The 254,046-nt window shown below is 40.2% G+C and overlaps 1 protein-coding gene and 1 non-coding gene across 3 annotated transcripts; both read left to right on the forward strand.

Annotated features, from left to right (window-relative positions):
- The first annotated feature begins 50,564 nt into the window (after nt 1-50,564).
- On the forward strand, nt 50,565-231,493 carry Rps6ka5 (ribosomal protein S6 kinase A5). 2 transcript variants are annotated; one of them, XM_075947464.1, is made up of 17 exons: nt 50,565-50,886; nt 105,025-105,096; nt 142,110-142,328; nt 166,193-166,308; nt 169,796-169,903; nt 187,157-187,240; nt 188,928-189,031; nt 204,286-204,436; nt 208,138-208,299; nt 210,464-210,589; nt 210,966-211,099; nt 211,703-211,796; nt 214,996-215,166; nt 221,215-221,406; nt 225,598-225,757; nt 227,007-227,170; nt 228,222-231,493. In XM_075947464.1, exons 1-17 carry the CDS (start codon nt 50,784-50,786, stop codon nt 228,453-228,455), a joined length of 2,394 nt encoding a protein of 797 aa, XP_075803579.1. In that variant the 5' UTR covers nt 50,565-50,783; the 3' UTR covers nt 228,456-231,493. The 2 variants fall into 2 exon arrangements, with proteins under 2 accessions (XP_075803579.1, XP_075803580.1); XM_075947465.1 differs by lacking the exon at nt 105,025-105,096 and having other exon boundaries at nt 50,643-50,886.
- On the forward strand, nt 147,201-147,304 carry LOC142835446 (U6 spliceosomal RNA). The gene has a single exon (XR_012907873.1). It is a non-coding gene; the product is annotated as a U6 spliceosomal RNA (small nuclear RNA).
- Nucleotides 231,494-254,046: the final 22,553 nt, after the last annotated feature.

A 254,046-nucleotide genomic window follows, 5' to 3' on the forward strand; every position in this document is an offset into this window, starting at 1 on the left:
GTGGGCCACTTTTCCAATTCTTTTTCTCTGGCTGGTTAGCTTCTCTCCCTCCTGGGGAGGTTGGCACAGGTGTGCCCCACCCTTTGCTCCATTAAGGCCGTGAGAAGGCACCATCTGTACCCTGCAAACAGACTCTCCCTGGGCATTGAATTGACTGGCACCTGATCTTAGCCTTCCCAGTCTCTAGGACCGTGAGGAATACATTTCTGCTGTTCACAAGCCATACAGCTTGTGGTATTTTGTTATAGCAACATGAATAAACAAAGACAAGGGCATTGTGCTGAGTGAAATTAGCCAGTGAAATAAGGAGACAGGATCTATAATGCTACCTATAACGAAGAACCTGGATCAGGCAAAGCCACTGGGACAGAGCAAACAAGTAGAAAGCAAGGGGCGGCTGAGGAAAGGTTACCATTTAATGGGCACAGAGCTTCAGTCGGGGCTGCTGGAAGGGTTCTGGAGGTGGACAGTGGGGATGGTTGGGAGATACTCTGGATGCACCCAATGCCACTAAACTGTGCATCTGAAGCAGTTAAGTTACCATCCCAGGAAGACACTTCGTTAGATATCTAAACTGTCAGAACACTCCTAACCTGTAGCCCTCAGGAGAAGACAGTTTGCAAATAAGCAAACCTCCAAAGCCTGAGGCATGCCCTTTTCATTTTTTTTAAAGAGGCTTAAAGATGCGATTCAGACCCCAAAAAGCAAAACTGTGTGGCTGACCAGAGATGCAAAGAATGCCAAACATTTACAGTTGGATTCTTCGGTGGATGTGATGTAGGCGAAAGTGCCAAGAGAGAGAAATAGCTCAACACCCAGTGTCAGAATGCACTCTGCAAGAGAAGCAATTGCCTACATCAAAGAACTTAGAGGCACTGTTGAGTTTGCCTCAAGTCTTCCTGTGAAAGATAGCAGCGCATGGAAATCTGGTAACAGCTGTATCCTCACTATCTAAAGGTTAGGTGAGAAGGACTCAGGGGGTGGTGAAATTCAAGACTCCCCCCCCCCAAAGGTGTTTCCCCAACCTAATTAGAAGGAAACTTCTAGAACAATGATCTCTGCCTCTGGGGTTCTGGGCTGGAAGTTTGCTTCCCTCCAAATTCCTGTGTGGAAATCTTCACTAATCTTCAATGCAATGGAATTTGGGGGTAGTACTTAGGGTTAGATGAGGTCATGAGGGCGGGGCCCTTCTCTGATGGTGTTAGTGCCATTATAAGAGGAAATACCAGAGAGCTTCCCTTCTTTGCCATATGAGCACCATACACCCACCACCGCCACCACCACTACCAATCTCAGTCCACTATACACTGTGCCCACTGTATACTGTGATTTTCCTCTGTCTCCAGGCTTTCCCAACCAGCAGTCAATTCCTCCAGTGACAGTGCTACCCTAGGGCCAAAGCTGAGGGCAGGGCAGGGCTTCCTGTACCCACCTGTAAACCTTCCTGCTTTCCCAGTGCCTGGTAGCACCTGCCAGCCCCTCTTCACTTCCCTTTGGGACTTATAGGATGGCTAAGCAGCCTGTCCTCAGTCCTGGGAACACAGCAGCTCTTGAGTCCCTTCTGATGTCAGAGCCAAGGAGATAATGGTTCTTGCTGGAACAGGGTCCTTCCTGCCCCAATGGGAGAATATGTATTTGTACAAGAGAGCTTGTGTGTAAGGGACCCAGAGTTTGCCATTTTCAAAAGTTCATTTCTTAGCCACAAATAATGCCACTGTCACAGTAGCACTTCCTGTTTTTCACAAATTAGTCATAGTAAAAACAGAAGGAAGCAAGAGGCTGGCAGTTACCGAGTCTGGTGGAGGGCAGCAGAGGCCCAAAGAATGCACGGGGTGCCAGCTTCCTACTGTACCCGCTCCTGGCCCGGCGCCTCAGGCTCGGTCTGCTCAGCCTGTTTCCTGCGCGCCCTTTGCTCTCTGCCCTCTCTCTTTCCTGGCTCTCCACCGCTTCCATGGCAGTCATCCCCAAATGTTGTTTCATTGTATCACTTATTTGCTCAAGATCCTTCAGTGGCCTTTGTGCTGACCACAGAGTAAAGTCTAAAGACTCAGCCAGCCCTTCCTCCAGGGACTCTGGCCACGCCTGCTCAGACTCGCCTGGCGGGGCCAGGTTAGGGTGAACTGAAGCGGGTACCAAACTGTTCAGTAACCACATATTATATGATTAAGTTTTAAAAAGTCAAAGCTCATACAAAATGCTCCACGATGACTCTAAAACAAAATTTTAACTATGGACAGAGGTGTCTCTGCATTGCATGTCTGTTTCCTCCACTGACCCTCCTGGCTGGGCTAGCCTGGACTTCCTTCTCAGATGGTACAAGCTCTTCACAGACCTCCCCCGTCCTGTGCCTCTGCTCATATAGACCTTACTGTCTCTTGGCTCCATTCATTTTATAAACCTTCTTGCCATTCTCTCCTCTCTGAGTTTCTAGTTCACGTTGTCATTTGAGGGTTTTCATATACTTTTAGAAGTAGAAGAGGGGGTTGGGGGTGTAGCAGTAGCAGACTAGATGATTAGTCTGCTGGAAGCCCTGGCCTTGATTCCCTTCACAGCAAGGGAGAAGAAAGAAAGAAAGAAAGAAAGAAAGAAAGAAAGAAAGAAAGAAAGAAAGAAGGAAGGAAGGAAGGAAGGAAGGAAGGAAAGAAAGAGGCCAAGGCCAGGTGGTGGTGGCACATGCCTTTAATCCCAGCACTTGGGAGGCAGAGTCAGGCGGATCTCTGTGAGTTTGAGGCTAGTCTGGTCTACAAGAGCTAGTTCCAGGACAGGCTCCAAAAACTACAGAGAAACCCTGTCTTGAAAGACCAAAAAAAAAAAAAAAGAAAGAAAGAAAGGAAGGAAGGAAGGAAGAAAGGAGTGAGGGAGAGAGGGAGGGAGGAAGGGAGAGAAGGAAGGAAGAGAAAGAGAAAGAAAGAATTGCTAGAAATAGCATATGTCAGGGCTGGTGTGGGCGCACCATGCCTGGGATTTAATTCTCACTATGCGTAGACCGTGTCTGGTGGTGCACACGTGCAATCCAAGCACTGGGGAGGTAGAGGCAGGAGGAGCAGAAATTCAAGGTCATCCTTTGCTACCTGGTGAGCTTGAGGCCAATAAAGGCACTCCGGAGTCTCATCTCAAAACAACAAACAATACCAGATGCATGAGCCCTGAGCCAGGCTTGTCCCGGCCTCCCTGTGTGAAGTCACTCCCTGGGCTCTGTCTCCCTGACCACAAGGAGACCTCTCTTGTCCTGCTTCAGTTCCGGACAGCACTCACCACCATCAGACATGCATTCCGATTCCTTTCTAGCTGCCGTCCATCTCTCCGACTGGGATCTGAGCTTCAGGAGACAGTGGCTTTTCGTCCGTGTGTTCCAGGCCTCATTCCAGAGTCTACGACAGAGCCTCGGGTGTGACACAGACTCAGGAAAACTGTTGTCAAGTTGAATTTCTTCACTCCAGTTCTTAGGTTCTGTCTCCATCTAGGAAAGGCAACGGAGGGCTGGTGAGGTAACTCAGCAGGCCATGGTGCTGCCACCAAGATTGGCAACTTGAGTTCTGTAAGGAGAGAGGTTGCTTGTTGGTTCCCGGCTTCCTGTTAGCTTAATCACACAGAAACCATATTAATTACATCACTGCTTGGCCCATTAGCTCTAGCTTCTTATTGGCTAACTCTTACATATTAATCTGTGTATCACCACATGGCTTTGATTTACCGGGTAAAGTGTCCAGCATCTGTCTCTGGCAGTGGCTCCATGGCTTCTCTCTGACTCCACCCTTCTTTCTCCCAGCATTCAGTTTAGTTTTTCCTGCCTAGCTAAGTTCTGCCCTGCCATAGGTCCAAAGCAGTTTCTTTATTCATTAGTGGTAATCACAGCAAAAATAGGGAAATCCCACATCAGAGTTCAATCCCAGGATTTTACATGGTGGAAGCGGGGAATCTGACCTCTACAAGGCCCCCAGCACCTGTGCACACACACAAATATGTGCAATAAATAATCAAGTGTAATTAAACTAGTTTGAAAATAAAGTTCCTGGTGAGCATCAAATGATTTCTGTGTGTAAATGTATGCCATTACTTAGGCTGTCAAAGGAAGAAGTTTTGTTTGTGTTATAGTTTGAGACAGGGTCTCACTATGTAGCTGTTGACTAGTCTTTCTTCACTATGTAGAGCAGGCTGACTTTGAAATCCCAGAGATCATCTTGCTCCGATTTCATGAGTGTTGCTATTAAAGATGTGTGCCACCACATCCAGCCTCATTTGGGTTTGGTTAGGTGTAAACATATAAAAACTGATGCTGTAGACACTTGTGGCCAGTTAAGTGTAACTGTTCACTTTGAATTTTTGTTTTCTTTCTTCCGTGTGTGTGTGTGTGTGTGTGTGTGTGTTCCTATTTGGGGCAGGGGGTACGGAGGATAGCCCCTGGAGTGCTATTCCTCAGGTGCCATTCACCTAATTCAGGAAGACAAGGTCTCTCAGCTGACTGTGGTGAATCATTTGTAATCCCAGCACTTGGGGAACAGAGGCAAATGGATCTCCGTGAGTTCAAGGTCAGCCTGGTCCACATAGTGAGTTCTAGACTTTTGAGTTCTAGACCAGTGAGGGTTATACAGTAAGATCCAGTCTCAAAAAACAAGAGCAAAGGAAAGACAGGGTCTCTCACTGGTTTAGAGCTCACCAGTTAGGCAAGACTGACTGTCCAACGAGCTCAGGGATCAGTCAGTTCTGCCTCTGCCTTCCCAGGGCTGGGATTACAGGCACATGCCACACCCAGCTCTGTATGTGGGTGCTGGAGATCCAAACTCAGGCGTCCCTGCTTGCCTAGTAAGTACTCTACCAATCAAACCATCTTCCCAGCCCCTTATTTTGTTTTTTTTCCCCCAATAGCTCTGTTGAAATATAGCTCTTACACCATACAGTTCACACATTGACGGCTTGGGGGTTTTCACAGTTACAACTTGCAACTGTCGATCTGGGCTGAACCAAAATTTTCTTTAGTCTATGTAGCCAAAGAAAATGCAAATTCAGGGGATGGGGCAATGGCTTGGTTGGTTGGGTAAAGTATCTGCTGCGTAGGTGTAAAGACTGGGTTTAGATGCCCAGAAATCATATAAAAAGAAAGAAAAAAAGAAAAAAAAAAGAACAGCAACCTGGGGCAGAGATGTGCCCTTGTTAACACAGTGCAGAGAAGCAGAAATGGGAATTTCTGTTCAGCCAGACTAGGCAGTCAGTGGACTTCAGGTTCTAGAAGACCTTGCCTCAAAAAATAAGGTTAAGAGGAATCAGGGAAGCTCTCCAATGTTGACCTCTGACCTCTAAACACACACACACACACACACACACACAGAGAGAGAGAGAGAGAGAGAGAGAGAGAGAGAGAGAGAGAGATCTTAAAGAAGTAGCAAGACAAAGCCAAGCACTCCCAGGCATATAAAGAGAGAAACTGAGGAAAATGCTCAGGGATGATGCCAACAGAGCATGTCAGCCCCCAGCTTCCTCTGGCTGTCTCTGGGTGGGTAAAGGGCTGGCCACAAGTAGGGAGTTACAACCTGCCTTTGAGTGGGAAGAAGGGGCAAGTATCACATCTTTTCCAACCTCTGTCCTGCCTTGGACAAACAGAAGCTCTCCCCACAGCCCCTGCTCCCCGCATCTTGTCTTCAGCACAAAATAATCTTTCACATTTGTGAGAGACTTGTGGTTTCTTTCACTTCTCAGGTAAAAAGGAAAAAGATAACTTTGTGTCGTAAACATAACAGAGAACATGGAGTAAACTATATGCCAAGCGATACACAGACACACACACACACACACACACACACACACACACACACACACACACACTCTCTCTCTCTCTCTCTCTCTTGGAGTCTTGTCATTTAGTTATTTCAGGTGTTTGCAGTAATATCCCCTTCTTATTGAAGAAGAAACCGGGGCTGCCAAAAAACCACAAAGAAATTGTTACTATGAACACACAGCTGGGAAGCTGAGAGCTGGGACTCGAGCCAGACAGCCTGCCTTCCCATCCAGCAGAAAAATGATAGGAAGTCATGGGAAGGAGCCATTAGGAAGAGGAAGAACTCAAGAAGATAGGCAGCCTACGCCCGAGCCAGAGAGAGGAGAAAAGTGTAAAGGAATGACCATAGTATAGGGCTAAGAGAGAGTTGAGGGAAGAAATAGGAGGAGCGGCAGAGAGAAGGTGACGGAGAGAAGGGACGCATTTTGATAAGCACAGAAAATTATTCCTTAGACTTGGCCTCCAGGAAGGCCCAGCTACGCTTAGCAGGAGAGTCTCCATCAGGCTTCCTCAACAGTGGCACCATCCTGACCATGCACCCAGGTCATTCTATGTGGTAGGATGCCCAGCAGTGTCCCTAGCTCTGCCCACTAGATGTCAGGAGCATCTTTCCCCTGGTTATGACAAGTAAAACTGCCCATCAGTGGGGTATCACTGTGACCACTTGTAATACCAGCACTGGAGAGGCTGAGGTAGGAGGACTTTTGAGGCTGGCTTGGGCTCTGAAACCCTGCCTCCATCACACACACAGACACAGACACACAAACACACACACAGACACACACACACATATGTTCGGATATTGTTAAATATCCCTTGGGGAATAACAGTGCTCTGGATGGGCTGAACTTTCCTGATTCACAGCGTGGTGGGTTGAAACCAGGTGAGGGAACGAGAGAAGAGGGAAAGAAAAACAGAAGGCTTGGAAAGATGAGCAGAAAAACATGGTAGGAACTGGAGGGGAAGTGCCACCAAAGGAGACAGTTGCTGTCTTAAAACTTTCGTGTATTTCTCAAGTATCTGAGATTATGGCCTAGGACAGATGAAAGGATATGGGAGACAGTAAGAGTTCACAGATGCAGGAAGGAAAGGAGATATAAATGGATGGAGAGAGACAGACAAAACAGACAGACAGACAACAGACTGTGAATTCCTGGAATAGATAACATGAACTGGGATCCTGACCACAAATTCAGAGCTTAGGCTTTGAAACCAGTAGCTACTCCTACTCCAGGGACCAACGAGAGAGGCCTGAGGTGGAAGACGTAGGAGGGTGTGCATATTTGGCGGTGGCAAGTTGAGAGAGTTCCCATCTGTTGGCTTCTATTTTCCAAGCCAAGCATGTGGCACGGTCATCCCCAGAGCTGGGCTGGAGCCTGGGGAGGAGGAAGAAGGAGGCAGGGAGAAAAGGGGGGCGCAGCAAGGAAAGCCAAGAGGAGAAGGGCGAGATGGCTAGGTGGTGCTTATAGCCACTTGCAGTCTGGAGCTGGGAATTTAAGATGAGGCCAGCCTGTGCTGTGTAAGGATTTTCTCTAACATCTTTGTCTGCTCAGGGGGAACGGCACATGGCCGAAGTCCCCTGGCAGCCAGAAGTAGGTCTCCAACACTAAGTGGGTCTGCTTTGGCCGAAATGATACCTGAGCACTTGTTAGGTAAAGAAGCAGGAGCCCATAGCATCTTATCATCCCTAGGACCAGAGAAAAAATCTGCCAGGTACCCTGAATCCTCACCACCTACTCTCTGTAGAGGTCGTGACTTGTGCTGTACCCCACTAAGATGGAACTGGAGACTGTTGACTTTCTACGGTTGGACTTCTCTGCTCCTCTGCAAGACAAACCTGCCTCCCACCCAATGGCAGTGCTAGAACTGGGATTTTTAATGTCCTCCGAAGCCAGTGTGTTGCAGATTTGATCCCAGACTGACAGTGGTAGAAAATGATAGAGCCTTAAATGGTGGATCTGGGGGAGGGGTCTTTAGACCACTGGGCATGTGCCCTCCAAGGACTGTGGGGTCCCTGATGCCTTCCATGGGAACCCTGTCTTATGTCTCTGCCACGAAGCAAATGGCTTTGCTCTTCCACAGGTCCCCACTATGCTTTGCTGGCTCATCACAGGGTCAAAAGTCACAGGGCCAACTGACCATGGGCAGACGAAGGGAGGAGAAGGGAGGCAAGAAGGGAGAGAGAGAAAACAGAAACTCCTCATGCTCTCCCAGCCCCCTGGTTCCCACCCTGACCTGACTCAGTAGACCTAGGCAAAGACCCACATCTGTATTTCTTAGCCCCGGCTCCTGTTGGTGATGCTGGCCTGATGCCATCCTCCTTAACCAAGTGCCCTTTGGCAAAGGCAGCACGTGAGAAGTGCCCCAATCAAGTTTAAACCTGGGCCCCTTGAGCTAGGTTAAATTGGCAAGTTCAGCCCCTTCTCATTTATGCCTGAGGGACTGCCATACTGTACACCTTGACAAGCAGTTTTGAAAGTCAGAGAGGAAGCCCGTCATGCCCAAGACCTTGGGCAGGCATCCTGTGACAGAAAGCAGGGCTGCGGCTCTTGCCCCCATCCTAAAGCACATCCATAGCTCATGACTGCTTGGATTCAAGACAAGCATCAAGTTGGCCTCAGGAGTCCTGAGGAGGTTACAGAATCGGTTACCTTCCCACACTCTCTTCCTCCTCTTCTGAACCCCCAGGCCCTGAAATAGGACTCAACACCTACCAAGACACGGCCGGTGATGACATTTCTAAGCGTAGGAGAGAGCTGATCACTTTCAAATTTGATATTATTTTAAGTACATGATCTTTAAAATCTGGGTCAGGATGAAAAATGAACTTGTGCTCATAGGATGTTACCGCTGGAAGGAAGCTTTAAAACCATCTAATTTTCTCGTCAAAGTAAGGAAACAGAGGCCCAGAGAGGGGCAGCAACTTGCAGAAGGAGGCACAGCAAGTTAAATGACAAGCGTGGTTCCGATAGCACGGAATGCTGACGGGAAGACAGGCGAGCTGCTTTCCAACACTAGTGCACTGGTGAGTTTTCAGTTCAACATGACACAGGCTAACCTCCACCGAGGGAAGGGAGTCCCAATTGAGAAGATGTCTCCATAAGATCAGGCTGTAGGCAAGCCTGTAGTGTTAGCAAAAGTTTCTGTCCTGCCTGGTCCCGCAGCTGTTCAGTCCCAAAGAAATACACAGAGGCTCATATTAATTATGAACTGCTTGACCTATTGCTCAGGCTCATTACTAACTACCACTTACAACTTAAATTAACCCATAATTCTTGTCTATGTTTAGCCACATGGCTTGGTACCTTACTCAGTGAGGCAGTCTCATCTCGCTTTCCCTGCGTTTGGCTGGTGACTGCATCTCTGCCTTTCCTCTTCCCAGAATTCTCCTGGTCTGATTGCCCTGCTGTACTTCCTACCTGACTATTGGCCAATCAGTGTTTTATTAAACTAATACAAGTGACAAATCTTTACAGTGTACAAGAGCATTATCCCATGGTACTGTAGGACATTTTCTTCATTAGCGATTGATGGGGGAGAGCCCAGCCCATTGTGGTGGGGTCATCCTTTGACTGGTGGTCCTGGGTTCCATAAGAGAGCAGGCTGAGCAGGTCATGGGGAGCAAGCCAGTAAGCAGCACTCCTCCATGGAATCTGTCTCAGCCCCTGCCTCCTGGATTCTGCTCTGCTTGAGTTCCTGGCCCGACTTCCTCCAATGAAGGGCTATGATAAGGAAGTGTTAAGCCAAAGAAAAGCTGTCTTCTCCACGTTACTTTTGGTCATGGTGTTTTCTCAGAGCAATAGAAACCCTAACCAGACACCTGGGTCTATGAGAAGCTCCAGAACTTCTCAGTACGCCGGATTCTCAAATTCAGGCAATGAGTCTATTTCCGTAGAAGAACAGATCAACATCAGGATCTCCAAATATAAGGGATTTTCGGGATGGTGGGTGTGAGTGCTGTAGATAGGCTCCTAGGTCCAGCACACACTAAGCTCATGGTTCACACACTAAAACCTGAGCGATACCCTCCAGCTCTGAAGGAGTTGTTTTCACAGTGAAGGGTATTCATAAAAACAATGGCCCCATACCATGTCACTTCCCTTCTTAGTTTGTTTTTCTTTCTGATGGGTCAGAAACCTGGTCAGTTTCTTTGCCCCAATTCTTCTGTACACTTCCTGCTTCAGGCTGGCCCCTTCCTTTTCCGCTTTGACTTCTTTTCCTCTCCTCTAACACTTTATCCCCAAGTCAGAAAGAGCTTGCGCTGGGCCCGGGCCAGAGTGCACATCTGGGGCTCTAACTGATTCGGATAAATAGGCTAAAGGCAGGTCTATGTTTATTCCTTGCTTTTGTTTTTTTCTCTCTGCTATTCAGTTACCCAGTGTTTATGGAAGCCAACAACTGCCAGGCACTCAGGAAACACTCCTGTGCTTCCAAGCTTACAGACAGCTCCTTTCAGCACGCGTGCTCAGGGTGCCCACGCTCTGAGGACCGTGTTCTGCAGGCCTCTGGGCCTTGCCCTTAGGGGGGTCCAGGCTCGATTCTGAGAAATGACTGGTTTCTGGGTAGATACAAGCACTTGCAGCAGGGGTCAGGATATGGGAACTGGTAGAAGCATTGGCCCACACAAGCCTGTAGAAGTCAATCACTGAAGAGGTGGCCGGGGTGAGGGGTGGGGTGGGAGTCTTTTTTAAACTGGTGATTAGTAGAACCAGTATTAGAAATTAAGTTACATAAAAATAAATTATATTAAAAACAGTGGTCATAGACACAACTTACCCTTTTCCAATTATTTTCTTTTGTGTGTGTGTGTAAGCATTCATATGTGTTTGCATGTTTAAATGAATGTGTATGCATGTGTTGGGGGGCAGAGGTCTCTCAACTTTTTACTTGTTGTGACAAGATCTCTTCTATAACCCTCTCATTTGGGTAGTCTGGTTAGCCAGTTTATCACAGGGAATCCCTGTCTCAGCCTCCAAAGCCTGGGGTGGGGTGGGGGTACAGGAGGGGTGCCACATCCACCCCAATTACATTGGTGCTGAAATACAAACTCCTCATGCTTACAAACAAGCTCTTTACCCACTGAGCCTTCTCCTACTGTGAAACAGCCCCTAGTCTACGGTTCTCAACAATGCATTTTGGTTATGATTCAACCGGCCGCTTGTGCACTGCAACGCCAGAGGACAAAAAAGCCCATCTGTCTCAGTGCATTCCATTACCTGCCTGCATCAGCATCCGTTATTTCTGTGAGCTATGTCATTATCCCCAGAGGTCACAAGTGAGATTTTTGGGATAGGCTTTGTTGGGGGGACCTCAGATGCCAAAGTTGTTTCCTTGCAAAGCAGGGTGAAGCTCCTGTATGGTGGACACGGAGATGGGAGTGTGGGGTTGGGGTAGCGGGTAGTAGTGGGGCTCTAGATTCTACAAACAGAAGATGGGCTTTGGGGAAAAGTGAGGCCAAGGCAAGCTTCGGGAAGGGATAGACCAGCGGAGCAGACCACTGAAGCAAAGTTGAAAGAATCTTCCATGGTGAAGGAACAACAAGAACAAAAATCTCGAGTGTCAGCGCTGATCCGGCTATCCCAGCCGCTGTTTCCCCCCTCCATTATCTCCATCCTCTCCACGTTTCTTTCTCTTTCTCCCACACTATAAATAATTACAAGTCTTTGTTCCTTGCCTTGGGAATAGCTTCCCCAGCTGTTGCTGTGTTCCTGAACTGAATAAAGCTTCTCTTGGAATCTACAAAAGAAATTGATTGAGCTGTGTGCGTGTTTTTAAAGTGGCTCAACTCCATCAATTGCAAAATAAATAACATGGAATCTATCTAATAGCCTTTTATCCCCATATGTGCAGATGCGCTGAGGGGCACACGGTTAGAGTGGCTCTTCCCTGTCACTGCCTGCACTGTGGCAGAGTGAGAGGAGCAAGATAGGCCGGAGTAGAATGATATTCTCTTCCTCTTCTTCCCTCTGCGGGCCCCAGGAAGCAGCATTTCCCAGCCATGTCTCTTGGAAGAGCTTCAGGCATGGGTGGACTAGTTTCTTAGCAATAATCACTGTTTTCATGGCATTATGGGAAGCAGTTCTAGAAGGCAGAACTGCCGAGGAGTGACATCTGCTCTGAGAAGATGCTGAGGAGAAAAGCAAGCAGTACATATGGTCTCCTTTCAGGGCCAAAGGAGCTGGAGGCGGATTTCTCATGGATGTTGGCTCATGAGGGGGAAAATGGCTGGTTTCTCTCAACTGGCCACTCGAGTCAACTGACAGGGATTTAGACCACCCTGAAGCGTCTACAGGAACATAGAAAACACAGGCATTTCTCGTCCTTCATGGTGACACCCAGATGACCAAATGACAGCATGACTCGTCTAGTGCGGCCATGGTGTGACATACTACTACAGGCCTGGGGAGATTCGAAACTGCTCCAGCGAGTCACACGCTCCCAGAGGGTTCCCAGCCCCATGGCCACCCCTGCCTCTAGGATCCTGTTTCTGTTTGAGCTGTTGTTGCTGGTTTTGATTTTGTTTTGTGGTAAAATAGAAACAAAAATAATTTTTTTTACACTTTCAAAGTATTGAGTTCAGGGGCATTAAATATATGGGCGATGTTATGTGGCCCTCACCACTATCTAGTTCGGGAATTTTCATCACTCCTAATGGAAATCACATGTCTGCTAAGCAACTCCGTGGCTCCTTGGGACCCCTGCTTATCTGTATTCTGTCCTATGGATTTGCCTATTCTGGACATTGTATGTAAATGGAATCATAGTACAGTGTGTGACCTCTCATGACCAACTTCTTTCCATAGTATCAAGCTGGCGTGTATGTGTTTGTGTGTGTGTGTGTGTTTGTGTGTGTGTGTGTGTATCAATGTCCATGTGCCACAGCATGTGTGAAGACCAGAGGACAACATCTGAGAGTCGGATTTTCTCTTTCTGGGAGATCAAATGCAGGGTCTTGGGGGGTCAAACGTAGGTCATCAGGCCTGTACAGCCAAGACTTTCATCCACTGAGCCATTGTGTCATAGCGTACCTTGGTCTTTTATTCTCTTTTGTATCTGAATAATTTCATTGTGTGGGTCCATCACACTTTGGTTATCTTCTGCTTCCTTTTTGTCCATTTTATCCATTATGCTCGGTCCCCTTCCTCGATTTCTACCATGATTTCTGCTTCCTCATGTGAGCAAGAGTTTACAGTATGCTGCGAAGGTGAAATGATTTACACCCTGTAAAGCCACCTAAAGCACTCAGCAACAGTGCTCAACAATGTTGCGATCATATGAATTCCTTATGACCTCTCCTTTTCTGTTCTATTATCTTATTTGCTTTACAACATACCTTACATGTAGCCAGGACTTGACAGCCGCAGAGAGAAGATGACTAGACCTTTCAGAACAATGTTGAACTTCATCCTCCCCATTGGTTCCCCATCACATGGGCCCTAAAAAGCCATGGTTCCCAATATACTGCTACAGAAGGGGGTTCCTGGTCTACATCTTCAGGAAACAATCTGGTGCCCAGTGGCTTTCCTTTTTCTCATATGCAGGTGTGACTGTTTTCCAAATGTGTACTGTTGGTATAAAGACTAATAAAAGATACCTGGTACTGGACTGGAGAGATTGCTCAGTGGTTAATAGCACTGACTACTCCTTCGGAGGTCCTGAGTTCAATTCCCAGCAACCACGTGGTGGCTCACAACCATCTGGAATGGGATCTGATGCCCTCTTCTATCTGATGCTCTCTTCTATCTGATGCCCTCTTCTATCTGATGCCCTCTTCTATCTGATGCCCTCTTCTGTCATGCTGGCATACATGCAGATAGAACACTCAGATGTACAAATAAATAAGTATTTTTTAAAAAGAAAAAAGATAGCTGGTGTAAAAGCCTCTTATTTGTATGACTTCTCAATCTAATACTCTGAATGCCATTTCTCTCATTTGTAGGACTTCATATCGGAGAAGATGAGCAGCCACTAGCGTACAGCACCACGGTAAGAAACCCAAACCAGTCAGCGCAGGTGGAAATGGGCCATTAGTAGGAGTTTAGTGAATCTATTGTGAGTTTGGTACCAACCCAAGTTCTAGGTGAGGCAACGGGGTCTTGGATAAGCAACAGGTGACTTTTAGCCCACACACTATGTAGCGTGGAAGACCAGGCATGGGTCAGTGTGTTGGTGAACAATGTGTCAGTGTAAGACCCACTGCTAACTCCATCCTGTAGAGAATAAATGAAATCAACACAAGCCGGAGTCATCTTCAGGGAAGAATCTGGAGGGATAAACTAGGTTGGAAAAGGGCCTGGGGCTCTAGGTAAGGCAGAGACTGAAATGAAGAATGAGTTGGTTGGCCTGAAGTACAGTGTCTGATTTGGAATGCAATTTCCACAGCCAGTAGGTCAAAAGACAGACAGTGCCGGAAGGGGCTCAGTGGGAAGGCAAAACCAGCTGGGCTGCTCAATAGAAGAGGCTGAATGAAGCCTGTAACGGGAAACTCGGCCTAGGTGAAGCAGGAGACTAGTACTACGAATGAGTGTAGGGGGCAAAGACAGTTCCATTTCCTGTTGTCGTCATTACAGGAACTCCACCAGGGAACAGGCCCTGCCTGTAGCACTGCCTCTTATGACACGGTGTCTTTGCCCTGCGTCTTCTGACACAGACATGCACATTTGCATTGCTCAGACGGGCGACGGACCTTGGCCCCGTTGCCAGAAACTCCTGCATTAGTTCCAGGTTCTGGAAAGGGCGTATGCCCTCTGGGAGTAGACAAATGGATCAAAAGCTTCCCAGGTTGGCTTTATAGATGTCTTCTCAATACTCTTTAAGGCAATGGCTTTCACGTGCTGAAGTCCAGCCTGGTCGTGTTCCTGTTTTGTAGAGAGCAAAGGGCGGAATATTGAGAGACTGGTCTGTTTGCTAAGGCCCACATCATCACTTGATTTACCCCTGAGAATGCAGCATCTTGGTAACACTCTGCTAAGTCACCCCAATTTCCTCCAGGGGAGAATCACACTTATTCTCGTATGCACATTTCTGGGCTTCTGAAAGGGACAGGGTTAAAGAGACACTGTGGCTGTAGAAGGTACAAACATCCCCTCCAAATCTTCTCATCTGTGCTTGAAGCTCACCAGTGTGGTTCCTCAAACGGAACCAGATGGGGTCAGAAGCTCACATCCCACTCCTAGAAGGTACTAGTAGATACTTCCTTAGCTTCCAGAAACCTGCATATGTGTGGCTCTTCATTTTCTACTTAGCACAGGCATCCCCAGAGCCCAGGCAGGAGCTGGAGCATCCTTCTTGACCCTCACAAACACTGTGTAATCTGCAGATAGTCCTTGTCCCTTTAGCACAGAGGAGGAATGCTATTCACAAAGTAAAGAGTAGCAAAGTCTGTTTAAAAAGGTACGGAGAAAAGCCAGGTCAGAGGCCCCACCTTTAATCCCAGCACTTGGAAGGTAGAGGCAGGAAGATATCTGTGAGTTTGAGGCCAGCCTGGTCTACACAAGGAGTTTCAGGACTGCCAGGAGCACATAGTGAGACTCTGTCTTGAACAAAACAAAATGAACAAATGAAAAAGCCATTGGGAGGATGTGGCACAGGAAGCGGTGGCCCCTGCGGTGAGGGAAGACTATGGCGAGCATCACCATTGCTCTTCCCTTCCTTCTTCGGCTTTAGAAACTGAAGTCATACATTTAGAATAGGCTGTTCCATCCTGGAGCAAACAGTGGACTATCAGACTGTACCTTGCACTGGGCGATTCCAATTTATAAGCAATATTTGACTCTATTTTGAGCGCAGATGTAAAAGCAGGGTGTTTATGAATATTGCTGAGAATGTAGACACCACACCTGCCTAGCACCACCCATGAGGCCCAAACTGATTCACAACTGTAAATAGGCTCAGCTCTATAAACTTATCAAAGTCGATGAAGACCATATGAGCATATCAATATTAAAATTATATCAGAAGGAACAGACCTGAGGACTTATCGAACATGCCAGACAAAGAAAGGATACGACACCCTGACCTGGTCTCCATGAAGAAAAGGACACCTAATATGGTGATGGTGACTACCCCTCCTGCATGTGTCAAGGTATCAACAGGCAGAGAGGTCCATTGTCTCAGGAGCTCAGCTCAGCTCTCACTGCTAACATGACCTGCTCGAATTGCCGGCTGTCTGCCCACAGTTCGTCCATCTTGACCTAGTCCTGCACCTCCTCCGTGGTCTTACAGTCTTCCACTTGCCTATATGGCTTCTTTCATCTTGTTTCTCCCCTCTGCAGCTCAGCTCAGGACTGCTGGCCACTCCCCGGCTGTGACTATTAATGTCTTATCTAAACTCTTTCTCTCTGCACCTAAATCAGCTCTCTGTCTCTGCCTCTTTGAATCCCTTGAAACTGTTATGGCCTTGTTAACCCTTTAGTAGCCATTCTGTAACATCTCCCTCTCTCTCTATTTAGCTATAATTACTGTGTAATATGTAATCTGATAATTACTGTTATTAATTAGGATTGGGATAAAAGAACCCAAGTATGCTAATGGCCAGCTATCAAGGTTGAGGTGACTTAGCAAACTGCTGCCAAAGAAGCCAGTGTCACTTGTGAATTTATTGGCAGCCAATAAATTCGGACATTGCGGAAATACACATCTGTGTTCCTAAAAGCACCTTCACAACAAAGTGGCCCTTGCCGAGACCCATAGCTAGGATGAGAACCACTTAAGTTCCTAAACTTGATCCCCCCATGTGTAAGTTTTCCATTAGTGTGATTAAATTCCCAAGAATTTACTGATTTAAGAAAGGTTTATTTAGTTCATACTCATGGAGGTCTAGGTCCAAAATTAGGTGGACCCATGGTGGCCTGTGGCTATGGACCTCTCATGGGTGTCAGATGGCAAGAGAGGGAATGAATGGCCAAACAAATCACCTACCTCATGGCCAGGAAGCAAAAGCAAGAGGAAGAGGCCAAGGCCCACTCAAGAGCATTCCCCTACTAATTTAAGAGCATTCCTCTAAGCTCCACCCCCTAACATCTCTACCATTCACCAGTACCATCACTCTTGCCGCAATCCAGATGGAAACTACAGCATCCAACCCCTGGGACCCAAAGGTTCATTTCCTTCTCAGACCGCAAAAGGCCTCTGTTCCAACACCAAGAGTCTCATCAATGTTTCAGCATTGCTCAAAAGTCTAAATCCCCTGAGATGCAAGGCCAACTCAATAAGTGAGCCCCTGCAAAAAAATAAAAAGAAAGTTGCATACTCCCACGATGCAATGGTAGGCTAGTCACAGGGTGAACACTCCTATTTCAGAAGGGAGGAATGGGAAATAGTGAGAGAGATTTGTTAAAGCAAGACCAAATCACCCTCCAAGCTTCATGTCCAGCATCTGGGGTATAGTGAAGCGAATGTGGGCTTTCAAGAGCTTGGATGACCCTGCTTCTGTGAGTTTGCTAGCTGCAGTCTAAATGGTCATGGTTTTATTTTTTTATTATGTTTATTTTTTTCTGTGTGCCTGCCACAGCACATTTGTAGAGCCAAAGGACAGTTTAGGGAGTTGATTCTCTTCTTATGTGGATCCCAGGGAATGAATTCAACTTGTCAGGCTCCATGGCAGGCGCTTTTACTGGCTGACATGTCTTGCTGGCCCTAAATGGCTTACTCTTACAGGCTGGCTCTTCTTATTGCCTATAGCTTCCCTTAGCAGACACTGCACATTGCTTGCACCTCTACCTTCCTGGGAGTCTCCATTGCAATTTAGATTCATGTTCTTCACTCTATACATTACTCTTTTAGGGGGTTGCTGGTAAGGCTTTGGACTCTACCACAAACTGCCTTGCCCTACACTCTCCTTGGGAAGCTGGTGGAAGCTGCCGTGACCCTGTAACTCTTACACTCTGCAGGCCAGGAAAACCAGAATCATATGGATAGAGCCAAAGTCTGCTGCCAGTGCAAGCTGTACTTGAACCTGCTTCCACTATGGCTTTTGCAGGCACAGAACATTTTGCCAGCTGAGTATGTAAAGTGTATATGTGTTTGTGGAGGGGGGCGGTGGGTGGATCATGGGGCCTTGCTGGGCATGCAGGACACTATATGATTCTTTTCAACTTACTCCGTCCTGGAAAGTTAATTTGTGTTTCTGCAGCAGAGACGGTGACGGGTGGGGCACCTCTGCAGATTGCTGAGATGTCCTCCAGGCATCTTTCCCATTGTTCTTCATGCAAAGCACTTGGCTTCTCTTTATGGGTGCTAATCCCCTTGGCAGTCCTCACAGGGGCTCCTTTTTCTGCCAAGCCTACCCTTTTTGTTTTTCTCCCTTTTGCTGCTCCTCATTCTCACTAAACTTGGCTGAAAACAGGCAGTAAAATCCTTGCTTCGGTCTGAATATTTCATTGTGTTGAATTTCTCCCATCACGTTAACTATAATCTTTAAGTTTGACCTCCAAAACATCAAGACAAGGACAAAATACAGACAAAAGATTCCAATGTGTAACACAAGAATGGCCTCTAGTCTAACAGACTCCTCATTTACATTTGAAACCTCATCAGCCCGACTCTAAACTGCCTATATTTCTGTCTTCTGAACATTCACTAAAATTGCCTGTTAAAATTCCAAAATTGTAAAAAGCCCTTTCTTCTTTGGTATGGTAGGCGAGTGCTTTACCACTGAGCTATATCCCAGCTCTACCACTGAAAACATTTTAAGATTTCTCTCTCGCCTTCAAAGTCTTCTAAGCCCCTCCATGATAAAGAAGTACATCTCGGCACCGTAAAGTAGCTACAATCAGCGCCACTACTCTTGGTACCAGTTCTCTATTAGCTTCCCATCACTGTAAAACACAACAACAAATTCCAGAGACAATTTATATGGGAAAAGCCTTACTTAGTTTATGGTTCTAGAGGATTCAGTTCAACATTGGGTAAATTCATTGCTTTGGCCCCTGCTAGATGGCAATGACAGAGAAAGTGATGGATAAAACGACTTACCTCAAGGCCAGGAAGCCAAAGTAAGAGGAAAGGACAGAGTCTCAAAATTTCCTTTCAGGCCAGGCACCAATAAGCCAATGACTTTTCACTAGGTACCACATCCTCAAGGACCTACTGCCTTCAATAGTGGCACACTCCGGCTAAGCCTTTAATCATGGATTTGTAGAAAACACTCCAGAGTAGCTGGAGTGGTGGTGCACCTTTAATCCAAGCACTCAGGAGGTAGATGCAGGTGAATTTCTGAGTTCGAGACCAACCTGGTCTACAGAGCAAGTTCCAGGATGGCCAGGGCCACACCAGAGAAACCTTGTCTCAAAAACAAACAAACAAGAAAACAAATGAAGCAAAAAACAGAACGAATAAAGAAAAGAACACACTACAGATGTAAACTATAGCACTCCACAAGAACCTGATGCAATTTTGTTCTGTTTTTTAGTTTTAAATCATTTGAGAGGCAATTATTTTGGGACCAGTTTGGAACAAGGCACGTTCCTCACTATGGTGACATAGTGGAAACATGATGAGACAGAAGGAAGAGGGGATGGGCTATTAGACACTTTTCTACATCTTCCAGCTAACGCTTATACAACCAGATATTTCTTGAATTATAGGGAAATTATTACTGCACCTTGACACAGAATGAATTGTCTCCATCTTCTTAATGAGTGGGTTAGGAGAAGGTTTGGACAGAAGTCTTGCTTTATCTGGGACCATCCCAGGCTCTATCTGTCGTGCCAGCCTAGTTATAGAGACAGACTTACATAAGGTATGAACGCAGCTTACGCAGGGGGAGGATTTTACTGCTCCAAGCACAAGGAAGTCAGACAGGATGAGAACCAAGGATCCAGCCCACAAAAACCTGCACTGGGCCTCCTTTTCCTTTTCTCTATGTGACTTTAATTGTTGCCCTTTTTTTCTCTGCCTGGTAACTCTTTCCTTCATGACAGAGTTTCCAGGAGCCCTGAGTGGTGCATTTGACAAGTTTGTTAGTTGCTCAGAGCCGAGGAGTTTCTTAGTTGCTAACCCCTAGGAGAAAACAGGAGGAACCTGAGAGCAGGGGAGGGGGGAAGTTGGCATCACAGCCTTGCAGCTAAGGGGATCCTGGGAATATTGGAGAAAAGTGAAGTTTTTAAAAGAGGTAGAGGGGTGCATTTCCTTCAGGGTTCAAATAAGGGTACAATACGTACCCCATGTTTATTGGGTCCACTTCCTGGCATCTATCCACATTTAACAGCCTGGTTATTATTTTATGATCCAAGGAAGAGTCCTATTTCCCTCTCACTCCACACGGAGACATGCCATCCACCCTGAAGCTTGTTTTCGTTTGCTTTGCTCTTCTCTTACTGTGATAAATACCATAACCAAAAGCAACTTGTAAAGGAAAATGTTTGACCTACATTCCGGCCACAGTCTCTCTTTGAGGGAAGTCAGGGCAGGAACTCAAACAGCACCTGACGCAGAAACACTGCTTCTGCGTTTCTTCTCTGCCTTCAGCTCAGTTAACTTTCTTACGGAGCCTGCCTAGGGATGGCGCTGCCCACAGTGAGCTGGTCCCTACTACATCAATTACCAATCAAGACAGTGCCCCACAGACAGGATCACAGGCAGATGGAATTGGAACAGCTTCTCAGTTGAGGTTCCTTCCTTCCAGGTGTGTTAAGTTGACAAGAAAAACAAATCATGACAGAGACAGGGCTGGCTTTGGAACAGGAAGGTCAAGGATTTGCTTTCCTGAGGGAAGATGCGGCTCCCCAGATGTATGTGGCTTTAGGTGGGCCCTACTTTGCCCTCGGAGGGTGACTGTTTACCTCTACATACACATTCGTATATATGTCTATGCTCACAGTACCTGATAAGGTCAGTATGCTAAGACTCTGGGAGCAGAGGTCAAAGCAGCTGGCAACAACTCCTACCTACTGAGGGTGGCCACAGCTGCCATCTTTACCAGGAAGAATTTTCTCCCTTGGACAGCCTCTCCCTCAAGATCCAGGTTTCAGCGCAGGTCCTGCTGGCAATGACGGGAGATGACATACCCCCGGGGCCACCCATCTCTCCATTTTTTAATTTTCTCTCCCTGAGGTAGTTACTAACTCCGTTCCAGGGTACTGAGATGTGGGACTTACCCTAGAAGATCGAGGTGTCTTCTGAAGAGAAGAAAGGTGGGTGCCCGAACTATATTCCCAGTCAAGTGAAGTGGAACACAATGTTCTAAATGATTATCTTTTCATTTATCTTTTACTGTAAATTCCTTGAAGGCACGGCCCCTGTTTTTTACTTTGTGTAACCCCGGAGCTGGCAAGAGTATTTGGCACACAGGCTGAATTCTTAGTAATTACTTTCAATTCCCAACAGGGCCCTGTTCTCTCCTTCTCTGCCTGGAACATCTTCCTTTGGTCCTTTGCCGGCTTCACCCCTCCTTAGACGTTCCACTAGCCCGTCACCTCTCCAGGACACCTCCTCTGACCTGAGCCCCCTCACCCAATTCCAACTGGGTTAGATGTTTCTTCTGCGGATCGGCTCCTGGTGTCTGGTTACAGGGGTGTCTCTCCCACTAAACTGAGGGGCTTCTGAGGAACAACACAGGTCGCGGCACCCCGTAGATTGTCAGTATTTGCTGAATGAGGTAAAGATGGTTTTGTGAATAATGTCTGAGTCTAGGAACAGATAAGATGAAAAAGATAGTGGTCTAGTTACTTGAACATTTTTGAGGCTTAACTCTTTCAGTCTATAAAGATGAGGCCAGCTTCCACCAATACTGTAGCAAACTTTTAGATTTCTTTGAGCCTCTGACATTCCTAAGTGGGACCCATGATCTGCAGCCACTTTTAGGTGCTGCTCTGGTTTAGACTGTGGGATCAGTCCTGTGTTGTTCAGGGGGAATTTTGAAAAGCCAAGCTTTTTAAAATTTTTTTATTTATTTTTATTTTTTTATTCTTTAAAAGACATCTATGGGTGTCTTGTCCTTGAGGCTACTCAGTAGCTGACAAGGCATCTGGATAGGGACAAAATAGTGACCCACGAGAGCTGCCACAGCAGCACAGAGGGCCTATGGAGTCGGGAGGTGACTCTGCTGGGGAAGAGGAAAACACAGTAAGGCTGCCCAGGGGAGACCTTCATGTGGTCCTTGAGCATCCTATGGCTGAAGGCACCAAGGGGTGGACCTTCAGCGCCTGTTTAGGAGAGAGAACAACTGACAACTCACCTAGTTTCATATAAGCCACACCCTAGTCCCCTTGATAAACACAAAACCTCAAATTTCCCTTAACAGCCTTTGGTACACAGAGAATTAAATATTGAGAGTACAGCATGAGCTGAGGAATGGGGAGGCGGCGGCATTGTTCTTTCTGTCTGTGTCCCTGCTCTGTCCCAGTTCCTGCAGGTTCCTTCCTTCCACCATCTATGGGTTTGGTGGAGTGAGGGCTTACTTAGAGGGAAGTAGTATGCAAGGCCTAGGAGGGACGCCCATTGGCAGGGCGGGACAAAGTGAGACAGAAAGCAGTCGATAGCATCAAAAACTGCTGCAGGTCCTGAACGTTATTACAGATTCTGAGACTCGCTGTGAACCCCTAACTTTCCCAGGTGAGTCTCATGATCTGCTGCCCCAGTTTAGAGCCTGGGATCAGTCCTGTCTTAGCTAGGGCAGTTGAGGTTTTAAAAATTATTTGTTTAAAATTATTTGTTGAATGTCATTTCCACAAGGCTACCTAACATGATGGTTTGGATAAGTGCAAACTATTGGCCCATCAGAGCTTCAGACACAGCACTTAGGGACTCCACTGAAGGCAAAGATAATGTAGAAAAAGAGATGGGTAAGCGGGGCTGGAGAAATTGCTCAGCAGGTAAGTGCACTCAGTGTTCATGCCGAGGACCTGGGTTTAGTTGCCAGAACTTACATCAGGAGGTTCACAACTGTCTATAATCTCAGTTTTCTGGGATCTGATGACACCTCTCGTTTCTGGGGGTACCTGCGTGCCTGTGATGCACAGAATCAAATGTACACAGTACACACAAATACACACACACACACGCATGCATGCACGCATGCACATGCATGCACAAGCCCACAAATCTTTAAAAAAGAGATAGGTAAGGGGTGGATAGCAGAGGGGAGCACTGTTAACTCTTGGATTTAATAGATGTGGGGTACCTGGAAGCTCAGGAAATACCCCTTGTTCATTCACCAGTAAAAATGGTTGGCTCTCGTGGGTGCCGATATTACGCTGAGTGCTGTGGAGATAATAAAGGACAATAAGAGAAACGTCTGTCCTCTGCGGAACCTGCTTATTTCCATATTCTAGAAGGGGAAAGAGAATGGCTGACAAACAAGTAGATACATGAAGAAGATCATTTCAGAAAATGGTCCAAGCTATGAAGACAATAGTCATGAGAAGGGGGCGAGATGAGTAGAAGAAGTTCTATTACATTGGGAGGGATCCTGGAAGTGACCTTGTCAGGGGGCAGAGAAGATGAATTCTGAATGATATTTTAGCAGTGAGCCATGAGAAGGTATTGGGATAGAGTATTTAAGGCACCGAGGTAAAAAAAACATTTTTTAATTAAAATAATTAGATGTTTAATGTAGTAATATGGACGGCGGGGTTGCATCCCCAATACCCCAGCCCTAACCCTTACTGGCTAATTCTGATATCCCGATCAACCCATCTCTAACAATCTGTGAGCACCGGTCTTACCGGGAAGATTCTAGTTCAGAGCTTCATCGCGTGTGTCTGCCCAGGAGCCGGGAGCATGGCGTCTCTCGTGAGGCGTCTGCTCCCGAGAGGAGAGCTGTCGAGTCTGAGCTCACTTCCTCTTCCTCCCAGCGTTTTGTTCTGTCTACTCCTCCCACCTATCTTCTATGAAATGGGCCAAGGCAGTTCCTTTATTAGCCAATGACCTTCCTCCATCAGTTTAATTTATAATTTTGGGGGACCATGTAAGCGCACCTGCATTTTCGTGTGCATGCATCCATGAAAACACCTGCAGAGGGCTGTCGCGTGTGCTCTGCTCTGTCACCTTCTGCCTACTCACCATTTTTGTGGCGGCTGGCCGGCCAATGAGCTCCCAGGATCAGCCTGTCTTGTGCAGTTTTTAACAAACATGGGGTCATGGGGTATAAACTCAGCTCCTCATGCTTGTGTGCCAGGTACTGATTCATGTCTTCAGTCCCAAGTTTCTGTCTTAGAAAAATGAAAACGAGACACATTGGCAGCATCTCTCCTGTCAAAGTTGGCATAAAAGTGATGGAGGTCTCCATTATTCAGGAAGGAATGCCAAGACATGTATTCTTTTGCTCCTTGCTGACAATAAGACATTCGGTCAGCACCTGGAGACGCACTTTTTTCAGTATTGCTCTGTGTTTTATCTGTGAGCTAAATCACACTCTCTGATGGGGAGGAGATCTGTTTACGGCAGGTCCCCAGACGTGTCTGCAAGTGTGGTCGGGGCTTATAATGCCTGTAGATTCTTCCTGAGCTAAAGATGCACAGCCTACATGTCCATCAAGTTCACCAGAGCATGGGTTTGGGATGATACAGTCAATTCTGAACACAAACTTCACTGGGACTCTCAGGCCTTTCATCCTTTTCCAGGCTTGAACGGTAGGAAGGTGACTGACCTCTTAGCACTGGCCTCAACCTTATTGAGCACAGGAAAGACCGGGAAATATCTGATGACAGGATCAATGCCTCCACACATCAAAAGCAAGTCACATGTTTCCAAGACCCCGAGATATTCCTAACATTGTGACCTAAGAGAAACTTCCTCTCCTGAGGGGTGAGGGGAGGTAGGAAGAGTTTCTTCTCAATGGTGTCCTGATGTAATCATCATAACAAGCTTCACGTGACCATTTTTAAGGCTGTGAAGTGCAAGGGCAAGAGGAATAGAATAAAGCAATCCAGTCCAAAGGAAGATTGGGGACTACACATCACCACCCTTGGGCCCTGTACCTCTCTCAAAGGCAAAGAAGGGGCATGTTTTGTCTTGGCTTTACTCCAAAGACAGGATGTTTGCATATTTGTGGTCAAACAGACAAACATCCTCTCCATGCTCTTTCCATCACGATTTCTTTTTCTCCACTTCCCAAATCTTACCCAGCAGTGGTAGATCAAGTAATTCCTCCTTTCCCAAGGTGTCCGCACCCCAGTCCCTGTGACCTGAGATTATGGCTCTTGATGTGGGGAAAGGCACTGTGGAGGGGTGATTGAGAGGTCTGAAGAGGGGAGGCGATGGCGAATTTTCTGGGTGTGTCTAATGTCATTTCAAGGACGGCCAGAGAGGAAGGGGATGGGACAATATACGGAGACGAGAAAAATGGTCTCTGAAGAAGGAGAAAGGGCCATGAGCCAAGGAACGCAAGTGCTCTTTAGACTCCAGAGGACAAAGACAGAGTTCCTCGCCTAGAGACACCACACAGATCACAGCCCTCGTGGAAAGGTGATCTTCAACGGAAAGACATAGTGTAGACTACTGATTCCCAGAAGCAGAAGGAAGCTGTGCTGTTTTAAGCCACTATATAAAGTTACTTATATATTGTGGTGGTTTTCTACACTAGTAGAATGAAGTCGATCTTCCAGCTCAAGTCCGCCAGTCTTCAGAAAGTACATGTAGACTTTAGCCACAAATATCTTATGATTGCCTTTTAATTGGTATGGAGCCATTAGAAAGTTAGACCTGGGCTGCTGAGGTGCCTTAGTTAGTGTTACTACTGCTATGATAAAACAGCATGACCAAAAGCACCTTGGGAGGAAAGATTTGGCTTGCACTTCCATATCACAGTTCATCATCAAAAGTAGTGAGGGCAGGAACTCAAGCAGGGTGGGAACCTGGAGGCAGAGGCCATGGATGGTACTGCTTACTGGTTTGCTCTCCAAAGCTCGCTCAGCCTGTTTTCTTATAGAACCCAGGACCACCGTCCCACGGATGTCATCCCCCACCATGCACTGGGCCCTCCCACTAATTAAGAAAATGCCCTGCAGGTTTGCCTACAGCCTGAGCTTACAGGGTCATTTTCTCAGTTGAGGTGTCCTCCTCTCTGATGACTCGAGGGTGTGTCATGTTGGCAGAAAACTAGTGAGCACATACAGGACGGGCCTCCTGATTTCTTCTAAGTACTTCTTTTGGTACAGGACATTCATTCAATTACACAGAATAAAGATAGCCCCCCCCTTTTTTTGAGACAGGATCTCATGTGTAGTAGAGACTGTGCCTCAAACTTAGTATGTACTAAAGATGCCCGTGACCTCCTAATCACCTTGCCTCAACCTCGTAAGCGTTGGGATCACAGATATTGCCACCATGCCTAGCTGGAACTTCCTTAATAAGTTCTTTTGAAGAGAGGAGTGAAAAGAGAACTGTTTTCCTGTATTTCTTTTGTATCTCAGAAGAACTGAACACAATACATGCAAAGATGCATATGTTTGCTGAAAATTTCCCTAAAATCTAAAATATTTCCTCTAGGATTCCACTTTTGCATACCGGTCCCATGTTGATGCCTGAAGTTTGTTTTAGGAATGATCCTTTAACAAGACATTGGTTAAAATGGATAAATTGTTAAAAGTGATATTCTCTAAGCATTAATTTTAACTTAGAACATAAAAACATGTAATCAGGGACTGGAGAGATGGCAAGGACCCAGGTTCAGTTCCCCACATCCACATGGTAGCTCACATTCGTCTGTAACTCAAGGTCCAGGGAATCCCACGACCAAGTGCATACTTAGTACCCACGGAAATAAGAAATAAGAAAAGGGCAGTAACTGGAGCCATTCCCCGAGCCTCTTATTGGCTCATCTTTTGTTGGGCAACCATGGAATTTGAATACATGTCTACAGATAGAAATCCTTCTTAGATTTTTGTATATGTACCATCCAAGTTTCATCTATAATTTCATATTTAGATCCTGAGATAATAGTGTGAGTTTCCTCAAAAACTTAAACATAGGGTTGTGACATAATTCAATAATTCTACTCTAGGTAGATAAACACAAGCATTGACAGCAAGGACTCAAGCAGAAACTTAACATCAGTGTTCACTGTAGTATTCATAACAACTCCCAAAGTTCAGGGTGCCATAGTTCTTGCTTATTTGGGTTAGAAGTTCATTGGTTAATTAACAGGTCTCCCACAGTGTAGACTGGCTTCTAACTGACTACATAGTGAAATTGAGCTTTGAATTCCTGATCCTCTTGCCTCCACCTCCCTGGACCCTACCACACCTAGTTCCATGTGATGTTGGGGATGGAACGAAGGGCTTTGTTGTGTAAAGAGAGCACTATACCAATGGAACTATGTTTCCAGCCTGCTAGCTTCTTTTTTTGACAACTGATTATTTAAGCTTAGTTGTAGAGGTCAAGCTAATGTCCTCAAAGTAAAGCATATTCGTCACAGAAAGACAGACTGTCCAATTCAGTGAATGAAGCCATGGCATGAGAGGGTTGAGGAAGAATTAACTCCAAGGCTGAGCCCCACTGTGAGGAAAACACTTTCATTTTCCTTCACACAGCTGCCTTGCCAAAAGGTTTAAGTTCCCAAACCACCAGCTTTCAGTTTCAGGACAAAAGCGGACCTCCAAGTCACTTACCAACAAATAGAGTTCAAGGTTATTAAATTTGGCTTTGAGGGGAATTCAATTAAATCGATCATTAGCTATTCAAAGTGGATTTTATTGACTCTGACTCAATTTTAAAAATAAAAATTTAAAAAATCATTAAAACAAGAAAGTTAGTTTCTTAAAAGCCTGCCAATATTAATTACAGCAGGAAGACTGTAATGAGGGTCTACATGGAGGATCTGGCTTGTGTTATTAAAAAAACAAAAACAAACTTATTTTAGAATACAATCTTTCTGAGGCAAAAATCTCCCCTTGGTACCACTCTGTTTCAAAGCCTTCAGTAGTTCTTAGTTCCTGAAAGTCACCTGTCATGGAGATGTGGCTCTTAGATGTGGTCTAGCCCTCAGTGCCCTCCCTCCTGGCCTCATTGCTTTGGAGTTCTGAGTTTTGACATTTCAGTATTTGGCAGTTTTGTTCTGACTGCTCTGAGTGAAATTCTGACTCTATGTGTTACCTGTCCCCACTCAGCCTTCAGCCTTTCACCCAGGTATCATCATGGCCACGATGGCTCCATTCTTTTGCCTCTTTCTAGCTCCCCTAGTTCCTAAGCGTGCTCCTCTAGAATACTGCTGTATACACTGGTTTTCATGCCTCCTGTTGCCTGGTCATGAGTCTCTCTCTTTCTCTCTCTCTTTCTGTCTCTCTTTCTCTCTCTCTTTCTGTCTCTCTTTCTCTCTTTCTTTTTCTCTCTCCTTTTCTCTCTCTCTCTCTCCTTTTATCTCTCATTCTCTCTCTCTCCCTTTCTCTTTCTTTTTGTTTACTGTAATAGGGTTTCTCTGTAGCTTTGGAGCCTGTTCTGGAACTTGCTCTATAGACCAGGCTGGCCTCAAACTCAGAGAGATCTGCCTGCTGCTGCCTCCTAACAAAGTCATGTTGATCACAAGCAGTCTTGGTGAGGGAGAATTGTCTGCATTCTGTCAATCATGTTTTAAATAAATGCTGATTGGTCAGTAGCCAGGCAGGAAGTATAGGTGGGACAACCAGACAGGAAGTAGAGGCAGGGCAAGGAGAACAGGAGTATTCTGTGAAGGAGGAAGCCTTCCCCAATCTTACCCAGACCACGGGAGAAGGAAGATGTGACCTGCCCCACTGGAAAAGGTACCTAGCCATGTGGCTAACATATACTAGAATAATGGGCTAATATAAGTTATAAGAGCTAATACAAAGCCTGAGCTAATGGGCCAATCAGTTTATATCTAATGTATGGTGTCTCTGTGTGTGTGTGTGTGTATGTGTGTGTGTTAACTTATTTCCATCACTGACTTCCAGCAGCAACATTTTTTTGTGATGGGCCAAATAGTAAATATATAATAATAGTTGAATATAATATTTTCTTATATACATCTACTATTAAAATGGAACTCTTTCTTAATGGAATAATTCCTTTTTTGCTGTTCTTTTTCAAGACAGGGTTTCTCTGTGTAACCCTGACTGTCCTGGAACTCACTATGTAGGCCAGGGTGGCCTTAAACTCAGAGATCCACCTGCCTCTACCTTCTGAGAACTAGAATTAAAGGCATATGCACCCACCCAGCCTGGAGTGATTATTTATTCAAGTGAGGTTTAAGTCGACAGCCCTGATCACCAGATTGATTGGCTGTTCACCTATAACACTATCTTAACTCATTGATCACAGACAGTGAGCAGAGCTGGCCTGCAGGCTGTAGTTTGTCAGGCTCCAGGCCATTTCTCTCTTGCCAAAATTAGTGCCAATTCCTGCAAAATGCAGTTCAAAATATCTTCCTCACTTGGCTTCTACTGTTTTCCCCAGTGTGTTTTTATTTTTACATGGAGGATTTCTTATACTCCTTGGACACCTCTCATAAAGTTGAATATAATATTTTCTTCTACTATTAAAAATGGAACTCGGGTTGGAGAGATGGCTCAGTGGTTAAGAGCATTGCGTGCTCTTCCAAAGGACCCGAGTTCGATTCCCAGCAACCACATGGTGACTCACAACCATCTGTAATGAGGTTTGGTGTCCTCTTCTGGCCTACAGACATATATGCAAACAGAATAGTGTGTCCATAATAAATAAATAAATTTAAAAAAAAACAAAAAATGGAACTCTTTCTTATATAGAATAATTTCTTTTTGCTGTTCTTTTTCAAAACAGGGTTTCTATGTATAGCCCTGACTGTCCTGGAACTCACCCTGTACCTCATGGTACAGCAGATTAAGAGGAAGGGCTGGTTAAGAAGAGCTGGTCAGAATCTTGGATATACAAGTTTGGGCAAACTATTATTTTTTTTTTTTAAAATCTCTTCTCCTTACCTTAGTTTCCCCCATTCATGTATAACCTGGTTTGTAATCCTCCACTCTTTGTGGACAAAAATGCAGCCAGCCACCAGTTTCTCCACTACTTAGCTCTGTCTTCTCATATAGGACCTTTTAGTTCCTACCAATACCTTTCTCAGCTACTTCTAGGCACTCCACCTACATATCTGCTTTAACCTACACCTGCTGGGTACTGCCATTGTTGAACCAGGGACCATAGACTCTGCTGGTGCTTCTGTGTCTTCATCAGGTGTGTGTGTGTATGTGTGTGTGTGTGTTTATAAAGCTGGCTTTGGATTTGGACAATGGTGGGGATGCACAGATTAATAGAAATGGATTCGTTTAGGATATAATAGCAAGCTAAAAATATGCTTGAGCTATTGGCCAAATAGTATTGCAAACAATACGGTTTTTGTGTGATTATTTCATGGTTGAGCAGCTGGGAACGAACTAACAGCCTTCCGCCTACAATCAGGTATCATCACTGAAGTTTTGTGTACAGATCCTGGTGTTTTTGGTGATCTTAAATGGATCAGAGTGGCCACCTGTCCCATTCATGGAGCAGTATTATCTAAGGTCCCACATATAATCCTTATGGCAGCCCTGCCCTGACAGAATCCATAGTGGCGATCACTGGGGCCTGAGCCACCAGAGCCCTCCAAGTTTCAGTCGGGAGACTATTAGAACTGTGCTATACAATCTCACTGAAATCAGGAACAATACAAGGTTGTCCACTCTCTATATAGCTATCCAATATAGTTCTTGAGGTTTTAGCTAGAGCAATAAGACAACAAAAGGAGATCAAGGGGATACAAATTGGAAAAAGAAGATGTCAAACTCTCACTATTTGTTGATGATATGATAGTTTACATAAGCGATTCCAAAAATTCTACCAAGGAACTTCTACAACTCATAAACACTTTCAGTAATGTAGCAAGATACAAGATGAACTAAAAAAAAAATCAGTATCCCTCCTTTACACAGATGATAACTGGGCTGAGAAAGAAATCATAGAAACATCACCCTTCACAATAGCCACAAATAGCATAAAATATCTTGGAGTAACTCTAAGCAAACAAGTAGAAGACCTGAATGAAAAAACCTTAGCTCTTTGAAGAAAGAAATTGAAGAAGACACCAGAAAAGGAAACAATCTCTCATGCTCTTTGGTAGGTAGAATTAGCATAGTAAAAATGGCAATCTTATCAAAAGCAATCTACAGATTCACTGCAATGCCCATCAAAATCTCAGAAAAAATTCTTCACAGACCTCAAAAGAACAATACTCAGAACAATACTCAACTTCATATGGAAAAACAAAAAACCCAGGATAGTCAAAACAATCCTGTACAATAAAGGAACTTCTGGAGACATCACAATCCCTGACTTCAAACTCCACTACAGAACTACAATACTGAAAACAACCTGGCATTAGCATAAAAACAGACAGGAGAACCAATGGAACAGAAAGACCCAGATATCAATCCACACACCTACGAACACCTGATTTTTGATAAAAAAGTACAAAATATCAAATGGAAAAAAGAAAGCATATTCAACAAATGGTGCTGATATAACTGGATATCAGCATGTAGAAGAATGAAAATAGATCCATATCTATTGCCATGCACAAAATTCAAGTTCAAGTGGATCGAAGATCTCAACATAAAACCAACCACACTGAACCTTATAGAAGAGAAAGTGGGAGGACACTTGAATGCATTGGCACATGGAACTACTTCTTAAATATAAACCCAGTAGCACAGACACTGAGAGAAACAATTAATAAATGGGACATTCTAAAACTGAAAAGCTTCTGTAAAACAAAAGACATGGTCAATAAGACAAAACAGCAGCCTACAGAATGGAAAAAGATCTTCACCAACCCCACATCGGACAGAAGGCTGATCTCCAAAATATGCAAAGAACTCAAGAAATTGATCATCAAAAGAACAAATGATCCAGTAAAAAATGGGGTACAGACCTAAACAGATAACTCTCAACAGAGGAATCTAAAATGGCTGAAAGATACTTAAGGAAATGCTCAACATCCTTAGTCATCAGAAAAATGCAAATCAAAAAAAAATCTCTGAGATTCTATCTTATACCTGTAAGAATGGCCAAGATCAAAAAACACTGATGACAACTTATGCTGGAGAGGATGTGGGGTAAAGGGAATATTCCTGCATTGCTGGTGGGAGTGCAAGATGGTACAACCCCTTTGGATGTCAGTATGGCTATTTCTCAGAAAATTAGAAAACAACCTACCGCAAGGCCCAGCAATACTACTTTTGGGTATATACCCAAAGGATGCTCAACCATACCACAAGGACATGTGCTCAAATATGTTCATAGCAGCATTGTTTGTCATAGCCAGAACGTGGAAACAACGTAAATGCCCCTCGACTGAAGAATAAATAAGGAAAATGTGGTACATTTACACAATGGAGTACTACACAGCAGAAAAAATAATGATATCTTGAAATTTGCAGGCAAATGGAAGAATCTAGAAAACATCATATTGAATAGGTAACCCAGACCCAGAAAGACAAATATTATATATACTCACTCATAAGTGGCTTTTAGACATAAAACAAAGAAAAACCAGCCTAAAGTTCACAAACTCAGAGAACCTAGATAACAGAGAGGACCCTAAGTAGACATACATAGATCTAATCTACACGGGAAGTAGAAAAAGACAAGATCTCCTGAGTAAATTGGGAGCATGGGGACCAAGGGAGAGGATAGAAGGGGAGGCGAGTGGAAGGGAGGAGAGCAGAGAAAAATATATAGCTCAATAAATACAATAAAAAAGAACTGTACTATAGCTTTTATGACCATGAATTTTGTTTTTAATCAGGAAAATCTCTCCATATTTTACTGAGATGTTGCTGCTTCTGGGTTGTTCATCCCAGAAGACTTGCAAAGCCCTTTGAACACAGTCTTCTCCAACTAATCCCCATCCCCTGGATTAAAAGAGAAACATTCGGTGTGCGCCCCTGGCTCTTCTTGGGGTGACACTGCTGACGGGGTGGTATTTTATGTGCAGCCCTTTCAGGAAATGCTCACCGCTGAGGATTTTCCCAGGTTCAAGTGTGCCTTTATGTCACCTTGTAGGTCAACAAGATATGTCCTTCTGATGTGAAGAGCCTTACCTCTGACCGTCACAAGCCTCGCCTGCCCATGGGTCCTAGCGGCTCACCATATTGACACAGCTGGGCCATTATTTAAAGCCATGCTCCTGTGTGGGGAACCTTTCTAAAGTGCAAAACCCTTCATCGTATACACGAGAGTTGTTTGGGCCTTCCTCTATTTTCAGCACATGTCATTTTCAAATCGTCTGCTGTTACAAAAATTTCTCCCGTGAGTGTTTGTCTGTGAATCCCAACTTTTAGATACGAAATGCACAGTCATGGTGGGACATAACAATGAAGCAGACACCATCAACATAGGAGGACGAAGTCAGACTTTCTCAAGCAAAGGAATTTCACAAGGGCCTGCTCTTGATCGCTGAGCTGAGCTAGAGCTCGGCAGCCTTGACCCTATCGTTCTGGCAGTTTCCTGAAAGATCGTGAAATGTAAACGGATTCTTTGGAGCAGACCAGCATACACACCAAGTCCCTGAAAACCAAGAACTTTTGTTTTCAGAATGGCTCCTCCCACTGTATTATTTAGATGCAGGAATCAAAAAACTCCAAGGACTTCTGATGACGAGCCTCCAGCTTTTCGGATGTATCCTGTTATTTTAAGCATTTAGTATTGAAATGGGCTTGATTATATAAAATAAACTACAGTTTATTGCATCAGATGAAATGACATCAGCCCTGAAATGACTGGAAATTTCGTCACGGAATAACCTTGGGATGTTTTTCAGTTTTTGTTTTCTTCTCCCAACCTTGCGCAATCCAAATGCATTCTTAATTTCTCCAGCAGAGGCGACGGGTTATTCGCATCATCGGTGCCTCCACCTTGTACATTGTCTCGCCTGATTCTCGGAACAATCCTCCGAAGTACAAACAGCTATTTTTATTGTCCCAGTTTTATGGCTGCAGAAGCTTGGGCTCGATGATATAAAACGATTTCTGGTCTGTTTCCCAGTTTCCAGGCAGGCTGTGGTTAATGGCTGAGATGCAGCTCTCAGTGCTCATGGAGCCTGTCTCCTTCTTGCAACCTCCCCCAGTTCCACCCAGCAAGGGGCAGACCCCTGTCCACGGAGCGAGCAAACAGCAGAACATCCACAGGCACTGAACCACCTCTCAGGGGCCCTGACCTTGGCCCACTTCCCCACTTTCTGCTACACCAGCGTGAAACTCACAAAATGTGCCAATGGCTCTCTCAGTTCAATAGCGTGAGTGTTGGGGTGGGGGTACTTTCTTTGAACAAAGTGACTCAAGAGCTGAAAAGAAGAGAAGCTTCCTGACTCTTCTAGATGAGTTAGAGATACGCTCAGATTTCAGTGTTGATTTCTGTTACTATCTCCAGAGGGAGGAAATCAGCATATTCTGATATTCGGTACTTCTGAGCCCTATCTAACTGGAAGGTTCTCTGCACGAAGCCAAAGGTGAAAGGTAAACACCAGCCTAGCTGCAAGCCCTTTGTCAGAAATGACCTGCCTGTAAGATACGCCGGTGTAATAGCGGCACAAAGAATGTTGGAGTAACCAAGCAATACCTGCTTTGAGTTAAAACCCACTCCACAAGCTGGAACCCATACACAGCGCTGCTTAGGTGGCCAAGAATCTGAAAATAGACTGGGGACCTAGGGGAAAACCAAATGCTAAAGTAGTGTAGCAGCAATACAATGACTCCTAATGATTTTCTACTATAGATCCATGCCTTGCTCAGCCACCGTCAGAGATGCTTCCTCCTGCAGCAGGTGGGCACAAAGACAGAGACCCACAGTCACACAATATGCAGAGGGAGAGAGCTTGGGATACTCATTCCTGAAATAGATGGCTCCAGCAAATACTTCCCGTCTAGGCTCAGGGAAGTCCTCAAAGAGGAAGTGGAAGAACAAGAATCGGAGGGGAGGGGACACTAAGGAATCAAGGCCTTCTCTCCACAGCGAGGTAGGCACACAAAGACTCCCAGAGACTGTGGCAGCAAGCACAGGACCTGCTGGTCTGCACCACATGGGGCCCTGGAGCTGAAAGGAGTGGAAACATGCTCCCATGCCTAAGCCAGAAGCGGTCTCCAATTGATAGCCACTTGTAAGTGAAAAATTAGTTTTCTCCAAGGAAGTTTCACTGTGGAAACCAACTACTCTTTTTTTTTAATTTATTTTTATTTATTTTTTTAAAAAACTATCTTTTCTCATTTTACATACCAATCCCAGTTCCCACTCCCTCCCCTCCTCCTACTCCCTTCACCTCCTCTCCTCACCCCCTCCCCATCCACTCCTCAGAGAGGGTGAGGCTTCCCATGGGGAGTCAACAAAGTCTAGCACAGTGCTTTGGGCAGGACCAAGGCGCTCTGTACCTAGACTGAGCAAGGCATCCCTCCAAAGAGAATGGGTTCCAAAAAGCCAGTACAGAAGTAGGGATAAATCCTGGTCTCACTGCCAGTGGCTGCACAGTCTGCCCCAGCCATACAGCTGTCACCCGCATTCAGAGGGCCTAGTTTGATCCTGTGCTGGTTTCTTTCTTGTCAGGCAGGAGTTGGTGAGCTCCCATTAGCTCAGGTAAACTGTTTCAGTGGGTGAACCAATCATGGTCTTGACCTCTTTGTTCATATTTCTCATTCATTCCACTCTTTGACTGGACTTCGGGAGCTCAACTCATTGCTCTGCTTGGATCTCTGCATCTGCTTCCATCAGTTGCTGGATGAAGGTTCTATGGTCACATTTAAGATAGTCATTGATCTGACTACAGGGCAAGGCCAGTTCAGGCACCCTCTGCACAATTGTTTAGGGTCTTAACTGGAGTCATCCTTGTGGATCCCTGGGAATTTCTCTAGTGCCTAAACCAACCACTCTTAAGGGTAGGCTCCATGCCCAGCAGTAGATGACCAACACAAAGCGAACCCAACAGAATCTTTGGAGGTGCTTTGTCTCATAATATTAAGTCAGAGCATTTTTTTTCACCTTACAGGTCATTTACATATGTAGTATGGCTTCTAGTTTGGGGTTTTAGAGATTTCTGCGTGTGTGAATGTGTGTGTCTTTGAATCTATATGAGTTTCTTCTGCTTTTTCTTTGCTTCTTTTGTTTGTTTGTTAAATTGCTTTGCCCTTTTCTGATTTGTTTGTTTTGATTTATCTTATTTTATTTGATTATTATTCCCCTAATGCCTGTTTGTTTTCTAACAAGAGACAGAAAGGGTGTGGATCTAGATGGGAATGGAGGTGGGGAAGAACTGGGAGGAGTAAGGAGAGGGGAACCATAATCAGAATATACTGTATGAGGAAGAAAGATCTATTTTCAATAAAAGAAGAGAAATAGGCCCTGCCATAGTCAGCTTTTCTTCTAAGGGTGGGAGGTTTCATCTTCGAATACAAGTGAACAATAAAGGCGTAATCAGAAAAAAGACTTTGTTATGAAATAGAAAAATTACAATGAAAAGGAAAAAAAAAAGAACCCAAACCAGCAAACAGAACCATTACTGTTTCCAGAATGACTCGTAATGAAGATGTTTTGTCTACAAAAGAAGAAATAGGACTCGTGACAGAGGACACACAAAAGAGCTCGTATTGATTAAAAACATGACCGTTAAATTGCAAAAGAACCACCGGAACTTTGGAATATTTAAACTGTGCTGCTCTTCCAGAAAGCAGAACTAAAAGTTAAGATTTTTTTTTTTAAAAAAAGGTAACAAAACAAAACAGAATTAGAAAAAAACACAGGCAGTCCAACAGTCCTTAGTAGATTCAGATACAAAAGCCATACAAAATCAAGGCGGAATGAGGTGTGGTGGCTTCGTACTTGTAACCCCAGTATTTGAGATGCTGAGGCAGGAAAGATGGCCTCACGTTCCAGGCCAGCCTGGGCTTCACAGCAGGATTCTATCTCAACAAAACCAAACCCCAAACCCAAGCTAACAAACCAAGAATAACAACAACACCGTGGCCAACAGAGAGAGGAAATGAGAAAGGGGTGGAGGAGGAAAAGGAAGAAGCGGAAAAGGAGGAATGCAGGAGGAGGTGGTCAGAGAGACAGAGGCTCTCCTCAGTTGATGGAACAAGAAATAAAGGTGTGAGTATACGAACGTCACAAAGTGGGGTTTGTTTGTTTTCAGTGAATGAGATTTCATTTCCTGGAAATTAGCCATTAGTATTTGGAATATATCATCTGAGTTGATCCTGGTGAAGACTACTATCAAGTAAAATTAAGTTTAATTGTATAGGAAAACAAAGTAGATAAGAAAGGGAGGAGGAGCAGGAGGGGAAGAAGGAGAGGAGGAAGAGACTCTCCAACACTGATGCCCATGGATCTTGACTAAAAAGGCACAGAGATGGAAAAATAATCAAATTTGTCACATAATCTGATTTTCTTGTAGACCATCAAAGACAAAGAAGGCTGGGAGGTGGTGGTACATACTTTTAATCCCAGCACTCGGGAGGCAGAGGCAGGCAGATCTCAGTGAGTTGGAGGCCAATCTGGTCTACAGAGTGAGTTACAGGATGGCCAGGGCTATGCAGAGAAACCTTTGAAAACAACAACAACAACAACAACAAAAAACCAAACCAAACTGAAAAAAATGAAAATAAAGCAATTGAAAATTTTACAATATAAAGAAAAGGCTGGATATAGAGAAATGGAAGCAAAACAGACATCAGACTTCTTGCTGACAATTCCAGACTCTTACAGAGGCAATAGTGCGATGCAGGTAGTATTTCAAGGGAAAATAACCTTTGGTCTAGAATATTTTAGTTAGTCAAAATATCAGCCAAGGGTGAACATAGGATAAAGATCTTCTGGGACGAGCTGGGCTTGAAAAGTGGCCTGTGACACACCAGTTCTTAGGAAGTTATTTGAAAACTTGTTGAGGTAAAACAAAAGTTTAACTTAAAGCGTAGGGAGAGGTGATCTTGGCAGATCTGGAGTTGACCCACAGGATCCATGTTGTCAGTCTGCAACATTCAGATAGTGGGCCTCAGTAGGCATATAGCTCAATAAAGACAATTTAAAAAAAAAAGAAAATTGACCAGATGAAGAAGCATCAATAAGGTGGGCTACAATAAAGAAAATGGCAACAAGATGAAAGAAATGGAAATAGAAAGCCCAGAGGGAAAACCTTCAAAGAAATGACCAGCAACCCTCCCAGACATTTTGTCTCGACCGAGAACAATATGCAGATCATAGCAACATGGATGCTAGTTAAGTGATTTTCTTTTGCTGAGGCTAAATCTGTAGTTAATTATGGTTAATAATAGAATTAATCCTTCAAATTGTAATACACAGAAGACACTGGGAGATAGACAAGAGAGAGACTCTGATGATGATGTTGCTTTCATCTTAGAAAATAAAGAATCAGGAACTACTTCTCAGGGCAGGCTCAGTTGGTAGAGCATGAGGTCCTAGGCCCAATCCTAAATACTATATAAACTGGTTCATAATCTCAAAGTGAATTGGAAAGAATCCTGGGGTTCAGGAGATTCTGAGGGGTGGGGTAGAGGGAGAGGAGAGAGAGGGAATTTAGTTGATGAAACATTTTGCTTTGTTTTGTCTTGTTTGGTTTGGTTCTAAGTGCACTAAATTTTACTTCCCAGAACAGGCCATCAATGTTTAGAATTCACTGTCTGAACGGGTCTCCTTGCAGAAATGAAGCAGAAAGAACAATTGACAATGGTGGGATTTTACTTGCAAATTAATTTCAAGTAAAATTTAATTGTACAGAGAAAAGAAACTGAATGAAATTAGAAGGAATTGCTGAATATCAGCTAAACATTTTTACAGCACACAAAGTCACTATTTTTCTTTGTGTGTGTATGTATGAATTTGGGTGCACCCTTATCATAATTTGAGATCAGAGGACAGTTCTGGGTACCAGTCCTCACCTTTCACCTTGCTTGAGACAGGATCTCTCTCTCTCTCTCTCTTGTTCAGGCTTGCTGGCCCATAAACTTCTAAGAATTGTCTGTCAGTTCTGGGAATTTGAAGGCAGGCACTCTTGCTTGGCAAGCACTATATTCACTAAGACATCCTCTCATACCTACCACAGAAATTCTTAAATCATGACCTTAAAAGATAAGAAAACTACTACAAATATCATCAAGAAATTGTCATCATGTTTTCTTCAAAAACAAGCAAATAAACAAACAAAACTGTAGTTCCTGCATTTCTTTTTCCTCCCCCCCTCTTTTTAAAGACAGGCTCTCATTATCACATTGGCTGGACTCCAGCTGTCTATGTAGTCCAGGCTGGTCTTGAACTCACAAGAAACCTACCTGTTTCTCCCTCTCCAATGCCAGATTAAATGTATGCATCAAGTCCAGTGAATTTCATTTTTTGTGTGAATTATTTCCCTGCCATCAAGAATGAGTAAGGTTACATGTTTAAGAGAAATTTCATAGACCTTTCTCCTAATTTTTACATCTTTGCTGGTCATATAAATATTCTTACACTATAAATGTTTTTAATTTTAATTTTTAAAAATTTAATCACAGATTTCATAGCACTTTAGTCCTAATGCCATAGGTAAAACCAAAACTCATTTTCACTATCAATTCTCCTTCAATTCATGACTCCTTTTATTGGGACAATCTTTTTGCACACTGTGTGAAGATGTGTCTCTGTTTTATCTCACCTGCCTAAGACAGCTTCTGATTGGTTTAATAAAGAGCTGAATGGCCAATAGCTAGCCAGGAGAGGATAGGTGGGATTTCCAGAAAAGGACAGGAACTTTGGGAAAGAATCTGAGGTGGGAGATTCTCCAGTCAGACACAGAGGAAGTCAGATGTACGGTGCCGAGGAGCAGTAACAAGTCACATGGCAGAACATAGATTAATATAAGTGGGTTAATTTAAGCTTTAAGAGATCACTGGGGACAAACCTAAGTGAAGGCCAAGCTTCCACAATGAATAAAAAGTCTCTGTGTCATCATTTGAAAGATAACACAAAGAAAGCTAGGCTACATCTTTTCTTTTGGTTCATTTCTTGGTTGAGTGAATTTCCTCCATAAAGAATAGTTTCTCCAATGATATGGGAACCCTGAATTTATACATTCTCATGAATGATTGTCAGTAGCTTTTATAACAAAGGGACAACTTAGCAGAATATGAGTCACTAATCATTGTTATCTTTTTAAGTTTTATGTGGCTTTATTGTCATTTAACTTTAAGTATTAATTGGTCATCATCATTGTTATTGTTATTATTGCTGGGGACCATCTGAACTCCACCCCAGTCCCTTCTCTTGACTACTTTTATCATGTATATTTTATTACTGAATACTCTGCAACCATTGGTGGTTTGAAAGAAAATGACCCCCAAAGGGAGTGGCACTATTAGGAGGTGTGACCTTGTTGTAGTAGGTGTGGTCTCGTTAGAAGGGGTGTGTCACTGTGGAGTCAGGCTCTGAGGTCTCATACATGTACTTAAACCACACCCAGTAAGACAGACCACTTCTTGTTGCCTGCACAAGATGTAGAGCTCTCACCTACCTCTCCAGCATCACGTCTGCTTACACGCCAGCATGTCTCACCATGGCAATAATGGACTGAACCTCTGAACTATAAGTAAGCCACCCCAATAGAATGTTTTTCTTTATAAGAGTTGTGGTCATGGTGTTTCTTCACAGGAACCCAAGCTAAGACACACACAGTGTGTGCTATTCACCTTCATATTTAAGTCTTCATATCGGTTGTTTCTTCTCTTGTTCTATTGTTCCAGTTATTCTCAGTGCTTCAGGAATGCCAATTACATGTTAGAACTCTATGGTCTCTTTTCCTTAATTATCAACTTTTATTTCTTTGTATTTTCCTCTGAGTTCCATGTGTTTTCACTTGTGCTCATTCTGGTTTTGATTGAGTTGAAAGAGCTTCTTTTTTCTTTTCTTTTTCTTTTCTTGAGTTTTGTAGTTCAATTCCCCCCTTCTTTTGTTGTTCTAGAATTTCTTGTTTGTAACCTCAAAACTCCTGCTTGAGTTGTTTTTATTTTTCCTAACTTCAGAGAGAAGAAGCTCTGTAATGTTCTCCAACACAGTGGAAAGTTAAGTAGTATGGTCAAAGGAGGAAGAAGGATTTTGAGCCAGTTGACAACTTCACTTTGGAGTGATTCTGAAATGCTCTTTTCCTTGAAACATGCCTCTGAGATGCTCAGATGTTTTGTGGGAGGCTACTGAAGTCCCTAACAAAGCCCTGGGCTGATGGAGGAAGATCATTGGTTAAATAAAAAGAAACTGCTTGGTCCTCATTGGTTAGAAGATAGGTGGGAGGAGTAAACAGAACAGAACGCTGGGAGGAAGAGGAAGTGAGCTCAGACTCCACAGCTCTCCTCTCCGGAGCAGACGCCTCAGAGAGACGCCATGCCCCGCTCCCGGGAAGACACACGCAATGAAGCTCCGACCTAGAATCTTTCCGGTAAGACCGGTGCTCACAGATTATTAGAGATGGGTTGATCGGTATATCAGAATTAGCCAGTAAGGGCTAAAGCTAAAGGGCCAAGCAGTGTTTAAATGAATACAGTTTGTGTGTTGTTATTTCGGGGCAAAAGCTAGCCGAGCAGTGGCTGGGGTGTTGGGGACGCAGCCCCGTCGCCGCTCTTATTACTACACTGGGCCTTGTGGTTATATCCCACCCATTGCCTCCCCACCCTTTCATTCTTTCATTTCTAGGAGATGCTTGACTTGGAGGCCACAGACCACAAAAATAGGTAATTACAGTCTGGTGTCTCCTTGATTTTGAGCATGGAAAAGAACTGTGCCCTGATTTAAGTTAGTCCATATTGTGTGAAACAGTGACTTTCCTCATATGCCTTGTCTTGGGTAATTTTTTTCCCCTTTGTTGGTTTGCTTGTAAGATGACCTCACAATGTAGCCCTGGTTACCTGGAACTCTGCATGTAGAACAGGGTAGCCTCAAACTCAGAGAGCACTATGCATCTCTGCCACCACGAAGGACTCTGAGGTGGCTCCATGAAGTGGTTTGAAAGAAATGCAGTGGCACAATTAGGAGGCATGGCCTTGTGGAGGAAGTGTCTCACTGTGGGGGTGGGCTTTGAGGTCTCTTTTGCTCAAGCTATACCCAGTGTGGGACAGACTACCTCCTGTTGCCTGTGAGTCAAGATGTAAGACCTCCCAGCTCTTTCTCCAGTACCATGTCTGCCTGCGTGCTGCCTTGCTTCTTGCCATAATGGTAATGGACTGAACCTCTGAACTGTAAGTGAGCTACCCCAATTAAATGTTTTCCTTTAAAAGAGTTGCTGTGGTCATGGTTTCTCTCCACAGCAATAGAAACCCTAAGACACTCCATTTAATAATCAGTAACTGACTCCATTCTGAGATTAAATACAGAAGCAGAATGACTCGGCATCTTGTTTGTATACATAGACACCACCACCTGCCCAGCATGAATCACAAGGCACAGAATGATAATTATTCATACAAGTAAAAAAAGTCCATCTATGATTTTTTAAAGTAGACTGGAAACATATCAGAAAAACTAGGTCTGTGACCTTATGGAATGTACTAGATCAATGAAGGCTGCAGCAAAATCACCTGGACCCCATGAAATGAGAAATACCTAACACTGCAGTGACAGTGCTGTCACTGGCACCTGGTACGGTCATCAAGGGACCAACAGGCAGAAAATTGACTGTCTCCAGGGCTTCGGCTCAGCACAGTTCCACTGCCTGAGGTGAGTCACACAAATTGCTATCTACCCATCCATCCATCCACCCACCCACTCATCCATCCACCCATCCACTCATCTACCCATCCATCCATCATCCATCCATCCACCCAGCCCACCCACCCATCCATCTATCCATCCACTCATCCATCCATCCATCCATCCATCCATCCATCCATCCTTTGTCTTGACCCAGTCCTGGGCCTCCCCTCTACATTTCCTTTGCCCCTGGAGCTTTCCAACTGGGCTAATTACATCATCTAACCACCTGCATGATTCTTTTGGCATCTGTATCAGTTCTCTGACTTTGTCTCCGGAAAGGCTACTTCAACATTTTTGTAAATTTTCTGTATTTATGTGTGTGTGAGCACATGCATTGATTTGTGAAATATAATGTGTGATCTGAGAGTTAATATTAATAATTAAGATTGGAATAAAAGTGTTTGTGATAGGACTGGAGAGATGGTTCAGCAGTTCGGGGCATACTTCTCTTACAGAGGACCTGAGTTCAGTCCCAGCACCACATTTGGTGTCTCTTTTTTTATGTGAATGTGAGATCATGCAACAACTTCTAGGAGTCAGTTCTTTACTTATTATTATTATTATTGTTGTTGTTGTTTATTTTATTGGTGTTTTAGCCTATATGTATAAATGTGTGAGGGTGCTGGATCCTGGAGTTATAGACAGTTGTGAGCTGCCATATGGGTGCTGGGAATCGAACCCGGGTCCTCTAGAAGAGCAGTCAGTGCTCTTAACAGGCCCCCACATTTGGTGTCTTAACAACTGCCTGTCACTCTAGTTCTAGAGGAGGCAATGCTTCCTTTGGCCTCCTCCGGTATTTGCACTCATGTGCGAGTGCACATTCATATATGCAATTAAACAGTGAAAACTGCCAGGAGGTGGTGGCACACACCTTTAATCCCAGCACTCAGGAGGCAGAGGCAGAAGCAGGCGGATCTCTTTGAGTTCGAGGCCAACCCAGTCTACAGAGCTAGTTCCAGGACAGGCTCCAAAGCTACAGAGAAACCCTGTCTCAAAAACAACAACAATAACAACAACAAAAAAACCAACAAAAAACAAAACAAACAAACAAAAAACCCAGTAAAAAACAAAATCTGAAAAATAAGAGAGCTTGTGATTGCCAAAGGACATGCTATCTAGGGAAATCAATAGCAGACAATGAAACTGACAAAGTTTGTGGATTTATTGTTCATTAATTAAACTCTGACATGTGGAAAGATACAAACATGTCTTTTTTTTGCGGTAAGCTCTGATATGTGGAAAGATACAAACATGTCTTTTTACAGTGTGCTCTGGCAGATTTTCCTTGTCATGCTGTTGCTGTATAGACACACTGCTATTCTCCTGAGGAGTCATAGAGGGGTCAAATCTCAATTTCAGTCCCACATCTATTGTCACTCCTATTAAAATCAATATCCTTTTATGAGTTGGTTTCTGTTAGAGTCATACCACTATCATAAATGGAAAACTTGTAGAATGTTCCTTAAATAGGAATAAAGTCCTTCCTTTCTCACTCCCTCCTTCCTTCCCTCCTTCCCTTCCCTCCCTCCCTTTCTTTCTCCCTTCCTCCCCCTTCCTTCCCTCCCTCCCTCCCTCCCTCCCTCCTTCCCTTCTCTCCTCTCTCTTGTTCTCTGGGTCTCACTCTATAGCCCTGGCTGTCCTGGAGCTTGCTGTGTAGACCAGGCTGGCCTTGAACTCAGAGATCTACCTGCCTTTTAAAACAAACACAAGGAAGATAAAAAGACTTTGGCTCGATATATTTCCTGCTGGGAGCTAAATCTTTCCTTTGTTAGGATGGGAGATTAGCATGAATTACATGAACACTAAAGGCTACTGACACCACATTAGGGTGTTCCTGATATAATCAACCTGAAAGATAACAAAATTGAACCCCTTCCAAAAATTGTTACTTAACATAGTTAGATGACTGTCCTAAGCTTCATCGGCCCTTATCTCATCTTTCCTCAGCGTATAAGTCCCTTCTCTCTTTTGAGACATACCACTCTAAATCAAGGACCAAAGATTTTGTCCCTTAGGCCTGTGACACTAACATCCATGGAGCCGTATTTCCCATGAAGGCTGGAGGCAGCGTATGTCAGTGCTCAACGTTTTATTGACTTTGCAGTATTTGGCAGGCATGCTTCAAGGTGTGTGGTTTGAGGTTTCACTAAGGATAGGGTGGCTCCCCCTGCCCTACATTTTTTGCTTTGCTTTGTTCCTCTGTTGTTTTTGGAACAGGGAGAGGGAAAGGGTAGAGAGTAAAACATCTTCTGTACCTTTCGTACAGGTGACGGCAGATGTGTATCACGTCTGGCCTTTTACAGCCGGGTGCCAACTCACAGAGGGGTGGAGCCAGCTCTCAGACTTGAGTCTTCTGATATAGTCTGTGACTCAGTACCTCTAGGTTCTCTCTTGGGTACCAGAAGGCAGAGGGAGAAAAACGATTCCCTGGCTAGTGTCCCCTAGTGGAGAGTCCTTCACATCTATGACCCTACCTCCCAGCGCTGTGACTTCAGAACAGAGGCAGCATGGGAATTTCAGTGGCAAATGGGGGCTCTTCAGTCTAAATTTGATACCTATTAACTGAGCTGCTCTCTGTATCCTGTAGTTAGCTCCCTAAACTGACTGGATCTATATCACACAATAAAAATTCTGATAGGCTCAAAAAAGTATCAAGATCTGATCATGTAGTTTTTTTACTTTCTTCAGGGTCTCGTGATGCAGCCTCAGCAGTATGTAGATGAGCCACTCTTGAGTGCAGAGATTAAAGGTGTGCACCACCACACCTAGCTAGATTCTGCACTCTCTGTCTCTTAGGGCAGTGATGGCTTCCTCAATTCCAGTTGCTACATTCAGACCATAGTGCATTTACTAGCTCCACTTTTCAATAATCTCCTCACTTGACTTCTGGTCATCATCTTATCACTATCTAGTCAGTTAAACTTCCATCCATTATATTTAGTGTTTTCATCCTGGGTTTATGATGTCTTTTCTTATACTATTGAACAGTGATAGCACCTCTGGAAAGCTGCTAGTTTTCCTGGATTTCCTCCGGTTCTTATTTCCTCTCATGTGAAGGCCTTATAACCTGGTTGTACATTTCTTTGGGGTGGGGGCTGTAGGAAAACCCCAAAGTTCAGGCCTCACCTAAGGCTAATATACTTTCTCTTCTTAAAGTGTTTCAAGTGGGGATCCCAGGGTGCAGCTGGATTCAGAGGCTCACCTGTGCGCCCCTGTTAGCCCCAGCTCCTGAACTCCACCCATGCTGTGCCCGCAGGGGACCCAGTCCACAGTCATCTTTTTTTTTTGGATTTTTTTCGAGACAGGGTTTCTTCGTAGCTTTTGGTTCCTGTCCTGGAACTAGCTCTTGTAGACCAGGCTGGCCTCGAACTCACAGAGATCCACCTGCCTCTGCCTCCCGGGTGCTGGGATTAAAGGCGTGCGCCACCACTGCCCGGCTCATCTTTGTTTCTTACTTAGACCCCAGGCTCATCCATTTTAGCCAGGTTGTTGCCCAATTGCTGACCTCTAACCTCAAGGGAAATGTAAAATGGTTAGAGAAAAAACACTTAGCGATCTTGATTCAGGATCTGTAACTCCATTTGAGACCCGAGTGCTAGTCAACAATTATCAACACCACCTTACTGTATTTATCTATCAGCAGCTTTTCCAATTTGTTTGCAATTGCTGCCTCCCTCGTCTCCTATCATTCACTGCAGTGTTGGGTTTGAAAGCCGGAACTCACCCTTATTTCTAAGCATGGTAAATTTTGCAACTCTTCTGCAACTTAAAAATTACCCAGAAATGAGTGAGCTAGGCAGATCTGGGGATATGGCTCAGTGGGCAAAGCACCTGTTGCACAAGCATGAAGGCATGAGCTCGAATCCCCAGAGTCTACACAAAGCCAGGCTCACATTTGTATTCCCAGTGTTCCTACGACCAGATGGGAGGCAGAGACAAGAAAAGCTCTGGAAGCTCATGGGCTGGCAAGGCTGGGCATCTGTCACAGCAGCAAAGATACCCTGCCTCCAAAAAGGTGGAAAGTGAGGACCAAATCTGAAACTGTCCTCCAATCTTTATGTGTGGTGCACGCACACACACACACACACACACACACACACACACACACACACACACACACAGAGAGAGAGAGAGAGAGAGAGAGAGAGAGAGAGAGAGAGAGAGAGAGAGAGAACTTTAAAAAAACCTATCCCAGGAGCTGGTGAGAAGGCTCAATGGTTAAGAAAGTTGACTGCTCTTCCAAAGGTCCTGAGTTCAATTCCCAACAACCACATGGTGGCTCACAAACCAGCTGATGTCCCCTTCAGGTATGCAGGTTTACATGCTGAGCACACATGCATAAAAAATGCATAAACAAAAATTTAAAAATACTATCCCAATTATATCATTCTTCAGTCTAAATGCCTTCCATCAACAAATCTCTAAATATTAATAAGATCAGCCATACACTCCACAACTGGGCCTTTGTCTATACATCTTCCAGCATGCTCTTGCTTACAGTAATAAAGGCTCCACTGGCTTTCTCTGAGTCTCTCAAGTGCAACAGTTCTTTATCTGTCTCATGACATCCTCCTAAAACCTTCTTGCCCTGAAAATGCCCCTGTGAAATAGTGTACGGAACCTTGTGCTTTTACAGTAAACCACCCCTCCGCCTCAGTAGACTTCCTGCAGGCCAGCCGGTTACTTTTCCAGTTAGAACTCAGCTCAGGAGTCTTATAAAACGTGGCACCCCCGTATTTAAAATGTGGCTTGTTAGGTGTGGTGGTGCATTCCTTTGATCCCAGCACTTGGGAGGCAGAGGTGGGCCAATGTCTGTGAGTTTGAGAGCAGCCTGGTCTACATAGTGAGTTCTAGGACAGCTAGAGCTACATAGTGAGAGACTGTCTCAACAACAACAAAACACCAAACCCCAACTCACCCCCCCGAGAAAGATGACTAGCATGGCTGCTGGAGAAACAAAGCTGGGGTGAGTGATTGTAGTTATGCACGGGGTTATTTGCTGGTTTTGGAAATGTTCACGCACCGTGTCTGCCCACTGACCAGATAACTTTCATAAAAACCTAGCTGCAAAAGGACAGAGAAAAGAAAAAAAGTTCTTAGATGAGCAGTGGCGGCACACACCTTTATTTCCAGCACTTGGGAGGCAGAGGCAGGCGGATCTCTGAGAGTTCAAGGCCAGCCTGGTCTACAAAGCGAGTTCCAGGACAGCTAGGGTTACACTGAGAAACCCTGTCTCGAAAAAAAATGAAAAGTTCTTCCTGTCTGACCAAGAAGAGGAAATGAGATTGGTAAGCGTTAGGTCAGTTTCTTCAAAGTTCTGACTAAAACTGTATTCATCTTTAAAGATTCGGAATAAAAAAAGAATACTTTCATACCGAGTTCTTCCAGCAACTCTAGAGTGAACTAGGGACTCCTGATGTGTCCCATTGTAGTACCTTGTTTTTCCCTCGTGGTGTGATTGTAATGGAGAGGCTGCCATTTCCTTACGTGATTACCTAGAGTTTATTTCCATTCTTTAACTGTAAGCTCTCTAGAGAGCACGGATGGCATCTGTTTGTGTACACTCTGTCCCTGACACCTACCACACTAATTGGTACATAATCGGTGTGAAAGTTGTTGAATGAGCAAATGAACAACCGCACAAAGCCATTGCTTGGCTCCAAATAGCACAGCTAAGTAGGAAGCCGCAGCATGGTAGAACAGGCATACCAGGCAGATTAATCCAGGGAGCTGTGGCCGTGGTCTAACGGGGCGCCATAGATGTTTCTGCTTTCTCTCTCATGATAACCTGATGCGGGAATCTGTCAACTATGGAGACCAAATAGAGACCACTGTCTATTTTTTAAAGGCCCATGAGCTAAGGATGGGTTTTCTATTTTTAACAATTGAAAAGATATTAAGACAATACTGAGCTCTGACATGTGAAATTCAAATTCCAATATCCATTTAAACATCTTATGGGAGCACAGCCATTTGCTGTTATTTTTGACGGCTTTCCAGCGGAGTTGATAGTTATAAGTGAGAGCATATGGCTCCCAAAGCCTTGAAGTTGCTATCCGGTCTCTAACAGGAAAATAATTTGCCGGTCCCTCATTTAATCCATGCTCAATTTAGAAGATCATTATTATATTATTTGTGCTCAAGTCTTTTCTCATTACCATTTGTTTCTGTTCCCAGAAATTAATCCGTCAGTGCTAGACTTGCAGTTAGATTCTCTCCCTGTGAGCTCTCGCTTCCCTCCAGTCTCATGTAAAATGATGAGTTACAGAATGACTTTGCTGTTCTAGCTAGTCTATGGAATTCCTCATGTACTTAATAAAATCTGTAGTTCAACATAGCACTTAAGAGAGTCCATTGTCTTACTGACACGGTTCATTTTCATTCTCAGTGTGGCTGGATTTAGAATCACTTAGGCAACAAACCTGGGGGAGTCTCTTTAAGGGAGGCTTAACGGGGAAGATCCACCCTAGCTGTGGGCAGCACCATCTCCTGTGCTGGGGTCCTGGACTCAATAAAAAGGAGAAAGCTGGGTACCATGTTCATCCCTGTCTGCTTCTGATGACAGACACGATGTGACCAGCCATCTCCTGTTCCTACCACTATGCCTCCCTCCTCCATGAAACACTATCCTCAAAACGGGCACTGAAAAACCCCCTTCTTTCTTCAGGCTGCTTTTGTCTGGTATTTTTTTTTTAACAGCAAGAAGAAAAGTAAGACACACCTTGTCTATTTACACTTCCGTTTAGACTGCCAATCACTTCACTTACCAGTACTTGATATCCTCTAGACCTAGGCTCCCAGCTACCTGTGTGAAATGTCGGCAGTGGTATTTTTTTTGTCTTACTTGTTCTCTAAATTGGCTATCCAGATTTTCTCCTTGCCCCAAAACCTTGAGAATAATTATTGCCATCTGCACGATCTCTAAGGTTTTATACTGCTCCACAGATGTTTAAATTATTTATAGTTTTCTGTGTATATATGCAAGTTGCCCATTTCTCAAGTTCCATTAAAAGCTCTTCAAGAGCAGGAATTGTATCCTATTTTATGATTCGCCACACCCTTGGGCGCCTGGGAAGAACGTGGTAAACATAAAATTTGGAATGCAGAGGTAGCTTAATTGGGAGAATGCTTCTTAGCATTCATAAAGCCCAGGGTTCAATCCCCAGGACTGTATCAGTGGCACAGGCCGCTAATTTCAGCACTTGAGAGGTAGTGGCAGAAGGACCGGTGAGGGAGGTCAAGATTGTACAGAGCGACAAAAATGAAAAATTTTTTTTCCATTTTTGTTGTGAACCAGAACCTTTTGTGTAGGAACTACCTATACTCATTTTTTTTTAAAAAACCTCATTTGTGTGTGTGTGTGTGTGTGCGCACGCGCGCGTGTGGGTGATGTGTGTCACAGAGCTGTGTCGAGGTCGGAGGGCAACGTGTTCGTTCTCTTCCTTCGGCTACATGGAAATTGAACTCCGGCTGTCTGCAAGTACTTTTACCCACAGAACAGAATTTAACAAAAAATCCACGTATTCACTGCTAACTACAGCGAATAACATCATACGAGGGCATCCATCATACATGACATCTTCCAGGTGGTCACCCATTTGTAGATCGTTGCTTTGGACCCTTAGACGCGCGCGCGCGCAAGCACGTGGGTGACAAGTGCTTCTCTCCTGGACCCTCCTTTGTCCACCGTGATTGGCGGACCAACCGGTCCAATCATCTTTCCACGCCTCTTTCTGTAGTAGCCAATCAGAGGTCCGAAGCGCCTCCTGACTACTAGACTCTGTTTACTAACAGATAGAAGCTGGGGAATAAGGGGTGTGACCATTCTGGGGAGGTCAGGAGAGGGAAGGCCTTCCTGCGCGTGCGCACCAAAGGCAGTGGGTGGGGCCGAATCTTGGGTCTTGCCAATCGGAGCGTCCGCGCTCCTCCCTCTCCTGCCTCCCCGCCAAGCAACAACAATTCGAGCAGCGGGGCGGGGCGACTCGTGAAACGTCAGCGTGGGCCGCCCAATGGGAACGGGCGCTGGCAGACGCGCGCGCACTGCGCCCAATAGCGCTGGCGGCTCGGGGCTGTCTCCGCGGCTGGCTGTGGGCGGAGCGGCCTGGCGGAGGAGGTGGAGGCGCAGGGCGCGGGGTTGCGGCGTACTAGCGGTGCCCGCTGAGGGGAGGAGGCGGAGGAGCTGCGCGGCCAGAGCGGGAAAGAGACTCGTCTCGGCGACGGAGTTGTGGCGCTGCCGTAGCTCGGCTCCCGGGGCTGCGACGAGACGGGGCGTCTGCTGTCCCATCAGGTCCCCCTCCGTGCGACCCGCGCGATCGGGAAGAGGGTGAAGATGGAGGGGGAGGGCGGCGGCGGTGGCGGCGGCGCGGGCACCAGCGGGGACGGCGGGGACGGCTGCGAGCAGCTCCTCACTGTCAAGCACGAGCTGCGGACCGGTGAGCGACCCCGCCCTCTGCCGGCCGGGCCAGCCGCGGAGGCGCGCCTTAGAGCCCGCTGGGGCTCGCTCAGGCCAAGGGGGGCGCGGGCTGGGGGGGGGGGGGGAGACCGGCCGGGGGCGGGGCTTGGTGGACAGAGGACGAGTCAGGGGGTCCCGGAAGGCTCTGGGCAGGGGGCCGAAAGTTTGCCTGTGCCGGGACCCCAGTGCTGGGTACTGGCCTGGGAAGATGCCTTCGCGCCCCCCTTCCTGCACAGGTGACACATCTGTCACTCCGCGCTGTCTCGAGCGAAAGCTGCTTTTTGCCTTGGCGTGAGGTGAGCCGCGCGGTGTCGTGGAGCGTGAACTCACTTCAACCTGCACCTCTGCTACGGGGGTCCAGCTGCGGGGGGTGGGGTGGGGAGTGTGTGTGTGTGTGTGTGTGTGTGTGTGTGTGTGTGTGTGTGTGTGTACCTGTACCACCGTTAAGGGATAGCGATCCTGCGGCCGAGACGCGGAGGGTAGTTGGCCCCTGGATAGTATCTAGTGAGGTAAAGAAGCTTCGCGTAGTCCTTTCTCCTAGAGTTATCCTGAAGTACTATACTTGCCTTGCATTTCTTGCCAGTGTCTTTTGGGAAGCAGCCTGTATTATAAATGTAAAGTTCTAGGTAAAAGACTTCAGCGCTTACATCCTCGGTGCTGGAGATGAGTAAAGCTGTGTGTCCTAAGCCTTTTACTTATCAAATTGCTTTTTCGTTGTGTAAGACCGGGGTTTATTTCGGAAAATACTTACCTGTACCAGTGGTACAGTTAGGGTCTCCACTACTGTCATGGAGTCTGGTCTCCCCTTACACTTCATTTTTATTTTTGAACGGAGAATGCATTTTAATAACTTATTTGTTATTAGCGCTAGTGGCTTAAGATTTTTAACACAATGTCTTTGGCACACTGAAGGACTCATTTTTGGTTGTGAGCCTAGCCTTTAACGACTGAGCCCCCTCTACAGCCCGAAAGACTATTAAGTGGAGAGAGAGGGTAAGTGGTAGGTTCCAGCTCGCATTTATTTGGGACAGATTGCAAAGTTAGCGCTGCTTCAGAGTTTGTTTTTGTTATTTCTGATGAGATTGCTAATTAGCATTCCTTTGGGTGCCAGTCTTATACTAAGGTATAAGATGCCAAATTCATGCTTTCTTAATTCAACAGTTTTAAGTATTGTCATTTTTGATCGTTCTGACTCTATACCATATCCCGAGCCACTTATTCCATAGTATTTTTAGTTCCTAACATAACCTGTGTAGACTTCCTTGGCTGAACATTTCCCTCCAAATTGAATCAACAGCTGATGTTCTCAACAGGCTTTTCAGTCATCTTCTCTGTATACATTTATCGGGTATTAATACCGACTTTACACCAGGTGCAGTGCCACGAGCTTTCTAGAGGGAGGATTTTTCCCCATCTTACATAATGATTCCTTCCTTGCTCTGTGTGTGTGTGGAATCACACAGTATTGCAAACGCTGCTTGATGTCTTACACGCCTCAGCCATTGATCTTGGTGCAGCAGCAGTCTTGCTCAAGGATCAAGGGGCAAACACCAACTGCTGAGTTTCTGAATTTTGCAAACATTGCTAGCTCTGTAGAAAACAATAAGCACTGTTTTATTTCCCCTACTCTGCTAACTTTGTGAATCATCAGCTTTAAGTTTGCATTTAGAATTTTTTCTGATGGATGAAGAGATTGTGCTGAGCTCATTGCTAATGTCAAAGGAAAGGAGCAATCAATTTATTGCTAAATACTTGGACAACTGATTACATGTAATGGTCAAAAACACAATATAACTTGAGTCACTCATCCATGTTCCTCTTAACACTTGGTGCTTAATATAATAGGTGCTAGACTTCAGCAATGTGATCTGATGTGGTCCCTTCCCTAGCGTACCAGGCTAGTAGTTGGTGATTGTATTGTGTACCATAGGATGAATGAAAATGCAATTCGAAACTCAGTCTAAGGACATGGGAATGGCTCCAGGGTGTAGACTGTGGCATACTTGGATGTAGACTTACAGACATAGTGATGAACACTAGCTCTGTCACTTTGTTGGCTCTGTAGACTTAGAAGTCACTGCACTCTTTCAGGCTTACTTCTTTCATCTGTCAAATGTGAGAACTGAATGAGGCACTGTTAACTAACATTCAGTATAGAAATGTTAATCAGGTACCTGGCACATAGTAGGCAGTGGGAAATGTTGGTTAAAGTTACTTCACAATCGGGCCTTATTGAAAAATGTATGAATCCATCTAGTGTACCTGGAAAACAAACAAGTCACTGGGTGGTTAGCTGTTACCACATGACCTGGCTATTATCTTTTTCCATAGTTGTCTTGCCTTCCCAAGCAGAGTGTGAACTCCTTGTAGTTTTTCTGCTATTGAGCAGTTTGTGCATGTCTTGCCCATCACAACACACAGTTCTATAATAATACGTTTACCTGGGGTTGAGGAGATGGCTCTTTGGGGTAGAGCACTTGACATCTAAATCTGAAGACCTGAGTTTGAATTCTTAGGACCCACAATAAAGCTAGGTATGATAGTGTGTGGTGGCTTGAAAGAAAATGACCCCCAAAGAGAGTGGCACTCTTAGAAGGTGTAGCATGGTTGAAGTAGGTGTAGCCTTGTTGGAGTAAGTGTGTCGCTGTGGGGGGGTGGGCTTTGGGTCTTCTGTGCTCAAGCTACTCTCAGTGAGACAGACCACTTCTTGTTGCCTGTAAGTCAAGATGTAAGAACTCGTAGCTCTTGCTCTGCTCTAGCACCATGTCTTCCTGCCCAATGTCATGCTCCCCACCATGATGATAATGGACAAAATCTCTGAAACTGTAAGCTACCATCTCAATTAAATGTCTTTCCTTTATAAGAGTTGGCAATGGTCATGGTGTCTCTTCACAACAATAGAAAGCCCAAGACGTAGTGTGTATCTGTAATTCTAGTGCTTGTTGTATAGCACCATGAGGGAGCTGGAAACAGAAGAGTCTCTGGAAGCTTGTAGGCCAGCTAACCTGGTACACACAGTTGTGAAGAACAAAAGGGCCTTGGTTTAAATAAGATGGAAGGTAAGGATGGATACAGTGGTATGTACAAATCCATACTCACATACATGTAGGTGTGCACACTCTCTTACACACATGCTGAGTTGTCTGTATCAGATAGTAAAGTCCTTGAGGGCAGAAACCCATTTTTTTCTGTCCACCTGTAGCCTGTGGTATGTGTTCAAATATTTGTGGGGTGAATTCAATTGGATGAAAAATAAGGACAAAGTTTGTAAATTGATGATAGTAACTATAAAAGCTGAAAATTACAGAATTCAGGATCAAGCAAATCATAAATTCTTGAACATTTTCTGTTTTCTAGCCTACATGGTATTGATGATACCAAAGATGACTAAGAAAATGTTGTGCTGTTTAGCAGTAAAGAAAGAGTCCATATGAACCAGCAATCAGGATATTGTCCTTCTTTCTCTTTTTCTTTCTTGGTTATTCAAGACAGGGTTTCTCTGTCTGCTAACTACTTTGGATGTCCTGGAACTCGCTTTGTAGACCAAGCTGGCCTCAAACTCACAGAGATCTGCCTGCCTCTAGTGCTGACATTAAAGGCGTGCACCACCATGCCCAGCTCTATATTATTTAAGTATAATAGTAGAAAGATACAAAATATATAAATGCAACAAAAGAAAGTTTAAAAGTTACATAATCAAATGTAACTTGGTTGAAAACTAGTTGGAAAATGGAGATTTTTTTTTTTTTGATTTTCGAGACAGGGTTTCTCTGTAGCTTTTGGTTCCTGTCCTGGAACTAGCTCTTGTAGACCAGGCTGGCCTCGAACTCACAGAGATCTGCCTGCGTCTGCCTCCCGAGTGCTGGGATTAAAGGCGTGTGCTACCGCCGCCCGGCAATGGAGATTATTTTACTCACTCATTTATTCAACAAATACTTTGTCATCTCTTACGTGTTCAGTGCTGTTTTACATGCTGAGGTTAAGAAAGTGGCTTCTCCGTGGAAAGAGAGGTCTGAGGAACCACTAGAATCAGAGACTTACATCGCCTCTGCTGTGTCTTAAATCTCTTCTAGTCCATGTATCAAGTCTTAATTCTTCTTCATCCATTGTCTAATTTCTTCCCAGGAGGTAGAAAATGGACAGCACTGAAGTTCTACATTTTATGACTTCAGCTGTTGAAGGACAGTGTCCATTTGCCAGTTTCAGTTAAATTCTGAAAGAAGGACTTTATTGGCTTAGTTTTGATCATGTGTCTGTTTTTGACTCATTGTGCGATGGTATCATGTCCTAAAATGCCAGCAACTACAGCAAACCTATGGATAAAAATAAACTAAACTCTTAGAGGAAGAAGGGTTGCTAGGCACATAATTCCTTTGATTCCTGTCTTTGGGATAGTGCCTAATATTAAGGAGAGTGTTGCCGAAGGTTATCTATTATGTAGTAACAATGGAAACTCCATTGGCTTATAGAACATGGTTTCTGTTTGTTAGGGATTTGTGAGTCAGTAGTTCTGCCCAGACCCTCATCAGTGGGAAGTCTCACTAGGCCCCATTCCCAGATGAAGAGCTAGGAAATTAATGATAGTTCAGAGAGGGAGAATCAACCTTCCCCAGAAGTGGGCCCGCTAATCCAATACCAGTGGTTAACCCTAAAATTATATTCCTGTAAGCAACACCAAATGGACTCAGAAGGTTGCATTTATATTTATTTATAATATAATATAATTACTATTGTTGTATATATGTAACAATAGTAGTTAAAGGAAAAGGGGTCCCAGATTTGGAAGGGAGCAAGGGGAGAGGTATGGGAAAGGTTTAAAGAGAAAAGGGACAAGGGAAAAAGGATGTAAATACAGCATACATATGTGAAATTAAAAAATAAATTAAAAATCCTGAAATGATTAAGATGTTAGCCAGAACTATAGTCAGCTGAACTTGTCTGGGGCTAGTGGCTTCCCTTCAAAGACTGCTCACTCATATGTATTGGGGAGGCTGTATCAGTTCTTTTCTGTGTGGCCCTCCCCATAAGGATGCTTGAGTGTTGGAAGGACACAGAAGCTGGCTTCTCCTCAAACAAGTGGTCCAGGAGAACACAGTGAAAGCTGCTTGTTGCGTTTGTTAAATAGCTTTGTCTAAGGTATACAGCAATATACCATACAGTCCTCTCTGAAGTACACAACAAATTGTAGCATAGTTACTGAGATATATAACTGTCACTGAAATCTAATTTAAAACATTTTTATCACCTATAAAGAAACTTCATGCTCATTTACATTAGTCATCCTACATTACCACTATCCAGGACTAACCAACCACCCATCTATTTTTTGTTTATATATTTGTCCATTATTTTATTACAATATAATTGTACACTTTTGTAACTATTTTTTCAGCAAACATGGTGTTAAGATTCATCCACATTGTAGCATGTATCAATTTTTTTTGTGAACAAATTGTATTTTCTAGTATTAGATAGATCACATTTTAGTTATCCATTCAGTTTATTGACATTGGGGTTGTTTGTACTTTTTATTCCATGCACATTTGTAGATAAAAATTTTTAAATATCTGTTTTCATTTCTTTTGGGTATTAGCCAACAGTAAAATTGTTGGATTTTATGGAGCCAAACTTTTTCAAACTGAACTTTTCTACGAGCAGTGTATGAGAGATTAAGTTTTACCATAGCCTAGCCAGTTTTTATTATCTGCCGCCTTACACTTTCAGCCATCCTTCAATGGGTGAAGTGGCAGCTTGCATTATGGCTTTGACTTATATTTCCCTAATGATGTTGCAGTTGCTTTTTAGCACTTAAGATAAACACGTATATCTTGTATACTTTTGGAGAGATGTTTACTTCTATCTTTGACCTATTTTGCAGTTGGCTACTTTCTCCCCCCTCTGTTTGAGATACAGTCTCACTGTGTAAACCAGGCTGGCCTGGAGCTCTCAGACATCCTAGTTTTTTTGTATTATTGAAAATTCTTTATTTTAGATACATATCTCTTATCAGGTACACTATTGCAATTTTTTTTCATTAAAAATAGTGTTTTTATCTTTTGAGGGATAGTGTTTTGAGAATCATGAAAGGTTTTAATTTACCTCCCCTCACCTCCTGTTTTCTCTGGTTCTGTTTTCTTCTAAGAGTTTTATGACCTTTAGCTGCTAGGACAAGATTTTATGTATTATATGGGGTAGTGATTCAGATTCAGTTTTTTTTTATGTGTAGATATTCTCTTGTTCTTGTACCACTTTTGAAAAGATTGCTGTTTCCCTTTTTGTCTTGGCACCTTCTTTGAAAAAAATCAACTAAGCAAAGACATATAGGTTTATCTTAGATTAAATTCTATTCCATTGCTTCCTTTTAAGCTAATACTATAAAAACTGCAAGTTGCAAACTTAGTTTGAAGTTGGAAAGTACAAATCTTGCAACTTTCTCTTTTTCAAGATTATCTTGGTTATTTGATTTTTACATATGAATTTAGCATCAGCCTGTCCATTTCTTCAAAGAAACTATTTGGGTGATGTTCTGATATGTATTACACTGAATTCGTAGATATAGATTACACATAATTCATTGCAATGAATTAGTTTTCAGAGTTTTTCCATCTTAGCAGTGTTAAATCTGGTCCATGAACATGGGATATTGCTCCATTTGTATAGCTGTTCTTTCATTTTTTGGACAATGTTTTCTTGCTTTTGAGTTTAAGTTTCTCTTTCTTTTGTTAAATTTATTCCTAAATATTTCATTTTTGATGTATAATAATATAATGAAATTATTTTATTTTTGGAATGTTAATTGTAAGTGTCCAGAGATCTATTGTGTTTAAGTATTTCATTTTTGATGTATAATAATATAATAGTAATAAAATTATTTTATTTTTGGAATGTTAATTGTAAGTATCTAGAGAGCTATTGTGTCTCGCAATCTTGCTAGTTTATTTAGTTCTAATAGTACCTTAGTGTATGTCTTAGTATTTTTATTTGCTAGATTATATTATGATTATCTTTATATACATACATGTGTATATTGTGTGTTTGAGATAGAGATAGGGAGAGAGAGAGAGAAAGAGAGAGAAAGTCAGTTTTACTTCCTCCTTCCTAATATGAATGCTTTTTGTGTTATTTTCTGGTTTAATTGTCCTCGCTAGAGATGTTCACTCTTCAAATAGAATCGGCACGAGTAGACATCCCTGTCTAGTGTCTTATCTTACCGGAAAGCATTAATCATCCGTCACTAATTACAGGGCCAACTATGGTTTCCCATGGATGCCTTGTACAAACTGAGAAAGTCTTCTTTTCCCTTGTTTAATTGTTACAGAGTGCTGGACTTTGTCAGATGCTTTTCTTCATTTATTAAAGTGATGATATAGCTTTGTTTTATTGATCAGGTTTATTACATTGATTGATTATTAGGTATTAAGATGGCCTCATATTCTAGGATAAACCCTTTGTGATCATGATCCTTTTTACATGCTGCTAGAGTCAGTTTACTATTATTCCTTGAAGGTTTTGTGTTTATTGTTCATTGGAGGTATCTGTTTTCTTATTTTGTGATGCCTCTCAAAACATCTTCTTTACTTTTATTAGCTACCAGCTATGGCGTTTTTCTATAGAGTTTGAGTACTGGTATTCATATTTGAAGTCTTTTAAGTAAAGATTTAACAAAGGTCAGAGTATAGACCGTAGTTTTAATTTGCTCCTAGAATAAATTGCCTTCTGAGACTAAATTTTCTTACTCATAATGACATCCAGACTGCTTACCAGAATTGAGCTGGTGTTTTATGGTATTTCTGTGGAGTAGACAAAGGTCAAGAATTGTTATTTCCTTTTAAAAATTATTAATTTTACCAGATGATTCATGTAGCATCCCACTAAAAACGAACAGTCCCTGATGTGTAGGGAGTTGGTTCTCTCCTGCCACCTTTATGTAGGTTCTAGAGATTGAATCCAGGGCACTAGGCTTCAGTTTTACCTGCCAAGCTGTCTTGCTGTTGCCCCACAATCCCATGCCCTACAACTAGATTCTTGGGAGTCTAAAAAAAAAAAAAATCCCTTTTAAAATTTCTCTTGTGAATGTCAAAACTTGCGAAAATAATCTATTTATGCAAAGATATTGGCATCTCAACTCCGCGTCAAAGGGAATTGAAGTGTATTTTATGTTTTCTGTCTGGGGAAAAGCCTCAGGTGATGCAATGTGTTAATCCCAACATTAACCTCAGCTTTAAAGTGAGGCAGCTTCCTGAAGCTGCAGACAGAAGTGTTTTGATTGGCAGGATTGGATTCTTTCATGTGAACAAGAGGGTTGTGAGAGCTCCTCTAGGGAAAATCTGACACCTTTTTGTGTTGGTTGGATTTCACAGTTATTTTCGGGTTGAGAGATGTCAGTCCTCAAATGCAGTGGGAGGGGAGGGAAGAGGCTGCCACAGGCATAACCTTTGAATTCTCTGAATGATTTACAGATCTTTGTATTCACCTCTAAGGTGTAATAATTCCTGCTTTTTTCTTTCTTTCTTTTTTTTTTTGGGTCAGGGATCATGAATAGGTTCTAAAATAGAATCTTAACCTCACTGTGTTTTTTTCTAGCAGTGTGTCCCTCTTGTTCAAATGTAGTTGTCCCTCCCAAATCAGATGAGTTCTCTGGACTTCATATATACCTAACGTTGTAAGTGGACTCCATCACTTTTTCCTCTTTTTTCAGTCATCCATTAGACGTTGTCCCCGTGACTGCAGGGAGAATAGGTTTTGAGTGTGTGTGCCTGGAGCTCACTTTTTCTAGATTGGCTGTCCATAAAGCCCAAAGGATCTGTTTTTGCCTCCCAGTAGAGGACACAGTCTAATGCCTCCAAGCCCAGCTTTTCTTTCCTTTTATTTTCATTGTTTGTTTGTTTTTGGAGATGCGACCGTAGCCTTGGCTGTCCTGGAACTTTCTGTGTAGACCGGACTGGCCTTGGATTCACAGAGATCGACTTCTGCCTTTGAAAGCACTTTTGTTAGAAATATTTCTTAAATGAGCCTCTCTGCCAATGCAAATAGTTCCAATCAAACCAAATCAGACAAAATTAAAAGATATCTAGGTTTATTTGGACGTCTGCGCTCTCTGGTGGCCCTGAGGGAATGGAAAGCCAACAGGATCACAGACCATACCACTGAAGGAAAAGAGGGAAGACCACGTGTTTATTTTCTGGGGAGCAGTTTAGATAGCCTGTGGGAGTGGTCTTGACCTTTCCTGGGGAGGGGTCAAGGTTTGGCAGGCTTCCTTGGCTATCCCTGGGGGGGAGGGTCAAGGTTTGGACGCAGGTAGCTCTCGGGATGAGGGGGGACTGCGATCACAACTGTCACACCCAGCTTGTCTGGGTGCTAAGAATCTGAGCACAAGTTCACATTGCAAGCATTTTACCCACAAAATCCTCAAGTTCCCAGGTTTTAGTATAGAACTTGATATTGTAGTTATTTTATCATATTCAAGTTTTGTCTATGTGGGCCTCTTCTTAAATAATCTTCACGTTCTTGACCTCTGAAAAGTCATATACATGATATTCTTAATATCGGATTATTTGGAATAGAGAAAGTAAACTTGGTACGTAAAAGGATTCTATCTTAGCTCTTTTATTTAAGTTTTTAAATTTTTTTTTTTAATGTTTTTGGTTTTTCGAGACAGGGTTTCTTAGTAGCTATGGAGCCAGTTCTGGAACTCACTCTGTAGACCAGGCTGGCCTCGAACTCACAGAGATCTGCCTGCCTCTGCCTCCCGAATGCTGGGATTAAAGGTGTGTGCCATCACCGCCTAGCTTACTTAACATTTTTTTGATTGGGTTTTCATTTCTGATTCATACTGTTGTGTAGATTTTTCTAACATGCCATCTTATAATTTTGGTAATGTTAATGAGTTTTTGTAGGTACATGTAAAAATGTGTGTGCTTGCAAGTGTGCAGATTTACATTCACATGTGTGTTTGTGCCTGTGGATGCTAGTGAACAAACTCAGACACCATCTGTCTCTTTTTTTTAGACTTGCCAAGAATGCTTATGCTAGCTGCCTAGTGAGCCTTAGGGATCTGCCTCTTTCTGCCTAATGAGTATGGACCATTTGTAATTTATGTGTTTCTGACCTGAAAATTGTGTAAATAATATTTTTAATACCAAATTATTTGGAATATGGAGGAGTATGTATTTCAATTATGAGATCCAGATTTTTTTTCCTTACACAAGTTCTGGTGACCAAATAGGTCACAAGCACATTACTAATTGAACCAGCTCCTTAGCTCATAATGAAGTCTTATGTGGTTGGCTGAATAATGACCTCTTTTCCTCTTTCTAAATATATCTAGATTCTACCCCAGGAATCCTGGGAGTATGCTCCATATGGCAAAAGAAACTTTGCATGTGTGATAAGCATCCTGGGTTGGGAGGTTGTCCTAGGTTATCTAACCACACTGGTAGGACAGTTGGAGAGCCGAAGTCAGAGGAGGCAGGCCAGCATGATGCCACTGCTGCAAAGGATCAAGACCTACAGCTTCTAGATGTTGGGTTACTGATTTTTCTCTAGAATGTCTAAGAGAAACACAGCTCCGTAGTCACCTTGATTCACCTCAGTTTTAGACTTCTGATTTCCAAAACTGTAAGAAAAGAAATTAATGTTAATAATAAATCATCAAGTTTATGATGATCTTCCCAGCAGAAGTAGTAAACCAGCACATTACTTGAAAATGGGTTGCACCATCGATCAGTTTGCTGCAAGAGACAGTTTTGCCCAAGTGTTGTATTAACAGAAATTATCCAGATAGCAGTAAATCAAACCATTTAAGGTTGAAAATAGTGTCATTTTGTAGAGGTAGAATATTGTCCTTTCTCAGGTCTCCAGATGAAACATTCCTTTTTATCTTACCCTAAAGCTAGCTGTGTTGCCTTGAACTAGCTGCTTTGTTATTCATAGGAATGCTCTGAGTGGGTGCCTGAGTAGATTTTTTTTCCTTAAAGGTTCTTGCTGTAACCCAAGCTAGCATCAAACTTGCAGTATGCCTCCTGCTTTAGTTTCCCAAAGCTGAGATTATGGGCATGCGCAGGACTCCAGACCCTCGGAGACTTGTATTATTAGGTGGGTGGTACACAACATCTGACTGTGATCGTGGCCTTAGTTTTCTCCTGGTGTCAGTTGTACTGTTCTTATTTTTCTTCTTTCGACTCTTTATTTAATCCTAATAATAGTCCTTTTATATTTTCTGTACCAAAGCATGGTTTAAAAGATATAAATAGGTACCCTTGTATTTACATACATATGTTCATAATACAAATAATATGGAAAATGTGGGAAGACAGTCAACTTTCTAATGTTTTACTTAAATAAAATCTTGACCATTCTGTTTTTATATTTTACTTTATCTCAAAGGAAAGAAAGTGAATTCTCTTATTAATAGAGTTTTTGTTTTTTTGTCAGAGACAAAACGATAAGTCAGTAAAATAGAGGCATACTTGAAGGAATTCTATAGTAAGAAGACAGAGTGCTTCAACTGACTATTTAATGATGGGACTTCCCATTTATGTAGAAAAGTGACTGATAAAAGGACAGCCCTGTGTACAGTCTCAAGAATTTTTGCCTATAGAATTCCTTCAAGTATGCCTCTATTTTACTTCCATACCCAGGAAGTAAGTAGAAGAATTTTTTTTTGAAAACTCAAGCAGGTTTGGGCTCAAATAAGAAACCTGGTGTCACAAAAATGTAGATATCCCTAAGGCCAAATTAGCACAGAAGATCACTTTAGGAGATGCTATAGGAAGAGGACTCAGAACTAATATCCCTAAAGCCAAATTAGTAGAGATCTCTTTAGGAGATGCTATAGAAAGAGGACTCAGAACTGAGTCCTGAAAAAACTTAAAAAAGTGAAGAATCATCAAAGATTGAATTCAGAGGAAGAGCTTGAAGAAACCTAGAGGTTTATGGTGTTGTGGATGCCTACTGAAGAGGATGGGGTGCGTGGGTTGTGGATTCTGTTCACCACAAGTAGCTTTGTTAAGGGTTGAAGAATAAATTGCAAGTGAAGTAACCTTTGGGAGACTTTGTTCTGGAGGGGGTTGAAATAGGGTGTCAGGGAGGGCTCCCCCCCCCCCCCCGTTTCCTTGTTTCAAGATGACTGATGCTAGATCATGCTAAAGTACCACTAGTTTGTGTCACAGAGGCTGACACTGCACTAGACAATGAGTGATGGTGTCAAGAACCCTGAGAAGGGGTAGAATTTAGTTTACCTGGGGCTGGAGGGCGGACTGGTGAGAAAGAGACAGCTTCTGTTTTAAAGGAATGAGGAAAGGATACAGGTGCATTTGTAGATTTGGTGACAGGAAGATAAGTTTTGAGGGCATGATTGTTTTGTCCCTCTGTGAATTGTGGAGAAAAGGCAATTCTTTATTCAAAAGAAACAGCTTCATTGTTTAAAAAAATTGTTGTTCTGGTCTTTGGAAAAAATCCTAGATACAGAAAAACATCCTAAGTATTTTTACTTGTAGGCTGCACAGTGAAACTTAGAGAGTTGCAGAACACTGCACTGAAGAGGTTTTCAGGACCAATCTGAAGGCAGTTTCTCTGCCTTCTATGGCTCATGCCAGACTCTTAGATTAATTTTCTGTTTCTTCTTTTTCAAGTGTTCTGTGTTTAGTTTGGTTCTAAATTATACTTACTTGGCACATGTATTGGGGAGAGAGAAGCAGTTAGTTACTGCTTTATACATGTTTTGGTTTTGATTCAGTTTTTGTATGTGTTATGTCACGTAATTCCAGAATCACGTGGATAAATGATAAAACATTGTTTTATACACCCAGAGTACAGTAAGTTTTTAAGATAAGTGATCACAGCAATAAGAGAAAAGTAAGCAGCATTGTTTTAAAGTGAACAGATATTAAATATAACATTGTTCGGCTGCTAGTGGAATGCTCTCCAGAGACATGGTTTGAGGCCCAACCACAAATCTAAACAGCCTCAGAGCAACTTACCACCTGGCAGTTAAAAGGAACCTAATGTGCTAGTGATTTTGCTGTTTTTTCAAGCTCTCATGCATTTTCTAGAATTGAGTTATTTGGACTTTGTAGATAGGAATCAAGGCTTTAGCATTCAATTAAGTATGTGCTGTTAGGATTATTCTGGACACTTCCTAACTGTAGATTACTTGATAAGTTGCTTTATAAATATTTTCTCCCATGACAGAAAGGGGGAAAAAACAAAACCTTCAAATAGCAACAGCAGGCTTTTTTTTTTTTCCTCACTGCATACCATTGTCACCTTTGGACTGAAATTAACCCAAGAATATTATGTTTCATAATGCTGAATAAGAAAAGATAAGATTTTATGGGAAGATGTTTTATAATCTTACTTGATTAGTCCCAGAAAATGAGATTGTAAAATACACATTTTCTAGTTGGTATAATAAAAGCAGATTTTAAGCATATTAAATAGAGAGGATCAAGTCAGATTGTGTTCTACACATACTAAAAAATTGGCTACTTCAGATCTCACTCCCCTAACCCCATGTTCTCCTTTCCACAAAGATACTTGTGCTTTCTTATAATATGAGCCAGCCAGCCAGCCAACCAACCAACCAACCGTCTAAAGTCCTCTAGTTAACTCTTATCATTCCTCTTTACAAGGATTTTGGATGGACTGTTTATTCCACTTGTTTCTGTGTTTTTATCTATTCACTCTGATGTGCTTTAGTATCAGACCTCCATCTTAACAGCTCCATGGAGACTGTAGGAACCTCCAAAGTTCCTTAACCTATCCCCTTTTGCTGGTCTGATGGGATGCCTTGGTTTGACTCTACCTTCACTTCCTTGGAGCACCTGGTGCTTGAGTATTGGTACTGGTCTCCTTGCATAACAGCAGAATGCTCTCCTGCCTGCTTTTTCTCCCACCAACGTGCGTCATCTTCTTCCAGTGCTTTCTCTCTGATTCTCTATGCTCCAGACCTCTTTACTTGTACCCACTTTTACTGGGAGATCAAGATGTTATCAGTGCTTGAACTATTGGACAAGTTTGTGTTTTTAGTTTAGATCTCTTGTATTTCTTATCATTCATTTCCATCATCCCATTGCACATCAAACATTCAGATTGCCCACAAATATCTTAGTTTCCCAAGCTAAATAGTGTTTCTTCTTCCAACTTTCCATGTTTTATTTTGTGACATTGACATTTTCATCCTGCCAAGGCTTGAGGGTGGCAGTGTCACCCCTGGATATTGTATCTCATACCTCTTGATGCATATTATCCCAACATTTGTGTCTCACTTTGAAGTCCAAGTGTAGTTGTGATTATCAGTTCTAGGTCAGCAACAATCCACTTCAGGTTGATGGTATTTATCTTGATGCACACGTGCTATATATACATTTTGTACTTTTAGTTCAAGAACACTGATTGTTGCTTGAGGCTTAGGATCCTGGTGAGAGCTGGCTCAGCAAGTGTAAATGTTTGCTTCCAAAGGGAAAGCCATTCATAGTCCACTGGGGCAATCTTAACTAATAAGGTGTGGGAGCTGATAATATATGTACTTCTCTGTATTGATTCTAGAGTGGAAAATTCTCAGAGGCATTCCATCTGTTCTTCAAAAAAGCTAGATTAGATTGAGTTGATAATGTACCCTCTTTTCTCTCTTTTACTCTTGCTAGTTTCTCCTTATTTCATCTTTTTGGGATTACCTTCCAAATAAACCTCTTGCACAGCAGTTTAGGATTAGACTGTTAGTGTCTATAAAGTGACTTAAAAAGCATACCCTTGGTTGGGGTGTTGCTGAGGGTTACTGCATAGTGAAACCATAATAAAGATCCTATTGTTTGGTAGCAGTGGGTGCTGATAAACCTGTCATATGTGATAGGATCAAGACTAGCATGGAATATGTGATAGTTCTGAGCATTTGGGACAGTGGTACTATTAAGACCTTTGACTTGGCTGATTCAGTTTTTGGAACCTAAGAAACATAGGAGCATTTTCATGGACGCCTTTGAAAGACTCTCAAAGCCCATGACCATATAAAAATTATGGCAAAATATTGGACCCAGGATTTGATCATAAGGGTAGGAGAGCTTTGTACCTTTTGTGGTTAAGTCTGTATTATGAGTTGGGCATAATTGGAATTGTTTCTCAGAACTTCTTCTGGATTTTGGGCTAACACTGATCATAATAAACATTTAGGGTGAGATAGAGGGGCAGAAGCACTGATGGTATGAAGTGATGTTCTAGCCCCCACATGCTGTTGCTGCTAATCTGCTGTATCATATTGTTGGCATGGAACATCAGCTAGCCCTGCAATTTTCCCAGATCTGTTGAATTACCTTCATTAGCTCCTGGGAATCTAGGACTAGTGTGTGTAGCTTCTTTGTAGGTCACTGACATCATTGAGCTTAGAGCTGAAGATACCTACAGATATATGCTTCTGCTTGTCCTTGTGGGTTCTAGCTTGTTCTCAGGGTTCTAGTTTAACCTTTCTGGAATTGCTAAGAAATACCGTTCTGGAATTGGATTTTCCTAGGATTCAATAATATCCATAGAAATGACAGTATTCTTCAGTGGCAGAGACAAAAACATCATGCAGTGCTTACCATTTGAAGCAGAGTAATATAGCTATTCTTACACGCTGAAGTGGCATTCAGGATTTCATTATAGATATGTAGGGAATGGCTAAGTCATGGAAAGATGGGTATTGTTTGACTCGTGTGAATCTGATTTTTATCTCTGAGGAATTGAACCTTCAGTTAGCTTTCACTTATTGGGTTATGGTTGCTTCAAACCTTGTTCATCATTATGCAACAATCATGAAAGTAACAAGAAACATCTCAGTGTATCCCTTGAGGGCTAAGTAACTTCCTTGTCACCATTATGTAGTACTAACTATAACCCCTTGTAACCTGAGGAACAAAAGGCAGGGAAGGATTTTCTGTTCTTTGTCTCTTAAGCATTACGTCTTACATTATCTTCACATTCCTCTATTGCAGGCTTTGACTTTGTCTTCCCCAGCAGTGTCTGGTCTCAAGCATGCTCCTTCTGTATCTTTTCTGCTCCAGGGTTTTTTCAGTGTCTACTGGCAGGAGATGCAGCTGGGATGGTCTGTAAGCTTGAAGTGCTGGTAGTTTAGGAAGTTAATGCAACTCCTTTAACAACTTTTATCTTGTAGGGGCAGAATCCATTGGAAAAATGTTTCTCCATCTTTGCACACATAGTTCTCATAGCAATCTAGTCATTCTCCAGAGAGTGCCAGCAAGGTTAAGCTCCAGTATCCATAGTAGTGACCATGGCAGCAAGGACCCTTGAATTGACTTATTTTGGTTTTACCCCTCCTTGGTCTTTTACTTCTTCCAATTAAATTACCTCCAATACAGTGTTCTGATATTCTTTTTTTGGGAGGGGGGAACCTCTAATGTATACATGTACAATTGTATTGTGTATATATGTGTGCTTTGTCTGCTTGTCATCCATACATCCATCCATCTAATAACAGATTATAAATAAAGAACTTAGAATGGTAAACATAGTTATCATACATAGCTTTAATAAGTGACAGAGCATGAGTTTTGAATTGAATTCATTTGAACCAAAACATGTTCTCCTTGATTAAACCTCTTCCTCATCTTTGAAGATGAAATTGGTAAGCTTTAGTGAGCTTGTTGAAAGTTCTCAGTGGCCTTGTCCTGTTGCCTGTGGGTTGGGCTGGCTGTTTATAGTTCACCAATCTAAACTGTGCTAGTCACATGCTCATGGCTTTTCTAACTAATCACTTCTGTCGTTTCCCTTTGCTTCGTTGTGGGGGTGCACCCCCACCGTCCTTTTTGGAACATGTCTGTGTACTTCTTGTTTCATTTCTAAGTTCAGTCAACTATTGTTTTATTTGTTCCTTTTTGGTTGTTTGCCTCTTTCTATTCTAGGTTTTTATATTTTTTTTCTCAGGATTGTTTCTCATATCTTAACTGGTTGGTTGAAGAATTTAAATTCAGTTCTGAGTGTTACATTCCTGTTTTCTTTAGCTGTGTGGATTTCTTTGTTGTTGCAAAGGGAGGGATTCCTGGCAGACTGGTGGGATTGTTATGTCTTATTTCTCTTTGATTTCTGTGGGATCCTTGATTTCTTTTCTGTATTTTCTCTTTGTTACTGTGTAGCCAAGGGCATGTACTCCTCTCTGATTTACTGTCAGAAACTGTGCTTCTCCAAGACTGACCCCCTTTCCTATTTGGTGTTTAAGTCACCAACTCTGACTTGTTTTCAGTGTGTTGGTATACCGTTATACTGTTGTGGGCATAATTTTTGTATTGTTTCATCTAAGTATTTGGTGCCCCTCTATTCATTCTCAGTGTTGCATAAGCCGTTTTCTTCCTGTTCCCAAACCAGACTTCCTGTGGAAGGGAACTCTGCTGGAATTTGGCTGGGTTTTCCATGGCAAACAATTTGGAGGTTGTGTTATTCTCTGTACTGCTAAAGGTATGGGGCATGCATAATTTTATTTGCTTTTTTGTTCTCTCTCTTTTTCTCTCCTTTCTTTATTTCTTCCTTCCTTCCTTTCTTTCTTTTTTAAAGGATAGATAAGGGAATTTAGATTCAGGCAGTATTAGTTGACCCTGAAACTTAGAAATGCCTTTGTACTTTTAAGGCTTTGGTTAAAGTCCTATGTTGTCTTCTTTGAAACCTTACCTGCTAAATGACTTAGAACAGAATAGAGAAGACTGATGAATGTCACCTCCATCAGCCATGAATAATGTGAATATTTTGGATCAGATTGATCTTCAATTTTAAAAGAAGTGTAGGTAGAAGAGCTGAATAATAATCAGGTTTTATTATCATCGTAACACTAAGGTCTAAGGCAGTGGTCTAATGCTATGACCCTTTAATACAGTTAGTTCCTCATATTGTGGGGACACCCCAACCATAAAACTTTTTTCATTGCTACTTCATCATAACTCTAATTTGCTAGTGTTATGAAAGGGTCATTCAGTCCCAAAGAGGTCATGACCTACAGTTGAGAACTACTAGTCTAAGGCACTAAGATCACCACTTTCTTCTACATAGTTTGTAATGTTAATTTTTAAAATTTTACATGTCTTTCATCCTTTCCCTAACACTGTTATATAATTAATTTGGAATCTGAAATAATTTTCTTTTCTTATACAGTAATTTGGAATCTGAAATAATTTTCTTTTCTTATACAGTATCTGTGAAAAAGCTTCTGCAAAATACTGTTTTTTAAAATAAATCATTTCAATCTATAACTGATCTAGTATCTTTTGTTATCTGAAATGTATCCTGTCAAATGGCTAAAAAAAATCTTATAACCTTGTGAAAAAGGTTATTTGGGTTCTTTTTTTTTTGTTCTTTTCTTTGTACTGGCTGTTGAACTCAGGGCCTTGAACAAGCTGGAAAAGCTCCCTCTTACTGACCTACTGCTCCTGTGCCAAACATGGGTTCTTAAATATCCAGCACTTGACTTTGGACATGGGTATGGCAGAATACTGTTATTTGCTTAGTAAATGTTCTTTTTAGGGTCTATGTAGTAATATGGGCGGCGGCGGGGCTATGTCTCCAAAACCCCAGCCGCCTGCCCGGCTAGCTTATGCCCCGAAATAATTACACAGACACTGTATTCATTTAAACACTGCTTTGGCCCATTCCTATCTAGCCTCTTCTAGGCTAACTCTCGCACCTGGACTAGCCCATTTCTTATCATCTGTATAGCACCGGTCTTACCGGGAAGATTCTAGCCTAAGTCCATCCTGGGTCGGAGCTTCATAGTGTGCGTCTTCCCTGGAGCAGGTAGCATGGCGTCTCTCCTGCGTCTGCTCTGGAGAGAAGAGCTGTGGAGTCTGACCTCACTTCCTCTTCCTCCCGGCATTCTGTTCTGTTTACTCCACCCACCTAAGGGTGGGCCTATCCAATGGGCCTAGCAGATTCTTTATTGCTTAACGAATGAAATCAACAGATTGATATATGACACTCCCACATCAGGTCTAGAGAAATATGGTCTATGATTTGGTTTTTTTTTTTTTTGGTAATTGGTTTTGAAATGAAAGGTTCAATGATACGTTTATGTATCTTTAGAAAACTGAGTATAGGAAAATTCAGATCCTTTGCATGTTAATGTTTCTAGTGATAGAAATTTGTTCTTTTACCATCCTGAGTGAGGTAACCCAGACCCAGAAAGACAAATGTGATATATATTCACTCATAAATGGATATTAGACATAAAGCAAAGAATAAACAGCCTATGGTCCACGACCCCAGAGAAGCTAGGTAACAAGGAGAACCTGAAGAGAGACATACATAGATCCCCCTGGGAAGGGGAATTAGACAAGATCTCCTGAGAAAATTGGAGTGTGTGTGTGTGTGTGTGTGTGTGTGTGTGTGTGTGTGTGTGTGAGATGTGGGGAGAATGAAGGACCAAAGGGGAGCAGGAGAGGAGAGAGGAGGAGAACATGAGGGAATGGGATGGCTGAAATGGGGGAAGGACAGAGAGGGAGAGCAAGGAAAGAGATATCTTGATTGCCATTATGGGGCTAGCAAGAAACCTGGTACTAGGGAAATTCTTAGGAATCCGAAAGAATCACCCCAGCTAAGACTCTAAGCAGCAGTGGAGAGGATGCCTAAACTGGCCTTACCCTGTAATCAGATTGATGAGTTCCTTAATTTTCATCATAAAACCTCATCCAACAACCGATGGAAGCAGATGGAAGCACTGGACCGAGCTTCCAGAGACCAGTCCAAGAATGGAAGGAGTGATAATATGATAAAGGGATCATGACCATAATGGGGATACCCCCAGAAACAGAGCTAGTGAGAGCTCACTAACTCTGGACTGATGGCGGGAGAACCTGCATAGGACCAAACTAGGACTGCTGAATGTGAGTGACAATTGTGTGGCTTGGGCAGTCTGTGGGGCCATTGGCAGTGGGTAGTACTTGAACTGGCATTTTGGTACCCATTCTTTTTGGAGGTATGTCTTGCTCAGCCTTGATATAGGGGTATGGCCTTGGTTCTGCCTCAAAGTGATGTGTCAGACTTTATTGACTCTACTTGGGAAACCTTACCCTCTCTGAAGAAAGGATGGGAGTTAGGGTGAGGGGAAAGTGGGGGGAGAGGGAGGAGGGAGGGAGTAGGAACTGGGAGAGGTATGTAAAATGAAAAAGATTGTTTTTAAAAATATGAATTTTAAAAAAAATATTAAAAAATAAAATTGGTTTTTAATTCAACTTTTCATGGCATTTAAAAAACTTTACTCTTTTTTTTTAGATGAACAGATCCTCTTTAATCCATTTGTTATTTATAAACATTCCCTTTGATGTGTGATTCCCCTCTGTATGCTGTGAATATGTTTTATTACCATTGGTTAATAAAGAAGCTACTTCGGCCTATGGCAGGGCAGAATAAAGCCAGGCAGGAAATCCGAACAGAGATATATATAGAGAGTAGGCAATAGGCAGAATCGGGCACACCATGTAACTGCCAAAGGAGACAAACGCTGGAACCTTACTGGTAGGCCACAACCTTGTAGTGATACACAGTTTAATAGAAATGGGTTAATTTAAGATATAAGAGTTAGCCAGGAATATGCTTGAGTCATTGGCCAAACAGTATTGTAATTAACACAGTTTTTGTGTGATTATTCTGGTCTGGGCAGCTGGGAAACCAACATGCAGTCTCCTTTAACATCTGTTTTGTATTGTTGCCGTGAGTATTAGACACAAAAATCAAATAAGGTTTTGGAGCTTAAGTAAAGGTCTGTGTATAACTCTGATAGTTCCCAGAGTGCGCAAAAGAACTGACTTCCTTCAGAAATCCCTATAGAAAAATATTGTTCTATATAGCAGTAGTTAGTGGTGGACCTCTATGGGCTGCTAATGTATAAATCAGGCGAATGGCTCTAACATGAACTGGTTCAAAAATAAATTTCTTAGTTTTCTATATTCTGAAATTAAGTAAAAAGGAAGGAGGAAGGATGAATATTTGTCCTAAGATACATTCATACATTTTTTTCTTTTCACTGATAGTTTTATTTCTGTTTATATAACTTTAACTGGACCATTGTATGTGAATTTCTGCATTTACCCTCTTCAGAAAAAGTAAGCCATATGAAATTATACTCATGAAGCAATTTCTACAGAAATATTTTAGTTCTAGTTCGACATTATCTCTGATTGACCCTGCTGTGTTTAGCACTGTCAAGTCATTCTAAATTGTGAGTTTTTAGTATCACTTGGCTATAATTTCTGTTGGTAGTATGTTATTCAGGATTTGCCTCTGTAGTCTCATGGAAATCTTGGTAAATACTCTTATTATCCCTGTGTTTCAGAAGATGAAACTGAGCATAAGGGCTTGTTCACACATCTTGTGAATGGCTAAAGGGGGGTGTGAATCCAGAAGTCTGGACTTCAGAAATCATGGTCTTGAAGAAATCATGTTCTTGTGTTTTTCCATGACTGATTTTTTTCTCCTGCCTGAGAAGAACATAATTTGTTTTTTATCTGCCTGTTCTCATGTTTGTTCATTTTCAGATGGTAGTAGTATGTGGACAGTGGTGATGAGAATAAGAGAGGCAAGCCAAGGAAACACATTTATTTTGGGGAGATTGTTACTTTATCTTTCCAATTCAACAGAGGCTATTTTGGTTGTAATCAAAGAAATCTCTGAGAGATGATCATCAGATGCTAGTGAGGTTCCAGATCCATTAAGACAAATTTTTGACAGTAAAATACTGTATTCTTTGTAGAAACTTTTGCATTATGAAGGTCTCAGAGGAAAGGTGAGACAGAGTTCCAGGTAAACTAGCTGTGCACTTATGGAGGCTGCAGGAGCAGAACTGAGAAATGGTGGCATCTGGGGACACTGGTTCAAATTGTTGCTAATTTTTTAAAAATTAATGTGTGTGTGTGTGTGTGTGCATTGAGTGTGTGTTTGTGTGTGCTTGAGTGTATGTATATATACTACATGTGTGCAGGTACCTGTTGAGGTCAGAGGAGGGCCTCAGATCTCCTGGTACTGGAATTACAGGCAATTATCAACTGCCACATAGGTGCTAGGTACTGAACACTAGGTCTTCTGTAAGAACAGTAAATGCTCTTTAACTCTGCTGGACTATCTCTAGTTTTTATTTTTTATTTTTTTGTTTTATGAGATCCTTTGAAAAGTGTTGATCTTTTCTGATGACTACAGTATATATATATATATTCATAAAATTACAAACTTATTGTTATCTAATCTTAGCATTGCTAATTTAGTTGAAGGTTACATATGTATCCCTCAGTTCATCAGCTTTTTGTTGTAGCGATATAGTCACTTATGGTGGTGTCATAGAGTTTCTACTGCTGTAATAAAACACTATGTCCAGAGCAGCTTGGGGCAGGAGATATTTCAGTTTACATGTTCCAATCACAGTCCATTATAAAGGGAAGTCAGGGTAGGAATTCAGGGTAGGAACCTGGAGACAGGAACTGAAACAGACACCACAGAGTACTGCTGCTTCTTGGCTTGCTCTTTATGGCTTGTTCAATCTGCTATCTTCATACAGCTGTGAACCATCTGCCAGGGGTTGGCACTGCAAAAAGTGGACTGGGTCCTCATACATTAATTATTAATCAAGAAAATGTCCCACAGGGTTGCCATAGGCCAGTTTATGGAGGCATTTTCTCAGTTGAGAGTCTCTTCCCACATGACTTTAGTTTGTGTCTAATTGACAGAAAGAAGAAAAAAAACCGAGCCAACAAAATTGACTTCTTGTCTACTTGACATACAAGCTCATCACTGTCCAACTATAACTTTCCTTTCTTGTTTATCTCCAAGATCTCTTACTAATATCAGCATCACAATATAAAACATTCCAACTTTTAAAGGTCCCACACTCTGTAAAATATCCTTTCTGAAATATCCGAAGTCTCTAAAACTGCAAAGTTTTTCTAAAATATCCAAGGTCTTATAACTATGGGATTCCATAAGATAAAAAATAAAGTTACATACTTCCTTACTCCAAGAGGAAGAATCAGGACATAGTCACAAATCAAATCAAAACCAATATTAAACAGTGTAAAAGTTCAGTGCTTATTCCTGCGACCTACTCATGATGATCCTCTGGACTTAAAGGGCTGAGTTTCCCCAGCCCTGCTAATGGCTCTACACACAGCCAGTCTCAGAGGCTCAGTCTGGCTTCACTCCACAGGTGTTTCTTTAGAGGGATTCTAATCATGCTACATGATGCCAAGCCTCAACTTCTCTCAATGACTTCTTGAATTCTGGGGCTTCTACTGCAGCTGAAGATGCATCTTCACCAGTGACCTCTCCTGGCCTCTCACAGTGCCAAGCCTCAGCTGTTCTCCATGACCCCTTCATGCCTTTCAAACCACCACCACCACATGAAAGACTCTTACACATGACCAGCTTCATCTGCCAGCATGAGATGCAGCCTTGGCTTTCTTTGAACCACAGCTTCTCTGTGCTACCCTGAGGAAATACTCCCAGAAAATTTCACCTCAGTACTGCTGGCTTCTTCTAAATCACAGCTGATTTCTGAGCCCTAACTGACGAGAGTCAAATATACTCCATTCTAAATATCACATGAACAGTCCTGACAAGAGTATTTGAAGTTGTCTCAAACTTCCTTCTGACGATTAATAAGCCAGACCTCCATCATCTACATGACTCTCAACATTCTCTTCCAAGCTTCCACAGAACAGCTCATTAAGCTCTGAACTCTGACAAGCTTTTCCAGCCTAAAGTCCCATAATTCCTCCACATTCCTGACAATATGGTCAGGTCTGTCATAGCCAATAGTCTATTCTCTGGTACAATGTCAGTATAGGTAGGGTTTTCTTTGTTATGATAAAATACCATAACCAAAGCAAGATGGGGAGGAAACGGTCTGTTCAGGTTACATGACTAGGTCACAGTTCATCTTGAAGGGAAATCAGGGCTAGAACCAAGAGGCAGGAACTGAAGTAGAAACCATAGAGGAGTCCTCCTTATTGGCTTGCTCAGTCTGCTTTCTTATACAACTCAGGACCACCTGCACAGGGTTGGCATTGCCCACAGTGGGCTGGGCCCTCCCACATTAATCATTAATCAAGAAAATGCTCAACATACTTGCCTACAGACCAGTTTTTTTTATTATTTTTTATTTTTATGATTTATTTAACTTTATTTTATGTGCATTGGTGTGAAGGTGTCAGATCCCCTGCAACTGGATCTTCAGACAGTTGTGAGCTGCCATGTGGATGCTGGGAATTGAACCCGGGTCCTCTGGAAGAACAGTCAGTGCTCTTAACCACAGAACCATCTCTCCAGCCCCCAAGACCAGTTTTAATGGAGGCATTTTCTCAATTCAGTGTCTCTTCCCAAATGACTCTAGTTTTTATCAACTTAACAAAAAGCTACTAGCACAGGTGGAAAGGTTTATTTTGGCTCAAGATTTTAGGATCCTTAATCTGGTTCTTGTTGGCCCTGTTGTTTTGGGTCTGAAGCTATATAATGCATTATGATGGGAGCATATGCAAAGAAAGTCATTATTTAACGTATGGTTGTAAGGAAGGGCTGGAGTCTTCATAGCCCTTCGAGGGCATGCCTCCTATTAACGCCCTTAACTCCCTTCTACTAGCCCCACCTTCTGTAAGTTTGACCACAGACTGCTGATCAAGTTTTGAACAGATGAGCTTTTGGGGACCATTAATATTCAAACTATAGTTGGGTGGTGGTGGTGGTGCATGCCTTTAATCCCAGCACTCGGGAGGCAGAGGCAGGTGGATCTCTGTGAGTTTGAGGCCAGCCTGGTCTACAAGAGCTAGTTACTGGACAGGTTCCAAAGCTACAGAGAAACCCTGTCTTGAAAAACAACTACAACACCTTGATTCTATTTCTTTCTCCTCTTTTCCAGAGGTAATTATTATCTTGAGTTTAGATTTTGTTATTCCAATTTGCATTTTTATTTTTGGACACATTGGTATGTGTGTGTGTCAACTATAGTGCAAAATAATGTTTTACATGCCTTTTTTGTATTTTTATTTTATTTTATTACTCTAAAAAATACCAATTCAAATCCCCACCCCCTCCCCTCCTCCAACTCCCCTCCCACTCCCTCCATACACCCTCTTACCCCACCCCCTCCAATCCTAAGAGAGGGCAATGCACCCAGCCCTGTGGAAAGTCCAAAGCCCTCCCTACTACATCTAGATTGAGCAAGGTATACATCCAAAGAGAATAGGATCCCAAAAAGCCAGTACATGCAGTAGAGACAAATCTCAGTCTGCGCCGACTGTCAACCACCTTCAGAGGGACTAGTTTGTTCCCATTCTCGTTCATTCCCAGTCCAGTTGGAGTTGGTGAGCTCCCGTTAGCTCTGGCAAACTGTCTCAGTGGATGAACCCCTCATAATCTTGACTCCTTGTTCATATTCTCACTCCTTCCACTCTTCAACTGGATCTTGGGAGCTCAGTCCAGTGCTCTGATGTGGGTCTTTGCCTCTGTTTCCATCTGTTTTTGGACGAAGGCTCTATGGTGATATTTAAGATAATCATCAGTCTGACTACAGGGCAAGGCCAGTTCAGACACCTTCTCTAATGCTTAGGGTCTTAGCATTAATGACTTAGCTGGAGTCATCCTTGTGGATTCCTGGGCATTTTTCTAGAGCCATGTTTCTTGCTAGCCCCATAATCACTCCCTCAATCAAGATATCTCTTTCCTTGCTCTCATATCTGTCCTGCTTCCATCTCGACTATCCCATTCTCTCAAGTTCTCTTCAACCCTTCCCTTTTCCGCTTCCTTCAACCCCCTGCCCCTATGATCCCAAATTTTGCCAGACGATCTTGTCTGTTTCCAATTTCTAGGTGGGTCTATGTATGTTTTTCTTTGGGTTCACCTTATTACTTAGCTTTTCTAGGATCATGAACTTTGTTCATGCTCAGTGTCCTTTGTTTATGCCTAATATCCACTTATGAGTGAGTACATACCATACTTGTTTTTTGGGAATCTACATTACCTCACTCAGGATAGTGTTTTCTAATTCCATCCATTTGCATGCAAAATTCAAGATGTCATTGTTTTTTTTTTTTTTACCGTTGTTTCCAGGTTCTGGCTATTGCAAATAATGCTGCTATGAACATAGTTGAACAAATGCTTTTGTAGTATGATTGAGCATCTTTTAGGTATATTCCCAAGAGTGGTATTATTGGATCCTGAGGTAAGTTGATTTCCAGTTTTCAGAGAAAACTGATTTTCAAAGTAGTTGCACAAGTTTGCATTCCCATCAGCATTGGTTGAGTGTTCCCCTTACTCCATATCCTCTCCAGCATAGGTTATCATTAGTGTTTTTGATCTTAGCCATTCTTACAGGTGTAAGATTGTAATCTCAGTGTTGTTTTGATTTGCATTTCCCTGATAGCTAAAGAAGTTGAATATTACCTTAAGTATCTTTTGGCCATTTGAAATTCTTCTCTTGTGAATTCTCTGTTTAGTTCAGTACACCATTTTTTAATTGGGTTATTTAGAATTTTAATGTTCAATTTCTTGAGTTCTTTATATATTTTGGAGATCAGTCCTTTGTCTGATGTGGGGTTGGTGAAGATTTTTTTCCCATTCAGTAGACTGACTTTTTGTATTATTGACTGTGTCCTTTGCTTTACAGAAGCTTCTCAGTTCCAGGAGGTCACATTTATTTATTGTTGCTCTTATTGTCTGTGCTACTGGGGTTATATTTAGGAAGTGGTCTTCTGTGCTTATGCATTGAAGGCAACTTCCCACTTTCTCCTCTATCAGGTTCAATGTGGTCGGATGTATATTGAGGTCTTTAATCCATTTGGACTTGAGTTTTGTGCATGGCGATAAAGATCTGTTTTCATTCTTCTACAGCTTGACATCCAGTTATGCCAGCACCATTTGTTGAAGATGCTTTCTTTTATTTATTCTATAATTTTAGCTTCTTTGTCAAAAATCAGGTGTTCATAGGTGTGTGGATTAATATCCAGGTCTTCAATTAGATTCCATTGGTCAACGTCTCTGCTTTTATGCCAATACCAAGCTGTTTTCTTTACTGTAGCTCTGTAATAGAGCTTGATGTCAGGGATGGTAATGCCTCTGGAAGTTCCTTTATTGTACAGGATTGTTTTGGCAGAGCTCTCAAGATAATTGGGTGTGGGGCTCCCCGCAATTATCCTTAGGACAATAGTCCCTGCTGTACTTTTTGGGAAAATGGCTCCTGACATATCCCCCTTCCTTTTATAAGGGCAGGCAGCTATCAAGTGGAAGGCACCAGGTCAGAGTCCAACTATGTTGTCAGATCTAAAGGAGAAGGGGCTGAGACAAGGAGGGCCCTTCTCTCAGGTGGTGGAGCACTTTTCCTCTCCTGGGAACAGAGGGGTGCCTTATGAGTAGCATAGTTATTATTTTTTATTTATATTTTTGATTTTGGTCTTAATGATGGCCTGTGATGAGGGCCCCTGTTTTAGGTCGAGTGGGGACCAGGTCTTTTCCCCCTTACCCGCCCTAGGGTTCCCAGGGCCCTGTCTTAGGCTATGTGGAGGGCTATCCCCGTCACCTGAAATCATGCCATGTTGAGCCGGCCTGTACGGCCTCTGTATGATGTCCTGTTCAGGGGAGGGTTCCACAATATTCCCGTTGTTGGGCCTCTGCGTGAATCATTAATGAAAAGACTGCGAGGAGCACCTCAAATAAAAGATACCTTGTATAGGTTAAGTAAAGATATGATTTGGGCACCAATGACTCCATCTCCGGACAAGAAGAAAGGGCACCTTCCAAACCCAGTATACACCTTTTAGTCTGGCCTAAGGTATATCCTCCTTCCTAAATGCCTACTCCAACATAAGATTACGAGTGCTGCCTGCCAAAAATTAGGGCAGTGTAAAGGGATCAAAATCTAAAATTTTTAACATATGCATTAAACCAAAACACTTTACAGCGTGTGTCAAACCTTTCCCAACATCTATAAGCAGTTACAAATATCATTAGGTCAATTCCAGTAAGAGTACAATGACATACATTGTTGTTATTAAATACCACCAGTTTCAGTCTCTGAGCAACAGTCAAAACCCCAATCTTTCCCCTTCTTAAGTGAAGAGGGGTTAGTATTTTAATCAAAATGAGTTCTGTGGCCGGGCGGTGGTGGCGCACGCCTTTAATCCCAGCACTCGGGAGGCAGAGGCAGGCGGATCTCTGTGAGTTCGAGACCAGCCTGGTCTATAAGAGCTAGTTCCAGGACAGGCTCCAAAACCACAGAGAAACCCTGTCTCGAAAAACAAAAACAAAAAAAAAATGAGTTCTGTGTTCCAAAGATTAAAACAGTCAGATGTTTAGTCTGCATCTTAGATCCAAAGCAAACAGAATTTAAACTGCAGAAGCAGCTTAGCATCTGTGCTTTAGGGCAGGTGGGATTCCTGGGTGAGGTGAGATGGATTCAGCTACCTGAAGCACATCTTGGCAATTCTCTTAGCTGTGTCTCTTTGTGTGGCCTCTCTGGAGGCAGGATGACACCCACCCTGCAGAGCGGTATAGCAGGCACTCCTTTCCATGGGGGCAGGGAAGACTAGATCAAGGATTTTTCTCCAACTCGTTTTTCCTCGAACTCCTTTATGGGGTGTTTGCAGCTATGACATCATCAGGTCCAGCTTTTATTTTCTTTCTGTGAAAAAGCATAAACATATCCTCGACCCCAAATATATATAGGTCGAGTCTTTTTTTTTATAATGCATTGCAAGGGCTTTTTTACCTTGCCTTAGTAAAGGTTAGGTTGGTGTCATCATGTCAGATCTGTTTGTATCAGGATCTGTTTGTAACTTTTATAAGTTGCTTTCAAGGAGCCTTGGTATGCTCCACATTTTTTATTATTAACCATATATGTAGTTCTTTCATGGAAGAGCCATTTTCAAAATTTAGTATAAAATCCTTTAAGGGATTTTTTTTGCTATAACATTAGCAAAATACAGTTGTGTAAATTATAGTAATGATCATCTGGGAAAAGATTATTTTTTTTGCCTTTGAATTGAGCAAACACAATTGTCCAGGAATTAATCTTAAAATTATCAATTAATCTATTGTTCAGTATAAGAAACATTGATCATAGTCAATATTCTGTCAAACCATCTTTTAGATTTTATCCTATCCTTTTGTATCAGACAGGCTACTGTTTTAAATTAAGAGTTTAATATCTTAACTGGCAAAACTGGGAAGGTTTAGCCATAAACAGCATTTTGTCTTTTTATAAAACTGTTGTAGAATAAGTTTTATATTTAATACATACATTTGTCATAGCTGAATTATAATTAATATACTGTACTTGTTGATTATTGTATACTTTACCTGTTGATTTATACTTTATCTGCTTGAGTACCTGTTAGGCAGCTTCTTTAAGCTCTCTATTGGAAATTGGCTCATTGTTTTTCTCTTTTCTTTTTTCTTTTTTTTTTTGGTTTTTCGAGACAGGGTTTCTCTGTGGTTTTGGAGCTTGTCCTGGAACTAGCTCTTGTAGACTAGGCTGGTCTCGAACTCACAGAGATCCGCCTGCCTCTGCCTCCCGAGTGCTGGTATTAAAGGCTTGCACCACCACCGCCCGGCTTGGCTCATTGTTTCTTGTAAGAATTTTACCTACCGGCTCAAGGTCTCCCATAAGAATATTATAATTAGGGCTTTAACCATTGAATATCTAATTAAAAGTTTATAAGCTATCCTCCTCTTAAGTTGCAAGTCTGCCTTGCAGATAGGAAAATGGAAAAAGGAAGCATTTTAACTAATGATTTGGGCCTCATTAGACATCAACATGTAGAAGAATAAAAATAGATCTACATCCATCTCCATGTACAAAACTCAAGTTTAAATGAGTCAAAGGCCTCAGCATATAAAAATTACATTGAACCTCACAGAGAAAAAAATTAGAAGTACGCTTTGCCACATCTCAAACACAGCCTCAGTGGCACAAACATTGGGAGAAACAATGAGATCTCCTGAACTGAGAAGCTTTTGTATAACAAGACTATAGAGTGGGAAAAGATCTTTACTTATCATAAACCCATTTCAAAAATATATGAAGAACTCAGAAAATTAGTTATCAAAAATTAATCCAATAAAAATATTTGTTACAGACCTAAACTGAAAACTCTCAACAGACGAACTTAAAAATGACTGAGAGACACTTAAAAAATACTCAAACATAATATCCTTTAGCCTTCAGAGAAATGTAAATCAAAACTCTGAGATTTTATCTTATCCTTGTAAAAATGACCAAGATTAAAAAGTACTACTAACAATTTATGCTTAAGAAAATGTGGGGATCCATGCTTGTCTTTCTTAGGGTTCTCTTTGTTACCTCACTTCTCTGGGATCGTGGACTATAGATTGGTTATCCGTTGCTTTATGTCTAATATCCACTTAGGAATGAGTACATACCATGTTTCTCTATCTGGGTTGGGATACCTCATTCGGGATATATTTTTTTTCTAGTTCCATCCATTGGTACACAAATTTCAAGATGTCATTGTTTTTTTTCCCCTCCTCATTGATTATTACTCCATTATGTTAATGTACCACACTTTCTTTATCCATTCTTTAGTTGACGGGCACCTAGGTTGTTTCCAGGTTCTGACTATTACAAATAATGCTGCTATGAACACAGTTGAACAAATGTCCTTGTGGTATGGTTGGGCATCCTTTGGGTATGTGCCCAAGAGTGGTATTTCTGGGTATTGAGGTAGATTGATTCCCAATTTTCTGAGAAATAGCCACACTGATTTCTGATTTGACTGTACAAGTTTGCACTCCTACCAGCAATGGAGGAGTGTTCCTCTTACTCTCATAAGCTGTTATCAGTGTTTTTGATCATAGCCATTCTTACTAGTACAAGATGGTATCTCAGGGTTGTTTTGATTTGCATTTCCCTGGTGGCTAAGGATGTTGAACAATCCTTAAGTGTCTTTTGGCCATTTGCAATTCTTCTGTTGATACTTCTCTGTTTAGATCTATATTCCATTTTTTAATCGGATTATTTGGTAATTTGATGTCTAGTTTCTTTAGTTCTTTATATATTTTGGAAATCAGCCCTCTGTCAGATGTGGGCTGCCATTTTATCTTAGTGACTGTGTCCTTTGCCTTACAGAAGCCTCTCAATCTCAGGAGGTCCTATTTATTTGTTGTTGCTCTCAGTGTCTGTGCCCATGAGTTCAAAGCTACTTCCCACTTTCTCTTCAATGAGGTTCAGTGTGGCCTGAGTCATGTTGAGGTCTTTGGTCCATTTGGACTTAAGTTTTGTGCATGGGGATAGATATGGATCTATTTGCATTCATCTACATGTTGAGAGCTAAGACCAAATTAAGGCTAATTAGGTAAAGGAAAATAGCATAAATTTCATAGGCTCTGAACCCCAAATTCCTATGGGAGTAAAGTAGAAGAAGGGAATTATAAGTAACATTGTGAAAAAGAAGATCGAGGTAAAAGAATAACCAAAAAACCACCTTAGATAATGTTAACTGTGTGCCAAGATCCTGAACTCCACTTTGGAACTTGTTGGCTTAAAAAATTAGATAAGAAAAGGGGCGTGAAAATAAGGAGTGCAGCAGTAGCAGTTCAAGAAAATACAGTTTCCAGCTAAGAACCAGATAAATAGCAGTGGGTGGACATGTTAGGGATTTGACTAGAAAAAAAGATGAAATTCTTAGATCTTGTAGAAATAAAAGATACACACCAGTCTTTCTTCCTCATCTTTTAAGCCAACTAAATGTGTCTTAACTGATAGAGATAGAGACCTTTAAGAATGTTTTCTTCAACGTGTGTGTGTGTGTGTGTGTGTGTGCACATACATCCTGTAGTACACACATGGCAGTCAGAGCACACTTGGAAGAGTTGGTTCTTTCCTTTTGCCATTAGGTCCTGAGAATCAAACTCATGTTGTCAGGCTTAGTTGCAAGTTACTCACTGAGCCATCTCACCACTCTGAACTGATAGAAACCCTTTTTATGTTTCTACCCTGGGCCCTGAGTGACTAGAAATAGAAGAATATATATATATATATATATATTCTATATATATATGCTATTATAATAATAAAACAAAATAAAATCAAAACATGTTTCTACACTGTGCATAAAAAAACAGGAACGTGACATTCTGAATAAACTGAATAAATATCCCCAGGCAAGGATTAAGTAATGTTTTAGAAAAAAACAAACAAGGTAAGAAAGAAATGTATTTACAAAAAAGAGAAAATACAGAGAAAGTAAGCTGAATTCTGGAAAAAGATAAAGGAAAAGACAATGATGACCATGTTTATATGATTTCTAAGGAAGAACAGATAATAGATTTCAATATAGTTTTTTAATACAGACATTGAAAAAGTAAAGAAACATTTTTTATAAAATGTTTAAAAATTTAAAAAAGAAATGTTTTTCAGAGAAAAAACAATTGAAATGGATAAAATTAAAGCGTTTTTTTAAAAACCATTAAAACATAAATACAGCAGGAAGAAAAAAAGTAAATTATCAAAGGAAATAATCCCAGTAATTGAAGAAGACTTCGTCGTAGGAAAGAGTACAGAACACGAGTCTTCAAGTGCTTAATGCCTTTTCTTCTTAAACCCCCACCTGTGACCTGTAGTTACTGGTGACTCATGGAAAGACAGCTCATGTGATGCAGAATGGGCTAGTGATGCCATGACAAGTTAGGCTTTTTAACATGGAAACATGAGAATTATTGGTATACTTCACATTCTGTTGCTTCAGCATAATATTGGGTTTTATCATTCAGTTAGATCATGACTCTTGTACTCATCACATTCTTCTTTGCTCTGGAAAGTAGGCCATTTGCTTATTTATTCACTGGAGATGATGTAAGACACTGTATAGTTTAATGTCAGATAATTTTATACCCAAGTAGTTTCCTGTATGAGGAAATTGTAAGCAAATTCTCCATAGAAGAGTATTGGTTGCTAGGCTGATGGAGGAGGGTCATCTGTCTGTGTGTTACTTTCATTGGTTAATAAAGAAACTGCCTTGGCCCTTTGATAGGGCAGAATTTAGGTAGGCGGAGTAGACCGAACAGAATGCTGGGAAGAAGGAAGTGAGTTAGACACTATAGCTCTCCTCTCCAAGATGAACACAGGTTAAGATCCTTCCCGGTAAGCCACCACCTCGTAGTGCTACACAGATTATTAGAAATGGGTTAATCAAGATGTGAGAGTTAGCCAATAAGAAGCTGGAGTTAATGGGCTAAGCAGTGTTTAAAAGAATACAATTTGTGTGTTGTTATTTTGGGTGTAAAGCTAGCTGTGCGGGAGTTGGGTGGAACAAAAAGCAGGCCTGCGCTCCTTATTACTACACTAAGCTCGGAAGGAGTGGAAGACTTGGAATACCATTGTTTTCTACTCATTAGGCTAAAGATTGGCTTGGGTTAGAATCATGAATGAATGCCAAATCTAGGTCAGTGAGTTTTGGTGATGAACAGAGTATTTTAATAGTCTTAAGGGTCTCCACACAGGTTGCTTATTATTAAGTCTGGAAAATAAGTGCCAACATAGTGGAGATCCTGGATAGCTTCTGGCCTAGGAGATCAGCTCTAGTATCAGATAGCTTGACATCACATGCTGCTGGCTGTGATGCACGGAGAAGCATGCTACTTAAGTACCAGACACTTGTAACCCCAATCATGAGAAAATGTCAGACAGAAAACGTTAGACAAGTGTAGTGATATTTCATTTGTATTTTAATAGAGTTTTCCTGAAGATCAGAGAGTAAAACCCCACTGACTAGCCTTAAAGACCAGGTGGTGGGGGCTGGAGAGATGGCTCAGTGGTTAAGAGCATTGCCTGCTCTTCCAAAGGTCCTGCGTTCAATCCCTAGCAACCACATGGTGGCTCACAACCATCTGTAATGAGGTCTGGTGCCCCCTTCTGGCCTTTAAGCATACACACAGACAGAATATTGTATACATAATAAGTAAATAAATTAAAAAAAAAGATTTAAAAAAAAAAAGACCAGATGGTGGTGACACACACCTTTAATCCCAGTAGCCATACTAGTTTGCCATAGAAACCAGGAGATAGTGGTGCATGCCTTTAATCCCAGCACTAGAGAGGAATATAAAATGCAAGGAGATAGCTCTCACACACAGTCTCATTCTTTCTCGTTTTGAGATTCCTGGAAGCAGGATCGCCATTTCAGACTGAGATAGAGGTAAAAGCCAGTGCCTGGCTGTTTTGCTTTTCTGACCTTCAAGTTGATCCCCAGTATCTGTCTCTGGGTTTTTATTAATCATGCTACAGATAAGCCCAAAACCAGGCCACTATTCTTTAAAAAGTTAGTCATAAGAAATAAAATCTGAAAACCTGTGCCAGGTGAAATATGACAAAAGGAACATGACAAATGAATTGTGTAACTTGTTACTTGAAAGTGCTATAGAGGGTGTGTAGATGGTTTATGACTCAGTAGTTTACCTTGATCTGTATTTATGATGATGTGAAGACAACTGTCTTCATACTTTGAATTTTTATTTCAGTGCCTTCCCTGGATAGTGATACGTGATTCAGTCCTCTCTTGTAAAGCTAGGTAGCAGCTGAGAGTCTTAACTCCTACCAGGATCCCAGTCAGTCCCGTGTCCATGAGGGGAATCCTTTGGTTTTCTGCCATGTGCTGTGTTGTTAAGGTAGGGTGTAAAGCAGAGTGTGTGTTCAGGGCATCTTTTGACTCTTGATATTTTCAGCGTTAGACAGGTTTAACCCTGTCTCGAAAAAAACCAAAAAAAAAAAACAGGTTTATTAAGAATATAAGCATGATGCAAGTCAGGAAGCACCAACGTAGTGTAGATATTGCCCTCATAAAAGCTTTCCTTTTATCATGAATTATAACAGGGACAGTGTCCACATAAAAACTATGATAATAACCCCACCTTCCTCATGCCAGCTATTCTTACACTTGTGTGTTCATTTTGTCTTTTCTGTTGTGCCCTAGTTAGATGGGACTTGCCAGCCCTTCCCCCCTTTATACTGAACAAGTAGACTCAATTTTCTTGGTGCTGGAGACTGAAACCACAGGGCCTTCAATGTCTGCCAGGGTTTCCCTAAGTTTCTCTGAACTCTTGGAGCCATTTCTCACCATTTCTTTTCTGCACTGCCCAGACTGTTTAACCTTTGCAGTAGGAAAAAAAAAATCATCCTCTGGGTAAAGCAGAAATGAGGGAAGATGTCTGAGCAAAGGCAGAGGTGTAGGGCAGCAGGCAGTAACAACTGTTCTGGCAAGGGCGGAAGAAAGGAACAGCAGTTGCATCTGTCTGCATCATCTAGCTGGAGGGAAGGGGATGTTTATCTCACCTTTCTTCTGTTTGTTTTGATTTGTTCTTTTGTTTTTTGTTTTTTTTTTCACTTTTCTCCTTTCCTCTCCACTTTGCTGTTAGTCAAACCCAGCAAATCTGTGTTTTTGTTTCCCTTCACTGCTTCAGATTTCAGCCCCAGCGAATGTCCCTGCCATTGGAAAGGAGCATGGCATTAAGGCAATACTCCCAGTGCAGTTTCCTCTATATAAGGAATTCTAGTGTCTTCTGCTGTCATGTTTTCATTTCCTGCCTGTGTCTTGGGTTTCCTGTAGTCATTATCTGCATATAATTAACACAGGCTACTAGTTGAGCAGACATTTTGAATGTTTACTTGTATCTGGTGTTGTACTAAGCACACAGAACCAGAACAGATCCCTCCTGAACCCAGGCACCACTGCGTCCAGAGGAGACACTTGGGCAAGTGATCAGGTCTAAAGTGCAAACATTAGGAAAGTCTCAAGTAAATAGAGTACTCATGAGTACAAAAAAGTACCTGGAGGTTTGGTGATGTCGACAGCTGAGGAACAGGGGGTTGGGGGTGTGGGCATCAGGGTAGGGAAAAAACCCAAAAGTCAAGAGAGACACCATAAATCACCAGGACAACAGAGAAAATGGAAAGACTGAGAATATATGCTAAGTGCAGACTTGGGTAATGGGGTGCAAGGAGCAAGCATACACAGAACAACACCAGGAAGGAACCAGCTTGGGAGAGAATGTGTATGAGTCTGGAAGGCTTTAAGTAGAAGAGTAAGATTGTTGTACCTTAGAAAATAGCTGTAGTGTGGAGGATCAGCTGGAAAGAATAAGACAGCACACCGTGTACTGATCAGTACAATAATCAATGCTTAAATGACCAGGCTACATCAAGCTTCTGAAAGAAGGGAAAAGAGAAGAAAAGTAAATTCCTTAACTGTATTATTTACCAATTCTGCACACAAAGAAAACACTGGGAATTACTAATGTTACTGGCTAGCTGCACTACATTCAGTTTATTAAGGGTGTCAGTGATAACCCTTGGGATCCTGTAAAATACTAGGATAAAAATACTTCATTTATTAAAATACTTTCATATTGTAGTTTTTCATGGCTTTGCTTTAGTAGTATGATTTAATAGCATATCCCTTATTTGCAATAATGCCTATGTTTAGATTCAGTGAACATAAACTTGATGAACTTAGAAAGATATGAAATGTGTATAGTATTTAAAAATGAAGATAGACCATCAGCAACAATCTTTTACTGTGATGGAATTATTTGATATGCTGTACCTATTTTAAGACACAACTTTTAGAGAACTGTACGTTTAGTTACTGAATTTCTTGGCCATGTAATATGGCTGAACTTTAATACTTACGAAATTATTTTTATAAAGATAATTTAGGGAACAATACAGCGAATCAAAAGGAGGTGTAGATATTTTGTAGAACCTTATTTTTAAAACTGCCTTCTCCTTTTGTTAGTTCATAAATTATTAATCATTTGATATGAGGATTATAGACAGTCATACCTCAAATCTTAATCTAGAATAGATATAGAATAGATCTGCTCTATTTACCCTCAACACAACATTTCTTCTTAAATTCAGAATTTCATTTACATTAAAAGTTAGACTTCAGTATTTTGGTAAGTAAAAATAGCTTTTTTACAAATGATAACTTCATTAAAATAGGGCATATATTTCCAGTTTCTGAAGTACTACCAAAAATATTTTTATTTTATGATAAATTTTGAATTCTTTCATGCAAGATGTTAGTTTTGAACAGTCCTAAGTAATGTTCCCAAGGATCAGATTTTAGTTTGATATATGAAAGTGTAGCAGCTCATTGTTTCTTCTGAGTTATAACATCATGTTTTCATTCCAATTTTGTTGTCACCTCTGCACTCAATTCTTTTGTGAGAAAATACTTTATCAACACCCTTCCCTTTTGCTGTTTTTCAGACCACTTGCTGGTAATAGTGCCAGTTTGATTTCTGTTGGCACTAAATGTAGCAACCTTGAATCACATGCTAGTTTGAAATAATTTGTGCTTAGAGCTCTAAAACTTTGAAAGGGCTACTGACAGCTCATTTATTAACAATAATCCTACTTTAAGATGTTAATTTTAACTCACAGCAAATTATATAACCTAATGCTGTGAAAACCAGGAACCAAAGAAGCTAGATGTATAATATGTACTCTCCTTTAACCTCAGTTTTGCTGTCAACCAAGTCCACTTCTAACTTCAAAGAAAAAAGTCAAGCAGTACAAGGAGGAACTTAGAATTGGTAAAGAGCTATAGGCATAGGCACATCCACGTTTCTTATTTCAGACGTAGTATGAACTCCAAAATCACTTAAGCAGTGCTTGTAATTTTCTTACAAGGTGTTAGCACAATGCTACCCTGCAGAATGTTATAGGTTTTTGTATTTCTAAATACAGGTATAGTATACGCTGGTCAGTGAAAAAAGTGATCTTAAAAGAACTAAATTCCAAAGATGCAGAAGGAACTAGATAACTTGCACATTTATAAACTTTGATTAATTTATCATGTACTTATTTACCCTTATTTATTTGTTTGTTGGTATTTTGAGACAGTGTCTCCAATAGTCCAGACTGTTTTTATAGCTGACGTTGGCTTTGAGCTCTGAGTTCTCTTGCTTATGTTTTCCAAGTGCTGGAATTACAAGCATGCACAACTATGTCCAACTGTTTCCCCAGTTTTTTTTTTATTGAAAAAAAATTTTTCCGCCTCCTCCCAGCCTCCCATTTCCCTCCCCCTCCTCCCACTCCTCTCCCCCTCCCTCTCCAGTCTGAAGAGCAGTCAGGGTTCCCTACCCAGTGGAAAGTCCAAAGTCCTCCCCCCTCCATCCTGGTCTAGGAAGGTGAACATCCAAACTGGCTAGGCTCCCACAAAGCCAGAACATGAAGTAGGATCAAAACCCCATGCCATTGTCCTTGGCGTCTCAGCAGCCCTCATTGTCCACCATATTCAGAGAGTCCGGTTTTATCCCATGCTTTTTCAGTCACAGTCCAACTGGGCTTGGTGAGCTCCCAATAGATCAGCCCCACTGTCTCCGTGGGTGGGTGCACCCCTTGTGGTCCTGACTTCTTTGCTCATATTCTCCCTCCTTCTGCTCCTCATTGGGACATTGGGAGCTCAGTCCAGTGCTCCAGTGTGGGTCTCTGTCTCTATCTCCAACCATCGCCAGATAAAGGTTCTATGGTGATATGCAAGATATTCATCAGTATGGCTATAGGCTAGGGTCATTTCAGGTTCCCTATCCTCAGCTGCCCCAGGAACTAACTGGGGACATCGCCCTGGGCACCTGGGAGCCCCTCTAGGTCCAAATCTCTTGCCAACCCTAAGATGGCTCCCTTAATTAAGATATGTGCTTCCCTGCTCCCCTATCCAACCTTCCTTTATCCCAATCATCCCGTTTCCCAAAGTTCCCCCCATCCTCCTCTTCTCATTTTTCTCTCCCCATCTCCCCTTACCCCCTTCCCACCCCACCCCCAAGATCCCAATTTTTTGCCCGGCAATCTTGTCTACTTCCCATAACCAGGAGGATAGCTATATGATTTTCTTTGGGTTCACCTTCTTATTTAGCTTCTTTAGGATATCAAATTATAGACTCAATGACCTTTATTTATGGCTAGAAACCAATTATGAGTGAGTAAATCCCATGTTCATCTTTTTGGGTCTGGGTTACCTCACTCAGGATAGTGTTTTCTATTTCCATCCATTTGCATGCAAAATTCGAGAAGTCATTGTTTTTTACCGCTGAGTAGTACTCTAATGTGTATATATTCCACACTTTCTTCATCCATTCTTCCATTGAAGGACATCTAGGTTGTTTCCAGGTTCTGGCTATTACAAACAATGCTGCTATGAACATAGCTGAACAAATGCCCTTGTCATATGATCGGGCATCTCTTGGGTATATTCCCAAGAGTGGCATTGCTGGGTCCAGGGGTAGGTTGATCCCGAATTTCCTGAGAAACCGCCACACTGCTTTCCAAAGTTTGCATTTCCACCAGCAATGGATGAGGGTACCCCTTCCTCCACAACCTCTCCAGCAAAGGCTATCATTGGTGTTTTTGATTCTAGCCATTTTGACAGGTGTAAGATGATATCTCAAAGTTGTTTTGATTTGCATTTCCCTGATTGCTAAGGAGGTTGAACATGACTTTAAGTGTCTTTTGGCCATTTGAACTTCTTCTGTTGAGAATTCTCTGTTCAGTTCAGTGCCCCATTTTTTAATTGGGTTAATTAGCATTTTAAAGTCTAGTTACTTGAGTTCTTTATATATTTTGGAGATCAGACCTTTGTCTGTTGCGGGGTTGGTGAAGATCTTCTCCCAGTCAGTGGGTTGCCTTTTTGTCTTAGTGACAGTGTCCTTTGCTTTACAGAAGCTTCTCAGTTTCAGTAGGTCCCATTTATTCAATGTTGCCCTTAATGTCTGTGCTGCTGGGGTTATACCTAGGAAGCGATTGCCTGTGCCCATATGTTGTAGGGTACTTCCCACTTTCTCTTCTATCAGATTGATATTGAGGTCTTTGACCCATTTGGACTTGAGTTTTGTGCATGGTGATAGATATGGGTCTATTTTCATTCTTCTACAGGTTGACATCCAGTTGTGCCAGCACAATTTGTTGATGATGCTTTATTTCTTCCATTGTATACTTTTAGCCCCTTTATCAAAAATGAGGTGTTCATAGGTTTGTGGGTTAAAATCCGGGTCTTCTATACGATTCCATTGGTCGACTTCTCTGTTTTTATGCCAGTACCACCCTGTTTTCATTACTGTAGCTCTGTAATAGAGTTTGAAGTCAGGGATGGTAATGCCTCCAGAAGATCCTTTATTGTATAGGATTGTTTTGGCTATCCTGGGTTTTTTGTTTTTCCATATAAAGTTGATTATTGTCCTCTCAAGATCTGTGAAGAATTTTGATGGGACCTTGATGGGGATTGCATTGAATCTATAAATAGCCTTTGGTAGAATTGCCATTTTTACTATGTTGATCCTCCCAATCCAAGAGCAAGGGAGATCCTTCCATTTTCTGGTATCCTCTTCAATTTCTTTCTTCAATGCCTTAAAGTTCTTGTCAAATAGATCTTTCACTTCCTTGGTTAGAGTTACCCCAAGATATTTTATGCTGTTTGTGGCTATCGTGAAAGGTGAAGCTTCTCTGATTTCCCTCTCTGCTTCCATATCCTTTGTGTATAGGAGGGCGACTGATTTTTTGGAGTTGATCTTGTATCCGGCTACATTACTAAAGGTGTTTATCTGCTGTAGGAGTTCTTTGGTGGAGTTTTTGGGGTCGCTTATGTACACTATCATATCATCTGCAAACAACGAAAGTTTAACTTCTTCCTTTCCAATTCGAATCCCCTTGATCCCCTTAAATTGTCTTATTGCTTCAAGCACTATATTGAAGAGGTATGGAGAGAGTGGACAGCCTTGTCGTGTTCCTGATTTTAGTGGGATGGCTTTGAGTTTCTCTCCCTTTAGTTTGATGTTAGCTGTCGGTTTGCTGTAAATAGCTTTTATTATATTTAGGTATGACCCTTGTATCCCTAATCTCTCCAAGACTTTCATCATAAAGGGATGTTGAATTTTGTCAAAAGCTTTTTCAGCATTTAATGAAATGATCATATGGTTTTTTTCAGTTTATTTATATGATGGATTACATTGATAGATTTTCGTATGTTGAACCAGCCCTGCATCTCTGGGATGAAGCCTACTTGATCATAATGGATAATTTTTCTAATGTGTTCTTGGATATGGTTTGCCAGTATTTTGTTGAGGATTTTTGTGTCGATGTTCATGAGTGAGATTGGCCTGTAATTCTCTTTCTTGGTTGGGTCTTTGTGTGGTTTTGGTTCAGAGTGACTGTAGCTTCATTAAAGGAATTTGGCAATGACTCTTCTGTTTCTATATTGTGAAATACATTAAGGAGTATAGGTATTAGGTCTTTTTGGAAGTTCTGGTAGAATTCCGCATTGAAACCATCTGGTCCTGGGCTTTTTTTGGTAGGGAGGTTTTTGATAACAGCTTCTAATTCTTCGCGACTAACAGGTCTATTTAGATTGTTCACCTGTTCCTGGTTTAACTTTGGTATATGCTATTTATCTAAAAGAGTGTCCATTTCTTTTACATTTTCCAGTTTTGTGGCATACAGGCTTTTGTAGTAAGATCTAATGATTCTCTGAATTTCCTCTGTGTCTGTGGTTATGTCCCCCTTTTTATTTCTGATCTTATTAATTTGCATATTCTCTCTCTGCCGTTTGATTAGTTTGGATAGGAGTTTATCAATCTTGTTGATTTTCTCCAGGAACCAGCTTTTTGTTTCATTGATTCTTTAGATTGTTTTCTGTGTTTCTATTTTGTTGATTTCTGCCCTCGGTTTGATTATTTCCAGTCTTTCTACTCCTCCTAGGTGAGTTTGCTTCTTTTTTTCTAGAGCTTTCAGGTGGGCTGTTAAGTCTCCAATGTGTGCTTTCTCTGTTTTCTTTAAGTGGGCACTTAGTGCTATGAACTTTCATCTTAGGACTGCCTTCATAGTGTCCCATAAGTTTGAGTATGTTGTTTCTTTATTTTCATTGAATTCCAGGAAGACTTTAATTTCTTTCTTGATCCAGGTGTGGTTCAGTAGTTGACTGTTCAGTTTCCATGAGTTTGTAGGCTTTCTGGGGGTAGCATTGTTGTTGAATTCTAACTTTAATCCATGGTGATCTGATAAGACACAGGAGGTTACGAATATTTTTTTGTAATTGTGGAAGTTTGCTTTGTTACCGAGTATGTGGTCAATTTTCTATAAGGTTCCATGAGCTGCAGAGAAGAAGGTATATTCTTTCCTATTTGGGTGGAATGTTCTATAGATGTCTTTTGAGTCCATTTGATTCATTACCTCCATTAATTCTCTAATTTCTCTGTTAGGTTTCTGTCTGATTGACCTGTCCATTGGTGAGAGAGGAGTGTTGAAGTCTCCTACTATTAGTGTGTGTGGTTTGATGGCAGCCTTGAGTTTTAGTAATGTTTCTTTTACGTACGTGGGTGCTTTTATATTAGGGGCATAGATATTCAGGATTGAGACTTCATCCTGATGAATTGTTCCTGTTATGAGTATAAAATGTCCCTCTCCATCTCTTCTGATTGATTTAAGTTTGAAGTCAACTTTGTTAGAAATTAGTATGGCCACACCTGCTTGTTTCTTAGGTCCATTTGCTTGATAAACCTTTTCCCATCCCTTTACTCTGAGTAGGTGCCTGTCTTTGTGGTTGAGGTGTGTTTCTTGTAAACAGCAGAATGTTGGATCCTGTTTTCGTATCCAATCTCTTAGCCTGTGCCTTTTTATAGGTGAGTTCAGTCCATTGACATTAAGTGATATTAATGACCAGTGGTTGTTAACTCTGGTCACTTTTTTAGTAGTAGAGTTTGTGTGTTTCCCTTCTTTGAGTTGTGCTGGTGAAGGGTCTCCAGATGTTTGAGTTATTGTGGTCATTGTTGGACTCCTTGGTTAGTGATTTTCCTTCTATTACTTTCTGTAAGGCTGGATTTGTGGCTACGTATTGTTTAAATTTGTTTTTATCCTGGAAAATTTTGTTTTCCCCATTTATAGTGAACGAAAGCTTGGTTGGGTATAGTAGTCTTGGCTTGCATCCATGTTCTCTTAGTTTCTGCAGTACATCTATCCAGGACCTTCTGGCTTTCATGGTTTCCATAGAGAAGTCAGGTGTAAGTCTGATACGTTTACCTTTATAAGTAACTTGACCTTTTTCCTTTGCAGCTCTTAATATTCTTTCTTTATTCTGTATGTTTTGTGTTTTGATTATTATATGGCGAGGAGATTTTTATTTTTGGTCCAGTCTATTCGGTGTTCTGTATGCTTCTTGAACCTTCAAAGGAATATCTTTCTTTAGGTTGGGAAAGTTTTCTTCTATAATTTTATTAAATATATTTTCTGGACCATTGAACTGTACTTCTTCTCCTTCTTCTATCCCAATTATTCTTAGGTTTGGTCTTTTTATTGTGTCCCAGATTTCCTGAATGTTTTTTGATGAGAATTTGTTGGTTTTGCTGTTTTCTTTGATCAGTGTGTTTATTTTTTCTATGGTATCTTCAGTGTCTGACATTCTTTCTTCTATCTCTTGTAATCTGTTGGTAGTACTTGTCTCTGTAGTTCCTGTTCGTTTAGCCGGATTTTCCATCTCCATCCTTCCCTCGGTTTGTGTTTTCTTCATTACTTCCATTTCATTCTTCAAGTCTTGAACCGCTTCCCTTACCTGTTTGATTGCTTTTTCTTGTTTCTCCTGGTTTTCTTGGGTATCTTTGAGCGATTTATTCATTTCCTCTACCGTTTTGTTTGTAATCTCTAATTGTTTATGGCAGTTTTTCACCTCCTGTTTAAGGTCTTCTATTATTTTCATATAATTCACTTTTGAGTCGATTTCTTCTAATTCTTCTGGAGTAGGGTGTACAATTCTTATTTCGGGATCCCTGTATTCTGGTGATGTCATGTTGCCTTTCAGGTTGTTGGAGGAATTCTTGCATTGGCGCCTTCCCATCCCTTCCTTCAAATGGAGCCAGGAGAGGCCTGGTGTCTTGGTCCAGTCTTTGCTGTGACTGACTCTCTGGGTGTATCTCTTCAGTGTAGAAGCAGGAACTGTCCCGTCCAGATGGAACTCCTCAGCACCAAAACATGGACGCCTGGTAGTCCAAGGACCCGCCGACAAAAGGGAGAACTTGGGGGGCAGGGCGGGGACGAGTAGAACACAGGAGACCCTGCTGCACAAGCTGAAGGTGTGCATGCTCCTTTGGCGGGGGTGGGGGGCCTTGAGGCCTGCCCTGTAGGTAGGCACTCACCACTCTGGATGGGTAGCCTTAGTGTAGGTGCAGAAATCTGTTCCTGAGCAAAGGACCTTGCAGAAAACGCAGGCTTGGGGGGGGGGGGGGTCGTGTGTAAGTAAGACAGCCCTGCAGAATGAGCTAGGGGAGGGGGGTTTGTGCTCACTTCCGGGACAATCCGCCCCTGGATAGCACACACTCACCCGTCCAGATGGAACTCCTCAGCACCTAAACAGGGCCGCCTGGTAGCCCAATGATCCGGGGACAAAAGGAAGAATGTGGCCAGCAGGGCAGGGTCCAGGAGAGCACAGGAGACCCTGGAGCAGAAGCTGAAGGTGCCCGGGCTCCCTTACAGGGGACCTTGAGGCCTGCCCGGTAGGCAGGCACTCAGCGCTCTGGGTGGGTAGCCTTAGTGTAGGAGCTTAAATCTGTTCTTGAGCACTGGTCCTAGCATACAGCAGGGCAGGGTTGGTGGGGTGTTGGGGGGCTGGGTCGTGCATAAGAAAGGCAGCCCTGCAGAAGGAGCTGGGGGAGGGGAGTTTGTGCTCTCTTCAGGGACAATCCACCCCTGGATAGCACACACTCACCCGTCCAGATGGAACTCCTCAGCACCTAAACAGGGCCGCCTGGTAGCCCAATGATCCGGGGACCTTTCCCCAGTTTTTAACATTGTATTAGGTTTGTCCTTTTCTTATTCATACATATATAGACATTTGCATTTAATATTATATTATTTTTTTGATCTAGGGTACCCAGATAGTGGTAAAGCACTACTCTGGGTCTTTCTTTGAGATTTGTTAGATGAGAGTAATACTTAAATTGGTAGACTTCAAGTAAAGCAAATTTCCCTTCACAAAAAGAAAACTGCATTCTGTCACAAAATGGAAGTGGTATATTGAGCCAAACAGGTTCTAAAGGTAAAGTTACTTGAAGTGGTCTAAACATCCATGTTTCTCGTTGCTGCTACACTGCTGCCTGCTCCCTTTCTGTGCATGGAGAGTCCTTTATGGTTAGTTGGTAGAGGAATAGAAAACTTTGGCATGGCTCGTAATATTTCTGCATGATACACAGGTACCACATCAAAGTGGGCATTTACAGCTTTACCACTTCTTTCCTAGTCATTGCTTGGGAGCAGTTGTGAAGGGAACTCTTGTAAGTGGGAGACTTCTGCGTGGTGTATATGGATGTTTATTTGCTTGGAAGAAGTAATGATCAGAGGGTGCTGTGGGATAATCCTCTTGCACACTGCAAAGATTTATCACTCATATTGGTTTACTAAAACGCTGATTGGCCAGTAGCCAGATAGGAAGTATAGGCTTGGGCAACAAGACTAAGAGAATTCTGGGAATAGGAAAGGCAGAGAGTCAGTCACCAGCCAGATGCGGAAGAAACAAAGGTACGAAGCCACATGGCTAAACATAGACAAGGATTATGGGTGAATTTAACTTGTAAGAGCTAGTTAGTAAGAAGTCTGAGCAATAGGTCAAACAGTTTATAATTAATATAAACCTCTGTATGTTTATTTGTGACTGAATGGCTTTGGGACTGGGCAGCACAGAAACTTCTGTCGACAGATGGGTGATTCTACACTAACTTGTGTACTATAGAGCCATTAGTTTGGCTAGTTAGTCAGGTTAGATGGAATACTATTAGAAAGTGGAGACTAGGAAAGCCCACTGAAGAGGTTTGTGGTTAGAACTCATGAAGTGAGAAAATCATGATGGTATTTGTGTCATGTGTCAGTGCCCAGCAAAAGTTTGATTGCAACAGGAAAGGATATAATAATCAGGAGTTCAATAATGTATTCTGTAGACACTAGTTAGCTCTCTGTCTTGTCTCTCTGTAATGGCTCAAGGGACTAATGAACAAAATGACTATGGCAAAAAGGATGGGGATCATATATGGGCTCAGTAACATGGATTTTTACTCATGGAGGCCAGTCTGGCTACAGCTGATGCCAAGTATGCAATCTGCTTACAGCAGAGACTAACACTGAAACCTAATATAGCAACATTGCTCAGAGTGATAAGGAACTATCTAGTGGCAGTTTGACAACATTGAACTGCTTGTATCATGGAAGAGGCTGCATTTGTTCTTACTATATTCGACTTTCGTTTTCATTGTGTTGACAGAAAGCCACTTAAGGGAGAAGGGAGTTTATTTCCATGTACAGTTCAGAATTACAGTCTATCATTGTGGGGAAGTCAAGTTAGGAATGTCAAACAGCTAATCCTATCACATCCAATGTAGAGCAGAGAGAAGTGCATGCATGCACAGCTCACTGTCTCTCTTCTACTCGGTGGATTTCTTCATTTGTAAATAGTTCAAGACCCCTGTCTAGGGACTGTTCAAGCATTCTTCTATAAGAATCCCAGAAAAAAAACCCAAAATAGGACCAAATTAGGCCCTCTGAATGTGGGTAACAGTTCTGTGGTTTGGCAGTCTGTGGGTCCACTTTGAGTAGGACCAAGATTTATCCCCTGTGCATGAACTGGCTTTTTGGAGCCCATTCCTTATGGAGGAATACCTTCCTCAGCCTAGATACAGGGGAGATCGGGCTTGGTCCTGCCTCAACTTAATCTGCCAGACTTTGTTGACTCCCCATGGGAGTCCTTACCCTCTCTGAGGAGTGGATGAGGGAGAACTGTTTGGTATATAAAATGAAAAAAAAAATCTTTTGAATAAATAAAAAAAATCTCCAAAAAAAATAGTCACCCTGAGTTAGGATGACTTAGTCTACACTCATCTGTACCATCCTGCTGCCTTTGACTTCATCAGTACTTCTCTCTTATTGATGTTCTCTGCATTTGCTTAGGTGGAGGCTAGTTTTGTAACTGACTTATTTGTTTTTGTCTCTTTCTGCTTGCCTCATGGCTCCAAGTAATGATCGTGTGTGTGTGTGTGTGTGTGTGTGTGTGTGTGTGTGTGTGTGTGTGGTCTCTTAAAGGTTTTTTCTTATTTAAGTTTTAGCCACAGCCCTTTCTTTACAACTTTGCTCACATGTCTGAATAGAACTTCAGTTCCTCATCTAGAAAAAGCACAACAACCCTTTGGGATGTTCTACTGTCATATTAGAATCAATTTTGAAACTCTAGAACTTCCTCTTTTTATTCCTTGTTCTGCCATTTGAATACTAGTCTTACAGTTCTTGTACTTTGCTGGGGGACCACATTACTCTGTTTGGGCTATAACAAATAGCTTGATTAGATATTATAAACAATATAAATTTGTTTCTCATAGTTCAAGAAGTTCAAGATCAGAACACTGGCAGAATAGGTGTCTAGTAAGAGCTCTCCATCATAAGTAGCCCCTCCTGCTGGGTCCTCATATAGCTTCTTTCAAGCTTGTACAAGAATGATTATCTTACTCATGATGGTAGAGTTTTAATCACTTCACAATGGAACCATCACTTGGTATCATCACATTTGGGATTAGATTTCCACATTAATTTTTTCAAAGGGACACAAATATTCAGCCCATATCAGAAGCCAGTAGAGGTAAAATGGCTGAGCAAGTAACTCTGTAGAAGTAAAATTTCTGTAAAAATTTGAATTTGCAAAAACACATTAAAAATTAAACCTTGAAAAAAATTAAACCTCTTAGCTAAATATAAGTGAATGTAATCAAATGGATGTAATCAACTGATTTTAGGATATTTGATTACATGTGCTTAACAGAAACTATGGCAGTAGAATAAAAAATGTGTTTTTACTGATTGATTTTTTTCCACAAGAATGGGAAGTTTGAGTTAAACATTTATGACTTAAAGAGATAATAGGTGATATGTATTATAAATTATGTTTGATAATTGAATTGCCTAGAAGGTTGGATTAAGAAACTATTCATCAGTCATAGATTTGTGGCTGAAATATGCTGTGAAGAATATGTAAAAATCAATGTTAGTTATTGTGGGGGTATAGTGTTAGGACATATTTTAAAGATCTACTTAATTTTTTAACTTTTAGATTTATTTTTTGTATTGGTGTTTGTGTGCCATGTGGGTGTCACTGCCTGAGGAGACCAGAGAAGGGGGTCAGATCTCCTGGAACTGGAGTTAATGGGTGATTATGAGCTCCCAACCACTGGGTGTCACTGCCTGAGGAGACCAGAGAAGGGGGTCAGATCTCCTGGAACTGGAGTTAATGGGTGATTATGAGCTCCCAACCACTGGGTGTCACTGCCTGAGGAGACCAGAGAAGGGGTCAGATCTCCTGGAACTGGAGTTAATGGGTGATTATGAGCTCCCAACCACTGGGTGTCGGTGCTGAGAACCAAACTCTAGTCTTCTTTACTTATTTACATGTTCTTAACTGCTGAGCCATCTCTTAAACTTCAAGGTCTATTTTAGATCTACCGAATATCTTTTTTTTTGTTAAACAGTGACCCTGGATAATTTTTGCAATAAAATTTTTTTAAATATGGGGAGAATTTTTTTAAAGAATTGAATTATTTTATTTTTATTTATTTATCATTTTACATACCATCCCCATTTCTCCCTCCCTCCCAGTCTCCCACCTCCAGTTTTCCCCATCCCACCCCCCATCCACTCCTCAGAGGAGGTAAGACCTCCCTTGGGGAGTCAACAAAGTCTGGTATACCAAGTTGAGGTAGAACCAAGACCCTCCCCCATGTAATAAGGCTGAGCAAGGTATCCCACCATAGGGAATGGGCTGCAAAAAGCCAGTTCTCACACCCAGGATAAGTCCTGGTCCCACTGTTAGGGACACTCCCCTCCCCAACAGATCAAACTACTTACATTGACAGGTGACTGTATAAGGAAATGTAGTATATACATACAGGGACATGCTATTCAGTTTTTAAAAAGAAGAAAAATTTGAGACATGCCATATGCTTCAACATGGACGAAATTTAGGGATTTTATGCTTAGTGAAATGAGGTAGCCACAGTAAGGAGTGATCCCACTTAAATAAAGACACATGGAGTAGCCAAAATTGATTGTTAGGAGCAAGAGGGTTTGAAGAGTAGTTACTTATTGATCGTAGGGATTTCAGTTTCACGAGTTGGAAGTTGCACAGGTGATGACGACGTAAGAACCAGAGGGGTGGAAGACACCAAGGAAATGGAGCCAGTGAGACTGACACACATAGGAACTCACAGAGACTGTGGCAGCATGCACACGACACACAACACAGTTTCAAGCCAGACATTGATGGGGGCGAGATCTGGAAGATGGAAGAGGGGAAACTGGGATCAGGCTATACTGTAGGAATTTTCAACAAAAATTTTTAATTATCTATTTATTTTTAGATAGGGTCTCATTGAGTATCCCCAACTGGACTGGAATTCATTTTGTGAACCAGGCTGGTTTTGAACTCCCATAGATTCTTCTGCCTCTGATTTAGTTAATTAGCAATAGAAACTAAGGCTTATAGGACACCTTAGAAAGATATGAGATGATATTTTAATCCAGAATTATTAGCATTTAACTGCTCACCTCATGTGGGCATCAGGATAGATGCCAGCTCAGACTGCTGTTTTGCTTTAATTGTGAAGAGTTCTCATAAGGTGGTTTTTGTGGGGGAAGGGGTTAACTCTTTCAGGGTTTAGGCTCATGTTGTGGTTTGGTATTATTTTGTTGTTAGAAGCATAAATGCCCAAACTTTGATCTTCCAGCCTGCTCTTTTAACTTTCAGGAGCCACAAAGGACTTGTCTGCGCAGAACAGCAGTTAACTCCTGGGAATCAGAGTGCCACCTTAGTAATAGCTATGTGTACTTCCAGCATGTCAGTACAGAGCTATTATATAATCTCTGTAGGAAATTTAGGCTTATAGCCCAAGTGAGGCTTTCTCCTTTCCGACCAACTCCATCTAATCTTAATCTCAGGACCATTGTGTTTAGGCTTGTGACTTAGAATTTAGAAGGGAGAGCAGATTAGTTAGTGGACTCCAGTTGTCTTATTCAGACTCTTGTATTAAAAATACCATCATCATCTGAGTGGTGAAACCAACATACAAGTTGAGAGTGGTGGCTCACACTTAGACTCAGAACCTGAGAGGCCCAAGCAGAATTGCTGCAAATTTCAAGCTAGCCTGAATTACATAGTTTCTGGCCAGCCTCTGCTATTGAGTGAGACTTTATCTAAAACCAAAAACTACTCTCAAAGAAAGAAAACTCAGTAAACAGTCCTGACTCTGTTCTGGAGGCTGAAATGCCCAGAATCAGACACCATCAGCTTCAGACCCCAATGAGTGCTCTCCCATATGGCAGATAGTAGAGAAAGAAAGGAAACAGTTTCTTTCCTGTCTCTTTTTAAAAATTAAATTTTTATATAACTTTTGACCATTTTATAGATGTACATAGTGTTTTGTGAATATATTCATCCTGTTACCCTCTGTTGTTAGACAAACAAAATGATCAAAATACAGCATCAAGATAGCCACATCTACTTTGTTAACTACTGTATACATTGAAGGAGAAGAGCAAGAGAATATTCTGTTTTCCCTAAGAAGTCAGACCAAAATTCAAAAGTGCAGATGAGATAGATCAAGAAGGAAAGGTGCTTTCTGCAGAGACTCACAATCTGAGTTTGGTCGCTGGGACCCACATGATAGGAGAGACCTGACTGTGAGTGTTACAGCTCTGAAGGGAAAGGTATCCTGACTTGTTGGGAAGCCAGGCTATACCTGCAGCTAGGGTGCAGTCGGGGATGGTCTCCCACAGGGTATGGCAATCCTGCTCCTCTCTGAGAGAGAGCTCTTAACAGCTGAGCTGTACTCTGCCCAGCCCCCCTTAAAGGGGGCTACCAGTAGAAGTATCCATTTCTCCTAAGCTTCAGCCTAACATGTTACTTCTGCTTCACTCTGTTAAAAGGGAACCCCCTTCAGAAATACAGCAATCTCTTCTGGCTCTAGGTGAAGAGTTCTTACTTTTTCTGCTCAGCACCCTTGAGGGAGCCTCTCAGCAAAGTTCTGCTCAAGTTGTTATTTTTTATGCTCACCCCCCCCCACACACACACAAAGGGAACCTTTCAGCAAAGATTCTGTTCCAGGCCAGCAAAAGATCGTCACCCAAAACACTTTTAAGAAAGAGATTTACTTGGGAAGGAGGAGTCCAGGAGAGTGGCTGCCTCTGCCAGGTGGAAAAGGACAGCTGACAACTGAACAGGCCAATGGGGCTTACATAGGACTTCTTAGGGGCAGAGTTTTCCCAGGGAGAAGATTTTCTGCACAGGGATTGGTTAGTTTTCCTGCTCAGGGATTGGTTGGTTTAGTTGGTTAGGGGCAGCTCTGGTTTCAGGGCCAAACTTGTATTTCTTTCATTGGCACTTTTTAACCTTTTGGCTCTAGTTTCAGGGCCAGGACATATTTCTTTCATTGGCTCTGGTTCTAGAGCCAAAATGTGTTTCTTTGGCTCTGGTCCCAGGATCAAGGTGTGTTTCTTTTGTTCTGGGTTTAGGGCTAAAGTTTATTTCAGTGGTTCGTGTTTCAGGGCTAGGGTGTTTCTTTGGCTGGCCCTTTTACCCTACACTGACTGCCAGAAAATGTACTCTGATTGTCACATGTGTATCAGAACACACACATATTACAATAAATAATTAATGTATTTTTTAAAAGAACGTCTTGTGTAGGAGTTGGTCATTTGGATGTAGTAACTCTACCAGCTTCTACTAATGTGCCCCCTACCTATTCATGTTTTGAAAAAATGTAATTTTGAGTTTTCTTTCAGAATTTTGGGTTCATGCATGGGCTTCTAAGCCTTCTTACCTGTGGGAAGAACTAGAAAGGGAGTCTAGTGGAGGCATAATTGGAATTGGAGAAGGAACAAAGGATACTGTCTCTCACAACCACAATAAAGTACCACCTCCTTTGTGGTATATTGGGAAAAAAGACAATGGACAGTTCTAACTGCTTTAGCGCTCTAGTACCTTGGTCCCAAGCCTGAGGCTCATGTCTTCTGAGCAATGTGATTTGGACTTTATTAGTCTTCTGACTGTCTCATAAATGTAGAAGACAGTTATATAGTTGGTAATGTTTACTTCACCTTTAAGGTAAAATAAAATCTGTAAATATTTTAAGTCTTAGTCTAATAATGTTAATATTTTTGATTTGGAAGTTTGAGCTCTTGTTCTTTAGGCTAACAATTAAGAAAAATGCAGTTTATTTTTAGATCTTCATGTTCAAAGGCTTTAATTGTACTGACAAAACAATAGCTCAGAAGTGAGAACTATTTAGACTCCCATGTTTGAGTATGTATTTGTTTCACAATCTATGTAAGTCAATATTTATTGTTTGCTTTTGTTAGTCCTGTTCCTTGTCTTAGTCAGTGTTCTATTGTTGTGAAGAGACACCATGGCCAAGGCAACTCTTATGAAAGAACGTAGTTAAATGGGGCCTTACTTATAGTTCTAGAGGATTAGTCCATTATCATTATATCAGGAAGCAGTAGGCATGGTGTTGGAACAGTAGCTGAGAGCTTTATGTCCTGATCCCACAGGCAGCAAGCAGAGAGAGAGGCTTTAGGCCTGGTGTGGACTTTTAAAATCTTAGAGCCCACCCCTAACTGCAAATTTCCTTCAGCAAGTCTGCACCTTATAATCTTTTCCAAACAGTTCATCACCTGGGGGACTGAGCATGCAAATGTATGACTCTATGGGGGCCATATTAATTCAAATCACCACATACCCCAAACAAAAACCTTAGTCATGGTGAACTGGTTGGGCCCATTACCTGCTGAAGACTTACTGGTCCCTTAAAATTTTTTAGATTAAAATAATTAAAAATTTAATTTAGAATATTCAACAAAATACTGCCTCAAACTTGTAGCTCTAAGATTTCTTATTTGAGCCTAATTTTCTTATAACTATGGTCTCAAACTTTTAATTTATTTTTAAACACTTAACTTGCTTACACCAATTGCTGTATAAATTTACTGTATAAAATTTGACTCTTTCAATCTTGAGGCTTTTGTTATTTTACAGACATTTTGAAAGATTTGTACGTTGAACACTCTTACACTTACTGTTTAGATTCTATAGTTGCTGTATTTGTTTTACTATATAGCTAATTATATTTAGCCATCAGTTCATCTTGCCATTCTAATGCTTTCAATAGATTGTAGACACCAGTATATTGTGGGTGTAGAGTTATTGTTAATTATCACTATCTTACATTATTGGGAACTAACACACAGAGAAGTAGTTTGTTCAAGGGTACACAGCATTTAAGTGATACAACTAGTAGTTGAATCAAACATTTCTTGACAGCTTCTATAGAAAGCTAGTTCACATAATATTTATTGGCATTATTAGTAAGAGGAATTTGTTAAATAAATTTTAAAAATGTAATATCTCAGCCTTGAAGATTTATAGTACAGAATCTGTGAGGTCCTGTGGGAAAAAAGCCTTTTAATTTTGCTAAAGCCATCAATTTTCAGTTTTTCCACCAGAGTTCCCTGTACGCTAACTCTTGCTACATGTTTAGTGGCACAAATGGAACAGCCCAGAATCTAGTATGGTAGTTAGGCACATTGTATTTGTTACATAAATTAATATTTGTAAATCTATCCATTGTTACTGCAAATCTACCTGTGTATTATGACTTTTGTTTTCTTCCTAGACTTTATGTTGATTTAACCTTTGGTAAAAATATTATCTAGTCACTAAATTTTTAAGAAAACCTTATTATAATTAGGATATAAAAATATAACTATAGGGGCTGGAGAGATGGCTCAGAGGTTAAGAGCACTGACTGCTTTTCCAGAGGTCCTGAGTTCAATTCCCAGCAACCACATGGTGGCTCACAGCCATCTATAATGAGACCTGGCGCCCCCTTCTGGCTTGCAGGCACGCGTGGAAGGGATGCTGTACACATAATATAATAAATAAATATTTGGAAAAAAATATAACTATACAAATAATATATAGGAACACCCCAGGTTAAGAAATAAAACTTTGCTGATACCCCCAAAGCCCCCACAGAGCCCTCCTGTTGCCAACCCCTTTAATTTTTTCTTTCTGTTTTTCTTTCTCTTTAGCCAACTTAACAGGACATGCAGAGAAGGTGGGAATTGAAAATTTTGAGCTGCTGAAGGTCCTAGGAACTGGAGGTAAATCTCAGGTTTAATCCCCCTTTAAACAAAAAGTACTTGCTATTCTGTAACATAGCGTTGATAACCTTCATGCAGAAGTCATTGACAGTTTTTTGTTTGTTTGTTTTTTTACTTTTTTTTTTTTTTTTTGATTTTCGAGATAGGGTTTCTCTGTAGCTTTTGGTTCCTGTCCTGGAACTATCTCTTGTAGACCAGGCTGGCCTCGAACTCACAGAGTCATTGACAGTTTTAACAGCATGAGGAATCCAGCTGAAAGACAGACAGACAGACAGACAGACAGACAGACAGACAGACAGAAAACTAAAGAATCTCTTTTGTCTGTCTTTGTTGATGGAGCCGCAGGCCACTTCCCGCCACCCAGCTCCCGGCCACTGGCTAGCTTTACCCGAAATAATTACACGGAAACGGTATTCATTTAAACACTGCCTGGTCCATTAGTTCCAGCCTCTTACTGGATAATTCTCACATCTTGATTAACCCATTTCTAATAATCTGTGTAGCACCACGAGGTGGTGGCTTACCAGGAAGGATCTTAACCTGCGTCCATCTTGGAGAGGAGAGCTATAGCGTCTGCCTCATTGCCTTCTTCCCAGCATTCTGTTCTGTCTACTCCACCCACCTATGTTCTGACCTATCAGGCCAAGCAGTTTCTTTATTAATTAATCAATGAAAGCAACAGATAGATAGAAGACACTCTTACATCATGTCTCAGTCCCAGCACTTGAGATGGGGCAGCACGAACAAAAGTTCAAGGCTAGCCTGTGCTATAAAGCAAGACCTTACCCAACAAACGAGCCAATAACAAAAGCCTTTTTAAATCTAATGTTGGGAATGTAAATCAGTATGTCTTTACTTTGGCATAGCATTGGTTTTTAGAAGTTACTAGCATATAAAGAGCTTGTTATATGCCAAGCACCTTATGAAATGATTTAAATTGATTGATTTATTTAGTTTTCTCCTAAGGCTGTTGTAATTCAAAGCACATCACTGTAATAACGAACAAGTCAGGATCTGTCATTAACCCAACACTTAAGAGTCTGGCTAATTGAAGCATAGTTCTATTTATGTCCTATCATCTATGTAAGATTGAAATAATCTGTATTCATTAACATTTTAGAAAGCGTTTCCAAGTCATATTTTTTTTAAAAAAAGGCATAGAGCATATACAGTACATAATTATACAATAGAAACAATTATGTTAATAAATGTCTACATGTATTAGTATGGAAAAAGCATCTGGGGTGTATACCCAAATGGTAACATGATAGTCTCTGGGTAATCTTTTTTTTTCTTTTTCTTTCTTTTTTTTGGTTCTTTTTGGCTTTATTCTTTCCTATATCTTTGATAATTCTCTATCTCGACTCCTGTTGTTCAGAAATCAGGCTGGTCTTACATGCATGGGCATCTGTGCAGTTCTTGAGATCCCTACACTCAGAAGAGCCTATGTACAGAATGCTTTGCTGTCACTCTTCTCAAGGTCATTCACAAACAAAGCCACATATGCTTGCACTGGGCCCTGCCAATCTTGTAGCTAGTCTTGTCCTATTGTACCCGTCCTGGCCCTGGAATGTCCTTCTCTGTAGTTACAACAGCTGCAAGAACTGGCTGTTCTCATTCTCCTATCTCAAGTCCTATTGAAGAAGCTCTGAACTCGTTTCTCTCCTTAGCAGGCCATGGGCGTTTCCATGGAAGGAGTTTCACAGGACAGACCATCTTTCTCATTAAAGTTTAGCTTCACAGTTTAAGGAGCATCTGCCTTTTTAGATTTTTCAGATCTGGTAGGACATAGCAATTGCCAGCTTACCAGCAGTAGGGAAATCTGGGTTTCTGTAATCGCTCCCTTTGCCCTAGCCTCACACGGGTTTCCATGTACAAATTATCTTTAGGTCATTTAGTAGTGAGTGTTGGTGCTCTGGATCATACCATAGAGGGTTTGTTTTGTAGCCAACCTGAGTTATTTAGCATACAGCGTAGAGCCAACTTTGATAGGTACCAGTGAACAAGCCTGATGGTGTATTCCTACCAGTTAAGGCTGTGATGCCAGAAAGAGTCTTAGTGTGGTTGTCAACTTGAATATTTTCCAGTGCTTGCCCGCCTTTAGGTTATGTATAGAAGTATACTTTTAAGCTACTAAACTAGCCCCACTTTACCTAATCCACAAGAAAGAATGCTTTCAAAATAGAAAAATAATGTTGGTTATCCCTACCTTTGTTTCCTGTTTCAAAGATAGTATTTATCTACTAAAAGGGGGAAACAAGTCCAGATCTGTGGTTCCCTTAAAGATGTGGTTTGCAACAATATTGTCAAAAGCTTTTCAGGTCAAGTTCTCCTCACATTATGTGTTACATTTACATAGCTTCTTTCTTTTTAGTGTCTGCTTAATTGAGATACAATGCACGTACCATATAGTTTACCCATTTAAAATACACAGTCAATGCTTTGAGTGTATTTAAAGTTGTGCAGCCATGACCACAATCAACTTTAGACCTTTTTGTTTTAACCTCAAGAAGAAACTTGGAATCCTTTTGCTGTTACTTGGCAGGCTTACAGTCCTCTCTGCCCCAAAAAACCACTAACTGGACATTATGTGGATTTTGGTGACTGGCTTCTTTCATATAGTATAATATTCTCTGGGTTAAAATATGTTGTAGCACATATTAGCTCTTCTTTCCCTTTATGACCAAATAATTCTTCGTGTACTATGTTTTGTTCATCCATTCATCAGTTGACGACTGATGACTGTGATAGTTAGCTCCTCTTAGGAGGAGGGTTGACCTGTCCACTTAGTAACTATAAACTCTTAGGAGGAGGGTTTCAACACCGCATTATCTGCATCAGGTTCACCGGTGGGCACATCTATTGGGAGATTGTCTTAAGTTAGTTATTGTGGGAAGACTGGGCCTAGTGTGTATAGCACCATTCTCTAGCAGGGGTTCCTGGACTGCTGTAAAAGTGGAGAAATAGAAACAAGCAAGCGGAAACATGCATTCATACTCTCTGCTTTTGACTGTGGACATGGTGGGACTAGCTGTTAGTCGTTCCTGCCTTGACTTCTCCACAGTGATAGATTGTAACTGTAAAGTGAAATAAACCCTAAGTTGCTTTTTGTTATGTATTTTTATCTTAGCAAATGAAGTGAAACTAGGACAGTGACCCTTGGAGTTGTTGCCAGTTTTCATCTGTGAAGTGTAAACTTGAGTGCTGTGACAGGTGTACATACTGTTTCATGTCAACCTAAGTTTTTGTTTTTTGGGTATATTCCCTAGGAACAAATCCCCAGTTTGAATAGTGACTCTGTTTCACTTCCTGAGAACAAAATCCATTAATGGTTTCTGTTATCTGGCCAAGTGATTAAATTGTATTGGTGCATTTATTTTCCATTTTCAGATGGTTTACAAAAAGTCGTGCATAATTTTAAATGTTTTGTATAAAGGTTTTATCAATCCTAGCCTAAATTGTCTCCAGTTCTAAACTGTCTTTGATATGACAGTGGTCTTGTTTGTCTGTTATGGGTTGGGTTTAACAATTGTGTGTCAGTATGAAATCTGAGACAGAAAAATACTACAGCTAAAAATCTCACTTTCATCTATGCTGTTTAGAGAGTTTGTAGCATCTTGGTGTTTTTAAGAGCTTCTCAGCTAAACCAGGTTCTACCACTAGAGCAGCTAGGAACACTCCCAAACAGGGATGAACGGAAGCCAAACATTATTGTCACAGAACGGTGCAGCACCTGGTGCATAGCCTAACGCCTACTTGTGTGACTCACAACCTAGGAGACCCTCATGTGGGAAGCTTGTTTTAACTCTTGGATGTCTGTGGCCTTTGTCTGCATGTGTGTAGTTTATGTTTATCTGCTCATTTGCTGACACTTGGAGCCCTACATTGTGTTGTTCTTGGCATTCCAGGATAAACCCAGTATGGCCTTCTTTAAATGGAAGACACAGACCAATGCTGGGACAACACAAAATTTCAGAAATTCAGTACTCTTGGCACATTTTTCTGATTAGAATTTATTGCTATTTCTTCCCCCTCAGCATTGTCTTTATTTTATTGGCAGAAAAGCTAAGATAGTTCATAAATGAATGAAGTCCACTATATAATACATAATACAAAAATTTTAAAGTAGAACTTTTCTCTTAACTATCATTTCCTATTTCATCATCATCACCATTATTTGCTTTTTTTCTTTTTCTTCTTTTCTTTTTTCTTTTTTTTTTTTTGCTATGTAGCCTTTGCTGGACTGGAATTTGCCATGTAGACCTGGCTAGCCTCAAATTCGTAGCGATCCATTTACCTCCTGAGAACTGAGATTAAAGCTGTACATGACCTAGCTTATTTCCCATCTTTAAAGAACAAAAATTTATTCTTCTTTACTGGAAATGAAAAAAATATCCATATTAAAATACTGAGACTGCATTAATCTAACACTGCTAGTTCTCTAACCTCTTTGCATTCATTAACTACTACTTTATAAGTACTCTGAGGTTGAAGAGTTTTACATAACTTCATATGTTTAAAACTAATAACTAAAGTAGTAGATTTCCATTTGGGAAACATGAAAGTGAATGCTATTTGATTTTAAACTGAGTATTGCATTTTGATTATCAAGCTGAATAAACCGAATGAACTGATCACAAGAAAATGACATTGTTCCATAAAAGCTGTTTCAGTCCCTGCTCACCAGTTGTATTCATACTTTCGTTGTTGCTCTGACAGGCAGACCTTTCTTGGGGAAGGAAGGTTTATTTTTCCTAATAGTTTTGTAGTGTGAAGACATAATAGTATTCACGGGATCAGAAGCAAGAAGCAGCTTGCTCACATTTCTGTGGATCAGGAAGTAGGGAGGAGTGCTTTGCCAGATACTAGGTGAGACTACAATCCTCAGGATCCATCCCCCCCAGGGACTCACTTCTTTCAGCTAGGCATTAACAACCTAAAGGTCCCATAACCTTCTAAAACAGTATCATCATCTGGGGACCAATGGGGGGACATTGCCCATTCATACCATAGTACCATCTAATCAGGCATCTTACACATAATTCATAAGCCTTAGATGTCCAAGAGATTAGGGATCAGCCTCCAAAGCACACTAAATAACATGCTAACACACACATGGAACAGTTAGAACAATGTCAGGAGAATATCTGTAGTAAAGCTTTGAAGACTACTAGAACAATACAATGAGAACTATTTTTTCTTATGTAAACTACAAGATAATTAATTCTTTATAACTTTTAAACTTATAAGAAACTACAAGTTTAAAGAATTAAACTATAATTTAAAGAATGAAACAAAGTACTCCACATCATGCTTGATACAGGACACACTGCATTATAACTTTTACAGACACAGATTTAGGTTTCAGATAAATTTAGTTGACTTCATAGTTCATTAACACTACTTCAAACAGACTAGTTTGCAAGCAAACATCATCTTCAAATAATTCTTTTTTCTTTATTTTTTTATTGATTTTATTGAGCTATACATTTTTCTCTGCTCCCCTTCCTTCCTCTTACCTCCCCTTCTACCCTCTCCCATGGTCCCTATGTTCCCAATTTACTCAGGAGATCTTGTCTTTTTCTACTTCCCATGTAGATTAGATCCATGTCTGTCTCTCTTATGATCCTCTTTGTTGTCTGGGTTCTCTGGGGTTGTGATTTGTGGGCTGGTTTTCTTTGCTTTATGTCTAAAAGCCACTTATGAGTGATTACATGTGATAATTATCTTTCTGTGTCTGGGTTACCTCACTCAAAATGATGTTTTCTAGCTCCATCCATTTGCCTGCAAATCTCAAGTTGTCATTATTTTTTTCTGCTGTGTAGTACTCCATTGTGTAAATGTACCACATTTTTCTTATCCATTCTTCGGTGGAGGAGCATTTAGATTGTTTCTAGATTCTGGCTATGATAAACAATGCTGCTATGAACATAGTTGAGCACATGTCCTTGTACATTGAGGATCCTTTGGGTATATACCCAAAAGTGGTATTGCTGGGTCTTGAGGAAGGTTGTTTCTTGATTTTCTGAGAAATTGCCATACTTCTATCCGAAGGGACTGTACCAGCTTGCATTCCTACCAGCAATGCAGAGTGTTTCCTTTAGCCCACATCCTCTCCAGCATAAGTTGTCATTCGTGTTTTTGATATTGGCCATTCTTACAGGTGTAAGATGGAATCTCAGAGTTGTTTTGATTTGCATTTCTCTGACGACTAGGGCTGGTGAACATTTCCTTAAATGTCTTTCAGCCTTTTAAGATTTCCTCTGTTGAGAGTTCAGGTGTGTACCCCATTTTTTTTTTTACTGAATTATTGTTCTGATGACCAATTTCTTGAGTTCTTTGTATATTTTGGAGATTAGCCCTCTGTCCGATGTGGGGTTAGTGAAGATCTTTTTCCATTCTGTAGCCTGCCATTTTGTCTTGTTGACCATGTCCTTTGATTTACAGAAGCTTCTCAGTTTCAGGAGTTCCCATTTATTAATGTTTTCTCTCAGTGTCTGTGCTACTGGGGTTATATTTAGGAAGTGGTCTCCTGTGCCAATGTGTTCAGATGTACTTCCCACTTTTTTTCTATGAGGTTCAGTGTGGTTGGCTTTATGTTGAGGTGTTTGATCCATTTGGACTTGAGTTCTGTGCGTGGCAATAGATATGCATCTATTTTCATTCTTCTACATGTTGATATCCAGATGGAAGAGAGAATCTCAAGTGCTGAAGATACAATAGAGGAAATAGACTCATCAGTTAAAGAAAACATAAAATCTAACAGAAGCTTAACCCAAAATATCCAGGAAATATGGGACACCATGAAAAGGCCAAATCTAATAATAATAGGTATAGAAGAAGTAGAAGTTCAACTCAAAGCACATAAAATATATTCAACAAAATCACAGAAGAAAACTTTCCCAACCTAAAGAAAGATATGCCTGTGAAGATACAAGAAGCTTACAGAACACCAAATAGACTGGATCAAAAAAAAAGTCCTCTTGCCACATAATAATCAAAACACTAAATATACAGAGTAAAGAAAGAATATTAAGAGCTGCAAAGGAAAAAGGCCAAGTAACATATAAAGGTAGACCTATCAGAATTACACCTGACTTCTCATTGGAGACAATGAAGGCCAGAAGGTCGTGTTCAAGCATATGCAGACATTAAGAGACCATGGATACCAGGCCAGACTACTATACCCAGCAAAACTTTCAATTACCATAGGAAGAAAAAACAAGATATTCCATGACAAAACTAGATTTCACCAATACCTAGCCACAAACCCAGCCCTACACAAAATACTAGAAGGAAAACTCCAACCCAAGGAAGTTGGCTACACCAAGAAAAACACAGACAGTTGATGGTCTCATAGCAGCAAATCTCAAAGAAGGGCAAAACGCACAAATTAACATCACCAACAATGAAAACTAAATTAACAGATAGGAATAACTGGTCAGTAATCTTCCTTAATGTAAATGGACTCAACTCACCTATAAAAAGGCAAAAAAAAAAAAGGTGAGTTTTCAAGTTGTCTTAATTCACTGAACTGTGGCAGTGCCAGCTAAAATTTCTTTTCATAAACCTTCCTTTGCCTCTGTTGCAGACGACCATTTGTAGTTTACTTTGATCATTGCATCAGGATTGATGAAGGTGCAGGAGCACCATGGGCAACTGGGTAGCCTCTCAGGAATGTTGCTGGGTTCAAGAAGGAGCCCCTGGGCCACATAGCAGCCCATTCACCTCTGAAAGTTTCTCTGGTTAATTATCAAGAGTAATGTGTACATAGTAACTTCTCAGTAAATGCCTATTGAATGAATATGAGTGTATTTATTTTATATTACAGGACTTCTGTCGTTATCCTTGAATATTTGAAAGCATTTCATATTACAGAACCTTTGTCGTGATCCTTGAATATTTGAAAGCAGGCTACTTTTTAGTAAACTTACATTTGCCATGTCTGTATTTTAGAGATTATGTTCTTGCAACGAATTTAGATATTTTCCATATTAAAGTTTTAGAAATGTTAGCTTTTATTATGCTCTTTTTTAAAAGCAGAAGTTAGCAGTATAAGTGGCCAAAAGAAAGTCTTTACATTTCAGCTTTCATAAATTCAATTTTCATTCATTTTACCTTTTCAATAGAGATATACCAGTTATTCCAAAAAGTAAATTACAAGAAAACCTTCATACTCAGATCATGTTTTAGTCCAGGTATAGATAAAGCTACATGATACTTAAGTCTTACCATTTCTTACCACTGGGTAAGAGATGACTTCTGACATCTATTGAACTTTCTAAAACATCCTATGAATATGAAATATTAATTAGTTTTCATATTGCATTATATAGCATGTAACAAGAATTGTAAAACTAGTTCCATTCCTTGATCTGGCAGTTTTATATGACAGAATGTTCCAGTTACAGGAGTAGAAATGAAAGATACTTTATTTTCTCTTTTAGGTTAGATTGACAGCTGAGATGTCCTGAAAACCCCTTTCATTATTAAATTCCCAAAGTGCTAGATAAAATATAGTTTAAAAACTAGGTCTGCCACTGACTGCATATGTTAACTGTCAAGGATAAGGAAAATCCTTAGCTTCAAAAGAGTAAATGGGAGCAAGAATGTAGAGAAGGAGATAAGCTCCTTAAAGACACAAGTTTTGCTGGATAGTCTACAGTAAAAGTGAGTTGGGTTTTTGTGTTGTTGTTGTTTTTGTTTTGTTTTGGTTTTTTTTTTGAGACAGGATTTCTCTTTGTAACAGTCCTAGCTGTCCTGGAACTAGCTGTTATAAACCAGGCTAGTCTCAAACTCTCAGAGATCCGCCTGCCTCTGCCCCTCAAGTGCTGGGATTAAAGGTGTAAGCCACCACCGTTGGCCTGTGATCTAGTTTTAAAATTTTTAGTTTGCATTCTTGGTATGGCAGATTACATGTAAGGCACAGAAGAGGTACATATTGCTCATGAAAAGAAGAAAAATCCAGCCTGCAGAGGGGTGGAGAAGAAACTTTCTGGCTCAGCATTGGCTTAAGGGTGCGGGGGGGGGGGGCACAAAAGAAATGCAAGTCTTTCAAGCTTGCTCAGCCATTAGCTGGGTATCAATAGGTTTGCAACTTCAGTGGTATGTACTATGTAATAATTAAAATCAAACAGAAGTTTAGCTTATACTGGTGGTTTCTAGATAAAACAAACATTAATCCTCTTAGTAGGAATAAACTTATTCCTGTGTAGGGCAGTGTGTGTGTGTGTGTGTGTGTGTGTGTGTGTGTGTGTACAAATATATAGGTATATATGTGCCTATATGTGGAGGCCAGAAGTTGGCATCAGTGACTTGCTCGGGCATTCTTTCTCATCTTTTCTTTCCTCTTTCTTTCTGTCTGTCTGTCTCTCACGAAGCCTGGAACTTAACAGTTCAGCTAGTCTCTCTCACCATGATCCCCCATCCCCCATCTCTGCCTCCCAGCATTGAGGTTACAGATGAGTGCTGCTGCACCCAGATTTTACATTTTACATTTTGTTTGAGGATTTGAACTCAGACTTTGAAACCTGCTTGCACTTTTCAGACAGTTACTTCCCAAGCCTTTACTTAGATTTTAAAGGAAGTATTAAAGACAATTATACAAGTTAAGACTGTATTATAAACATTGCAAACATTTAAGAGCAAGGCTGTAGGTCTGGAAGAATGGAAACAGCAAAGAAGCACAGATACAGAATATTTATTTTAGATTTGAAATATGCAAATACTTATGTTTATTTTAGTAACTTATTTCAGTTGGAAAATAATTGTGTATATTTATAGAGTAGAATTAATGTTTTGACTTATTTATATGTTGTACAGAGATTTATTCAAGATAATTGCCTAACATACTCATCATTTCACTGACTTTCTATGTAGTAAGTATGTGAATAAAATTGAAATATACAGTACATTATCTTTAACTGGTTTCTATAAAACAACAGTATAATACTAAAGCTTATTTTTTTCAGGCAGGGTATGGTGGTATACACTTAATTTTAGCACTTGGGAAGCAGAATCAGGCAAATCTCTGAGTTTGAGGCAAGCCTGGTCTACAAATGAATTCCAGGACAACCAGGGCTATATAGATAGGACCCTGTCTCAAAAGACAAATGAACAAATAGTCAATGAAAACAAAACTTATTCCTCAGTTGATCTGGAACTTTATCTTTAGATTAACACCTCAGGGATTTTTTTCTTTAATCTTAGTATTAAGAACAAGATGTAGGGTTGGAGAGATGGCTCAGCAGTTAAGAACACTTGCTACTCTTTTAGAGGACCCAGGGTCAGTTTTCAACATTCCATTCATTTACAGTTCCAGAGATGCTCTCTTCTGGTTTCCTTGGGTACAAGGCATACATATGGTACACATACATTAAGTACGTGCAGGCAGAACACTCACACACAAAAATAAATCTTAAAAAGAAACTCACAAAACATGCTATTTGGGTTTGGCACATGCCTATAATCTTAGGAGGTGAAGAGATGGAAGATTATGATTTCAGGATCAGCTTAGACTGTCTCAAAAAGAGAAAATAGAGGAGAATGAATGAATGAGTGAACGAACAAGACATGCTAAGAAAAACTACTATGCAGTTTTTTTTCTTCTTCTTCCCGTCTCTCCTTCCCCTTCTTTGTTTCTTTCTCTCCTTCTTTCTCTCTTTCTCTTTCTTTCTCCCCCCTTCTCTCCATGGGGCTGGAGAGAGTGCTTGCTGCTCTTTCAGTGGACTTAAGTTTGGTTCCTAGCACTTACAGTAGGTATCTCCCAACTGTATATACTTCCAGGTCCTGGGGATTCATACGCTCTTCTGGTCTCTGTATACACATGTACACATGCAAATAAAAGTTAAAAAGAAAAATTTAAAGGACTACTTATGGTACAGATCAACACACTACTAATTAAATAACCAGTACTACTATTATAAATGGGAAAATAATTACTCAAATTCTGAGAACTATGGATTTTCACTAGAATGTGGGATAAAGAAAATTAGTGAGTAGGAGGATAGATTAAGGCACCTGATTTGTCTAATAAAAAGCTGAACAGCCAATGTAAGGCAGTAGAGGCCTAGGCAGGGCTGGCGGGCAGAGAAAGTAGGTAGGAGGAGGAATCTAGGCTCAACGAGAAGGAAGGAAGAATGAGGGAGAAAAACAAGGGGGATGCTTGGGTTCATCCAGGCAGGCAGCAGCCAGTCAGACAAACATGAAGGAAGCAAAAATGTAGGCATACAGAATGAAAGAAAGGGAAAAATCCCTGAGGCAAAACGTAGATGAAGAGAAATTAAGCTAATTAAATTAAGAGCTAGTGGGACAAGTATAATATAATGCCAAACATTCATAACTAATAGTAAGTCTCCATGTCATAATTTGGGAGCTGGTTAGTGTCCTAAAAGAAAGCCTGATGCAATACATGATAAGGGAAATTAACATATATAAAAAGTGAGATTCAACAAAGAAGATGTAACAGTTGCCTAACGACAAGTTACAGAAGGAGATAACAGAATGAGGAGAAACCTTTTCAAAGAGATGACAGCTGAGTATTTTGAAGGTTGATAAAACATGAATTCTGAGAATTAGGAAACATAGCAAATCAGCAGACAACTAAGTCTTATGGAAACAAATGAGAGAAGCTGGTTGAGCATAAGGACACGGATACCCCAAAGCAGCCAGAGAGATACTTTTAACATAAATGGTTATTTTAACTCAGTCATAATTATTGTCTTCAATAGCAACCATGGAAAGAGTAGGACAGTACTCTGTAAATTGCACAGAGAAATGGCTATCATTATAGAGTTGTATCCCTAGCAAAACTGTTTTCCAGGAGTGAGGACAAAGTAGATTACATTTGTATGTGTGCACATGAGCATGTATGTATATGTGTGTTTCTACATGTGGAAACCAGAGCTAACCCTGGTATAGTTCCTTAGCTGGAATCCACATTGTGTTTTGAGACGAGATCTCTCACTGGCCTGGTATACTCTAATGATGCTAGGCTGGCTGGCTAGCAAGCCCCAGAGGTCCTCTTGCTTGCCTTCCCAGCACTGATGTGATGAGTGAGTGTAACCACACTTTGCTTTTTTTACATACATAGGGGGATTAGACTCGGATCCTCATTGCTTGTGATGGCAAACACTTTACACACTGAGCTATCTTCTAGGCCCAAAATAGACATTTTGAACATACAAACCTGAAGACGTAAGTCGTAAACAATGCCACACCAGTTTGGAATTATGATTAATAGGGTGGTATTTATTTAAAGGGGAAAAAACTTACAGATCACTGTCAGCCCTCTGCGCAACCAGGAAGGAAGTCTAGTCGCCGGCGGAGCAGGAAGTGAAGAGAGAGAGGAGAGGGAAGTGGCCGCTTTTTTAAAGGGAGAGAGACCACGCCCCAATGGGCTGGTATCTCAGCGGTGATAGGCTGGAGGAGTGGGAGGACCTCCCGTAACACCTCCCCCTTTTGTTTAAATAAGAGAGTTCTAAACCTACTATGAAATTATATACAGTAAGTACAAATATCCTATTCTAACTAGCTTAGGTCTTGTATAATAAATAACTTGGCCAAGTCATGAGAGAAAAGTAACTACATCTATATAGTCTTCAACCCCATCGAAGATCTGAGAAGGGAAATAATGTTACCTGGTTAATTAGGAAGTTCAGTAAAACAACTTCCAAAACATGCAACAAATCACAGAGACAACTAGCTACCTAGGCAATCAACCAAAGTCACATTAGCAGCGTTGAAGCAACCAACTTTGGATAAGGCCTAACATAACGGACACACCATTTTCAAAGGCAAGCAACTTTTCAAAACTATCTTACCCTGTCTTGGCAGGATAAGACAGCCCTGTTTTATCCATTGATGCACGCTCTGTATCTTTGTCAGTGGTTGAGGTATGGGCATTTCTTTGCCCCAAGGCCACTTCTGCCAAAAGGAAAGGCTCCAGGTGGAGTGTCTTTGGTGCTCAACATTCTCTCGGGAATAGAGTGGTGTTGCAGGAGCAATTGTGTCTCACTACCACAAAACTCTGAGTTAGATTAAAGGCCATTTTCTACAGCTCTTTGAAGAAGTTGAAGATTATCTATCTATACTGAGTATAATCTCTATATATCTAAAGAACCTGATTAGTCTAATTATAAATGACAAACTTAGATGACTATTAGTCTATATAATTCTCAATATCTATCTACCTTAAAGACTAAGACAATAAACGACTGTGAAACAAATGAGGACAATGACCTCCAAATATAAACAATGTACAAATATACATTGCAGTAGGTAAATATATATCAATACACAAACATTATATAAGTATCTTAATCAGAGGTAGAAATGTACACTGCAATATGGTAAATATATACAATATATATATCAATACAATATATGTCAATACATAAGAATGTTTTAAACAGAGGTAGAAACATGCATGCATACAATAGTCAATATAATTTAACTTTGTATCAATATACAAGAATCTATACCAATATATTTGTCTAAAAACAGTAACTCACAATTACAAATCTATTATCCCATCATCCCTCTTTTTTTTTTTCAAAATGATCCCTGAGCTTATAAAATTCCTCCCCCAACCCTCAATCGTATACTAATTATAATCAACCCCTAAATGATGTCCCTAAACCCAAGGGCAAACTTTACTGGGAGAGGGGACGTCGTCCTCTAGAATTACTTCCAGCTGTCATGGGGGCGACGTTCTTTCTGGGGGATCCTGTGAAAGTAAAATGATGGTTAAATTTCAAGATCAATGTCTTTTAATATTGCCAATAGTCTGAGTATTTTGTGCAGGTCTGACCAAAATGTTGTATAAGATGTGCACCATTTCAGCTAACCAAGTTGGAACTGTCTTATGCAGCTGGTACCCAAAGCAGGTCTTGTAGTAGTGTTATCAGTATCATGACGTCATATCAACCAGGTGGAGTTGTTGTTTTGGGGCCCCATCTTCTTCCTGGAAACTTAAAATGTCACTTCAGGAAAAACTCATTGTTCATTATGAAAAACTTAAACATTAATCATATAGACATATATATATATATATTCAATGAAAGACATGATAGATATATTCAATGAAAAGTATGATAGATACGAAGAAAAGCAAAGATGTTTTCTAAACTCATATTTCTTTCTGTCCCACATCATGGCTCTTGACATGAGACAGAAACTCCAGAAACTCTGGGTTTTTCGCTTACTAACAGGCTTGGAATTGGAGAGGGACTGAGCCAGAGTCCAACTTCAAAACCAGCTTTATAAATTTAGAAATATGGTTTAATATTACTTACACAACCCATTCAGTTTTCTTGATATTTCCTATTGGGCAGGTATCTTTCCATCTGTCAGTATCCAAACATCCAGGGTCCCTTGAATTTCTCAAAGATGAGTGTTTTCCTGTGGAGATAAGAACAGAACCCTGCCCCCATTCTATATGTTTTTCTTACCACCTGTATGAATATCATCATTGTGGATGAGTTGTCATTTCTCCTTTCCAAGAGGTTTCTCCTCTTCAAATCGAAACTTTATTAATTTTGATGGTATCCACAATTTTTCTTCTCCTGTGGAAACAAGAGCAAAACCCCTTCCCCAACGTAGCACATCTCCTGGCTTCCACTGAGAGGTCAGCACATCTTTGAAATAAATCGGTTGATTTAGTTCAGCAGACTTTTCCATTATCCAATGTCTTTCTGCTGCTGTCGTTCCTTTCTCATTAGCATTAAGAAAATTCAAGGTTAATAAAGCATTATGTAATCTATTTCTTCGGGTATTTTCGGTCCCTTTCTGTTTGTTCAGCATATCCTTTATAGTACGATTTGATCTTTCTATAACTGCCTGACCTGTAGGATTATTTGGTATACCTGTAATGTGTTTTATGTTATAATAATCAAAAAAGCGTTTCATTTTCTTAGATACATATGCTGGACCATTATCTGTCTTTATTTGCGCAGGTATACCCATGATGGCCATAACTTCCAATAAATGTGTGATTACTGAATCAGCCTTTTCTGAGCTCAGGGCAGTAGCCCATTGAAAACCTGAATACGTGTCTATGGTGTGGTGTACATATTTTAATTTACCAAATTCCATAAAGTGGAACACATCCATCTGCCAGATTTCATTTCTCTTGGTGCCCTTTGGGTTACTCCCTACAGGCAACGGTGTTTGATTATAGAAAGAACAAGTAGGACATCTCTTTATAATGTCCTTAGCTTGTTGCCAAGTAATGGAAAATTCTTTCTTTAGGCCTTTACTATTGACATGATGCTTCTTATGAAATTCTGAGGCCTGCAACACACTTCCAATCAATAATTGATCAATCTCAGCGTTGCCTTGGGCTAGAGGATCATGCAGACCTGTATGGGACCGGATGTGTGTTATGTACATCGGACAAAGCCTGTTCCTGATTATGTCTTGTACCTGGATAAACAATGAAGTCAACTCTGTGTCATCTGGTATAAATTCAGCGGTTTCAATATGCAAGATAACTCTTTCTGCGTATTGTGAATCTGTAACTATATTAAGAGGTTCTTTAAAATCCCTTAGCACCATAAGAATGGCATATAATTCTGCCTTCTGGACAGAATTATAAGGGCTTTGTTCCACCTTACTCAATTCATCTGACTTGTAACCTGCTTTCCCTGATTTATTTGCATCAGTATAGAACGTACGGCCTCCAGTTATTGGAGCATCACGTACAATTCTAGGAAGAATCCAAGAAGTTCTTTTTATGAGGTTAAGTCTACCACTTTTGGGATAGTTGCTATTAATTTCTCCCAAAAAATTAGCACCAGCTCTTTGCCACGGTTCATTGTCTTCCCATAACTTTTTTATTTCTTCAGTAGTAAAAGGTACTATAATTTCTGCTGGGTCTATACCTGCTAGTTGATGAAGTCTCAGCTTACCCTTTATAATTAATTCAGAGACTTTTTCCACATAAGTTTTTAATTTTTTACTTGGTTTATTAGGTATAAATATCCACTCTAAAATAATATCTTCCCTCTGCATTAGAATCCCTGTAGGAGAAATTCTGGAAGGCAATATGACTAGGATGCAGCTAAGATTTGGGTTCACCCTATCCACATGTGCCTCCTGTAATTTTTCCTCAATCATTGTCAGTTCCTTTTCTGCTTCAGCTGTCAGTTCTCTTGGACTATTCAAATCTTTATCACCATCTAAGATTTTGTTTAAATGAACTATTAGATCAGGTGTTATCCCAACAGCTGGTCGTAGACTGGAAATGTCTCCTAACAATCTTTGGAAGTCATTAAGAGTCTTTAACCAGTCTCTCCTAATTTGTGCCTTTTGCGTTTTAATTTTCTCTAATCCTATTCTGTAACCTAGGTAATTAATAGAATTTCCTCTTTGAATCTTTTCAGGGGCAATTTGTAATCCCCACCTAGGCAAGACTTTCTTTACTTCTTCAAACATCCTTTCTAAAGTATCTTTATTTGAATCAGATAACAAGATGTCATCCATGTAATGATAAATTATGGACTTGGGGAATTGTTTATGAATTATTTCCAATGGCTTACTTACAAAATATTGGCACAGTGTAGGACTATTGAGCATACCCTGTGGGAGGACAGTCCATTGATATCTCCTACTAGGCTGAGAATTATTATAAGTAGGCACTGTGAAGGCAAATTTTTCTCTATCCTTTTCTTGTAATGGTATAGTGAAAAAACAATCTTTCAAATCAATAACTATAAGAGGCCATCCTTTTGGTAACAGAGAAAGCAAAGGAATTCCAGACTATAGTGGGCCCATAGGTTGAATTACTTTGTTGACAGCTCTTAGATCTGTCACCATTCTCCATTTACCAGATTTCTTTTTTACAACAAACACAGGAGAATTCCAAGGACTGGTTGATTCTTCAATGTGGTGAGCATCTAGTTGCTCCTGCACCAGCTGTTCCAATGCCTGTAGTTTATCTTCAGCTAGAGGCCACTGTTTGATCCATATTGGCTTCTCAGTTAGCCATTTTAAAGGTAGGGCTTTAAAAGGAAGGGAGGGCTCCCGCCAAGCTGCGGCTGGCAGCCGAGCGGGGAAAGGAGAGGTTCTAAAACCAAACGTTGGGTGCCAATTGAAGACGTAAGTCATAAACAATGCCACACCAGTTTGGAATTATGATTAATAGGGTGGTATTTATTTAAAGGGGAAAAAACTTACAGATCACTGTCAGCCCTCTGTGCAACCAGGAAGGAAGTCTAGTCGCCAGCGGAGCAGGAAGTGAAGAGAGAGAGGAGAGGGAAGTGGCCGCTTTTTTAAAGGGAGAGAGACCACGCCCCAATGGGCTGGTATCTCAGCGGTGATAGGCTGGAGGAGTGGGAGGACTCCCTTAACACAAACCTTGAGCATGTTTTCCACCAATAGTTCCTCACTAGAAAACTTTAAAGAATGAGATATTAGGGGGAAGAAAAATGATGCCAGGAGAGTTTCTGAGATACAAAAATAATTGAAAGTTAACAAAATACATTCCACATTACTTATGTCTCGTTTGTGTAATTAAACTAAGACAACTAGAATATTGGACAAAATTACATATGATTTCAGAGGTGATAGAAACTCATGTTCTGAGGTACATACTATAAAATGCACATAAATCTTCAGTGTATAAATTACTAAACTGCTGGGTGTAGTGGCGCATGTCTTTAATCCCAGCACTCTGGAGGCAGAGGCAGGTGGGTCTCTGTCAGTGTGAGACCACTCTGGTCTACATAGTCAGTTCCGTGATAGCCAGAGCTAATAGTTAAACCTGTCTTAAACAAAGTTGCATTAAAAACTTACATAAGAAAACGAGACTAGGAAATATCGTCCTATAACATTAAAGGGGTCAATAGGTAAAAATCTTCCCACTATAAAAATGCTTGATACAGTTTTAAGAACAAGTAATTACCAAATCTTAAAGGTAATTCTAGGTTTGTAAAACTTGGAAGACAAAAGAAGGTTATTTCCTCCAGTTGATTTTCTGAGGACACTAATGCCGGGGCAGTGCAAGGAAGGGAAATCAGAAGCCATTCCACATCTGTGAAAACTGTGTGTAGTATTGGAAAAACCAAACTTTGAGCTTTCTTTCAACACAACTGATCCTTTGACTTGTCATCTCCCTTGCCTTTGTGTGTTTGTTCACAGGCTCTGCAGACAGCCCTCACGGTGAGGAAGTGGTGTCATTGTCATGTTGTACTTCTCTATCCATCTCCATTTCATGCTCCTCACTCTGCCTTCATGCATCTATTGTTAGCCGCAGATGCTGCTTTTCTTTCTTATCGGTGACAGTGCAGCTTTAAAGAGAAGACGGGATAACTGTGAAATGTCACTGTAGACATTTCTGAATTCAAAATCAAAGTTTTAATGACTAAATGGAGTGGGTGGACACTTTTATTATGAATATAATAAAATCAATTTTTATTCAGAATTTTACCACTAATCTTTCAGTTTTATTACCTTTTTAAAAAGATAATTTTTTCAGCCCCACTTAGAATAATAGAATTTCATCATATGTCTTTGTGTGTCATGTAAGGTTTTTTTGGGGGGAAAGTAAAAGTGAAAACTCTTTTCTCATAAATTAATTTTTATATATAAATTTAATCTTTATATGTGCTGAATAGAAAAATTCTTTTCATCAAATAGCTTAAGTGTAGCATTGTTAAATGTGTGAATCTGGAAGATCTGCTGTTTTCTTCTTTTATTGTAGGTTGAACCTCAGGCCTTGAGCATGCAGGTAGCACCTACTCCCCCGAACTACACCACCAGCCCTCTTTTAACTGCCTGTTTTGAGACAGATCTCCTAAATCCTACAAGCTGACCTTGAATTTAGTTTCTAACCTAAATTGACCCTGAACTTGGAATCCTCCAGAATATCTTTGTTGTAGGCCTGCTCTATAAGACCTGCCCAAGTTCTGTCCTTTTCATTCTTAAAACAAGTCTATATTTAAATTTATGTAACACTTATAAATTTTTATTCAGAGGGTTGATTTATTTCTTGAGTTTCTTATAGTCTGTTACTAATCTGTTGACTGCTTTCATAACTCATGGGTAGTTCTGGATAGGAAAGAGGAAGCAGGCTTTCTTTTTTCCCCCATGTTATTTGCTAACTGCAAGCTGATTAGATGGAGGTGAAATAGAAAATGGGGGTTATGTAATAAACAATGGGGTGGCTGATGTTTAGAGTGAGTCATTAGAAATCACAGCAACTGTGCCAGGGGAGGCTCTTGGTTCATATCTGGATCCTTTATAAATGTCCATCATCTATAGCAATTAAGATATCTTGACTATTAAGAATATGTGAACATTATTTATAAATATGCTGTCCTTGATTTTTTTTTGCTTCTCATTGGGAACTTTTTCTTTTAATAAGATCCTTTGGGAATCAAATATATGGATAATTTTTTTCTAACTTAAACTTGGAAAAGCTTATCCATGGAATTGATTCCCAGAGGATCTTATTAAAAATCAGAATAAAACATGTTGGGTTTTGATTTTTCTGTTTCTCTCTCTTTTTTTTTCAGTTGTGCCAATACTCTGAATTTTCAAGTTATTTGGTACAAAGCACAAGAAATAGCACCTTATTAATGGCTTCATCAACTGAAGAAAATATGTCACCTCCTGTAGTAACCATTAGCTGCCTATAGATCCTCATGAATACCTCCCTTCTCTGTATTGTTTGGTTCAGTCTTGTACAGGGCCTGTTCACATGTTCACGTCTGCCATGAGTTCAAGAGTGCGAAGGCCCTGTGATACCAGAAATTCTGCATTCCACAGTACTCCTGTTCTTCTGTTTGTTCTCTTCCATGATGCCCCCTGAGTCTTAAGAGGGGGTAATATCAATACTTACTGTAACCGAATATTCAGCAGTCACTTACTTTCAGCACATCAGCTGTGCAGTATTTACATGGTCTATGCAGTATTTGCTATCCACTGTTTAAAAAATCTAAAAACTTCTCTGACCACAAAAAAAAAAAAAACAGCACATGGTCATAAACATAAATATTTAGAGGACAGTTTGATGTCCATTTAGCAAAACAGTAACAAGAGCTTCTACATTAGGGCCTGTGACCTCCCCAGCTCTGGGCTTTTGGTCAGGTTTATAGTACTTGATGTGTGGAGCAGGCCTCAGACCCAGTCAGAAAGTGTTTGGCTATCCCTCTGTAACAGACTTGCCACTGTTCTTTCCTGGAAGATCAGTGTTGTTAGCATGCGGGGTCCACAGCTGAATCATAGTGTTGATAACTCCCTCCCCCCTCAGCAGTCAGAATGGTACTTTCTGACACTTCAGAGGGCTAGACAGTGGGGAAGAAGCTTCCAGTACAATTCCAGCATGAGTTCTTTATGTCCTATGACTAAAGCATATGGTGTCTTCAGCAGAGGGTCTTAGCATTTAGTTATGGAGGACACCCATCTGAACTAAACAGCAATACTCTGTGTTGCTTTGGGGACTTGAAGGGGCTTTCAATTTTTTTTTATTGTCACTTTATAGCAAAAAAGTAGGTACATTTTTGTGTTGCAGCTCTGTAGCCATACTTTCTTTGGTTCGCCATCTCTTCTTATTAAGTATGAAAGCTTGGCCGCAGCTTAGGTTTGTTCCCAGCTAGCCCTTAAAACTCAAATTAACCTTTTATATTAATCTACGTTCTGCCACGTGGATCATCACCTCTCCTCAGTACTGTATGTCCTATTTTCTCGGGCTGTCTGGACAATCCCGTGCCTCAGATTCTTCCCAGGGTCCTGTTTCTACCCGGAAGTCCTGCCATTCCTCTCCTGTCTAGCTAGCTATTAGCCATTCAGCTTCTTATTAACCAAACAGAAGGTGCCTTATGCAGATGAAGTAAAACAGACACATCTTCACAGTATACAAGAGGCTTATCCCAGAACACTGCTCAGTATTATTTTGGCATATGCGTATAAACACAAAGATATGCATACTTTTTCACTAATACTTAACACAGTGTTTTTATCCACTAGGTCTTCTTCTAGTTAAGTTAATCCCCAGACTGCATAATAGGAGAATTGTTTCTGACCCTAGTGGAAACTGAGACATATATGTTAAATATTTTCCCAACATTACAGTAAGTTGAAAATCTAGGCTTCAAACTCATGTAGTCTGCTCCTCACTCTGCACTGCCTTTCCTTCCCACTTTTCTCCCTTGTGCTCAGATACTTACTGGTCAACAGGGTTGGTGGCAAAATACCCTTACGTGTTGGGCATCTTGGTGGGTGTCTAGTTATTAAAACTACTACTACTGGTGTGGTGCTGCAGAGTAACTAAAAGAGAGTTTTCTAGGATGGATAGTAAGGGTTTTTGTAGAGCTAAGGTCTTACTGGATTTTTCCCGTGCGTTGTTAGAAATACAAAATTATTTCCAATTTGTTTTAGTTGAACTCAGCTTTTTTTTTCTTTTTTGGCACAGATTGTTTGCTGCAGTCACACTGAAGTGAAGCCACTTCTCTAGGAACCCTTTTCAGTGGCAGTGATTTTACAAGGGCTCTAACGTGCTGCTGCCCTTGTGTTACTCACTGTGCAAATTCAACAGGGATGAAGCTACCCAGTAAGGATCCTGATTTTTAAGGATTATGTTTGAAAGTTGGAGTTCAAGAATCATTCTTCTTTTTTAGCCCCAGTTCTGCTACCGTCTCTAGGGATTGAGGTTCAGCAGGTGTGATGATCATCATGAATCTTCTACTTGATAATCTAGATTCTGCTGAGAGATGACCTCTGGGCATGCCACATAGTTGTGGCAGAGTATAAGTAGAAGCTATATATAGATGTCACTATGTTAAGATTTTTCTGTACTAAAATGCTAGCAACTAGGTTTCCTGAGGTCACTTTTACTATAGAATGTAGCGGAAACTTAGATTTAACACCAGAATTATAAGGGATTGCTTTATGACAGTCCATTGTCCTTCCTAAAATGCCCAGCTATTACTCCATGCTAGTTCTAAATCACAAAACTTTCTATTAAGGTTCACTTTCAACTAAGTCAAAGTCAACAACAGACACTTCAGTAATACTCTAGACACCTTTCTCTGCTGTTTTCTTGTCTGTTTGTTTACTTATTTATTTTTTCTTTTCACGTACTTGGCTTTGGATTTTTTTTTCTCCTCTCATATATTACATCTTAACTGCAGTTTCCCTTCCCTCTGCTCTCCCCTGGTCTCTCCACCCATTTCCCCTCTTCCCCAGATCCATGGCCCTTCCACTTCCCTTCAGAAAAGAATAGACCTCCCAGAGATATCAACCAAACACTGCATAATATGTATGTTACAATAAGATCAGGCATATACCATCACAACGAGGCTGGGGAAAAAGGGTTCCACAAACAGGCAAAAGAGTCAGTGGCTGCCCCCACTCCCACTGTTAAAAATCTCACAAGAACACCGAGCTACTCAGCCATTACATATATGCAGAGGACTTGGTCAGACTCCTACAGGCTTCCTGATCTCTGCAGTCCCCCCAATCTCTGTCAATTGATTCTATGAGCCATGTTCTCTTGATGTCTCTGACCTGTCTGGTCTCTCGGATCCTTCCTTTCCCTCCTCCACAGGACTCCCCAAGCTCTGCCTAATGTTTGGCTGTGGGGCTCTGCATCTGCTCCCATTGGTTGCTGGATGAAACTTCGTTTCTTTGATGAGGATTCTGCTAGACTCTGGTCCCAGAATACTGCAGGCAGGACAAACTAGGTCCAAGGCTGGCTGCATTGGTGTCTTAATCCGTCCACTTGAGGCTGGCTATAGAAGATGGCCAGTTCAGGTTCGATGTTTCCATTACTAGGGGTCTTTGCTAGGGTTACTATCATAGATTCCATAGAGTTTCTATCACGTTGGATTTCCTCCTCGCCCCCAAAATGGCCCCCAATTCCAGGTATTTCTCCCAGTATTCCTCAATCCTGTTCAGTTGATCCCTCCTGTTCCCAACTCAAGCCAGACTTAGTCCACCAACAAAATATATTTTATTTTTCCCTCCCAGGGAGATCCTTGCATTTCCCTTAAGTCCTCCTTGTTATTTAGCCTCTCTGGAACTGTAGACTGTAGTGTGACTATCTTTTTCTTTACAGCTAATATCCACTTACAAGTGAGTACATACCATGTTTATCTTTCTGGGTCTGGGTTACCTCACTCTGAAAGATTTTTTGTTTCAAGTTCCAAACATTTACCTTCAAATTTCATGATGTCATTGTTTTTAACAGCTGAGTAATATTCCATTATGTAAATCTATCATATTTTCTTTCTCCATTTCTAGGTTGTTTCCAGTTTCTGACTATTATGAATACAGCTGCTATGAACATAGTTGAGCAAGTATCCTTGTAGTAGGATGGCACGCCCGTTAGATATATGCCCTAGGAGTGAGATAGCTGGGTCTTAAGGTCTACGAAGTTCCTATTTTCTGAGAAATTGCAATATTGATTTCCAAATTGACTATATAAATTTGCACTTGCACCAACAGTGGAAGAATGTTCCCCTTGCTCCATATTTCTCACCAGCATGAACTGTCACTTGTGTTTTTGATCTTAGCCATTCTGACAGGTGTAAGATGGAATCTCAAAGTCATTTTGATTTGCGTTTATTTGATGGCTAAGGATGTTGAACATTTTTTTAAGTGTTTCTTGGCCATTTGTGATTCCTATTGAGAGTTCTGTGTTTAGATCTGTACTCCATTTTTAAGTGGGATTATTTAAATTTGTTGATGTCGAGTTTCATGAGGATATACATAAAATATATGTACTATATTATATATATAAATATAATATTAGCCCTCTGTCAGATGTGTGTTTTTGTCTTATTGACAGTGACCTTTGTCTTACAGAAGTTTTCAGTTTCATAAAGTCCTATGTATTAATTGTTGATCTTATTGCCTGTCCTATTGATGTTCTGTTCAGGAAGCTATCTCCTATGCCATTGTATTGAAGGCTATTCCTCACTTTCTTTCTATCAGGTTCAGTATATCTGGTTTTATGTTGAGGTCTTTGATGCACTTGGACTTGAGTTCAAGGTGATAGATATGTATCTATTTGCATTTTCCTGCAAGCCAATATCCAGTTAACCCAGCACCATTTGTTATGCTTCCTTTTTTTCCATAATTCTGGCTTTTTTTTTTTAATCAAAAATCAAGGATCCATAGGTGTGTGTATTTATATCTGGGTCTTCCAATTGATTCCATTAATTAGCATGTCTTTTTATGTCAATACCGTAGAGTTTTTATTACTACAGCTTTGTAGTACAGCTTGAAATCAATGATGGTGATACCTCCAGAAATTTTTTATTATATAGGGTTGTTTTTAGCTATTCTGGGCTTTTGTTTATCCATATGAAGTTGAGTATTGTTCTTTCAAGATCTTTAAAAAATTGTGTTGGAATTTTGATGGGGATTTTAGCATTGAATTTTTATGATATGTGAGTTCTAGAGCTATTTGCTAATGAAAAATTAGTAAGTAAAGTTATACCTCATCTGGGATTTTGTTTAATCATTGAGTAGTGGAAAGTCTATGAAATAATCATATAATTAAATGTAAAGATACATTTATGATCTTTTCATGAAAGGAATGCATTAGGTTATGAGAGTGTAAAATAAAAAGAGGTATGCTCTTCTAAGAAGTCAGAAAAGGATGACTGAACCAAGGTCTGCAGAAATAAGACAAGCGTCAAGGAAGGTGGCAAGCAGGAGGATAAGCCTTTTGCTGATTGGGGTGCTGGTAATCTTATGGGGATCCTGAAAAAACTTAGAATTATGAGGGAAAAGCTAAATATTTATGATAAAAAGGAGTGCTTTATTAAATCTACTTTCATATAAAAACTGTTAATCTCAAAATACTTTTTATTGGTATGAATTTTGGTTTATTGATACAGCTACATAATAATAAAGTTATTTGATAACTTTAACATTGTAAAATTACATATAACAAAACTTCTGAGGTTCTGTTAAAGATGCTTGTAACTGGAGGTTTCTCTTTTGCCTGCCAGTTCCTGTATAACCACTTTGAGACTTAATATTAATTACAAACTGTTTTGCCTATTAGCTCAGGCTTATTATTAACTAGCTCTTACAACTTCAATTAAGTCAATTCTCTTATTCTGTATTTACCACCAGACTCAATGGTTTGTTACCTCAAATCTTTCTTTTTCTGTGGTTGCTGGTGTCTCCCTGACTCCACCTTCTTTTTCCATGTATCTTTGCTTGGATTTCCCATCTGGCTCTGTTCTGTCTGACTATTGGCCAAATCAGCTTCTTTATTAACCAATGCTAATAAAACATATTCACAGTATACAGAAGGGCATGCCACATCATCTTCCCTTTTCTGTCTAGTTAAAAAAGAAGGTTTTTAACTTTAACATTGTAAAATTACATATAATAAAACAGGTATCAAGCTAGAATTATAGTTATATTATTTAGTCTGTTTATCTTTGGCAAAATTAAAGAAAATATTATCCAATCTTTGTGAGTCTAAAGTTTCATGTCTAATTTATCTTTTATTATAGCTAAGGAAAGCTATAATTATAACTGTCTAGTCTTTAACTCCATCAATGATCCCAGAAGGATATAATATTACCTAAGTAACCAGGAAGTGCATTGTAAGCACTTTCCAAAACTCTAGGAATGACAGAGATATTTGGCTGCCTAGATAGTTACTCAGAGTTTTTCTTTTTTTTTCTTTTTATTTTTTGATATATTTTTTATTGAAAAAATTTCTGCCTCCTCCCCGCCTCCCATTTCCCTCCCCCTCCACCCACTTCTCTCCCCTCCCCCCACTCCTCTTCCCCTCCCTCTCCAGTCCGAAGAGCAGTCAGGGTTCCCTGCCCTGTGGGAAGTCCAAGGTCCTCCCCACTCCATCCAGGTCTAGGAAGGTGAGCATCCAAAAGGCTAGGCTACCACAAAGTCAGTACATGCAGTAGGATCAAAACCTACTGACTGGGAGAAGATCCTCACCAACCCCACAACAGATAAAGGTCTGATTTTCAAAATATATAAAGAACTCAATAAACTAGACTTTAAAATGCTAATTAACCCAATTAAAAAATGGGGCACTGATCTGAATAGAGAATTCTCAACAGAAGAAGTTCAAATGGCCAAAAGACACTTAAGGTCATGCTCAACCTCCTTAGCGATCAGGGAAATGCAAATCAAAACAACTTTGAGATACCATCTTACTCCTTTGCTGGAGAGGTTGTGGAGTAAGGGGTATACTCATCCATTGCTGGTGGGAATGCAAACTGGTGCAACCACTTTGGAAATCAGTGTGGCAGTTTCTCAGGAAATTCGGGATCAACCTACCCCAGGACCCAGCAATACCACTCTTGGGAATATACCCAAGAGATGCCCTATCATATTACAAAAGCATTTGTTCAACTATGTTCATAGCAACATTATTTATAATAACCAGAACCTGGAAACAACCTAGATGCCCTTCAATGGAAGAATGGATGAAGAAAGTATGGAATATATACATATTAGAGTACTACTCAGAGTTTTTCTATAATGTTGGGTATCCGTCTTCAGCCTACAGGCCCTTAGTATCTGTCAGACCTTTTTTAATGAAGCAGGAAATTTGAAAGACTGTCTTGTCTATATTGGCACTTTGTCAGTCACTTTCCTCTGTGTCCTGAGAATGCCTGAAAGTTTATGTGAAGCAGGTATGCTGAATGATCCTTCTACCTGGTTTTGACAAAGTTTAGAGGTTATTTTCCTGTGGGTCCCGAATGTCCAGTATATATAGCATACAAATAAGCAGTTCAGGCAAGAGCAGTTGTTGCCCAAATGGCTAGCCTTGCCACATTGAAAGCAAACTCCATACGGTGCTTCTTTGATGTCCATCCTCCTCTTGAAGTAATTGGTGCTGTCAGGAGCAGATGTGTCTTACTCCTGAGAAAAGTCTAAGTTCTTAAAACATTTTAAGTGCCATATTCTGTAGGTCTTTGAAGTGTTTGAAGATTACCTATACATCTGAACTATATCTGCATTTCTAGAAAATCTAACATGACTATAAGTTTGACTATTACAGATGACTATTGATTTGTATTTTTAACTATACATTTTTAATGAGCTTCATAAGCATAATACCTTAAACAAGAGTAGAAATATACATATAGTATAATAAAGTTTACCTTAAATTTGTATCAATAAACCAAAATTCATACCAATATAAAGTATTTTGAGATTAACAGTTTTTATATGAAAGATTTAATAAACTACTCCTTTTATCATAAATATTTAGCTTTTCCCTCGTTTCTATAACATATTCCCTTTTCTTCTTTAGAAAGAGATTGACTATGACAATTAAGCATTTATAACCAACCCCTCTTAAATGAAAATAAATATTGATTGATAAGTAATGTTTTGGGAATTTGGGCATAGTTTTCTATACTACTTTCTGCTGATTAGTGGTGCTGGTAATCTTATGAGGATCCTGAGAAAACTTAGAATTATGATCAATTCCTAACTGGGGTATTTTGTGTGGTTGGTCCATCTCAGCCAGTAGCCTGGAAGCTGTTCTGGATGCTGGATCACCTGAGCCATCACTGCCTATCAGGGGGTCTTGCTTGATCCAACCATATTAACTTGGAAAATCCACAACTTCCCATCTCCTATGGCAACAAAAGCAGAACCTCTTTTCCAAAGCAATATATGTTTGTTTGTTTTTAAATACTAAATGGACCAAAGCCAAGACTTTGGCTGTTGACTCCGCCCCATTCAGCTTTCCAACATGGCAGAGGTACATTCACTGCCAGGTCTGGGAGCTGTGTTCACCATCCCAACTCTAGGGATGCAGTGGGTCCATGCTACCATCAGGCAGTTTGTAACATGATACCCACAAACCCCAAGTGCTCTGTAGCAGGACCTCTTGTCAGTGTCGCCAGCACGGATCAGGAAGCCATCTCTTAAAAGAGCTACCCTCTGTTAAGTGCCAGCAAACAGAGACTATCTGAACAAATGTGGCTACCAAAAAGCCATTTTTGACTCTTGTTTTTGTGTGTCTAGAATCCTTTTTTTTTTTAAAAAAAGCATTTTACACTTTATGTGGATGTCCATGCCTCAAGTTGGCATCATTTATAACGAGTTTCTCTCCTGCCTGCCAGTTCCTGAATAACCACTCTGAGGCTTAAAATTAATTATAGACTGGTTGGCTAATTAGCTCAGGCTTATTATAATTTAAATTAACCCATTTTTATTACTCCAGTTTTACCATGAGGCTCGTGGCTTGTTATCCACATCTTGCTTCTCCTGTGGCTACTGTCATCTCTCAAACTCCGCCTTCTTTTTTCCAGTATCTTTGCTTGGATTTTCCCACCTAGCTCTATTCTGCCTGGATATGGGACAAATAAGTTTTTTTTTAAATTAACTAATGGTAATAAAACATTCACAGCATCTCACATCAGATGCTCTGAATTTTAAGGTCAATGAGGAATAAAGTGTTTTGAATACAAAGTTTATTTTTTAAGTTAGATGACAGCACAAAAGATGTGTTTATCAGGTTAAGGATGAAAGTAACTTGAAAAAATTGATGTGCCTGACCCTGTTGAAAAGATTCTAATAATAACCAAGGAGAAGGAAAGGATTACATTTCAGCAATAGTGTGATCCTTTAGTCAGTAGACAATCTCTTGTCTGATGCAACTGAGACTTTTGGTTAGTCAAAGAAAGCAGGAATCATAAAAGAAGGATACTTTTCATATATTTATTGGAACACTGTTTTTTTTTTTCACTTAAAATGTACCCATAAACATTCGTTGCCAAAGTTTAGCTGTAGGCATGATTTTGAGAACTGCTAAAAGTCACACTTGTAATGCTTTCATCTAAAAGTTAAAAGTTACAGTTTTAGATTCTGTGGAGTGAGAACTAGACATATTTGAAGTATGAGGCATCTTGAATTTAGTTTTTTCTTGGCCTTTCGCACATCTAATATTTTAGACGTTTCTTTTTTAATGTATTTCTTTAATCTGTTCGGAATAATCAGCCTCATTTTTCTCATATTCAATTTCTGTGATTTATGTACTATTTAATGATAGTGTACTACAGAACAGCATATACAAAAACTATAAATCTGTATAGGGCAGCAGGTATCCATGACAGTGGGAAACATGAGTGAAGCATCTAGGAAGCATAAGCACAAGTGTTGATCATGCGGGCCCACTTAGAAAAAGAATGCCAGGCTTGGGAATTCTTAGTGAAAGTCACTCGGAATTTCTGTTGTTTAAAAAAAAAAGTAGTTTGTTTTGAACTTAAATAAGAGGTTTCTATAATGTAGAGTTTTAAAGAGCATTAGAAAAATTTTGAGTGACAGGAACAGGGGTGGTTGTAGCATTGGAATCCCAATGAGAATAACATGCTCAGGTTCAGCAACATAAGAAAGGACATAAGTCAGACGCTTTCTGACCGGTGACCTTTAACCAAGATAATGCTTGTGAACAAAAATGTTTATGTCTTTAATTACATTTGATTATTTCATTATTATTTAACGATTAAAATATCACCAAGAACATATAAAGGAAGTACTTGTTTATTTGACTTACAGTTTCAGAGCTTTTTTTGGTTTTGTTGATTCCCTAATCCTTGGCTTCATTGTTTTTTGGGGGTACTGTGAGGGCAGTAATACATCATGTTTGAGGGAGCAGATGACAGAGGCCATTTAGCTCATAGCAGACTTGAAGCAAGGAATGAGGAATGAACAGGGGCCTAATATAACCTCCAGACCTCTTCAGCTATTCCCTGCCTCCTAAAGTTTCTACCACAAGTAGAGCCATCAGTTGCCCACATGAACCTATGTAGGGCATTTTATATTTAAACTATAATGCTTTGAGAATTGATACATCTATAGGTGGATTATAAGAATATTTTTAAACAAATTTAATTGAAATTTAAAATTAAAGACTAATTGAACATTTATCTGTCTATTTTACATTTATGTATGTATGAATATGTGTGGTGTGTGCACCTGTGTGTCTTGGTGCATGTACCCTTCCCTTGTGTGCTTACAGAAACTACAGGAGAATGATGAATATTTTGCTCTATCCCTTTCTGCTTTATTCCTTGGAGATAAGGCCTTTCAGTGAACCTGCATTACAGAAGACAGCAGTCTCTGGTGGTTCTTCTGTCTCTTCTTCTCACAGTACCTGGCCATAGGTTCTGGGGATTTGAATTCAGGTCCTCATGCTTGTGCAGCAAATGCTCTTACCTGCTGAGACAATTCACCAGACCCTACTTGAACATTTTAATATATTCAAATTTTATAAATTAAATTGTAATATAATCAAAAATGTAAAATTTCCCAATGCTTCAAATACATTTTGAACGTGTTTTCTTTCTTGGTGTGTGATTTGAGTTATAAAATTTTCCCATAGTCTCAGGCATTTAAATATGTGGTCCCTAGTTGGTGATACTATTTGACTAGGTTTAATAGGTGTGCTTTGCTGGAAGAAGTGTGTCACTGGTGGAAGGCTTTGAGAGTTTAAGAACTGTACCATTTCTAGTTCACTCTGCCTCTTGTTTACAGTTCAAGAAGTGAGCCTTCAGCTTCTGCTTAAACTGCAGAACTCATACCCTCTTTTTGCTGCTGTCATATTTTCCCACCATGGCAGACTCAGCCCTTTGGAACTGTAAGCCAAATAAACTCTTTTATAATTTGTTTTGATCGTGATATTTTATCACAATAATAGAAAAGTCATTTGTTATTTTTGTTCAAACTAAAATGTGGGTTATAAGATGTGATGTTGCCATTCCATAAGCTCCAGTCCCAGCTATCTCATGCTGTTGTTGTCATATCTTTACCATCATGAGGAACTGATGTTTGCACTCAGTTTGTGAGCCAGCCACAGTGAGCGCCTACTGGAGTTGCTTTTGTTGGGCTTTTTTTTTCACAACAGCAAGGAAAGTAGCAAATACATGTGGCAATGATGATGTGATGATTTCATGTTATTTGACCAGTATACATTGTCATATTTTGCTAGTTTGTGCTTGTCTTCATAAGAGACAGCTCTGAAAAAAAGATACAGGAAAGGGATCAATGAAACAGTATTTACAAAGAACAGAACACATCAGTGAACACTTCTAATGGTAAGGTTTCAAGATCATATTACTTTAAGTTTGGCTTAAAGAGTAAGGAGATTGAATGCTTTGCTTTCAAATATTTTGAAAAGCTATCTTAAAAAAGAGTAATATTCTTTTTTACATGCTTTGGAATAATACTCTTGTACACTCTACAGATTTGTCACTCATATTAGTTTAATAAAACGCTGATTAGCCAGTAGCAAGGCAGGAAGTATAGGCGGGACAACCAGACTAAGAGAATTCTGGGAAGAGGAAAGGCAGGGAGTCAGTCACCAGCCAAACAAAGAGAAAGCAAGGTGAGAATGCTTTACTGATTAAAAAGTACTAAACCATGTGGCTAAACATAGATAAGAATTATGGGTTAATTTAAGTTGTAAGAGCTAGTTAATAATAAGCCTGAGCGATAGGCCAAACAGTTTATAATTAACATAAACCTTTGTGTGTTTCTTTGGGACTGAATGGCTGTGGGACCAGGTGGGACAGAAAATTCTCTTTGCAAATGGAACCTACACATTTGGCAAGAACTTACATATAATGCCTGAGGAAGCTTTAAAAATAAAAAGGATTCTAGAGAGACAGGAATAAAATCAAGTACAACTTCTTGGTAACTATCTTTACTCCAGTTGTTTGCTGGTGGGAAGCAGAGGTGCAGCTCCTTTAAGAAAGGTTTCCTGACTCAGCATTAGCAGCGAAAACCACATGGTGGCTGTTTTAAGAGGCTCTGCCACCAAACACTTAAATGGTGTTTATGAGCAGCCAGCAGCATGCTTCTTTGTGGTGGCAGGAACCTAGAAACTCCACAGAGTTGTCGCAATAAATGTGGTTCCCACCAATACTTCTGCCATGAAGCTAGACTCTCAGGAAGCCAAGGAATGGGCAGAGCCAGCTGCCAAAGCTGCCACTTTAGTCCTAGCCCATGCTGCTTAGCAGATTAAAAGACTTGTGTGGTTACATAGGGAGAGAGAGAGAGAGAGAGAGAGAGAGAGAGAGAGAGAGAGAGAGAGAGAGAGAGAGAGAGAGACCGTAAAGATAGATTCAGACTTAAAAAAGACAAAGAAAAACCTCTAAACATTTTACAGTGTGCTTAAAAATATGCATAGGCTAGGGTCATTTTAGGTTCCCTATCCTAGAGCAATACTGACGAATATCTGGCATATCATCATAGAACCTTCATCTGGTGATGGATGGAGATAGAGACAGAGACCCACACCAGAGCACTGGACTGAGCTCCCAAGGTCCCAATGAGGAGCAGAAGGAGGGAGAACATGAGCAAAGAGGTCGGGACCACGAGGGGTGCACCCACCCACTGAGACAGTGGAGCTGATCTATTGGGAGCTCACCAAGGCCAGCTGGACTGTGACTGAAAAAGCATGGGATAAAACTGGACTCTCTGAACATGGCGAACAATGAGGGCTGATGAGACGCAAAGGACAATGGCACGGGGTTTTGATCCTATGTAATGTGCTGGCTTTGTGGGAGCCTAGCCAGTTTGGATGTTCACCTTCCTAGATATGGACGGAGGGGGGAAGACCTAGGACTTACCACAGGGCAGAAAACCCTGACTGCTCTTTGGTCTGGAGAGGGAGGGGGAAAGGAGTGGGGGGAGGGGGAGAAGGGTAGGAGGAGGGGGAGAAGGGTGGGAGGAGGGGGAGGGAAATGGGAGGCTGGGAGGAGGTGGAAACTTGTTTTTTTTTCGCCTTTTCTCAATAAAAAAAATGTATAGGCTTGAGAGAGAAAAGAAAAAGGATAGAAAAAGTCTTAAAAAAAGAAATAGAATAAGAAATAAAAGCCACATAAATATGGAAAATACACAGAGATTCTGGATATTATATGTTAATGTGTTTTGGAATTGTTTGACTGCTGAGAAAGGAGTAATAGCAGCTAAAGGACATTTGATTATAAATGCTGCTGGATTAATCCAACCTATATAGTTTGAAAATGCCTTGATTTCAAAATTTAAGTCAAAAGATATGTTACTTTGGAGAATAGGTTTTACTTTTGATTCCACAGCAAATGAGAGGCTGTGGATTTATTCTGGGTTAAGATAAATAAGGTTTGATTAAGAAAGACCCCCTCCTGAAAAATCTCTAGTGGGAATGGATGGCCCAGATGATTCAATGTTTCAGAGCACCTCTGTCGTAGTTTCTGCTGAGTTCTACATCCAGAATAGCCTCAAGACTGCTGGCTCAGATGACCCGGCCTCACAGATTACTCCAGTCAGGACTTGACCATAATCCTAGATTTTTTTTGGGTCCCCATAAGATTATCAGTGCCCCTGGTCAGCAGGACGTAGCCTAGAAAACTATGCCCACATACCCAAAAAACTGGATTATGGATGTTTGTCTTTGTTTAGAGTGTTGGTTACAAGTTGTTATGGATAATGGTCAGAAAAGAAAAGTTAAATATTTTTGATTAGATTCAGAGAGCTTGTTTTGAAAAGAAAAAAAGGGAAATGCTGCAGAATAATGCTCTTGTACACTGTAAAGATTTGTCACTCACATAGATTTAATAAAATTCTGATTGGCCAGTAGTCAGGCAGGAAGTATAGGTGGGTAACCAGACTAAGAGAATTCTGCGAAGAGTCAGTGACCAGCCAGACTCAGAGGAGCAAAGGTGCCACACTACATACTAAACCTAGATACGAATTATGGGTTAATTTAAGTTGTAAGATTACAACTATTAGCTATTAGGCCTAACAGTTTATAATTTATACACTGCCTCTGTCTGTTTCTTTGGGACTGAACAGCTGCGGTCAGGCAAGACAGAAACTTACATCCATATATATATATATATACCTATATATATACCTATATATATGTATATACCTATATATATATAAATGGTATAGAAGGTTGAGCAAATAATATTTAGAACAAAGCTGTTTCTACTCAACATGAAGAACATTTTCTACGTTTAGAGCTGATCATCAATGAAATCTGCCTTGCAAATTTTTTTTGTCAGCAGTAATAACACTGGGTTCATTGCACTGTTAGATTGCCTTACTTGCATTGTGGCTTCTATTTAACAGCTGGTTTCTTATTTATTTCCTGTATGATCACTCATTTAAGGAAATCAGCAGAAGCAGAGCTAAGAGTGTGTACCTAGAAGTTGGGCCAAGTGGGTAAATGTGATCATAACTGAGTGAGCAATTTTTCTGTATTGAGTTTCCTCTTCTGTCATTTGAGATGACCATCCAGCCCCTCTTATGGAGGTGTTTTAAGAAATGAAAAAGTTAATTTGTCTAAAGTACCTGATTTTAGTTGCTTATACAATGTACCTGTCACAGGATCCATACTCTTTTGTCACAGATGATTACAGTGTGCTTGGAAGAAGCTCTTTCCAGTGTTGTGGTGATATAGAAATGATCCTTACATTTCATATACTAGATAGATTTCATAACTTCTAGGACCATAGCATTCTAGAGCTTGGCATCTGGAAGACTGTAAGTTGGGGTAGGTACTGTGTATATTGTAAGGAGCATGGAAACACCAAGACTGGCTGAATAGGACTTTACTTCCTCCCCAGTTTGTGTAGTGGCTTCCTCTGTTGGAAGATAAAGTACATATCATTAGAATGGTTTCTCTCTTGGTTTCATTGCTGCTGTACAAAATATGCTGTTCCAGTTTCATTCTTTAGGTTGATTTGTTAGCTCCTGAAAGTTGTAATTTTCTTTCTTGATTCACTTCAGCCTTTCTGAGAGCTCAACCTGTAATTATCACACATACTTAAATATAACACAAACTTTTTTCGAAGTTCTTCTGTCTTCCAGGGTATGTTAAACACTATACCATTGGCTTATTATAATCTAGAAAATCAGGTTTCTAGCATTCAGGAGGAATTGGGTTTTTTTATTTATTTATAGGTGGAGTGGTCCTGGGAGTCACTACTTACATTTGAATCAGGACGGTGCTGCCACTGCTTCCCCCCCCCCTCTTGAAAATGTCATAATTATCTTGGGAACTTCTAAGAAAGAGAAAGGGAGTGAGGGAGCAAGGAAGAAGCCATAGAGTAGAGTCCCTTTTTTTCTGGGATCCATGATCCATAATCCTGAGGAGGGAGGACTACTTTGCCAGTCAGGCAGTAGATGGGTACAGGGCTCGCTTGAAGCACACACTTGTTCATTTATTTATCTTTTCTCTAGATCAAGTCTTCTGGTCAGTTCCTTAGTTTCTCTGAAATCATTTCCTTATCTCTGAAATAGAACTACTGAAAGTACCCACTTCACTGGTGAGGATTAAGTGAAAAGTGAATCCATATGTAGAGAGTGTGTTTAGCTGAGAGCCTGGCATGGGCTATTCCATCTCAAGTGTTGGAATAGTTAAATCAGGATTGGTCTAATCTAGCATTGGTCTGTGGCATATCAAGTGCAGTACTGATCTAGTTCTTAAAGAACAGAACTGAATCACAGAGTGGAGAGCTTTTTCCGTAAAGCTTTCTTACTTTAGTAGATGACTGATAATCGAATTCTGGGTTAAATATAGGGAGCTGTGAGCAAGGTAATAGTAGCTGTGACCTGGATCAAAACTGAGCCCAACTCATAGTGATCTGAGTAAAGCATTTAATTCCGAAATAGATTTGAGCATTACCATTCCAAGACTCATTTGAATTTCACAGCCCTCTCTCTCCCCCTTTTCCTCCTTTCCTTCTTTCTCCCTCCTCCTCTTCTCCTCCTCCTCTTTTCCTGCCCCCTGTTCCTTCCACCCCCCTATCCTCCTTGGGGAAATAAATTCAGGGAAGCTGTTCTTCCCACAAAGCTCTAATTCTTCAACTTGGAGCAGCATCACATACAGGATTGTGCCTCCTACAAACTTCACTTATGAAACATGATGAGAACAACCCAGGGAGCCGTAAATTATTATGGTCTAGAGATTTAAGGGGTTTCCGTCTATATTCTATTTATTTTAATGTTTGTTCATTGTAAAGATCTCTTTTGTTTTATACAATGTCTGTTTATGTTGCTTTGGTTCTAAAAGAATAAATGTAGTGGAATGCTTGAAGTACTTAATTTATTTGTGTGTATTAGATTCTTACTAAGAACTGCGTTGGAGCACTGGAGAGATGGCTCAGTGTGGTTAAAGTGCTTCTAACACAAGTGTGAGGGCCAGAGTTTGGAGCTCCAGAACCCACATAAATGTCTGCTTGGCTTTGTGACCTGCCTGTAATTCCAGCAAGATTGAAAGGTGGACAGAGGATTCCAAGAGCAAACTGGCTAGCAAAACTAGCGGTATTGGTGAATTCTGAATTTTATTGAGAGACTACCTAAATGATTAAGGTGGAAGAGCAATCAAAGATGATTCCTGACATCAATTTCTGACCTCCATATGCATGTGAACAAGCATGTTCACATACATGCAAGCAAGCATACACATGAAGATGGAAAAGGAAAAGAAAAACAACTCTTGGAGACTGGAAATAATGTTAGTCATCTGGAATCCCAGACATTAGGAAACTGAGATAGAAGGACATAAGGTCAAGGCCAGGCTGGGGCACATACTGAGACCCTGTCTTAAAAATAAACAAATAAATAAATCAAAAAGGAAGGAAGGAAGGAAGGAAGAAAATGAAGAATGAAATCCAGTAGCAACTATATACTTCAAGGTTTTATCTTATGTTGAAAATGTCCTACTTGTTCCTGAATTGGACTGTGGTTAGCTGACCATAGTAACAGTTAGTTTCTCAGACCTAAAAATATTGAGAAGAGAATAACATTTAGAGTCAAAGCAGAACTTCATCAGCAGTGGCTAAATATGTAAATACTGGGAGTTAGACCTAGAAATATCTGTGGTAAAAGGCTGAAGAAATTATCAAAGAGCTATTTGAAATAGCACTGAGCATGCTTTTCCCTTGAAAGAGTGTTTGTGTGCGTGTTGGCTGGGTACATTAATTTTATTTTTATAAATTACCACTCTGCCAATGTAGCATTTTAATTCTTTTTTTTTTCCAGCTTATGGAAATTTTTTTTCTTTTCTTTTTCAGCTTATGGGAAAGTATTTCTAGTTCGCAAAATAAGCGGTCATGATGCTGGAAAGCTGTATGCCATGAAAGTTTTGAAAAAGGCAACAATAGTTCAAAAGGCTAAAACTACAGAGCATACAAGGACAGAACGGCAAGTTCTGGAGCACATTAGACAGTCACCATTTTTGGTGACATTGCACTATGCTTTCCAGACAGAGACTAAACTTCATCTCATCTTAGGTAAGTGTCCATTGTCATACTTTCTATGAGAACATTTTTCTTTAGGTCTTGAGGCAACATAGTATGGACTTAGAAGAAATTGTTTTGTCTCTCATTCATCTCTTTGTGGTGGCATTTCTGTTAGCATCTTGCTTTGGAAGTGAGACCCCTGGCGTAGAGAAATTTGTATACCTCTATTCCATACTCCACTATTATTCGATGTGCATCCAAGAAAATGCAAGGAACTTGATGGCCAAGTGGGCTCCGATTTGTACTTTAGTTTTCAAGAGTATGTAGGTTTGGGCTAACGTAGGAGATAGCCATGGAAGCCAATAGTTAGGCCATTCTCTATCGGTCTCTCTGTCTCTGTCTCTGTCTCTGTCTCTCTCTCTCTCTCTCTCTCTTTGGGTCAGGATGTAGCACTCTCAGTTACTGCTCCAGTGCCTGCCTGTATGCTTTCCATACTCCCTGCCTTGATGATGATGATGAACTAAACTTACAAAACTGTATGCAAGCCCCCAATTAAATTCTTCTTTTGTAAGAGTTGCCTTGGTTATGATGTTTCCTCACAGAAATAGAACAGTGAATAATACATTTCCTAACTAATATGTTTTCATTTTACTCAATATTCAGTTGTTTAATCTATCTATAGCTGTCCAACAAACCACCTAGAATGGAGTAGCTAAACAGTGACATATTTTCCTAAGATTTTGGGTAGCTGGGAAGGGCATTTCTCTGTTGTTGTAGGCTGTTCTCATTTACATGGTATGTAGTAGAAGAGCTAGCCTGTTCAGAAGATCCATGGTAGAGTTTCGTATCTGACAATTGGTGCCATTGTTCACTAGGCCAACTTGTTTCTCTCCAGTGTGGCTTCCCAACCTTTAGTACAAGTCAGCTTCTTCGTACTGGCAGCCTGAGAGTAGCATATGAATGTTGCTGAGAGTGGAATGAATGCAGAGCTCATCTAGGAACTCGGGTAGTCTTCTGCCAACACATGCTCAGCCTAGATTTGTATACTGCAAAGAGTGTGTGGTCATCTGACAAACAAGTCTGTGTTCAGACATGACAAATTACAAAGGGCTTGTCCAGTCCAGAAAAGCTTCCTTGCCTATGTCTTTTAGATTATTTTCACTTCTACTGAATTTCAGTGTTTATGAAGTTAGATAGAAAGGCTAAATAGATTGAAGTTAGACATTTGGGGCTGGACTATATAGTAGGAATGTTTATATTGTAAAGCATTAAGAGAAATCTGTTGTCTGGTTGTTACTAATTCAGAGTGCTGGAATTGGATTAGTAGAAAGCTATATGAGTGCTTCATTATAATCTGATATTTTCCCCTTAAAAGTAAGTTGTTCTGTGTGTTATTTTGAAACTATATGATTAGCATACTAAAACATCATTAATATAACAAAAAAGTTACGTCAGCTTCATATCAATTCATAAAGATTTTCCTTGGTCCTTTAAATGTCTGCATTGTGTTCTTGCGGTTCCTTATGACTGGATTCTCAAGTTGTTGTCTGTAGTTTTGTCTTATGTTGTTCTTTCAGGATTGAACTTATATATAGATTGTTTTCAAGTTTCATAGAAAAATCATTTGAGCAGAATCTATATTTTAACCATCTGTGATTGTGTCAGATGTTCTTCCATTGCATGCTTGTGTGTATTTCTTTACAGAGTGCATCACCAAATTTCTGGATTTTTGTACATCTTTTAAATGAGGAGGAGTGTATCATTGTAGGATAAACGTTTGAAAATTTTCCCTCCTGAGGCTGGCATCTTTTTATGTTCTTGAAGAGCCACATGATATGTTCTCAGTTTGTATAGTTCTGAGAATTGCTTATTTGTACGCTTTGCTCATTTTTTCTGTTTCTAGGATCTCTTAGAAAGATTATCCATTTGTGATAAGTATTTCCACATTTTTCATTTTTTAACTTTGTTTACAATACTTTTATCAAACAAATTTTATATATAGTAGAATTTATTTTTAAAATTATTCTTATGGCCCTCAATTTTGAGTCATAATTGAAAGACTTTCTGTTCTCTTAAGTATATAAAGGAATTTACTGGTTTCTTTCTTCTTTAGTATTTACATGGTTCTTGTTTTTGTGTGGAGAACTTTGATCCAAGTAGAGTTTTTGTTTGAGTAGGACAAGAAGTAAGGATCTAGCTTTTTTAGATGGCCACTCAGTTTTTCTGCATTACTAAGAGAAAAGCTCATTCTTTTCCCTGACTTGTGCTGCAACCTTTTTCATCCATGACTGTCTCATATGTGTTTGGATATGTTTCTTAACCTTCTGTCCTGTTTGGCTTATTGAATAATGCCAGAGCACCATACTGGAATTCCTTTAGCAGTACAATGCATTCTAGTATTCAGTAATGTCAGTTCTCCAATAACCCTTGCTTTTTATTGCTGATATTTAGAACTTTATGGAAGGCTATTTCCTGTCATTTTCAACATGAGCTTTATAGTAAAATTGTTTTGTTCTAGGCGAAGAAAATCTTGTTAGTGAGTTTTATTGTCATTTCTTTAAATTAAAAAATTAACTTTGAGCACACTGACATTTTTGTGACACTGGTTAGTCCTGTTCAAGAAGATAGACTGTCCTTGCCTGTAGGAATCTGCGTCTAAGATCTTCAAGAGTGGTTAAACATTTTCTTTTTACTTGTGTGTCTTGGATTAATATTGAACTTGCCATCATTGCTATCGTAAACAGCACCTGCTGTATCTTATAGCTGAAGGACTCTACTTTTTTACAGTAATTTTATACCTTGAGATCTTACTGCCTTGTTCCTTCTCAGCCTGCCCTAAGACATGTTGGTGTCTGTGACTTTTCTGTCTCTCTTCTTTTCCTGAACATTTAACTCAAGGAGATTTATAACCATCCCTGCTGTTTTTCAGGATGTTTTAGAGATTCAAATCTAGGCTAACATCAAATCATGGCTCACTGCAGAGTGCTTGACATGGCTTACTCCAAGGGGATAAAATTTGCTTGGTTGGCACAGGCTTCTCCAAATAAGATCATTATAATGATAGTATCTTACCAGATGCTATCTGTGACGTTTGTATTTAGTTATGAAATAGACTAGCATTTCTAACAGAATTGAGTGTGTATGATTGCTTCCCACAATAAGCTTTAATTATAATTATCTCTCATTTGTTTATATTCTATCTGCCATTCTCTAAATCAGTAGGCAGTACTTTTTCTGACCAGTAAAGGGCCAGATGGTAACTATTTTAAGCTTTGCAGGCTTTTCGGTATCTTTGACCATAGATTGTAGTAAACAAATAGGCATAGTACAGTTCCAATAAAAATTTTACTTATAGGATTGGTAGTGAACTAGATTTGCCCTCTGAGTTATTATTTGATAGCCCTTGCTCTTGAAAGTGTGTGTGTGTGTGTGTATACATGTACATACTTGCACACACATGTGGAAGCCAGAGGTTGTTGACATTAGGTACTGTCCACAATCTATCTCCACCTTATATTTTGAGAGAGGGTCTTTCACTGAACCTGGATCTATTTCATCAATTAGGCAAGACTAGGGATTCAAAAGGCCCCGTGGGGATTCTTTTGTCTTGGTCTCCCCAGCTCTAGGATTACAGGTATGTGCCTCCATATCTGGCTTTTTATGTGAGTTCTGGGGATTAAACTCAAGTCTTCCCATACATAATAGCAAGGCAGTTACTGACTGAATCATCTCTCTAACCCCATTAAATCACATTTGTGTTTAAAATGTTACTCTATAACATTAATGGCTCTTTAGCTCGTTTATCTTAACTGTATCACACACACAACCACACACACACACACACACGGTGGAGTTTTCCCCTTTGTATTTCTTGCAGCTTTTACAAATCTTACAACATGGACAGCTTACTCCTTTATAACTTTTTCTCTACCTATGTTGATACAAGAAATATAAAAACATTTTCATCTATTCTTTTCTTTTTTAGAACTCATTATTTCAACAGAAGTTGGAATTTTATGTGGGAAATAATCTGAACAAAACAGTTTCTCTTTTAGTAGTGTCTGAAAAGTCAGCTGATCTTTGGCTTTAATAATCAGTCAGATTAATCATCAGGACTCATCATACATTAAAGAAGCAAATTACAAGTGTATTTACAAGGGTGATGCCGAGAACATTCTTAATAAATGTTACATCAGTCTTGTAGGCAGTTCTTTCCTCGTGTGTTATCTTTTCAATAGGAGTTGGATGTTTAAGACATTAGAGTTCGCTTTTGAGTTTTAGTTTCATCTCAGAAATTGCAAAGGTGTTGATTGATGATGGTAACAATGGTTCATTGTACATTGTAGTCACTAATGTCACAGAACAGACAGGAACTGCTGCCAGACGTTCCTCCTTTTAAGTTAATACAACTAATTCTCAAGACTGAGAACGCTTTCTGTGGTGACTGTGATGAACTGTAAGGAGACATTGTATGAGGGGGCACACAAAACTTGAAACAGGAAGGGTAGTGTGTGTGACTGGAGAGTGAAAGCGGAATAGTCTTTCCTTGAAAGCAGGAGGTTGTTGGTGTCAGCTGTCAAGTAGGCTTGTGGAAGCTGAGAACAGGACGTCTCTGAAGCAGCTCTCTGGCTCCACCTGTGGTTCTTCCCCTGCATCCTCAGTAGGAAGATGCAGTGAGGCAATTCTGTAGTTCTCAGCAGAACTTTAAACCCCATTGTATTTCTCCACTTGCTAATAAGAGCAAATGAATTAGAGAACGGTGGGGAGATTTCTGGGTTCAACATTAAGTGGTGTGTACAAAGGTTATGAAAGCCTGTAAGTGTGCTCCCCACAAAAGGAACATGCCTTTTCCCTTTCAACAAGGGAGTTAGCCTCTTTGCTCAAATACAAGGGCTTGCTAGAAATACTAAGAGTGCCAGGAGAGTGCTCGATTTGGCAGCACATACACTAAAATTGGAACGCTACTGAGATTAGCATGGCCTCTGCACAACAATGATAGGCAAATTCTTCAAGTATTCCATATTTTTAAAAAGAGTGCTAGGAGAAAAAATTGTTACAGATACAACTGAATTTGACCTTTTTGTTTTGAAATGTACCAAATTAATAAATAGTTTATGCTTCAAAGACAAAATTTTGATTGTGTCATTTTAACCTAAAAAAATACTATGTTTTTTATTTATAGCAAGTAACTTTGTTTGCAGTGACTGTTATCTGTTTAATACACACTTGAAAAGTTTGAGTTATGTTTGCTGTTCTTCAGAATTACCCTGTAGACTATGGTTACTTATTTGTTTTAAGGTTTTTTAATTTGACAGTTTTCATACTTGTATATAATGAATTTTAATTATTCTCACCTCCGCATATTACCTTCCTTATTCTCCCCAGCTTCTTTCACTGAAACCTTTCTTTTTCCAATAAGCCTCCTTCCTACTTTTGTGTCTTTTAATGTATGTGATGCAATGAATTTAAATGGGGCTTCTGCATCAGCCTGGTTGGAAGGTCATTTACTAGGGAACTTTATATGACCAAAGAGAGTGGTGCTTATTTTCCCAGCCACCATTAACTCAGTAATTCCTTGGGAAGGGGTGTGGCCTCATAAGCTCTTACCCATATGTGTGATGAAGTTTTGATGATCCTAATCTTGTACAGGTAGCTGTAGCTAAAGTGAGCCCATGAGTACATAGGTCTGTCATGTTCAGAAGACATGGTTTTGCATCAGACTTCCCCAATATAGCTTTTTTTGCCCTTCTATTATGTTCCCTTAATCTTGGGGGTATGTTTGTATGTATATGTACTTGTCCTTTCAACACTGAGCACTCCATAGTCACTTTCTCTGCACTTGAACTAAATGTGAGTCCTAATATTTTAACTGTGTCCACTATAAAACAAGAGTGCAAAGATAAGTATTTAGAAGGCAGTTTGGTACAATGTTTACTTAGCAAAATAGTAATAGTAGGTTCTCCCTTGGACCTGTGGTATCCATACCATGGGTTCATGGCTGGATTTATAGTACTAGTCAAGACTTCATTCTGTGGAGCAGGTCTTAAATCCAACCAGAAGGTCATGGTGTGTTTCCCCCAAAGCATTCAGGCCAATATTACAACAATCATGCCAGATTGATTGTTTATCTTTGGCTAAGACTCTTGATAATTTCTCTTCTATGAACCTTCACAGAATCTCTTCTACCTAAAGCTTCATCATCTTCTTTCTGTCTGTAATGGCTTATCTGACTTCACTGGAAATAAATCAAATCTAGTTGCTACAAACTCAAATTTTCTTCACTCTCCTTCTTTATTTAAGATTATTTGTATCTGGGAACTGCCTCATAGATTGACAGTGAGTAAGGATGTAGATTGGGATGGTTAGTGTTAATTGTCTACTTGATAGAATCTCTTGGAAGATGGGCCTCCAGACATGCCTGTGGGGAATTATATTGATTATACTGATATGGGAAGACACACCCACTGTGGGTAGCACCATTTCATGGACAGACTCCTAAACTGCACAAATGTAGACAGTGAGCTGAGCAGCAGCATGTAACCAGGTACTTCAAGTTCCCACACCTTGACTTCCCCACTATAGACTGTACCGTTGAACTATGAACCAGAATAAATCCTGTCCTCTTAAAGTTGCTTTTGCCGAAGTATTTTTATCATGGCAATAGGAAAAGAAATTAAGATACTGATAATAGCAGGAATTACAACTTTTATAGAACACACTGATGTTGAATATAAATGGCTTCTACCTTTAAGAAAAAGTGGTTTTATTTTTAATTATGTGGATGTATGTGTGGATTTGTGCATGTGGATGCAGTACCCAGAAAGTGCAGATGAGGAGTTCAGACCCTTGGGAGCTGGAGTTTTAGGTAGTTGATAACATCCTGATGCCTGAGGTGGGAACTAGACACTGAACTTGGCAGCTGTGCTCTTAGCCACTGACCATCATATCAACCCTAGCTTGTGCTTTTTTTAAAATTAAAACTGATAGTATTTACCAAATTCAATATGTAAATATATTGTGACTCAGCAATCCCTTTTTCAGATTCTGACCTACTGAATAATACCTGCCCAACTGGATAAAATATATCTTGAAGACATTTTTGTCAATATTCTCTTACTCTTAACTATTACAATAATGAGAATGTCAATATAATTGTAGGTTTTCTGTAGGCCAGAAAATCTTAGATTTGTTTTACCAGAATCACAAAGGAGAAAGGTTTGATAGGAATGTGACAAATATTTTTGTTTGTTTGTTTTTTGTTTTTTCGAGACAGGGTTTCTCTGTATCTTTGGAGCCTGTCCTGGAACTAGCTCTTGTAGACCAGGCTGGCCTCGAACTCACAGAGATCCACCTGCCTCTGCCTCCCGAGTGCTGGGATTAAAGGCATGCGCCACCACCGCCCAGCTTGTGACAAATATTTTTGTTGGGTTTTTTTGTTTTGTTTTGTTTTGTTTTTGTTTTTCAAGACAGGGTTTCTCTGTGTAACAGCCCTAGCTGTTCTGGAAGTCAGTATGTAGACCAGGCTGCCTCAAACTTATAGAGATCTGCCTGCCTCTGTCTCCTGAGTACTACTAGTACTAGGATTAAAGACATTCACCACCACCGCCGGCATAACTAATATTTTTATACTCACTTCTAGATGTTTTACTATTTACTTGCCACTGGGCACCATGCTGGATATTTTTATATATTAGTTCATAAGTCTTTGCCAGCAGCCATGAAAGAATTGGTGTATCATTGTTGTAATAGAGAAAGGTGTCTTGAGCTAACTGGCTGGCATCTGAAGAAATAATGTGGCATCTGTGTGCTCAGCTCCTTTGTTACGTTCATGTATCAGAAGAGGCAGCTTTATTTTAATAGCTGACTGTGAAAAACGACCTGTTACTTTCCTTTATCTTTCCCAGTTTACCCTTCTTATCTACTCCTTAATAAGTTTTTTTTGTCATATTGTCATGTTTGGGTCACTCCATTGCTTTTACTTTACTTGAAATGGGTGTTATACATATTAATTAGTTTTTGGTTTTTGTCTGTGACAACTAGGTTTATAAGGAGGACAGTTTTGTTTCAGCTCCTACATCCAGTCTGTTCTTTCTTTTTTTTTTTTCAGTCTGTTATTTCTAACTTCATTGTATCTCGGCCTGTAGTGAGGCTTAACATCATGGTGGAAGGGCGTGGTAGAAAAGTACTCTTCACTTTTAGTATCCAGGAAGCAGAGAACAGTAACAAGAAGGGGCCACAGCCAAGATACACCTGTCAAAGACATAACCACAGCAATACATTTCATCTAACCAGGCTCCACCTTGTACCGCCTTCCCATAGTTTTTTTTCAGACTTTGAATTCATCAGTGAATTATTGGACTATTAATAATTAGATTTCTCATGATCTAGTGCACTTTGGAAATGCCTGCATAGACTTACCGAGAGGTATGCTGTAGTGTAATCTAGGCATCTCTCAGTCCAATCAAATTGACAATCAAGATTAACTATGACATACTCAACTCTTTAGTCAGGCTAATCTGTCCAGCCTTTCTCCTCTCCCACTCAGTCTCCTCTGTTCTGCTTTGCTACCTGTGCTGTAATTGAGCTAAACTATTCACTGGCTCCTCTATAAACATACATTTCCTGCTTAAACATTTCTCTCTTTGAAAACTATTTCAGCATTTCCTAGCTGAGTGTGCCAGATGCAATACTTGATTTCCCCAGCCCTCTGCTGTCCCATTTTTCCTGGAGTTGTTTGACTTAAATGAAATGATGTCTGTAAAATGCTTAGTGCCATCCCTGACAGATAATGATCGTCAATGTAGCTGTATCAAAATAAAGTCGAGAAAAGTACAAAATGGAACAAGAACATCTTGTTGTGGTATAAAGAAGAGTGTAATGGGGGCAGAAGCAAAGCTCTCCCTTGTGGAATAATACTGACAAAGAGAAGGAGAGAGGGAGTTATAAAATCAACACTCCACACTAAAGTGAGTGGGTGATAGTTTAGTGAGAAGCAGTATAGTTTTGCATAATCTCAGCTCATTTCTTCATAGTTTGCCAGTTGATTACAAGGGAAAACATAGTAACTTTATAGTGGAGAAACCTGGAAATCAGTACTTTGATGATTCTAAATTAATGACATGATCAAAATTAGTTGGAAAAACGAATCCATACTCCCATGTGGCCTAGGAAGATAACATCATCTGCTAATATTTGTTCTAGGCATTTATACTTTTGTCTGATCATGGGAGAACATCACACATTGAGGACTGGCCCACACCAAAGGATGTTTCCTCTTAAACAGGCAGGGACAAGAAAAGAAAGGCAGAAGCTTCCACATATATGTTACATAAGCTCTAGTGCAGTGTGTTCTTGAACTGGATTTTAGAGTGGAATAAAGTCACCACAAAGAACATTAGGCAAATGACACAATCAGGAAGTCCAGATATGGTAATGGTGTTTTTATCATGTGGTTATGTGAGAGAATGCCTCTGGGAAGTTTTAGAAGTAGAGAACAGTGTTTTCAGCTGGTTCAGGAAAGATGTGCACACGTGTAAGAGCAGAGAAGAGAGTTCCACAGCAAATGAACAAAATGTGTGCTGGGTTTTCATAGTTGGTTCGTGGGATTCTTGTTACTGTTACACAGTTTTGCTAAGTTTGAAGTTGTAGAAAGCTGAACTTTTGTTTTTGGTTGCTTGATTCATTTTGTTTTTATAAGGTCATAATTGAGGCATTATATTCTAGGAGAAACTTTAATATTTCTTATTTATGATGGAGTAATGGATTGTTTTCTCAGCCTTCTAAAGACAGGAACAGTTTGAGAGTACCCCTCAGGCCTCATACTGTAGACCTGTAAACAGGGTGCAAATTTTCTAAAACAATGTTTCTCATGTTTGTAGCTTCCTGCTGTCTGACTTTGTCCCGAAGTCACAATAGCATAACAAGAAAGATGTATATATTATAGATATGATATATTATTTTGATGGATTACACAATATTTCTCACAACTGAACATTTGATTGTACTTGCTTTTAAACAATATGAGATTCTAATCTCTGGTAAGAACTGAGAATGTAGCACCTTTCTGTTACCCATTTCACCTCTGTTTGAACAGGCAGGTGGATTAAAATGATAGTTTCAGGAAGAGTTAAAGAGGTTTGCAAGGCTGCAAATATTCTTGCAGGCAAAGTCAAGTCCTATTTGTTTTTTTCTCCAAGAACACACAGCTCTGTTTTCACTGTTGTAAGACACAAGTTGCTGCCCTTGAATTATCCAAGCTAAAAGTCTGTCACTGAATATTGTAGTTTCACACAGCATTAGAAAGAAAAAAAAGATTTAAACTGAGAATGGTGGCCCACGTACCTGTGGTCTTAGCACTTGGGAAGCTGACTTAGGGTGACTGTTAGGAATTCAAGGGTACCCTGAGCCACATAGCAAGTACCAGGTCAGCCAAGACTTCATAGAAAAGATTTAAACTCAGTATTTACTATAGCTCTTTTTTTAAATCCTGCATATAATCCCCATAGAATGCCTGCTCTAGGGATCTTTGACTTCAGATAAGTCTTCAAAAATTTAACTGGGACAAGCATATAATATAGTGAAGTTATATGACCAAGATATGTAGGATTACATGAACTAAATTATTTAAATATTAGAAGGTAGAATAGTTGATCTTCAGGTGGTTTTTCTGACAGTAATTAGCCAGGCCAACATTCTGAGAAGGGAAGAAATAACAGAGCAGAGAAGGTGGAAAGGAAATTCGCCCAGGAAGCATATAAAACAGTGTGTCTAGAGGGGTCCTGCTGCTCGGCCTCATCACCCTTATTCTTTACCTAATCAGATGTATGACTCGGGGCAGTTTGACTTCCAAGTTTCCTTATCTCTGACAACCACTATATTTTATCTAATACTATAGTATTATTTTAATAGTACCTACTTTATAGTATTATACAGATCAGATTTTTTCCTTTCTAAATAGAACTAGTACAAAATAAGTGTTCAATGTCTGTAGTTGCTATTCTTAGGCTAGCCTCAGAAGCAGTGAGTTGTGTTTAGGCTAGCCTAGACTGAGACTACACACCAGAGCTAGACACCAGACTGACTGAGTTCCTTTCAAAAGTGCTATCCCGGATTAGGGAAGTAGGTTGCTACTTTTGTGCAGGCATCAGTAGCCAAGAGTATGTACTGACAGTGCTACTCATTCCATGTTGTGATTTTATTTTGTTATTGATTATAGTATAAATTGATAATCATAGAGGTAAAAGCTGAAGAATTGTGAATAAAAACTAAGAAGTCACATGCTATTCCTGACAGTGTTCATTTAATAAGAAACTAAAACCAGCTTTTGGCTTAAACAAAACAGACGAAACAAAAAATAAACAACTCGGGCTTGCAGCTTGTGCCAGAAGCCAATAGAGACTTATGAAGAAATTTCTAAAAATCAGATGGATCCATAATCTATTGGGAAGTTACTCAGGGCAGATGACCTGGCTTGGGTAAGCATCCACCCGGCAGATGGACATGTGTATTTCTAGCAGCAGTTTCACTCAGATGCACTCTCAGTTCAGGCTTGGCACTGCCTCTTCAGTGGGAAATTGAATTGTGCCAGCTCAGGAAATGCAGGACTCTACCCAGAGTCGAGGTAGGCTTTCTTGAGCTAAAGTGCCGAGAACCTCAGCCTCTGATGTCAGTGAGGATTTGACTACTCATGATATCACTGACTATTTTGAAGCCAGTGGTGTGGCTCTGGCTCAACATTTGCTTGCAATACCTGGTTCTGATGTTCTTTCTTTTTCTTATTGTTATGAGATGAGGCTTTATATCTTTATACCTCAAACTTACCTTGAGTAAGTTATATAGTCTGGTCTTGACCTCAAGCTGCTTCTGCCTCTACCTACTGAGAGCTGAAGTACAGATATTTAACATTGTACTCAGGTCAGTGCTCTCCTTTGAGAGAATTAAAACCACACAATTCAACTTAGTATAGAAATATCACCAACGCCCTTTTCTATATGGTTTATTGGTTTGCTGCCTGGTGGATTTGCTCTAATTTTACCTGAGCCATTTTTTCTCCTGATGAACAAAGAGGTGTAATGACCCCAGAACCTCAGTTTCAGTACATCCTTGATAGTCAGCTCACTGAATTAGAAAAACACCATGTTCCCTATTACTGTTCTTAAGTTCTGAAGCCCACCAGCCCAATTGTAATTATAGTTAAACTGTGGAATAGCTTTGCCAAACTTGGTGAAGCTAGCTAGAGTGGAGTGACCAAATGCTCGAGAAAACATAGTCCTGTGTGAGTGTTAGAGACAATATAGTATCCGGACCCAGGAGTTGTCTCTCACCTCACATGCATGCTGTGGATACATAGTAAAAAAGTTTTAAAAATGGATTTTTAAAAAGGGATTTGGATTACAATTGATAAAAGTTGCAGCTAATATTTTTTATTATATGATATCAAAGACGTATATATTTTTACTACTACATTCATCCTTTCTTTCTAAAAATAAAGTATCTCCCTCTAAACACAATCCAAGAGGTTGGTCTTATTAATAAAAATCAGAGTCAGATATTAGGGGGTAAAAGCTGAAAGATCAGAGAAGGAGAGCAGCCACCCACTCGTTCTTAACTCAACAAAATCCTCAGACCAAAGCAGGCAAGATCCTATCTCCATGAATTCTCAGACTGAATGCTCTGAGTTTATGTCTTATCCTGCCTTATATTCCTCTCTCCGCCCAGCCATATCACTTCTGTCTCCACCTCCCTAGTGCTGGGATCAAAGGTGTGTGCCACTACTGCATGGTCTCTACGGCTAACTAGTGTGGCTACTCTGCACTCTGATCTTCAAGCAAGTTTTATCTTTGATAGCACAAAGAAAATATCACCACAAGTTAGAAATGGGGATTTGAGGCCAATAGAGTAGCTATTGATTATGGAAGAGGAGAATCTTACAAACAAAGGAATAAATGAGTATGCAGAAGAGAGTTGTAAGTTGCCCAGCTACTTAAGCAGTATCTGGAAGCCTAAGATACTGAATGGAGATTCCAGTAGCTCCTTGACTCAGGGGACAAAGGGTTTGGAGTTGATTACTCCCAAGATGAATAGACTTGGTAAACACAACAAAATGTTAATCAAAATTCTAGAAGGGGCATGCTTTAGCAGTACTAATTACATCCATGGCTGGAGAGATTGCTAAACAGTTAGAGGCATGTACTACTCTTGCAGAGAACCTGAATCTTACTCCAGAACCCATGTTGAGTACATTACAACTCCTGTAACTCACTTCCTGAGGAGCTTCTGGCTTCCATAGGCACTTGCACTCATGTGTACACACACAGACACAGACCACACACAGAGAGGGAGGGAGGGAGATGGGGTAGAGGATATACATAATATAGGTCAGGCTTTGTGTCTCATGACTATTATCTCAGCACTCAGAATGCACATAGGCAGATCTGTATGAGTTCAAAGGTATCATGATCTACATAGTGTATTCCAGGATAGCTAGGGCTACATATTGAGACCCTGTCTCAAAAGAGAGAGAGAGAGAGAGAGAGAGAGAGAGAGAGAGAGTGTGTGTGTGTGTGTGTGTGTGAGAGAGAGAGAGAGAGAGAGAGAGAGAGAGAGAGAGAGAGAGAGAGAGAGAAGAAAAGAAAAGAAAAATTAATTATGGCAGTAAAGCATTCAAGGGCTACCCAAAAAAGGGCAAAATTATTAGATGTTGAGAAAGGACTTCACAGTTCTTATACTTATTTTGTGTTTTCACAGCAAAGCCAAACAGTTACATATATGGAAACCCAAGACTCAATAATGTCCCTAGAATTAAAAATAGAATAATTAAAACTTATCCCACTAACACAGCTACAAACAAGGGCCAGCCTCCTGAAAACTGGCCTTCCATGTTAAAGGTAACTAATAAACTATCTAAACTAAAGTACTAACTATTCAGGACTGGACAATCCCTGTTTGCATGAAGTACCTGGATTTTGCATGAAATACCTGGGAACTTTGCCAAGAACTTGTCCTATATTAACCACCCTTTTTCAGCCACTGGCCTGACTTGCTCTTGGTTAGTGCTGTGTCTCCCATATGGCTCAAGCTGATGTTTCTATAAAGCCTTCCCCTGTATTTCTCTGGATCTAGTCTTGTCCTATATTTTCTGTAGCAAGGTTTCTTTTGGGCCGCCAGTGCCCCAAAAGAACACAGACACTTATTTTGTTCCTCAGTGCCTCTTATAATTTAAATTAATGCTTCTATTAATCCACATTTTTCCATGTGGCTTTTTTTATCTCTCCATTCTGTACGTCTGACTCCCACTGTGTCTTGTTGGTGTCTCTTGCTGTAATAGATTCTAACCGTTCCTTCCTCTGTCCAGAAGTTCCACCTTTTCTCTCCTGCCTAGCTATTGGCCTTTCAGTTCTCTATTAAACCAATCATGTGCCTCAGGCAGGTGAGGCAAAATGTAGATACATTTTAATGCAGTGGAAAGCCATCCACAATGGCTTTCTGGATCTACAGTTTGGTAACTAACAATGGTACATTCTTGCCTTTTAGGTAAAATAAGAAACCCTGAATTTATTCAGATAAAGCTAAATAACTGAATGTTTAATGAGGGCTAAATAGCTGCATACTTTCAAACTACCTCTCCAAAAGATTATAATCTTTAATTATAAAGATGCAGTGTGGGCTCACTTTCTCTTATGGTAGACAACGCAAAGAAAACCACCTTGTTCAAATGATCAAAGAAAAATCATTGATAGTAGGATGAGTTGAAATAATGCACCAACTGAGAAGATGCCACAAGAAAAGACTCTCCCAAAGATACACTTCTGAGTATGATGGTGTAAGGCCAGTTCCCATTGTCACATGGCCTACAAATTGACACGCATGTAACCTAAAGTGCCAAGGTTATGGAAGTCTAGGAAAGATTGAGGATTTGTTGCATATTTGAGAAAATACATTTCAAGTTGGATCTAGTCACATATCTAGAAGATACTTGGGGAACAAATTAAATAACAGATTCAGGATTGAGGGTAGATGGTAATGATAAATTTAGGTAAATTTTTTATTCATAAGTGATTATGTTGATGATGAAGCATCAGTTTAGTTGTTTGGTGACATAGCTGTTTTGCAGAAAGAGTTCTATGTGCTACACTTACAAGTCTTCTGTGAGCTCATGGTTGATTTAAAGTATAAAAAACAAGGTGTGGTTGTATTTCTATAAGTGCCAAACAACTCTAAAGTGAACTTTTCAGAGGATAGTTTTTGAAAATATGATATACTTGGGTAATAAATTTACTCTATGGATTAGAATGTTATAAATGCACTCCACCTCCCTAGTGTTTATGGTTGGAAATTTAGTATTGTTAAAATTATAGTTCTTACCAAATTGAACTATGGGTACAGAGTTGTCTGGATCAAAACCCCAAACAGTGTGTGTGTGTGTGTGTGTGTGTGTGTGTGTGTGTGTGTGTTTGTAGAGATGGAAAAATAGACTTTACAGTTCCTGTACAAATACAAAACAAACTAGAAAAACCGCACCCACTATGTCAGAAGCATAGATGGCATGTTGATACCTTCCCACAGTGTCAGAATTTATTGAATAACTATAAATTCACATGTTATGTTGGGGTTTTTTTTTTTTTTGCAGTTTGCTTAGAAGCTCTGATTTCCCTAGATAGCAAGCTGAGGCAAAACCAGGTTCTTATATTAGAATCTCAGGTTAACTTTTAGGCCATATATTACATATCACAATCAATCAACCTATATAACAATCATATAATAATAATATAACAATTAAAGAAATTGTAGGGAAGTTGAAGAATGGCTTCCTGAGAAATTGGGAAGCAGATATAGATGGCACTGAGACTCACCACAGGTGGTATATAAGATAGTAAGAATCCGCCAGGAGGTATATTGGCATCTTAGCTAAAAAGTCTAGCTATTGAGGAGCCTCAGGGTAAAGAGGAGTTGCCCAGGCAAAGTATGGGATCCTGGAGGTTCTAGAACCAGGATCTAGATTAGGCCTTGGAGTAGGCCCAGTCAGCGGTACGGACAGAGCCCAGCTAACTCCCTAGGGAAACTTGGGAATTCGGTCCCTTGATGTGTATAGTGACTGGTCAGATGATGGGATGTGAGGGTTATTGACAGCTCCTCTTTATGTGGTTCAGATGTGAGCATTGTGGGACCCCTTTCACTGTCTGGTATGCTCAGTAAGCTCTCAGGCCTAGTTTTCCTGGTGTGATTTTAAAAAATATGCCATGTGCTCATATAGGCCTGTTTTACTTTGATAGGTTTATTGGATTTTACTTGTTCAACTTTTAGGAATAAATTAATTTTGTGTCTTGAAGGTAATACAAGAGAGATAATATACTTCTTTTTAAACTTGCATGTGCCAGCTGGGTGCACACCTGTGTCAGGGTCCGATGCCCCAACATAAACTATTTTTCCCTCTCTGAACCAGAATGGAGGCACGGGAATAATTGAGACACAGTTCACACAGCAATATCGTAAGGGAGTCTCAGGGTTCATTCAAATCCTGAAGATCACTCACGTTTATTATCCAAACACCTTTTATCCCCCAGGGTAAACTGGGGTGGAAGTTCATTAACATTCTGTTTCTGGGGTAGCAGGACTATAGTCAAGTCCGCAGCTCTGTCGCTAGCTTGGAATTGACACCTTTTCTCAGGCGATCTACATAATTACAAAGCAAAGAAGCAGCATACCCTGCACAGCCTGTCTGGAAGGCTACGTGACTGCTCCAGATACTAACCATGGCCCGGGAACTTGACTGTCAAACCATGTAGAAATTTGGGCCTACAGTGGCACACGTCTGTAATCTCAGCACTTGAGAGGCAGAGACAGACAGATCTCTGTGAGTTTGAAGTCAGCTTGGTCTGAAGAGGGAGTTCCAGAACATCCAGGACTGTTAAACAGAGAAGCCCTGCCTCAATAAATAAATAAATAAACAAACAAATAAATAAATTGCGTGTGTCTGTGTGTATGTACATGTTAGTGGACATTTAAATGCAGGTTCAAGTGTGTATGCAGGTGGAAGCCAAAATTCAACCTTGGGTGTTTTCCTCAATTGTTTCTCTGCCTTATTTTTTACCTAGGCTGGTTACTGGCTGTCTCCACAGTCCCAACCCACTCCCAGTTATGGAGTTACAGGAATGCACTGCTTTGCCTGTCTTTTTACATTTGCCAACTGAGCCATTTCCTTGTTTAGGTGCCCAATAAGGTGCGGAGTCTTCTTTTGTGTTTTCACTTAGAATGTAGTCAAGTGATACTTGTAAAATGGAGTCTCTAAGGACAAGGCAATCTTTTAAAAGTTTTAACAATAAGGAATAACTTAGAGCAGTCTGATCTCAACAAAAACCCCATCCATTTCTCTAAAAAGAAGTCATTAAAGTACCTGAGAAGCTGAGGATTCCTTTCTTCCACCCAGCTCTTATTGCTAGGATGCAAGCTCCTTGCTGGCTTGGGAGGCTGAGTGCAGAGCTCTGGTCATCCCGGTTCTGCTTTGCTTGTAGGGTAAGGGTTCCATGCTGTTAGAGGGAGGCTGAGAAGCCAGAGATTGCTGCCTTTACTCAGCACCCTGCCATCTAAGCAGGGGCACTTCAATTGAATCTGGCTACTGTCCTCACTAGCATCTCTAGGACATGGAACTTGAGGTGTTTTTGGTTTTTTATTTTATTTTTGCTTTTTGTTTAGTTCATAAGAATAGAGAAATCTCAAGCACTCACCAACAGAACTAACTGTATTTGAAACAGTTTTAGGTACTGTAGAGATTGTGAGGAGTATGCAAAATAATTTGCAAAATAAGCAAATTTTTGGATGTAGGCAACTTAAAAGTCCTCCTGGGTGTAGTAGTAGTTTGAAAGTATTTGACCCCCATAAACTCATAGGGAGTGGCACTATTAGGAGGTGTGGCCTTGTTAGAGAAGACTGACACACACTTTTAATCCAGACCTTGAGGTGGAAGGCACACCTTTAAACTAGGCCACTCCTTCTGTTGGAAGTGTGTCATTGTGGGGATGGGCTTTGAGGTTTTTTTCTCAAGCTTCATTTAGTGTGAAAGTTTACTTCCTGTTGCCTCTGAGTCAAGATGTAAGCACTCAGCTCCAGCACCACATCTCATCTGCCTGCAGGCTGCCATGCTTCCTGCAGCATGGACTGAACCTCTGAACTGTAAGCAAGCCACCACAATTAAATGTTTCCTTTAGAAGAGTTTACTGTGGTCATAGTGTCTTCTTACAGCAATAAGGAACCCAAAGTAAGACATGGGTTAAGAATAGATCTCAAATACTGTCCTCAAACTACTCATTTAAGAGCCTGAATTTATTAGATCAGACTATGGGACAGTTAGTGCCCCAGAATATTATTGGAAACAATTGAGCAATCAGATAGCAATTAGTGGAGCCTAGCAACTGTTTGTAATACTAGCAGAGGTAGAGAACCTAGCCAACGAGGGAAATTTGTGCAAATTATAGGACTCTGTTCTCTGAGGAGCAGCATGGAAGGTCTTATATTACAAATCAGGTAGACTTGACTAATAGCCAGTGATTAAATAAGGAAAAACAAAACATAAAAAAATAAAGCCAAGTGAGGTATGTAGCTTATGCCTGAAATTCCAACAGCTAGGAGTCTGAGGCAGAAGAATCACAACGAGTTTGAGGACAGCCTCAGCTGCCAGGTAAGACTCTCAAACAAAACAAAACAAATCTTGCCAGGGTGGACATCAGTAAGTTGAAGTCAGTTCATAATTTGAATCTTGCACAAAATCAGAAAATAAAAAAATAACTAGGGAGACTGATATAACAAACTATAAATATGTACTTTCAGAGACAGAAATATAAGGCGATAACCATAGCAACATTTTAGATGTGGAACATACAGTTGCCCCTCAGTATCCATGGGAGTAGGGGATTGGAGGACATAAACACAACCTGCAGACAAGAGCCAGTAAATGCTTGTCTCCTTTGCAAGTGGTTTGTAGTACCGTATATAACTTGTATATGTTCTCCTGAATATGTTAAATCTTTACTATATTGCTCATAATATCTTACACAATGTAAAGTATTATATTGTGTTGCTTATGGAATAAAAACAAAGACAAAAGTGTACAAGTTCAGTTCATACACAAACTTTCTCCCAAATAGCCATTGCAGCAAAAAGAGAAAACTAATTCAAAGCAAATAAAAGACAGGGAAATAATAAATATTAGAAAACATGATAAAAATATCATGCCAACAACAGAAAAATCAGTGAAAGCAAAAATGCTCTTTGAAAAGAACAACAAATCGATAAGCCTTAAAAAAAGGCATAATCTATAAAACCTGGAATGATATAGAAGATATGGCTTTTGAATTAAAATGAATCACAAGAGAATACTATAAACAACATACTATTAACTGGGTGTTAAAATTTCCTAAGCACATAACCGGGCATCGTGGCCATGGGTATAATCCCAGCACTTAAGTTGTGAGGCAGTGGGATTGTAAGGTTGAGGTTAGCCCAGACTATTTAATGACAACCTGTGGGTTTTTTTTTTAAGTGAGCGAGAAGAAAAGAATTCCTTGAATGATATGAAGTACTGAAATCGACTCAAGAAGAAACAGATTTCTGTTGTTATTACTGGTGATGATCTCAGGGAAATAGAGGCATACTTGAAGAGAACTCAAGGCCCAGGTGTCTTTGCTGGTGAATATAACCAAACTTTTAAAGAAGAATTAATAACAAAACTTTCACAAATTTGTTCAAAAAATAGAAAACACTTCCCAACATGTCCTCTGAGGTCAGTATTATCTTGGTGTACAAACCAGACAAAAACATCATAAGAAAACTCAAACTAATATCTCTTGTGAATAAAGTGCAAAATTCCTCAACAAAATTATACCAAACTGAATCCAGGAATAAGTAAGAAGGATTATATAGCATGGCCAAGTAGGATTAATCCTAGGAGTACAAGATTGTCTTAAAGACCTAGAATCAACATACTGAACCAGTAGAATAAAATATTATGTGATCTTCTAAATAAACACAGAGAAAGCATTGACTAAAACTCAACATTCATTTGTGATGAAAAGATCCACTAAAACAGTCAAGGAAGTGAACTTTTCAACCAGTTAAAAACATATATGAAGAACAAAACAGAACCCCACAGTGAACATAATACTTAGTAGTGAAAGACAAAATGCTTTTATCCTAAAATCAGGAACATGAACTGAATATCCATGTTTACAACTTTATTAACACTGTAGGATGGGAAAGATCACAAAAGGTCTATAGATTGCAAAGTAGGAAGAAAATTTTGAAGAGGACATGATCTTATAAAGCCCTAAGGAGTTCATTAAACACTATTAGAATTGATAATCAGGTTAAGCAAAATTGCAGGATATAAGAACAACATACAACTCAGTTTTGATGTTCTTGCAGTGAACATCTGGAAGAAAATGGAAGAAAATAATTCCATTTAGCTTAGACTAAAAAGAATAAAATGTTTGACAGTAAAAGAAGTATAAAGCAACACATTGTTGAAAGGATGAAAGTGACCCGAGGAAATGGAAAAATATAGCATTTTCATGAAATGTTAGGGGTGGCAATATACCTAGATTGGATATCAGATTTAGTATACATTCCTTCTCAAAACTTCAGTCATGCCTGTAGAATTAGCAAGGTCTCCTCAACATTCAGGTAGAAACTTAAAGGGGAGAACTGCAATAGTTTTGAAAAAAGAATAAAGATCGAATACTCACTTCTTGATTTCAAAATGTATTGTAAGTCAGGTTCACACATGTACACCAACTACTTGAGAGGCAGGAAAAGGGGTGCCTGGGCCCAAGAGTTGAAAGCCAGTCTGGTCAATAATAAGACTTTAATAAAAAAAATTCTATAATACTATTCTGATTGTAAAAATGTGACTTCAGTGTAGACATATAATTGATGTGGGCAATAAAATAGAACCAAGAGTCCAGAAATGATTGCATTTACAATCAACTGGTTTTTCAGCAAGAGTGACAATAATGAACAGTTTTTCAACTAATGGCTTTCTAACAACTGCATAGCTATATGCTAAAATATGAATTTGGGCCATGCCTCACAACATAAACAAAAGTTAACTCTAAACTAAATGGATCAAAGACTGAAGGTCAGACCTAAAACTGTAGAAGTCTCAGACAAAAACATTGGCATTTTTTTTGTGGCATTGACTTCTATAATAATATCTTACATATGGCATCAAAAGCACAAGCAACCAAAGGTAAATAAATTGGAATTTCTGGTACTTGGGGGAATTAAATTGATTAGAGACTTCACAAATCTGAATAAACAAAATCATTGAATTTTGTATTTGAAGTGGGTGAATTCATGGTGTATTAATTGTATCTCAAAAAACAGTCAGTGAGAGTGAAAACTAATGTGTACCCCACAGCAGAAAATGTAGAAATGTTTAGTGAGTCTTTTAAACATGCAAAATAATACTACATATCCAGAAAATTACAGCTAAAACTATGATGAGATGTTCTGCTACATGCCAAACAGAATGAAGACTAAGGATGGCTATTGGTTGGCCTCTAGAATCTCACTAGCTTCTACTGTGTCTGCTTTTGATTACAGCACTTTGATTTTTTCTGCCAGGTTTGCAGCTATCTGTGTATCTACTGATACTTTAATTATTGGTTGCTGCCCTACAGCCCCTCAGTCAGTGTCCCACTGACCACTCAGGCCACAGTCTGGCAAGGCTTGTGCCCCCCCACCCCCACCTGCTGCTGCTGATGTTATGAGTAGGTTTAAATTAAGTCTCTGTTGTTCTATTTATAAATAAGACCCAGAAGTCAAAGGCTGGGGTGAAAACCTGCTAGTTCAGAGAGGCTGAATAACAGCTATTTGACCTAGCTTTTTGGCCAGAGAAACCACAAGAGACAAGTCTCTTCCCTCCTCCCGGAACCAAGAGAGCTCAAACTCTAGTCCCTGCCCTTGTCTTCCTGTGCAACTTCTCTGTCCAAATGGCTAGCTTCTTCTTGTCAGCTGGTCACTGGCTCTGCCCCCTGATTCAGGGTATAACTTTATTGGGCAGTCTCGGGAGTGTCAGAGTGTGATCAAAACATCCCACAACAGAACTTACTGTAACTTCTGTTAGATTTCTTGCGCTGCCTCAGTTTCTGCTTTACCCTGTGAAAGCCTGGGCAACTGGGTAGAATTGCCTATAAACTATGTAACATGCATATACCTATAAAATACTGATTGTTATTAATGTCCAAGCCATTTATCTCAGAAGTAGGAAAATAGGTAACTTGATATATTAACCTTGTCTTCTTGGATTTATATTTTCTTTTTCTTGAGTCTCCCCAGCAATGGAAAAGCACTTCTTATATCCCAAGCAACAGTAATTCACAAATAGTTGTTTCAGTTTAATAGATAAAGAATTGGAGATCAGAAACTTAGTTGTTTACAACAGTAGAACTATTGTCTAGTTTGAGTCTCTCCGTTACAAAGCTCACCTTCGTCCAGATGTGTCACATTGTCTCTGAGAAGAAATATATTGGAGGTTTTTTTGTTTTGTTTTTGTTTTATGCTAGACTGTCTTTGGGGATTTAATGATTGTTTTTGGAGAGGGGAACCATCATTGAGGAGACAAGATAACAATGGGGCAAGTTCATGATACAGAGAAAGATGTCAGAATGTATTGAGTGCTGCATACAGGCATTTGTGGTGGGTGTAGTGTGATGACTATATTGGTCTTGATGCTTAAAATTCAGTGTAGCAGAAAAGGGAGTACAACTAGCATTAGGAATACAGCAAGAAAATTATATGGGTACTGTGCTGATAACATGAGGAAGAGGTTGGCTCTGCTGAGGTTGGACGTAGAGATGAAGTGATTGAATTGCACATTTGAGACTGTGGGAATTTGACCATTCATATATAGGTGTGTATTTCTGAGCTGTGACTATGTAAATTTAGACATATGTCAGTAACTACTTAAAACAAAAAAATCCATTGTTTATTTATAGGAATGTTGTGTTTTTTTATGCCTTTTAAATAATTAGCTTTGTGTTCAGATAAATTAAAAACCCTTGGCAAATACAGAAACCTCAGAAAGGAAATGTTCTTGGTGGATAGCCTCCAATGAAACTAGAGTTTAATTTTTTGAAAAAGTTATTGTCTGTACAGTTTTAAACACTTTATGATTTTAATCTTTATTATCTAAATTCATCCATAGTTAGGTCTTCAAGTAATATCTTAATACATATGATTAGTGTTTCCTTCCCCCAAAATAGGCAGTCCCCCTTTTTATTCAGCCTTTTTGTCTCCTCTTTCATTACCTCACTTGTGATAATGGGGCAAATTGAAGAAAAATGTGATCTTTGGATTTTGAATACTTCCTTCAGCCATGTTGTACTACTTTTCCTCCATATTCTTTTTTATTCCATGCTTTATGGAGCCATAAGAATGCTACATGCTGCCTAGCAATACATCTTTTAAAGTGTGCCCAGACAGTTCTGGAATATAGAGAATCTATTTATAGCTCTTAGCAATTGACAACCATTGCATATGGCAAGATAGGATTTTGTGTGTGTTTTGTTTGGGGTTTGTGTGGGATTGGGAATGTTGGTCAACATATGGCTGATGTTTGATACTCTACAATAAGTTACACGCTGGTGGCAGAGGTCTTTGGAAAAGTATTCTTAAGTTTGTGTGAATTTTGTGTCATAGTTTTAATGGTGGTACTCGTTGCACATCAATTTGATTGGTTTGGGGTGATCATTGTGTTAGGAAATTGTATGAAAATATGAAACTAATAATGCTTTTTATGAAACTGTCATTTCTGAGAGTTCTGCAAAAATAAATTCATGGTTAACCCAAAGTGATTAAAAGGAGTTATTTCCTTTCATTTATGAATGCAAGTCAAAGAAAGAAAAAATATATTTCATTTTTAGATTATATAAATGGTGGAGAACTTTTTACTCATCTTTCTCAAAGAGAGCGTTTTACAGAGCACGAAGTGCAGATCTATGTTGGAGAAATCGTGCTTGCCCTGGAACACCTGCACAAGGTAAGGTGCTTCATCTTTGGAGTTTGCTTTTGTTTGAACAGTCTGTTAACTGAGGTGTTGAGGGAGCTAATGTTTTCACAGGTTGTCTTGGGAATTATGAATGTCACTGTGTTCTCATTTTCATAGCTTCTTTCTGAAAATGTTTGCTTTTTGCTGGACCTAGTGCAGCATGCCTATAATCCCAGCTCTTGGGAGGCTGAGGCAGGAAGATCATGAATTGAAGGCCTAACTGAGTTACAAAGTGAGGTCGGGCCCCAACTCAATAAATGAAATAAAATAAATTCTAACCTGAGCTTTTTTGGTTTTGATGGTCTTCATGAAGAAACCCCCGTACTTTGCTTATTATAAAATATGAGAATAAAAGCTGTTGGTTGTTAAAATGAAGCCCTAAGTTGTAAAATGTGTTTTCTTAGTTGTGACTTGCTCCATGGCACAATCCATCCATGTCCTCAGACTTCCTGATTTTGCTATTGGTTCAGGGTTATTTCCCTCCCTCCTGTGTTAACTTTCTTCTGCACCTGCCCTGCTCTGTTCCTGCTCATTGCCTCCAAGTGACATGAGCTCAGATACTGAAACCTTTACCTAAACATTGTATCTATGATCATGTTGCAATTCTGTACAAATCAGTTTAAACTTGTATTATTACATATATCCTTAACCTTGATTCATGAAATTTTGAGTAACTTATTTAAGTTATTGGAGAAGTGGACAGTTTCTATGTTGTGTCTCAGTGTGTATGGTTTTCTTCGGAAGTAGAAAATGCTAAAGTAATTTATCTCAAAGATATGCAAGCTCATAAAGGAACAAAAGTGATTTGAGTCACTAAATTCCAAAAGTTCAGATATGAAGCCACTCTTTGTTATGTTTGTCAGCCCTCCCTTCACTTATTACAAACAGATTAAAGTGTACATATACAACACAGAAAAAAAGAGAGGAGAATTGAAGGAAAATGGCAAGGAAGACATCTTCAAGGGGGCAGAGAGTTTTGATAAGAAATTGAGTCAAAGATATAGATGGTAGATGAGAAAGATTGAGAAAAAAATCTGGAAGATACAGGAAAACAAGGCAGGAGTCAAGAAACAGCAGGTCCAGCCCAGGACAGAGACAAGTCCTGACAGAAGCACCTGTATTGACAGGTGAGGTTGACATTAGAATCTTTAGAAAATACCAGCACCTGGAAGCTGTAGGGGTCAGGTTGTGATGAGAGAGCAGCCTGGTTTTACATAGTGAGATCCTGTCACAAGAGAAGAGTAAATGAAGGTGTCTGGGAGGCAGGAAGAGAAGAGACCGGCAGTGGGAGGGAGAGCAGGGCCAGTGAACAGCCATTTGTGCTGCTTTCGATAGAATCTTCACTGGTGACAAGCTTCATACCTATGCTTTCTTTTGTGTGATAAGATTTGGCTTAAACATCTTTATATCAAAAATGTGACTGTTCAGAATAAGCTACAAGACCTTTGAAACATAATTAGATATAATGTTTTAAAATACAAAAATGACAGTAAAATTGACTATAAACTCTAAAGTAAAAGCAAAACACAAAGCCAAATGGGTAAGCTAGAAAACACAGTCTATAATTTATATAATAATTCAATTCTGTTCATTTTGTTCTACCAGGTTGGCCTTAGATTCACAGAGCTGTGCCTGCCTCTGCCTCCTGAGTGCTGGGATTAAAGGTGTGCACCATCACCACCCAGCACTGGTACTAATTCTTGTAAGAAGAGATAAAAGTACAGATTTATTTGGAAGTAATGAAGTAAATTGGATAGTAAACAGTTTGTCTCTAAAAATCTTTTCCAAGGAGGTTGTTTAGATGCAGAGTGCTGCAGGTTGCTAGGTAAACATAATGCTTCAAATCAGACATCTTCGGTACACACTCTTAAGTGTTTTCCTTCTATCTTTCTTGAAAACCACTGAAGCTTTCATAGGAGAATTACCTACTGTTTGTTTTGTTTTTGAGGGTGATATAATTTTTGTCTTGAGAGATTACTAGAAATCTGCTTTTTCCTCTATTGGATGTTGAAGAAAACAATTTTTTAAAGTATCAAAGCTCTTAATCCATGCTGATATATCTGAAAATATTGAAGTGGCAGACACCTCTTAGATTTATAGTGTGTAGTTGACATGTTTTACTGTACTGCTTACATGAAAAACAAAATAGAGAGGCATACAGTCTTGAATGGTGTAACAGTTCACTCAGTGATGGGCTGTATTTGACAGTGATCCCATAAGATTGCAATGGAGCTAAAAAAAATTCCTGTCACTTGGTGGTTATGTAGCTATCAGAATGCTGTACTTTGTACCTGCTCATGTGTTGCTGGTGTAAATAAGCTGGCTGAGCTACCACTCATGTAATAATGGACCACATATCATTATGTATAACATAGTAAAACCTGATAATGGTCAAAAGCCAAACATTCTTCTGGTTTAAATATTTAATATATATTCCAATCATCATTTTAGAGGGTTTCCTATAAACCACTCTACTCTGTTTCAATGGCAGCAGCTTCGTATGTCTCATGTTTGCCCTGGTCATTTTTACTTGGTTTGCCCACATCTGTTTGTTCATGTAGCCTCAGGAGGAATAGGATACACATATTTTTCACTATGCCCCTTGGTGTGCACTCCATGATGTTTGGACAGTCAAAATATTCTAACAGCTTACTTCCAGATCATACCTTGTTGTAAATCAATGCATGGCATATGTTATTTAATGATTTGCTTTGCTAAATTAGAACTAAACATCAAAATTAACCTGTGCTCTTTAACCTTTAAGAACTTGTTATTTTAAAAGCCTTTATTAATTGCCTGTCTGACATATTGCATCATACAGGATACTAGATAAGTGCATAAAATCTAAAACAGCGAACAGTGTAAATATATTAAGGCAAAGGGTAAATACCTAGAAAACATTAGTAATTTGCAGATAAATACATAGTTTGAAAACAGAAATGATCAACATAGGATATGATGGCTCCTTAGGAAGGTTTGCTGAAGCCATTGCAGAGTTGTGGGCAAGAACTGGCCAAGAAAGACCATGAAGATAATTTGGAATTAGTGTTCATTAAGGAGAATAGAGACAGCCGGGTGATGGTGGCGCACGTCTTTAATCCCAGCACTCGGGAGGCAGAGGCAGGCGGATCTCTGTGAGTTCGAGGCCAGCCTGGTCGACAGGAGCTAGTTCCAGGACAGGCTCCAAAGCTACAGAGAAACCCTGTTTCAAAAAAATCAAAAAAAAAAAAAAAGGAATAGAGACAGAAAGAGTTAATAGTCAACAGGGAGATCCCAAAGAAGCTGGTTCCAGGGCTAGACCCTTGTTACACAGAACTAAGATACATTCAGAGAGCTTTGGGAAAGCTAGCACTTGAGCCCCAGGAGTTTCTAAGAGCCTCAGAATCCTGAAGAGGAATCTCCTCAAAGGTAGATAAATGCTGTTTTAATTGATTTGGAAATTGTCTTAAAATTATTTTGTTTTGTTTTGTTTTTACAGTTGGGGATTATATACCGTGATATTAAGCTTGAAAATATTCTACTTGATTCTAACGGCCATGTGGTGCTGACAGATTTTGGTCTGAGTAAGGAGTTTGTGGCTGATGAAGTGAGTATTATATTTTAATTTGAAGTTAATAATAACAGAATGAAAACAAAGGATGAAAAGTTATTTGCCAATAAACTTTTAGTAGAACAGTAGTAGTGTGTGGGTTACAGAAGTCTGTGCAGATTTGTTCAAGGTAATAATTGATATGAATGGACTGTTGAGATTTTTATTTTAATATTACCATAGAACCATCCTATTAAAATTATAGTAAACCTCTCTGTATATCAGACTTCTTCACTTTGACATTGTACCCTTCTCCATAAAATGTGTCAGGTATAACTAATATTTAAAATAACCCTTTTTACCCATTAGGAGAATGGCTTGAGTGATGAACAAAAAGAAACCAAAGTGATTTAGTTTACATTGAAATTACCAACTTAAGACACTTAGAGTTCACTGGGAAGGGTGACAGTACCTACCAGATCTAACGCTTTATAATCTTGCTGGGCTTTGCTCAGAATGAACTAAGACATTGTTATGCTGACTGTAGATATGAACAAAAGGTCCTACAGTTACAGTGTTAGTTAGGGATTGTTTAATATCACAGGTGCCTCCAATTGCATTTAAAGCTATATGTCTACTAATTATAATCAAGTGTTATTTTTATGTAGAAGTTATGATAAAGTTGTATTTTCAAGTACTAATTATTCAAAAGAACAGTTAGTTTGGGGGCCAATTTTGTTTCTGTCCAGAAAATTATTGATTTAGAACATAGAGTCATAGTAAGAGTTTTGTAGCTGGCTGGTGGTGGTGCTCGCCTTTAATCCCAGCACTCTGGAGGCAGAGGTAGACTGATCTCTGTGAGTTTGAGACCAATGTGGTCTACAAAGCAAGTTGCAGGACAGCCAAGCTGTTAAACAGAGAAACACTGTCTTGAAAAACAAAAATAACAACAAAAAAAGAGTTTTGTAATATAGGACTTGACTGAATAAAACACATCAGTATTGTGTTCCAGATTAAGTATAGGTCAAGCAACCCTAACCAAAAATTTTGAGTGCCAACATAATATTACAAATGGAAAATGCCGTACTTGCCTTCCTGTGATGTGCCACAGTCAAAACACGGACACAGAACATAGTTTATTCATTGTCCCTGAGGAACAAGAGACTGTCAGTTGTGATACATCTTTTACATGAACACACAGATCCCCAGTACAGACCCCTGACCCACAGAAGGTAGTAAGATCAGACAGATGGCAGCTTCATGCACAAGAACAGGTTCTCAATGGTCCACTCTCCATGTGCAGCCCAAAGCCTGTATACATTGCCCACTTTATTTTATTTTAATTTTGATTTATTCTCTGTTGTGTGATGTAAAGATATATTGGAAATCGCAGAGGAGCTGCAGATCCTCATGTGGTAACACTATAAGAATAAGAGGAAGCATTTATATTTATTTCTAGCACAAAAATGCAGGCTACTGGAGAGTTGCACAGCAGTGCTCTTGTGAATGGCTCATTGAAGAGTATTGTGTAGGAATGACCATTGTATCAAACCTAAGGAAACAGAAGGAGGACCTGTTAGGATTTTTTCTTTGTCTTTTTCTTTGTGTGTGTGTGGGGGGGGGGTAGTTTTTTGTGTGTTTGTTTGTAGCTTTGGAGCCTGACCCGGAACTAGCTCTTGTAGACCAAGCTGGCCTCAAACTCACAGAGAGCCACCTGCCTCTGCCTCCTGAGTGCTGGGATTAAAGTCATGTACCATCACCACCCAGCTGTAACTATTAAGATTTAAAGTAATAAATAGAAGTTAACAGAAAGTAGAAAAATGGTTCATCAAAGTGCCTTATGAATAAAGGCACCAGCTACCAGGCCTGACCACCTGAGTTTGATCGCCAGGACTCACATAGTGAAAGGAGGGAATCGATTTCCTCAAGTTGTCCTCTGACTCATGTGCACACCCACATTCATGTGTGCATATGTACACACACACAAGATAAATAAAAATATTGAACAAGTATCTCTGCTCTGTCACAGTGAACTCAAGACACTTCATGGTGTGATAATCAAGCAAACAGCATTGTATTGTGATGAACTAAAATTGAAAATAAGTCTGAACATTCAATGAATTCTGAACTTGTCAGAAGACAGAGTTTTAAGTTTTAGAAGATTCATAGTTATAGCCAGGCCTGGTGGCTCAGGTTTATAAACCCATCTCCTTGGGAGGCTGAAGCAAGAGAACCTTGGGTTCAAGGCCTGCCTGAACAACAAAGTGACTTCAAGAGCAGACTAGGCAACTTACTGTTGGGCCTTGTTTCAAAGTAAATGCTGAAAGGAATTAAAGATACAGCTCTGTAATAAGAGTGCTTGTTTAATGTGTGCAAGGACCTATGATTGATCCACAGTGTGATGGACAGATGGATGGTATATGATAGGTAGGTAGGTAGGTAGGTAGGTAGGTAGGTAGGTAGGTAGGTAGGTAATATAATAGCTGCTTATCATAAAGCAGCAGAAAAAAAAATCTATCTCATATTTTTCAAGATCATCACTGAGGAAAAGCTGATACTTGAATAAGTCTGTAATACTGATGAAATGTAACCCTTTAACGTTATTGCCCAGAAAATCACTGTGCAGACAGCCAATGATATAGCTCCCAATGGAATTAAAATTGCCCCACACAGAATCAATCTGGGATGGTGGTATGTTGCACAGATTGTAAGCTTTTAGTAGGAGAAGGTTATGTATTTGCTGTTTTGGGGGATAAATTTCTTGCCAGTCTGTTACTGCACTAGCAAGAAAGCTGGATCACCAGAGACCTCTTTCTTGATTCTTGGGTTCATTTTTTTCCCCTGCATCTGATGAGTATTTTAGGATAGCTGTACTGGATGGAAACTTCTTGGTTTTGATTCTTTGACAGCTGTTCTGTTCATTGTCCTGAAGTTTTTATCTAAAACAATGCTATAGCACATACTTTTCCCCAAAGTAGCTTTTTAAAATTCAGCTTTATGAGCAGAGAAAAATCCTAGATCAATGAAGAGTAAATTTGAAAAATGCTTGCTTGAACGGCATGCTAGCATGGTAAACAGAGGTATAGACGTGGATCAACTGTTGATGGTATATCTTCTCACCATATCTTAAGTAAAATAGTGTCTTGTAACTGTTGGACCTCCTAGCAACCAACCTAAGAGTTCTGGACAGGCCATTGTGCAGCTTAGTTAACAGCATGGTTTTTTTATGCATTACGGGAATGCTGTATATTTAGTACTAAATATATACTTGTGAATAAGTATAAGAGAATGACTTCTTAGTGGTTGTATGTAAACTTAGAACCTGGAGTGTATGGAGGTGATGTCAAACAACCACAGGTTGTCCACGTGGTGGATGAAGGAGTGCTAACTCTGGCTTTCTGGTGGGCCCATGTGTATAAACTTCACTTCCTACACAAAATTACTTAAAATATCTCTGAGAATTATACTTAAACTCTCTCTGTAATGTCATGTTGTAATGTCTTCACAACCTTCTGTAACTCCAGTGCTAGGGAATCTGATACTCTTTTCTGACCTCAGACAGGCACCAACATGGGATACATGTGATTTTCCTACATATATGCAGGTAGAACACTCATACACATAAGTTAGAAAGTAAACAAACCTTTTAGAAAGTTGACAGATGCTGTCATTTGAGGGGGTTGAAAGTAAACCTCCACAGATAACCTCTCTCTACAGAGGAACCTGTAACATGATATGCTCAGTCTGTGCCACAGAAGCATGCTTGATAGTGTCTCAATTTTGTGGTTATTTTGATATATTTCAATACAATGATTTTTTTGAAGTAACATGTTTAAAGTATCTCACCAGACTGCCAAACAGTCTGGTATGTAGTATGTGGGCTGTCCCCTAACAGACCTAATGATTACTTTCCCCTCCATGGATGCTCACATCCATTTGCTCATTCATTTGGTCTGTGCTTGTTGAGGGCCTTCAGTGTGCTCGATACTAGGCTAAATACAAAGCTGAAAAGAATCACTTGCTGAATAGGCACTTGTGGCTGGTGATTTAGAAAAAGGAGAAAACAGACCAGGTCCCTAGAGAATAGTGAACTGTTGGGGCCTAAAACAAACTAAGCTAAAACAACACAAATCAAAGCTGATAAGAATTAATGAATCTTGGATAGAGTAATCATAGATCAACAGATGTCCTGCGTGACTGAAGCAGCCAGTTCTCTTATGAGAGAAGAAAGTTCCTGTTTTTTTGCTGGATAGGTCAAACACTACCCCCTAAGAGAATGCCACCAATTGGTTATTTAGGTTCAAAAATGTTAGAGTTCAGGATAAAGCAGAGAACTAAGTCATTGATAAGCTAATTTTTTCACTAACTATAGCCAACTGCATTTTGACAGAACATTACATTCTTGGGTTCTTTTAACTCATTCTTTCTCTTTGCCTTAAAGGCCATACTGTCAGGCTAGACTTCAGCTTTTACTCTCAGGGGTCAGATAAGAATTCTCTTTTCTGGAGTCTCTTAAAACTTTAACTAATGGCCATTTTGTTTCCAGCACCGTCCACTCCTCAGACAGAATAAGGCTTCCCATGGGGAGTCAACAAAGTATAGCACATCACTTTGAGGCAGACCAAGGCCCTCCCCATATCGAGGCTGAACAAGACCCTCCCCATATCGAGGCTGAACAAGGCCCTCCCCAAATCGAGGCTGAACAAGGCCCTCCCCATATCGAGGCTGAACAAGGCCCTCCCCATATCGAGGCTGAACAAGTCCCTCCCCATATCGAGGCTGAACAAGTCCCTCCCCATATCGAGGCTGAACAAGGCCCTCCAAAGAGAATAGGCTTCAAAAAGCCAGTTCAAGCAGTAGGGATAAATCCTCGTCCCACTGTCAGTGGCCCACAGACTGCCACAGCCATACAACTGTCACCTATATTCAAATTTAATTTTAGCAACTTACTTTTTTTGTATATTTGGTATGTTCTGGTCATAGCATAATTGTCTCTTTATTTTCAAATTATATCAAGTACCTCCTATATGCTAAAAATTAAAATGAACCCTAGAAACAGGATGGTGATCATAACAAATTGTGAACATATATTTAAATATTTGTTAAATATCTGCATGATTATTTCTAGGTAAAGATTGCTAATCTGAATTATATACAAAATTGATTTTATTTTATTAACTTTAAACATATTCTATGATAATACTTTGTACAGTTTGATACTTTTATTGGTATGTTCTTTTTCTCAGCTATAAAATCAGTAAATCCCTTGAGATTCCAAAAGCAAAAGAAAGTCCCTGCAGATGAGGATGTGGTCTTCCACAAAGTAGCTTTGATAGTTAAGAAATGTTTGTTGGGCCGAGCAGTGATGGCGCATTTCTTTAATCTCAGCACTCAGGAGACAGAGGCAGGAAACAACAACAACAAAAATGTTTGTTGAGGGCTGGAGAGGTGAGTCAGGAGCTTTTTCTCCTCTTCCAGAAGATCTGACTTATATCTACAGCACCCACATGGTAGCTCACAAGTGTCCATATCTCCAGCCCTGGGGATCCGGTGGCCTCTTCTGGCTTCCATGGGCACCAAGAACCACACAGGGTGTATACATACAAACAGGGTGTATCCATACATATGAAATTAAAAACCAATAAATCTCTTTTGAAAAAGAAATGTTTGTTGAGTCAGGAAGACAGTCTTCTATGTATTGCATATCTAATTTTAATGTGGAATAAGAAACTTAATAAAAATAGTGTAAAATAAAGATAATGAATTACTTTGACAAAATTGTCTTTTTATTCATAAACAGTAAAGTAATGTTGAAATATGTTCATGTGTTGTTCCTCTCTATATAAATACTGTGTTTAAAATTTTTTCATAACAATCAAGAATTCCAAGGTAGACAAAATTATATGCTTTAATCAAGAAAAATAAGTCTTCAGCACTTAAAAGTGAGATATCTAAGTTACTTAAAAGGAAAAGACCCATAGAGCATGACTTTCAAAAATAATGAGCATTTGAACCTTTGATAAGTTTAGATGCAGTGATTTATTATATTGTGTTGAAGATGGGATCTTTTTAGCAATATAATGTTAATAATAAAAAGCCACTTAGTCCTTAACCCTTCTGAATCCTAATTTTTTCATCTGTAACATAATAGTTATCTTAGCTACTTATAGGATTGCCATACCAATATAATAAGCTTTCTCATGCAGGTATATTTTGAAATATAAAACATTGTATATATGAATTTCAGTTTGTGAGGTGTACTATTCAAACCTCAGGTTATTATGAGCAAAGTTAAAGTATACACAAGAATCTTGTTATTCTTCCTTTATGTTCTTATTCATAAGAAAATTACATCTTTCTCTAGTAAGTGCCTCTTTAAGAATACATTTTCTGGTTTTGGCTATTATAATGTATATATCTCAAGATAGCTAGGGTGCATTAGTCACTTCTCTATCGCTGTGATCAAACACCCTTATTGAAAGCAAGTTATGAGAAAAATGGTTTATTTTGACCTACAGTTCCTAAAGGGTGAGTCCATCGAGGTGAGAGGCATAGGAGCAGCAGACATGGCAGCTGGAGCAGGAAGCTGAGAGTTCAAATCCTTAACTGAAAGCATGAAGCAGGGAAAGCAAACTGGAAGTAGAGCTAGGTTTTAAATAGCTCAAAGCTCGCCCCTGGTGACATACTTCTACCAACAAGGTCCTTCTTACTAAACCCCCTCAAACAGCATCGCCAACTGGAGACCAAATGTTAAAATACCAGAGCCTGTGGGAGACATTCTTATTCAAACCACCATACTGTATAAGAGTCGGGATTGATGCAGACATTTTTGCATTAAGAATCATACAATAACCCTCTATGGTAGTTTGTGATTACCTCCATCTATCTCCTGTCTTGATCGGTTTGTAGTGGCATGTATTTATGATTGGTTTCATTTGCATATGCTCCTGGAAAGCCTACTGGGGCTTTCTTAATTACTCCTGTCATTCATTTGTCACAATAAGTGACTGTGGATAATTACTCTTTAGGTAAGCATTGGGCTGGAGGTTCTGGAAAAGGAAGAGGATTAAAATCCAAAGTATTCATCTGTGGTCTCAATTTGTCCTTAACTTAAAAAACATTAAAATTGGGCCAGCAAGATAGTTCAGTAAGTAAAGGCACTTGCTGCCAAGCCTGACCACTTGAGTTTGGTTTGTGAATTACCTATAGTAGAAGGGGAGAACTAACTCAACAGAATTGTCCTCTGACCTGCACACACATATACACACACAAATAAATATAAGAAAAATAGTGTTAATAATATTTATCTATAGTCATTTGTGAAGTTTCTCTTTCTAGACATCAGAGCAGATTTTTGGGGCTCCTTTAGAGGCAGGGACAAGATGGTTTGACAGTTCCTTTTTTTCCTTTTCTCTGTCTCTGTCTCTCTCTGTGTGTGTGTGTGTGTGTGTCTCTGTCTGTCTCCCTCCCTCCCTCCCTCCCTCCCTCCCTCCCTCCCTCCCTCCCTCCCTCCCTCCCTCCCTCCCTCCCTCCCTCCCTCTCTCTCTCTCTCTCTCTCTCTCTCTCTCTCTCTCTCCAAAGTTTTTCTGTGTAACAGCCCTAACTGTCCTGGAACTAGTTCTCTAGACGAGGCTGGCCTCGAACTAGAGATCCGCCTGCCTCTGTCTCCTGAGCACTGGGATTAATGGCGTGCCCGTCTTACTTTTTCTTATGGCAGACATTACTGGTTCTGAAGCTTATTAAGGATAGTGTTTCTGTCTTTTCTTTTTTCTTTAAGTCCAGTTCAATATAAACAACACAACAGCAAGCAGGGAAAACTTTTGAATTAGCATTTTCCTAGAAACGTCTAAGTATTGAATATTCCATTTGTTTAGATCATGTTTTTTTAACTTAAAAATATTTAACTGTAAGTTTTATCTATTTTCTCTCCTATTTTGGTTTTTATTCTGATGAATAGCTATTAGAGGTCAAGCAGGTGTCCATGAGAGTAGGCTGGTCACTGCCTTGGGATGAAAGGAAGCATTCCCATGATGTGTCCACTAGAGAGCCACTGGTCACAGCAGAAATGAATAAGGTGCATCTATAAGTGTAGAATTGTCTCTTTTATTTTCTGAAAAGCAAAAGAACATTATTTAAAACTATATTGAGCGTCAGGGACTTACTACGGCAGTGGTGCTCAACCTTCCCAACCCTTTAATACAGTTTCTCAATTGTGGTGACCCCTAATCATAAAATTATTTTCATTGCTACTTCATAACTAAATTTGCTACGGTTATGAATCATAATGTAAATTTTTTTGAAGCTAGAGGTTTGCCAAAGCATTGAGACCCACAAGTTGAAAACTGCTGCACTAGGGGACTTTAGGAGAATTTACCCTTTGGATAATAAGATTGAAAATATGTTATTACTATTTGTTTTTTGTAAATTTCTTTGATTTAAAACATTGTTTTTATTAAATTTTGGCAGTTTTACTGTTTATCATAGTTTTTCCCTTCCCACAACTTCACACAGATCCTTCCTTATCTCCCAACCCATCCAACTTCATGTTCTCTTTCTCTTTTTCATTATCCTTTTTTTCTCCCCAACTCATAAACTTATGGAGTCCAATTGGTGTTGGCTGACTAGTTCTGGGTATGGGGCCTGCTCTGATAATATACCAGCTGTCACACCATTAAAGGCAATATATATTTTTTCCAGCATCAGTTAATACAGTAGCTCCTTGATAGAGAAAGACCTTGTGCCCTTCTCCCTCCTCCATTCTAGGATTCTATCTGGCTTGAGCTTTTGCAGATCTTATGCATACTGTCACAGTCAGAGTTCAAATGTGCATCTGCCCTGTTATGTATGAAAAAAAAGCAGTTTCTTTGAAATGATCCACTCCTATCCCCTCTGGCTCCTATAATTTTTTTTTTTCTGGCCAGGACATGAGGAGGGGAGGTTGGCTGGCCTGGGACTTGCATACTAGGCTAGCCTTGAATTCATAGAGATCTGCCTGCATCTGCCTCCTGAGTACTAAAATTAAAGATGTATACCATCATGCTCCTGACGTTGTTACATTCTTTCTGCCCCACCCCTCACATAGAGCCTTGAAGGGAAGAGTGTAGTATAGACATCCCACTACAGTCAAGCACTCCAAAGGCTCTTATTCTCTTCATGTTGACAAGTTGTGGGTCCATGTGTGAATTGACATCTACTGTATGAAGTTTCTGTGATGAGGGTTGAGTGAGGGACTCATTGATGAGTGTAGTATCAAGTCATTAGGAGTCATTTTTGTTGCTTTGTCCATTTAGCAGAATAATAGTATGTTTTTTTTACATTGTGTGTGTATATATGTATGCACGTCCATGGCTTGGAATGCATATGAAAGTCAGAGAGCAAAATAATGTAATACCATATGAGCTCATAAAAACTCACATTTTTAGTTATGAACACTTCCATTTTTTTCTGCATATTCAGGACATACTGAATCAGTGTCTGCCATGTTCAGTCAAGATGTGGAGATCTGATAGTGAGCCAAAGAGACAAAGGTTTCTCCTCTAAACTGGGCAGCAGACAGTAACATGTGTAAGTCAAATATGTATGTAGTATATTAATAGGTTTCAAGGAATCAAATTCAGTAGGAAAGGGATGGACGGATCACGGAATAACTAGGTTGACCTGGAGGTGCTTTACCAAGAAATTAACATGTGAGGAGACAGGCGTGAAGAAAGTGAGAGCGGGCCCTGTAGGTAGCTTGGGAAGTTTTTTCTAGGTAAGAGGTGGGTTGTATGGAACAAGTAATGATTAGAGTAGTGGGGTGAGGACATGTAAGTATATGGAACGGTTACACGGAAAGGGCATGTAAGTACCATGGCTTCTCTGTACAGACCAGTAGCCACTAGTGAGTCTGAGTAGCACGACATAAATGGAGCTGTTTTAGAATGTGATTCTGCTTGGCATGGATGGTAACTCAGAGTGGGACAGGAATTGGGTTAAGGAAGCTCTGCAGTAGTCTTAGCAAAAGATGATGTTGCCTTGAGCCACAGGTAGTGGTGTAGATTTGGAGTGTATTTTGACAATATATACATTTGTGTGTGTGTGTGTATATACACATATGTATATACATGTGTGTATGTATATACAGAAGTAGATTTGGAGTATATTTTGACAATATATACATTTGTGTATATATGTATATATTGCAGATATATGCTATATAGTATGTGTGTATATATATACTATATATACAGAAGTAGATTTGGAGTATATTTTGACAACAAGACTAATGGAAATTTTTAAGAGTTAGATGTGGGATATGAGAGAACCTGAAGAATCTAGGATGGCTCTAAGGTGTTTTGCTGGAGCAGCTGAAAGAGTGAGGTTACAGGACTTGGGTTGGTTGAACCAGTTCAGTTTGGTAAGCTGAATTTGAATGATCTATGAGACATAAAAGCAAGTGTCTACTCACTGTTAGCAGTCTGAGATTTGAGAGAGAAATATGTACATAAATTTGATAATTTCCAATTTTGTATATAAGTGATGTTTTTCAAATCTTGAACACAGATAAGAACATCAACAGAGTAAGTAAAGATAGAAAAGAATAAAAGATAAATCTGACTCAGTTATTTCAATACTAAGAGAATAAGACAAAGGAGAGGGAACAACAAAAGAGCATGAAAAAGAAACTGGGAAGAAAAGAGACAGTTCTTTAAAGCCAAGGGAGAAATTGTCTCAATACACAAATGATTAGCTGTCAGTTGTATTAAAGCCAAGTAAGATGAGAACTGAAGGTTGAACACTAGCTCAGTCAAAATCTTAGTTAGGAGAGAACGGGAATAGACTTACAATCACACATGTGCACAACTCAGGTACTTATGGAGAAGAAAGTAGGGAAGGGAGGAGAGCACAGCAGAGGATGAGGTAGATTTGAGAGAGACTGGGGTGCCATACTTTAAGATGGGAGAAATTAACTGGGTGTGGAGGGTACAGTCAGGGAGAATCGTTTGTTCTTGGCCAGCCTGAGTTATATAGTGAGTTTGAAGGCAGCCTTGGCTACAAAATGAGATCCTGTCTGAAAGAGCAAGAGAAGAGATATAAAACATGTCATATGCCAGTTAGAATATCCCTGAAAACAAAGAGGGAATAAATATACTAATGATAAAGTGAGGGAAAAAGGGCTTAGAACACTCTTTGAGATGGATATCAACAAGTGCACAAGGCAGTGTGAATCTTAGCCAGAGAAGGGTTGATCATTCAGCAAGAAGATGAATTATTGGGCATAAGAAGGCGTGGAGGCTTAAAGGTAGCTTGTGGAAGGTCTGTGTGGTTGCTTTTATTTTCTCACTGAGAATAAGGAAAGGAATGGAGATACTGAACTTGGTAAAATAAGTGGATTTGAAAAATAACTGACTTTGTTGCTCAGCATTTGGAGGTCTAGTTAAGGTTAATGATAATGAATTTCAGATTATATTGATCAACCTGCATGTATATTTTTGTGCAGCCTACAGCTGTATAAGTTCATGTGAAGAGTGGTGGTGGATTGAATTTAGCTTGTGTTTGTAACTAGCTTTCCTTTGTGTGTGCCCATAAACAGTGCACACTATTATCTCATGTTTTTAAGATGTGCGTGAGTGGTATATTCTGAGTTGAATTTGTATGTGGGTACATGTTGGGGGAGGTGCAGGTGTGCACATGTGCATACAGGTGCGTGTTCATGTGTATGCATGTGTGTATAGAGGCCAGATGTTGATGTCAGGTGTCTTTCTCTAGTACTCTACCTTTTTTTGGCCCAGAACCTGTCACTGACCCTGGAACTCTTCAATTCTTCTAGGCTGGCTGGCCATGAGCTTCAGGGATCAGCCTGAAACATAGGAACATTATTAATCTTGTACATAACATTGCACAATTCCATACATTATAGATTCACTGAAGTATTTTATGTAGATAACCATATTAAAAGAATAAATTGGAGCTGAAAAGATAGCTCAGATGGTAAAATATATACTGTGCTAACATGAGGATCTGAGTTCAGGCCCCAGCATTTACATAAGCTGAGTGTGCTGGCATGTACTGTAATCTCAGTGCTGGGGAGGCAGAGATAAGAGGATCCCTGGAGCTCACCGACCATCCAGGCTACCCTAATAGGTGAGCTCTGGGTCTCCTTGAGAGACTCTGCATCAAAAAATCGTGGTAGCCTAAACATGTTCTAAACAAGTACACCACTAGTAGAAATGCTAATGTAAAGGGGGACAGCTCCCTTCTAGACAGTGAACTAAGGAATGCTGGGGGAGGGGTTCTCCAGAGAAGAGCACACCAATACCAGATGGATACAAATATCACTATACGGACTGAGCAGGTTGTATTTATGTATTCAGGAGAGAGAGAGACAAACATATATACATATAACTACAGTTTTAAAAGTCCATGAATTTGAAATAGAGGTGTGCATGGGAGGGATTGAGGGAGGAAAGAGAACAGGAAATGATATAATTCTGCTATAATCTCAAAAAGTAAAAAATTATATAAAAGTCACCATAGTTACTGAGAATGACATCAGAAGTTGGCCTATGGCCTCCACATGAACACACACATACACGAAAGAGTCACAATTTATAAGTAGCAATGGTTTGTTTCTTTTTTTGTTTTCATACCTTTTAGTTTCTGTGTGTTTGGGAATAATATATGTGTGTGTGTGTGTGTGTGTGTGTGTGTGTGTGTGTGTGTGTGTGTGTGTGAGAGAGTGATGCCCACAGAAGCCAGCAGAGTCAGATCCCTTGGAATGGGAATTCCAGGTGGTTGTGAGCCACCATGTGGGTGCTGGGAACCAAACCCAGGTACTCTGCAAGAATAGCCCAGTGCTGTTAACCTCTCGCCATCTCTTTAGGCCCAATATATATGTTTTTGGTAGATAGACGTTATTATTAGTTCTTGGAAGGCTTGTTTTTCTATGGTAGAGCATGTTTCACTCTAGAACAAACTTCGTGTTTCAAGAATTTCTTTACTCATTGGCTTTTTGTATTAATATTTGTTAGAAATGTTATTATTTAAGTTGATGAATAATTTCCTTTAGTGATACTGCATTTTTCTGATTTTGATATCAAGGTTTTGATTCAAAAAATGCATTTGCAATAGTTCTACAGATTTTTTTTGTTTTGTTTTGTTTTTTATTGAGAAAAGGAGAAAAAAAAAACAAGTTTCCACCTCCTCCCAGCCTCCCATTTCCCTCCCCCTCCTCCCACCCTTCTCCCCCTCCTCCCACCCTTCTCCCCCTCCCCCCACTCCTTTCCCCCTCCCTCTCCAGTCCAAAGAGCAGTCAGGGTTTTCTGCCCTGTGGTAAGTCCTAGGTCCTCCCCACTCCGTCCATATCTAGGAAGGTGCACATCCAAACTGGCTAGGCTCCCACAAAGCCAGCACATTACGTTGGATCAAAACCCTGTGCCATTGTCCTTTGCGTCTCATCAGCCCTCATTGTTCGCCATGTTCAGAGAGTCCAGTTTTATCCCATGCTTTTTCAGTCACAGTCCAGCTGGCCTTGGTGAGCTCCCAATAGATCAGCTCCACTGTCTCAGTGGGTGGGTGCACCCCTCGTGGTCCCGACTTCTTTGCTCATGTTCTCCCTTCTTCTGCTCTTCATTGGGACCTTGGGAGCTCAGTCCAGTGCTCCAGTGTGGGTCTCTGTCTCTATCTCCATCCATCACCAGATGAAGGTTCTATGATGATATGCAAGATATTCGTCAGTATTGCTATAGGATAGGGTCATTTCAGGTTCCCTATCCTCAGCTGCCCAAGGAACTAACTGGGGACCTCGGCTTGGGCACCTGGGAGCCCCTCTAGGGTCAGGTCTCTTGCCCACCCTAAAGTGGCTCCCTTAACTAAGAATTGTGGTTCCGTGCTCTCCTGTCCAACCTTCCTTTATCCCAATTTTTGATAAAGGAGCTAAAAGTATACAGATTTTTTTATATACAGAAATTTACAGACTTCTCTAAGTTTGAATGAATGTATTTCCACAACTAGGTTGGCCCATGTTTTTGTTTCCTATTTTCATGACAAGCAGCTCAAAGACTTATATAAACACATAGGTATATTTAGACTTTAGTTACTTGTGATTTAGTTTGGGTAAGTTGTAATTTTATATAAAATAACACTGTCTAAAATTCTTTGGCCTCCATTTGTTCATAGAATTTCTGTGTATTTCTAATTTCTGTTATACTTCAGTAGTGTCCTTTTAAATTACCAACATTAACAACTTACAATCTGTCTTGCCACCTGTTTGCCCTTAGTCTTCTGTAAGATATGTTCTATGCAGTCCCCAAAGTTTGCCACTTCTTTAATTAATTCTTTTGTTCCTTTTATTCTCTTTAAAGTGTGTTTGTGTGTGTGTGTTCCAAAGCTTGGAATTTTATATTCATCTCACTAATAATTGGTTTTTTTAAATAACAAATAATAATTTATAGAAAGAACTGTTAGCTACTCTCTCAAGTTCTGATTTCTGTAATTATTACTATTTTAAAACTCATAGTCATTTTGTCTTTCGGTGATGCATGAATTATTTAGAAGTTGATTTTTCAACAATAAAGAAAAAATATATAGTTATTGCTTTCAGATAAACTAAAACATGACTTAGAATGTAGTATAGCCTCTTGTAGGAATGAGCCCCTTTATTGTTTGTCCAATTTAGGTGGTCAACTCTGAAACTGTATGCACACAAACAACAACAGTGGGCTCACTAGATTGTATTTATATATGTTTGTATACATACATACATACATACGAAATGACAATAAAGAAAGAAGTTTCCAATTTGAAAATAGGGAAACTTGAGCGGTTTGAGTGGGTATCTGGGAGGAGCTGAAAGGAGGAAAAGGAGAATGGAAAGTGCTGTAATTCTATTTCTAGTAAAAAAGATTTTAAAAATAAAATATGGCTGCTAGTGATTACCACATCTTTCCAGTATTAACCAATACATATATTTCATATACTTTTAAAAATCAAAGTTACAAGTATCTAGTGTTTTAGAGAAGAAAATACAGATTTTCAAGACCTTTGATTTGAAAATTGATTTACATGTATACATGTCTGGACTGACATGCGACTGGAGATCAGGGGACAGCTTAGAGGAATCAGTTCTCTCCACTATATGGATTCTGGTTATCAGACTCAGGTCATCGGGCTTGCTGGCAATTGCCATATTTACTAAATCACCAGCCCCATTGAACTTTTTATTCAAAATTGATTTTTGTTGTCTCACACTGGGAAGGAAATCAGCATAGTTTCAAAATATGTGAGGCAAAGCCACCTCACATTATTATTATTATAAAGTTTTATTAGATTTGCCTACAAGACTAGTTTTCTAAGCAAAAATCAAGAGAAGCAATACTTCTAAACTCATCAAATCTTTACTCATTAAGTTTGGAGAATTTTTTTCGTACTTCTCAAACTTGATTTGGCATTTAGTGTTTTAGAGATATCTTAATGTTATCTTTTAAAATAATACCAAATGAAGTTGAAGAGATGTGTCTATGGTTCAGAGCAGTAGCTGCTCTTGTAGAGGACCTGGGTTGGATGCTCAGTGCCCTCATCTGGTTTCCAGAGGCTCAAGGCATGAATGTGGTTTATAAACATACATGAAAGCAAAGACTGATACACAAAAAATAAAAATTTTTAAAGGAGCTATCAAATAATTTAATTTTTATGTATTTCTAGAGGTTGGCTATGCAGTATTTTTGCTTTATGTTTAAAAAAAGGGCTATAGCATAATAAATATTATATTAAGTTAAAACAAGTTTCGTTTTAAGGAGCTTTTTAGAAATGAATTTTGAAGCATTTTTAATAATCTGATAAATACATCTTAATGCATATTTTTCTGAATGATGAAATATTTAAAGTTATGGCCTATTATTCACAAATTTAGGTGAAATTAATTTTATTTAATGCTAATCTTTTTGGTAGTTGCCTCTGTATTAGAATTTGGTCCTGAAATGATGAAGCAGAGAGATGTGTTACATGATATACATTGTCATTCAAAAGCACAGTTCTGCCAACTAATAACAAAATTTCTTATTGTCCCATACCTAAGTTACTTCTTTTAGTTCCTAGGGGAAATAGTATTTCAATGTCCCTAGAATATAGAAGGAATGGAGTGAATCATCATAAACCATATTAACTTTATTTTTGTGTATGTATATTATGATGAGTAGTGTAATTCAGTGTTGAAAGCATTGTTTCTGTGGATTTGTTTAACCTCAAACCAATAAAACAGGAGCCTTCTATCACTTCTATGTCACAGCTACAATAATATGCATTTGTCACATTTAAAATTGATAAATAAAAGGAGTGCTTATTTTTCTTGAAACCTTGTTGATGGAGAAATAAAATATAAATCAGAGATCTTTCATCTAAGAAAGTTTTATAAAAATAGATTTATTTTGTTTTAAGACAGTGTCTCACTATATAACTCTGGCTGGCCTGGAAGTCACTAGGTGACAAGGCTGAACCAGCCTCCTGAATGCTGAGATTATATATGTGTCTGTACCACCACACTTGGCATTTGTGAAATATTTTAATGCCACCATTAAAATAAAGCGCTCTTAAAATATAGCTGTATATATGTGTGATATATATATACATATATATAAAGATTTTTTTCCTAGTGTGTCTTAATATTAACTTTCTCTTTTATTACATTGGGATGATCTATTGGTAATTATGAATTTTTTAAAAGTTTTTAAAGCTAACTTTGAGATTGATATATTAGCATTTTTAAATTTTTTTAAAAGTTTTATTTAAGAAAATCAACAGCTGTCATTAAGAGACCACTGTTTTCCCAAGACACTTTTTGTTCATCATTAAATAAGCCATTAACAGTGCCAGTGTTGGGGGGAGGAGGTTTTCAGTTACTATACTCATTGGCCTTTGACCTTCCTCCAAGTTTTCTGGTATTTTTCCCAATTTTGCATATTTGGAAATAAAAGCCTTCATTTACTAAATGTTAGTTCATGTTACCCTACTAGGACTGTTCCATTTCTAAGAAAGAACAGTTAAAGAAACTAGTAATATGCATGCGCTAAGAACAATAATAGAAAGAAACATTAAACGGGTTCATTTGTGAGTGGGTTGATACCTGACAGAGGTGTTTCAGGCATGAGAAATCTGTCTCAGGTGTTTACCCTCTTGAGTAGGCAGAGGTTTGCCGTGCTACAGAGGGTCTGTTGGGCGGATTATACCTCTGCTACTGCTACTGCTACTGTTACTGCCGCTGTAATTCAACCAGTGACATGCGTTACTTGCCACGCTAGCTTGAAATCAAATCCCCTTTTTGTTTGTTTGTTCAAGACTGAAAGAGCCTATTCTTTTTGTGGAACTATTGAATACATGGCACCAGATATTGTCAGAGGGGGTGATTCAGGACATGACAAGGTATGTTCTACTTTTGATACTATTTTGTGTGTTTCCGTAAATTGTACAGTAAGAGTGAATCCCAGTTAATAAGTTCCAGTACAGTCTTTAAACACTCTGATACTATTACCTTCATTCGTTCTCTGCATTAAAACCAAGTGTAACACGGAAGTGTGACTGAATACCTAAGCTGTGTAGGTGGCTCCTCTCTGCATCATGGAGAAAGATTTTGGCAGAGTTTTATTAGCATAGTTAAGTTCTCAGGAAACAGACAGAAATGGATGGTGGTTGTGTTTGCCACCTTTGGTTAATAAGTCTTTCTACTGAGATAGTGAGAGACAATTGAAAAAGAAAACCACTCATATTTTATTCCCAGTTTCTGCTGTCAACTTTACAAAGATATTGATAACTTTGTTGATTATTCTCCAACAGAAATAGCACATAACCTTAAAAGGAAAATTCTGCAGTCAAAATACAGTATGTTTTCCTAACCCTCTAAAGAGCTTGATTTTTTTTCCTTTTTTTGCTTTTTTTTAATTTTTTCCCTTCTTCTCTTCCCTGTACAAGAAAATGCCAATGAAGATAATAAAGAAGCTTTCAGTTCTAAGTCATTATAAAGTCTATAGAAGTCATTTTTCTATCCTGTATTAAAGGATTTCGATTTAACAATAGCATTCTCCAAATGAATTCTGGCTGGCTTGTCCTTATTGTTCTCCTCTCCTTCATCCTCTTTCAAGACACCACACATATACAATCCAGTATCTGGGGTAAATGCGTGGTCTCCTTTCTGATGACCTGTCTGATGTCTAGCAATCCCATTCCCCAAGGCTGAATGGCAGTGGCTACTGGCCAGTGACTAGAATCTGATCTCAGGTTGTATTAGCCAGAGAGCATGGTTTCATGCCCAATACAGAACATTCTGAGGGCAGACTCAACTGGCATTAAAACTGCTTATATGAATTCAGGAGTTGAAATGCTTGTTTAGTTTGCTTTATGGTATAATTTAAAGCTATTGTGCAATTCAGTCGGAATTTATAACTTAGATTTTGAAAAATAAGTACTAAAGCTTTAATTTTCAAATAAGAAAACCTTCTTTATAGAATTTCTGCATGGCTAGGATCCATAATATAACTAGCCAAAAATATTGTCTCTTAAATATTTTTGTTCAAATAATTGTATTTATAAATGGATTTCGAGTTTAGAGTACATTGTATTTTCCATTATTTTAAACATCCCATTGATTTTTGTAAGAGAAATTGATTTTTAGGGAACTGTTTAAAAAGTAACACCCTTGTGTAAGAATTTTACATTTTTGCTTTGAGGTTAAAGAATTCTATCTTGTTCTTTGAGCATGAATGCTTTATAAAATGCTGGTTGGCACCTTTTTTTCCCCAGGCCATAAATTCAATATTCCACCTTCCTAAACTTTAAGGAAATAAATTTTAAGTTAAATTGTTTTAAATTAACAGTGGTAAAACTAACTGATTTAGGAAATCATTAAAACACCTTTAGTTCTGAGTAATTTATAGGGTTTTTTTTCTGCCAAATGTCTCTTATTAAATTTGTTAATTTAATACTCCTGGAACAGAAAGCTATGAAAATGTTTTTGGTGAAATATTCTTAAGTATGTAACTTTATTTTGGTCTTCTTTTCTTGTGACACATTTTATTTGCTGATTCTACAAAATGAAATTATTATTGTTTTATAGGCAGTTGACTGGTGGAGTTTAGGTGTTCTAATGTATGAACTACTAACGGGAGCATCTCCTTTCACTGTTGATGGAGAAAAGAATTCCCAGGCTGAGATATCTAGGTAAGACTTAACAAATGTCATAAAATTCGCCTCTTGTAGGCTTCTGGGTGTTACTCTCTGCTCATTCTTAATAAGTATCACAGTTGCAGTGTTATGTTTTTGTCCTATTTTTCCTTGAATCTTCTAACATTAAGGACAGATTTGACAGAAATAAATATTGAGTCCACTTCAGTGAAGATGATGCAACACAGGGAAGGACAGCCCATGTGACGTTGAAGAAATGGAACTGATAATCTAGGGAAACCTAGACAGCTAGTTTGCTGACTGAAGTGTCTGAAATGCGAGATGGGAACCCAGAGACTTGCAGAATTACTGTTTTTCAAAAATGTACACAATAACACATTTATTATTTTATAGTTACTTATTTGTAGTATAATTATTTTCCTACAAATGGATCTGTGGATTCAATACAACTACAATTCCAGTAGGCTGGGTTTTTTTGGTTTTTTTTAGTACATAGAAATTGGCAGTCTGATCTAAAACTCAGGTAGAAATGAAGAGGACCTAGACTAGTTAGATTACCTTTGAAGAAGAACAAAGTTGATTTCAAGATTTATCATAAGCTGTAATTATTGCACACTTTGGTTTTGGTGTAAAAACAAACAGATGAATCCTGAATAATTTGCATGTATGCAATCCCAGTACTCAGAAGGTATAAACAAGAGGATTGCTAAAAATTCAAGGCTAGCCTGGTTAACTTCACAAGTGCTAGAGCAGCTTCAGCTACACAGCTAGACCTAGTCTCTAAAAGGTGAAAAAAGAAAGGAGAGAGAAAGGAAGGGAGGAAGGGAAGGGGGGAAAAGAAAAGAAGATAAGTGAAACAGAATAGAGCCCAGAAATAAAACTATATGTACAGGTAGCAGACTTTTGACAGAGGTTCAAAGAGACCTGTCATTTTGCGTGGAGCTTTTCAATAAATGATGCTAGAACCACTGACTACTCAGATGGGAAAGACTTCACTAAATACTACTGTATAGAAAAACCCATTCGGAAGAAACAGTATATCTAAATAAGAACATTATAACTATAAAACTCCTGGAAAAAACATTTTTTAAAATCTGTGGGACTGGAAAATGTCTCAACAGATAAAGATGCTTGCTGTCCAAGCCTAGTGACCTGAGTTCAATCCCCAAACCCACATAAAGGTAGAAGCATACTCCATAAAGTTATCTCTGACTTCCATATGTGCTGTGGAGCTTGTGTCCCCCTCCACATAATTAATTTTCTAAAATTCACTGTGGCCTTTGGTAAGCTAAAAAATGTCTTAAGTAGAACAGTCAATAAAGAAGTCATTTATAAACTAGACTGTTTCAAGATTAAATACTTTTGTTCTTCAAAACATTAAGAAAATGAATATAGTAAGTCACTGGTATAAAAATTTCAAATCATATCTAACAAAGGTCTGGTATAGAAACATATAAAAAACTAAAAACTTAAGAAATCAACCAACCTCATTATACAATAGGCAAAAATATTGAATAGACATTTCACTGAAAATGATCAGTGAATGGCAAATAAACGTGAAAAGGTGAGCAGTGTCATGCAGGTTCAAACCACGGTGAAATACCCCCATACTTACTCAAGTGGTTATGAATAAAGACAGTGGCCGTGCTAGATGTTGGTAAGAATATGGAGGAAATGTAAGGGAGTATGAGCAGGGGAACTTAATAATATAGTATCAATAGTACAATGTCAGAAAATGTGCAGTTTCTTTAGAAAGCAAAACATCTACATGAGCCATCCATTCTAGTCGTAGGTGTTTACAAGGGAAAACGAAACATACCCTTACAAAAATTTGTACAGTAAGTTGTAGGTATATGTTTTCTGTCTTGGAGCCACTCAGTCCCAAATACTTGGTAGCCACTTTTCAAATTACTACACAGAGGCTTAATATTACTTGTAAATGCTCAACCAATAGCTCAGGCTCATTATAAACTAGCTCTTACATATTAAGCTAACCCATATTCTTTATTTATGCCCCGCCACATGGCAGTATATTTTCTTATTACAGCATGCCTATTTTGCTCTCTCTGCATCTGACCAGTATCTCCTGACTCTGCCCATCTCCTTCCTGTCATCCTTAGTTTGGTTTCCCCACCTATACATCCTGCCTGGCTGCTGGCCAATCAGCATTTTATTAAACCAATTCGAGGGGTAAATCTTTACCATGTACAAGAAGATTGTTTCACAGCAGCAAGTGATCCCAAACTGGAAATAACCCAAGTATCTGTCAACAAGCAGTTAAACAAATTATGGTGTCCATGCAAATAAAGAGCTACTTAGCAGTACAAGTGTACATTGTATTAATTCAAACAAGAAGTTGGATAAATCTAAAAATAATGGTATTGAGTGAAAGAAGCCAGACAATATAGAGTTTTTACTGTATGATTCCAGTTCTGGAAAATGTCAGCTCATCTATATTAACAAAAAGCAGAATGTTGCTTGGTGTGAGACTGGCAAGGGAGAAGAGAAAGAAAAATTCACAAAAGAACATGAGAAATTTAGGAAGGGGATGGGTTTCTTAATTATCTTGCCAGTTTCAGATATACATATACAAGGCAGGCTTCATCCACTTAACTTTGTGTGGATTTATTGTGTATCCATTGTACGTCAATAAAGTAAAATAATAAGATGTACCTTTTCCAGGACAGACTCTGAAGTAAAAAACTTCAGTATTCCAATGTAATACCTAAGTTAAATGAGAAGGAATTTTTTTAAAAATTACCTAAAATTATACCTATTACAAAAATTCTAAATACTGTTTTTAAATTTTAATTCTAAATGGATTTTTGACCGTTTGAAAATTCCTCAGGTGGGGTGTAGTGATCCATATCCATAATCCAGCTGGTCATGGAGTCTCAATAGTTACAGCTTTGAAGCCAGCCTAGGCAGAACTTTGATACCCCATCTAAAAAAACTAATAGATTAATTTTTGGAAAAAATGCCTCAAAATTCTAGGAAATCTTGGCCATCATCATGAGGTGATGGTTTTAGGTTATGATTTCCTTTCCCTTTCTAGTTCTGTCTGCCTGTAGGGAGAAGTATATTGCTTATGATAGCAGAAATTCTTCAAATGGCATTCACACTTAAATTGATTTTGTTTCCTTACCTTCAACCATTTAATATTTTGGTTTTAGCAAGTGAGAGATCATGAAATCATCTGTCTGAAAACTTTAAATTAGAACAAATGAATGTTCAAGAATTAAAATAGAATTTCTTCCTTTTAATCAGTTATCTTTGTCAGGTTAATTAATTTTGTTTAAAACTTGGTGTTAATGTACTCATTTAGTGGCTTTTGATGACTGAATTGCCCTACTCCATCTTTTCCTTTTAGGATAATCATTCGTATTATCTTTACTGATATAAATCCCTCATAGTTTGTTCTTTTAAATGTATCATTGAGATAAGTGTGTTATTCATTATCTTACCTCTGAATGTTTTAATTGGTAGAGACCTTTTTTCTTTGAATACTTGCATTCTTTTTTGTTTTTGTTTTGTTGTTGTTTTTTTTTTCAAAACAGGGTTTCTTTGTAGCTTTGGAGCCTGTCCTTGAACTAGCTCTTGTAGACCAGGCTGGCCTAGAACTCACAGAGATCCACCTGCCTTTGTCTCCTGAGTGCTGGGATTAAAGGTCTCCACCACCTGACTTGAATTCTTGCATTCTTTATGTAAGAATTTTGTTTTGAGGTAGGGTCTTGTTAGCTGAAGCTGCTCTTTTGTTTCCCAGCCGTCCAGACCTGAAATAATTACACAGAAACTCTATTAATTGCAATACTGTTTGCCCAATAGCTTAAGTATATTTCTAGTTAGCTCTTACATCTTAAATTAACCCATTTCTATTATTTTATATTTTTACCATGAGGCTCATGGTCGTCTGTCTCCTGCGGCAGCTCCATGGCATCTCATTAGCTCCGTCTTCTCTCTCTCTACATCTATTTGCTTGGAATTCTGCCTTGCTCTATTCTGTTCTGCAATAGGCCCAAAGCAGCTTCTTTATTAACTAATGGCATTCACAGCATACAGAGGGGAACCCACATCAGGGTCTCACTATGTAGCCTTGGCTAACCTGGAATTTACTACGTAGACCATGCTGGCCTCCAATTCATGGAGATCTACCTGCCTCTCTGCCTAGTGAGTGCCAGGGTTAAAGGCATATGCCACCAAGCCCTTCTTCTGTTCATTAATTTTTATGATCTTTAAGAACTTAGCCCTACTACTACCTGTACTTTTATTTGATACAAATAATGTGTTATTCGTGTTATTTGCTTGCTATTGCTGTCTATAAATAGTCAATAAAAATACTTGGTTAATTTATCAAATTTCATAGTAAAAACTTCAAATGAGAAGAAAACCTAAGAGTCCATCTTTCTTCTGGAAGTTAAACTCTCTTCTTAGGTGTGGGTACAATCTCTTACTTGTCCCATGCTGTCATTGATAGGACTGGTAGGTAGGAATTTTCATGGATACTGATTCCCATATTGATCTGGTTTAATTATGTCTGTTTTCCCTCTTAAAACACGCCAAACTTATCTTTCCTGTTAATTCTGATCCCGTGCTCTCAAGAATGTAGAGGAATTCTGCTGACTCTTTCTAAACATTGAAGCAGGCAAACATAGGGAATAGTTTAGAAACCTGGGACTTGGATATACACTCCTCTTTTAATAGTGCACTTGACAACCTAAGACCCTTACTTGTGCTAAGATACATAGTCCTCTCTGAACAATAGAGTACATTTCTCCCCCACTTGACTGCTAAAACTTAATTTCTCTTCAGATGTAATTCCAATAGATACAACACCAATCCAGCCTGAACTAGTTGGGGTGAATGCTCAATAAAACAAAATTGTGTCCTCAGGTGAACTTTTAGAAAGAATCCCCTATTTACTATTTTATGTCTACATAGTTGAGTGTGCATTTCATTAAAATTAGATACATAATAGGAAAGTACGTACACAGTGGAATTATTTATGCAGCCTACTCTATCAACCAAAACAGAGAACTAATGGCATCCTTAGTAACCATACTTCTCTTGAACACCGTCACAGAAATCTGTTTGTAATGCTCCTAACAGTAAGTCCCTGGTGCTAAGCTGGGAACCTGTTCCCCATGCTGGATTTCCGTGCCCAGCCTTTGTACAGGGGAGGGGCACAGTCCTACCTCAATTTGATGTGCCATACTCTGTTCAAGCCCATGGGAAGCCTGCTCCTTTGTGAATGGAGACAGAGGAGGAGTGAGTGGATGGAGGGGGGTGTAGATGGGAGTCGGGGAAGGAACAAGAGGAGAGGAAGGAAGGGAAACTGTGGTCAATATAGAAAATAAAGACAAAACTATTTTAAAAAGAAATCCCCAAACAGTAATCAGGGCTCTTGTGTATCTTCACTCTTGTAGCCTGTTGCTCCCCTGTTCTGTGTTCTGACCTGTTGTATAACTTGGCTTTGAATATTGTTTCTTTGCTGCCTTTGAGATCTGTGTGAGTTTTTATTTCAAATCTTTGAATTAGAATCTAAGAATCACCTGGCCCAGAGTCCCAACCACTGCCAACAACATTGCTACAGGTATTTGAAGACAGTTTTTTATAGGGTAAACCATTTCAATTCTGTTGACTATTCATAAGAAATTACTTCAGATTCCTCTTATCTTGGTACCATTTTAGACAGATGTTAACTTGTTAATTTATACTTGAAAGGTTTCTGTTTAGCTTTTTGTACACCTGTTTCTTATCTTTATCCATGTATATATGTATATGTGTGTATATATATATGTATGTATGTATCATGGACTTTTTTTTCTTATGTGTCTTCTCACTAGCTTTCTCTTTGTGTAGAACTTTATCTTTTTGAGCATATCTTTACTGCAGAACAGGAAGCTACTGTCCCATCAAGAGAGTTCTTTTATCTGATCTTACAGTACTGAAGTTTTGAAAACTATGATAAATGAATATCTGAGAACCAAGATATAAATGTTTATCTCTTGCTGTCCCATCATCTCTTGACAATTTTCTTTTGTCTACTTTTCTCTGCCTTTGAAGTGGAGTAATACATTTGCTTTGAGATGTTTATTTACTGTTTCATTTTTTTCTCAGGAAAGTATGCTATATTAATATTACATTACATTGTTATAGGTCTGATTTTCTAAGTCTAGGGCTATGTTTTATCAAAAGCCTAGGCAGTTCTTAATATCTGCAGGTTCCACATTCTTGTACTAACAGTAGATCAAGATATAGAATAAAATGCATTTTAGAAGTGCCAAAAAGCAAAAATTGAGTTTAATGCATTACAGAGTACCATGCTGAACCTCCATGAACACAAGTAATACATAGTTTCTGCTCAGCCTCGGGCCCTTTACAAGTCCTCAGTCTCTAGTTCTCATTTCTTGAGCATTGCCCACTCCAGATCTCGTTCATTTATGTGTAGTTAGATCTAGAATTGATACATCAGTAGTGAACAAGTTCAGATCTTTCTTATAGTTTTCCCCTAAACAATACAATGTAATAGCTGTTCACACAGCCATTTATATTGTATCAGGTATCAGAAATAACTTGGAGCAGTTTTAAGTATATGGGAGAATGTACATGGGTGCTATGCACGCACCATGTCCACATCGTTTTATATAAAGAACTTGGCATCTTCAGATTTTTGTATCCCTGCGTTCTGGAACTAAAACCAAGAGATGGCTGTACAAGAAGAGCTCCAGTTAGTGCTGTTTAGTAACAGTCAGCCAACTGCACTCTGCAGGCAAGGTTTATTCTGCTTGCCTATTTGTTTTGTTTCTACAGTTTGTTTTTGTTGGGGAGAGGTAGGGAGTTAGGAACTAAGAATGTTTTTTGCATTGCTTGAAAGTAAAATTCATGATGCAAAATTTACATTTGTGTCCATCAGTAAAATTTTATTAAAACAGACATGCTTGTTCTATAGTATATTTTCTCTTGCAGCTTTTTGCAGTAGCAGCAGAGTTGACTAGTGATCATAAAGACCCTGTAGATTACAAAGCTTGAAATACTTATTGTCTGTCTCTGTTAGTATTCCCTTACCCATTAACTAACAAACTGCCTCAAAACTAAGTGGACTAAAATAATGCATATTTTATAGTTTCTGTGGCTCAAAAAATTAGGACACATCTTATCTGCATCTTCTACTTGAAGACTGTAGTCAAGAGTCTTGGCCGGACTGTAGTTGTCTCAAGGCTCAACTAGGGAAAGATCTGTATCCACACTTACATGGTTGTGTCAAGATTCAGTTCCTTGTAGACTGCTAGTGTGGAGGCTTAGTTCCTTGTTTACTGATGGTTTAGGATTGTCTTCATCCCGTTATTATGAAGGCTAGCCTAACATGGCAGCTTAACCCATCTAAGAATGTGCAAGCTCATCAGGAAAGGCCTTTAGTCCACTGCACACCTACGGGTCTGTGAATACAAAACTGTGACCTCTAAGGGCCATCAACATTAAAAATATGCCTTCCTTTTGTACTTTTTGAGAAAGATTATCTACTCCTATTTGAGTGATTAATTTATTGTTGTCCTTCCTGGAACTTTTTTCTTTAGAGAATCATTTTAATGTAGTGATTTTGTTTGACCTGCTCTATCTTTCTGACTTAAAAACAAGCCAGTAATTCTATTGTCTCCAGACTGATTTGTCATTTATCATCTTGAATTCATTTGAGTCTTGAAAGTTTGTTTGTTATAGATAACTTACTTGGGGGGAATTGTGTGCAAAATAATTACATATAATTATTGTATACTGGGTGTCTTTGTTGTTTAAGAATAGATACATAGCTGCACATGGTGGTACAAACCTTTAGTCTCAACACTTAGAAGGCAGAGACAAGCCAATTTCTCTGTGTTCAAGGGTAGCCTAGTCTACAAAGTGAGTTCCAGGCCAACCAGGCTATACAGCATCAGAGAGAGAGGGAGGGAGGGAGAAGGAGAGGGAGAGAGAGGGAGGGAGGGAGGTTGGGAGGGAGGAAGGAACGGAGGGAGGGAGGGGAGGGTGGAAGGGAGAGAGAGAGAGAGAGAGAGAGAGAGAGTTTGGCTTTCTTATGTTCTCAAGTCTTTATGATAAAATTCTTTATTAGCTTTTGTATAAGTTCTTTGATTGGTGTTTTCTTCTTCATTATAAGTATTTTCAGTGTCTTTGCTTCCCAGAGTGTGGTGTTCATTACCCCAAGTATCTTAACATTTCCCACCATTGTTCTTCGTCTGTACATTATTCTGCATGGCACAGTTGTAGTAGCTTTATACTAAATCCCAGGAGCAGAAGGGTTCAATGAGGGGAGCAGAGTATTTAAAATGACCCTTCTCCTAGCACACATTTTGTCCAGGCTGTTGTCTTCCTTCATTACCTTTCTTTGTCTTCTCACTCTTGCTTCACCTGCACAGCACACAGATATAGGAATGAGGATGAATCACACTGTGTTATTAATTGCTCTGACTTATTCCTTCGGTGTATGTGGTGTGGGCAATTGAACCTCCGAATAAAGCCTCAGGATACTCCAACTAGCTTTGGATGAGGTCCCTTAGAAATACCATCCATCCAGTTATTGTTTCTGTTCCCCCTAGGGGGGATGAGGGAGCCCCTTAGGTTCTCATTCACCTAAGGTATAGCTTTTTGCCATGTTCATGATGTTACCCCAGTGGCAACACTTTGTCACCCCATTTACCGCTCCACTACCACCATAAGCCATTACATCATTCTGAAGTATAAAAAGCCAGCCTCCTACATTATGGAAAGGTTCATGGAGGGAAGAATTAGCCTTCTGTATTCATGATCCCCAGATCTTGGGTGTGACCTGCTTTTTCTCATGGTCTTATGCTTCTCCATAGCCACCTAAACTGTCCTTTCAAATGAGGGTCTTACATTTGAACTCTGAATCTTGTCCATTTAACCATCATTTTAAAATCTTTTAATTATATTCTTCTGGGGGCTCCAAATGTTACTTTTGTTTTTATTGTCATGTGATACCACTTGGTCCCAAAGAACCCCAGGACCTGGGTTCTGCACCCTCTACTATCACCATCTTGTAGCCCGTGCAGGGAATGGTATTCTGATAGCAGTAAAAGAGTGGATAGGAACTAGGAGCTTCAAGAGCTTTGGCTGGTCTGTCGAAACGTATAGGAAGGAAGAGGTTTAAGAAGTGTTTCGCCAATAAAAGCCATAGGAAAGGCAGTGAGAACCTAGTTTTTACTAAAAGCTTTCCCAATGCAATTGAAGATGCCTTCAGGCACATCTGATAAGGCAAACCCACCAGTGATCTGACTGCCTGTGAGAGGAGGCACAGCATCTTGATGTGCTAACAAAGCCCTGCACACAGAGGAAGGGCGGTAAACATTAGGTGATACTTGCCACTTTTAGACAAGATTCTACAAGTTGAGGTAGGCTGGGACTTTTTTTCCCAACATATTTCAGTCAGGTGTGCATATGTCTTTGTTTCTCCTGCCTGTGAAAAACAAGGATTCTCCCTTGACCACCAGAAGGGGTGGCAGGAGTGGGCACGTGTCAGAGGCTTTCCAGGAATAGGATTAGAGACACAGGAAGTGTATGGCATGCAAGAGGAAAATAAGGGAACTATATGAAAGAGGAGACGTACACAGCAGCACACCACTTAGTGACGGGAATATGGGCTGAAAGTGTATCATGTGAACATTCTAGAATGAGCTTTGACTAAGGTGCCTGTATTGTTACTAGGCAGTGTAGTCTTTGGGGACCATTATATATGTGCTCGGATGGCTTCCTAGAAGATGAAACATTAAAGTTCATAACTGTATTTATAACGCACGCAGAAACTACTGGATAACTGAGGGTAGGCAAAGATTCTTCAAAAGCAGACAAAGCTGCCAAAGAATCTTTGCTCCCAGTGAGTAAATTGCTTTGGCTAAAGGAGGAACAAGCTATAAGGACCAAGTGAGGACTTCATAACACCCAAAGTGAAGTGATAGCCTGGAATGTTCTGTCCCCTTTGCAGTCAGTCCCATGTCTAGAGGAAGGAACGTACTCTCATGGAATTGTTGCCATAGCCCCGGTACACTACATGCGATCATCTAAGCTGAGAGGAAATTTACCCACATTATAATGGGTAAACTCTCAACCCTGACAAGTAGGTGATGGCAACTGCTGGTGTACAGATAAATAAATAAATAAATAAAAACTTTTAATAAAACGGGTCTATTTGGCCCAAGGACCTACCCAGCTGCTTTGAGATTGGGCTGGGATCGAGTACATGGTGATGGGGAAGTTACTTCACACTGTCTCTCTGAGAATGCTTATTTCCATGCTGCTGTTTTCTTTCCTGGTCTAGTGGATGCTCCTTTCTGACAGAAGACTGTCGAATTATGGCTTACAAACAAGAGGAAAATAATTAATTAATTTTCCTAAGGAGAAAGCAAAAAAAAAAAAAAGAAGGAAAGGCCTAGTCCATGTACTAAGTAAACTATGTGTAGGAAGGCATGGGAGAAATACATCCAAATTCACATTTTTTTGATAAATGTGTGAGTGGTAAGGCACTCTGAAGTACAGAAGAGGTATGGTTCTTTGGGGACCAGGTTGCCAGGGAAGTAATGGAGTTACATTGGAAGAGAAAGAGAATGCCTTGTAGATGGTGATACCTATGTACAGTGGCACCCTTGCAAGATTCCCTTGCCACACTCTGTTCTCTTCTCAGTGACTCTGAAATGAAGTTCATCTTACTTCTATTCTAAAAGTAATGTTTATAATAGTTTAAAACATGCACAAGAGAAACTGTCAGTAATAACAGTTAGGCATAGTGCACACAGCTGTAATCTCAATACTTTACACATGGAAACAGGGGAATCAAGGTTATCATTAGCTACATAACCAGTTCTTGACTCTCATGAGCTACATGAGATGAGACCCTGTTTCAGAAACAAATACTGCCCCAGAGGCAAACAGGATTTTTTTTTTTGAGCCAAGGTTTCTCTGTGTAGCTCTGGCTATCCTAGAACTCACTCTGTAGGCCAGGCTGGCCTTAAACTCAGAGATCCTCCTGCTTCTGCCTCCCAAGTGGTAGAATTAAAAGCATGTGTGCCACCACTGCCTGGGACAAGTAGAATTTGTTTGTTTGTTTATCTATCTTTTCTTTTTTAATATTATAGTTTCATTTTTTGAGAATTTCATACAAAGTGTTTTCATTATATTCACCTCTCATTCTTCCCCCTAATTTCTCCTTGAGCTACTACTATACAGGAGCCACTTCCAAATTATCACTCAGAGGCTTATATTAATTGTAAATCCTTGGCCAGTAGTTCAGGCTTATTATAACTAGCTCTTACATTTTAAGTTAACCCATATTCCTTATTTGTCCTCTCCCACATGGTGGTACCTTTGTTAGCATGGCACATTCATTTCTACTCCCTCTGTGTCTGTCTGGTGACTCCGCTGACTCCGCCCTTCTTCCTATCATTCTCAGTTTGGCTTTTCCACTTAACTTCCTGCTCAGCTACCAGCCTGTTGACTTTTTCTTAACCAGTGAGAGTGATATGAATTCACAGTGTGCAGAAAGTTTTTCGAGACAGGGTTTCTCTGTGGCTTTGGAGCCTGTCCTGGAACTAGCTCTTGTAGACCAGGCTGGTCTCGAATTCACAGAGATCCGCCTGCCTCTGCCTCCCGAGTGCTGGGATTAAAGGTGTGCACCACCACTGCCCGACCCCCTCACTTTTCAGTAACCCATGAAGTCCTATTTGTGCTGTCCATATACTCATGGGTGTAGAGCAGTCCACTCGAACATAGTGACCTACCAGAGCTACACCCTTACAGAAAACTGACTTTTTCTCCCCAGAAGCCATCAACTGTCAGTAATTCCTCAGCTAAGAGCCCTTCCTTAAACAGAATATTTTCATAGATACTATTTTAGACTTTTTCATTGGTATGGTATTTTATTCAGAGAAGAAATTCTATATTTCACAGTTTTTGCTTAAATTTTGTCATAAGCATTCTCCAGTCACCAACTCTTTGTAAGCATAAGTTTGCAGTAGCTGTAATATACTGTTGAGTGAATACCCCATAATAGCTTACCCACCCCTTTTTAGTATTAGAAAAGATGAGAATGAGATTTATTAAAATCATTTTAACTCAGGATGTCTTATGAGTAATTCTGAGATTCTAGCAACACGAGGAAACCAGACCATGAGAGCCAACACCATTTGTCATGAAATGGAAAAATTGTAAGGTTGAATGAAAACACAATCTATGTGTCATGGTTTTAATAGGAAGTGTCTCCCCACAGCTCATGGGTTGAAAGCTTGACCTCTATTGGTGGTTGGTTCTGTTTTGGGAGACTGGAAATATTAGGAGGTGGGCCTAGTTGGAGGAAGTAGGCCATTGAAAGTTGTGTCTTGTCCTGGACCTTCTTCCTATATCTACTTAGCAGCTTCCAAGAGATGTGTAGCCTTTGAAATTTGTATCTTGTCCTGACCTGCTTGCCAGCCCTCATGAAACGGGCATCTTTGTTCCACTCCATGTTCCCCACCACCATGAATGTATTAGCATTACCTGATGTCAACAGTAACAAAGCCAAGCCAACTGAAGATTGAAACTGAGACAAAATAAATCCTTCCTTTTAAATTGTTTTACTTTACCTACTAGACTCAAGGACACTGTAAGAGAAAGGTAAACCTGAGTTATGTTCCCGCAGAGTAAAGGCTGAATAGACCCTTTTCCTCACCACTCCTCACCAACCGAGAACCCATCCTCGCCCTGCACCTTTGCCCCAGGAATAGGCTTCTGACGTTCTCCACCTCATGAAGTGGTACCTCCTCCACACCAAATGAAGTAGTACCTCACCACCTTCATTCCTAGGCTCCTTTATGCTTCCTCCCTCCTGCTCCTAAGCCGAAGAGGAGTACGTATCTCCATCTGCTGAGTTGACCCCTGATTTTGGTCATATTGTGACTTGGGATTCACTCCTGTGCATCGCCACACTTTGTCACCATTTTCCAGCAGAAATTTTTTCAGATTTTAGCTGTTTCTTCCTGTTGTTCTCCCTACTTCACAGCACCTGTCAGTTCTCTGTATGTGGGCATGCTCTCCTGCGCACCCTTGAGAGTTCATGCATGCCTGAGACAAGCGTCCAATCTTGGCCACTGTTTGTGAGCCTGTTTCCAGGCTGAGCTTCACAACAGTGCCATCTCTTGTTTTCAGATGTTCCTCCTCTTGACATGCCCACCAAGGTGCGTACTTGTGCTCTGTGTGTTTTTTAGACTAGGTGATAGTCTTCCCTATGCAGGGTACATAGTAGATAGACTTCCAGCAGATACTGCAACCATGATAAAGCTTAAGTAGTGGATGGTATGGAGTTGGATCCCAAGATGACATCAGCCATATGCATATTTCTCCATCAGGATGCAACAGTAGGCAATGCCACCAACAGTATGCTTGTTTGTACCCTTGTCCTTTACACAAGTAATTCTTTCCCCAAAAAAGTACAGCAAACATATAGAAATGGGAAAGGCTGTGTTTGGTTTTCTCTGAGAAAGGGTTTCTGGTTTCTCAGGTATGCCTGGGCCCACTCTTAAGGAGTGGTCTGCTTCGTCTGCTTCTACTGGAGTTGAAAACCCTGTAGTCATTGAGCAGTAACAGACGGTTAGATAGCAAGAGCAAAATGGCTTATTCCTCTTCTTGTACTAGTCTTCTCTTTGGCTCCCAGAATAGAGTTTAGAAATATAATTAGCTTTGATACTAACATCATGGCTATAATTTTCTGCCAAAAACTATAGTTCCAGTATCTTTTTTTTTTCCGAGACAGGGTTTCTCTGTGGTTTTGGAGCCTGTCCTGGAACTAGCTCTTGTAGACCAGGCTGGTCTCGAACTCACAGAGATCCGCCTGCCTCTGCCTCCCAAGTGCTGGGATTAAAGGTGTGTGCCACCACCGCCTGGCTCCAGTATCATTTCATGATTCTCAGTGGTTAGCTGATATAGCTTCTCTGTCTGTTTTATGGTTACATTAAATGAGAGACTATAACAGTAGTTCACACTTATTAAGCATTTGCTCTATACCATGTACTGCCTTGGTAACTATGCAAGTCTTAATTCGTAATACTCATTTTAGGTAGGTACTGTTGTTACTCGCATTTTATAGGTGAGAAAATCAGGGAACAAAGGAATTCATTAGTTACCTCAGGGTCAAACAGCCAGTAAGGAAAAGAGCCAACTTTTATTCTCCATCTGGCCTGGAAGTCCATGGTTTGACTATGTTTTCATACATTTATGTTTTAGGGTTTTTTCTACCTGTTTTTATTGTTGTTTGATGTTTTGTTTTGTTTGTTATATTTAGGTTTAGGTTTGTGGTACTGGATGTTAAACCTAGTAACTCATACTAGCCAAGGGATTTCCGATGAAGTATATCCCCAGTCCTGTAATAGTTATTAACTTGTACAATGCAGAAATCTTGTTGTAAACCAAAATAATGAACCTTATCACCATGTGTACTGTGTTAAGATTCTCTATTTCACTGATTTCATTATTTTTATTATTAAATTACTGAGGTGAAATCATGCACTTGGATTGTTTTGGATTGTTGTTGTTTAATATGACAATGTTTAAAATGGTAAACACATTTTTCACTGTTTGTGACCCCACTCCTCGTGGGCTTGTCTGTGTTGTGATAGCATGTGGGGAAGCGGATGCTCTCCCCGAGAACCAAGCTGTAGTTGCAGACAGTGACACTGAACCCATAGTCATGCAGCTCTCTCTTCTGTCCTGGATTGCTACTCCACTGGGAAGAAGTGAGGGGAGGGGAGACTATAGTTCTTTCTTGAGTTAATTCACCTTAAGTTATTAAGAGTTGTTGAAAGACTTTAGTCAAAGGATCCTTCTCATTGTACATGGGAGGTGTAGTCTAGCCCAAAGTTCCCTCTTTTGAATTTTCACTAGTGAAATACTTGAGATAATAGTTTCTTATCAAGATTGACTTATACTGAAGAATAATCCAGTGATTTCTTTTAATTCCTGCTCATCCCTTTATTTGATTGATTGATTGATTTGTTTGTTTGTTAGGTGGTGGGGAGGTGGTACACATGTGCCCTGCCCTGCATATAGAGATTAAGGAACAGTTTGTGGATCTAGAGACTGAACTCAAGTGCTCAGGCCTGGCATCAAGTGCTCTTATCTTCTGAGCCATGTCCCTGGCCGCTCATCTTTAATATATGGTTCAGTTTCAAAATGTTTCACTATACTTGTTTTCACTAAAATATCTACTGCTGTAACTTCAGTCTCTGGTTGTTCTAACACTAAATTTTATCTGTCCGCAGGAGAATCTTAAAAAGTGAGCCTCCATATCCTCAGGAAATGAGTGCTCTAGCTAAAGACCTGCTTCAGCGTCTTTTGATGAAAGATCCCAAGAAGCGATTGGGATGTGGCCCCCGGGATGCGGAGGAAATCAAAGAACATCTCTTCTTTGAGGTATAATTTAGAAGATGGAGTGTACTTAATCCCTCTTGTTGTCACTTCCCCCTTTCACCTATACTTTAGTTCCCCAATTCTTATAACAGATACCATTTAGGAAGGACCAGAATTCTACTTCTGTAGATGGGAAGCATTAGAAGTGAAGATGATCGTGATAGCAATACATTTGATAGCCATGTTTAACCTCTGACACTGAGACAGGATGCTATCAGCAACAGAGCTCATGCTTGAAAATGGAGCAATTGAGTTGCCAAAAAATATTGCCCCTAAACTCTCATGTTTTTCTCAGGTTTATAATGTTGTGTTAGGCAGCATTCATGGTCTTTGAGGGCTGGGTGTGGCCTGCGGGTTGGACACAGCTGGTCGAATTCTAAGTAATGGTTTCTGTAGGTGACTCTGGGGTTTGCTCATGGACTGAGGGTATGTGCATCTCTTGTAGGAGTTCATGAGCTGTTATACCGGGTTCAGCTTTCGCTCACCAATTCCAGTGCCTCTTCTGTTTCCAGGAACAATATTAGAATACTCTGAGCCTGCTGGTGTCTCAGTCAGTGTCTGTGGCATAAGTTTCCATTTGCTTTCTTTTCTCTATAAAATGCTTTTCTTCTGAAAAAGCCAAGTGACACTGTTCCACAGAGCACTAGGGTGCCTGCCAATTTCATTTGCTCAGTTTATTCCAAATAACAAATAATGGGGTGGGGGTGCTTCTTAGTAATTTCAGTCTAAATGGTGAAACCTGGGGCAGCATAGTCTCATTTCTAAAATTCTGAATATATACCTTCTACATGACGTTACATGTCAACAGGCTTGACCTTAACATTTAATGCTCTGGAGGATTCATCCACATTGTGTGTTTTTATTCTGTAAACTTTTATATTATTATCACCAGAACAAATGAATAAAGTATAGTAAGCAAAGAAGAAACAATTATTTCAAGTAAGCTTTCACAGTGCTGTTTATTGCTTTTTAAATATAAAATAAGCAAGGCTGGGTGTAGCTCCGTGGTAGAACACTTGCCTGGCATGCATGAGGGCGTAGGTTTTGTCCTTTGTGAAAGGAGTGGAGGTGATATCATCATTGAAAATGAGACCTCAGTCTCTCTGTCTCTTGCTCTGGTGTTTTTTGTTGTTGTTTTGGTTTTTTTTATTCTTTGATTTTTGGAGACAATGTTTCTCTGTGTGTAGCTTTGGAGCCAGTCCAGCAACTTACTCTGTAGACTAGGCTGGCGTTGAACTCATAGAGATCCACCTGCCTCTGTCTCCTGAGTGTTAGGATTAAAGGTGTGCTCTACCACTACCCTGCAAAAAATGAGATCTCTTTATTTCTTTCTGCAAACGAAGTATTTTATTCTACCCAACCATTTTTTTTTAAATATTACTGTAAAATATATTAAGTTTAGTAACAGAGACAAACACATTTAGAAAATCAAAAAGTGTTGTGCATTGGTTGAGAAATAGCACTTTTTGAACAAAGGTTATATCTTGTTCATATTTTGGCTTAAAATTAACAAGTAAAATTGAAACAGAATGCCTCCATTGTCTTTTTCTAAAACCTTCTTTTTTATTGTTCCCTGTACTTGTGAATGTTGCAGTGTGTCTTTAGAATATGGGTGTATTTTTTTGCTTGATAGCTTGGAATAAGAATTTTGATTTATGTAATTTCTTTCATTTTTAAATGATAGGGGTAGGTCAGAAATCTACTTACAAAGATCTAAATGATCTTTTCTGTATAATGGTGTAGAAGTAGGAAGAATAATAATAGCATTCAATTTTCTACATATTGAATATTCTTTTGGTAACAACATGTTCCTTTAAATTTCCCCTTTATTCTACAAGTTTGTTGTTTTTAAAGATTCTTTTAAAAGTTTTAGTGGGGGTGGGGAAGACAGCTCCTGAGAGTGAGTTCTTTTCTTACAGTGTGGGGCCCTGGGGCTCCAAGTCAGACTGTCATGTTTGACAACAAACACCTGCGCTTTACTGAGCCATTTCACCTGCCCTAGAATTTTCCTTAATGTTTGTTCAGCAAGTAAAGCACAAACCGTATGCCTATAATACAAGTCATTGAATCTCAGGTCATTGTAGCGGCCAGACTTGCTGTACACATGGCTGGATGGTTTTTGAAAATGGTATTATAATGCCGCAGGATTCAACGAACTGGGTTTAATGTGAGATGATACAGTCTGAGACTGAAGATGTAGAGGAAGCCATAGAAGGCTTCCTGAGGGTCTTTGTAATGACAGGATGTTTCGAATTAAGAGAGCCCTGGACCTGAGCATGAGGTGACTGATCTTTGCCTAAGGAGCAGTGGATAAAGTATGAGGAAGGCGAATTCTACCTCACACCCTATCTGAAAGAGGTTATTCGGGAAAGAAAAGGGAAAGAAGAATGGGCAAAAAAGTGATCTTTAGTTGAGATCCACGGATGTGCCCCGTCTCAGCATATTTTTATGAAGTTGTTTCAACCTGAATCACAATTTAAGAATTATTTGCTCTACAGATGCCTCACATTAAATAGATGTTTATTGTAACCATAAAAAAGTCATTACAGACACATAGAGGAATGAGCACTAGCTGGAACATGGATAGATACTATTCTAATCCTTAAGATTTGATTCAGTGACTACTATCTAAGGATATTTTAGTTGACAGAAGGAGCATAAATAAACAACAGAGGGTTGAATTTGAATAATACAAAACATGTCAGTTACTCAGATAGTGTGTATGGAGGGGAGACAAGAGGCAGTATCTAAATATTGATTGGGGTTGAGTGAGAAAAGAGCTACTGTGGCAGTGTTATTTAAACCTCAAGTGTAAGCAAACACTTGACTCAAAGCACTCTTACTTTGTAATCTGTCCAGGTAACCCAAGGGAAAGCCAGTGGAAGGGGGAGAGATCAGTGAGCTCCTAGAAAATAGGAGTTAGTATCACCTTTACCGAAAGTATCGAAGCCCTTTATAGAAGTAGTTTACAGTTTGAGGGACTTGTTGGTTTGTTTCTTTGTTTGTTTTCATTTTGGCTTAATACTTTTCTTTCAAAGCTCAGGACAAAAGTAATTTTTTTCTTTTATCTATGAGGGAGATCCAGGGTGAACCAGAGTGTCTTGGTGCCCTCTAGAGGACACTGAGGTTCCTGAGGTGGGAAAGCAGCAGGCTCTTTTCAGATGCTACAGTCTGAAAATGGGATCCTGTTTGGAAAAATAATATTTTAACCCTCAGTTTGAAATATGCACTCTTGCTTTTAATCCCACTTACTAGTAACTAAAGTCTTAGCCAGGTTTGGTGACACACTCCTTTAATCCCAGAATTTTGGAGAAAGAGGCAGTCAGTCTCTGAGTTCAAGGCCAGCATAGTCTACACATGGCCTACTGCGGGTCTCAGCTTGACCCCCTAACCTTTGACCTGAGTCACCTAAGACTATCAGAAAACACAAATATTTATAGTACGATTTATAACAATAGCAAAATTAGAGTTGTAAAGTAGTAGCAAAATAATTTTATGGTTTGGGGTCACCACAACATGAGGAACTATCTTAAAGAGTCACAGCATTAGGGAGGGTAGGAACCACTGACATAGAGAGTCCCAAGTGTGCCAGAGCTGAAGACCCTGTCAATAAAAAAAAAAAAAACTTAATCATGTTTGTTGTTCATAATGTGTTTTGACTTTTTTGATTTCTGCTCTATCACAATCTTCTTTCTCTGCTTTAGAAAATAAATTGGGATGACTTAGCTGCCAAAAAAGTGCCTGCTCCATTTAAACCAGTGATCCGGGATGAGTTAGATGTGAGTAACTTTGCTGAAGAGTTCACAGAAATGGACCCTACCTATTCTCCTGCAGCCCTGCCTCAGAGCTCAGAGAGGCTGTTTCAGGTAATGTGCCAATGTACCAGGTGTGCTTCAGAGAAAGTCAGTTTTCCTAGCAAAGGGGTTTTGTTGGTGTCTTACAATCAGGGTTCTGTGATTGTTTCAGAATTAAATGCAGAGATATGGTGAGGCTCTACCATGAAGCTTACAGTTTGCTACATAGCAGATTTATTAGTTTTCTTGGGTTTATTTTGGGAGCTTCTTTGCTGTGTGTGGGGGGGGGGTTGTTTTGTTTGTGAGACAGGAGAAGGTGGAATTTCACTGTTTTGTTTTTTATTTGTTTTAATGGGATTTTTTTGTTTGTTTGTTTTTTGAGACAGGGTCTTGATATGTAACCCTGGCTGTTCCGGGGGTCACTATATAGAACAGGCTTGAACTTGCTTCTGCCTCCCCATTGCTGCCATCAAATGTGTACACCAAAACCTAGGCTGTGTTTGTTTTTTAAGAGTAAATATTCATTTTATACTTGAGAATTCATTTTTGTTGAGACTTATATGGAAATTATGATGACATTTTAGTTTTTACTCTATTCTTATAAAATATTTAGTATTAAACCATATTGTTAAAGGCTGGGTTTGTAGGAGGCTTCTTTGTATAGAGCAACAGGGAAAGATGAGGACGGCTAAGGGAAGCCAATAACTGGTCTGGAGGAGCAAACAATGTGAGTAAAGTACAGCAGCAGGTGTGACGGCTGATGTTTACAGTCAGTTTGACAGAATCTGGGGCCACTGAGGAGTCTAAAGAAGGGATTGGCGAGATTAAGTTGGTGTCTGAGCATGCCCATGAGAGGTTTTCTCCTCTCCCCTCCCCTCCCCTCTCCTCCTCGTCCCTCCCTCCCTCCTTCCCTCCCTCCCTCCCTCCCTCCCTCCCTCCCTCCCTCCCTCCCTCCCTCCCTCCCTCCCTCAGAGGTTTTCTTAATTGTGTAAACTGAAACGGGAAGATAAGCCCTGAATTTGGAAAGACCAGGGATGGGTCCTGTCCTGGATGAGAAAGAAAAAGTGATGTTGATCACAAGCATCCATTGTTCTCTGCTTCTTGACTCTTGAGTGCGATGTGGCCAGCAGTCTGTAGGTAGCTCTTGTCTCTGTGGCTTCCCAGCAGTGATGGATTATAACTGTGTGCTAAAACAAGCCATTTCTCCCCAGGTTGTTTTCATCTTTGTTTTAAAGATTTGTTTTTAGGTATGTGGGTGGGTGCAAGTGCCTACAGAGGCCATAGGAGATTGTTGGATCCCCAGAGCTAAAGTTCCAAGTTATCTGACATGGGTGCTGGGAACTGAACTCAGGTCCTCTGAAAGAGCAGCATGCACTTTTAATTACTGAGCCATCTCTTCACCCCCTGTATTTATTTGCTTGTTTGTTTATGTCAGATTTTATCACAACAATGTATGTGAGAAAATTTTATAATAAAACATTATTTTGTATCTTTAAAAAGTTAAAAATAATTTTTTTAGGAAAGGTTCTTTATCAGGTTTGATACTGTGCCTATTGAACTGTATTGTAGCTGTGCTTTTCTGACCACTGTGCCTGTAATGTGGTTTAATCTGGCCATCCAGAGTGTCCCTCTTGGATATTCTATGTCACTAGAGTACATGGCCAACCATATGTAGATGTTTGTTAGTAAATCAGTAAATGTCGTTGCATACAGTAATTATGCATTTTTTATCACTGGTTTATCATATCATTCTCCCATTGGGCTTATTCCTTTTTCCAAAACTCAATTTTAAGTTTACATATTCTAGAAACACAGAATACAAATCCAGTATTTGCTAAATTAGAGATAAACCTTAATGAAACTTGTCATTTTTCTAGTTTGAAACAATACTTGGGCTCCTTTATTTGATGTGTTGACTGTATCTTTTTTGAGGTCAGTTGCATTTATAAATCAATATTATCATCATTGCAAAAAATTACAGGCTTGCGTCAGATTTGGGGGTAAAATAGAGAGGAAGTCTTTCTACCTTTATTTTTGAATTGATCTAATTCTACCAGAAGATGGCATTATCTCCTTCTGAAAAGCATTTTTCTGTTGAGTTAATGCTGTATTTTGAATGAAAGTAAAATTATCCTCATCTGACCATTTTTTTTATGAGAAGAAGAAATCACAATCTAGACTATGCCTAACTGTGAAAGTACAAATCTTTGTTCTTTATTGTTCCTTCTCTTTTTAGGGCTATTCCTTTGTTGCTCCATCGATCCTCTTCAAGCGTAATGCAGCTGTCATAGATCCTCTTCAGTTCCATATGGGAGCTGAACGTCCTGGAGTAACAAACGTTGCCAGGAGTGCAATGATGAAGGTATATAGGTGTGGTTGCCTTGGCTCTGTATTTGTGGTTTGTGTGAATGTTTAAATACTAACTGATGTTCTTAAGTCCAGTAAATTTAATAGATCATCGTTGAACTAAAGGGTAGTTTTAGAAGATGAATAAGTGAACTAGCAGTGTTTTCCCTAGAGGATCATAGACATCAGCTTGTATGAGCTCCTTTTTACAGCGATAGAGGACAGTGCATCTTCAACAGATATATACATGAATATATAAGTATACTAAATGGATTTTAATGATTAAATATATTACATTAAAGTTTGTTAATAATTACATGCTAATTTACAGCTTTACATATCCTTTGCGTACTAATCTTTTATTAAATTAAATGGTGTTGATTTCTTAATAGGACTCACCATTCTATCAACACTATGACCTAGATCTGAAGGACAAACCTTTGGGAGAAGGAAGTTTTTCGATTTGTCGAAAGTGTGTACACAAAAAAAGTAATCAAGCATTTGCTGTCAAAATAATCAGCAAAAGGTATGAGCAGTCCTAGTGGTTCTAAAGTATTTATACCACTCAGGGAGTTCTGTACATTAAGATTATAGAGAAGGAAGTCAGCTGTATATTGTAAAACCTTTTACACACAGCCTTAACATTTACCTTACTAGCCGGCCCCTGATACTTCTAGCATTAGGATTTTCAAGTAATCAATCGGTTGTGGATATAAATCACAATCTGCTGTTTTCATGGCAAAATTGTCTTGTAGTGATGATATATTTAATCAGACTTACAAACTAGTTGAATATTTGAAATAATTTTCTCCAAAATTGTTTAGCCTCCTTGTAGCTTTGAGAAGAGAACAAGTCAGCTAGCTGTTCTGGCAATGGATTAAATCTTCATGATTGCATAATGTTACCAAATTGTCAGGCAAGAAGAGCATCCATTGCTTTGTATAACTAGTTCTTTCTGACTCAGAGGGAAGTTTTTCTTTAAAAAGTAAAGTTTGACTTTCCTGGTGGGTGGTATGATTCATTACTCTGACAAAGGTAGTCTGTATGCACTGTAAACAGTTAGGGATGGGGCACTGGCATCAAAGTCTGCTGGGAGAGACATGTAGATGTTAACTGTCTGGTTTTGCAGGATGGAAGCCAATACTCAGAAAGAAATAACAGCTCTGAAACTCTGTGAAGGGCACCCCAATATCGTGAAGCTACATGAAGTTTTTCATGATCAGGTATTTCAGTCCATGCACATGTACTAATTCATGTACACGGTTCAGTTTCTCACCAGTTTTATTGGTGCTGCTGGGTGAGGATCAGGGACGTGCAGTAGGAAGGGAAGAGAAACCAGCACACGCTGCTCACCTCTGCCTCAGTTCTTCCTTTCACTTCAACTTCCTCTAACCATTGTTGCCCTACTGACATGGTGGATGCCAGAGGGGCAAGAGCTCAGTGTGCCACTGTCACAGATTGCAGTGTGCTTATTGTGAGTGCAGCTGCCACCCACCAGCACTTAACCCGTGCACATTCAACACTGCTGATTGTAAGCCTTCAGTATTCTTTTCACGCCTAGCATCAAATGGACTCTTAAGCCCAGTTGGTGCAAGCTAAAGGACACGAGGAAACAGAAAGGCAAAGATGCTCCCTTGCATCTTGTTCCAGGTGGCAACAAGTGCTCAGCCTCCAGGATAGGTCCTTCTATGATCTCTTCTACCCTTAGTTCTGCTTTCCAACAGAAGTCTCACACAAAAACCTGTCACTTGGCCATAGGCGGAGTATCACTGTGACTGGTCTGTAGCACCTCTCAGTTGCCCCATTGCCACCTCCCATGCCTGAAATTGTTCCGTTTCAGTATTCGTTTCTCTGACACAGGACAGACATCCTAGCCTTCTCAGGTCAGCATTAAGGCACAAATGCCAAAACTAGTCCCAAATATGTTTTGCTCTAATTTTAACATCAAAGGATCTGAGATTTATAAAGGTCATGAGACTTATGCCAGGATCACAATCAGTGAAAATCCAGTAGGGAGAACCTGTTCTGGGCACTTACCATTGTGTTGCTAGGACATTGTTGACTAGAATAGCTGGGACTTGTTTCTGAGTACTAAGAGTGACTCACCATGGTGATATCAGGTGGAAGCAGGAACACATCATAAATTCCATTTTGCTGCCAGTTATGCAGTGTGTGGTCCAAACACTGTACCATAAACTCTACATGTATCATCTTTGTCCTTGCCTGAGCACTGTGAACTCAGAGAACAAAACTCAGAAGGTCAGTGACAGTTTTACAGTGTGTTGATGGTGAAGCTGGTATCTGAGCCCCACCCTTACAACTTCAGAGCCCAACAAACTTTTAATTACTTTGCTCTGCTATCTTAGAGGAGGCAAAACCCAGCCTTTTTATGTGAAGAAATAAACATCTAAATGGGTATGATCTTCTTCCTCTTGTTCTCATGAGAAGAGATGCTTTTGAACTCTGAGAATGCTCTCCTTGCTGCTCCACTGCCTACTCAGATTCTCATGGGAACAATAAGTCCCCTGTCCATTCAAGGTGCACAGTAAAAGACAGTGTCCTGTTAATGCAAATACAGAGAATATTAACCTCTCAATCAAGAAACTGATGGATGACGTTAGACACTTGCACTTATAGTTTTGTGTCTGTGACCCTCACTGTATCTCAGCCCAAACATTGGATCTTGACTCTTCTGATTAATGTCTTATCTCAAGAATTACATTCCTAGTTTTTAAACTTATGTTCTAAGTTGATTGTTGGCAATTTTTAAAAATTCAAGAGACACTAAAATAGAAATTTTCTCAAGATATAATGCTGCATGTAGTAGTATAAATATAATAATTATTATGCTATGCATTTTTTGAAATATGTGTTTAGTTTTTCCTATGATAATGACACAGTTGATCCTCATATCTATTCAGTCCTATTTTTAAACTAATAATGATGTTGATTAAGGGTGGGTCTTCAGACTTTGGCTCTACAGTAATGGTGATCATTTTGTGTGCCATGATCTGTTTTACATACTCTGTTGCTAATTGCTGTTATAACAGATTGCCACAAACTTAATATATTCACTGGTTAGACAATGAATGGAGACAATAAATCCAAAATTAGTCTTGCTGATTTGCAGTCATAGAGTAGACAGAGCTGGCTCCTTCTGGAGACTCTGAGAGACAACTTGTGTACTTGACTTCTAGTTTCTGGAGGTCACTTGTTTTCTTTGGGTTGTTGCCCTTCTATGAAGTATTCCAATCTCTTGCTTCCATAGATTAATCCCATACCTTAGATGCTGGTGAATAATTCAGGACAATCATCTCATCTCAAGAATCTTAATCATAGAGACTGGAGAGATGGCTCAGTGTCTAAGAGCACTGGCTGCTCTTCCAGAGGCCCTGGGTTTAATCCTCAAAACCCATGTAGTCCCATGGGATCCAGTGCCCTCTTCTGGTGTGCAGACACATATGCAAACAAAACACTCATTTATGTACATGCAAACTTTTAAGAAAAATGAATCTTAATCATGGACTGGGCTTGGTGGCACACAATCCCAGCACTCAGAAACAGAAACAAACAGATCTTAAGTTCAAGGCCTGCCCAGTCTACATAGTGAGACCCTGTCTCAAAAACATAAAACAAAAGCCATAAAGACTATTAATTATGACTACAAAGTTCCTTTTGCCCTCTAAGATAAAAAACAACACAGGTTTGGAGATTAGGACATAGCTATCTGGAGGGCCATTATTCAAGACACCACCTGTAGCTTTCTTATTGCCCACATTTTATTGATAAGGAAAGGTCCTAGGGTTTATAAAGGTAAAACTACATCCTGAAGATTGTTTTTGATAATCCCTGTACATTTTATTCATAGAAATAATGCAAAGCATAATAAATATGAAAGAAAGTATTGAATCAAGATAATGCCAGTAGAGTCAAAAACAATTGTTTTAAAAGAAATATACACAATGAGTTATGGATACTTGCAGTGAATAGCTACAAGAATCTTGTAATTAATCAAATTATCAAACAAAGTAAGCTTTTAGCTAGATGAGTGTCGGCAGTTGCACTAGTTGGTAATCCTCTGGATCATTCCCGTAGATTATCAGATTATTGTCAGCTCAGTTCATATTTTTAAATGAAAATATAAAAACTCAAGGGAGAATATTAGCACTGAGTTCAAATGAAAGGAAATGAAATAAAGGAAAAGATTTTGAAGATTTTGCTGAAATTCTTGAAACTTTTTCATTGCCAGAATTGAATTCTAAAAAGCTACATTATCCTTTAGCTCTTTCTTCTAAATGCAGGGATTATTGTTGGTTGTTTAAGCAAGGGATTATTTAAATTTGCTAATCAGTAAATACCCTATACGACAATACATGTCTACACCTTTTCAGTAGGCTACATATTATTCTTTCTTCTTTCTAGCTTCATACATTTCTCGTGATGGAACTTCTGAATGGGGGAGAACTGTTCGAGCGCATCAAGAAGAAGAAGCACTTCAGTGAGACTGAAGCCAGCTACATCATGCGGAAGCTTGTCTCAGCTGTGAGCCACATGCATGACGTTGGAGTAGTGCACAGAGATCTGAAGCCTGAGGTGTGACAGTGTGCTCTCTTACAATCTGACCTGTAGTCATTATTAGCTAGCCCTCAGGTAGTTGTCAGGCTTTCGGATGGTTCTCTTTCTCTTGTGCCAGTAAGTAAACACTGGAAGAGGTTTCTTAGGGTTTTTTTCCCCTCTTTCTCTTCTGTGCCAGTTTAAAATAAATTTGTCCTCTTTTTTTCCCTCTTGCCAGCTGATCATCTTGAAGTTATATTTGTAAGTGTGAGAGCCTTTTATGGGAAAGATACTTCATGCAACAGTTGTATACTAAAAATAGCAATGGAAAATTTTGTAGCAAAAAATAATAGCCCTTATATATGTATTCCATCTTGGGGAGTTTGTTTGCTTGATGATGTATTTTGAAACCTTATTTTTCACATTTTTAAATCATACTGATAGCTCCTAAACAATAATGTGCGTAAATTTATTCTACATAATTACACACAAGAATTAATAAGGCTGTCCTCTCTATATGTGCTTCTGTACACTCACACACTGTGGTATTTATAGACCTGAAGAGCAGTGAAGAGCAACAGCTTTTTATATTTCTTTCAGAAGGTTAATTAATGAAGAAGGTTTTAACTCAGAATGATCCCTTTTTGGTATCAAAAATATGAAATTTTCTCCCTTTTTAAAAACAAGTAGTATAAAACTTGAAAAACAAAAGCCATTGACTTTTTAAAGCTAGTTAATCATCCTTCACCGTATGAGAAATTATACAAATTTCTGATCTAAAGTAGAACATTAGTTTTAATAATGTGATTATAAAGTTCACATTATTATGTACTTAAATCTATTTTACATAATTATAGATTATAATCACATTATTATAAAGTTCCCATGTGATTATAAAATATTTTCAAGTCTATTTAAAATATTAAAGAGTTTGATGTTCTTTTTTTATTAAACCAGAATAGTTCTGTAAAAGCAACTTTGCCTTAAATTATTAAAAGATGTTTTAAGAATGGAAATATATACATTCAAATACACAGTTATCCCTCTGTGTCTGTGAAGGACTGCTTCTGAAATCCAGAGATGCAGTATCTTACATAAAAATGTACATTATTTTCACATAGCCTACATGTATCCTTTTCTGGACATTATATCCTCTCTTTATATTACTTACAGTATCTAATATGCTATAAATGCTATATAAATAGTTATACTCTATATAACAAGAAAAAAGTGTATTTCTAGGTAGTTGTTTTGCAGGATTTGGAGGGGTTGTTTGTTAGTTTGTTTTTTCAGTTTTTAATCCATAGTTGGTAAAACCCACAGTTATGATCCTCAGGGATACAGAAGGCTGGTTACAATTAGTTTATTCCTTTACAGGTGTTAAATTTCTGTACTTTATATTACTTTTATTCCTATTGCTAGTAATTAATCAGAAGTGACTTGTGTCTTACAAACTTGCAACTATGATAGCTCCCCTCTGCTCCTTCATCATAGTTCTCACTCTCCTACGTAACACCCACTGAAAACATGGTGCTCTGTGCCTTGGAGATTAGCTGTCTATTTTTAAATGTGAAAGCACACCACTTAAATGTTTGCTTGATAGACAAGGAACAAGCATGTAGTTTTTTAATGGAAAAGATCTGTTCCATGACTGTATAGAACTCATTTTCACATGTTTTATTCTTTGATAACTGGCCATCTGTCAGCTCATGAGTCTCAAATGAGGCACATGTCCTCTGCAGCAGAATTTAAATTTGTCTTCCTACTTTCCTGATAAAAAAGATACTTCTCTAGCTTGAAATGAAGCAAAATTGTTGGATTATACAGCATGTTCCACCACCATTTTATTCTTAAGCTAGGTTTTAGGAAAGTGATGATGTACCTTTGAACTAACATTTTCCTAACCATAGCTCTCACTTTGACTTTTAAATGGCAGAGTATATTATTTCCAAACTAAAAGTTTAATTCCTTTTCTATGCAGCATTTTAGGTCTGACTATTTTTGGTAGATGGTTAAATGGCATTCTTTTTCTGCATAGACATATCTCTTAAGTTCTAGGTGTAAATCAGACAAATTTAGAAGCTGGCTGACATTCTTAGACTGCTTTGTAATCTTCATATGATCTTCCTAAAAGATTAAGAAAAGTTCTCTATATGGCAGTATTTTCAGGCAGAAATTGAAATGTGGATAGAAGTGAATCGATTGTTACTCCCTACCATTCCTGACCATGCACACCCCCCATGTAGAACTGTGTGACACTGCACTTCCTACCTTAGAACAAGAGGTAGGAAGTGAGCAGTGTGCTCTAAGTGTACGTGTTCTCTAATATGATGAATGGATTGAAGTCATCAGCTTGAAGTGAATGTGTCTCCCCCTCATTTCCTCCAAGAATTAAGACTAAAGAAGTTCTTCGCTAGCCTTAGTGGAATAAAGTTGTCATTTCCAGGGTCTTGGAAGGCCCTGTGGAGGAGAAGCCAAATGTGCTCCTCCAAAGATGTGTAGTACACTGCCTGGCACTGCAGAGAACCCTAGGTATGACTGCTGAAGGACAGATACCTATCTCCAAGAAAACACCTGTGAGCTATGACTTCCATTGTCAAAAATTGAGGTCTGGGTATTGTATGATAGAAAATTTAAGAAAACTGTTCAAATTTTTTTTTAATTTCTTTACTTTTCCTTCTATGATGCCGTAAAACAATCTCACACCAGTTCAGAATTAGGATAATAAAAGGGTTATTTATTTAAGGGGAAAACTTGCAGATCACCATCGTAAACAACAGTCCTCTGAGTACAAACAGGAACAGAGTCCAGCAGCTGGAACAGGAGGCAGAAGCAAGAGAGAGGGCGCAAGGTTCCCACTGCTTTTTAAACTCTAAGAGACCACGCCCGAGTAGGCTGGTATCTTAAAGGCTGTGAAGGAGCAGAGTGTGCTCCCTCAGCACTGCTACTTCATTGTCTCTTTTTAATATTAACTTTAAGTTTTTTCTTTTTTTAGAATTTCATAAGTGAGTACTGTATTTACATCATTTCCATTCTTCTTCCCACTCCAGCTGCCATGTCCCCCTCACTCACTCTCTGACCGAGATTGAATAATTTATCGGGGTGTCATCCCTGGAGAAGACTGCTTTTCCCTTTCTCAGCAGCCACTAATTGACCGTAGCTCCTTGTCTAGGACTGGGGCTTTGTGAGAGTTCCCTGGTCTGTGCTGGAATATCAACTATTGCTATCACTGCAGGTCTTGATTAGGCAGTGGTTTCAACCTACCTAACCATCTTTTTTATTTTAATCATTGAAACATTATGAAATGTTCTTTTTGTTGTTGTTGTTTATTTTATTTTATTTTTTTAGTTGTTGCACAAAAAAAAAAATTTCCCATTTCCCTCCCCCTCCTCGCACACATCGCCCCCTTCTCCCACTCCCCTCCCCCCTCCCCCCCACTCCATTCCCCCTTCCTCTCGAGAATGAAGAGCAGACCAGCTTCCCTGCCCTGTGGGAAGTCCAAGGTCCTCCCACTTCTATCCAGGACCAGGAAGGTGAGCATCCAAACAGGCTAGGCTCCCACAAAGCCAGTTCATGTATTAGGATCGAAACCTAGTGCCATTGTCCTTGGCTTCTCATCAGCCTTCATTGTCCGCCACGTTCAGAAAGTCCGGTTTCATCCCATCTTTACTTCAGCTAGATAAGTAAGAAAGAAAATGATTTTCCAGAACTGGAATCCTTTAATCACTAAGAGCATAACACTGTCTAAAAACAAAATAATCAGAATACAAAGTCAAAATTATTGAAGGAAGTTAGTATGATTCCAGTGAATACATAAATGATAAAAAGCTAAAAGGCCTTCTTGTTCACATGGAGAAAATCTGAATAGATCAAACCCACCACAGCATTCCTTAGCTAACCCAGAGCAAGGCTTTAACTCATAAATTCCGTAAAGACTGAGAGAGGTGAGATAGCTGTAAAAGAAAGTTTTAAAGTTAGTTAGCAGATTTGGTTCCTAAGGTTTATAGAAGTAAATCTTCTCTGCCTGGGTGCTTAAGTGGGCCAACAGCCTGGATGACAGTGCTTTGTGCTTACAACATGGTTTAGGTTCACTGTGAAGACCAACAGCTCAGAAAAAGACCTATTTCAAAATACTGATGGTCGTTAACAATGAGTGGGTCACAAGGAGCTCTGCTGAAGAGCTGCATCAAACAAATGTATGCTAACACAGTACCCATTAGGCAGCCCCTATATCAAATAGTCATGCTATTTAAGACATACACTGAAGGTTAGAGCTATTATAGATCACAATTCTTGGATGGATCAGAGCAGATCCATCCAAGTGGCCAAATGAAAGGAAGAGTCACATATCCCTTACTTTAAAAGAAGTGATAAAATTCATTGAGGAGGGCAAGTAGAAAAGACAGACAGTAGAAGCACAAGATGCCTTATCTTTGACCTCCACTGTCTGCCACTTTATAGGGCTCGTGATTGACCTAATTTCAATATTCTGTCTCAGGGAATAGATTGGCCTGGGGAAGGAAGAAAAATGGGAGACATCTGTCCAGTGATAGTGTCAATACATGTTTATTGATTAATTCACCATCATGCATGCAATTCACGGTCCCCAAAGCAGAGACAGCAGTAATAGTAATAGCAAAGATTACTAGTCACTGGGACTAGAGAGATGGCTCAGTGGTTAAGAGCACTTGTTGATCTTCCAGGTTCAATTCCCAGCACCCACATGGTGACTCACAGCCTTCTGTAACTGTAGTTTCAGAGGAGCTAACCCCTTTTTGTAGCTTCTAAAGGCAGCAGACACAGACACTCCTGTAAGCAAAACATTGATCTACATAAAAAAGTGAATAAATAAATTTAATCTTTAATTCCTGAAGACCACTGGTCACAGATCACCACATAAATGTGATAGTGGTGAAAAGCATATTGTGAGAAGTCCCCAGATCTGACAGACACGGCCTGTTGGGGAATGGTGTTGAAAGGTTTCCTCAGCATAGGGCCATCCCAAACCTGCAGACTGTTTTAAAAAGGCAGCCTAATTTTTATAGTTATACTTTTTATATTTTTTGAGTTATACTTGTGTTTACCTATACCAGGCCCTAGGGACAGCGTCATTAATGAAGTAGACAGAGTCCTTGCTTTTACATAATTATGGTCTGAGAGGGACCAGACATTCAGCTAAAGATATAGAAATGGTAAGTACCATAAAAGAAAAGTAAACCATGATGGGAGAAAATAGGAGTAACTGGAACTTCAGTTTGGTAGGATGGTTAGGGCAGCATCTGTAAGTGAGGATTGCGTAAGTGTACAGGAGCCAGGCTGCAGTGAAATGCGGGGTGCTAGAGGAAACTGAAGACAAACTCAGGCGGGAAGTGGAGACAAGGGAGACAATGGAGACTTGAGAAGAAGCACAGTGTGTTGTTTTTCAGTCAGCTTAGCTGCTGCACTAAGTCTACTGATATTTTAGCTACTTTCTGTGGCCCCGCTCGTCTCTGTTAGTGCCCTGCTGCCTGCAGCCTGGTGGAACTTACTGTCTTGCCAGCACTGCTCCTGCCTAATGTAGTTTTTAATCAAGTCCATCATTCTGTTTACCAATAAAGACTTGTGAGTCAGGTGTAGGGGTGAAAATCTGCTAGCTCAGAGAGGCCTGAGAAGCAACTTGCTAACTTTCCTTTTTGGCCGAAGACTCAAGAGAGTGTCTCTTCAACTGTCCTAAATCAAAAAAAGATCGTGAAACTCCAAGTCCCTCCCTACTCCTTCCTGTGCATTTCTCTATCTTCCTGGCTTCTCCGTACTCTCTGTGACTAATTATTGTCACCTAGTCCTGGCTCTGCCTCATCATCCAAGGTTGATTTTATTAACACGGTCTCAGGGTTCACAGTATAATCAAATAGTTGAAATGATATAGTTGAAAAGTATCTGACATTAAAAACTGAAGTGATACAAAACAGTATAAAGAAGAGGTCAGTGGTGTGACATCAGCTCCCAGAGTCCCATGAGACTGCTTGAGTCAGACAGTGTTCCATAGATAGATTAGCAGATCTCCTGTCATTTCAATGAGAATCTAACCAGAGTTTTGGCATCTTACAGAATTTATTGTTCACTGATGAAAACGACAATCTAGAAATTAAAGTAATTGACTTTGGGTTTGCACGCCTCAAGCCACCTGACAACCAGCCCCTCAAGACCCCGTGCTTCACCCTTCACTATGCGGCACCAGAGCTCCTGACGCACAATGGCTATGATGAATCCTGTGACTTGTGGAGTTTGGGCGTCATCTTGGTGAGTTTGTCCTAACAGCCACTAAGCCTAGTCAGTGCTTTGGTGGCCTTAGCCCCCGCTGGTGTTTTTCTTAAGTTCATGAAAAGCCTGAATGTGCTGGCTTGTTTTCTGTATAACCAGTGGAGGTCCCACAGAGGTATATTTCAACTTCTTAAAGCCTATAATAGAGGAAAAAAAGCATAAAATTGAGTTATTTTGGATGATTTCAGTTGCTGTGGTTCATATAAATTATATTGTTGTTTTTAAAGAAGCAGTGTTGTGTTTACATAGACATATACTATGTTAGATATAATGTGAAAATAGTGATTCCTTAATAAAAACACATAGTCTCGAAATTCTTATACTAAAAATGTAAGTAAACAAAATTGTTTAGGATAAATTGCCAAATTTAATAGATATACCTTATAGTAATATGAGGAGCATGCTCTTTACAAAATGTGCATGATGAGAAACTAGAGAAACCTCCACATATGTTTACCTCAAAATAGCTTTACTTGGTCTTCGTATGAGCATGTTAGGGAGGACCTTCCAGACACTACAGAAAAATATAGCTGAAAATCACATCTCGCCAGTCAAAGACAATGCCATGGGAGCTTCTCTCCCTTCCCTTGCTAAATGGATGTGGGTTTTTAAATGTGCCTTTGTCTACACATGTGTATACATGGAGGGTGGCTGTTTATATTTTTAAACCAAATGAGTTATATCTGTAATTTGAATCTCCGAAATTTATTGAACCATTTCTTTGGCAATGAACAATTAGTATTTCCTCCTCTTTTTTTTCACTAATTATAGGCTGTAAGAATGAATCTTTTTCATATATACAATTGTACTTGTTTCACAGTTTCCTTAGAATTCCCAGGAGGGCATACATTTTATTGTTGTTGTTTTGTTTTTTGTTTTTCGAGACAGGATTTCTCTATGTAATGGCCCTAGCTGTCCTGAAACTAGCTCTTGTAGACCAGGCTGGCCTCGAACTCAGAGAGATCCGCTTGCCTCTTCCTCCTGAGTGCTGGGATTAAAGGTGTGCACCACCACCGCCCGGCAAGCATACATATTTTTATTTTAGCATAGATGCCTAGATTTTCTTCTGTCAGGCTTTCCAGGCCCAGAACTCATCATCAGCTGCATGTGAGCACATTGGATGTCCTCTGTTTTAACCTTCAGCTGTACCCCACTGTTCTTAAGTTTGCAGGCATTTCTTTGATGAGTATCCAGTCTGAGCATCTTTTCATACAAGTAGACATTCATGTTTTTATGTCAGAGTTGCTGTGTATGAGCTTGCCTGTTTTTTGCTAGGCAGCTTTTTGTTACTGAGGAATAAAATAAAACTCTGAAGGAGCTTTTTAACCCTTGCCTGCCATCAGTCACTGGAAATGTTTCTCTGGCATATATTTTGTTTATAGCAAATAGGATTTTGTTTTTATTTTTAGGGAAGTTTCAAGTAGAGAATTGTTTTGTTTTTAATTTCCATGTGGTAAAATATGTCAGTCTTTTCTTCGTGGTGTGTGGCTTTGATGTCAGTTGTCACTACCCCTGCCCTCACTCAGGATTACAAAAATACTCTTCTAAACTTCCTCTAGAATCACTGTCTTATTTTTGTGCTTCAGTCTGTGCTCCATCTGGGGTTTATTTTGGTGTCGGTTTGTTTTCTCCCAGTGGCTAGCCACTTGTCCCAGCACACTGGCTCTTTATTTTTAAGCCTTATATGGCTTTCATCTGGGCAGTTTATCATTCATCGCTTTAAACTAAACTTGCTTATTTAGGGATAAGGAATTTTGGTAAAAGTAAGCAGCAACTTTGGCTGGTTAGTTTGAAGGTCTTGCGTTGTTGACATCTTCATTAGTAGCGATGCCCTTAAAAATGTAAAAAACCTTTATGTTTCATACTTTCTTTTTCATTATAAAGAAGACAGTACTTTAAGCCTATTGTGACCATCAAGCTCTTTTAAGGTTTTCAGAGCCTCAGACTGGCGAAGAAATGTAGTCAAGCTCCTAATTTTTTCATATATATTTCCCATCTGGAAAGACAAGGGCGGAAATCCCCCGCCTGTTAGATCGAATGGTGAAATGTTTAAGAAAAACAGAATAAAAATCAGGTTAATGGTGTCATAGAGCATAGTCATAGTATACAGACTGTAGGCACTACTGTTGTACAGAGTAACAAGTTTTTCAGTAAACAATTTACAAGGAAAAAAATGTTATGAGACCAGGCGTGGTGGCTCATGCCCATAATCCCAGCACTCAGGAGGCTGAGGTAGCAGGACTTTCAGGTTCCAGGCCAACCTAGGCTACAGTGTGAAATGCTATCTCAACAAAACGAGGTAACGTGTAAACCCATACATTAGAGACCCTTAAGGAAGAGTATTTGTGTTTTACTCGAGTCCTGATTCCAGAAAAAACTAATTTAAATTGTTAGTTAAATTTGCATTCTAAATATAATTGATATAGTTACAGTATATCCTCATGTATATAATACAGTGAGGAAAATATGGATGTCATTGGATATTGAATACTACAAAGAATGACTGATAATTTTTTTAGGAGTGACAAACAGTATCAGATTGTGGTTTGTTAAATTCTTGCCTTTTGTAGGTACAAGAAAAAACAGTTACAGAAGAAAATGAACAAAATCACTAGCTACATTAAATGATTCAAAAAAGTTTTCTAATGTTCTCATATAAATGAATGTGTCTCAGACATATAGCTCCTAACTTATCCTGCAGTAAGCATAGCAAGCACGAAATTTATTTGGAGTTCTGGTTTACCTTGGAATTAGATGCCCCTCTTTCATCTTGCATTTAATAAATAGGAATGTTTTAAAATGAAAATAAATTATATTACCTTTATTGAATCAAATAAATTATTCCAAGGAAAGGATCCTATGTGATTTTATTATAATCTAGTATACACCAAGAATACACAGTCATTGTCTGAAATGCACAGGACCTTAGTTAAAGTATAACTTGCACAGGGTAAGTCTGCTTGTACTGCTGTCTCATAATACTGCAAGCTGGAAGAAACAACAGAGACTTTTTTATCATTTCAAAGCTGGAGAGTCCAAGACCACAGTGTTTCGATTATTGTCTGATGCGGACCCTCCCACTGGGTTACAACTGGCTCCCTGCTGACTCTCCTCCTTAACCTTTCCATAGCACATGCTTACATTGGCAGAACTCTCTGGTGTTCATTCTCCTAAGGATCAGGACCTTCACGCTTAACTTCTTTCATACTCATTGCCTCCAAAAAAGTTTTTTTCTCAAAAAAAGTCATGTTGGGCATTCAGCGTCTAAATTTAGGGGAGATAAAACTTTCCATCCATAAGACAGTATTCATAAAACAATGGGCCAATGTATAGCATGCCTATGAAGTAGCACATGATTCCATGTGAAACATTTTATCCAAAGGTTTTATTCTTGTTTGATGTTTTTCTTTGCTCCCAAATCTTTACTCTTATTTTTGAATTAAAGAATATAAGAGAGGGCTGGAGAGATGGCTCAGTGGTTAAGAGCTTTGCCTGCTCTTCCAAAGGTCCTGAGTTCAATTCCCAGCAACCACATGGTGGCTCACAACCATCTGTAATGAGACTTAATGCCCTCTTCTGGCCTGCAGAGATACATGCATTCAGAACACTGAATACATAATAAATAAATAAATTAAAAAATATTATAAAAAAAGAATATAAGAGAATACTGTAAATGTCTAAGATTTTGTTGCATTTGCTTTTTATGATCCCCTGTGTGCATGCTCTCTGTCCATGTGTGCGTACACATGGAAGATATACATTGAAAAAGACTCACATATATGTGTGTATAATCTCATATGTATACAGTTATATCTTTGGTTTTTGCTATACTGCTTGCAATTTAAGACATAAAATTGTTCTTAATGGAATTTGAAAACTAGATGTTAAACAAAAATCATGAGATATCATCTCCCACTTATGGGGGCTGATGTAGTTATAAAGATAATTTTCAATTTTGATGTCAGAAAAACCGTGCCGCTTCATTTTACAGGTCTTTGAGGTGTGTGGGTTACTCTGACGGTAGAAGACAGTCTTTCAGGTTCAGTAATGCTTATTGGAGTATCTGATAAATTATGTTCTTGGAGCTAGCTCATGGTATTAGCTTATTGGCATGACTTGACAGTGCTTTTTGCAGTCATCCTGATATTTTACCTTCTTTTTCCATGGCAGTATACAATGCTGTCAGGACAGGTACCATTCCAGTCTCATGACAGAAGTTTAACCTGTACCAGTGCGGTAGAAATTATGAAGAAAATTAAAAAGGGAGACTTCTCCTTTGAAGGAGAAGCATGGAAGAATGTGTCCCAAGAGGCTAAAGATTTGATTCAAGGTAAGACACTCAAGAAATCTGGTATCTGTATCCCATGTAGTAACTACATAGAATCATGCCCAGTACACAAGTCTATGTTAATTATTCCAGAAACCCATGAGTGTTTTCAAAATCTTGCCAAGTGGCTTGTTTTCTCTTTTCTGGAACTTTCCCTTTATAAGCTCATCCCCATTTCCAGTATGAGAAATTGGCTCCCCGTGGCATCCCAACCTAACAGAGTCAAAACAAACGTTGTCTTTTTTCTTCTGTGCTTTCCCCACAAACACACTTTACTTCTATGTGTTTTCTTTTGAATGATGGCACTGCCCTGAGCCAGACAACAGAAACAGAAACCTTGTTGTCACCCTGACTGCCTGCCTCCAGCCACTTAGTGCTACAACTCTATAAGTTGCCTGGTTCCCACCTTTCTGCCCATAGGCTACTGCCATCATTTCTCTGCCAGTGGCCTTACAGCATCCTGTCAACCCACCCCACATAGCTTTCCCACCACTTCTGTGCCAACAGAAAGACACAGTCATCATACCTTTCCTTGGGGCAGGGTGGAGGGATCATTTGAAGACTCTCTGTTAGCTTTGCATCCACTCCTTAGCCTGGCCTTAAAAACTAGCCTTTCAGGTCCTGGCTTGGCCTGCCTCTACTTCCTCATCACCCTATCTCTGCCATTGTTGAATTCTTGAATTCCTCCAATAGGTCAAGCTTCACACATGGCCTTCTTAATCATTGCAGCCCCTCTCAGTCTAGCTCCTCCTTCTCATCATGTGGGGCTTATTTCCTAGAAACCTGTAGGCTAACACATGCCCTGTGTTTAGCTCGTGTCTTATGCATTGCTACTGCACTAGTCCCCTCAGATTAGAGTAGCTGTCTTTGTCTCTGTGTCTCTTGCTCTCTCCTTTTTGAGTGTCTGTCCCTAAGTCTCCAGTACCATACCACATCCCATATCCTAGAAAATGGCTAGGGAGTGTTTGGTTTATATGGGGCTTACTAAGTCACAGTAGAATCTTTTGAGGGGTGGTTTTCTCCTGGTTGGAAAGCCAGGTAGCTTACATACAGCCTCATAGACATAGGTTCTTGTGACCTTTTCTTAAAATTCAGTGTCCTCTAGCAGGCGAAGGTGTATACATTTGTAGGAGGTAAAGGCTTATTGAAACCATCATGTCACAAGAACATAATTGACCTTTTATATGATACTGATTGTTAAAACTATGTTTAAAGTGGAAAATTATAAAGTTAAAATGCCTTATTCCTGTAGGACTTCTTACAGTTGATCCAAATAAAAGGCTGAAAATGTCTGGCTTGAGATTCAATGAATGGCTTCAGGATGGCAGTCAGCTGTCCTCCAATCCTCTGATGACTCCAGACATCCTGGGATCGTCAGGAGCTGCTGTGCACACCTGTGTGAAAGCAACCTTTCATGTAAGACCCTGTTCTGTGCTCGTGAACAGTTTAGAGAGGGCTCCTAATCATGTGGTCTTACTGGGTAGCTTTGGAAACAATATCCACTAATACATTTAAAATAATTATGTACTCTTAATTTAGGAAGGGCATGAAGTAGATGAGTCGTGCTGAATATAGATTGTAATCTTGAAAGACTGAGATGGTACATTACTAACTTTGTCCCAAACAGATGCACTGAAAAGTTCAGTTATTAGTGCAAGATGAGTTGAAAGAGGCGGAAAAGAATCTGGAGGGATTGATTACCTGGGGAGAAAGTCACTGCAGAATAGGATTTGAAAGGTGATAAATGAATGGAGAGAATGGCTGCAGGAATCCCATTCTCAGCGGTGTAAGGTGTGAGGTCATCAGGTGTCACTGTAGCACTTCTCTTTAGGAAATGTTAAGGAAATTCAGGATAGAGTGTGGTGGCACACACCTGTAATTACAGTACCTGGGAGGTAGAGACAGAAGAATCAGCCCCAAGTCATCCTCAGCTTCATATAAGTCTGTTCATATAGCCTGGTCTACTTGATAGCCTGTCTCTAATTAACATAAACAGGCTGCAGAGATGACTCAGTAATGAGGAGTAATTAATAGCGCTGCCTGCTCTTGCAGTAGACCTGGTTAAATTTCCAGCACTCATATGACAGCTCATAGTATTGTGTAATTCCAGTTCCAGGGGACCCAGTGCCCTCTCCTGGTTTCCACAGGCGCAGACATCCATGCAGGCAAAACACCTGGTCATATAAAACAAAATATTTTAAATAACAAGGAACAGTGAGAAGTAATCATGACTCTGGGACAGCTGAGCTGGTACAGGTTGCACAGTTACCTGGTGCCATGTTACCGGTCTGTCATGGATGAGACCCTGCTCCACACCCAGCTCTGGAGAACTTTGTCCTGGTCTTAAGGACTGGGTGAAAAGTTTTCCCAGCTCTGTTCCTGTTCCAAGAGCAGCTTGTGGTTGCCAGAAAAGCTGTCTGCTGGACAGTCTGTAGTGCTGTTAGCCTCATGACTCCTTTTCTCCCAGGCCTTTAACAAATACAAGAGAGAAGGGTTTTGCCTTCAGAACGTGGACAAGGCCCCTTTGGCCAAGAGGAGGAAGATGAAGAGGACAAGCACCAGCACAGAGACGCGCAGCAGCTCCAGTGAGAGCTCCCGCTCGTCATCCTCCCATGGCAAAACAACGCCCACCAAGACGCTGCAGCCCGGCAACCCCACAGACAGCAGTAACCCAGACACCCTCTTCCAGTTCTCGGACTGAGTGCCCTGGGAATGGAAGGCTGTCCTGACTGACCCTTGCACCTTAGTTCCCTCAGCATGTGCCTGAGGTATGTTCTGTGCTTTAAAAAGATGTCTCCCATTGTTCTCATTGGAATCTGCCTCTTGATGAATTTTTTTTCCGGGGAAACCTGTTTGGTTATCCTTATCCAAAAGCACTGGACAGACAGCATTACTGTGAATAGAGGACACGTGATACTTTTTAGCCGACTAGCATGATGCCAGTTCAAGATTCTTCTTGAAACAGCAAAGGTTTCTGTAATTTTAGTGACTGGTTAGATAAGTCACAGATTTTCACACGTCTGTCAAGAAGACTTGATGACTTCTGCTATGCCTGGTGGACAAGGTTTTTAAGAGACTTGCACCCTTTGGGTAGTGATTTTTCTCTGAAAACAGAGAAAGAGTCTGTTTTCGAAAAAGACGCTATAATGAATTTTATGTGTGGCTTGTTTCTTAAAAGAGAATTTTAACTTATTGTTTTTATTTTATGGTCATATATGCTGATAACCTGCTACTATTAATCTTTTTCTAAAAAGTGAAAAAATATTTAAGAACCTAAGGTCCTATGTTCTGCACTTGGGACCATCTGAGCTGCATGCTAAGCTATGTTTGTTTTTAATTTTGCACTACTTTTTCCTGGCAGTTTGTTTTAATGGCTGTTGCCAGAATTAAGGTACATGTCTCTTGGTTTTATGTAATATAGCACTTTATAAAATAGTATGAGTATTGCAGTCTGTCTTATAAGGTGCACTGTTTAAAGCATATGTACTGTACTTTGCCATTCTTTTCATTATCTACTTTAATTTGTCCTCACATCCCTCTTCTGCTTTCTATGCAGCAAGTGGAAAGGGACGTGTTGTATAATGACTCATTAGCCACGTATGCACCAACATGAGGAGAAGTAAAGGGAAATTATACTCAACACTGTGCTTCACATCTGTACACTGTGTTGCGCTACAGTGAGGCGTTTTCTCCTGTAGTCATATATTATGTACATAATATTTTAGAACCATGCCTATACTTGTTTTGAAATGTTTCTGTTAAATTTTAGATCCACAAAGCATTTTGTAAACTTATGCAGAGCACTTTTACTGCTCAGAAGTTCTGAATTGATACAGATGCCAAGTGCTATGTCATGAAGACATTTCATTGAAAGACTGCTGCATTTTACAGTTAATACAAACGAATTAATTCCCTATGCAAAAAAGAAATTACAAGATTTGTATTTTTTTCTTTAAAGCCATTACATGGAATGTCAGGACTGAGAAAAATGATCTTTGCTGTGTTTACAAGAATCATGCTTAGAAAGATACTGCCACATGTCTACTTTACAGTTTGTAGTGAGAGCTCATCAGCGTTAGTTTGGAACTTGGACACGATACCTATTTCTCTCTTAAGGTGATAGCAGCATTAATTTCAACCAGTGATGAGTACTGAAAACACTGAATTCTGTGTAATGGTAGTATATTTATTACTAAATCAATGTATATATTAATAGTATAGGCAACAAAATGGCAAATATTAAAATATTTTCAAAAATTATATTATCCTGTTCACTTTTTGTTCACATTAGTTACTGGGGATATTTTTTGATACTCTGACTGGCCAAATGGCTATATAATTCTCATTGAGTCAATAAAAATTTTATACTCCTAGCTTTCAGTCATTTCTAGTAATGATAGGAAACTGTGAATTGTTAATAAAATATAGCTGTTTCACAAAATGTGATGCCCTTAGGCACAGACTTTTAATAAGAATATGTCCACTTATTTTTACACTGGATATATGTGGATTGTATTTGGAAATGTATAAGTTAGTTCTTGAAGTCATTTGTAAATATGTGTCCTGGTAGAAAATATGAGTTGCAGAGTACAAATTGAGAAGACTGTGTTTCCAACAAAAAGTAATCCAGAAAAGTGATTCAGCCCTCCTCATGATTGATTAATTTATTGTGAATATTGGAAGTAGATGGACTTTTCATCTCATCACCTTGTGTCTTCTGGGGGATTTGATAGACAATGATATGTCAGGTAGAATAAGAAGAAAGGGTAAGGCTCTCTGCAAACTGTTGAGCCTAACGAAACCGTCTAGAAAAAATCCTCAGGAAACTCACAACCCAGGCCTTCCATAAGATGCTGCCACCGACACCCAATTCATAAGCCCCTGAAAGACAGCTCCTAACGATCCCTTGCAGATTCTTTGTTAGTGGATAGCAAGTTGTCCTTTGAGAATCATAAAACTTTCATTTGGTCGTATCAGAAGTAAACAATAAAAATGCTGCTTGCAAAACGATTAAGTGAAGGTCTGGAGAGATGGCTCAGCAGCTAAGAGCAGACACTGCTCATAGAAGGACGTGAATTCCATTCCCAGCATCCATGTCAGACAGCTCACCACAGCATGGAGGAGTCCTAGCTCCAGGGCACTCCATGCCTTCTTCCAGTGCACAACACGTTAAGTGAGATGACTTCATTTTTGGAGAAAATAGAAGTAGATCAAACAAAATAAATGCCTGCTTTAAGTTCCCCTTATGACAGTAGTCTTGGGGGTAGAGCCAAACCATCTGACCCTTCTTTATCGGTTACATTGTGTGTAATTTATGCCACTGCATATCCCGAGTCAAACATTTTGTGACACGTATGTCTACATTGAAAGGCAGGGATGATAAGGAAAGGGATGTGATGGGGAACAAAACTAAAGTGGTCAGGTTTTGGTGACTATGCCAGATCCTGTTGCTGAATGAGTTAGCTCTCATGAAATCCATTGGTTATCCCAGGCCGCTACAGAAACCATTAAACTATTGGAGCAAATTCCAGCATATTTATCTGTCTTGATGGTGCAGGCTCATTTGTGCATGAAAACTGCCTTTTTCTTTTGAGGTTATTGCTAATTAAGTAATTATGCAAATGGCTGTATTTTAAATGTAAGGTGATTATTTTAAAGAATCCTACTAGGATAACAGTGAGTGATTTGTTCTTTTTTTTATAATAAAGGAAATCATTTATCTAAATATGAACTCAAGTATTTTATGAAGCATATAATTTATTGTCTACTTGTTCACTTTTCTTCCTTTCTTTATTTTTTTGTTTTTTTTTTTTGTTTTTTGTTTTTTAGAGACAAGGTTTCTTTGTGTAGCCCTGGCTCTCCTGGAACTCACTATGTAACCCAGGCTAGCCTCTAGCTCATACCTGTGATCGCAGCACTCACAAGGCCAAGGCAAGGTTAGGAGACTGCCTGGGCTGCTTAGTGAGACCTTGTTTCAATGAGGAGAAGGGGTGTGTTTTCAAAGAGACAGTGGCATAACGTGTGATGAACCCCACTTCTGTCCTCATTGCCAGTGTCACTTGCTTTGGGGCTTTCAAGGTATTTCTGTTGAGCCCTTTTCTTTATGCATCCAGTCCTGTAGCCCTGTTTAATCTATAGAGACTAGCACATTTCTGTTCCGAGTGATTCTTCCCCTACCTCTGGCTTGCTGTTCATCCTATTTGGTGGATTTCTGACATAAACAGGTACCAGGTTTTCCCCCAAGACTGGGCTGAAAAGGAGTAAGAACCTAACGCAACCCCCATTGTGTGTCTTCTTACTCCCTTGGAGTGAGTACCCTTGACTTCATCATTTCTAACCACGGCAAGCATTTTGTATTAGGAGACTTACATTAAAAGACAGGATTCTTGGTAGCATTTCACCAGGCTTAATTTCCCTCATGCCTTTCTTCTGGGATAGGCGGAAGGGCATGTAATATTCTCCTAGTTAGAGTGTTGCTCGGCTGAGTATAAGGCTTTCAGTTTTAAAGATGCACAGTGGTATTTCTTGTGTCGTCTGATTGTCAGCTCACAGGAATCTGGGGCGGTGCCTGGCATTGTGGTGTTTATTTCATCCTCTTGGACTGCATGGCACTTTTCATCTTTATGTGCTTATAAAAACTTGTCTATTTTGAAAATTCAGTTTTATTCTTGTCCCTTTTTACATTAATAGGTTTTTTTTTAATCTTTACTTTGAAGTCCCATGGTTTAAAAAAAGAAATGTAAGCAAATTTTTAAAAAGAATACTGTGGCTTTATTTTTCTGACATTTCTTCTTATAAACAGATTTGGAAATTATCACTTATTTTGTTTGCTTTGCTTTACAGTCCAATAAAGTTAAGGCACATACCTTCACTGATTTTTTTTTCCTGTTACGAGGATGTTTGTATAAATGAAATCTGCCCGCTGAAATGAATATGACAGATGTCCTCATTAAATAAATGCCCGTGGCTGTGGTGAGCATTTGTTCACTCTTCACAATGCCCTTTGGGTTCTCCTCCTGTCCTGCTGGCTAAAAGGACTAATGCGGTATACACCAATGCTCATCTCTTGGTGAGTGTGGTAGTTTGAATGTGATTGACCCCATCAACTCACAGGGAGTGGCACTACTAGGAGGAAGTGTGTCACTGTGGGGGTGGGCTATGAGGTCTCCTATGCTCAAGCTACACCCAGTGTGAGAGATCATTTCCTGTTGCCTGCAAGACGCGGGACTCTCAGCTACTTCTCTAGCACCATGTCTGCACGCCAACACACTCCCCACCATGATGATAATGGATTGAACTCGGAAACTGTAAGCAAGCCCCAATTAAGTGTTTCCCGTTATAAGAGTTGCTGTGGTCATGGTGTCTCTTCAAAGCAATAGAAGCCCTAAGACAGTGGGTGAGAAGGGAAACAGATGATGCTGTGGCACATGAAACATGAACCCTTAAGTACCAAGGTTTGGAGAAACGTCTATAAAAGCCTTACGGGCATGATGTTTTTTAAAGAAGAGGAAACCACGGGCACATATAGAGGAATTTCTAAGGCTGGAATTCCGTGTGCTGTTGGCATAGTACTCTTAGGGGTGGTGCACACCCATAGAGGTGGGACTGAAAACTCGGTGAGAATAATTTAAACTGTGATTGATAAAGCTGTTCTCTACAACTTTATGAAAGGCTAAGAATCCATCTCAACGAAAGGTAAATGGGGAAAGGGAAGGGGGAAAAGTGATGTTTCTTATGTTCTGTGTGGATATTAGAAGTAAAGGACCAGTCAAGCCTTAGATCAAATGGATCCCATTCCTCTCCATCGCCATCTGCACTGGTGTCCCCACACTTGGTATGTGTGTTTGTTATTGCGTTGTTTTTCCGTTTGCAAGTTACGAGTTTGTATATAGTAATGCATCCCAACATGCACCTCAATGAAAAGAATTTTGAGTTTGTTTTGTTTTGTTTTTTGTTTGTTTCTTTTATAGAAGAGTGGCTCCAAATTGAAGTGTGTATAAACTGTTAAGTTAATTGATGACTGGTCTCTGCTTTTAAGTATACCGTACTAACAGTTTGTTTTCCAGTTGGCCTTTACCCCCTTGACTCGTATTTACCTTTTGCCCTCTTCTTTTGAATAAGACAAGATTTTGCATTACTTATTTTTAAAGTATATATTTTATTGATATTTGATTTTATACTTTCTGATGATTTCCATTCCATTCTACTCTTCCTTATTTCCACCCGAGATTATCTTACCTCGTGGTACTTGCTTTTACGTGCACATACCTACGCAGAGACACATAATTAAAAATAAAAAAAAATTTAAGAATGAGTTTGTAATCTGTGAAATGTAGCTAAATTGTGCAGAATCAGCATTTTTTACAGAGAACACAGCTGTGACGTCACTACATTACATCATCTTACAGGACCACTGTCACCTGTGGTCTGTCCTTTACAGAGAAGACAGCTGTGACGTCACTACATTACATCATCTTACAGGACCACTGTCACCTGTGGTCTGTCCTTTACAGAGAACACAGCTGTGACGTCACTACATTACGTCATCTTACAGGACCACTGTCACCTGTGGTCTGTCCTTGGCTACAGCTTCACCTTGTGACACATGCTGCTGCTTTTAATGCCAGATCTGCCACCAGTGACTTCGCTGGGGTTTTGAATTTTAATATTTATTTTGCTTTCATTTTTTGTAGCAGCTTTGTTGGGATAAAATGTGCTTATCAGTATGAATCAAGCACTTAAAATGTTGCCTTTAATTGTGAAGGGTACTTCCCCTGCGCATGAAATCCTAAGTATGCTACTTTAGAAATGCCATTCCATTCCTTAAATTCCGTGGCAAAGTTAGCTGTAAGTCTTACTTTGAAGGTAAGATACCTTTTGCTGTAGTCACATGGGAGGGGGCAGTTGAGACAGGGTCACACTGTGTAGACTAGGCTGGCCTCTAACTTGACATCCTTCTGACTCAGCAACTCTAGTGATGGAATTGCAGGTATTACCATCACCCTCTGCTCTTTGACCACCTTTAAGATTTTCTGTCTTTGGTTTTCAAAAGCTTGAATAGAAGTGTGTCTGTGTGGTCTTACTTTTAAAAGAAAACTAAGCATACAGGATCTGTTGATTGGTGACTTTCCTTATTGAAAGCTCCTAATCAGCTATATTTCAAATCATTGTTCCATGCCCATTCTCTCATCTTCCTTTATAGGATTCCCCAAAGCCTCTTCACCATCTTCCTTGTTATCTCCCCATCTTTTCTGTTTTCTATCTTTATTTCTCCCTGTACTTGAACCTATATAAATTTTAACAACCTGTCCTCTAGTTTACTTGGTCTATCTTCTCCTATGTCTATAACTGGAGGTTTTATTGTCATGCCTGGTCCTGTAGCGGCTTTTAAAATAACCACTCAGAGTCTTAATATTAATAACAAACAAACTGTTTGGTCTTTTAGCTCAGGCTTATTATTAACTAGCTCTTACAACTTTAACTAACCCATTTCTATTCTATATTTTATCATGAGGTTCATGGCTTCTTACCTCACATCTTGTTTATCCTGCAGCTGCTGGCATCTACCAGATTCCTCCTCCTTTTTGCCTGTATCTTTGCTTGGATTTCCTGCCTAGCTCTATTTTGCCTGACTATTGGCCAAACTAGCTTCTTTATTAACCAATGGTAATAAAACATTCACAACATACTAAAGGGCATATGACATCATGTCTATTAAATTTGAAATTTCATTTATATGTCAAGCTCTAAAATACTCATTGACTCTTCCATATATCCAAATCTCTAGTGAATTCCCAATCTTCTTTTTGATATTCTTGAACATATTAATTAAAATTATTTCAGAACTCTGAAAAAACAAAGTGAATTACTGTATGTTGTTTCTGTTCCCATTTTCTTTGTCTTATTTTTGACTTGCCTTGTGAATTTATCAGATGCCTTACATTGTGTTTTAAAGATCATAGGGGCTCTGGGTTGTGTGATCTTCTCCCATGAGGGTTATGTTTTCTTCTGGGTATCATAGAAAATGCAGACAGACCAGTATGATTGCATCAAAGATTGATGCTAGGCTGAATTGGAGCTTACATATTAAATTTTGATGTTACTCCTAGCAATTAGCAACTGTGGGTTTCCAACTGAAAATCTGGGGTGTTTACTGGGGCCACTTTACCATGGTGATCCTGAATTTCTGGCTCTCTCCTCCTGTCTCCTGTCCCCTCTCCCCTTTCCCCTCTCTCTCCTCACAGTGTAACAGTTCTGGCTGTCCTGACTTGCGCTTTGTATACCAGGCTGGTCCTGTACTCACAGAGATCCTCTTGTCCAGGCCTCCCAAGTGCTGGGTTGAAAGGTGTGCCTCTTAGCTTCTATTTGCTGCCTCTGCTGGGTGTCCTGGAGCCTGGCCTTGTGCATGTGACTTTAGAACTGACAGACACCTCCAGGAGATACCATAGTAATTAACACCTTATTTACTTTCTTGGGGTAGTCTCCTCTCTGGGACTTTGCTGTCAAATCCTAGCCCAAGCTCCAACTTTTGTCTCTTGAACTAAGTGCATTACTGCTTTTTAACTGTTTACAGTGCCTTCCTAGGAGCCAGAGTGACGGTGGTGCCCACCTCAGCGTGTGTTGCTTGTGCGCTAAGCCTGTGTTTGTTTGTCTGTTATTGATGGTGTGTGTGTGTGTGTGTGTGTGTGTGTGTGTGTGTGTGTGTGTGTGTATCTTTTATGGTTTTCAATTTCAGGTACAAGCTACTCCAACTGCGGCCAATGGTAATCATTTTCAGTCATTACTGAGCTGTGAGGGGACTCCAAGTTCCTCTCACATTACAGATCTCCAGTAAACGGTTTTGTGCCCTGCTTCAGATCAGGTATTGTTGTTCTTGATACTGGCAATATGATAGAAAAGATGAGTTGTCTTTTTGGTCTTCCTTTTGTAGACAGGATCAATGGTTTCTGACTTTCTTTCTGTATGTTAATTACGTAAACTGACGGTTCCATACATTAGTATCTTGTGCTTTAGTCAATATCCGCCCTCCCTACTGTCCCCTCCTGGATCCCCTCCCTGATAGTAGTGGTCATCCCTCCCTACTTTCAGGTCATCGTCCCCACATATGAGAGGAAACATGGAATACTTTCTCCTCTGTGACCAGTTTACTTTGTTTGACATGATATTCTCACGTTCCCTTCATTTTCCTGTGAATGACTCAATTTCTTTATGGCTGACCAATCTGAACAATGCACCATTGTGTGTGTGTGTGTGTGTGTGTGTGTGTGTGTGTGTGTGTGTGTGTGTGTGTGTGTGTTTATCTGTTCATCTGTTGCTAATTGATCCTTGTAGTAATTATCACTGACTGTTCTGAAACAGGTGTGACAGGGAGAACCTGGGACTTTTGTGGTGATCACACTTATGTGAAAAATTTTAATATTATTTAATTATATGGGCTGGGGTTATATCTTAGTCTAGATTGTTTGCCTAGTGGGACCCTGGGTTCAATTCCCAGTGCCTGAAAAAAAATTACATAAAGACTAGCCCAGTCCATCAGATTCATAAACTACCCGTTGAAGATGAAAAAACACTTAATTACATGTATTTGAGACTTCCAACAGACAATATAAACACATGAAAAGCTGATTTTGAAGATTGATTATTGAACAGTTTGAGCTAAAATTCTAGAAAGTGTCACAACACACACCTGGGATCAGCATTCTGGATGCTGAGACAGCGTAATTGAGAGTTCAAGGCCACCCTGGGCTGCGCAGTGAGACCTACATCAAAAGCAAAGCAAGAGGCTGGAAAGCTGCTCCATAAGGAAGTGACAACCAGAGTTCAGATCCCTAGCACCCAGAGATGTCATCTGTAATCCCAGAGCTGGGGCGGGGGGTGGGGGAAGACAGGCTGATGCTGGGACCTGACTGAGCAAAATGGTGAGCTCCAGGCTTATTTACAGACCCTGTCTCCAAAGTAGGTTGAATAAGCAATAGAGGAAAATGCCCAGTTAGCCTAGGCTTGTGTGTGTGTGTGTGTGTGTGTGTGTGTGTGTGTGTGTGTGTGCGCGCACACACACACACACACACTATTTACAAAAAAGAAAAAACAAAACCCATAGGAACAGATGGAGAACAAATGAATCTCTGGAAGGAGTTCCTTTTTTGTAGGTGTTAACATGAGATCTGATCATTAATACACTGTGGTTTCCTCTTTTAGCTTCAGTTTTTGAAAAACATTTCACAGGTGACTAAGCACTCATTAAATGTATTGAGGTACTAAAAAGTGATTTGATGTTCTCGGTCTTCCAGAATAGCTTAAATGTCAATGTCAATTTTCAAGAGAAAATGCATTCTGGGCATATGTCACTACTAAATACTGCACTCAATGGAGTATTTAGTGGCCTTTGTTATTCTTTCTCTCCTCAGAACTGCGTCCACTCTGGAGTGTTTGCACTTGTAATCTGAGCACCTGGGAGGTGAAGGCAGGAATGAGATCGGTTTCCTCCTGTAGGGGATAGAAAGATAGCTAAGCAGGCCAGAGCTCTTGTTCTAACAGAGCACCTAGGTTCAATTCCCAGCACCAACATGGTAGCTCACAGCCATCTGTAAATCTGGGTCCAGGGACTCTAATCCTCTCTGACCTCGGAGAGTACCTGGCACATTCATGATGCATAAAATTCTCATAAACATAAATAAATCTTTAAAAAAATTTTAAATAATAGTTTCCTCATCTACTTAGTGAGTTTGAGGCAAGTCTGGCTATAAATGAGACCCTGTTGCAAACAGCAGAGAGAGAGAGAGAGAGAGAAGCCGGGGGGAGAAATGGAAAGAAAAACCAACTTCATCTAAAAATATATTATCTTTGCTCCAAATACAGAGTCAAAAGATAGTTTTTGTGTGGTTCTGGGTCTTTGTACATGCTAGAAGGATTCTATTACTGGGTTACATTGATGCATCCCAAGGGCCAAGCAACAGCCCTGAGCACCCTGGGTTTGGTGCTTGGGATGGTGGCTCTTTGAAAGTGATAGAAACTACCATTTAAAGTGGAAGAAACTAAACACAAATGTCTACATACTGCACAGTTTCATTTATATTAAAGACACAGAAGAAGAAGAACCATAGATGTTGGAAGATCTGTGCTTTCCACGGGCTGCTGGGAGTGGGGAGTGGAGGTGACAGCCTGCTTAGTGATAGGCAGTTACCGAGTAATCTGGAACTGGGTAGCTGTAATAGTTGTTAGTACACTAAAATTCCTGAGTGATGCATTTAAAACAATTGTTGGGGGGAGATGGGCTTCTCTCTGTGTTGTCCAGAGTGGCCTCTAATGCCTGAGCTCCAGAGAGCCCACCACTTCCACCTCCCAAATAACTGAAAACTCGAGGTGTCTAACTTTCATTTTAATTTTTAAAATTCTGCAAAACAACAACAAAACCCACCCTCTAGTCACTTGAGAAATTGCCCAAACACCTGAGTGAAGAATGTCACCCCAGCCCTCCTTAACATGATGGCTATTACAGCTGGGGACAAAATAAATTAGTCTCTGACAGATGACACCAACATTCTAGCCTCACTAGAGGGAGCAGAGGCTCCTGTGGGGTGTTTCCCCCAGTGCTTTCCAGGCCTCCGTGCTGTGTTTATCTGTGACCACATCCAGCTTCCTGCTCTAATGGTTAATCCTGCATTCTCATTGTTCTGATGGGAGCACTGGAGTCTCCTTTCTGCTCTCTTCCTGTTTGGTGAGTTCTTCCTGAACTCTCTGAGTCTGTGTTTACTGATACTCTCAGAAGCAGGTTCAAGTGTCGCAATCTTCCTCACAAGCTATTTGTAGTCATTGTCTTCCAAGCAACCAAAATACTACAGGGCTTCTCTGTGTAGCCCTGACTGTCCTGGAACATGCATTGTAGACCAGGCTGGCCTCGAACTCACAGAGATCCGCCTGCCTCTGCCTCCCAAGTGCTGGGATTAAAGACATGGGCCACCACTGCCCAGCTTTAAAATACTTCTTAATCATTGCAAAATGAAACCATTTGTGATCTCATCCCTCATGACTCCATTTATTTTTTTTTTAAACAGTGCTGGAGGTAAGGGACCAAACCCAGGTCTTCATGACTAAGACAAGCTCCTACTTCAAAACCACACCTCCAGCCCTAAAATGTCTTTATCTTGGGTAATTTATATTCACAAATCCTAAAAGTTTTATCAATATAAGACTGGACTCAGAGATCTTCCCATCACTAATTGAGACATCACTTTGGTTCCTGGAGGAGAAATGAATTAGGCTTTGGAGAAATGAATTAGGCTTTAAAAATTTCAGAATTCTTTTTGTAGAAAAATATATTGTTTTCAAACTGCAGATTGTTTTTCATAAAAATCTTAATGTGAAGAATATATATTGTCATACAATAAAATTAATATCTTAAATTTTTGAATGAAAAATGTTTTGAAATTATTTGCAATAGAAATTATTGAAATGTTTTTCTTAATACTTTTAGAATAAAATACACCTAATGTAAGAACATAGATAATTATACTGCCTTAAAATCTAGTTCTTTATCTTTTTAAAAACAAGACTAGAGCGGGAGATAAAAACTTATTTCTAGTAAGTCTGTTTATAGCTTCCTCTGATCCACTTTAAGTCTCCTGTCAGAATATTCTAGAACACTGTCCGTGTTCTTACTTCTGAGTCAGATATTGGCCTCTTGCTTATTTTTTTTATATGTTTGTTTCTTATTTTGGTCCTGGTTTTTTGTTTTGATTTTCAGGCAAGATCATGTATAGCCCAGTCTTGTTGGAGAAGGCTATTCCTTCCTTTCCCAACTGCCCAGACAACTGAAATAATCACACAGAAATCTGTATTAATTGCAATACTGTTTTGCCAATAGCTTAAGCTTATTTCTGAAATTAACCCATTTTTATTAATCTGTGTATCCCATGTGACTGTGGCTTACCAACAAGGTTCTGGTGGGCTCCAGCAGAGGCGTCTGTCTCCTGCAGGTGACTGACTCTGCCTGCTCTCTTTTATATATCTTTTTTAGTCTGGCTATATTCTGTTAAGTCATTGGCCAAAAGCAGCTTCTGTATTCATTAACCAGTAGAAGCAACACATATAAAGAAGAACTTCCCACACCATTTCCCCTTTTCTGTTTAAATAAAAAGGAAGGTTTTAACTTTAACATAGTAAATTGCATATAACAAAACAGGTATCAAATAATAATTACACTTATATTTATATCTACTTTATCTTTTATCATAACTAAAGAAACTATAATTATAATTATCTATTCTTCAACTCCATCAAAGACTCCAGAAGGATATATTACCTAAGTAAACAGGAAGTGAATTGTAAGCAACTTCCAAAACTTTAGAATTGACAGAGACATCTTGCTGCCTGGACAGTCACCCAAAGTTCTTCTGTACCATTGGGGAATCCATCTTCACCCTACAGGCCCATAGTATCTGGCAGATTTTTCCATGAAGCCGGAAATTACAAAGACAGTTTCACCTATATTGGCAGTTGTCAGTAACTTTTGTTACTATGCCTGTACAATATCTGGCAGACGCTTTCATGAAGCAGGAACCCCAAAGGACCATCTCACCTTCTTTAGGCAACTTCAGCAGTCATTTTTCTATGGGTCCTGCAAGTCCAGTTGAGCAGTTCAGGCAAGAGCAGCTTCTTGCCCGAATGGCAAGCAAACTCAATGAGGAGCCTCTTCAGTGCTCATCTTCCTCTTAAAGCAAATTGGTGCTACCAGAAACAAATGTGTCTCATTGTTGAGAAAAGTCCTAAGTTCTTAAAACATTTTAAATGTCATATTCTGTTAGTCTTGGAAAGGTTTGAAGAATAACTATCCATCTGAAATATATCTCTGTATATCTAAAAAACCTAACTAACTTGATCTACAAGTTTGACTATTATAAATGACTATTAATCTATGTTTCTTAATTATGCATTACATTTTTAATGGACTGCACAAACACAATACCTTAATCAAAAGCAGAAATATACATATAACAAAATTGATCTCAAATTTGTATCAGTAGACCAAGATCCATATAAATGCAAAGTAGTCATATTTATAGCATATCCCCATTTAAATATAAACAAACATTTATAAACAGTCATTTAGGGAATTTGTGCATTGTTGTCTAGACAACTTCCTGCTGATTGGGGGCGCTGTTAATCAGGCCTATCATGGGATATCCTGTGTGGTAGGTCCATCTCAGCCAGCAGTCCTGAAGCTGTGATGGATGTTGGACCGTCTGGGCCATTGTTTCAGGGGGTCTTGTTTGGTCAAACCACATTAGTCTGGAAGGAATCCACAGGTTCTCATCCTCTGTAGAAACAAAAGTAGAACCTGTTTTCCAAAGCAACATATTCTTACTCAAATTTTGAAGTCAAGATACCTTCTATATATATATATATATATATATATATATATAATATATATATATGTCGATTAAGCTTAGCAGCCCATACAATGAAATGTCTCTCTGTACTTAAAAAATTCAAAGAAAACACAATAATATACATAATCCAGACTCTCTGTCTATATTCCATCTTTACATAGCTTATCTCTCTTTACCCCTTTAATCTGTGGCTGTACTCTGTCTCTTTAAAGACTTTGTTTTATTTTTTAAAACCATTTACTTTCTTTTATAATTGTCTATATTCTTTTTCTTCTGTCTCCCAAACCTATGTACATTTATCCAACACTGTGACCCATTTAAAGGTCTATATCTGTATGAATCTGTCTTTATTGCATATCTGTAATTATTTTTTGACCAGAAGTGCTTTTTTAAAAAATACTAAGCGGGCCTGGCTAGAACCAACTCCACAGTCCTGCCTGCTTGCTCCATCCAGTCCAACATGGCCGAGGCATGTTCACTGCCTCTGAGAGTCATTCTTTGCTCCTCAGATCCAGGGTCACAGTGGGTTTGTGTCACCATTAAGCAATTTGTAACACACTTCTCACAGACCCCGTTTAAGTGTGTGGCCTCCTGAAAGAGCCAGTGTTTGTGCTGACAGCACAAACCAGAAAGCTGTAGTTTTGGAACCACATGTTTTTTTTATCTGTTGCAGCTGAATCAGGAAGATCTCTCTTAAAGGAACTGTGATGCTTCTGCTCGCTGTCAGCAAACAGAGCCCTTCCCCCCCAAAAAGAAAAAAAACGCAGCTAAACTTTGTTTGTGTGTGTGTCTAGAATTCCTTTCCAAGCTTTCTCAGGTTTTATGTGGATTTAACTGGCACACATTGGCATGCCAATCTGTTGGGGAGGCTGTTTGTTCCTTTCCCCACATTGGGTGCCAAATGTTGGCAGAGGCCACTAGTATGTTTCCTGACCACTCTGACTCAAAATAATCACTCAGAAACCATAGTATTTGTCATACTATTTGGCCAATAGCTTAAGCACATTTCTAGCTAGCTCTTATATCCTAAACTAGCCCATCTCCATTTATCTGTGTATCGCCTCCTGGCTGTGGCTTACTGGCAAGTTTCCAGCAGGCCTGTCTCCTGTGGGCAGCTACATGGCTTCTCATTGACTCCGCCTTCTTTCTCCCAGCATTCAGCTTAGTTTTCCCACCTAGCTCTATTCTGCTAAGCCACTGACCGAAACAGCTTTATTCATTAGCCAATAAAAGCAACACATATACAGAAGGACTCCATGGTTTTTTGGTCTCAGACTCACAATGTAACCGCAGGTGACCTTAAACTCTTGATCGTCCTACCTCCACCCCTCAAGTTCTCGGTGTTTGCCACCAGGTTCAGTTCTGATGTTTGATTTTTAAAGTCAGAATAGTCAAACTCTTTAGAAAAATCCACAAGACTTTTGTCTAATGACGAATACAGTCAGTGAAAAACTTAAATGTTTTATAATTCTAACAAAAATTTTAATTTGTGCAACATATATGATATGAAACCTAAAATATGAACGTTGGTTACTATAGACAATATTCAGTCTTCCTTGTATAGGCTTTTTAAAAAAAATGCTTCTGCATTGGTTTTTTTTTCAGTGTTAGAGTACAGTGGCTGTTATAGAAAGTTGTGTTTTAAATATGGTTATCTCCCAGTCTGGTGGCATATGTGGAAATAGTTCAAATTACATGTGAAATACAAAATCCGTGCTTTAAATGAGGCTCCTTTAATAACTGTAATTATTTAAAATTCAGCTGCATTAATACTTCATCTGTTTGGAGGACCAATATTTTCTAGTTAAGTAATACATCAGTATTATGCACGCGCACATGTGTGAGTGTGTGTGTGCATGCATGTGTGTTTAAACACATTTGGGGTCTTTAGCAGCATGCAGCTGGCCATCTACCCTCCCAGGGACCCCCTCTTACAGAAGCACTGTCTGTGAAAATGATAGACGAGCACAGAAGGCCCGAGAAATCCCCGTTCTTTCCCACGAGAGGTACAGGTACCAACGGTTAACTCTAGCAACAGCACATTGGTTTCCTGAAGACCTCATGGGCTGCGATGGGAGATCACTCTCCGGGCTTATGTACATTTAGCATCAAAGACTGGATTTGAGAGGGACGGCATCATTAAATGTTGAGTATATGAAATATACATAGTAGAAAGCACTTTGGTTTGAGTTTTATGTTTTCAGGCTGAAGTAAGGAATTACTTGATTATTTCATTTAGACACCGTAAATGCTTGCTTTTTCCATAATCACGTCATTGTTGATGGGAATTTCTTGTTGGGTTCATCTACTCCTTGCTAGGTTTTAGGGTTTGATTTATCTTGTAAGCAACACTCAAAGTTCATGTTGGAAGATAGGGCAATCAAAATGCCATAGCAAATTCTGTTTCTTCTAAGAGGACTTGCTCTTTGTGTAAATGGCAGGTGTCTTCACTGCTTTCTGCCCAAGTTCTTGATCTCCCTCCTTGGTGACTTCTTTGAAGACTTCATAGCCTCTTCCCAGCAGAGGCTCCATGAAATGTTTTTGCTTAAAAATAAATATTTTAGCATGGAGAAAATACAGTTGCAGGCATGCCTCTCGGGTGGCAATGGGGACACGCATTCTTCTGTTGCAGCTGTAGACATGAACTGTCCCAACAGCATTTGGCTCCAACCTCTGTTCTTCAGGGGAGCTTAGAACTTTGGAAGCCTTTCTTCTTGGTGGGCTTCTTGTCATTAGACTAATATGTAAATATCTGCTTTTCTGTGCCCTCTTGATTTTGAAAACTAGTGATTTGATTTGAGGAATCTTTTAAGATAAATTTTCCACTTTTAAAGGAAAATGTAGTTTTGTGGAAAGGATGCAAGAAGACAGTTTTGTGCGCGCTGACAAACGTGGTGGCTTTGAATCACCCAGCTATTTTATGCCTCTATTGCAACATCTGCAAAATGGAGATAATTGTACCTGACCATCCTCCCTTAGGACCAGTTCAGGAAGAAAAAAGCATCTCTAAGGTGCATTCATCCCAAAGATGGGCAGAACAAAGAGCTGGATTTTCAAGTGGAGACTTGTTCTACAGCAGGTCAGTTTTAGAAACGTGATGTATAGTGACCAGCACTGACACCAAGTCTGAATTTGTGCCACAAGTAAAATCGGCCAGTCTTTGATATTTGTTGTTATCAAATACAGTAGTAAAGATTGTAGTAGGTATTGTAGGTCTGAGCATGAGTTTAAAGTATTAAATACATCATCTCGCTCTGGTAATTTGTAGAATGGCTTGTCATTTCAGTTGGCTGTGCGCCAGTGCAGTTTCCTTCAGGAAGCAGGGTTTCTCCCTGGTGACCTCACAGAGAGGTGCCCATGTGACCTCTTCCTAAAAATCTTTGGACAAGGTTGAGCTGCTCCCACACTCTGACGTATACCTTTTGCTCCAGAGGATCCTAAAATGTGGACCCACTCATCTTATTTTAAAAGACGCAAACAGTGAATGTCCCCTTCCTTTAACGGCATAGCCATGCCGTGTTTTCTAGGCCTTTTCCATGATTTCTTCCTTCGATTAGGTTTTTTTTCCCTTAGTTTCTTTAATTCTTTGAAAATAATTTCTAGTTTTGGCTTTTCTTTTGTGTACCATTTATAATAGCAAGGAGCAGGGGTGTCTTTTTTTTTTAATAGCCTTCATTCAACTTGTGTCCTGCTGGGGCAACAAGATGGTTGCAGATTAATTCAGGAAGTAGGGCCAGAAGGACCTGAAGGTAGGGGCGCTGATCCTAAGAAAACAGAGTTGAGTTGGTTAGTGCCTGGAGAGGGCACAGGGGACCAGATAGATCCCTTCCAGGGCCGACAGTGTTAAAATGTTCTCAGGCGGTGTTTCCTTCTAAGGAGTGTAGTCGGGGAGACTCAGTTTCTAATATACTGTGAGTCTCTGTGTTAATCCTCTTGCTCAGATATGGGCTGTCGTGTAGCATGGATATTTAAGTCCACTCTGTTCCATTTGGGAGAAATTATAAAACGTTGGTTATGCTTACTGGCCCCAGATTAGCATCAAGTAAATCACTTTAACTATCTATTTTCTTTGTTTTACACATACACACACACACACACACGCACACATACACAGTGGTATTCCTTCCTCTCCCAGCTAAGAGAAGCAGTGCTTCGTCTGAGCTGCGTTCCGATTGTCACCTTATTTACTGTGCCTTATGAAGCCGTTAGCAGGAATTATGTGAATGTCACCACTGTAAACCATTTTACACAGTTTTCTATACAGTCTCATCTGCAGTGACCTAGCAGTCCATGGAGGTCTGTTAGGCAGAAGCGTTTGCAGCCAGGAGGGGCATAGTTAGGAGGCACAGACCCGTACTCTTCTGTAGGCCTTTTTGAAGTTTATTTTCAGCCATGTGAATGCAGGTTCATCTCAAGCCAAAACTGTCCTGGGTTTCAAAGGGCTAGTGTCGAGGGTGCTGGGAGTGTCTCTTTAGCCTTTTTGTTTGCTGGCTCTGTTGCTTCCTGATAAGCAGGGGCTAATTCATCATTCCTAAACAGGAGTTTAGGAATTGGCAGACTGAGCCTCCTCCTCTCACCTTGCTGGGCAGTGGACAGAATCGCTTTGTGTTTTTTTCTTTCACTGATCTTCGCCATTTTCTGCCTGACATGATAAGGCTCTTTGCCTGCCCGTCTTTCTCTCCCCTCTTCTCTCACCCTACCCCCACTTTGCTTTAAAAAGAAACAAAAGCACCCTGACACTGTACAGGAATCTGCAAAGGGCGTAAGTGAGGCTTGCTTTTGGAGTACATTATTTGTTCTTGTTTCAGCAGAAGAATCAGTTTGGACTGTAACTAGAACAGGTCTTTGACTCCCCGAAAGCTGGTCCAGGGGCCAACCTTTGACCGTCACTCGCTCCACAGGCAACTCACTCTCCTCTTCTGTGGCTTGGGGAAGAAGCACATCCTTGCCATGGAAAGAAGAGTCACTCATTCCCACTTAAGGATCAGCTTGGTTTTGTGAATTCTTGCCTCCTCTATTGTTTTTACTAGACTTTTCTGTTTAACACCACCTGCATTTAATAAGCGGCAGCATTTCTTAACATGTTTTCCTGAATTTTCTATATTTTATGGCAGTTTTTTTAAATTGATTGATTCTAGAATCTCCATGCATTATGGAGCATTTTCCTTGTGGGATCACTGAGGAGGGCTGAATGGAACACGTTCCCGTTGTTACTGTTCGTGTGCATAGTTGTTTAGTGTTGTCTGAATGCTTGCTTATATTGATAATTGATATTGCCTTTGATTAAAGGTGAACTGTCCTGAGCTAAGAGATATTATAGTCAAAGCTAATCGTGTAGAATTTTCAGAATTCTGTACTTTTCACTGTTGTCAAAATAGGCTGGGTTTCATCCTTTCCGGTCTAGTGGTGAGTTTTCCCTTGTTCAGGCAGGTCTGGTAAAACAACAACAACAACAACAACAACAACAACATATAAATCAAAGCCTAAATGTATTGTAGGCATGCGCTGTGTGCTTGTTTAGGGGAGCTGGTGGGAAAGCCTCACACGGGTTTCATTTTAACACATCAGTAAGGGCTTCCTTTTTGTTTGTTTGTTTTTACCAGCTTTTGTGTGTATAAAGATGTATTTGTTCTAGCTTTAATAAAACAATAAATCTGTCAGCGTTCAAACACCTGATATCTGGTCTGGATTTTGAGGATTTTCTTTGGGGAAGTGGGGTTTATGGTTTTGGGGTTTTAGGGGTTTTTTTTCTTCTTTGGTTTTTTGAGACAGGGCTTCTCTTTGTAATTAGTTTTCTGTTTAATTCAGATTCTTAAAGAAATGCAAGGTACATAGCAGTGCTTTTAGATCAAATAAGGCTTGAGTTACTGTGTGTTTGAACTAGCGTTGTTTGTGGAGAAAGGGTGACAGTTTGGAATCACACTGCCTCTCTGTGCTTTCAAAAGACCTCATCCATCCATCCATCCATCCATCCACCCATCCCTTCTGCCCATATCATGCAGCCAGTGGGTTTAGAAGGAAAAGCCCCAAGCAGACTGCTAAGGAACACTTAGCTGGGTCTTCTTCAGCACTTTTCAGTAGCTGGTTCCCTGGGACCCTTATCTTCCTCCTCACCAAGTCTTCCTCAAACCACCCTCTGCCTCTCCTCCTGTAGCCACTTAGACTTCACCTTTGTGGTCTGGAGTTCACCACCTCATCCCTCCCCAGGCCAGCTTCTCTCAGTCCCCCAAGAACCAATGACACATTAACTAGACCATTTGGGAAGCAGCACAGGTTGGTGGAATGGGCCAGATTAGTGATCTGCTGTAGCACAAATAACACCCGAACTTGCTGAATCAGTAAGCATTTATTAAAATTCCTCCACAAGCAACTTATCTGGGTTAGTACTAGCCCAGAGTCTCTCAAGCTTCAGTTAAGTGAGAGCTGCTCTCCTCTTAGGCCTCCTGTCTGCAGTGCCAAGAGCTAAGAGCCATCACTTTTCTCTGTAGACAAGACAAACCCCCACACTCAGCTTCCTCAGGCTTGCCTGGGGTGGGGAGCGGAAAGGAGATAAATGGCTCTCGGGGTCTGAGCTGCTAGCCGGGCACCATGGCTCTGTGAGAGCCATGGACAAGCTGGGGACATGTGCCCACAGCCAGCATTTAAGAAGCACAATCAAGCCGGGCGGTGGTGGCGCACGCCTTTAATCCCCGCACTCGGGAGGCAGAGGCAGGCAGATCTCTGTGAGTTTGAGACCAGCCTGGTCTACAGAGCTAGTTCCAGGACAGGCTCCAAAACCACAGAGAAACCCTGTCTCGAAAATCCACAAAAAAAAAAAAGAAGCACAATCAGAGAGAAGATCAAGTGAAGCTGAGGCCCTAACTATCCTCAGCTCTTACCAACCTGGGTCCACAACCAGCACCTGTGTCCTCTGTGCCTCTCTATGGCACCTTCTCATTCCCTCAGGCCTAGTAGGCTGGGAACTCCTGGGCACCACTGGCCATGCCCAGCAGCCAGGGACAGACTCTTAGCCTGTACCTGGGAGGCCCAATCAGCCCACTCACTGGGCTTGCCTGTGAGCTACTCATTGGCCTCCGCCCAGGCTTCTCTCCACAAGGAAGGAGAAGTTAGCTTTGCTGGTTTTCCCCTTTCATCCTTTCCTCAGGTTCTGTGCCTTTATTACAGTAAGTGCCCACCATCCTCCTGAAGGAGGTGTCCGGATACTGAGTCTGGGTCACTTCCTATTTTCCGCACCGCCTGACAAGTGTTCAACATGCCATCCCGGTTTTGAATAAAGGGGCACTCACTGTGGGGACTGTCATGCCAAGAGGCCACCTACCCCTTCACAATATCCAGGTGTGTGTTAGAGTTTTGAACAAAGGTCGTGGAAGTGTAAGATTCCCAGCACAAGTTCCTGACATAGGTGCACAATTCAACAGCTGTCCATGGCCACAAATCAAGCTTGGAGTGCTTTAGTCGGCCTCAGAAGTCAACCTTATACTCGGTCACTCCCCATTACTCCCTGGCCCCAAGAGCCTCAGCTTTTCTATCTCTAAGGATTACTTATTCTAACCATGCCACATAAACGGCATCATACAACACATGGGCATTTGAAGCTGCCTGCTTTCACTTAGTGTTCTCAAGGTGCCTTGGCATGGCTGCTGTGTACATTGTGTGCGCTGTCTGACTCCACATTTCCCCTTCACCCTGGCACGCGCTCAAGAGGAGAATTCCATGGTGCATTTGTTGCTTGGATAGAGTACCATGTCCAAAAGCAGCTGGAGGGAGAAAGGGTTTATTCTGACTTACGGTTCCAGAGGGACAGAGTCCATCACGGGGGAGGACATAGCATGATCACAGAAGCAGGATGCTGGCATGACGCTGCCATGACGCTGGCATGACATGGCAATTTCATTGGTGCACAGGGAGCAGAGAAAATTACCAGAAAGTGGGGCAACGTTATAAACCTTCAAAGTCCACGTCCAGTGACAACTTCCTCTGGGAAAGGTTGCACCTTTAAAGGCCCCATAACTTGGTTTTTAACCCGCTGAAGAATTGCCAGCCTGTTTTCCCAAACTGCCGCACCATTTTATATCCTCATCAGCAAGGTGTGAGAGCTGCAGTGTCCTCTGTAAAGAAAACATGAGCTCTTCCCCTCCTACTCTGAAACCCTCAAAATCGACAGGACACTTTTTGACCTGAAAATGGGAACCCTACCAACTAGCAAACAGGCAACTAGTTCTGCGGTGCCTCCCAGTGCATCTCAGCTCTGACACCATCTGCCTGAGAAAAGGATCAGTCCCCACGCGTTGGAAGTTCAGTTCCCAAGACTGACACCCTTCACCCCAAGCTCCCAACTTCAGATGCCAAACTGAAGGCCCCCAGATTGTTTGGCCTGCATTTCTAGCCAACTGTAAATCAGGGTACCACGACCCATTTCTTGATTTTGATTAATTTTCTAAGCAGCCCACAGAACTCAAGGAGACATGTCTTCTGGTTTATTAGAAAGAACATTACCCAGAACTCAGATGAGGAGACGCACCAGGTGAGGTGTGTGGGGCTTTCGTGACTTCTTGGGTGTGTTCTCCTTCAGGAACCTTCATGGTCAGCTATCTCAAGGCTCTCGAAACAGCAGCCCTTTGGGAGTGGCAGCTACCAGACCAATTAGTTTACAAAAAGTTATTTATCACTGGGAAGTGTTCAAGAATTTTAGTACTTTGCCAAGAAACTGGAATGAAAATCAAATACTCATTTTCCTAACATTACACTCCTGTCCTCTGTGGCTGTGGTGTTTATTCTAGTTATCCTGTGTATGATGTGGTATTCCACTGAGGCCTGGATTTTCATCTTCTTGGTGATAAGTGAGTGGTATCTAGCCTATCTGTTGGCCATTTGTCTTTGTATACATCTGACTTGGCTTATCTTTTTTTTTTTTAACTGAATTGTGAGCCTCAATGGGAAACATAAAGAACTGCCCCGACCATGGTGGAGTGGAGGGAGGTCAACTTTTCCTTGGACAGTCTCCAAGCTGTCTCAGAAGGCAGAGCTGGGAGCTGCACCCATCAAAGGCACGACCTGGAAAGCTGTGTGGGATCAGGGATGGGCATTTTAAAGCCTTACCTGGCAGTGTAGACCGAGTTTTACCCTAGCTGAAATAGTGCTTGAGGTGATAGCTGACAAGGCATCTGGATTAAGCTGTAGGAGCTGCCCGACTTGTCCCTACACTTGACCGTTTTCCGCTGAGGGGACCAGCCCATGCATCTAAAAACACCAGGAAAGCAGCGAAAGGGAAGACATCCGACTGGCAGGAAGACTTCTCACCCTAGCCTTTGCTGTTCCCATGACCCTGTGTGACTCTCCAGAGGAGCTGCCGGATGCCCCCACATGACCTGGCTTTGACTCACTCCCCCCTGCAGCCTCAGGACTTCATCTGAAGTAAAACTTTGGAGACTCTTCCTCCATTGCTCTACTCCCCTGCAAACCTCTCTTGCTTGATGCCATTTCATGCCCAGCGAGGGCCTGTTGCTCCTGCAGGAAGCCTCTTCCTTCAAGCCCAAGCCAGATAAGCAGGAACAAATCACGGGAGGCCCACCAGCTCTGTAAGAGCCCAGGCTAAGCAGTTGTGTGGCCAGGACATCTCTTGGAGCACCGCCTCTCTGCTGAACTCCATCGCCCTGCCCACAAGACTTCCAAAACAGCTCTGGCCCAGGAGTCTCCAGGGCAGAATGTGTGCCTGAGGCTGCCACCAGGTTGTCCAGCATGGCAGGTGCCTGCCACTTAAAGCTTCTAAAGAGAGGGGGTCTTCCTCACCACCTGGGAGCGTCGTCAAGGTCCCAAGAGGCTAAAAGCGTGACAAAAGCCTCTCCCCTTCTGACACCCTTCTTCCTTGGCCAGCACAGGTGCCCTGGTGGCTGGGCTACCTCAGTCTCTCAGCACCCTGTGTTTAGGTTGTATTTTCTCTGTATTTCCAGAGAGAGAGCTGGCTGGGGCTCTCCTTGTCCATCTTTCCCTTGTCTGCATTCTCTAGGACAGTGAATCAGTTGTCCTATAAAATGAAGGCATACACTTTTTTTTTAAAGGACATTTTGGTGGGGAGAACCGTGTAATGCCTGCCGAGCCCTTCAGCCACGGAGATCCACCATCCACTCTCACTGCCGTCAGGAAATCATGTCCTAAAATAGACAGGGCTGGCAGCCTCTGGTGACCACAGGCTATTCTGGGCAGTGCTTTGAAAGGAAAATGATGTATTAAAAGCAGTGAGGCCCCAGGTTTTTGCTGTCCTGCTGTGGGGGAAAGTCCAGAGCCTCTGACCCAAGGTCATGAGTGAGTTCCCTGGGGAGGCAGAGACCTGGGCCTCATGTCTGCTGTCTGCCCTGCCCCACGACCATTTGGGTTGTTGTCCTGGCTACAAACAACTACAAAAACAAAGCTGGTGTTGAGTGTTCTCAAGATGGGGAGGAGGTCACCACAGGGAGGGTAGAGTGACCAGACATGGTGTCTTCAAACAGTTAAAGCCTGTGTGACTGGATTAAAACGCAAAATAAAAAAAAAAAAATCCTCCAATTGTACCAAATTAAATAAGGAAACTCGGTCTCTGGTGGGAATGGCCTCTCCCACCCCCCCCCCCTTTTCCTGGGGCATTTTCTCTTCCGGACAACTAAGACTCCTCAGGAATACTCAGCTCAGTTCACACTGAGACTGGGAGAAAGCGCTGTCCCAGGCTCCGGCGCTGTCCCCGCCCTCAGCACTTGCATCTCAAAAGCTACCAATGAAAAAGCCGAAGGAATCCATGACCTCATCAGGAAGGCCTCTCACTGGTTGTTGCCTCCTCTTCTCTCCATCCCATTGGACGTGCCCAACTGCCTAAATGCAGACTGTGGAGTTCCTAGGCAGGTTTGCAAACCTGAGCATCCTTTAACAATGGATCCCATAGCGGGAAAATCCTGAGGAGTCGAGTAATTCCGTTTAGCCCGTCAGGGTGCGGGTCTCCTGTGCTGGGCGCGTGACTGCCGGGATGCGGGTGACTGCTGGTACTGTCATCTTTCCTAATAACTTGGGTTCGAGCCTCAACTTCTCACTCTACCCACTCTAACTGTGAGTGAACCTCGCTGTTCGTCACTAACTTCTACTAGTGGTAAAATGATCAGGGTAAAAATTTCAAAACCGATGTGTCTCCTTGGTTCCTGGTTCCCCTTTAAAAGTCTGGATGTGAAATGAACCGTATCTGTGTTTGCACATACACACCGACTGGGGACTGAAGCCAGGGCCCTGTGCACATGAGCATACACACCTGCGCCTTCACTGAGCTACACTCTCAGCATCATTTGCCTGAATCACCCCAACTGCATCATGTAAATGAGACCACCCCACGTATGGAAGCAGCAGCCCTGCACCTATTGGCTAGGAGGCTCATGGAACAGCCTGGTGTCCCTCTTAGGAGCCTGGCGGTGTAGTCTCCTTTGTATTTGAGTAGTTTCTGGTCTTTGGGTTCATTTACACATGTAAGTGTGAACTTATGTCCACTCCACTGTTCTAAGAGAGGGTAAGGAAGGTGCCAGATACAGGAACAGAAAGCTGTTACACGGTGATCTCTCTCTCTTTTTTTTTTCTAAGCTAGGGTCTCACTAAACAGCCCAGGCTGGCCATGGACTTGTGATCCTGCAGTCTTTGCCTGTTGAGTGTTGGCATCATAGGCATGTGCCATCCACAGTCTTGAACAGATAGCCACCTGATGGCTATGGTGTCCACACTCAGTGTGAAGTTAGCATGAATGAAGCTGAGAGGTAAAATTCAGATCTGGTCTAGCCAGAAACTGGAGGGTGTCCTATATTTTAAATGGAAGCTGATGTGTTCAAATGTTTCCTTGCTAGTGGCATAGCGCCCTGGAGCATCCAGTGTGTTTCTAGAGTTCAAAGCTAAAAGCAC

The sequence above is a fragment of the Microtus pennsylvanicus genome, chromosome 14 (assembly GCF_037038515.1).
Source record: "Microtus pennsylvanicus isolate mMicPen1 chromosome 14, mMicPen1.hap1, whole genome shotgun sequence".
Lineage (NCBI taxonomy): Eukaryota > Metazoa > Chordata > Mammalia > Rodentia > Cricetidae > Microtus > Microtus pennsylvanicus.

Excerpts from the sequence above, each read along its gene's own strand:
- Rps6ka5 (XM_075947464.1), top strand. The coding sequence starts at position 50,784 with ATGGAGGGGGAGGGCGGCGGCGGTGGCGGCGGCGCGGGCACCAGCGGG. Across the intron at positions 50,887-105,024 it reads CAAGCACGAGCTGCGGACCG|CCAACTTAACAGGACATGCA; the intron begins GTGAGCGACCCC and ends CTTTCTCTTTAG. Across the intron at positions 225,758-227,006 it reads GGCTAAAGATTTGATTCAAG|GACTTCTTACAGTTGATCCA; the intron begins GTAAGACACTCA and ends TTATTCCTGTAG.